The following is a 283,975-nucleotide window of genomic DNA, read 5'->3' as shown; positions in this document are numbered from 1 at the left end:
ATGTGCAAGCTCTGTAAACTTTGTCTGAACCCTAATCAAACAGAAAAACTCAACTAGCAACTCTCTGAAGATCTCAAACAAAGGTTATTGGTGCCCTCAAGGCAGGGAAAGGCTACAAAAGCATAGCCAAGCATTGGAGTTTTTGTAGTATTGATTGATCTTATTAGGAAATGGCACTTCAGGGGAACTGTGGAAGTCGAAATTAGATCTGCTGGTGATACCTGTAAATCAAAATCCCCGTATGACTGCAAGAACCTATAGGAAAGTTGAGAGGGTTGGGTCTGTTTCACACAAAAATACAAAAAGATACTCTTAACAGAAAAGAAATAACATTATACCTGAAAATATTTTAAATATTTATAGGACATATAGAGAAGCCAGGTGCATTTTGGAAACAACTTGGCCTTAATTAGTAAAAATACACTTAAAGAAAATATATTTCATTGAAAGAACACCTTGCCACCTGTGTAGCATTAAATGGGTTTATCATGTTTTTGGATTGTACTGCTGCCAGTGGTATTGACAATATTACCTGAATGCTGAAGCAGTGAAAAGCATGGCTTTAACAACATGATCACCATGAAGCTTTTGAAAAGGCCCCTGACAGTCTCTTGACCTACACATCATAGAAAATGTATGGATAGACCTTAACAAGCTGTTCATGCACAAACAATACCTAAACATTTTCACAGGCTACACACTAGTGCATCGCCAAAAAATAAAATGAATATAATTGAAAAGCTACTTTATTTCAGAAATCCAGTTCAAAATGTTAAACTCATATATTTAACAGCTGTATGATCTATTTTAAGCGTGTATTTCTTTTATTGTTGATGATTATGGCTTTCAGCCGAAATAAACCCAAAAATCAGTTTCTCAGAAAATTAGAATACTATCTAAGACCAATTGGTACTTATATGCAGTGTGGGCAGTGTGACGAGTCCTGCTGGAAAATGAAATCCGCATTTCCATAAAAGTTGTCAACAGAGGGAAGTGCTGTAAGATTTTCCAGGAAAACACTGCACTGACTTTAGACTTGATAAAACACAGTGGAACAACACCAGCAGATGACATGTCTCTCCAAACCATCACTGATCATCAGTAAATTTTGCATTTCATTTGTAAATCAAGGGAGCAGAGTCTGGAGGAAGAACAGAGAGACACACAGTCCAAACTGCTTGAGGTCTAGTGTGAAGTTTCCACAAAAAATCAGTGATGGTTGGGAGAGACATGCCATCTACTAGTGTTGGTGTTGTTTACATTTTAAACTGAATTACTGAAATAGTAACATTTCAATGATATTCAAATTTTTTGAGATGCACTAGTCAATTTACAGTCTTAACAATAGTTTGCTATTTTGAAACATGCCATTAACTAATGGCTATTTGAGAAGAGAAAAACGAGAGGAGAAAACTGAAGAGAACTTTGAGCTGGAGTTCGGGAAGCTACTGCTTGCATAGGAAGCAAGTCCCCCTCAGTTAAAGTCAGGAAGGAATGATAACAGAGTTAAAGGGAGGAGATGTGGTGGTGGACAAGAAAAGTCCAGTGGATTTATAGGATGTAAGACTGGAAAGGGGAGGTGCTTCAGGCACTTCCTAAAACTTATATAACAACAGTAATATTACATTACGATTTCCTGAAAATATTGTGTTTTGTGTTTGCCAAGCCACTTTACTATATGGTCACATCCGAAACCACACACTACCCTGCTGTACTCACTATTCCAATCACTATTTTTTAAATACTCTTTAGTAGAGTAATAGATGCAGTTAATGGAAATAAAAACATTTTTAGTATTACAGCCCTACCATTTAGAATGCAATCATATATGTGTAGAAGTCATGTAGAAAATATTGTATTCACATAGACCTTTTGTGGACAATATATATATATATATATATATATCATCTCAGAAATGTTTGCGATAAAGGATGTTATTGTCATTTTAAGACCATTTAAATGTCACTGATATTTATACGAAGCATTTATACCCCTTTAAATACAAAAACTCTTAAATAATCATAGTTTGTGAAATGTAGACTCTTTTCTTTCCCTACTGCAGTTCACACTGTGTGTATGGAGTTGCAGTTATTACAGGTTTATTTACGGCTAAAATGCTGTTCTCTGTTATATATGTGAACAAACATTCAAATACACACAATGGACGATATCATGGGTTATCGAATATTATTGAGGTAGAGTCCATTTATTGTTTGATAAAGTCGATAATTTAACTTTTGTGACAGGCCTATATTCCCGAGATACACAAACCCTGTCTTAAACCCTATCTGGACGTGATTAGTTTCTCAGGGGGTCCTGGGCTAATTTTATCTTTTATATTGGCTCCTCTGTGATTTTATTCACGTCTGGAATGACCATGTACGTGTTTTTCTCAGACGTCCCCTGAAAAAATTACAGGCTGAATTACCTACAGTTTTTACCGTTTTACTGTTTTACCTACTGTTTCAGCGTGTGGAAATGGAGGAGCTACTGAACATGATGTCATGTGACCGAGAAAGTCAGAAACTTACTGGTCCTCCTGTTGTTTTTGATGCAAGAGTTTATGAGTAGTAGAACTGAGTAGACGCCCCCCTGAGAAACTAATCCTGTCCAAATAGGGCTTTATTCACTTAATTCTCTTGGAGTAGGACAAAATAAACCACCTGTTTTTTTTTATGATATAACTTACATAATAATGTTCCTTTGATACAGTACCTATGTTCTGTACATGACGTAAACATTGTTTAGATCATTAAAAGATTCTTCACTGTCACACCTATTTTACAAACATATTTCTACATATTAGCGGTTGTTCTACAACATTTCTCAAAGAACTCTTCATCTTTATTATTTTTTTAGGATTGCACTCAAGATTTGAGCCATTCCAATAAATATCCATATATCAACGTATTCCTATCCCTTTTGTTGGACAGTGTTTTGAATTAAAAACCTTAAATGTGCTCTTTTTAGACCTATATTTCCTAATTTATGAGCACACTAATAAAAAAAATAAATAAATAAATAGCAGATTTCTCCAAACAGGCAGAAATAGTGGTTATATGGTTATCCATTGGTAATAAATACAAATCGCTCAACTTTAGTACAGCGAATTGTGCCCAAAAAGTTATCTAAAAAAACTTTTTAGTTAATTATTTTGAAACTATTTCCAAAACTGTTCAGTAGTACAATCATCATTGATGGCCCTCATTTATAAAAGGTTTATTTTGGTAAATCTGCATGGTAATCAAAATGAACTTTATCAGTGGTATATAACTTGCAGCACATTTAAAAAAAACATCTAAATGATGATTCAGTGCTGACAGGTCTGGTCTTAAATGAAATAAAGAGGGAAAATTATGTCTAAATTTGTTGTTTTTAATTAATCAAATATGTCCATTTTGTTAATGCACAAATTTCATTAAAAGTCTCATAATAGTTGGACCTGATGTCATAAAAAATCATTCAGCTCATGCTTTTTTCTCTGTTCACTTTTCATAATTGCTTCTAGCACAGAGAAGTACATGTGTTCTGCTTAGACATGAGGGGAGGGTTATCATCTCATCGGAACAGCGTGTTCCAGTTCAGACCTCAGAACACCGTGCTCCAGATAAAATGATGACAAAATGGTTCATATTGGCCATTTAGCAAAAAAGCTACACTTCACGAGGTCCTCAGCCACATTAGATGATCAGGCTATGGTTTTGATGTCCCAAAGCTGTACAAAACTTTGGATTAAGGTTCATTATTTTTTTGAACATCAAAGAGGGTAAATACACATACGTCCTCCTTTAATGCATCAGCCAGGCATAATGTAAGCTGTCCATTTCAAATCCCAGACAGTAATAACAGCTAGACCAGTCTTTGCTGTTTTTTTTTTTTTTTGGATAATCACACTGATGTCCCTGGCTAATAAGCCATATTATCTGCCTACTGAGGTGAACTCCATTCACCAAAAATGTTGAGATCTTGGCGGCATCACCTATAGGAGTTCATTTGTACAATTTAGTCAATATGATGTAAACAAGGGATTGGTATTTATGGGTCTTGTGATTCTCGTACAGTCAAGAAGAAAAATGTGAGTGTTGAGACACCATAGAGGGACAAGCTTTTCACATACATTTCTGACCACTTCAATTTCTGAATCAGTTTCTCTAATTTTGCTATTTATAGGTATATATTTGAGTAAAAGGAACATTGTTGTTTTATTCTATAAACTACAGACAACATTTCTCCCAAATTCCAAATAAAAGTATTGTAATTTAGAGCATTTATTTGCAGAAAATAAGAAATGGCTGAAATAACAAATAAAAAAAGATGCAAAGCTTTCCGACCTCATATAATGCAAAGAAAACGAGTTTTAAGAGTTCAGAAATCAATATTTGGTGGAATAACCCTGTTTTTTAATCACAGATTTCATGCATCTTGGCATATTCTCTTCCACCAGTCTTACACACTGCTTTTGGATAACTGTATGCCAGTCCTGGTGCAAAAATTCAAGCAGTTCAGCTTGGTTTGATGGCTTGTGATCATCCATCTTCCTCTTGATTATATTCCAGATGTTTTCAATTTGGTAAAATCAAAGAAACTCATAATTTTTAAGTGGTTTCTTATTTTTTTTTCCAGAGCTGTATAGTGCAAGAAGCACATGGTTGGAGTATGTAGAGTATGTTAGAGGAATTTGCACAAATATTGCTCTTATATTACTCAGCATTGGTGCCACTGCATATGATAGAGGAGATTTTTACCATAGACTATATCAATAGAATATGCTTATTTCAATATGTTATTATTTAAAATGTCTATTAATGATAAATACCATTTAAACAGACAGTCTGCATGATTTGAAAAAACAGTAAATAATGTGTCCACCAGTCAAAAAGGCAAAGACTGGTTCCGAACAATGCATTCCTATGAGGAGGTCGTGACGGGTACACAAACATACATTTATGTCTCAAATGAGCAAACCTTATCCTCACTAGTGTCCCACTAAAGTGATTACACACAGTATGAGCTGGTCAAGGCCATGGCAGAAAGCACCTATAATTGATCCCAGAGCACATCTCTGCTTGTTGTATGGAGGCCTTGCTTTCTCTCTACAGAGGGGGAGGTGTTGGAGGTGTACATTTTAGGGGAAGTTTTCAAAATTTGAATATGATTTAGGTGCTCAACTGGGCAGGTCAACGAATGGTTGCAATTTGGTGGAAACATTCCTGGTAATTCCTTGCAGTGTAAATGTGTGTGAGCGTTATTCTGCTGAAAAATGCCAGTTAGAATCCAATGCCTGCCATGAGGGGCAACACATGTGGTCACAAGATGTCCTTCACATATCATTGAGCTGTCTGTGTCCCTTGTATCATTACTAGGGAAGACCAACTGTCGTATGCGATGGTTCCCCCGATTATCACACCAGCAGTTGGAGCAGTGTGTGGCTCCACAGCAAAGACAGCATTGAAGCGTTCACCATAAGGCCTCCATATTAATAACCTGTATTGATCCTTAAAAACAATACAGTTCCAGTTCCTAGCAGTCCAAGTTTCCTGTTCATGACACCAACTTGTCAGAACGATGTGATATTTGTGATATATGTGATAAAAGCTTCTTTAAAACTGAAGGAATATGCAGCACAGATGTATAAAACTGAGTGTCACGGCTGGTAGCAGTGGACGCTGCACATAGCGTGCTCTTAGTGTGTAAACAGCATGGAGCAGCAGAGACAGTGTTTGTTCATAGCAGTATATAATCTGGATAATGTATCAGATGAAACTCTGCACCTTATTAGCAGTTTAGCTTAATTAAAAAGAAGTATATTTGATAGCTGGGTCAGATCAAGACCATATCACGTTCTCACCACAAGCGAACCCGCTCCTGGAAAAATCTGCGCGTTGGGGGGTTGTGGGGGGTGGCAGATTACGGCAGAAGTTGGGGTCAAACTTGGTGGCGTAATTAATTGCGTTAAAAAAACATATTGATTTAAAATGAATTGCTTGCACTAAGGCTTTAACAGTGACTGCTCTAATATGTTTAAATAAGCCTAAGACAAGACAAAACTGCATGCTGATTTTTACTATATAAATAATTTTATTTAATGTTAAAAAAAAATCTCCTTAATAACTCTTAAGCAGTTACTTAAGCAGAAAGAAAATATTAAAACATATTCAGTGGACATGTGCATCATCACAGACGGCTCCATGAATTTTTCAACATCAAGCTTGCTTTCTTTCTTTTTGTTCAATATAAAACACCACACAGTTCAAATCCTAGACAGCAGTAGCAGCTAAAGCAAGTAAAGCAGTAGATAATCACGGCAATGTGATAAAGAAGCAGAGCTTTCACTCCGCTCACACCACAGTGTTGTTGGGTTACTGCCATCCCAGAAAAACAGGCAATAAAAACGTCATTTCAGCTTTGAAGATGAAAAGCCATGTTTATCGCTGTCGATAAAGAGAAGTTTTGTGGCTCAGGATTAGAAGCAATCGTCCAGGCAGCCTAGCTCCGTCTGAGACACAGCTGCAGACATCACGCCAAGAAGCATCAAGCGAAAGCAGTAAACAAACTCGGCTGGACGGCAAATGCCAGGCCGGCAGTAAATAATACTCTTCTCTGCTATCTGCTAGTCCTCCGAAGGTTATTTCTACTCAGACCAGACAAAACAAAACGGGACGCAAAGCCAAACAAAACCCAGAGCTGATAAGGCAGCGGGCTTATTTTCATTTGAATGGCCCTGGGCGGGGCTGATTTGATTTGTGGTGTTGGCATGCATCCTGAGTAGCTGGCAAACGGCAGATTTGATTTCCGCCTGACCTTTGAGCTGTGGCGAAGGGGCGTCATGCCTGACAAGAGCGGTGGGACTGACTTCATCTCAGCCAGCTGAAATACACAGCACCCTCCTCCCTGATACATATTCATACACCTCATACACCGCATCCATCCAGCGCAGAATCACCCCACTCATCAACATCAGCAGGGCCTTTCCATCAAACCCAGACATCACTGCCACTGTGGGCATCCCTGTTCCATTATTTATGCACATCCCGGTACCTTAACTCAGAAATGTGAACACACACACACACACAGAGAGAAATGGAAGGGGTCGTCAATATTTGATGTGGCATGACATGACGGCGAGTCCATAATTCATTAAAAAGGCTACAAATTAAATTTGACAATCCAATAGAAGTGCTTAATTTATCATAATAGTTTTTTTTAAGTTGCAAAAAAATCAAATTCATCACGACTCATCATGATGCATAACACCAAGTAAAAAAAATAATAATAATTACTATCTATTCCCATCTTCCATCAAACTGTAATCTCTTTTTTTTATTGCATCATCACGCACCAGCACAGGCAGGGAGACGTAATATGAACCAATAAACATGTTCCACCCCCCTCCCTTCCCTCACACCACCTCTATCTGTCATCAAGAGAAAACACTGTAGATGACACCACATTTCACTGTACGAAAGGAAAATGCATTTTGACTTCAGAAAACACGAATCATGAAAAACTGACAAAGCTGTCATAAGAAAACCTCCAATCTGTGATGCTGAAGAAACTTCAAGGCCTTTGAGCTTTTTAGAAAAGGCCTAATGGAAACTGAAAAATACATGCCTGTGATTTTAGTCGATCATCTTAAACTGTGGTGGGATGGGATTAAATTTACATAGTAGTCTGGGGGTGTAATTCTTTTTTAGACAGGGGCTTCTCTGTCATTTTATTTCTGTCCAGATCAGACGTCTGTGTTTTCTTTTAACATTCTCTGAGAAAATTACAGACAAAATTGCTGTTCTGCTGTTATTTATCAAGTTAAGTTGTATCCAGATTTACATTTCTAGCTTTAATCAGGCAGATTTTCCCCTTTTATTTGAAAAAAAAGGTTTTTAATCATTGTTTTGGGCTGTATTTATTTTTTGAACACATGAATCAGTGATCCTTCAGGAGATATTTAACCATTTCTTGTTGTTTGGCAACAAACGTGTTTGGTTAAAATTTGGTCGTGGGCAGTATATTGGTTTTAATTTTCCCTCCAGTATGCATTTTTCATATACTGTAATACTGCTGGAAGTAATGCGTGGAACAACACGCAGCCTAACAAGCAATATCCTTGGTTACATCTCACTACATAATATTAGTCAGGTAGCATAAAAAACTAACACTGTCTGTTAGCTAACAGATGTTAGAGGCTAACTGTGGCCACATATACACTGAATTATCTGATAAGAGAAGAGAATTTGTTTGGAGGAGCTGTTGCACGATGAAATGCCATGCACCCCAAAATCGCTGTTCCTTGCCATATGAGTGTTTTTATCTAAATACAATAGAAAAAAAAACATTAAATGGATGAAGTTTTGGGATTACTTACTCAAAAAGTGATACATGAAATTACGGAATAAATTTATGGCTCAGACAAAAAGTTATTGTGTGAAAACACAAAAACAATCATCCCCCAGACTAGCCAAGAATCCAGGAAAAAATAAAATAAGCATGTATAATGATCGAGAAAAATATCTTAAATTATGATTGAACTGAATTAATTTATTGCAAATATATAGAAAATTACTTCTGACCCATGTTGCACATTAAAGGGGTAAACATGCATTTGTTGACAAATGAGAGATATTGAACCTAAATTTGAAATACAAACAATATTGACTGGCAAAGTAGAGGTGGAGAAAGAGGTCTTGTGCAGGTCCACCAAAGTTCTTTGATGCAGTATATGTTTTTAGGGCCTGTAGTGACAATTACAGAGATGTCATTCACCCTAAGACAAGTTATTGTGCCATCAATATCATTTTAAAACTGATTTTGAAGCTGTGATATTTGTACCTGACTGATATTTATGAAATTTAATGAAATTCACACAATGTACATAGTGGATTTTAAACACAAGGTTATAAAATGACTGAATGGCAGAATGATGATAGAATGCTTAGGTTAAGTTATCTAATACATAATTTAATACCTATTGTATATTAGTAGTTGTTTATATATTATTACTATCAGACCAGAGACTGTAAAAAAGATGGACGCCGTGTCGCCATTCCCATTCATTCAATGAAAATGAAGCCAAAATCTTCCGCCATGTTGGCGACCCTGAAACCCGAGTCTGCGCAGTAGAGACCAGAGGAGGGAGAAAGACTGTGTAGAGACAGCCTACTAATTTAAATAACTCCGCCCCTGAGGGCTGCCTCCACAGAGCTCACACAGTCTATGGTCCCACACCTACAGTCATTGGTCCCACCCCGGCTAGGTGTAACCCAGCCCTTTTACAATGACCACACCTTTTTGAATAGAGCTGAATAACGTTTAAAAAAAAACAAATTCTGTGGGGATATAAAAATTTGACAGTATAAGCAGAGGTTACACTAGCTGTTGCATTTAAATAATGGAGGTAGAATTACAGCATATTGGAAAAAAACGTGATTAAAAGTTGTTTGTTTTGCCATTGAAACCTATGGAGATGGCTGGGGTTACACAGCTTTCTGCAACCGAACAGGAGGGGGCGCCCGACCTGTGGTGGCTTCACTTTTGAGAGACGATGCTCTGTCCAGCTATACACAGTCTATGTATGAGACAAAAACCTGTTTTTGCCCTTTCCACTGTTTCAACCTAACAGTTAGTTTTATATCGTCGCTGTCCAATGAAAAACAAGTATCTCCAAAACAGCAGCTTTACAGGAGAGAGAAAAAAATATTTTAAACTTTCAATGGAAGCCAAAAAAAAGAAGATTATTTAAGTATTTTATATTGGTCCTTTCATCAAGAAATTGGGCACAGTGTAGAAGACAGTTTGTCTGTTCAAATTATGTAGTAAATCTAAAATTGACAAAAATTGAGATACTTGTTTTTCATTGGACTGCGACAATATGGTGGTACAATCATATTACATTATATTGTATTATATAAGGGACAGAAAGAAGCTTTGTGTAATTCATAATAAAATCTAATCAAATCAACAAATAAAGCAAAAAGACATAAAAACTAAAAATAAGAGAGAAGCCAATTCTACATCAGTATTTTAGGACTTGAATGTGTGAACCAGTCTGCTATTAATCCACTGGATTTATTTCATTGTATCTCATTAAGAAGCAGAGAGTATTGACTGGAGTTAAAGACACGAGGACTGTATCAAGCACTTTCTGTCAAGAAGAATAAATCTCCTTAATAACAGCTTTCATAGAACAGTCCCAGCAGCACGGCTGTCTGTAACAGAGGCGCTGGGAATTCACCTTGTTTTCTAAAGAGAGGGGGAACACAGAGCCCTCCTAATCACGATAAGAAACACAGCCTCACGGCTTTCTGCTGGATATGAAAGCACAGCCTCAAGGCCACTGGAGAGACGGAGACAAAGCCGCAGGAGCAGGAAGCGGCTGTTGGAAGTGACAGCTGACATGAGAGCCAAACAAAGGAGGGTATGGCTGTGCTCAATAATCAATAACGTGCTGTTGGATGGGGGGTGTGAATTGCGTAGACAGACCACATTTGATATCTCTCGTATACACACACACACACACACACAAACACACACATTTGTAGTAGAGATGGCACCAATTCAATACACGGTATCAGTACTGGGAGGAAACCAGCAGACAGTGCTGGATCAGATATCAGACTGGAGTGAAAGACTAAATCTGATCTGATTCTGTCATTAATCTAGGTTGAAAAAATAAGGAACACAAACTTCTGGAACAACAGAACATGAGGATCGCAGGATAATAACACTGCTGTCCAATAAAAAAACACATCTTCATTTTGCCTGCTTTTTTCTCCATCATTTGAACCCTGTAGGTTGTCTGTAAACTACAGTGTAAACTACATACAGTATCATTGCTTGTATTGTTGGCTCACTTTTTGATATATCATATTTTTCGCATTATAAGGTCCATTTAAATTCCTTTAATTTTCCCCCTAAAATCGACAGTGCGCCTTCGAATCCAGAGCACCTTTTGCATGAATTTTACACCCTTGTTTCTTACTATTGTTGCTAAAATGCGTCTTATAATCCGGTGTGCCTTATGTATGAAAATAGAGCAGCTAATGGCTATCTTGAGAAAATTTTGCTCTCCTCCTTTCCTCCCCCTCCATTCCTACAGCTCCTCTTATACCCGGGAAGAAGCTGGAGGAGTCGAGGAGAAGAACAGGAAGAATAGAAAGAAGGAGTTAGTCAATGGGAAAATGGAACAGCTGATCCCTTTCAATAGGATGTTGACTACTTATGAACTGAGCCTGAGTAAAAGGACTAAATTTTAAGGACTTCTGGAAGCAGCAGAGTGGTCTAAGTATGAGTCTTTCAAATAACCTTATATTAACAATTTCTCCTTTTTATAAAAGGATGAATATTTTTTTTTTAATGTTCTTTATGTACATTTATATTTTTTTCATTCATTAAAGCAAAAAAAAAATGATTTCAATTCAAATTAATATATGGTTATCCACTGGAAGGGCTAATTTAATGCCATTGACATGATGCTAATATAATGAAATAATAATGCAATTATACCATTTTGAATGCCAATGAACTTTAATTAAATAAAGTTTATGTTAAATAAAGTTTATGTTATGTTATGTGTATGATCCACTGCAGTCTGTTCTGTGTGTATGGAAGTGTCTTTATTGATGTGTTGGTCATTGCGTGATTTACCAGAACAAAATGTAACGTATACGATGTTCATAAAATAGACAATATTAAGGTCAGGAAAAAGGATCATGTCCATATAGCATATTGTACAATAAGTCAATATGGTAATTATGGTGAGAGCCCTAGACATTGTAATCTGGGTCAGTGTAAAAAATTACGTCAGGATGACGTTTACTGCCAATATCAGTTTGACGTCAATCGCTATCTTTAAGAAACTCCTGAAGACAGAGCTCTTCAAAGAGCACTTACTCTCTTAACACCTCTAACACACTAATTACTTCTAACCTCATTTCCTTCTTCCCCTCCTTCACTCCTCTATCCCATCATCTCCCTTTGACCTTCTTTAGGCCCTATCTAAAGATGTTTTTACCTTTAAATTCTATTACTTTTGTACTTCACTATTGTAAGACGCTTTGGACAAAAGTGTCTGCCAAATGTAATGTAATGTAATGTAATTATTATTATTATTATTATTATTATTATTAAGGTTGGGTATTTTGTCATTTACTGGATCATGTTACTGGCTGTGTGCAAGCACATGACAAAAGTCAAGAAATTGCAATAAATAAATTGATCAATAGGAGACTTGGGAGCTTGGGAATACTCACACCTGTATAAGCTGTGAGGCATTATCTTGTGAGTGAGGCTAATGTGCTCATGGCGAGATAGTGGCTTATAGTGGCTGCCAAATGGAGCCATAGTGTCACGTGTACCAGGACTACATTGTAAAATGCATTATTACCACCCACCGTGGACAGAGCAGTGGGTGGAAATGATTGTGATGGGCAACATCTGGCTCAAACTGTCCATGTGGACAGACATGCAACTCTTCCAAAATTAAGTGCAAGAGATCCCACGTGTCAGTGTAGCATTCTTTAGCTTCCATGGGACATGACGAAAGTCATGGGACAAAAAAATCAGTTCCTGTCCCATGACGAGTGACATTTTTGTCCAAGAGTGTTTGAGTTTACAACTTTTAGACACATAGAAACAAAGAAAAGGGAGCAGTGAGTGCAATAAAGAGAGAGAGAACGAGAGAGAGAGCATGGATGTTGTCCATGGAGATGTGTGTCTAAAGATGTGGCCTCGGTCTGCAGCTGGTTGATTACGTAAGTCTCTTTCTCTCTCTCACTTTGTTTCTTTTTCTTTCTCTCTCTTTCTTACCTTCTCGCATCTTTCGCTATATCTCTCTCTCCCTCCCTCCCTTTAGGCAACATGGCCCTGCTCTATTGTGCCAGGACTCTCTCTCTCCCAGCCAACCTTGCAGCCAGTCTCATGAATATTTCAAGGCTGTTGCATCAACGGCCAGACTACAGCAGATTGTGGCTGACTATAAATGTTTTATGGCACAGTGCACGTGGGGGGACGATGTATTTTTAGACCCCCTTTTTGATACCTCACTGTAGGGCCAAGAAAATATACTTAAACCCTCTTTCCTCTCCCCTCTATATTTCTCCTCCCCTCCCCAGTGTCTGTCTCTCTCGCTGTCGCTCTGTCTCCGCTGTGAACTCATTGTCCTGGGTGATGGTACTGAAGGTGATTCCTCTGTTTTCCCGCTCCCTCAGGAATGAGGCACGGAGTGATTTATGTAATGATCCATTTTTAGAGGGGAAAGGACAGAGCAGAGAGAGAGAGACAGAGAGGGAAAGAGAGAGAGAGAGAGAGAGGGGTAGAGGGAGGTGGGGAAAGTACCCATCAGGCCCATGTGTTCACTACAGAGCCGAGGGTACGACCTGAGAGCGAGTTAGAGAATGAGAAGTGTTAATAATATGCATATGCACATCTATACCACCATCTGTTTGATTTACGTGGTGCAGGACACAGTGGGACGCAGTGACGTCAGAGGATTATAATGACATTCTTTCTGAAGCAGCATTATCTACTTACATCACAACCTTTTACTTTAAAGGGCACAATTTCTTGGAAAATTCCTTTTTTTTTTACTTTTCTAAAATGAAACAGTCTGGTATTGTATAAATAATGTTTCATAACAAAACGTTATGATTGCTGTCTAATAAAAAAGGTTTTTACATACCTTCTATTGATGCTTACATATTTACAATTACACTTATCTTATATTGCTCATTTTCGCATTTCTCACCCAATGATGCTTACAATTACTAATTACATTCAGAACTCAACCAACCAACACACAATACATAGAAGCAGCAGCCAATCACTCACAGCACACTCTCAACCGGAAACAACCATCCACCTGGAGGACTGCATCAGGCACTGAGGAGTTGACAGAGAACAGAGTTCTAAACTGTATCTGGGCATACAGTCATACTGTCACACAGGAAGGATGAGAGGATGGATGTAAATGCAGATAATATCAATTTTATATAATGAAATGAGATGAACAAAAGCAGAAACAGAAAACAAACACCAGAAACGCAAGTATCACAATAAACAACACTGGCGATATAATTAACTAAAACAAAAATTGTTGTGTTTTTGAAGCTAGGTAGCACTTTGTTGCTAGAACAGAGTGAACAACCAACCTTGATATTGTTTGTGAGTGAATGTGTGTGAGAAGGAGGAGAAGAAGAAGGGGTGCTCGCTGTGTGAGTTTGTGCCTTCATCCCCCGTGCTAGTTTTAGCCTGTTAGCTTGTTAGCTTGCTAGCCTGTTGTTATTTTGGCGTGGCTGTGTCCGAAAGCAACCACTGTAAGTTTCAGCAAGTAAATAAGGTGTTACTGACATTACTGTCAAAGTTATGTTGGAGACAAGAATTGTCAGAATGGCACATAAAATCATATTAATAACAGTAAAAACAACATTTTAAGAAATATTTAGGATATGGGCCTTTTAAATGTTCTTTAGGCAAACGTTAATGTGTTTTTATTGTGCACACCTACTTAGTGGTAATTGTTTCTTGTTGCCTTGTATTTCCACTTACTGGAAATTGCATAAGCTCCACTTACCATATAGCCCCATTATATACAGTAGGTGTACAATTACACACTATAGCTCATCCCTTCATTCACAATTGATTAACCTCTCTCTACCCCATTCAACACCAGAAGGGACCACCAAAGGACCACCACTGACCTAAGGTGGATGTAAAAATGCAGATGCAAATAAGGTGTAAAGGTTTTAGTGTTATGGTGCTGGAAGCAGTGGAAGTACTGCTGGTGCTTTGACACAAACATTGAGCCAAGAGCCAAGCTCTATGTTCAGAGGCCACCAGTAGAAATCTAGAGATACATAGCTAGACATACAGTAGCTAACATAAACAGTAGTAAAGTGGTGGTGTCCCTTGAGGGGTCTTATAAGTGTCTTTTATTAAGGTAGACTGAGGAGTCAGACAGAGTTCATGAAATGCAAAATATAAAACAGGGGTTTATTTTTATCCCTAGAGCGAATCTTACTGGACACTATAATAGCATATGTTTGCTTACAGTGTGGTTTTTTACTGCAGTGCTCTGTTTTTATGAGGATTTGCTCCCGGCTTTTCGAGGGTTAGGCTCTGGCCCATATTAAATAAATACAATATAAAATGACTTTTATTAAAACATAATACCCTTACTGTGGCAGAATCTTTGAAAGCTATGCAATCATCCGTCTGGAAGAGAAAACATTTTTATTGGAGCTCTGAGCGTTATATTGTTTATCATGGACTCAGAATCATTGAAATAAGCCTTGTCCAATATGAACTAGCAATAATTAATAGCTCTCATTTGAGAGTCCAGCAAACAGTGACCAGTGGAAAATCCTAAATGATTCCTCTGAGTAATGTGACATGAGTATACACTGTAATTAAATCTCTGTGGAATGAGTTGCTCTGTTCTGTCTGTGTCTGGATTCGTCATATCTAATGCCATTGTTGATCTTACAGTGTGTATCAGAGGTCAGGGACAGTAACATTCAACACTCAGAGCTTTATAGACCTTTAGAGATGGCAACGGTTTCTGAGAACCTGTGCAACATTTGTCTGTAATGCTTAGATTCATTGCTTATTTAACTGAATCATCATCTAAAGCACTGTAGTAATACTCTTATTTGATTTATTTTAAATTGTAGATAAATCTAAGATTTTTTAAAAACCTGTAGTTAAAAGCAGAGACAGCCTATCTGTTTTCCTATTTTTTAGGCCTTCAGAGGGAGGACTGAAGGCAGGGCTCCCAAGTCTCACGCATTGGACGTGAGACACGTGCATTTCAAAAAGTTCACACGTTCACTATCCACACCTTGTGTCTCTCACGCACAGAAATTAGTCTGACAATGCCCACCAAGATGCACCACAATTTGTTTTTGTAACTGTGAATGAAGATCAGGCATCAAGAAGTTTCCAGCATCTTTCAATAAAACTTGCTATTAGAGGTGGGCAGATCAATTTAAAATATCGATAGTATTGATACTAATGTTGATATTGGGTATTGATCGATACTTGTGTGATGAGATCGATTCTTAAGTTTCAGTTTCTATTCGGTACAACTCCAGGCATTTACAAAGTGACCGACTGGCCTTACAACACTGCTCTTTTTTCACTTCACTCACGCTCAATTAGCCCCTCCCCTTTTCTCTGCAACCCCCCCCCCCCCCTTTTCTTTTCAAAAACTAAATGAATTATTTTACTGGAACTGAAAAATAGACACGCAACCTACAAAAAATATATAGTTATGCCTTAAACCTGAGATATGAATATGACTAAATATGTAATTTGTAATATGTTTTTTTTTGTTAACTGTCAAAGGAACATTAGGAAAAAAATCTTGAGTTGTTAAATGCAAATGCAGATTAACACCCCAAAAGGGAAATTTAAGTTTTTAGGTTTTCTATAAACATTTCTGACTTACCTAATAAAAGTATATTTATTTGCCTAAAAAGTTTGTCTGTGTTTTATTATCATCAAAAACATGATTAATTCAAGGAAAACTTACAAAATAATTAAATAATCATGAAGATTCAAGTTTTCATTCATGATGATGCATTCAATTAATAAATTATGATACATTGCTCTCTCCTATAGATGGTAGTAGTAAAAAGTATTGGTATTAGTATTGGTATCGGCCATACTGGCCCTGTATTTACTTGGCATTGGATAGATACCAAATTTTGCTGAATCGCACAGCCCTACTTGCCATACACCAGTCAATGAGTTGAGAAATGTAGCTACCCAACAGCCAATCAAAAAAAAAAGATTTGCTCGTTGTTGCATCCAGGTAAAATTTATTTAAGCCTGTCAATAACTTTCCATAGAAGACAATGCAGACTGACACATACTGGACAATGCGGGAGCACCATATTCAATGACTAACCTACAGTACAGTAAATCATCATCATCTTTTTTTAATACACTTAAAGTATATTGTAAATATACTACTTTGCGTATTGATACACATACAGTATTGTGTACACCGTAATGCTACTGGAAAGAAAATACACTAAAGTGTACTTTAAGCAGTATTTAATGCCTCTATGCATAGAAATACATTTTATGGAAATACAGAGAAAGTATATTTAATGTGTATTTTGATAAAGTATATTAAATTGAAAATGCACTTTTAGAATTATTTACCAATTTTAACATACTTTTAATGCTTTTAAGTATACTTCCTTTTTACAAGGGCGACATGACCAATCTACAGTATTTAGGTCTGTTTTGGCTGTTACGCTTACTCTTTTGGTGTACTGGCCATTTGGCATCATACTGTCAGCTCCCTTTAATGGGCTGACATGATCTTATTTTGCAATTTCACGTGGATGGACAGATTTTCATAAATGCTGCTGGAGCGGTGCAGAAGTATAAGACGGAGTCACAGCTTCATCATATTAATTACTATAAGAAATACTATTCATTCTTGTAGATTTGAAAATGAGACAAAGTAACATAATGATAAAGGAATGATATGTGAAAAGAGAAAGAGGGAGCAAGAGAGAAAAAGAGAGATTGTGTGTGTATATGAATTTATATAAGGTCATGCTCTTGTCACTGCACTTGTCAAGTACATTCAGAGCCAGTTTCCATATGCTGCACTCGTTCTGCTAGCCAAAACATGGCGAACAGGGTCAGAAGGACGGCTGTAAGTCAACAAGACCCATGAATATTAATAGAGTTCTCAGAAACTTCTGCAGTTTGGAGGAAAGTCACTGAGAACCCATTTCATGTGAACACTACAGCCAATCTCTATTGATTATGTGTAACTATCCTAGTGTAAAAATGACACATACACTTAATAATACACTCTACTTAAAAAACTCAAAACTGTTCTTGCTCTAGATTCTATGAGGAACCAATACATTGTGTTGAACCCTTACATATTACATTTCATTAGGCTTTGAGAATATTTTCTATACTGAAAAATGATTATCCATTAAGAGACAAATTGGATCCATTATAGTCTATATAGAATCTTTCAAAATGACCTTTTTTACATGCTTAATTGTATTGCATAAAAGGTAAAGTTAGCTCCAGGTTGTTTGAAGCAGTGAACTTCTCCGTTACGCCAGAGTCGTGACCTGTTACATTTTTAATATAACTAACCAGTGAGCTGTAAAGCTATCTACACTCACTCAGGTTTCAACACAAAGTGTCCTACAAGGGCCTGGAAGTCTTCGTCATGCTGCAAAATAACAAGAATTACACAAGAACTCATGAACAGTTTAGAAATGTCTCATAATAGAAATATGGCCGCATCACCGCAGTGACAATATTACACATCATAGCACGAACCTCGAGTGTATTATTGAGATTATACCACAATTCTATTATCGCTGTTTATTAAAAGATTTTGAGTTAAAGAGGATAAGAAAATGCTATCGGTTTGATTATAAAAACTTCATGTGTTAAAATACTTTCATAGCTGCTCTGCTTGTAGCTGCACTGTAAGCTCTGCGGTATCAGACATTTCAATCAAAATTGTGAAAATCTAAGCGTACTGTAATTAAACACAAGCGCTTTACAAGAGTCCACCTTATATTCAGCTTAAAATACTCTATTATAACTGGAAAATATATACACTTAAGTTTTTATTTTAATAATAACAACTCTTAACCTGATATTGGTGGCTGATAATGTGTGTAATAATGCGTATTTTCGAATCGCTGGTCTTTTTATTTGTGTGGACTGTGTCTTTGTCTGCGCCTCCTAGTGGTGTATAATCACATCGCATTTGGTTTGTAAGCGCTGCATCGTTGCTAGGTTACCTGTATGATGCTGAGTAATACATGGAGATCTTTGGTTACAGTGCATTTTCGGCTAAAATGTCACTCATAAAACACCTCTCAGCCAATCACATTGCAGGGTCGGAACTAACTGTTTGCTTATACAGCTTAATTACTCAGGTATGCATTACCGCACCAACATGATTCATACATTTTAACAAACAAGGAACGCTATTGTTTCTAAAAAATAGCATTTACATCTCAAATGATGACATTTTTGAGCAGCTTATTGTCTAAAAATATTATAAAGAAAAACAATAGCATGAGGCTGTCTCCTCACATAACTGTGCTATAACAAGTGAAAGGGGAACTGACAAAAACGGAGAAAAAAACAGACCAAAATAGGCTGGGGTCCAAAGGGGTAATAAAATTAAGTAATGCAAATAAATAAATATATAAATACAGTAACATTGTGAGAGATGGTTCAACATTACTGTGTATAGTGTATGTGTAGCATGAAATGTTACAGTCTTTTTACATTTCTCTATACATCACAGTATAGTAATGTATAAATGTACGTGAGGCAAAATGCCAGCACATTCATTTATACACAGAGAAGAGCAGAAGGTAAGAGAGAACACCATGGCAACACTCAGCCTCTCAGCTCTGTTTAAAATGGAGGAATCCTCTCTCCCTCTCCCTCTCTCTCTCTCTCTCTCTCTCTCTCTCATTCTCTCGCTCTCTCTCACTGTGTCATTGAACAAGGACCCTGTGGTGAGGCCTCTTTATTGCCTAAGATAATGGCCTCCATTATCAATGACAATTAATACGTTTTTCACTACTTACTCTGCCTTTTTTTTCTGGGTCAAATAAGAATGGAGTCCCTTATAGGGTTGTTGGGTGAGGAAGAGAGAGAGAAAGAGAAAGAGAGAGGGAGAGAGAGTGGTGAAGAGAGAGGAAAAAGAGGTATAGAGGGTGATAGATTGAGAGGGGTAAAAAGAGAGAGAAAAGGGGGCATCAGTATGGGGCATAGGGAGAAAAAAAGAGGGAGGTATAGAAACTGAGAGTGAGAGAGAAGTAAAGATTGAAAGAAAAAGACAGAGTAGGGGAGAGACCAAAGAGATTAAAATAGGGAAAGATACAGGGAGGAGTAAAGAGAGTAAAAAAACGGTATAGAAATAGAAAGGAAGTAAGAATGAAAGAAAGGAAGTAGAGTAGCACAGAAATGACACAGAAAAAGGGAGTGAGAGAAAGAAAATGATATAGAGAGGTATAGGGACCTAAAAATTAAAAGAAAGAGAGAAAAAACGAGGTATGGAGAAGGACATACTGAGAGTGAAAATGTACAATGAAATCTAAATAGAAGTGTACAAAAGGGTTCAAAGAGAAAAAACGAGTGCAAACAAGGAAAAGGGAAAAATAAGGAGTGGGGTATGGAGGGGGCATAAGGACAGTAAGAGATAGATGTAAAAAAAGGGAATGTATAGAGAGAAAAAAAAAGAGAGAGATGTATAGAGAGGGATATTGAAAGGGCATGGTGAAGGAGAGGTACTGAGAGGGACACGGGGAGGGACAAAGACAGAGATGTATGGATGGGCATAGGACATATAGAGAGAGAAAAGAAAGGGAGAAAAAGGAAAAAAAAGAAGGGAGACAGAGTCGTCCACACCTCCTCCCTCCTGGAGCTGCTTCTCCACTGTTACTAGGCAACCCCTACAGGCTGCTTGTGCTAAATAAAGATTAGTGTTGGGTGCTCAGGCTGCAGGATTGAATCTCAGACCCTCAGTGACACTTACACTGCCCATAACCCCAAAAAATCAGTCCAGCACACACTGCCCATAACCCCAAAAAATCAGTCCAGCTCACACTGCCCATAACCCCAAAAATCAGTCCAGCACACACTGCCCATAACCCCAAAAATCAGTCCAGCACACACTGCCCATAACCCCAAAAATCAGTCCAGCACACACTGCCCATAACCCTGAAAAATCAGTCCAGCTCACACTGCCCATAACCCCAAAAATCAGTCCAGCTCACACTGCCCATAACCCCAAAAATCAGTCCAGCACACACTGCCCATAACCCCAAAAATCAGTCCAGCTCACACTGCCCATAACCCTGAAAAATCAGTCCAGCTCACACTGCCCATAACCCCAAAAAATCAGTCCAGCTCACACTGCCCATAACCCCAAAAATCAGTCCAGCTCACACTGCCCATAACCCCAAAAATCAGTCCAGCTCACATTGCCCATAACCCCAAAAATCAGTCCAGTTCACACTGCCCATAACCCCAGAAATCAGTCCAGCACACACTGCCCATAACCCCGTAAATCAATCCAGCACACACTGCCCATAACCCCAAAAAATCAGTCCAGCACACACTGCCCATAACCCCAGAAATCAGTCCAGCACACACTGCCCATAACCCCGTAATATCAGTCCAGCTCACACTGCCCATAACCCCAAAAAATCAGTCCAGCACACACTGCCCATAACCCCGAAAATCAGTCCAGCTCACACTGCCCATAACCCTAAATATAAGTCCAGCACACACTGCCCATAACCCCAAAAATCAGTCCAGCACACACTGCCCGTAACCCCAAAACTCCATCCAGCACACACTGCCCATAACCCCAGAAATCAGTCCAGCACACACTGCCCGTAACCCCAAAAATCCATCCAGCACACACTGCCCATAACCCCAGAAATCAGTCCAGCACACACTGCCCATAACCCCAAAAATCAGTCCAGCACACACTGCCCATAACCCAAAAAATCAGTCCAGCACACACTGCCCATAACCAAGAAAATCAGTCTAGCACACACTGACCATAACCCAAAAAATCAGTCCAGCACACACTGCCCATAACCCTAAAAATCAGTCCAGCACACACTCGAGATTCAAAGATTCAAGATTCAAAGAGTTTGTCATATGTACAGTACAGAAACGGGTTTCAGTGTACAATGAAATTCTTTCTTTGCTCTTCGCCAAGAATGCCAAATAGAAGATAGAAAAAGTGCAAAAAAATACAATAAGGTTATAAATATTAAACTAATTGTCAAAGACATAAAAAAATAAAAGTTACTTAAGCAAAGAAATGTATAAAAAAGGTGCAAGTGCGAAATAATGCAGTTATGGACATTAAGTATATATATTAAAAAAAAGATTAACAGTAAAGTGACGGCTGTAAACATGTTGAAGTAAAGTGCAGGGTTATTCCTGAGTTGTGTTCAAGAGTCTGATCGCAGGGTTATACCTGAGGTGTGTTTAGAGTCTGAAGGCAGGGTCATTCCTTAGGTGTGTTCAAGAGTCTGATGGCCGTGGGGAAGAAACTGTTTTTTAACCTGGTGGTCTTGCATTTTACACTTCTGTACCTCCGGCCTGAGGGCAGAAGTGTGAACAGTCCATGCTGGGGATGGGTGGAGTCTTTGAGGATGGATGCAGCTCTCCTGTGGACTCTGTGGTGGTAGATGCTCTGCAGGGAGGGCAGTGGAGTCCTGATGATCTTCTCGGCAGTCTTCACCACTCTCTGCAGATGTTTGCGCTCTGCCACAGTCGTGCTGCCGTACCACACAGTGATGCAGCTGGTCAGGAGGCTCTCGATCACACAGCTGTAGAAGTTGTTGAGGATCTTGGGAGACATCCCAAACTTCCTCAGTCTCCTCAAAAAGTACAGTCGCTGTTGAGCCTTTTTGACCAGCTGCGTTGTGTTTATTGTCCATGTGAGGTCCTGACTGATGTGGACGCCCAGGTATTTGAAGCTGCTCACTCTCTCCACTTCAAGTTCCCGGATGAACAGTGGCTGATGAGGTCTCCTCCCCTTTCTCATGTCCACTATCAGCTCCTTTGTCTTGACCGTGTTGAGAGTGAGATTGTTGTCTTCGCACCATAACACCAGCCTGGTCACCTCACTCCTGTAGGCCGCTTCATCTCCGCCAGTGATGCGTCCTATCACCGCGGTATCATCAGCGAACTTCAGGATGATATTGTCCTTGTGTGAGGCGACACAGTCGTGGGTAAACAGTGTGTAAAGGATGGGGCTGAGGACACATCCCTGTGGGGTGCCGGTGTAGGTGGTGATGCTGGCTGAAGTCCTGTTGCCAATCCCTAAAGACTGGGGCCTGCCAGTCAGGAAATCCAGGAGCCAGTGGCAGAGGGAGGGGTGCAAGCTGAGTGTGGACAGCTTGTGGGTGAGTTTGTGGGGGATGACCGTGTTGAAGGCAGAGCTGTAGTCCACAAAGAGCATCCTAATGTAGGAGTCTTTGTTTTCCAGGTGTGAGAGGGAGTAGTGGAGGGCAGCAGAGATTGCGTCTGAGGTGGATCTGTTATGACGGTAGGCATACTGCAGTGAGTCCAGGGTGTCCGGTATGCTGTGCTGGATGTGGGCCAGCACCACTCTCTCGAAGCACTTCATAATGATCGGAGTGAGTGCTACTGGCCTGTAGTCATTCAAGCAGGTGGGGGGGCTCTTCTTGGGGAGGGGGACGATGGTTGTGGTCTTGTAGCAGGTGGGAACAATGCTCTGGCTGAGGGAATGATTGAAAATGGAGGCCAGAACACCAGCCAGTTCGTTCGCACATGTTTTGAGGGCCCGCCCAGGAATGTTGTCTGGTCCTGCTGCCTTGCGGGGGTTGATTTTACTCAAAGCTCTGCAAACTTGGCCTGGTGATATTGAGAGTGTGGAGGAGGGGGGTTGGGAGAGCTGGGTGTGTGTACCCCTCTCAGTGTTGTTGCTGGAGGTCTCAAAGCGGGTGTAGAATGTGTTGAGATCATCCGGTAGGCTGTCTGTGGAGCTGATGGTGCTGGTGGTGCTCCTGTAGTCTGTGATGTGCTGCAGGCCTTGCCACATCCTCCTTGAGTCAGCAGTGGAGTAGAAGCCATCCAGTTTCTCCCTGTACTGCCTCTTGGCCACTGTGATGGTCTTCCTCAGTTTGTACTTCGCAGCTTTGTACTCAGTCTCATTGCCTGATCTGAATGCAAGAGAACGAGCACGCAGCATGTGTCGTACCTGGTTGTTGACCCAAGGTTTCTGGTTGGGGAACCTCTTCACCTGTACGGTGGGCACGATGTTGTCCACACACGTGCTGATGTAACCGGACACGTGCTCAGCATACTCCTGTATGTTGATTGAAGAGTCCCCCATAGTGGCTGCAGCCTCAAACATATCCCAGTCTGTTGTAGCAAAACAGTCCTGCAGGATGCCCTCAGTCTCCGGAGTCCATATTTTCACTGTTCTGGTTGTGGGGGTTGTCTGTTTCAGTCTCTGCCTGTATGCTGGGTACAGGAATAGGGAGATGTGGTCTGATTGTCCAAAGTGGGGCGTGGTGTAATTACTGTACACGTGATCCAGCGTGTTTTTATCACGTGTAGGAATATCCACATGTTGGTAGTAATTGTGGAATACAGTCCGTAGGTTGCACTGATTAAAATCACCAGCTGTGATGATGACGGCATCAGGGTGAGCCGTCTCCAGTGCGCTGATGACATCACGGAGTGCACCGAGCACTGCTGTGGAGTTCGCTCGTGGATGAATGTAAACAGAGCATAAAAACACAGCTGAAAATTCCTGTGGAAGGTAGTGGGGATGACATTTAAGCAGGAGAAACTCCACGTCTGGTGAACAGTGCTGATGAACTGTCTGAACGTCTCTACACCACGCGTTGTTTACAAACACACACACCTCCTCCCGTAGCTTTACAAGAGGCAGCCGTCCGGTCTCCCCGGTGTACGGAGTGAGTCTCGAGCTGAATAGCGCTGTCCGGAACTTTATCCGAGAGCCAGGTTTCAGTGAAAATCAGAGCGCAACACTCTCTCATTTCCCGCTGCGATGTAATCCTTGCTCTCAGCTCGTCCAGTTTGTTTTCCAGAGAGCGCACATTAGCTAGCAAGAGGCTAGGCACCGGTGGTCTGCTAGCGCGAGCCTTTAGCCTAGCATGTAGCCCTCCCCTCTTGCCCCGCTTGCGTCGCCGCCTCCGAAGCGCTCTTCTGGGGTCAGCACACGCGCTCTCGGTCGGTATGTCTGGGTCTGCCTCGCGGTGGTGGCGGTGGTTTTGGGAGCGAACAATGGGCTGCAGCTCCGGCGGTATAAATCCGTTAAAACGCGGGTTATCTTGCAGTCCAATGTCCAGTAACGTTTGTCTGTCATAAGTTATCAGTGCATGGCATTTGTGCACTGCAGAGAGAAAGTAAAAAGTGCAAAAAAGAAGTAAAAACCGGCATTCTAGAGCGGAGCGAGCAAAACACGTCTGCCTCGGGGGGCGCCACTGCCCATAACCCCAAAAATCAGTCCAGCACACACTGCCCATAACCCTAAAAAAATCAGTCCAGCACACACTACCCATGACCCTAAAAATCTGTCCAACACACTCTGCCCATAACCCCAAAAATAAGTCGAGCACACACTGCCCAGAACCCTAAAAAAAATCAGTCCAGCACACACTGCCCATAACCCCAAAATATCAGTCCAGTTTACACTGCCCATAACCCTGCGCCTACAAAAAAAAAAAACTTTTTTTCTTAAAGCGATTTTATTGTGCGATCCAGACACATGGTGTGGACCTGGAGGCCAGACAGCTGGATGATCTGTAATGATGTGAATTCATGGGGAGCACTGTGGAATACCTTTGAGCAACTCCATCTGCTCCTTCATCGTCCACTCATTCAACCTTCTGCTGATCTACACTTACCTGAAGGAGTAAGAACATGACCCAGAAGCATACAGCGCAGAGGCTCCCCTGAGAACAGCCTATGACGCACAAACTGAGAGCAGTGGAGGGGAGAGTGAAAGCGGGAGAACGTAGAGTATGAATGTGTTAGGCAATTGTATTGTTTTTTACATTGATAGTATGGTGCATGTAGCTGCAGTATTGCGAGTATTTGGACTGTGACAATTTAAATTATTTTGCCTCTGAACACCACAACAAAGGATTAGACATTTTTTTTACATATTCCTTCCCCTTTCACAGTCTCAACAGTAAAGCTCTACATCAGGAGTCGGAAATAGGCAACATGAAACATCTGGCCTGTGAGGTTGTTTGAACTATAATGAACGATAATAAAAAAAAATAATAAGATGCTTCTCTGGTCGCGCTCGGCGTGGCTTTGGTTTTCACCCGTTTCAGTTTTTCCGCCTGTTCTTGGGCTCCCTATCTCCTTATAAGGGCATATTTTCCCGGCTGTGTCCCAATTCACTAGCTGGGGCAGTAATAGTGTATTGGACCACAACCCTCACAACACGGTTTCAATCCTGCGTTATTTATTTTTTATTTTCTTCTTGGGTTTACCTGCTTTGAGATCAACTGTTCTGCAATTGTGTTCAACAACCCTCTGGGCTGGAGAGCTACTAGACTGAAGCACTGTATCCCACTACACTTAATTTTCCAAAATCCAGTTTTTTTTTTTTGTGGCCCACCACCTAATGGCTTGGAAAATATCTGCCCTGTGGCCAAACTTTATTCCCATCATTAAGGAAAACACCAGCTAGCCAGTACCAATGGCAGTCATACACAGTCCAGTCAGAATAATAATAACAACTCCTTGTTTCTACTCTGCTCACCATATAGGATCACATTTTAGTACTATAGTCCTGTAGTCCTGTATCTGTTTCTCTGCATACTATATTATCCTCCTGTCACTCTGTTTTTCACTGATCAGGACTCCACATGACCCAAATAGTGTCGTGAACAATGTCAACAACCAATAGGAGAGCCACAGGAAGCCACAATTCAAGAGCAGGAACGTTTGCGAAACTGGACATGAATAAGACTCTGGCGATGACTCAGAAACCACGTTTTTTGTGGAGTGTACTAAAGGAAGAGAAACTGGTGGAGCTGTGATGCAGTCTTGCAAATAGTGACCCTGCAAGATCCTTAGTCTTTAAAAAAAAATGAGTCTGTGACTAAAAAGTCTGCAAGTAAAAAGTCTGTGACTAGTCTTTAGATGTGAGAGGATGTCAGAACTTTAGTCTATTAAACTCATCAGAATCATTCATTACACAACCTTTCTAACTCCTGCTTTTTTCTCTTTTTTTCCTTTCTGTTTTCTCTATCTATCTCTTTTACATGTATGGAGATGCCCTGTTCCTGATGTTCCCAGCCTGGCTCTCCACTGTCCGCAGTGTTGTACTCCAGCTCTGCAACCCTGCACTGATCAACGTTAACCAGAGGTGGAAAAAGTACTGAAAAAATGTAATTAAGTAAAAGTGCCTTTACTTTGCAAAAATTCTACTCAAGTAAAAATAAAAGTACCCATCTAAAAATCTACTCGAGTAAAATCTATCTATCTAAAAAAGTACAACAATTCATAAATTAAATCGTTTTAAATGAACTATTATTCCACATAATAATTTGAACCTTTCAGGCAGTATTTGTTCAGACCACCCCATAAAACATTTTGAAGAACAAGCAGCATAGGTTTCAATGATTCAATGAGCGCTATATAAATAAAATTGAATTGAACTGAATTGAAGTCGTCTGGTGTATGGTTAGCATTAGAATTATTACTGGGCTTTGAATTGTCCACCAACCAAAAATATCCAGCCATAAGCCTCCACCATGTTTGTTCCGAATCATAAAACCTTTCTCTCTTTCTTCTCTATATTTTGTTTCATCTTGCTTTCATCTGTCCCAAGAATCTTACCTGGACAGAATTGACAACATTTTTTTATCAATCTAAAAAAATCTATACTTCTCTGTTCTTGAGTGTTACCAATGGTTCATATCTTAACGTAAAGCTTCTATTTTACATTCATGAAGCCTCTATAGATCGTAAGATCTCTGATAGACTAGTCTAGTTACAGTGATGCCTTACAATGACGTATTTTTATAGAAAATGTTTGCAGGTTTTGTATCTGAGCACTTGTGAGTGAGAGTTTGTGCTCTTTAAAAGCTTCAAGGTAATTTCTTTTTTATTCTGGTCATATATCTATAATGCTTCTTTGAGTTTCTCAGACAGACAGACTTGTGGGGGCTTCTTGTGATCTTGTTCTCTCTCTCTCTCTGCGCTGTTTTCCCTTATTCTCACGAGCGTCATCGCTCTCTGAGCTTCCCTCCAAAGAGCTCCACTTAAGCAGTAATCACTAAAGCATGCAGCACAAACAGCGCACTTAAGAGACCTGTGGAGCTCAGTGCAGCTTCGTACACACGCTTCACAGACAAAACACGCTGGGTTCTGACTGTAGACAATTGTTTGGTTGTTTATGTTTTTTTTTTATCATTTAGCCTTCTTTAAACCCCAAATCAGCACTGCTAGAGAAGAACGAGAGCAGTGTAGTTAGAGAGCAGGTTTCAGTGGGTATGCCAGAATGCACAATTAGGCTAGTGATACTTCAGTGAAAATCCAATTTACACATTTTCTTTTACTCTAGTAAAAAAGCAGTCATGCTTGGGGTCTGAAGTTTATTTTGCACTGGGGCTATAAGAGCAATTAAGCTACACAGTATCTAGTCTAGTCTAGTTCTGGATTCATTAATTTTTTTAATATTTTCTCAGACTTGTCTTAGACTTTTTACTTGAACATGTAATGAACAGTATTCTACTCTGATTTGTCTTAGACCTGCTAGTATTTGTGTTCATACTTGTTTTGGACTTTTTTTTTTTGCCTAATTCTGGATTTGACAGTATTTTTACTCAAAGTTGTATAAAATGGACTGTTCATTGGACTAGAATTTGTCCAATAAAAGAAAAACAAGTATTTCCATTTTTGATGTTTTTTAGTTTACTACATTTTTTGAACACACAAAGTGTCTCTTATCCTGTGTCACAATTACTTGATAAAAAATATCCAAAATGACGTAAAATAAAGTCTTTTAGATTTGTCACCACTGAAATTTAAGAAAGTTTTATCTCTCTTGTGAAGTTTTGGAGATGTTTTTCATTGGAAAACAACAATTTTGTACTGAATTTGTGTCGTATTCGACTGTAGTATTTTTACTCTGATTTGTCATGGATACAGTAAAGCTTGTACTCAAACTTGTGCTGAACTAAACAGCAATAGTAATTGGACTTGTCCTGGGCTCAGCAGTATTTGCACTAGGATTTGTTCTCTAATTTCCTGTTCACAACAGAGTTTTTATCGGTCTTGGCTTATACACTTTTGTAATTGAACGCTGAATTGTACAGATATACGCGCTGAAACACAGAATCGTCTCGCTATATTTCCTTTCTTGCTCCTGCGTCAGACAGCCCTGAACAATCAGAGGAGACAATGTGCTTGCGTGGTTTATTGGTGTGCAATTTTTGCTTTTAGGTTTATGCCTGTGTGAAACCAAACCAAACACATCCACTTAGCATAAGAGGCTTTTAACGGGACAGTGTACATATTACTGAGTACTGGTAGTTACATACAGTATTTCTACCAGGACATTTAAATGGTCATCCCCCTATTGTGAGCATGTGTGCAATATCAAACACTTCCTGAGACTTTTATACTCTGCAAATTAAGTTCTAATTCAGAAATCCTCAGAACAAGCTGAGATGTTTACAATAAAGTAAAAAAAAAAATCCCTCTATACAATTTGTCATCTATTCTTTATTCCAGTGCCCCATTTTGGCTTTATCACCCCGGAAACATACAAGTATATACTAGTATTTCTTACCTTCATTCTTTTATTTACATTTAAATATCCACTATAAAAACTTGCGTCTTAAGAAGAACAGGTGCGAGTAATCACAGTTAATCACAGAAGTTGTTGTGATTAATTTGATCAAATTTATTTATCGATTGACACCACTAATTGTTACAGCTATAAACATGGACATACAAAAAAAAGAAAAGCTTTCAAGATGGCTGCATGCCCTGCTGCTGATTTAAGCCATGTGACATACTTTGGGATCAGCAGATGTGTTTATATTGGGTGCAGAATGAAGCCTTCTAAATTTGGAGGGAGGATTATATTTGAAGATGCCGGGCCGTGAGTGCGTCTAAGTGGGCCATAAGTATCTCTGACCACAAACAGACACACTCGGATGCGTGCGGGGTAAGTATAGTGCACAGAGCAGCATGTCTGAGAGTGAGAGTGAGTGTGAGGTTTGATGCTGATTTCTGTTGTTGAAGATTAAACAGGGAGAGAGAGAGAGAGAGAGAGAGAGAAAGAGAGAGAGAGAGAGAGAGGGATGGTGAGAGTGAGAGAGAAGGCATGTCAGAGAGGGAAAAGCCACCTAATCCTCACATGAAACACAATTTCATCCCCAGCAGACTCTCACACACACTCTCTCTCAGCTCTCAGTCATTGCATAACCCTTTCATTACATAATCCCAAATGTATATTCATGACCAAGAGGCTTAGCTCAGTTTAGCACACTCTAGTGCGTGAACCCAGCAGCAGCAGCATCCTATCCAGCGTGAGGAAGAGTGACGGGAAAAAAAGTTCCAGCCAATACGTTCGGTTCCAGCAGCAACCATTCCATATGTGGGCCGATGATGCTCTCCCAGCCTCCTACACAAATGGAGGGGGTTTGTTATGAATCAGAAATAGGAAGAGAGTGTCGATTGAAACAGGGAATGTATATAAAAAGAAACAGGGAGGAATGTGTGGAATTCCCTCTAGTAGAACAATGAATAAAACCTTTTCTTGTTTTTACAGTTCAGCCCATCTCTTTATTTTTAGGGGAAGTAACAGTTGAACTAAAAGAGAAAAAGGTAGCTCCTGAAGGAAATGCAGAATGGTTGTGCAACTGAAGTGGTTCCCACTACCAGGCAGCTTCTATATACCATAGTTGCTATTTTATGCTGCTGCTAACTGGTTGATATACCAGGTATGGTGTTGCTAAGAAGATTCTAGGTGGCTGCTATGGTATCCAAGGTGGTTGCAACGGTGTTTCCAAAGGCATTGTCACACCTGACAGTTCTGACCAGTGTTAACACCAAGGTCTGTGTCTTTGTTACATTGTATACATATTGTTTGGTTAGATTTGGTTTCATACTGCAGTTTAGTGAGCAGACTAAAGACCTTTGCTACATCCTGTCATCATCATTAGCTATGTGGGCGGAGTCTCTATACTTCATATTAATTGGTTTGTAGAATGATAGTTATGAGTTCGGCAAGTTTCTTTGCCATGTATTATGACGAATTCTATCTCTCTGTCAGAATCAGACTCCCCTTTTTTATACCTGCATCCCCCAGCAGAATGAGTGCAAAAGATTATCCTCAGATTACTTTATTTCGGTTTATAAATAAGGGTTAATCTACTGTTATAGTAAATAAATGAATTCTCAATCTAAGGGTTTGTGCTGCTGCATGACACGCCTGGATTTTGGCACAACATCAATTCTTTTTTCCTCTAGTTTGTTTACAGATTTACAAACTTCCTGTAATTTGGTCAGAAAGTCCAACCATCTAGAAAAGTGCTTTCACACTGCAGGTAAACCAGACCATGGTTCAGTAGATCCATTGTTTGTGGTTCGTGGCCCCTTATGCACTTTCTACTTTGGTTCAGGACCCCAACTGAAAAGTGTGAAAGTCTGGACTAAACAAGGTAGGTGTGAAAGCCCATTAGTGTTAATTTCTGGCAGTTTATATGTTGTTATTTAGTGGTTGTTTGGTAGATGCTATGGAATCCCAGAAGGTTGCTACAATGTCCCAAGTGGCTGATGTGGTACAACATTTGGTTGCTATAGTTTCTCAGGTGGCTGGTGTTGTGTAGTGGTTGCTAGGGAAGTGCTACAGTATGCCCGATAGTTGCTTTAGTGTCTCAGGTGGGTTAGTTGGGTCTTACTCGTTTTTTTTTTTTCATTGAAAGAATGCACAAACTGTTGCACTCTATTAATTTATATCAGATAAAATTCAGCAAAAAACAGTTGCTACAAAGTAGCCTTGCATCCATTTTTGAGTAATGCAGCAGAAGAACCATGCTCGAGATGTGTCAGAGTAAAGTGTGATGTGAAGAATAATCTTTTTAAGGGATCCTTATACATATCTATTATAAATTTGGTTCTTTATGCAATCAAAAGTGTTTTTTCAGTGGAATCGCTCAAGGAACCATTTGCATCAACTGTATTTTCAAGTCTATACCAAGAATAAGCCACGCAGAATTAGGCCAAAAGTAGTTTATAATCTGCAACCAAAGAGGAGGCAAAAGTGGCTTGGGCCTACTGCCATATTATACCCTGTAACAGTCGGGCCTAGATTCAAACTAGAGCCAGGCAGAGTCTAGGTGTTTGGTATTCAGCGCAGAAATGGCCCAATAATTTTGGATATCTGAATAGGCTTATCAACCACTGCAGACAGAAACGCTGCCAGAAATATTCTTTTACCAGTGCTATGGGGTAGCTTGATTTTTCAGCAAGGGTGTTGTATAATTTAGAGTTTCCCATTAATGTGCTAATCAATAGAGTTTAATTTATCTGCAACACTCCTGATGTGAATTCATAGGCAGTACTCACTCCACAATGCCAATGCTAGTTTGTGTTGAGCACAAGGTGCATCACTGAGCTCATAAGATGCTGATGTGTGGTTCACAAGCCAGCATACATACACATTTAATATATTATTTCACACAGTTATACTACGACCAAGGTTTGCATACAAGCAGCAAGCAATAGACACAGCTTTATACAACATATCTATGTCACATATTCTAAAACCACAAACTCAACCTTCCTGTTATCAACACTGCTATTAATGAATTAATGTAATTCCGTTCCACAGACCCAATACTGTATGAGCATCACTAATGATCAGCATGTGTGCTTTAAAACAATACATTCATTAAAAAAGAGTACAGCACAGAAAAAAGAATGCTCTTATTATTAGACATCTTGTCCTTTGTCAAGCATGTTAACTATTTTTAAGCTGCTAGTTCCCTCCCTCCTTATCTCCATCTTATCTCTGGCCTTTCTTGGCACTGTGTCAGCACCCTTCATGAGACCTATTAACATCACCTAAAGCCCAAGGCAAGTTCACCCTCACTCTTGTTACATTTTTAGTTAGTTTCTGGATGTTTATGAAGTAAAAAAACGCTCCATTGTGATAATAGTAGCATATTTTTTCAACACTATAAGTTGCACTATCAATTACCGTCTATTTTCTGGTCCGCTTTTTATACACCAAGAGGTATACTGGATTATAAGGTGCACTAGTAAGGAACTGGGGTGTCGCCATGTTTCCCTTCTAATTCAGCAGATCTCGTCGCTGGGTGGTGAGCCCTGTAAAGCTAAAAGATAAGTAAACAAAACTGTAATTCTTAAAAAAAAAAACATTTTCTTTTAAAGTCAAACCAGTGCTGAATATTAATCTACACAGTCTACTGTTTGTTTGGGTGAGTAAAGTGCTTTAGTTTATTTACAGATTTTCTGATTTCCAATAAGGCTAACTGCGGTTAGCGGCTAAGCGCCGCCCGACAGCACTACACTGAAGAACCCTGAGTGTTCCAGTAAGCCAGGGCAATATTAGCTAGCAGTTTGCCCCACATAGCTTCTTTTTACCACTGTTAATGCAAAGACTATAGTCTGATATACTTACATCTTGTATGGCAAAAGGGCTAGCGCTGCAGTTAGCGGCTAATGCTAATACTGCTCCACCCCCGGTGCTGGAGAGCTAAACTGAAACTCCTGTATAACACTGCACTTCAGCAGAGTAGCTTTACTGCTTCTGACAACCTGACTGATCAAATTTAAACATAAGACACACACATAAGGTGTGCTGACACGTTTTGAGAAAATTAAAGGATTTTAAGTGCGCCTTATAACGCAAAAAAAAAAAAAAAAACGGTAATGCTAAGCAGATGCTAAATCAAAGAAAATGTTCAAAAAATGTAATCCCTGCTGGACCTATTCACTATGTGTTGGCTTTATTTATTTCTTTTTTTGGTTTAAAATAACAGTTTTTTAAAAAAACAGGTTTAAAAAAAAAATATATATATATATATATAAATCATATATCTTTCTTAGAGGTGCTGTGGGGGTCCTAGCTATGGCTATTTCAGGGGTTGCACTGCCCATGACTACAGACCTGAAACACCCCATAATCCATTCCATTTTTAAGATGGTCTCTTCCAGCTCCTACTTGGGACATTCCAGGATTTTAGTACATTTCCTGTCCCACCACTTAAATTTCAAAAGTACATATCCAAAATATCTACATGACTATTTTTTGTGAAAAATGTACTTGTTATAAGACAAACTGTAAAATTTGGTGGAAAAATAAGCTCCTTAGAAATTATTTAAAAGACTGAATACCTTTGGACCTCCTCAAAAAATGGCTGTTTTCTCTTGTCCCACACTTTGGGTGACCAACTCCTTTGGCAAATTTAACAATTAAAATAAGCTCTAAATAAATTACTTCCTCTTGTATGTTGTTGATATGCATCTCCTTTACTTATGAAAACAACTTCCTTGGTCTACATTGTGTTGCATGTTACAATTTTTATGCTATTAAGTTGTGTCCCACAACATGTGCGCAACCCTGTTACTATAAGGAATTTTACCTGGCAGAGTAAGAGTTAAAAATATTTGTCTACTGGCACAAAGGAAGTTACATCACAAAGACATTTTCTGCCCACATGGCAAGACCAAGAGTAAGTGCTCTAACAATTTTCAAGTTTTTTGTTCCAAATATGTTTGTCCAAGTTGTGTGTGTCACTCAGTGAACGCAACCCTGTTACTCATATTGTAAGACTAATAACGAGTAGAGTCAAAATTTACTTTATATACTTATATAACCATGTTTGTCCTTGATCTTGTATACATAGCTAAATTTACAGTTAGCATCTGTTCCTGGGTTAAACCTCAACTTAGCCTAGATTTGCAACCCTGTTAATCGCAACCCTGTTACTGTAAGTTACCAAATATATTGCATAATCTAATTTTAAAAAACTGCTTTGATACCTGAGCTTGACAAATCAAACTTTTTGATAGTCTATTACCTGTATTTAATAAATAGATGACTAAAATGATCAAATTGAAGATCAAGATTTTCAGAAGTGACCACCCCTGAAATGTACCAAAATCCTGGAATGTTCCGCTTACAAATTAAACCAATAAAGCATGAAGAATTTGAATTTGAGAAAAAGGCTTTCGCTTTAGGTGAAGAGATGCTGTACACAGTTATTTAATGAGTGGTTTCATTAGCAGCATTAATATGAACTGCAGCAGGGGTGGACGTTAAAAGCTAATGTGCATTATAGCGCATCACTCAATCCTGCCCTTTACTGACTGGACAGCCCCCTGTGTGTGTGTGTGTGTGTGTGTATGGGAAGTGAGAGAGAAAGTGTGAGAGACAGAAATAACTCTACTTGAACGTCCTCAGTTGACTTTTTGAGGACACCCTCCTCCTCCTCCCTTCCTGCAGCATCAGTCTGTGGCCACTACAAAGCTGCTTTCTGGCTCTATCTCCTCCTCCCCGCCGCTGTTGACACATTGTTATGGGAAGGACTCTCTGCATTCAGCTGGAGATTCAGTGTGCTGCACCTTCTTAAGCAGACTGCGACAGTTCTGAGGCAGACTGCAGCCTTTTTCCACCCTGTTCACACTCAGCGTCTTCTTTAATACATCAGAGCCTCTTTAAAGTTGCGGTTATCTCCCAGTTAGCTCCACCGGCATCAACACAGCCTGTACTCTATAATCTCCAAAGAAATGCATTGCCAGTGGGGACGCTCTGGAACAGCTGGATATAAGCTAAAAGTCACCATGTCCAAAAACAAACATTATATAAACCGGTATAAATTTTACGTGAAATTTATTTGATCTGCCAACAACTTTCCAAAAAAAAAGACGATGCAGGAGCTCCATATTCAATGAGCCTGGTCCATATTATCTGAGCATGTTCTCTGTGCAGTGTCCTCGCCTCTGCAATGTCTGCATCTCCTGGCCTGTCCACTGCCTTGTCCCTGAATGTTTTCTGCAACTGAGATTCAGCACATTGCACAGGAGATGCAATAACTTGTTACCATGGTGATGGTGCCAAGGTGAGCAATAGCATCCACATATAAAAGACCCAGGATGCCCCATCAGTTCACCTCAAATGCACCGTTAATGCCTCACACTCTTCAGGCTTGCCAAGTTCAGCACAAAAATCCCACAGGTCCAAAACCTGCCCCAAGCATACCATAGAGAAGCTGAAACTGAAACAGGGTTTTAAATAAAAGAAATAAAATACAAAGGCTTTAATTTACTACACACCTAAATACATGTGCAAACACCAGATATTCTGCTACGTTCTTAAGCTTAAACCCTTTGTATTCAGGCTTGGAATCCATTCAGAAATATTAAAGAAATAAATAAATAATGATTAGATAATGGAAAACAAAAAATATTAGAAACTGGGTTACGCCACAAGAAGCCATACAAAAAGTGCTCACCCTGTTTTCCTATAAAAAGGCTCTTTGTGATACTGTGAGGACAAGCGGTCAGGAAGCTACCGGAGAGAGGTGTTGCTAAGACCAAAAAAAAAAAAGCTTGGGAATCTGGTAAGTCTCTCCTAAGTGTTTATTGTAAAGACAATCGAAACAAAAGCACCCAAAACCAAAAAAGAAATATACATTATATACATATATAAACTATACACTATTTACACTGGCAGGGGTTTAAGGTGTATGGAGTGAATTTTGCGCCAGAAGTTTTACACAAAAAAAAATCTAAAGGAAAAATTGTATGTTGCAAATTTAAAAGAGAAAAAATATATAGCAAATACATATTTTAATATACTTGGTTACTTTATTATTACACAATATTATACACATGCCTAATTTGTGCACTTTTGCCCAAACAGGCTCTTAGAATGAGTGAGACGGGGCATATTTTACCCCTGCAGATAAATCACATTTTCCTCTGTTATTCAGGTTTAATGTAGCTCCACACTTCCTTGGTAGAATCCAGAGAGCCCTGACATTTAACACACAACATTAATAACTTTAAAACTGCACAAGAAGTTTATTAAAATCCACTGTTTAAATCCCATAGCGTAGGTAAATCTCCGGTGCCGCCATTTTAAATTTAAGTCACAATAAATCAACTGCTGAACAGGAATTAATAGGTAGAATATAGATTGCAAAATTAATTTCTTGGAAATGCATGAATTCCAGCTGTTGCTGAAATATCTGGTTACTGTCAATATTAGAATGCACAGAACCAACAACAAATTACATAAACATTGTTTAAAATATTTTACTATTCATCCTTGACGGTTGAATTATTGTTAAAAATTACATTTAAGATGGTTTTAAGTTAGTTTACCTATGCTATGGGATGTAAACAGTGGCTTATAAATTAATTTTAAATGTCAGGGCTCTCTGGTTGGTGGCACGGTGGCGCAGTGGGTAGCACATTCGCCTCACAGCAAGACGGCCTGGGTTCGATTCCCGGTTTCGATTTCCTGTGTGGAGTTTGCACGTTCTCCCCGTGTCTGCGTGGGTTTCCTCCGGGTTCTCCAGTTTCCTCCCACAGTCCAAAGTTCAGGCTAATTGGAACTTGATTGAAATTGCCCCTTAGGTGTGAGTGTGTGAGTGAATGTGTCTGTATTTGTCTTCCCTGCGATGGATTGGCGGTCTGTCCAAGGTGTAGCTTGCCTTCCGCCCGATTTGTGTAGTGTACCTCTTGGTGAAAGATCATTAAAAACATGCCTCTAAGATGCACTCAACATTTTTCCCAGATTACAGATGCTGAGAGGGAAAACAACACTGGACTGAAAGCAGCAGGATTGTTCTTGGATCAAACTGTCCGCCATTTAGTCCTTTTGTCAGTCAGTCAGTCAGTCACTGTTGGCTTTGTTTTTTGTGTGTTGTACCAACAAACAGAGTTGGACTGTAACTGTAAATGATTTTAAGTTCTGATGGAATCATACAGTAGTCTAGTTCCAATATGAAGGCCTTGTAGTGAGCACTTTATTCCCACCTTTGCTGTGAATTGACACAGCCTCAACTGCAGATGTGAAAATGTGGGGAGCCATTGCACATGATCGTAGTGATACAAAGGACACTTCCAGCTCAGTGAATTGTGCAGGACATCCAGCAGCCACATGTTGCCTGACATGGGAGTGCATCCAACTGGCTTTTTTTTAGCAGGATAATGCTCACTTTTACACAGCAATTGTTTCCCAGGGAGGTCTTTACAAAATTGAAACAATTCCTTGGCCATTTCTTTAGCACCAATAGAGCATTTACGGGACCAGCTTTGTCAATTGATGAGTGTGCAACATCTACAGGACCAGCCCAAATTATACTTCTTTCAAAATGCTAAGCTCTAAATAGTGAAGTACACACACATTCAGGCTATGTGTCTGTTCACAGCAACATTAATTCATTGAGTCATCAATCAATTTCTACTTATTGGGATTGTTGGATCTGAGAAAGTGTGAGTGTGTACGCTAAAAGACAATGATTACATGTTTACCCCCCCCAAAAAAATAAAAATAAAAATAACCCACACAAAAACAACTAACACACAAATAAACAACAGCCAAAGCTTTAGTTTTGATTCTTTTTTATTAGGTACCTTTTAATAAAATGGGAAGATGTATTTACAGCATGTCAGACACTAATATGTCAAATTAAATGCATTCTTGACATCCCATCTGAGGGGAAATTTAAAAAAAAGCAGGCCATAGGCCCTCTTTAGCACTTGCTTGCTAAATGTACATTTAGCGGGTTGGCATAAGCTTTGGCTGAAAGCAGGGATTAGCTGAAGCCATCCCTAGCCACCTTCTTTCGTTATCTCCTGAAACAACTGCTTACACAAACAAAAGATACAGTAAAAGCAAGCCAAACTTAAAATAAGAACAACAACAACAAAACCTTTCTAAAAATAAAATTAGTTTTATTGTTCCAATTCCCCCATCTAGGGAAGAATAGGCTAGTCCATGTACTTTCTATAAAAAAGGGGATGATTGCAAAGGCAACTTTCTTAAAGCTTCGTTAGTATTCTCCCTCCGTTTTCTCCACTGTTGGTCAAATCTGGCTCTGGAGTGATCCGTCTTGCTAAAGCTTCACTAACGCTCCACTAACGCTCCACTAACATGTCAAGTGCTGCTCACATCCTCAGAGTTGTTGGTTTTTGATTGTGCTGATCCATTCTGCTCTGTGTCTGACTGCTCCTGCTCTGCAGTGTCCTCCTCCTGACCCGGTTCTTCTGTGTTCTCCGCGTTTCCCTCTTGGCTTTCTGACGCACCTCCCTCCTTCTTGCCTTGCTTGTCCTTGAAAACCTCCACACCGACCATGCGCAGATAGTGGAGGCGCTCGTTGCGAGGCACGAAGGCTCTGATCGAGGTCTTCCCCCTCCAACCGCAAAGCTCAATGGGGCACTGAGGAGCATCGGGGTCCCTACAGATCGGAGGAACAGTGTTACTGTCTTACTCATTAAAAATACATTTTGTTTACAGGAAAACCGAAGTAACTGTTAACCTTGATCTTGTGGTGCACATTTTATTGGATTCATTAAAACATGTTTTGAAACAGTGGGCTAATCATTATTTAATAAACACGAAAATGTGTGAAATAACACACATCAGGGTTAAAACACTTTTTAACCAATACATTTCCATGATTTTTTCATGACTTTACCATGCCTTCAAGGCAAATTTTCTTGACCATACGATACGATCAGTGCAAACATGGACAATACCACCAAAAATCAACCAAAACTGTAATTGAAATTGATTATAGTTGGCTCAAAATGAATGACAATTTTTTTTATAATAAAATGTATATGTCAGATACTGAGAGCTCCATTGTGTAGGGCTAAATTACTGAATTAATTCTGAGATAATGTATTTGTTAGCTCAAAATAAATTTCAGTTGATAAATGGAAACAAGGTTGTGGACCAAATTTCCATGACTTTTCCAAAACTTTAAGTATTTTCATTTTTCCAAAATGTATCCAGGCCTGGAAATTGCTATTCAGACTTTTCAGTTTTTTCAAGACTGTACAAACCCTGAACATGCACTTCTGGACAAGCTAAGAAATACAGAATTTGGTTACCTCCTATTAGAGGAGGTGCCAAACATGGAAGTCAACACAGCTTGATATACCAAGCTGCCAGACTGAGAAACAAGAGATAATCTATATATTATATAAGCAATATTTGATATGCAATATACTAATTAATTTTGAAAAAATGGAAAGTAGCTATAAGAAATGTTTTATAATTTGATATTTACCTAATTTAGGTTCTAATTTAGAACCTTTACATTTTCATGATGGCTTTTTTTAGGAGCTTTATACATTTTTATTGGAATAGCAAAATGAGATGGACAATAAATCCAAATCATAAAATACAGCAAGTCAACAAATTAAATTTCACTAGATTTGAGCTAAATGGTTTTCTCTATTATTAATTATATTTTTGGCCAAACTTTAACTAACACAGATACAGTGAGTCAACAAGGTCTTTATAATGAAGATAAGGATGAAAGATGAGTGATAGATGAGAAGGAGGAGGACAACAGTCTAGTGGAGCTAGTCAGATAATTCCTAAAGACCTGAAGAAGAGGAGAAAGACAGGCTGGGATTAATGAGTGTTGGGACATGCAGGGGGAAGGATGAAGGAAGCATAAAGGGACAGGAGCAAGGACAGCTGGGAGGCAGAAGCGAGAACGCAGTGAAACGGATAAATGGGAGGCAGCCAGCAGCATGAATTTAAAAAGGAACAGGACGACACTACAGAGACAGCATGATCACACAGTGACATCAGAGCTCGCCTTATACCGTGAGCGTAAGCCGAGAGGAGCGCTCACGTCAGTGTGTGCGTGAGCATCTGGGGAGGGGGGCCCACTTACACATATAAAATATTTATTTCATAGATCCACTAAGCCGTCTTTCCGTGTCTGGGTGTGTGATAATCTGACTTGTTTTTACTCATTATACGCAGAACACGCCACTCTGCCGTGCACTGGCCTCTCGCAGAGCGCGGTTTGGGACATTTTATGCTTTTCCGAGATCAGATTTCCTGGAACAGCCCATCAGACACTGGATAAGGAACCACAATCAATCACAGCTGTTAGCCACAACAAAACAACATGCTATCTTAAAGATCAGCATCTAATGAAATACAGACACCAGTTCTGTATTAGCCAGATAAACAGGGCTACAAACACTGGTTCTATAAATGAAATGGAGCTGGGCAATACATCAATATTATATTGTATAGTGATAAATTTTGAATACATTTTGAACCCCTTGAATTTTATCATATGGACAACATGTCTATTAATGAAATAACTGCCTAAAGAACACAGACCCACCCGTACACTTTCGTTAAAAAAAAAAATGTAAAAAAAAACCTGTAAAATTGAATCATGCACAGCAACTAAATGATATAAAATCACTATGCTATGCATAAAAGAGAATATGAATAGGATTAAAAAAATGTCACTCCTGGTGCATTCATGCAAGGCAAGATAAATACTGTGCATCATTATGTTTAAATCATCATTGTCTAATGAAAAACAAGTATTTGTTTTTGCTCATTTTTAAGTTTACTGCATACTTTTACACAAGCTGCCCCTTACACTCGGTCACTTATTGATGAATGAACCAATAGAAATTTTCAGAACGACCAGAAATAAACTCTTTTTACAGTGACTTCCATTGCCCCGGATAGCGCTACTGGAGCAGCATTAGCATTAGCCGCCATCCACAGCACTAGCTGTTTTGATGTTCAGGTGAGTAAATCAGACTGTAGTCTGTGCGTTTATAGTGTTAAAACAAGCTACATGGGACGCTGGCTAATATCGCCTTGGCTTACTGGAACACTTAGGGTTCCTCAGTGTAGCTCTGTCAGGTGGCATTAGCTGCCAACCTCTAGCAGTTATCCGCTAATGCTAATGCTGCAGCTTTAGTGGAAATCTGTAAATCTAAGCTTACTGTAAATAAATCTTTACAGTACGCATAAAATGCCCCTTATAATCTGGTGTACCTTGTGTATGAAAATAGATGTTTATTGATAATATATTGACTGGCATCTCGGCAAAAGGCAAATAATGGTACAATCTAAATGAACAGTGCAAGTATGAGGGTAGTAGCTTAGTCTAACAGCGTAGCAGATAAGTATAATATACACCAAATTGAAAACCTCTAGACTAAAAATAAGAGGAAGATGGATGATCACAAGCCATCAAACCAAGCTGAACTGCTTGGATTTTTGCACCAGGAGTTGCATAAAGGAGGTGGAGGAGAACATGCCAAGATGCATGAAAACTGTGGTTAAAAACCAGGGTTATTCCACCAAATATTATAAGAATAAGATTTCTAAACTCTTAAAACTTTATGAATATGAATTTGCTTTCTTTGCATTATTTGAGGTCTGAAAGCTCTGCATCTTTTTTGTTATTTCAGCCATTTCAAAAAAGTAAAAAAAAACAGGCTGCGCTCCCAAATGCTTCTCACGTGTTGAATCCGCAGAAAATAATCAAAAACTGAAGAGGATCGGACAGCACTCGTATAATATCCAATGTATTTATTAGACTTTAATAAATACATTGTATATTATACGAGTGCTGTCCGATCCTCTTCAATTTTTTATTTCAGCCATTTCTCATTTTCTGCAAATAAACACTCTAAAGGACAATATTTTTCTTTGGAATTTGGGAGAAATGTTATCTGTAGTTTATAGAATAAAACAGCAATGTTCATTTTACTCAAACATATACCTATAAATAGTAAAATCAGAGAAACTTATTCAGAAACTGAAGTGGTCTCCTAATTTTTCCAGAACTGTATATAATGCAGTTGCGCTCTTTTAAAGAGCAATGACGTTTCCTTATTTTAAATACTTTGAGACTTTAAATAAAAGTCATAAAACTTATTAAAACAAAATCAACCATTTAATTTGTGTGAAGAAAAATTAATATACTGAGGTCAGCAAAACTACTGAGGTTATGTTAATATAATAATTGTACAATAAGTCAATACTGTAATTATCATGACAGGCCTACATACCCTTATATGGAATATGCAGATAAGCATCAGTAAGTGAAATATCACACATGCGCACACCAGTCTGCCTCACGCTGACCAATTTTCTTAGCAGTCAGGGCCACTGATGTGAAACATGGCTCTCCACTGAGGCAGACAATGAGCTTTGTGGTGAGCGAGACAATGAGGAGCTATTTGTCTGTGAAGAGAGCGGCTTCATCAGTTCAGGCCCTCTAATTATCACACAGGAGTAGCAATAGTAGAGCACATCCTATCCCTTCACTGTCTGTCGCCCTACTGTTTGATGAATAGCGGAGAGCAGAACATCACACTGCTCTCAGTGTACAAACAAGGCCTTTATTAAGGTTAAAAGCCACAATGTGTCTTATTCACACCCATTACAAAGCTTCCATTAATATTAGTAGTGATAGGGTGAACCGGTTCATTTGTTATAGGCCCTATTCTCCATGTTCCTTGCATACCGTAATACCATCAGGAAATAGAAATGCACCCTAAATAAATAAATAATAAATAATCAGTGTGACACACTGAGATCTGTGAGACACTCAGCCACTGCAATGCTAAACAAATGTGGAGGTTTATCTAAGGAATCATGCTTGCTCTCCATTAATAAATGTTTAGTAAAGCCTTTCTTGGGTAAAATTGTACTAAAACATAGCAGTAATGAAACTTACCTTTTTTCTTTAGATCTGTATCAATTACTACAATTATTTTATGATACATACTTTAGTTGTTAAACTGATTAGCAGTACAATTTGCCTCTGTTACCATATGTTTTGCAATATAAGATGCACTTAAAATCCTTTAATTTCCCCAAGAATCGTCAGTGCGTCTTATAATTCAGTGTACCTTTTGTATGAATTTTACTAGTCAGGTTGCAGTGTTGCAGTGTTATACAGGAGTTTCAGTTTAGTTTTGCAGTATATTCGCTAGATGCTAGCTCTTTTGCCTCTATCTAATATTGTCCTGGTTTACTGGAACATTCAGTTTTCCTCAGTGTAGTGCTGTGAGCAGCATTAGCTGATTAGCTGCTAATGCTATTGCTCCAGCCTTAATGCTGGAGAAATCTGGAAATAGTCACCACAACCACCCAGCAGCAACACCTGCTGAATTAAAAGGAAAACATGGCAACACCTCTGTTCCTTACAATGTGCCTCATAATCCGGTGCACCTTATGTATGAAAATGAACTATAAAACAGACATTCATTGGTACTGCGCCTTATAATGCGAAAAAAAAAAACGTAATCTGCTAAGGCTTATTGTTTTCTAATAGGTGCCTATTAGAAAGGGTGGGTACACAGTTCATTAGTCAGCTTTCTAAGTCAATGAAGAGTCCATTTGCAAAAATAGACAATGTTTGAACAGCATTTTTGTTTTTGTAAATTAATCAATATTGTCATTTTGTGGGGCCAAGACTTCTACGGTTGTTGTCAAGATCGGTACATTTGATTCAGAGTCAAGACCAAGGCATTTATTTTCTTATCTTAGCAATGACTATTACTGCATTATTATTACTTCACTCTTCACTTCAATTTCCTCACTCCTGAAACTGAGACTTAGTCCAGTGTTAAGCTGTGATAAAGGTGTTGCCATGTGGGTCAGCCAGACCTCTTCCTGTACCAGTTTCCTGTATCAGAGTCTTTTGAGGGTGTAGGAAACAAATCTCACTCTCACTCTCTGCCTTCATCTCTAATGTCTCTAAAGAAAATGTTTATACTTTTTTTTTTTTCGGGTAGAGTTATCTGTGTTTGTTTCTTTCTTTAGTTATTATGATGAAAGTATGCTGTGGGTAATTGTGTAAATGCTGCAGCAAAAAAGGAGAAAGAACAAATCTGTTCCAGCACTGCTTTAATACAAACAAAAGCTTTGTAAATAGACATTTTTTTAAAAATCCATTTCCAAAGCTCAGTTTATATCCATAGCTATCTACCAGTTGCAAGTTTTTAACCAATGAATAGTTTGCTAAAAAATACTAATTATGCTAAATCAATTCACAATATTCTTTTTCAATATACCATATATACATTTTTTTACAATACTGATTTTCCATTTTTTTTTAGCTTTTAGTTTGTTTTCCCTAAAAACTTTGGCAGTTTACTACAAAATTTTGCACACTAGATTTTACACTATTTCCGATTATTGACTGGAACTGAAGCACACAAATGGCTTAAATTAAAAGGAAAAATGGTGTTTTAAAACTTTTGACCATTAGTGTAAACAAATACATAAATAAAAGAGCTATATACCATAAAACCCCAATAATGTATGTTCTATACTTAATATTCAACAACCATTAAAAGAGTATCACTTACTTTAGATCTGGTTGGTATCTTAAAACAATGCTGCCCATTTCTGCAAAAAAAAAAAAAAAAAAAAAAAAAAAAAAATCAGTGCACACATATACACACACACACACGCACGCACGCACGCACGCACGCACGCACGCACGCACGCACGCACGCACACTAATTCAACGCATCAGTGCATATGCTGATTCTTTTGAAGGGAAGTGCATGAAGATAAAGATAAAAAGATGGCAGAACAGGAACATCTGGTGTTTGCAGACAGCATGCAGTCCTTGGCCATGACTTCAGTGGCTAAAACTGATCTTTTAAGCCTCAGTGGAGCTGCACGGCCTTCACGTATCTGTGGCAGTCAGAAGCTTCAGGGCACGGCTGGGACACTCACCGAGTTTCTTGGCCTGGGCGTGAGCGTCTTCTCCCAGCCTGCTGAGAAAAGGATTCTCCTCGGTAAGGAGGACCTTCACATCCTCCACACTGATGTTGATCACGCGCGCTCTGATGTAGGGATTGAGCGTGTAAATACCCTACAGAGAGAGAGCCAGCGAGAGAAACAGCAAAACAAGAGAAAGAAAGAAATAAAGAAAGAGAGAAGGTCAACTGTATTTTTTTTAACATTGCTCTATTCACCATTGCTGAATGTTGATTTTAAGTGACTAGATTTTTTATATTGTTTTATATATTATCTTGATTTAGATAAATTGTACGCTCATTTTTTATTTTAATGCACTACAATCAGAGCTATACAATTTTAACTACAACAAGATATACCATTTCACAATAACATTGAAATGAAAAAGTTCTCCCACAGCAAACGTATTATAGAATTTGCCGGTCATACCAGTTATTTTTTTGGATCCTATAGCGTCAAATATACACATTAGCCTTGTTTCTATTCTACTTCATTATATAGAAATGAAGCAGAAAATGTCCGTCATGTTGTTGATCAGTTTCAACAAGAGTCTGTGCAGTTGAAACCAGAGACAGAACCACCAGGGGTAAGCCCTTGTTGGAGAAATTGACTTGGGCTGTAGTAAAGTATGATGGGTAGAGTCTTTTGTTGAATAGTCCACCTTCGTGTACCCCCAGCATTCTGAAATACAGCACTTTTAGCTGATTGTCCCAACAGGCTTACAATGCTAGAAATGGGGGCATAGTCCTAATTTTGTGACTTAATTTCAAGATGGTGGCGCCTGAAGAAATACTGATACCTGCTAATTAATAAAGTACCTGTGCACTTTTAAAGTGCCTAGTTTTAAATGTTCCATTGAAGTGTGAAACGTTTTTGAGCTTGTTTATGGAGTAAAAATAGCTTTTTTTTTTTTCTAAAGTTGGGGGCATTGGCTAAAAACGCTGTATTTCAGAGTGCTGGTGTAAATGGAGGTGGGCTATTTGAAAAATTTTGTACACGTTATCATGTTTTACTACGACCCAAGTCCATTTCAACATCAAATTTCTCCTTTAAGGACAGCGGAATTTTTGAGGCCATGTCAGAGGTGGGTGAAATAGCACCAAGATAATTTCAGGAATATTTTAATGCAACAAAAATAATGTTATTTTATTTACTGTAAATAAAATTTTAATATATTCCATATTCAATATATTAAAAAAAGTTAATCTATTCCACAAACAATAATTTACAGAGACCCTGATTTTGTACAAAATCATAGTGTAACAAAATACAAAAAAGTAACAAAAAGCAATAGAACATTGCATATTTGCATATTCACTGCAAACAATTAAAATGTAATACAATAAACAGCAAAACATTTTTTTGTTGCTATTATCACAATATAAATTTGTAAAAGATACAATATGGCATACCCCTAGGCCATGTCCACACATTGTTTGGGTACATTAGAAGGCCTGAGATTCATCTTCCATTATTGGTCCACTGCCTCATCACCAACAAAGACTGCAGCAAGGTCTGTTCCTTGTCTGCACTGAGTAATTATATAGAACATGATCTGTTATAGGTGATCAGGTCCTACCTCCTGGGCCAGTCTGAAGGCGCAGCCAAACTGTTCCCCGTCGTTATTTCTCGACCACACTTTCACTCCTGTGTTGATGACCTGGGGAGCACAGACATTAAGGATGAGTGAGGAGCAAGAACTGAGGAGCATGTGATCACAAAAGAACATTCAGAAGCAAATGACATTTAGTGAAGTGTCTCCATCCTCTTCGGAATGATTTGCCTTGGTCTTAAATGTCAGCCCGGCCCACTCTCAGCTGCGGACTCATTATTTTAAATCAGCAGATGGCCGGCTAAAGCATCGGCCTGACCTCCAGAATGGAAGCGGCGGAAGACGCAGCCGGCTCGGAGGAGCTACTGTTCGAGGCCCATCTGCTGGAGTGCCAGGCTGAATCACTTCTACAGGTGAAGAGTGTTTTAGCCCTCAGGCTGCCTTCAGTCAGGCACCTTTACAGTGCGCCCATGCGTATCTGCGCTCATTTTGGATCAGTATAATTATTGTATGAACCGTTTGAACCTTTTAAAAATTAAAGATTTGAAAAAGGTCTTAAACATGCGCTTATCTGGACAGTTGGACACAGTCAAAGTGCAGATGCTTTTTTATAGCTGTAGGGTAAAACAAGCAATGTATGCAAAAGCTATATTGCCCAAGGCCTTTAAAACTCAAAGTTCAGTACATTCTTTACTTCTTTGGTGTGTACAGTATTTAATTATGTAAAGTGTTTACAAATAAAGACGTATTAAAACACTGATTCCAAAGGCTTTTAGTCAACGGCCCATCCTGTCTGGCAAATCCTCCAAATGCTTTCGAAAGAGCAGAAGAATTTCAACTGCAAAGCATAGTGGTGGATGTGTGACCTTTTTAGGATGCTTTTCTGAATCGAAACCTGGCCTTCTTGCGACCACTAAGGAAACTGAAGGTGATTCCACAGTAGTGCTGGAGATTATAGTCTTTGGGCTCATAGTAACTCCCACAGTATTTTTATTTTTTTTCGTTCCTTGAAAGTTGAAAATAAAACTGACAACTGCATTTAATGGGAATATTTTATGTGGGACAAGGTTTATAATTGTATTTGATAGATATGTTAACCATTAATATAGGTTTAGGGTTTAAGGAATTAAAAATAATCACAATTTAAATCACAAATCGCACTATTCTGTGGAAAAATCACACTTAGATATTTTGCCCAAATTGTGCAGCCCTATGCCACAGCAATCTAAGGTCAGGAGCAGACCTGCAGGGGTATGCATTTTTTACACAATTACCCTAAAAGATGTACAACATAATTACAATTACAAATACAATGGGTCACAAACTAGTGCACAGGCACTGGATGGCATTTAAACTCAGATTTCATATTTTAAACCAAGTAAAATTTAAGCTGTTTTTATGAGCTGGATTGCTCACTGATAGATGTTGGCAGACAGAGAAACTGAGCCTTGCTGTTTGCTATAAAATGTTTATCATATCTGTAGTTTATTCTTAACATACATTTTAAAGCCCAGAGTAGAGAGTTGGCTGAACCTAGTCACAAGCATTTCAGCTAAGTTAAAGCCATGATGCTAACAGATACAGCAGCCTGAGCTGTGTTGGAGTGATTGAACTGCAAATGCTAACAGTCAGCCTTAGCAAGATGGAAGGTGTTAGCTATGATGCTGACTGGTTTTCCAATCTCAGTCTCTCAGGTGGGTAGGACGGCCCTCCCCCTCCCCCTTATTAGTCAAACTGATGCAAATATCTTTTCTTTTCCAAGCACCTTGAGCTGTTAAGTTCATTAAAAAAATAATGCAGCACAGCTTTATATGACTCAAAGTACATGCTAGCAATTACCTTCCCAGCACTGACAGCATGCATTGTGTAACTGCGGGAGAATTGTGGGAGGAAAAACCACTCCACTGTTTGCACTCACTTTCATCCTCTCACTGTTGTTAAGGAGGACATTGCGTAGCTCCTTGGACACCATATACAAATGCCTCTTCTTCCCTTCATGAGTCCTAGTCAGCACATTCAGCTTTGGGAAGTCTGAAGACAGGTTATAGAACGTCCTGGAACAAAGAAACAAACGCGCACATACACACAGTCAGTCAAACAGCAAACAGTCGTGAAGAAAGAAAAGCTCACACTCACACATGCACAAACACACACACAGCATTAAACATACTGTGCCATATGGTGCAGAGGCAGAAGTCGATCTGGTTGAGTTGTTCGAGTGTGAGTGGCTAAATCAAAGTGGCGTGTTGCCAAGAGTATAGCTATGTGCATCTGTCTTCATACACACTACATCAAACACTGAATAAAAAAAAATCCCTTTTGTGGCACAAGTGGAGGTTTTATCTTAAGGAATGAGAGAATTCTCTTCAAGAGGTTAGAGAGAGAAAATCTGGAAATCTGGAATCCAACCAACGCGTAAAACAAAACTGACACATTCAGCGTAAACTCTGCCACTGTAAATACACTCAGAGTGTGATCACAGCTTCAAATGGTAAAAGATAAAGACTGGGCCAAATCACATACACAAACACACTTTCACACTGTGACAGAATGCATGAATAAATGTAGACACCCCAGAGTAAATGTCACATTCTGTTTTTCTAAATGAAACAATCTCGAAATTAAAAAACTCGAAACACAAAAATAAATAAATAAAATGTAATTTTTACAAGCACTTTTCACTTTTTTAAAAACACTATTCTCTATTAATTTGCTGTATTGTTACATTCCACATTGTATAACCTTGTTAAACAAATAGAGCGTTGTAAATAGAGCAGGACAATATATTAATATTTTATTGTATCGTGATCAATTTTATCTCATCAACAATATGCCTACCAAGGACACCCCGGCTGCTGCGCTCCTCCAGCGTCGCCTAGTTTAGCTAAACATTCACACAAAGCAATCCAGCATTTTCTCATACAAAGATCCCTAATAGTGGAACAAGCTACATACTACTTCCAGATCAGGAGCGCCCCTCACTATCTTTAAGAAACTCCTGAAGACAGAGCTCTTCAAAGAGCACTTACTCTCCTAACACCTCTAACAAACTAACTAGTTCTAACCTCATTTCCTTCTTCCCCTTCTTCACTCCTCTATCCAATTATTTCCCCTTGGTCTCCTTCAGGCCCTATCTAAAATGTTCTTTTATTTCTAATGCACATCATTATTTGTTGCAAGTTGTGTGTTTGAATTAAAGCATCCGCTGTTATGTAATGTAACATAACGTAATGTAATGATCACTGTTTAAAGAACACTGATCAAACTGTACATTCCATTACAAAAAGTGAAAACATCCTGTTAAATTGTAATTTGCTGCAAAAAGTATATTATATATCTTAAGAATTTTAAGAATCCACCACTCCTGGTAGAGTTTGATAGTTAGTCAAAACACGATTAATAAATGTGCATCATAAGATTACATTCAAATACTGTGCTAAAAATGTTTTGTTGTATTGGCTAGCTCTATCAGTGCATGACACCAAGGGTGGAGGCTTTTACACTGTTCATATCGATACTGGAATTAGAACATATCAACCTAAATTAAGACATATACAGCTCTGGAAAAATTTAAGAGACCACTTAAAAATTATGAATTTCTTTCATTTTACCAAATAGACAACTTCTGGATTATAACCAAGAGGAAGATGGATGATCACAAGCCATCAAACCAAGCTGAACTGCTTGATTTTTTGCACCAGGAGTGGCATAAAGTTATCCAAAAACAGTGTGTAAGACTGGTGGAGGAGAACATGCCAAGATGCATGAAAACTAAGATAAAAACCAGGGATATTCCACCAAATATTGATTTGATTTGATTTTCTTTTTTGGAATTTGGGAGAAAGATTGTCCGTAGTTTATAGAATAAGACAACAATATTTATTTTACTCAAACATATACCTATAAATAGCAAAATCAGAGAAACTGATTAAGAAACTGAACTGGTCACTTAATATCAATTTTGATCATATCTTCCATCACTATTTGTAAATGTCAAATTCTATGCATGTTTTTGTATCGTCTTTTTGTTAAACTAAGCAGTTAATCAGTACTTGATGCATAAAAACAGATGCAATTTGAGGAGCCCAAACCTTTAACTATGACAGTATATCAAATACAAATATTATATACTAACCAAAATCCTAAGATATATAAAATATATATAAGAACACATGGTTTAGTGTCCCTTGTTCGAACATTATTCTCCTGACAGTCTCTTAACCTTGCTTCACTCTGAAAATGTACCACACACACACTTTAGCAAACCTTTGAGACAAGAGCACACAGTCTACAGACGTCAGAGCAAATGGTTGTCAGACCAGCGAGTGCATGTACACATGGCACAGGCTCGGTAAGTGTTGAAGCACTCACTGGATTGGTGGGAACACAGGGTCATCCTCAGTCAGAAACACAAAGGGATCCTCTTTGAAACCAAACAGCTTCATCTTCTTTGAAGGCGGGGGCCTGAAACAGAGCACATCGCGTCAGGGGAAACCACAAGGGCCAGCACAAGTAAGCAACAAACACAGTACGTTTAACCCAATGACTACCCTGTGATGTTGGTCGGCTTTATTTGTTTATTCGTTAACCACTCACTGTTTTGTTTGATGTAAAGTGACTGAAAAACTTTATACTTTTGTCAAATTCCTTCTTTTTCTTCCAATTTCAACTCCTTAAATCACAGTGGATTATATGAGGACTGTGTGAGTGCGGATATCTTTTTGCTGTGGTAGGGTTAGTGTGCAAAAGCCATTAAACATGCTAATGTTAACATTTTACCACATAATTAACTACAGTCTGTACTAGGGCTGGGCGACATGGAAAAAAATCTTATCACGATATAGCTTTTCATATCAGCCGATATCGATATATAATCACGGTATAAATCAAATTACTTTCTGCTAGACTTAAAGGTTTCTTTTTACTCATAAGTGCCAGAATAAGGGAGTTACGGCCAAAATCACTAGCAGGCTCAGAGCCTTGTGGACAGACACTAGGATGTCCACATCTTGTCAGGTGGGTACAAGGTGCTCAGACAGCTTTTAAATTAATTTTACAAAAAAAAGTCATTATACATCCACACAGGTCCGGAACCAACCCCCCCATAATATATCAACTTAAAACAAATTCAGACCCTTTACATTATTTGTCTGTTTAATTTAAATTGCAATAGCACCTGGATTTTTACAAAAATTATATTTAATGAAAGGATTATTCCCCTCCCTGAATGCAGGCAATTACATAAAGCAAAATACAAGAGTATATCACAGTGTTCATTTTGACAGGGGATTTTGATACAGTTTAGTCTTAGTCTTTTGACTAAAATGTATAATAGTTTTTGTCTATTGGATAATATTAGTTATAACATTCTGGGCTGAGCAGTTCAGCGCGCTGCGCCTGTTCACAGAGCTACTTAAACGGGAAATAAAAAATAAAAGTTTATCGAATGCTATCGACCGGCTTATTATAGTTATCGCAATATATATTTATCTCGATAACTATCGATATCTTTTTATTGCCCAGCACTAGTCTGTACAAACTGTACAAGGGTAGGGCTGGGTATTGTTTTAAAATTTGCGAATGGGCAATGAGACAGCGCAAACGAGCGAGTTAACTGTACTCGCAAAACAAATCTAAAACGCTCAGTAATATAAAAAAACTGGATAACTAAAGAAAGTGCATATGAGAAAAGGTGAAGGTGGCGGGTTGGGACACACACACACAGCCTTGTTCAAGAAAAGTGCAGCTTCTGCCACTCACCCACACACTCCGTCTTTCTTAGCTTCTGGCTCCGGGGGGTTTTCTGAAGCATCAGATATACAGGGGGGTTCCTCACTGGGGGTCTCCCCATCTCCCTCTTCAGCAGGAGGCTCCTCTGGTTGGGCTGTGGAGGGGGTGGCCCCCTTGTTCCTGAGCTGGATAAAGGAAGAAAGGCAAGAGTGAGAAAAGGTTGTGAGTTATTTTAGGAGGGTTTTTTTCTGCTGCAGGAACCTTAAAAAAAGGTGTGTAGAAGAGATCATTAACCAGAAGTAAAACGTAAACGTATAAAAAGTAAAACGTGAGACAGCACAAGAGGGAGACACAGACATACAGAGAGACAGAGAGAGGCAGAGGAAAAAAAAGAGCAAAAAAAAAAAAACAGTAAAAGGTCAGTGACAATGATTATACTATTTTATGTCCTATTTTAAAAAATCCTCCTCGACTTAAAAGAAATCAGGCTTTGTTTTCTGAATCTTGTGGAGAGCACACAGGAAAGCTTTTTTTTCCTGGTGACTTCTACTTGAAGGTCATGTTTGTGCAAGGATCACTGCACAGTAGAAGAGTGCACTACTTTTCTATATTCAGTTACATCTTCCTGAAGGGTTTGTGTTGTGCTCTGCCTTTCAATACCTCCAACCTTCCCATCAACTGGCATTACTTCACTTAGGAAAAATCTAAAATCTAAAAACCCATCTTACAAGCTTAGAGTTCACCTGCTTAATAGTAATCAATTATTTACACCGTTAGACATGCTAGGCAGCTGCTTAGAGGAGCCCTGGCTGCTAGTTGGAGAAGTCAGAGCACTTGAAATTAAATGTATAAATGTATACATGACCTAGACTTTGCTAATGACTTAGAATAAGTAATAGTCATAAAGTTATATAAGGTCAAAGACATGCCAAAACCTGTACATAGCTCTTCAAATGGGTGAAGCTGGTTGATCAGCATTATATATAGGTTTATGGTTGTAGACCAGGTAAACCATCAAATAAAACAATTAATCTGACCAAGCTAGAAAACCAGTATGAACAAGCTTAAATGAGAAATCTGGTGTGAAATGGGTGTAGTGAAACATAATAATGAGCATTAACTTTCGCCAAACAGCCCACCTTTGTTCACCCCCAGCATTCTGAAATACAGCACTTTTAGTCTGTTAGGGGTTCCTTAGGGGCTTGACTAATCGTGACTTAATTTCACTTAATTTTCTTTTTTAATAAACTTCTTGTGCATTTTTTAAAGTTCTCAGTGCCTCATTGTAAATGTGGGGGCTTTTAGATATCTACAAGTGAAGCGTGGAGCAACTTTGAGCTTGATAATGGTAAAAAAATAGCAATTTCTTTGAATGGGCAACTCTATGCCCGTATTGCTAGCATTGTAAGTTTGTTGGGAGCATTGGCTAAAAGCGCTGTATTTCAAAAAGCTGGGGCAAACAGAGGTGGGCTATTTAACAAAGGTTTGTACTCGTCCTGTTTCACTTTAACCCAAGTCCATTTCACACTGGATTTCTACTTTAAGCATGCTAGCAAGCGGCTGGCTAGCAAAACCAGTTATGGCCACATGGCTACACAGGTTGGGCAGCATGAACAAAATTAAAAGAAGTAACCACACAGCTGGACGAGAGATAGTTAATCAGACAGTTTACCAGTATAGGGTATGTTTACCTCCTTTACCAGCATTACAACCACACTCAGCACCAAAAACACCTTAGATAATCTGAAACCAGTCAGTTTCTGGGCTCATTAAAAGGCAGAAGTTCACTCTCTTCCCTCTCAAACTGAGCAGAATCTACAGTAAATCCCTGTTTCAGGAGCTGCAGCACAGAGCTCTCTGTAGCAGGCTTAAGCCCTGCATAGCCTCGGGGCTCAGAGAGAAATATCCAAATCATCAACACAGAAATTCAGCTTTCTTTCTCTCTCACTCTCTCACTCTCTCACTCTCTCACTCTCTCACTCTCTCACTCTCTCACTCTCTCACTCTCTCACTCTCAGTCAAATCAAATCCAAGCAGGAATTCTGCTCCACAGACGTAAGATCCTCTAAACAGTTGTTATAAACTAACCTGATTAATCAAGTGTACACAGAATCAAAAGCAGAAGTATAAGGAACAATCTGTTCCAAATCTGTAGAGAACTCAAATCTGCATACTTTCACAGAAAGGAAAACCTTCATTGCTTTAAATGGAAGTTCATGCTAAATTAATTCTGGATTAAATTTATGCTGGACCATTTAACAGGATTTTTTTATTTTTGGCAAAAACAGATGCAATATTCTTCAAAAACAGCAAAGAATATGCTCCTGTACACACCTGTTCACTTCAAGCATCTTGAATATCAAGATTATAGGCCAAGTCACATACAATGAATGTGTAAAAACAGCTAAGACCAATTTAAAACAGACACACATCCAATCATTTAAACTTGAAATGGAAAGATAAATCAGCTATGTATTGTATTTATCATGGCAAATCTTAGCCAAAATACACGTTTGGCAATAATTAGGCCTGTCACAATACGATTTTTTTGAGGACAATATATTGTCCCAGAAATTATTGCGATACACAATATTTTTTGTCATTTTAGGACTATTTAATGCCACCAACATAATGATATCAGAATAGCATAAAAAAACAATTATACACTTTTTGAAGAAAACAAAATTCAGATCATTTATTATAATACGTTTGGGAATTATATACTTGTTTCTTCACCTACTTTAGTCCACACTTTGTGTATGGAGTCACAGTTATGGAAGCATGACTGGCTAAAATACTGTTACCTGTTATATATGTGAACAAACATACAAACAAACACAATAGACGATATCACAATCATCAAACAATATTGAGGTCATGTTCATTTATTGTACGATAAATCGATATTGCAATAATTGTGACAGGCCTAGCCGATATTTCACGATCACACCATACTGAAGAAGTTATCACTGTGGCTACAGCCGCTGGCTTAATGACAGCCAGTCAACGCTACAGGCTCATCTTTGCCGCTTTGAAGTTTGTTTTGTTTATTTTGTGTTGTTTTGTGTAAGACTCCTAACTTCGCTCGTCAACAGTGCATCTTTCAGTACAATCAGTGAGTAGCAGAGCTAACAAACACCTCTGTTCACACAAACCAGCAAACGACCACATTTAAACCCCATCAAAGTACAGAAGCAATCAGAAAGGTAAAGCAATCATGTTCAAAATAATGTTTCCAGCGCTGGATAAGCAGCACTTTCTGGTTGTTTTCCACTTTAAGCTCTTACTATTGGCTGTTTTAAAAAGATTGATGAGCTCGTGTTAGGATCCCTCTGTTCTTGCAGTATTGGCATCTCAATTTGAATTAGAAATTATTATTTTTCTTTTAAACTAAAGTCTTAAAAATGAATCTATACATATCTAGATTTTGAAAAAAATTTTAATGTGTGAGCTGAGCACTTTTGTTTATTTACAGTCAGCTTAGATGCAGCAGTTTGTTGAGAGATGGCCGAAATTAGGTGAAAATTCCTGGAATATTTAAACGTAGCACCTTTCCCCGCCCTTGATCAGTATCATCAATCAGCCAATCAAAATGAAATACAATGTGAGTTCGGTAAAACACTTAAACCACTTCATGAGGTGGTCTAATATAATTTAAGCCACATTAATAACACATCTAACTCTCCAAGACAATTTCGACAACAAACTCCTCCATGTACAACAATTTCTGTGCATTATTAACAAGCAGATTTGCATATTCCATCCCACACAGTAATCATTACATTGTAAAAAAAGAAAATGTAAAGTTACATTTACATATGGGTCAAATGTTTGTATGTCAATATAAGCTGCTCTTCAAAACGCAACAGCGCAAAGCAGATAGCAGGCTAATCCTGTTGACATTTGTCAAAAAGTACTGGTTGCTGCAACACAACAGATCAGCCATCTTGGTTGTTTCCATACCAACACCAGAAATGACAGTAATTGGTCAGGTGACCAGCAAAAACTGGCTAAACAGATTGTGAATACTAACTTTTATACAAAATATTCAAATACATCATTGGTGAGTAAAGGTCTTAATGCTGAAGGCTGTTTACTATTTTATTTGCGATTTGCAATTTTTACAGAATCTACCGTTACCTTCGGTTGGCGGCGGTTCCACGGCATGGGCCCTTTCTTCATCAGCACCGCCACAAAAAAGCCACCAGTGTTCTGGTGATGTGGTAATATCCTCATACTGCAAACACACAAACATACACACAATTAACATGCACAGTGTGTACATAAATGGGTCTGATCAGACAGGCTGAAGAAAAGCAAAAAAAAAAAAAAACAGACCGACTACACTTCTCAGTAGAGCAGGAGCACCACCAAGTGGAGCACTCTGCCATTACCAGGCAAAGATTCTTTTAAGTTGGGATTCAGTGTCTAATGCATATTGAACACAGAGTCAGAGCTATTTATTTATTGTATCCTGTGTTGTACTCTTACTGGATTCTCACACCTCTGTGCACTTTTTTATTTAAAAAAAAAAAAATAAATAAATTAGGTTTTAACACAAGCCTGTATTTGGTAATCTGCGCCAGTAGTCTCAGACTGTCCATAGACTTAACTAACACTTTTTTTTTTTTTTTTTTAGATTAAATTTTCTTAAAAGATTCTTTGAAGACTGAATTAAAATCATGCAAAAAAGAATATTGTTGTGACTTCTGTTTTAAAAGTTTGCAGCTGTAAACAGAATAACTTGGAATCGAGAGGGTGCAGTCAGGACACATCCAACATCCAAACTCAATTTTGTATTTTCACTACTGTAAAAACTATATTATAAAGCTTGGTATCAAAGTTATTAGTCTAATATTAATCTTTCATATTCGAAGCAGCATTATGTAATAACTGGTATTTCTTGATCATAGAAAGTGGATTTTACACAAGAAGGGCATGCTCACATGTGATTTATGACAATTGTTTAATCTGAAGAAAAAAAACAAAACAAAAAAAAAAACGTGGGTTTATGTGACAGACTAACATTACAATACTGTTCACAAATATTACTCAAATAATGGTTAAACAGAGCAGTGCTCCAGCGAGCTTAAAAGCTCCAAGAATTGCTGTCCAAGAAGGGACAAGCTTGCAAATTAGTATGTCAGTGGTGCATCATAATGATTCATCATTTTAAAGAAATTATGCTACATAATGCTGCTTCAAACTGTTGCACTTTGACAACTTATCATCTGCAACTGCCAGCAAACAGTTTAAGACAAAATTCATCTTTCTTATTCTAACATGCTCCATTTCTCTACCTTCTACTGTCATCTGAGCTTCTCAAGTTTTAAACCTGCTTATGACTCAACTTTTGGCAACACAGAACATAGAAGACAATACTAAACACTACAGTCACCTTATCTTAGGGGGAAAAAAACACAATCAATTCTAAATACAAATAGCCAAATAGCACAGTAGGAGTAATGGAAGCTTAATGCCAAAACAGCTCATAGGATATTTTCCTGGCAGGAGCGGTTATATTAGGTACTGTCTTTGGGGAGGTAAGGGAGTGTTTAGATATGTGTTTTTAATCCAGTGAGCAATAAGAACTTTAACAGTTTTTCAGGGTGGGTTTAAATAAAAATGTCTTTTTTTGTTGATGGTATACATAGTTGGCATCTGTCCTGGTGGTACAGTGTGCAGTCCAGTAATAAATGCTTAACTAAAATTGGAGTTTGGCAGATTTTACAACGCTAAAGAGTCTTCTCCTCTCAACATAAAGGAGTGTGTCAACCTGGTATGTCCAATTCGACATCTAGTGTATATGACTTATTTCCATCTGTTTTCAAAGTTTCTGGTCATTCGGCTATGTATATTGGGGTTGCCAAGTATCACAGAGCACCAGGATCTAGACTGCAGGCTGACCACTAAAGGGCATCTAAAGCAAACTATCTTTAATAAGTATTACATTTAAAATTAGACTGAATCATAGACGTGGTGGATCCCCAATCTGAATCCTGTAGGACAGATTTGGTATCCTACTGGCCTCTTGGGTAATATGCAGAATTCTACACATCTGTATATCTAAGCTTACCATCTCTCCAGCTTCATGCTCTGCAGTTTCTCTGGGTCGGTCGGAGGGAACATGGTGGGTCTGATCTGAGTGTGTCGATTTGTGGGCACCTCGGACCAGTCAGAATACCACTGGCCCTCTTTGGTCATCAGCTGGATAAGCAATTACAGGACAGAGAAAATTAAACTCAACAGCCTAACTTCTCACAGACAGCTTGCAGGAGCTACAGATAATATTCCCTCAGCTGTAGGAGTGAAACGACTAATATTAAAAAATGAAAAGTGGCATATAAACAGATCATCACCTTCCAGGATGTAATTCCTGGCATGTACTTCAGGCCTGGCAGATCAGCAGAGGCATCGACCAGCTCTAATGCGCCTGAAAGAAGCAGGGGACCGTTTAAACACAGCTTTCAATCCCATCCATCAATAAATTGACCACATCTTTTTAAAAAAAGAATCAGAATCACTTCACAAAGTAAAAACAGAGTATGTGTTTTTTGTGTTATGCAATGCTACAGATACTGATACTTGTGTAGCACCGGATTATAAGGCGCACCATCAAAGAACGTCTATTTTGTGGTCCATTTTCATACATAAGGCGCACCAGATTATAAGGCGCCTAAGTAAATAAAACTTTATTTAATTTATTTAATAATATATAAAAAAAGCAGCACTGGATGTTAATCTACATATATTTCTCGGCTAAAAACTGTTTATTTGGGTGAGTAAGGAACTTCCATTTTCAACAGCGTAGTTAGAAGCAGCGCTAGCCGCAGTTAGCAGCGCTTAGTGCTAGTAAATGCCACCCAACAGTGCTACACTGAGGAACTCTGAGTGTTCAGCTAGCAGCCCTGGATGGAGTAAACACGGTAAACACACAGACTACAACCCGATATACTCAATTTTGAACAACAAAAGAGCTAGAGCTGCAGTTAGTGGCCAATGCTAATACTGCTCCAGCCTTGGTGCTGGAGAAATGTCACTGACTCTCCTGTATAATGCTGGAGGCACATAAGGCGCATCAGACTATAAGGCACACTGACAATTTTGGAGAAAATTTAAGGATTTTAAGATTTCGCACCTTATTGTATGAAAAATATGAAAAATTAAAATAACAGCTGACTGGAGAAGGACCAACTAGATACTAGACAAAGGTAGACTAGGTAGCTACTATGATCTAGCGCACTGAAGCAAACCATCCAATAAAAACAGAGCTAATTCTGGAGGTGACAATGTTTTTGATTTACACATCTAACTTAAAATAGTCAATAATTCATTTTACATCACTTTAAGAGCTTCAGGAAAGAGTTATATTTAAAATTGAAGGCTGATGGACAGTAGCGATACCTTCACTTTTCTCCAGCAGGGATGCAATGATTGCTTCATCCTCGATGGGGTTCAGGGAGCAGGTGGAGTAAACCATCCTGCCACCCACAGCCAGCTGCTCCACGCCACGCACTGCTATCCTCAGCTGCAGTCTGCCAAAGAGAACATATGCAAATTAATACATATACTCCATCCAGGCCTGCAGCATATATCACTTGTTAATCATTATAACAATATTGGCTTTTGCAATCCTGAGCTCACACAAGGCTGCAATTTGCAAATGTGTGCTTTAATAAATCATGAAATGTTGAGTTTATGCCACGAGAATCCTGGACTATATCCGGCAGTCTAGACCAGTTTAACTGACCCAACTAAAATAGATTTTGTGATTAAAATAAGATGGTTTAAGTAAGAAATTAAACATCAGTCTGCTTTACATAAGGTATAAGACGTGATGAGATCTTGCTATTTATAGGTATATGTTTGAGTAAAATGAACATGCTGTTTTATTCTATAAACTACGGACAGCATTTCTTCCAAATTCCAAATAAAAATATTGTCATTAAGAGCATTTATCTGCAGATAAAATGAGAAATGGCTGAAATAACAAAAAAACAAGTTCATATTCATAAAGATTTAAGAGTTCAGAAATCAATATTTGGTGGAATAACTTTGGTGGTTTTTAATCAAAGTTTTCATGCATCTTGGCATGTTCTCCTCCACCAGTCTTACACACTGCTTTTTTATAACTTTATGCCACTCCTGGTGCAAAACTTCAAGCAGTTCAGCTTGGTTTGATGGCTTGTGATCATCCATCTTCCTCTTAATTATATTCCAGAGGTTTTTAATTTGGTAAAATCAAAATAACTCATCATTTTTAAGTGGTCTCTTTTTTTTCAAGAACTGTACAAGAAATAAAAACCAAAGAAATTGACACCATCCTGAGACACTATAGATGCAATACACTGATATCTACCCCAATATTTTAGTTAACTAGTTTAAAAGTTTGATACGCTGCTGCATACTGAATTCAAAATGAGCAACTACATAGATTATTTAATATCTGACATTTAATAAATTATGCTCCACTATCCCTAATAACTTTTTAAAAAAAGTGAAACATACAGCTATACAGTGTTCAAGAACTCATATCCAGAAAAGGATGTTTAAAAAAAAGCACATTGCACCATATTTCATCATTCTGTGAGATCATTTTGCTCACCCATTAAACACGCCACTGCGATTCTGCACTATATTGTTTTTGTACTTGCTAATGCTTTTCCACAGTAATTTAATATCCCACAACCCCCATAAACCACAAACCAAATTGCCCCTTGGCAATCAATAAAACATATCTTCAGTACCTTGCGAAACATAAAATCACATTATCCGTCAACACGTTCAAAACACTGCCTTTTTATTTTTGTACATTTTATGAAGCTACAACTCCATCCCACCCACCACCACTAACTTTTAAAGTCTGGTAGACCTAGAGAACATGCAGAACCTAGAGATGTTCTCACCTGCAATATTGGCTAGAAAATATACTAAATATACACATTGCATATGCTTATACACAGAGTGGTCTCCAACTTCACTGTATTTCATTCATTTAAAGCAACACAAACATTTCTAGCACTTTGCACCAAATACCACAATTAGCGCTTTTCCAACTACTGGTTCGGCGCATTTCCACCAACAAAAGTAGGTTCAGGAACCAGAAAAGCTTGTTCGTAGTGGAAACCGAAGAATACTAGGTTTTTTAGTGCGAAGCATGTTTGCTTCTGTTCACTGTTGCTGTGCAGCGCCCTCTGTTGAAGCAGTATGATCTAACCTTTTTACGTTTACACTAAAACTGGTTCATTAAAAAAGTACAACAGTCCTTATAAACCTGAAAGGAACTGGTTCAAGAACCAGAGTTCTTTTGGAGGAAAAGTGCTAAATGTGGAAGAGAAATCTGTGCTTAGAGCTACTGCTAAAAGAACACTTTTTTTTGGACAAGCTGAGAGATATAGAATTAGAGGTGAGCAAAATAAGGATATTTTATCATTATCATTAGTGCTGGATGATATAAAAAATTCCATATCGTGATATATGATTTTTCCCATATCACGATAACGATATACATCATGATATACCACATTTAAGTATGTTTTCAGTTATTCTTCGAAAAATATGACAAAATAATAACATTGCTTACTTTTTTCCAACTTTATTTCAAAGTGACATTAAACCCAACTTTCACAAATGAGAATTACTACCTTTTAGGTCAGCAATATAAATGTATCAAATGAAAACAGATGAGGTAGATGCAGTAGCTAATTTTTTCAAAAGAACAATGCGTCTCCATTGTTCAGCTCTCATGAGTTTAATAACGTAAAGCAGCGTCATGTCGCAAAACCACATTATGAAGCTTTTTTTTTGCGAAGATTACTTTATTATCACTTATATAAACCAAGTTTATGCAAAGTGACCACGCCATTACATTTCATCGTAGCCTACATTATATATTTGCATGAATAATTGATGAAACTACTGTAGAAACGATAGGGACGATAGAAGGTAAGTAGCACGATAGACACTTTTCTATCGTCCCCATGATATTTATCGTCATATCGCACAGCACTAATTATCATATTGTGATAAATTGTCTTATTGTATTGGCAATATACTATATCTGCATGTCAAAACATTGCCATAGATATTGTGTTATGTGAAATTATCAGTTTTTTAAAACCGTGATACATACAGAACCCTCACTGAAACTAAAAAGAAACAATGTGGACTAATATGGTACAGTAATAATACAATATATTACACAAATATATGACATGGGTTCTGCAGTTTGCAGTTCTTACAAGTGTTGTCCTCTCTGGTTCCCCACAATCATAGTAGCGGGGTTAGCATTGTGTAAAAACCCAGAGTAGCAAAGATAGCAACACTTATCCCCCTATTACTAAGGTCAGTGGAGCATCATTAATTCTTTATTGAAGCAAGAGAGGATTTGCACTGAAACCATAGTGAAATATACTAATAGGCAACATGTTACTATGCAGTTGAATTTTACCAGTCAGGTTATAAGAAGCAGTAAAGCCACTCTGCTGAAGTGCAGCGTTTTAAAGGAGTTTCAGTTGGAGCAGCATTAGTATTAGCATTAGCCGCTAACTGCGATAAGTGCTAGCTTTTTCCCTGTTTAGAGGTGAGTATATTGGACTGTAACCAAAATAAAACAAGCTACATGGGACAAACTGCTAGCTAATATCGCCCCTGGCTTACCGGAACACTCAGGGTTTCTCAGTGTGTTTCTCAGTGCGCAGTCGGCAGCATTGTCCTCTAACCGTGGCTAGTGCTAGCGGTTAGCTGCTAATGCTAATAATTCTGCACCCAGCCAGCCATAGTGCTGGAGAAATCTGAAAATCTAAGCTTCCTGTAAATAAAAAGAAGCACTTTACTCCCCCAAATAAACAGTTTTCAGAGGAGCAATCTGTGTAGATTAAGAATTACAGTTTTGTTTACTTAGCTTAGCTTCACTTAAATTGATAAAAATTTCTGCAGGAAACCCTGATATAGCTCCAGGAATAGTTCAACATGTCTGAGCTCCCACACTTTATAAGACATTCTGTGGTAAAACAAAAACATTTGAGTCTTTCTTACCCATGAAGATGTAAGCTGTTGCTGGTTGTCCATTTCTTCCACACGTCTATGTTCTTCCTCATCGTCCCATCGCCACTGTCGACAGAAAGCAAGCTTTTATATTTAATTTCCACAAATTTTGCTCCAATTTACACTTCGCAACACTGTTTTTCTCTTTTATGAATTATAAAAAGATGAATCAGTATTTTGAAGACTAGTACTAAAGGCTTTTAGTTATGCAATGTTCTTTTCTCAATTATATTAAAACATAACACAGAAAATGTATTCTTTTGATAAAAACACTGCTTAAAGCAGTCAACTCCCCACGTTTTAAGCCCCACGGCTTAGATTTCTGAGCAGGTCGCTGCTGCATCAGCCGCTTTGATTTACAAAACCACAAGCGCGTTTCCTGTGACCACATGAGCTCATATGCACAGCAACTACCACTCCATCATTTACATCAGCGCTTGGCAGAGAAACCTGCACATTTTTCTTCCCCCAAGGCTGCTATTCTGGGGTGAACTCTTCAGACCCGAGGGCAACCTGATCCTATATGAGTTTTAGAATAACATGGCAAACCATAATCACAGCTTTAATCTTCAGCTCGCATCATTTCATTTACAAAAAACGCTTAGGCAGCAGAAGCACCCTGACTCTGCTCTGTGTGTAATGTCTTCGCTACTCTCAGTCAGCCAGAGCTGGTACCGAACATGCCCTGTTTTGCTTGGCACTCACCCTAAAGCCTCATGTTTCCCCAGACCATGTGCACAACTCTGCTATAGAAGATTAAAGACAGGGAATGGTATGGATTTCTAAAATGAAAGGGTAGTCACAGGTCACGTGTGCTAAGATTTTTCTCAAACGGGGGAAAAAAAAAATTATATACATTTATTTTTATTATTATTATTTTTTTTTACTTTTGTCAGAACAGGGGTGTCCAAACTACGGCCCGCGGGCCATTTGCGGCCCATTTCCTTTTTTGGAGCGGCCCGCGAGGTATTTTAGAAATATAATGAAAGTTGGCCCGCTGTTGAGCAGGTTTTATAATGTGAGATTTAAAGTTTTAACGCTAGGTGTCAGAAACGGGCCTAAAAGCGGAGAGGGTGCGCATTTCTAGAGCAGAAAAACGGCCCAAAGTGTCTAAAAGCGGAGAGAGTGCGCAGTTGTAGCGCAGAAAAACGGGCCAAAGAGTCTAAAAGTTGCCGTAATTAAGGAGTTTAATATTAAGAGACATCATTACATGAAACATCAATTTTAAAAATCTTAGTTTACACAACACTGTCAAAGATAGTAAGTCAAGTAAAATGATGTGTAAATGAAAGTAATCAGGAAAAAGTATTATTTAAAGTGGTATATTTCATTATTTGTTTTATTACAGAGTCTGTGGCCCGTGACTTCAAATATATTTCTCCTTCTGTCCCCCAACAAAAAAAGTTTGGACACCCCTGTGTCAGAACATCAAGTTGATGTGTATTAAAAAAAAAACGTCCTTGTTTGCTTATGACACATTTCCCATCATCAAGAAATGTTACAACTAAGTACTAGGGCTTCACTATATTGGAAAAATCGGACATTGCAATATTTTGTTCTGCAATATATATTGTGATATTAAGTACAAAAAATTTCACCAGATTTCTCTTAAGTTCAAAATGATATGACATATCACTTATGCCCTCTGTGAATAATAAATTTAAGTAGTATAAATGACATTTAGCAGATTTAATCTTTTTCTGGTAGATACACTGAAAAGTATAAAATTAAAAAAAATAATTTTTTAAAAGGTGTCATTCCATCGTTTTTTTCCTTCATTTTAAAATGTCTAGTTGTGATCTCTCTTATAAATGAATGCAACAAGATCTGTTTTTTGTGAATGCAGCTTTAGTCTGGTGGAGAAGTGGGCGGGGAGAAACGATAGGATTTCGTCTCTTGCTTATGAATATTCATACATGAAAACATATCGCCTCTGATTGGCTAACAGCACTGCGACGCAGAGAGCTAAAGACATTTTTACACTATTGAAATGTCATATGTTACTTTACAACATCTATAATACCCTGCTAATAGACTTATAGTCTCTGTAAAATACCAAATCCACCGGAGATCCTATGTAAACTATATTTACACACAGAGGAGGGTAGTCCAGTCTCAGAAAGTAAATACCCACCCTAGGGTTTTGTTGGCTGAGCCGCAGCAGAGCCGCCCAGGCAGTTGGAACAAAACTCTGGGGTTTATTTTTACTTTTAACTAGTGTAAACAGAACTGTTCTGAAAATACATCTCAATTGTACTTCGCTGGTGGTGTTCCATAGCCTAATTCTAACCATTTGTCCTGTTAGCTCTGAATTACTGGACAAAAGCATATAACACTGATGTGTTATTTGCACAAATAATACAGGAACGGACTGCCATGTTGTTTTTAGAGCTGTTAGCTCCTGTCTGATGAGACGGTGTCACTTCCTGGCTTTAGCTCTGCCTGTGGGCGAGGCCATCAAAAAACCTAAAAATGTATAGTGTCTCCCCTTCCTCACCTGCATGGCACGTCACACAGCACTCTGTCATAGAAGAGTACATCTTTTGTGCCGTTTTGCTCCACCATCAGGCGCGGGATGCAGGAGGCATCGTGGTTCACCACCATGATACATGGACTGTTCAGCCTTTTAGCCTGGTGCACCAGCAGGTAACAGCGCTTATTATCCACATCATTAGCAATTACAAAGCCCTCTGCAAACAGAGAGAACCAAATGTAGTGGATTAACATTTAATTATGGTAAACTATATCTGTAAATGATCTGGATTTAGGGATGTAGAACTACAGCGACTTAAAATATCTTTACCAGGGAAAGGCACATCCATATCAGAATGCAGCATCTCGATCAGCTGAGCAGTCTTTGATCCTGGAGCAGCACACATGTCCAGAATCTGTACAAACGTTCTTAAAGTTAAACAAAAAAAAATACAAGCATTATACAAGACTTACAATTCACTGTGTATATAATGGTGCAAACAGTACCTTATGGTGAGGCTCAATTTTCAACAGAAGAGGAGGAATCATACTGACAGCCTCCTGCCTGCTAATATTTCCCTGTAAAATAATGACAAGAATTAATTAATCATGAAATGAATAAGCCAAAACGTGCATATTAAATTTGCGGCCATAAAAATGACTTTCTGTAAAGCAACTTTATGGAGCACTTTTACACTAAAATAGCATCATCAGAATCATTGTCGGGATCACCAATGCTACTAAAAGAAATAACTTTTGGGGAACATAAATAAAAATATGTATGTATGTTAGCACCACACTTTATTGAACTTGTGCAATTAAATGCAATTCTTCAGTTACTCAGGAAAATATTTACATTTTTAGAATTTAACAATTTTAGTTCACGGCCAAAGACTTTTAATTAATGAGATACCGTATTTTTCGCACTATAAGGCGCACTATCAATGAACGTCTATTTCCATACATAAGTCTCGCTGCTGGGTGGTGATGGTGGTGATCTAACTAAGCTAAGCTAAGTATACAAACCTGTAATAAACGAGTACCGGATGTTAAGCTACACAGATTTCCCTCCTGAAAACACGTTTACTTACAGTAAGCTTAGATTCTGGAATTGCTCCAGTACTAGACTAGAGCATTAGCATTAGCGGCTAACCACTCCAGCAGTGCTAGCCGGGCTTAGGAGCAGTCTACAGGTTGATAATACTCCCCCCTGAACAGAGAAATAGTGAGCATGGTTAGCGGGTAATGTTAATGCTGCTCCAGCAGTGCTAGCCGGGATTAGCAGCAGGCTACAGGCTGATGATACTGCCCTCTGAACGGGGGAAATAGCGGTTAGCGGGTAAGACTACTCTAGCCCTGGTGCTGGAGAACTAAACTGAAATTCCTATAGAACACTGCAATTTGGCAGAGGAGATTTACTGCTCCTTACAACCTAACAGGTAAAATCCATACATAAGATGCACTGGATTATAATGCGCACTGACCATTTTTGGGAAAATTCAAAGTTTTTAAGTGCTTAAAGTGCAAACATTACAGTACATCATTGTAATTATAGATTGTACAGCTGAAGATTTGAGTCACATGCCATCTGACTCAATCAATTTGGACTCTACACTAGTGAATTTTCATGTAATAAAAAACAAAAAGAACTGAACAATCAAAATACTAAGAGATAACCAAAACTAGGCAAATAAATAATGTAAAGAAATACAGCCTTTCCTTTTTAATTGTGTGGAATAGCACAGGCATGAGATGGCACAGACATGAAATTTCTCTCTCATTGTCAGTGACAGATATAACTGAAGCATCTTAACCAAATGCCAAAGAAATGCGTGTGTAACTTTCAACTTACACACTCAGTCTCGCTGACTAGGAACTGGTGGAACTTTTCCAGAAGCGGTGACTTCCGCAGAATCTTTCTACTCATGTTGGTGTGCCAAGCCTGTTCATCAGGGTACCTGCAATACCACATACGCCAAAATGAGATTGACAAAATGCACAACAATATACACATAAAGATTGATCTTACAGCCCAAGAATTAATAGTCATAATATACCTACCAGGACAGAGCCTGTGGGGCTTCAATCTTCTGACCATCTATCTCTAGATCCTGAATGTCCTTAAAGTACTTCTCTTTGAGGGTATGGAGAATTTCTTTGGCATGGCTGTTGGAGAAATAAAATTCGATTTAAAGCATTCAAATCACAGTTGTGGGTTAAATATGTAGGATAAACGACAACATTAAAGTGAAATCATTCCTTCTGAGTTTAAAATAGATTCTCGCAGCCTACAGGACACTGAATCTAGTTATAGGTATAGATATTAATTTAAATATAACAAACTTTATTGGGGAAATGGAATGAAACAGAACTGCAAATATTAAGATTTACCTTTTGTATCCAGTGATTCGTATTGTAGCAGGTAGGGGCTCCCTCATAGCTTCCATAAATTCCTCAAATTCTCCCTCTGGCACAATCTTCAGCTCCTGGTAGTACTGCTCAAACAATTTATTCTCCTTGATGATGTCAGCATAGCCGGCACCCCAACCCTGTCAAAAGAGCATTCACAGAACTGTCAACAGAGCATAACACCTGTGGCTTCAGCACACTCAATAAATACCAATTTGGTAGTGTGTAAACATGATTTTTTTAAAGGTAATAACACTCATTCCTAATAAATCAGCATATTGTTTCTATTTAAATCCATGTTTAATCTTCATGTCTATGTTTTACTATTTTGTTGTTTATTTTCCTTCTGTTGTGCTGGTTAAGCTTCTCGACTGACTTTTCTGTTCTCAGCCCTGTAGGAGCTTTAGAATTTAATTTTACAACAAAGTAATTTAAGAGCACAAGGAAAGAGTCTGACAAACTTAAGTTTATATGCTGACCAACGATGCAGGTGGTGGTTTTCTAATTCTAAAAAATAAGACTACATCATTGAAAAGTTACTTTATTTCAGTTCAATATGTGAAACGTATTATATTGATGTGTTACACAAAGAGTGATCTAACTTATTTGTTATTTCTTTTACTGTTGATAATAGCTTACCGCCAATAAAAACTGAAATCAATGTTTAGAAAATGGTACTATATACTATAATGGATTATTTAAGATCAGTTGGTACTTTTGGCAGTGTGGGCAGTGTGGCAGTGGGCATGTCCTGTTGGAAAATGAAATCTGCATCTCCAAAAAAGCTATCAGCAGAGGGAAGCATGAAGTGCTGTAATATTTTCAGGAAAAACACTACACTGACTGCAGACTTGACATAACACAGTGGATCAACACCAGCAGATGACATGTCTCTCAAAATCATCACTGATCTTCAGTACATTTTGCATTTTATTTGGAAATCAAGGAACCAGAGTCCGGAGGAAGAGTGGACAGACGCACAGTCTAAGCTGCTTGAGGTCTAGTGTGAAGGTTCCACAATCAGTGATGGTTTGGAGAGTCATGTCATCTGCTGGTGTTGGTCCACTGTGTTATATCAAGTCCAAAATCAGTGCAGTGTTTTTCTGAAATAAAGTAACTTTCCAATGAAAATCAATTTTTTGAGATGCACTAGTATTTTATTTCAACACCGACACTGTTTTTCTATAGAAGTGGATCTTTAATGGCTTAGTAATTAGCACGTTTGTCTCCAAGCGCTTGGATCTTGGGTTCTGGGTGCAATTTCCATGTGCTCCTGGTGTCCATGTGGGTGTCCTCCGGGGACTACTGTTTGGTCCCACAGTCCAAAAACATAGAGATCAGGTCAACTGGATTCCCTTAATTGCCCTGATGTGTATATATACACACGTGTGAGAGTGTTTGTATTACTATCTGCATAGGTATGGCTTGTCAAGGTGCAGGCCTCCAGACGGACAGTTGTTTCTGGTAGAGGGTATGCTGTGTGTGATTGGCTGTGCTTCTCTCCGAAGTGTGTGAGTGCTGAGTGTAAATGGTTGTGTGTAAAACGGGATTGTAAAGCGTCCATGAGTGTCTAGAAAGGTGTAAGGTTATATAAGTGTAACTTTATTCTTTCTTATCGCCAAGAATACCGTTATCGCAAAAACACCCTGAAATAGTGACATTATTATAGGTTCATATCGCCCACCCCTAGCTAGTCAGTATAGATCCTAACAACACAGTGTTTAAAATACTGTAAATCTCTGTTAGCACACTCAGTACTGTCCACCCCAACAGTGAACATACTGCACATAAAAACATTAATTTCCCCCCGAAACCGGGCTTTTAATCTGCAGTGTGTTTAAACTAACTAAGATAATTAACAGACTCACAGAATCTCTGTCCCTCTTCCCCTCCGCTCCTCCGTCCCGGCCTCCTCCATTCCTCCCTCTGTTTCTGTTCCTTTTACCCATGTCGGAGACACACACGACCCTGGATATGAACCTCTGGAACGCCTGGAGCCGCAGATTGAACTCTTCTAACAGATCCTGAGCTAGACTGGAGCTGCAGCTTATGCTAAAGCTAATGCTAAAGCTAAACTCATGTGGGGCTCAGTGAAACTCAAAACGCCACACAGCAGCGAAAGGACCTGCGGTGACCGCGAGCGCGCCTGACTATATATATATATCAGAATATATGAACAGACAACAGGATAAAAAAAAAAGTTTTTAAAATTTAACTACAACAACAACAACAACAACAACAACAATAATAATAATAATAATAATAATAATAATTAAGTATAATAATAAATTTCTCTTATTCTCTTATATTTTTTGTTTACTATTAGCTTTATTTTACACTCAAATTAAATCCAATGTAACAAAAATACGATTTGCAGATTTACATTTAAATACTTAACTGATCATTTCAACATCTAAATTACAAGCAATATAAACAGCTTATATGGTTAACATTTGCCCTTTGCTTTTCTTATGTTACAGTTATTTTAGATATGAAATAACAGAGAAACTAATAGACATAATACCGAACAAAAATAGATTTAATAAGTATTTTTAACCAATTCAGACCCTGCGTCAATTACAATGGACATCATGTACTTTTTTCAAATGTTTCGTTGCACAGAGCATTAATTAAGACCTGTTTTTCATCAAAGTAGATTATATAAAGCAAAGTAATACAAGCTCATTTTTACTAATTCTGGGATTTTAAACAGTTTTTTTTTTAATGTTTAGGAATAAACTTGAGTTAGTTGGATATATTTTCATATATATATATAGTATTAGGATAGTAGTGTCTTATTTTGTGTGCATTACAGACAGCATTCTTATATTTTTCCATCACTTGAACTTAATTCAGGTCTGAAAGGGTTAATTAAAAAAGTAAAATAAAAACATGCTATTTTACTATTGGCTTATGCATAATAATATGCCGGATCTGTTCGTCCTATTGGTCCATTTCTCCACGTGAATCCCGCCCTCTCCTCTTGTCATTGGTTGACACATAGGAAGACACAGAGACAGTGAGATGGTGTGTGGAGACCAATTTGTGTGGAGACCAACTGTAACTAAGGGGGCAGAAATTATACTCTCTTCTGCTTTTAAATCTCTCAACACCTTTTAAAACTGTCTTTATTCTCTCTCTCTCTAAATATATACATATAAATATCTTTTTTAATCAATCATGGACACAGTTCTGCGGAGCCTGCTTTCTTCTGAAGAGGAAGAGCTGTACATTCTGGACTGTTTATCTTACTTCATGATATTTATGGCAGTGCTGACGTTCCTGACTTTGCTGTTTGAGAATGTGCCTTATGGCAGATATTCAGATAGGAAATATGGATTTCCAGTAAGTGTGAGAGTTGCTTGGTTTATTCAGGAGCTCCCTGCTTTAGTCGTGCCTTTGGCTTTAGTTTTTTGGACTGCTTCCTCCAAGACAGGGCACCTGCCCAACCAGCTGCTTATTGCCATGTATTTTTGCCATTATGTACAGAGGTAAGCTGCTGTTTAATGCTGTTTTCTTTTAGCTTATATCTCTTTTTAAAGTTCGGTTTGTTTGTAATTTTATATATACAAAATGATATGTCAAGAAAATGCACCAGGGAATGTACAGCACTGGAAAAAAAAAGAGACCACTTAAGTTTCTGAATCAGTTTTCCTTGATTTTGCTATTTATAGGTATATGTTTAAGTAAAATGAACATTTTTGTTTTATTCTATAAACTACAGAAAAAACTTCTCCTAAATTCCCCCCAAAAATATTGTAATTAAGAGCATTTATTTGCTGAAAACGAGAAATGGCTGAAATAACAGTTTTCATGAATTTTGGTATGTTCTCCTCCACCATTCTTACACACTGCTTTTGGATAGCTTTATGCATCTCCTGGTGCAAACATTTCAACAAGTTAGCTTGGTTTGATGGCTTGTGATCATCCTTCTTTTTCTTTATTTTATTCCAGAGATTTTGTATTTGGTAAAATCAAAGAAACTCATCATTTTTAAATGATCTCTTATTTTTTCCAGAGCTATACATATATTTGCAATCATTTGCCAGTAAAACACCATATAACATGAAAAGTAATAGTAAAAAGAACAGTGCCAGCTGTCTAAATGTGTAAATTGCTGGTTCACAAAACACATGTTTGATTATTGACTTTTTTGTGAATTCCAGATGCTGAATTGATTCATTTAGTCCCGCCAATTTTACTCTTACTACACTTTTACTGTCCAGATCATCTAATAAATCATTTTCCCAGATTATTTTTTAAATGTGCGCTTAAAGAAAACACCTGGTGCTGATGTATTTTGTCTGGTATTTGTATAAATTCTAAATTAAAAATCATTATAATCTGATAATATATAAATATAAATCTGATTGGATGGGGAGTATCTATAGTACTTCAGTCTGTCACTAAATATAGAGTAAGCTATGACTTGTTTATGGTTTATGTTTAAGTTACAGTACACAGAGTTGTATTTAATACATGTGTTTTTTTTTTGTTTTTTTTACAGGTCCCTTATATACCCATGTTTAATCCGAGGAGGGAAGCCCACACCGTTTGCATCCTTTGCGCTGGCGTTTGTGTTCTGTATCTATAATGGCTACCTACAGGTCAGATACCTGAGCCATTATGCTGAGTTCCCCTCTGATTGGGTTACACATCCCTGCTTCATAACAGGTGGGTGATGTATTAGCTGTTTTTTGCACTGCAGACCTGCTGTCTGCCTTTAAATTCAGTCTACTGAAAAAGACAATGCAGTAGTGTGTGACAGCATTAGTGTCAATGCAGCCCACACCCAATCGTGGTAAAGAACTCTTCCACGTTTCTATGGGACCTGTACATACAGTATCTTGATAGGTCATTTTCCATAGCAGGGCCAAGATAAAACTTTAAACTGTATAAACACTGTTTATCAATCTCAAAATGTTAAATAATAATCATAAGTTAGATTTAAAATTGAAAAGGTATTAATATTGACTTGATAAAATAATTTCAGCATTACTACAGATATATCAAATGTAGGCATGCCCTGAATATTTGGCTGCATTTCTCTGTGTAATTTTTACATACATGTGACTTGTAGATACATACATATATATTGTGCTTTTTTGGTTTGTTTGGTTATTAAAAACGTTTAAAAAAATAGTAAAATTTTTTAAATTTTAATTGCTTTTCTTCAAAAAAGAAAAATTAATAGTTTAGGCTATTTCATTTATTTCATTAGTGATTGAAATGTGCCAAAATGAGTGAAAACCTGTGGAAAACTAAATGTTACTATATTTTGACTTCAGATGATGTTTTTTTTTTATTATTTGTTCCTATGTAGGGTCCTGTCTATGGCTGTTCGGATGGATAATTAATCTTCACTCTGATCATATTCTGAGGAACCTGCGTGCTCCTGGAGAAACAGGGTATAAGATACCACGAGGTAAAACACTGTTTTTAAACTTCTCAATATTCAACCTTAAAATGAGTCAGTGTAATTCTGTCACTTGTACACAAAAATACATGTCATAGTCTTTTTGTAAATCTAGGAAAATGTCTGTATGATTTCTATGAAAATGACAGATGACAGATGTTTTACTTTACAGTAGAATATCAAGTAAGTTATTGTTTGTTTGGATTCTGCTGGTTTTATTTGTACTGATGACCACTGGCTAACATAGGTTGATGGTAGCCAGCTTAGTTGATGGATTCAGAAGGGAAAATAAAAATAGGCCCGCTTTTGACTCATCGCCCCGGACCTGTCAGAACAAACCTTGTCATTAGATACTAATCATCCATGACAACAATCTTTCTGTTTTAACCCTCCTCCTCCTCTATTTTGAGCAGTGGGTAAACACAACAACTAGAAAGAATGTTCTTTAAATTATTGCTGTGTTAATGTACTGTGTAACCCTTCTACCCTAGCATATACAGTATATACTGTGTGAGTCATTACAGATTTCAGCATGAGAGCTTATCCTCAGGGGCCAGTTGTTCAAAGGTAATCTGATCGGATTTTGGTTATCGGATTGGATCAAATCTGGAAAACGGGTTGTTCAAAAGGGAAAGAAGCATTCTGAAATCGGATCAGATCACGTAATCCAATCCTAGTTTGTAAATGGATCAAACCTTCAGTTTCTGTTGTTCAAAACTTTTCAGTAGGATTTGGATAACTTTGATCCAAAAAAACAGGATTACCCTGATCCCAACAAGGAGTAGGATTTCAAGGGGGATTTCAGGAAGTAAATGTGGTAAAACTTTAAAATCAAAGTTTTAAAATAAATAAAAAAAAACATTTGTACAATTTAGTGTATATACATTTACTTTTATTTTGCACTTGACCTGTTTAACCGTTACAGTGATAAAGTAGACTTTGGCTACCAATTAAGCCTTTTACAATAGTAACGTAAAAATAAAAACAATCTTGACCCCATTAAATAAACCCCCCAAAAGATTTCAATAACAAACAAAAATAATATATTCATTTTTTCATCTATGTCACTGTCATTCATCACTATATATTAATGTCAAAGAAACATTTATCAGATATGAAGCTGTCAAAAATAATTTCGAACAATTGAAAAGAACTCCAGAGTTTGTTCTGGTTCTTCAACAGGCTCAGGTGCATCATGAACATCACAGAGAGGGACATTGGTGGCAACATTGGGAAGAACAATACATGCAAGTGTTATGTTGCATGCTCCCTGTGGTTCAACTCACAAATAGTTAAGTCATGCAAAGCGTCTCTGCAGAACGCTCAATTGCTCGTATTGTTTTGCAATAAGCAGTATCTTGTTACTGCAAGAAAAGGAGTCATCAACCCCTGTTGGTTCTTCTATCTGTTTTTTTACATAGCTGGGAATCCGGATTAGGTAATCCTGAAAACTGTGTTTCTGGATCAGGTTGATCCAATCCAATATTGCTTTGAAAAACTGGCTTAAAAGTAAGACAGATCACCTGATCCTGGATAGCAAAAAATGTGATTACCAAATCTGGATAATTTTGATCCGGATTACATTTTTTGAACAACTGGCCACAGGCTGTTGATAGAACTGACCAGTCACAGCAAGTTTATTTAATTAGGTGTATCTTATAAAATATACAAAGTAGTGGTAGAAATATATAATATAAAGGTGTACTGATTACAATAATTGAAAAGGAATCTTTAGCTTGCAGAGTCAGCATTTTCCAGCAGCATGCCAGAAACTGAGCTATGTAGCTTTGGTGAAGTGGGCAGGAAAACAGAAACTGTGTTGTAGGATAATTTAATGCAGCATGAACGTACGTGAGCCAAACGTACCCAAAAGCAGGTTCTTCAATAAAGAATAAAATTTTATAGAGAAAATCATTGTAATATTACAGATATACCAGTGGATGAAACAAACAGAAATGAGTAAGGAAAATAAAAAAAAAGCATTACAGGAAAAATGTTTAATCTCAAAGGCTACAGCAGTTAGTTAATGTATCTGCATTTGTATTAACAATTACACTTATAAGTAAATTACATGTAAATCAACTTCATCAGAATACTTGTTCTAATTGGCTTTGTTAAAACTATCAGTGACATGACTGTCCCTAGGATTTTTTATTTAAAACTTGTCAAACATCACCCTTCTGATTAAAAAAGACAAATCATTAAATATGTTCCCTCAACATTGCATATCAACAAAGTCTAATCAACATTATGTTGTCTATACTTGTGACCTTCTCAGACGTCACATTAACTCACTTCAGCATGCATTTTGCAATCATTTAAACGCATCCCGTCCAGGGGGGGGGGAAAACACTGCCCGTCCATATTAAAAACTGTTTGGGTGATTCACAGACTCTTTGCAGAGAACAGGCCAATCAGAACCCTCTCTGTTTTGGATGCGCTTCATGAATATGCACAGGAGGGGAGCAGCTTTCTCTCCTTCTCCCTCTTTTTCCTCTCACGTAAAAAAAAGAAAAAGTCTGTGTTGCCTGCGTGTGTGTTTGTGTTCACTGTTGCGCCACTTGTTCTAGATTCTGGGAGATTTTATCTGACTTTCAGGCATCAGGCGGCCATTATTGATATGTGGAAGACTTTTGAGGCTCTAGCCAGAACAACCAATCCGTCTTCTCCCATCCAGGCTCCCTCTTCCTCCACAGTTGTCAACATGTTGGCCTCGAGTCCCATTACAACATAGAACAACCTCGCCTATTGTCAACAACAATATAACATGATATATATTTTAAGGATGCATAGTTTGAATGTGAATTAAAACTATTATTTTAATGACAGGTCTGAGTTTAAGTGATGTTTGTTCATGTCTTTTTATAGGTGGGATGTTTGAGTATGTTTCTGGCGCTAACTTTTTTGGTGAGATTATTGAATGGGGTGGATTTGCTCTTGCTGGATTCTCAGTCCACAGCGCAGCATTCGCTTTCTTCACCTGCGTTGTTCTCTCCAGCAGAGCAGTCGCTCACCACAAGTAAGACCTTGAAAAACAACCAATCAGTCTTAAACATTCAGTTTAAAACTGGTGTATATGGAATATCTTATCATCTGAGCTTTTATGCAGTTGTAAATGTATTCATTTATGTGTATGTGTTTTATTCTACAGGTGGTATCTGAGCAAATTTGAGGATTACCCAAAATCAAGGAAAGCTTTGGTTCCATGTTTGTTCTGATGAGGATTACCCTACTGAAGTATAATCATGGACAGTGTTAACATATTTATTTACTCACTGTGCTGCGAACATAGCCAGATGGACTGGACTGTGTTCTGAAAGCTAAGGAAACATGCAGGATTCATTTTGTCGTTGAGCTGTGTCCTGAACACCAGATTGAATTTGCTTCTTTACTGATCATTGATAAAAACAAAGAACAAATTGCAGGAATGGATGATGACAATAAAACTCTCAGTCTCTTATTCCTTTGTCATATTAGTCTAGTGCTGTGTATAAAAAGTGTGCCTTATTCACTGTCCCCTACAAAAATCCAGATCACTAGATCCCACACTTTATGCAGACTATTTAAAAATCTTGCTTCTATGCATCCCATGTCTAGAAGAAACACATCTATAAGTAGTTGTGTGTCCGTAAATGTTGTCAGCCCCATGGACAGTAAGAAGTTTCACAATAAAAGAGATTTCATTGGTTATTTCAATAAACGTAATACTGTACATTGGGTCAAAAAAGTTTCTTTTTAATTTCCTGTAATAAAGGTGTGATTGAATGTGCTAAATGTGTGAAAAAGACTTCTTACTGGTCATGCTTAGCTTACTCTTTTTACGTTATATTGTGGAAAAATACCTTACCACAAGTGCGCTCAGTCAGCCAATACAAAGAAGCAAACTTGGTACCTGAGGTTTCCAGTTTCTTCTCCATCATGTGGAAGCAATGAGTTGGCCTGCCTGAGGTCAGTCACTCTGAAGAGAAAGTGTTTATCAGCTGTAATCTGCAGAGGCGAGCCTGGACAGAACTCATCTGTGGAAGAGCGAACTCTCAAAGAAGTTAACACAGTGTCAGCTTTCTGATAAAAATCAGTCTGGCCCCCTTGACACAGGACTGTATACAGTGTGGCTTGAGTTTGCCACCCCAGATCTAACACAACTGCAGAAGATAATTACAATTTTTTGTGTCATTGTAGGAATGTAACCAAACGTAAAAATGTTATTCTTATTATTACACTATATATTCAAATACTTGTGGGCATATCTTCTTATGAATTCATTCAGCCTTAAATTTAAACAATGCTCAAGTCCAAACACATAGATTGTCTAGTACCTGTAGACCCTATAAAGATGTTTTGTCAATAAAATAGGACTTTCCTGGGCAGATAAATATTGGAACTGTGTTCTCTGGAATGATGGTGCTCCATACAATACTTTTGGAATGAGTTGGAGTTGACCTCACTAATATCTAGTCGAAAGCCTTTCCTAGATAGGAAATACATATCCGGTTCTGATACAGACAACACAAAACAGATACAGAAATAGATGCAGATATAGGGATTGAAGTGATGGGTAAGTTTTTCATTTTGGCTGGGGTGTCCTTTTAGGTACTTTTTTATGAATGTGTTTTTACACTACCAACTCTAAGGTCTAAGGCAAAACCCTACAGCGGAGAGCAAGGACAGCTAAGAAGATCATCGGAGTCTCTCTCCCCTTTATCACCGCAAAGCCACCAGCATTGTGAGCAACCCCACCCATCCCTTACCTGGACTTTTAACTCTAATGCTGTGCGGCAGAAGATGCCGGAGCATCCGAGCCTCCACTACCAGACTCTGCAACAGCTTCTTCCACTACGCAGTCAGATTCCTCAACACACAGACACGGAGTAGAACCCTCCCTGAACATATCCACATGCTTATTTTACTTTCCGTGGTTCTGTATCTCTCAGCTGGTCCAGAAATGCATTTGCTGTGTCCTTATTAAGGGGTAGCTCAAAGCATGAATACCCAACCCTGACTGTAGGGGGAGTCCAGGAGCCAAAAATACTAAATATATTGTATCATGTACTGGTAATGCAAGGCTGCATTTAAGTAGTAAACAAAATACAAAGAGTGATTGATTTCTGGGTACATTTGTACCTATAGTTCAGGTATGAAAGATAGTTCAGTGTCTACTCTGCTACTCAGAGGAGATAATCTGATCTCATGTCTATTCCTGGAAGACCTGAAAGGGTAAAATAAGAGCAGAATCTCATCCCAGATCTGCTCTCCTGCTCTGAGAAGCTTTATGTATATGAACCCTGATCTGTCTCAGTTGCTCTGTGTCTGTGAGGGATTTCCCCCATAGCTGACACACACTGCATGTGAGCAGAGAGTGAAAGAGCTATTACGTAATAATGGGGGAGGAGTGTGGAAGTGCCTCTGTGCCCCTGATAAACAGAAAAAATAATTATCTGCACATAACTAATGAAAACATGAATCAAATTATTCTTTAATAAATTATTTGAAAGCTCCACTCACAGGTTTACCAGTACTTTTGAAGTTACTCTTAATGCTGTTATTCTTGCACAATTTAATGTTGATGTAATTCCTCCTTTTGAAGTTAATGTTATAGACTACACCATCTTAGGTTACTTTCACCCTTTGTAAAATATAAGTGTATTAAGTATATATTTTAAAAGTATACTTAACATGTGTACTTAAATACATACTAAATGTACTATTTTGGAGCAACCAATGGCAACGTACGTATATTTCAGTTGTAATTAATCTATATTTAAACACAACATAAAAAAAATAATTTGTCATTAAGTATGTTAAAGGTATTCTGTTTAAAATGTAAAAAGTAACTACTGGTACATTCTGAAAACTGTATAGCATGGACAGAATACAGATGTTTAATTTGTGCATTCTGAATGTGCAATTTCAATACTTGTATTCTGTATGAGTATATTCCAACCCTGCAGAAAGACTGACTCTTTTCTGCCTCACAAGAGACTAGGTACAAGCGCAGCAACCACAGATTTAAACAACTAAACCCAAATTTCTAATTGCCCACAGAATGAAAATATAGATAATTCTGGGTGTCAAAATGGGTTTTGTAAATTAAATATGTATATATTTATATTTAAGGAATTATGTAGTAAATGAAGTTAAACAAAGCAAAATATGCTGTGATGCATTTAGGTGGGTTTTTATCTGGGGTGCTGTTATTGCAGTGTCTTGGACTTCGTTTCCTGGGGCAGTCCTGATGAGAGCCAGTTTCATCATAAAATTTGTGATGGTCTTTGTAACTGAACTTAAGGGTCATTCTTGAATGTCTTAAAGTTCTTGCCATAATATGGATTATAACATGCTTTAAATAGAGCTATTCACTTTATACCAGCTCTTCCTCTTCACAACACAATTCAAACGCGTTAAAAGGGCAAAAAATTCAAGTAATTAACTCTTGACAAGTTCAGCACAGCTGTTAACCATTCCAGGTGTCTCTACCTCATAAAGCTTACTGAGAAAATCCAGTCAAGAAGTGCAAAGCTGTCATCTAAACAAGAGGTTTTAACATATAAAACATATTCTGGTTTAACACTGTTTACTAAATTTGAATGACTTTAGTATTAATCTACAACCCAGAAAATAATTTTAAAATAATGACTTGTACTGTATATATATATATATATATATATATATATATATATATATATATATATATATATATATATATATATATATATATGTAATATATATATATATATTAGAAAAATGTAATGACACTTATCTTTCTTTATTCATAAAGAGAGAGCGAGAGAGAGAGAGAGAGAGAGAGAGAGAGAGAGAGAGAGAGAGAGAGAGAGAGAGAGAGAGATTGGCTAGAAGCATTTGCGATGAATAGGGAAACCCCACAAAGTGAGGAATACACACTGTATTGTGGTGTAGTGTACTGTCCTGCATGTATTTAGCTTTTCAAGGGGGCCGAATGTCTTCTGGATGATTAAAACTTGAAAACTCGTTGTGGGGACGTTTATCTGGTGCTCATGAGTAAAACAGGTGAAAAACACGAATATAGGAAAACAATACACAGGAGCGAGTATGAGGTAACAGTTAGGGTTGGGGTGTGCCGAGGTTAATAATGTGAGACACGGCTGAAGTGGAGCACTGTGACATGTGGAACCCCTTCAACGGCAGGAATACACACTATTTTGTGTGTGTGTGTGTGTGTGTGTGTGTTTAAAATCCTGCGCATGCGCGGTGACTCTCGGTGTTCGCCATATTGGAGTCTCCGTACCCCAGGCTAGCAGTTTTAGCAGAGCTCAGGGCCCGGTTGGTCCTGTTCTCGGTCCGTGTCGGCTCTCGGTCTCTCCGGGGTGTGTGTGTCTGTTGGTGCGGCGGGCCGGTGGATGCGCGCGGGCGGCTGGCCGGTTGTCCGGGGTCGGTGTCGGGGCTGAGCGGCGGCTCGCCGGCGGGCTGAGTGAGTGAGTGAGTGAGTGTGGGGGTCGGTCGGGAGGAGGGAAGGAGAAGGTGAAGTTTGGATGGATCCGAGGGTCGCCTGGATTCAGCCGGAGCAGAAGGGACCTGCCAACGCGCTGTGGATGCGTGTGTGGGAAACCTCTCAGGGAATCCGGCCCGGCTCCGGCAACAACCACCACCAACACCACCATCACCATCATCACCACCACCACCATCATCTTCATCACCACCACTACGGCCGCCTGCACGGGAAAAACGCAGCACCGGCCAGAGACGCGTGTAACGTGAACGCTATCGACCCTTTGGCCCTTTCTTCTTCTTCTTCTTCTTTTTCTTCTTCTGCTGCTGTTACTACTGTTAATACCGCTGTTAACTCCTCCAGCACTGCTGCTCATCCCCACCACCATCAGCACCACCACCATAGCAATGCTAACGGCGCCGCGATTACCGGTGCGGCGATATTATCGAACGATATCAGCAACGATATCAAGTCACTAACTAAAACCGGGGAGAATGGGGACGGCAAGACTTCCTCAGCACCTTCTCCCTCTGCACAAACCAGTACGGATAGCCCTTCTTTATCCAGCTCCTCTACACTAAGGACTAACGAAGTGTCCTCCACCGCCAACACTGGAAACATGAACCAGAACTCCGGGAGCTCCAGCGCCAGCTTTTTGCTCAACTTTCATGAGAACATGTTAAACAGTTTTAATGTCAACACCAACCAGCACCATCACTACCAACAACATCCTCCTCATCAACATCCTCATCATAACCCTCCTCCTCTTCTTCCTCCTCATTCGCGGCATTCCCAGCAGGAACAGCGGCAGTACGCTGCCACCGCCCAGCAGGACTCCATCAAGCGCCACCAGTACCACCACCCCACAGGCCTCAGCAATCACCTCCACCATCACCCCGGGCGGAGGAAAAGTGACAACAAGGCCAGCACTTATGGCTTCAACTGCTTACTGTCCGACTGTACTAATGGAAACCATGTGAACTCTGGCACACCGTGGAAGACCAGGTCGTACAGCCCAGGAGTCAACGGGTAGCTATACTAGTTCATTTTAATACCATTGGATAGTTCTCCACTGCATGTCCTTTTGAGAATGTGCCAGGGTGGGTTTTCAGGGTTGTGTAAGGATGAGTTAAATTGGGGTGTACCGATTCACAAAATTTTAAGTCGATACGACAAAAGTTTAAGTCAATATGATGATGCGGTCTCAGTATGAAGCATATAGGGGCTCCAAGTGGTCCAGCGGGCTTAGTGCTGCCTCTATGATCAGGAGAAAATGGGGGAAATTTTTAAAAATAAAATATATATATGATGCATACAACCAAAGTAAGACCGAAAACCATTACAGGTTTCTTTGACCATTCATAATATTTTAAATATTACAATATTTGGTTCTAGTAGTATATTTGTTTTTTCTATTTCTTTTAAGATAATCTAGGTGGTAGGGGTGGGCGATATGGCTCTAAAATAATATCACAATATTTCAGGGTAGTTTTGCGGTAACGATATACTTGGCGATATAGGAAAACTAAAATAATTAATTCATTTCAGGACTATAGTATAATAGTATAACAGTATAATCATAATGTAGCAAAATAAATAATACAGCATAAAATAATATAATGCAGCAAAAAATATTGCAGAATATTTAGTGCATGCATATAAACAGCAAACTAAAACAATTATACAATTGTACAAATACACCTAAAGCTTGACTACTTTTAAGACAAAACAGCCCTATTATCACGATATGGATTTTTAATATCATGAAATTTCTGTGTCACGATATATTGTATATGATATAATATTGCCCACCCTTACTAGGTGGAGTGTGTTTCGGCCCATGATTCTCATATCGGTATATCAGTGTGTTTTCTACACTTTAGGGGTGGTTGTACAGATGGCCAACGGTTAGTATTTGTTTTACACACAATTTGGAAAAATGGCTGTTTTTTTTATGTCTTGGCTTAACTGATTCTGCTAGACATCATGCTTTCCCCCCTCAGGGTAGACAGTGAGTTACCACAACATTAAAATAAGAGAGGTAAGTGTGTGTGTGTGATCTGTTAAGCTGAACCATAAGGCCCTCTTTCCATATACAGGTTAAGCCTAGCCTTAGACTAAAAAGGATTTTCAGTCAAGAACAGCTGGCTGATTTAATTCGCTCAAGGCTGCATCAACTCTCCTTAGAAGTTTTAAAAAATATTTGTTGTTGAAAATCCTGGAGAGTGGAGTCCATAAACAGACTAGAGAACAGCTTTTATGAGTGCATGAAATCATCATAATATGTTTCATGGCACTGAAATAATCTGCTGTCACCAGATTTGGTTTATGGTTAGGCGCAGATGTGGAAATGTGAAGCAGGTTGAGGATATTTTGCAGCTTGATCCACACATTTAGCTTTGAGCAGATTAAGATTAGGGTTTAAGTGGTTAAAATATACTTTTAAAAGTAAAGAGCCTTTAAATGGTTCTTTGGGGATCCTATAAAAGAACCACTTTTGATCAATCACAACTCGGGGGGTGGGGGGGGGGGGCACTTCAGTTATTGAATCAGTTTCTATGGGGTTTTTTTTGTTTTTTTTTTTAAATATGGACAACATTTCTCCTTAATTTCAAATAAAAATATTGTAATTTAGAGCATTTATTAGCAGAAAATAAGAAATGTCTAAAATAACAAAAAATATACAGAGATTTCAGACCTCAAATAATGCAAAGAAAACAAGTTCATATTCATAAAGTTCTAAGAGTTCAGAAATCAAGATTTGGTGGAATAACCCTGTTTTTTAATCACAGTTTTCCTCCTACACCAGTCTCACACACTGCTTTTGGATAACCTTTGGTAAGGAACCATTGCATTAAAGTTAAAGGGTGGGGACTTGAGCTGCAAAATACAGTATATTGTGTCATCATATGCAACAATCATATCGTAGGATGTGCCATGTAGTTTTGTCATGTAGAGCAAATTAATCCATACTTCACATCACTCTAACTATTGATCAATTAAAAATATTTTTATTATATATTTATATATTTCTTTTTCTTCCATGACATATCTATCAGAAGCGGATAATATCCAGCCATTTTCACTTACTTTTCAGTCTTTGATGCATAGATGGCATAACTAATATCATGGAAAGTGTCTGGTGAAAGTATTCGCAATATATTCATCACAGAATACCAAAATATCGCAAAGTCATTTCTTTCCAATATTATGCATCACTAGCTCTTGAATATTGAACATGCAATCTTAGCAAATGTTCATTGATTCAATTCAATTATTGCATACGTTTTTCAGGTTGCTAAAATGTTCACGCTGACTCAGATCATGCTTAGGTTCCTACTTCTAACAAGACTGTCTAAAACTGTCATTAATCTAACATTCTGTTGGTCAGCTACTATGAAGGAGGTTGTATATTTGGCATTTAATTAATTCATACCCAGCTGGACTGTACAGGTGGCTGTTAGACAGAGATAGTCCTGCCTCGTGTTCAGTTAAGCTTGAATCAGTGGGTGGCAGTAGCTCAGTAAATGAGGGTTCCCACCTGGAAGCAGAGTCGGGTGATATCCAGGGATTCTTGGGCCTGACTTAATTAAATGTAGGCCTCCGTTTGAAATCGCTTACTACGTACTGCTGGAGTGCTGCTGACTGTGCCCACAGGCTGCGAGTAGTATGCAGCATATGTCCAGCATGATTTTCTCTACTATACAAAATATACATGTTTGAGAGACTGCTTTGGGCAAAAATTCAGCATGCTGACAGAGCTATCTTTGTAATTCAGTCTAGTGCAAATGTTTGGGAGCCCCATCATTTTTAAATTGGTATGTAAATGATGATAAAATGGAAGATTAAAGCTTCAGTAGCTTTCCCTGCTGATCTTATGTGCCCTGTTTAATTAAGATAACACTGACAAAAAACTGACATTGCTCTGTTTTATTGTTCTGAGATATATTGCAATATTCTTTACCAGATTTCTCTAGATGTCCATGATTTACCATGTCCTTTATATTAATAATGCCCTCCCAATGTCAAAGATTGGAGCATCTAAATATAATCTGCCTTTGGTAAAAAAAAAAAAAAGAAAAATAGAAAATTAAACATGGAAAAATGGTCTGGGGAAAAAAATTAGTTATGGATTTCTGTATTCCATCTAGGTTTTTTTTTTATGGATTTTTATTTGAAATGTATTTTAAACCTAAATCATAGTGCCCTACATTGGATATTTTATAATGTGATTAATGAGATTGTGCACATTGCGATTATGATGATGCTAAAACAATATATTGTGCATCATCACTCATGTAGACTGTGTAGCTCACTAGGGTAAGTTTAAGCATCAACTATTGAGAAAGTTTCAATAAAAAACTGTCCTTACTGAGTCACACTACATAGTATTAAGCACATATTTTATATTTCTTGGGTTCTTAAAATAGAATGGATCAGAAACATACTTCATAGAAATGCAATAAATAGGAGCATGATTGTGTGTCCTGAAATTTGATAGTAGCTTTAAAGTGGCATTTGCATAGTACCATGGTTTTATTGAGTACATAATCTGGTAACTGGGGAAATCTGATAATATTAAATGATCTAGTAGCTGGTTAAAATTGATTTTAATCTCTTTAAATCTTGAGGATTTTTATTCATAACACATCAAATAATTCATAAAAGGCTTTCATGTTTGATAAGGAACGTTACTGAAAAGCATAAATGTAATAGAAACTATAGTGTAATGGTCAAGTAAATCTGCAACTGTCAAAAAATAATGTATAGCAATTATAAAATTGGCTCTTTCCTGAACTTCAAATCCTGAATACAAATCAAACAGTGCATGGCCTCTAAACCTTTAGTTTTGTTATGTATGTCAAGTTTTCTGTCTATTTTCTAACATGCAGAATTTGGGTTGATTCCTGTAATAATTCCTGATCTGGAATTATTAAGTGGAGTAGAGAGAAAACAGGCAGCTTCTCCAAGTTTCCTGTAGAAGATTTCAAAATCCTCACAATTATTTTACTGCAGAAAAATAAGGATTTTGTATCTCCTACACCTGTAGCCTGTGTATGGGTCAAGGCATGTTAATAGATTAATCTGAAAAAACACTATTTTTACCAGTTAAACTGCTAGTATGCTTTCTCTACATGTAAAAATAAAGAAAAGTACATATTTACCGTACTAAGTTAATCCTACTCAGGCGGCTGTGCCAATTGCAGAAGCCCATTATAGGATTCATTTCATGAGTTAATTTCTGAGTCCCGATTATAGAGTAAGCTTTTGTGTGCAATTTGTCATCCTCTCTGTGTAGACCTTTTGAAGGCATCTTTTCAAGGCACATCAAACATTTGTGCAACATTTTCCTCTCCTTTGGTCTGCTGTTTCTAGGAACAGAACTGTTCCCTTCAGCACTACACTTGGGATTTTTTTTTAGACTGAGAAGCAGTGTTTAACTTGATTTATTTAGTAGCTAAACATTCAAATTAAAATGTCTCGAAGCTGCTCTGAAGCTGACAGGCCTGGTCACTGGTTTGATCATAACTGTGTGAGTGAATTGTGAACCATTTCCCATTATATTACCCATCTTATAATACAAACGATATTAATTGAAATAATTAAAACTTTAAACTGGCCACATTCGTTATGATTAGATATCCAGCTACAGGCATGAGGATGATGGTTCAGTTCAGTTTGCCAGCTTTTAGAATCTGCTTTTCCAGAAGCACTTCAGAAGTGGATGGTTTTGCACACAGGACGGTCAGTATTGTCCTGTTCATATAATTTGAATAAAGGCACAATATAATTATAATAAAGCCATTCCCTTCACAATGTGAAGCATTAGAACATTGAGAAGTAAATGTTAGGTTTACACAAAGTAATACAAACCAGTTATTAGTAACCCTTATTAATATAACTAAAACAAACTGATTTAATCTTATTTTAAATTGGTAAAGTATTACACAGTTACTATTTACAATTTAGTAATTGTTCAAAAGGTGGGGAAAAGGATTCAGGTTTCTTCATGTTGGCTATTTAGGCCAGCTGTTTTTGTTTATTTATTTATTTTATTTTTATTTTTATTTATGTCATGCAAGCTATCCAGATTTAACTTTTTTTATTAACTCTGTATATCTCTACAAATTTCCACATTCCTTTAAGCTTGGCTGCTTAAAAGTCCTGCCTGTCTGCTTCAAGTTACATAGTACAGTTGGCCTGGAATAACAATGGTAGAGCTAGTACTACTGCCATTTTGTTGTCTATTTTAGCCAAAAAAAAAAAGGTTTGTTCTGGAAATAATGAGAAATTACCTGTCCCTGGCGAAAGAGAAACCGAAGGCGTTTATTGAGCATTTAAAACTGAACATTTCAGTGTGTTTTTATACGTGGTATTATAAGTCTATATATAAAAGTGTTATTTTGCCTCAGGAATTTAACGTTTTTGGGTTGCTGTTTTTACCTCACTGCAACAGTCACAGGAGTGACCTTGCCAAGTTTTGCTTTTACCACTGAAACTGTTCTGTTAAAACAGAATGAATACAATCAAATTCAATAGCGTTGTTGTACTTTTAATGTCTGCTTTGGCACAGGGTGTATATATTATGAGGTAGTTGAAGAGATTCTAGCCAGTTAGCTCATGTTAGCTTTTAGCCCAGCACAGTTATGCTCTGACTTTCCAGAGTTTAGCTTCCTGATTGGCTAGAGCCTAGCACAGGAAGAAAGGAGAGAAGGAAGAGAGAGAGAGAGAGAAGAAAGGAGAGACAAGAAAGAGAAGAAAGAGGGAGGAGAAAGCCGCGAGAGAGAGAGAAGAGGGAGGGGAGGAGAAGAAAGTGGAGAGAGATGGAGAGAGGAGCAAGAGAGAGAAAAAATAGAGGTAGGAGAGAGAAGATAAAATAGACAAGAAAAAGGGAAGAAAGGAAATAGAGAGAAGGAAGAGAGAGGAGAGAGAGAGAAGAAAGAAGAGACAAGAAAGAGAAGGAAGAGTGAGGAGAAGGCAAAGAGGGAAGAAAGAGGAAAGGGGGGAAGAAAGAGGAGATAGATGGTGAAAGAGGAGAGAGGAGCGAGAGAGAAAAAAATAGAGGTAGGAGAGAGAAGGAAGGAGAGACAAAAAAGAGGGAGGAGAGAAAAGGAAGAGAGAGAATAAAGGAGAGACAAGAAATAGAAGGAAAAGGGTGGAGAAAGCAGAGAGCAAGCGAGAAGAAAGGGGAGAGTGGGGAGAGAAGAAAGAGGAGAGAGGAGCAAGAGAGAGAAAAAATAGAGTAGGGAGAGAGAATAAAGGAGAGACAAGGAAGAGAAAAGAGAGAGAAAGAAGAAAGGAGAGGGAGAGGAAAGAGAGGGAGAATATAGAGGAGAGCAAGGTGAGTGAGAGAAAAGAGAGAAAATCGACACAGGTTCTTGATCAGGGTACAGATATCTCTGGATTCAGATTATTACCCATTCCTCACAGCTTCACAGCGCTTGGTGAAAAAGCCAGTAGTTTCCTTTTAACCCCAGAAACAGTTCAACAAGAGCCATCTGTCTTCTCTGGCCATTTCAGCAGATGTGCTCTGTCAAACAATTCAAGCCCGAGTGAAGGCCTGTGTATGGAAGTGTTTGCTGATTTGTGTATTAGCCTTTTCTTCTGTTTTCTCCTTTTTTTTTCTTTGTTGTTGCAAACAGATTGCCTACCAGCTAGAGCTGTAGTTTGGGGCTGTCTAGTTTAGTGCCTTGATTAATAACTGCTTTCTTGTAGCTCGTTAGTGACTTGTTTGTCTTGCACTTTTTCAACTTCTGATTAAGCCCTCTGTGGAGCTGTAATGTCAGTAGGGGGTTGTGCAGTTTTCCAGAGTGTAATGTCGTGGAACTCGTTCAAGGTTCATGCCCATAAATCTAATGTTTCTGCGTTTGTAGATTGGTTTTCTGATAGGACTGTGCCATCTGATAGACCAGAGCAGAAGGAGAGGTCATCAAGGAGATCTTAATCAGAATGAACTCACCTTTTGGGCTCTGTCACAAGACCTGTGGGGTGCAAAACATAGAGCTAGCAATAATATTAGGGCTGTGTATTGTTTTTATCACGATAAAGGGCTTACGGTTCAATATATCGCAGTGTATTGTAGTGCTGGGTGATATGGGGAAAAAATCATACATCACGATACGGAATTTTTAAAATCACGATAGCGATATATATCATGATATACCACATTTAAGTATGTTTTCAATTGTTCTTAGAAAAATATGACAAAATAAAATCATTGCTTACTTTTTTCCAAGGTTATTTCAAAATGACATTAAACCCAACTTTCACAAATGAAAACAGATGAGGTAGATGCAGTAGCTAATTTTTTTAAAAGAACAATGCGTCTCCATTGTTCAGCTCTCATGAGTTTAATAACGTAAAGCATGTCGCAAACCGGCGTGTCCGCGTGTATCCGTCAAATAACATAAATCAGCGCCATGTTGCAAAACCACACTATGAAGCTTTTTTTTTGTTGCAAAGATTACTTTATTATCACTTATATAAACCGAGTTTATGCAAAGTGACCACGCCATTACATTTTATAATAGCCTACTTTATATATTAGCATGAATAATTGATGAAATTACTGTAGAAACGATAGAAAAGTGTCTATCGTGCTACTTACCTTATATCGTCCCCACAATATTTATCGTCGTAACGCAAAGCACTAGTATATTGTGATAATTGAACTGTTCCTGGATCTTCCAGTGTTCAGTAGGCCTGCAGCTTGTGATTATTATGGAAGTCGACTAATCTAATGATCTTTTTTTTTTATTCTTCATCTTTTAAAAACATCAGAAAAACAGCTAAACATGAGATTTAAAAGGCAAGTAAATGTCCATATGTTGTTTAAACACGGAGAGTACTGACATTAAGTAAGTAAATATGTAGTCTCTTGTGTTTGGGCACTAGGGGTGTCACAATTCTATAAATCCTCGATTCGATTTTATTTCCAATTTTAGGGTCACGGTTCGATTCTCGATTTTCTTTTTTTTTTTCTTTCTTTTTTTACAGCAGAGACGCCTATGCCAGTTTTAGATTAGTCTATGGTCAGTCATTAGTTTGATTCATCAAATTTACAATATCTTATTTCAAAAGGTGGGCTTGATATAAGTGATGCAAAGTGATACAAGTGATCTGTAATACACCACACTAGGCACTAATTGTCAAATTTAATTAAGATATATATGTAATGCCATCTAGTGGCTTGTTTTGGTAGCAGCTGTGTGCACTATTAAAACAGCAATGTGCAACATAACAAAAAACAATAATAAAAAAATACAGAAACAGTCATGTACAAAAAATAGAACATTTAGAGCCTTAACAAACTGAACTCTATCCTACTATAACAGTTAAACATGAAAAATAAGACTTTAAGACTTTTTCGGTCACTGAGAATGACGAGATATATTATTAACTTTATCTGAGAGAAAGATGCTCCTTAAGGTACCAAAACTATTAACATATTTGAGACTAGACAAAGCAACTGTTATTTTTATATTTTCAAGTTTTTCTTTAAGAAGATGGGAATGTTCACATTCTCTGGAGAAAGGGCTGCTCTTTGAGCCGTCACAATGTCCGGGCGTCGGCTACAGTGTCTTGCGGCATTAGCTTAAAGGGAGGGATCGTCGATCCTCTTTTTGACTTTGAGGCTCGAGACCATGACATAATTTCGATCGATTTCGATGAAATATCAAAATCGTGACACCTCTATTTGGGCACTTTTGGAGACACAAACTGGGTTGAGTGTAACCTGTGTGAGTGAGCCGTTTACCCATCTCCCATTGTGTTTCCGCCCCAGCACTTTGTGAAATGTGGTACTGTTACAAATGAACTAACTATTAAAACCTTCTGTATAGATACATTGTTTAGTGCAAAATTTTGATTTAAAGGTTTGACAAAAGGCTTAACTGTATATTGCTGTCTTGTGCCATTGTTCCCAAGGCTTCACGAGGAGATTATAGACTTCTACAACTTCATGTCCCCTCGGCCTGAAGAGGCCACCATGAGACAAGAGGTGGTGGACCGAATAGAATCTGTCATCAAGGAGCAGTGGCCAAGTGCTGACGTAAGTGAACGGACCATTATTGTACACAAACATGCTCACCATGGGACTACACGGAGCCAGTTGTTTAGGGCCAGATGGGCAAGCTTGTGTATCACAGATGTTTAGGCTTAAGCATACTGAGATTTTGCTGTACAGCTAAAGAGTGTGTAAATTGAGATCAGTGAGGTAATTAAAGGATTCGATCCATCAGAACCTGCCTCGATGCTAGATCATGTGATCCACAGTGTTACTAAAAGGGTTATAAAAAGCCTATAGGCCATGTGTCACATTATCAGGCTGAAGTGACTAGAATCTGATTTTATGCCTTAAAGTGGCACAGAATTGGATTTAAGTCACCTTCATATGTGGTGCTAGATTGGATACGTATCAGATTTTGTAGGCAGTCAATGGGAATGTTTTTTTGCACCAGTGTTTTACCAAATCCTGAGTAACTGCCAGAAGCAGGTGTCATGCACAATTAAGAGCACAACAGATCATGTACACTATTCCTGTTGTTTCTGTTTCTAATAAATAACTATTCATATTAAGTTTCCCTTCAGACCAAACATTAAAGCTGCATTAAAGAGTCAAATTCTGACGGGTAGTTAGAATTTGGCCGAACAGCAGAGATCACATGTATAAATGAATTAATGTGTGCATACCTGTTGTTTCAGGAATACACTGTGTTCCAAATTATTATGCAAATAATGTTTTCTCAGATTTACCAAAATTACCTATATGAATTGCAGTTATTGTAATTTTCCAGTCATCAACTATTATAGTACAATTGAAAGATTTTTGAACAAACTGCCAATGATAACAGTATAATTAAAAAATAAATAAAACACTCAAATTGCACTCAAAATGCATGTTCCAAATTATTATGCACAGCATAAGTTTTCAACCTTTTCATTTTTATAAAGAACAAAAAAATGGTCATTTGTGAAATTATAAGCATTAGCAGGTTATTACAAACTGAAATCAAACAGTTTTCCATTCAAAACTTTATTCTAGGTGATGTTACATTTGCACATAGGACCCCTTGTTCGAAAGGATCTTCTGAATTTTCTCGTTCATTGAATTTGTCAGGTTTTGCATGGTATCTGCTTCAATTGTCTTGCATGAGGACAGAATACCCTCCCAGAGCTGTTGCTTACAAGTGAACTGCCTCCCTCCATCATAGACACTCCTTTTGATGATGCTTCAGAGGTTCTCAATGGGGTTGTGGTCAGGGGAGCATGGGGGCCACACCATAAGTTTGTCCCTTTTTATGCCTATAGCAGCCAGAGATGCAGATGTGTTCTTTGCAGCATGAGACGGTGCATTTTCATGCATGAAAATGATCTTGCTGTGGAATGCACGGTTCTTCTTCTTGAACCATGGCAGGAAGTGCTGTTTGAGAAACTCCACATACATTATGGAGGTCATCTTTACCCCTTCAGGGATCCTAAAGGGGCCGACAATCTCTCTCCTCATGATTCCAGCCCAAAACATTACTCCACCTCCTCCGTAGCCTTGTTTGCATGGGGTGTCCATCAACCAGCCATCCACCACTCCATCCATCAGGACCATCGATCGTTGCACGGCACTCATTGGTGAACAAAACAGTTTTGAAGTCAGTCTTCATGTATTGTTTGGCCCACTGGAGCCATTTCTGCTTGTGTGCAGTGAATAGAGGAGGTCGACAGTATGGCTTAGGCACAGCTGCAAACCTCTGAAGGACCCTGCAACTTGTTGTTCGGGGGACGTTGGAGGCACCAGCAGCTTCAAAAACTTGTCTGCTGCTATGACAAGGCATTTTTGCAGCTGCTATTTTAACCTGACGTAATTCCCTGTTGGAAAGAGTCCTCAATTTTTCCTTATCAGCATGCACACGTGTGTCCTCTGAATCAGCTACATACTTTTGGATTGTGCGATGATCATGATAAAGTGTCTTGGCAATGTTGATTGTAGTTATGCCTTGACCTAAACACTCCACAATTTGTTGCTTCCCAGCAGCCGACACTTTCCTATTTTGGCTTAAAATGTAGGCTGCTTAATAATGTGGGACAGCCTTCTTAAGTAGTCTTGCCTTTAATTGGACACGCCTGCCAAACTTATTAGCACAGGTATCTGCAATTGCTTTCAGTGATATAAAGAGCCCTGACACACATCACCATCAATGAGTTTAACTGACAAACAAAAAAAATATTACCTTATCACTCCTAAACACTTTTTGCATAATAATTTGGAACACAGTGTAGATCTGTTCACATTACAGATATATGCAAGTAGGTCTGCAAATAATGACAGTTTTAGAAGTCTACTCTTCTTTTTTTTTAAGATTACTCACTATTATTTTTGTCATGCTCTCCATTTGTGCTCCCTATTGGTCAATGCATGTTTTACTGCACCTTGACTTCTAAACATTTAGTGTCCTAGATATTTTGAAAGTTTGATGTACCCATATTCTCTTGAGACCCAGACTTTTGCTTGATTAGCATTTTAATCTGGGAACTAACAAATTTACAACAAAAAAAAAAAATTAAGGTAGTAAGGTAATCAGTTTTTTTTAATAACAGTACAGCATATTTGTAACCTCCTGAGACCCTGACTTAATTTTTTTTTTTTAATTTAAGAACTATCTTTGACCCAATTAGTCTAAAAAACAACTTTTATCTTTTGACAGTGAGCAAATAAACATCAGGAGAATAGTTTCAAACATAAAATTGGATGAGAGTTTTGTACCTGGTCCATGTTTTCGTCTGAACTGGCTGTAGAAACTTTTGACTGGGATTCCCAACCTCTTGATTTCAATCAGTTGAGTGTTGAATGTTGTCATGTGACCACTAGATGATACAGCAGTGTGTACATATGAGGCCAAAGGGTTAAAGATTTGCAAAATTATTGAGTTTTAATGGTGCAGAGAAGCAAAAATGTGATGTCCTCATATGAGGTCGCAGGGTCTCAAGAGGATATTAACTTTAAAATGACACAGAATTGTGTAGGAGACATTCACACATGCTGGATGTTGTTTTCATGAGATTCTATGATACAAAAAAAGGTCTGTTGTATTGAAAATCAAAAATAAAAAAATTAATGTAATTATTATATTTACAAGGAATGTAAAATAAGTGCATAGTAACAATTGACCATAAAAAATAGGTACTTATATTATTTATTCGTTTTTTTTTATTTGAATTTACTTCTTTTAATATTATTGTTTTTCTTTATATTGTTTTTGTATTGCTGTTTTGTACACTGTCTCTCTCTAGCACTTTGTGTTGTGCGCATAATTTCACTTTTAACAACACATCGGCAGTAAAATTACATGTTGACAAATGTATATATTCAACATATTTGATTATGTTTGCTAATCGTTGCAGATGTAAGTCACTTTCATTGATGAATGAAATAAGATCTGCCAGCAAATCTGATCTGAGCACAAAAATCTGAAATAATTTCTGTAATTGGTAGTAATTGTGGATCATTTGTGGATCATTTTAGTAATTGTGGAGTCCATTTTACATAAATTTGTATCATACTTTATAATAAAAAAAAAAACATCTGCTTATTTCACAAAAGTAAAAACATCAACTCTGTGTGTTGTTTTTTTTTTTTTTTTTTTTTTTTTCCTCTTTTCACGATGACAATCATTTGTCTTTTCTAAAGGATACTAAATGACCAGAATTTTACATCTTTTTATCTTTGTCTCTGCCAGGTTCAGATATTTGGCAGCTTTAGCACTGGACTCTACCTCCCCACCAGGTGAGTAGGCGAGTAATAACTGTTAACTAAAATCTTCTGAATTGCTAAATATATATTTTTTTACTTTTACACCTGTTTTACACAGGGTTGTTCTGCTGTGTGCTTTCCAGTCTGTAATATACAACTTTATATTATTTGGCCGATAATGTATCTGTGATTTATAGTCTGAACTGGCTTAACAAATTCAAGGACATGAATTTAAAATGAATTGGTCTTGTTCTGCAGACCATTAGAATGGTTCTGGAGAGACATTTTCATTATTAATTAATTTACAGGTAATTTAATTCCGTTTGCATTATGCACTCCAGAAATTACACTACAATTACAATTTGCTCATATAACCTGGCTTTTATTTTTTTATTGATTGTGGTCTTATGGTCTTATTTGTTGTTTCTAATAGAACCACACTGTCTCTGTCCTCAATATTGTCCCCTCATAATATCTATGAAATGGCTAATAAGGATAATGTGTTGTATATTTTTGAAGTGACATTGACCTGGTGGTGTTCGGGAAGTGGGAGAGACCCCCTTTACAGCAGCTGGAGCAGGCCCTCCGAAAAAACAACGTGGCAGAGCCGTACTCCATCAAAGTACTCGACAAAGCTACGGTGAGAGATTGATGATAATGATGATGATGCCAAAGCAGCACATCCACAACCATCCTTCAGTCTGATCCTTTAGTTAATTGTGAAGTGCAGGGATGCGTAATAACAAACTACTGTAATAGGACCATATTTTTATATTTAAAAAATACAAAGATTTGACTAATCATTCAAACTTACATTGATTTATTTATTGTGTTCGATAAAAGCAGGACATTTATTTAGCCAGGATATGAAGCTGATGTTTGATGTTTGATGTTTGATGTGATAAACTGCAAATATCTGCATTTTTCAAGTAATTGTGCATTCTAAATCATGTTCTAAGCTTGTATACAGATTTTTAATTGAATGTATTGTTTCAACATAGCAAGTTCATTTTTTATGGGAATAAATAAGGTGAAAATTTTGATCTAGCAAATTCATAGCAAGCACCTTAAATTCCAACACCATAGCAGCCGCAACATAGCAGCCGCACTGCAACACCATAGCAGCCACTCTGCAACACCATAGCAGCCGCATCATAGCAGCTGCACCATAGCAGCCGCACTGCAACACCATAGCAGCCGCACTGCAACACCAAAGCAGCCACTCTGCAACAGCATAGCAGCAGCAACATAGCAGCCACCCTGCAACACTATAGCAGCTGTAGTAATGGGAGCCACCTAAGCCATGCAACCATGTACTGTTGTTAACTCTACTAAAATAAATGTTACAGTTTCCTGTAATGCTGATACATTTGAACTTAGACCCAATGTCTACATTTCAGTTTGTCATTTCTTTAGAAGACATGTATGTAAGCAAAATTTGGATTGTCATCCAATATTCCATTGTTCATTTCTTGCTGGATGTATGAGCTATTGTTTGCCTTTAGTTTTCTGCAGTCAGTGGCTTTTTTTTTTTTTTTTTTGGACCTGTTTCTCACTGACTGGATATATGTATTTTTTTTTCTCAAGGTACCAATTATCAAACTGACAGACCAGGAAACCGAGGTGAAAGTGGACATCAGCTTCAACGTGGAGACTGGGGTCAAAGCCGCCCGCTTCATTAAAGATTATGTGAAGGTAATAACTGTTGAAACGGCCAGTTTGGTGGACTTCCCTACTGGCTTAGTTTAATTTATCACGGGCCACATTGACAGATTAAGATCGGTTATAATGAATAAAGGCTTCCTAATGGGAATAGGCATTAATGGAAAGCCATTTTGGGACCCGTTTTAATCACGTTAATGGTAAGCTGGACTGCATAGTGTAGTACAGATGCGCACAGTAGGCTGTTTGAACACCTACAGTAGTTGGTGACCTAGTTTTCTCAGGTGCTACATGGACTAGTTTTGGGCATGTTGCATCCTGGTGTGTTTGATTTACAGGCACAAGAATGTAGCCTGAACTTTTGAGTGGTGGGAGGATTGTAACGGACACTTATTTTTCTTTGCATTCCTGTCGTGGAATCGTGCTGTCACGGTTGACAGTCAACTTCAGAGAGCGTAACTTGCTCCTGAAGAAATGTCAGCAGTGAAGGATTTACTCAGGGTACGTGATGTTCCCAGCAGAGCGGCCTGTGTGAGGGATGCAGCGGGAAGACTGATGACTAATAAACCGCAAACGTGTGGATACGAATGAGAATAAGATTTTTTAGAGTCAGTAAGAGTGAATTTTTAATGTGATTCAGTGGAGGATCTGGCAGAATATTGCAATGTTGTAGCTGTTATTTAAGAACATTTAAAAAGACAAATGAAATTCAGTACATACAGCTCTGGAAATAATAAGAGACCACTAAATAATTGAGTTATGATTTTACCAAATTAAAAACTTAATCTAAATTTAATCAGGAGGAAGATGGTTGATCACAAGCGATCAAACCAAGCTGGACTGCTTAAATTTTTGCCCCAGGAGCGTCACAGAATTATCCAAAAGCAGTGTGTAAGACTGGTGGAGGAGAAAATGCCAAGATGCATGAAAACTGTGATTAAAAACCAGTCTTATTCCACCAAATATTGATTTTTGAACTCCTAAAACTTTATGAATATGAACTTGTTTGGAGACATGATCTTTCTGAAGGATTTACTCAGGGTTCCCAGCAGAGCGGCCTGTGTATGAGGGATGCAGTGGGAAGGCTGATGACTATTATACCGTAAACGTGTGGATACGAATGAGAATAAGAATTTATGGAAGAGTCAGTAATAGTGCATTTTTAATTGAATTCAATGGAGGATGAAGGATCTGGCAAAATATCGCAATGCTGTAGCTGTTATTTAAAAACATTTTCAGAATTTTTTTATTAGTAAAGACACATGAAATTCAATATATACAGATCTGGAAAAAAATAAGAGACCACTTTAAAATGATGAGTTTCTTTGATTTTACCAAATTAAAAACGTCTGGAATTGAATCATGAAACAAATGGATGATCACAAGCCATTAAACCAAGCTGAACTGCTTGAATTTTTGCACCAGGAGTGGCATAAAGTTATCCAAAAGCAGTGTGCAAGACTGGTGGAGGAGAACATGCCAAGATGCATGAGAACTGTGATTAAAAACCAGGAATATTCCACCAAATATTGATTTCTGAACTCTTAAAACTTTATGGATATGAACTTGTTTGAAAATATGATTTTTGTGAAGGATTTACTCAGGGTATGTGATGTTCCCAGCAAAGCAGCCTGTGTGTGAGGGATGCTGCAGGGAGACTGATGACTATTAAACTGCAAACATGTGGATATGATGAGACGTGGATATATATGAGAATAATATTTATTTTGGAAGAGTCTGTAATAGTGCATTTTTAATGGAATTCAGTGGAGGATCTGACAGAATATTGCAGTGCTGTAGCTGTTATTTAAGAACATTTTAAGAAGATTTTTTTTTTTGTAATAAAGTGCTGGAACTTTTTCCGGTACAAGCTCAGTCCTTGGAATGTTTTGAAAATATGCGTGCGTTGGTCTGTGGGAGGCACCGATAACCAAGGTGAGCTGGATAAACACTTCAGAAATGAGTAGCGTTTTCAGATATTTTAGATTAAAAAGATAAAATGTCTGTATGTAAAATTGCGGTTACTCCGTTTTAAAAATCGCATAGTTAATCGTGAAAATCGCCCAGCACTGAATAAAGCCCCTAAACCTTACCACATCAGGGGCACCTTAGCAAGGTAAATGCAACGACGTACCGTTTTCTGCTCTGTTCTGGACCAATTAAACTGACCTACAAGTGTAAAGGCATCCTAATTCTGTCTCTATAATGCATGCAGTTGTCCAGTGAGGAATCTGCAAGAAGAGGCAGAACACTGTTATCACTCTTACTGCGATAGTTTTCAGCTCCACTGCACTTTGATTCTGGAGTCTGAGCCAGAATGCTACTGCTGCATCGCTCTGATGCTGAACAGATGGAGCTGTCCCATGTGAAATTAGGCCTTCTTTACCTCTGCTTTCAGATCTCTATCCTTTGTGTTTATTTCTCCTACAGCTGACCTGTCCCTTCTGCTGCGTGAGTGGGTTGTTTAAAGCCTCTCCCCTTTTTTTTTCCTCCTCTCTCTCTTTCTCTCTCTCTCTCTCTCTCTCTCTGTTCTCTTGTAGAAGTACACCGTGCTGCCTTACTTGATCTTCGTTCTGAAGCAGTTCCTCCTGCAGAGAGACCTGAATGAAGTCTTTACAGGAGGCATCAGCTCCTACAGCCTCATCCTGATGGTTATCAGCTTTCTGCAGGTGAGGCTCATGCCAAGATCACCACTAAGGGTCTTGCATAGCCCTGTCAAATAATTCAGGGATTTTATGATTGCAAGAAAAGCCTATTAACCCTTCAAGCCTGAATTATCTCCAGTGATTGAAGAAATGTAGCTAAGAATGCTATTTTGCACAAAAAAGAGGACTCTAATATTTTACTGAAACATCTATACAGCAAATAACTCCAATTAACTAAAATATTTAATATAGATTTTTTAATTTCTATTGCATTGATAACCTGTGTGTAATATTTTGTATTTCATATTGGCCTTTATATTTCATAAACCAGTTAAAAAACATTAAAAAAAACATGATTAAAATAGTGCTCTTAATCACATTAAATTAGTAAAAATTATACTACTGTTTTTCCAGTGCAGTGGGTGGGGCCAAGTTACTATTTCATGGGTGTGTAAACTTGTTCATTGGCTGGTTCATGGTCTGTTCTGATGGACATGACGCTATTTGAGAGCTGTTGTCTAACAAAACATTTAAAAATAAAGAAAATACATGATGTTCATTGTAATGGATGCAGAGTCTAAAAGGGCTTTTATTTTAATTATGTTTAATTTTTACTAATGATAATTATACATTTTTGTATATTCCAATTCCAGTGTCTGAATATTCTTAATAATTAAAAGCGCATTGCTCTGTAAAAGGGTAATTGCGTTTGTGTGCTGTTATTATATTATCATATTATATTATATCTGTGGCATAAAATGGTCTTAAATCACTATAATACTCATCATGACAGGCCTAGTCACATTTGGATGTTTAGGTTTACATTTGAGTATGAATGTTAAAATGCCCTGAACTATAACACAGTGTGTCTGTCTGATTGTTGTACAGACAGTTTTTAGGGTTTTATTCTTTTTTTTTGTCATGTAGCTCCAGTGCAGACCTTCAGTATACCTTTTTTCCATTTTAATATTTCATATTTGACTTTTCTTTACACTAACCCTCATTCTCACTGTAATCTCCCAGCTACACCCACGATTTGATCCCCGGATTCCAAACACAAACCTGGGTGTTCTGCTCATTGAGTTCTTCGAGCTGTACGGCAGACATTTTAACTACCTGAAAACAGGTATCAGGATAAAGAACGGCGGTGCGTACATGGCTAAAGAAGACATTATGAAGGCCATGAGCAACGGCTACAGACCCTCCATGCTCTGCATAGAGGACCCTCTGCTTCCAGGTATGTATATAATTTCGGAAGTATTGCATAATTTTGGATTGAACCCTGTTGTCTTTCTTCTGTGTGATGTGTTGTATACAGCTCTGGGAAAAAATAAAAGACCACTTCAGTTTCTGAATCAGTTTCTCTGATTTTGCTATTTATAGGTATATATTTCAGTAAAATGAACATTGTTGTTTTATTCTATAAGCTACAGACACATTTCTCCCAAATTCTAAATACAAATATTGTCATTTAGAGCATTTATTTGCAGAACATGAGAAATGGCTGAAATAACAAAAGATACAGAGCTTTTAGACTTCAAATAATACAAAGAAAACAAGTTCTTATTCATAAAGTTTTACAAGTTTAAAATCAGTATCAATACTTGACTTGTGATCATCCATCTTCCTCTTGAATATAATCCAGAGGTTTTCAATTTGGCAAAATCAAAGAAACTCATTATTTTTAAGTGATTTATTTTTTTTTTCCAGAGCTGTATTTTTTAATTAGTTATTATTGCCTCTTATAGAGCTGTGTGGACAGTAGTGGTGGGCGATGTGCCTATTTCAGGGTATTTTTTTTGCAATAATGACATTCTTAAAGATATGACAGTATAAAATAGCAAAATAATGCAATGAAGCACAAAATCTACCACAAAACTACAGTTAAGAACAGTTATTACATGCATATAAAATACTTTAAACAAGAACAATTATACATAAATACCCTTAATCTTCACAGTAAATTGCAAAGCAAACACAAAATATACTGCTTTCAGTACCAAATGCTGCTATTGTCATGATATGGATTTTTTTTTTTTTTTGTATTTTCTCAAAAATAATAATGATTATTATTGTGTATGATGTGATATGGCACACCCCAAATGTATTTTTAGAGATAGAGAAACACGTCTGGATACGTGTGAACTTGGCTTGAATTTGGATAGATTTCTGTAAATACATTTTTATTTTTTTTATTTTTTTTTCCCCAATGTAAATATATTTGTAGAATTACAGTGTTTTCTGATTGGTGTCACAGGTAACGACGTGGGCAGGAGTTCATATGGAGCCATGCATGTGAAGCATGTTTTTGACTATGCCTACATCGTCCTCGGCAATGCGGTGTCTCCTCTCGCCAACTCCTATCCCAACAAAGACAGTGACAGGTGGGCTTTTACACACGCAGCGTTTTATTTAACACTTTCTGTTTTCTCCTTTTAAAAGACAGATGTTTGTTTTAAGTGAAACAGTAAAGATGTAGTATTTAGTACTTTTCAAAATTCAAGCACTGCTAGCCTCAGTAACAGGATTTATCTCTTTCTTTAATATGATGACTAGTAGATTGTATTTGCAAAAGTATGCATACAACTCTCCTGATTAACAAATTCAGCTACTTGTCATGCATCCCTGGTTAAAATGTCTGTTACTGTGAATAACTAAATGAGTAGAAGAGGACCTGATTACCAAACATACATAAAGAATACATTTCTTATACTTCTTTATTTGAGTTTGATTACTTGTTTTATTCATCTTTTTTGTATTAAAAAGAACAGTTATTATAACAGCCCTCTTTGGCAAGAATCAAAGCTTATACATTGTAGCATTTTATGTCTTTGTTTGTTTTTTTTTTGTCCTTTTCTCCTTTTTAAAGGCTTTTACTTTTGTAAGATTTTTGAGTCTTATGCCAAACTCAAGACTACATGACTTTTGTTTCACTTACGATGTTCACTATGTCAAATTAAGCAGTCATCTTCGTTTTGTGTCTTACTCAAGGAACTGTCAACACTACACATTAGTCACTGATCAATTATCACCCACGTCCTTGCGTGAGTTCGTAGATCATTGTGGAGGAGGTGCAAAGAATCGGCCACAGGGACTCGCTGTTTTGAATCCTGTTCATGTAGCTCGCCATCAGCCGGCGGATCCCTGAGAGTACAATTGGCCTTGCTCTCTCTGGGTGTGTAGATGACGTCTCTCCGCAGACCGCTCCAGAGGGTGATGCCCACAGGACGTCTGTAAGCTGATGTATCAGAACAAAGACTTTGCGCTTTCCTTCGAGCACGCTGACTACTCGGCAATGCTGCATCATTAGCAGTTTGAAAAGAGGCGGTGGCTGACTTCACATGTATCGGAGGAGGCATGTGCTAGTCTTCACCCTCCTGGTTTCGGGGTATTACTAGTGATGAAGGGAGTCCTAATGAGTGGGTTAGGTAATTGGGCCTGTAAATTGAAGAAAAAAATAGACTCCAACCAGTGCTGGGCGATTATGGCCTGAAAAAAAAGAAAAAAAAATTTTTTTTTTTTTTCAACAAAAAAAAAACGGATTTTCTCTTATAATTGATTTTTTTTTCCCCCTACTAAAAATTAAACTACAGATGATAGGTTGACCTATAAAAAAAAGAAAATTGAGTAAATCAGTGATTCAAAACATTGTTTTCAAGCCTATGCGTTCGTATAAACTTTGAAGGAAAGATTATTATTGTTGTCCACAATTAATCTAATGTGTTAATCTAGCTAATTATATGCTTTATCCCACCGAGTGTTTTTGTCAGAACAGTGCTGGAACTTTTTTGGGTAAGAGCTCAGTCCCCTGTTTATAAAATATGCACGCATTAGTCTGTAACGGTAACCAAGGTAAGATGAATAAACACTTTAGAAATTAGTAGCGTTTTTTGGATATTTTAGATTTAAAATACAAAATGTCTATATGTAAAATTGTGATTACTTCATTTTGAAAATCGCATTAAAACTGTAATTCGAATTAATCAAATTAATTGTGAAAATCACCCAGCACTCGATCTGACTTGTCGGTGCTGACAATATTGGGCTAAATTTGTGTAGTCTGATTTGTGCTTTACGTGCACTGTTCTTTAAACGTATATTTTCAGATTTAAATGTCATTAATGGCAGGAGATTGTGAGGGCCATGGCAAAATTTTTAGCCTGTGCCTCTTGGTTATAGGTAGTTTATTGTGGATTCTGGTGTGTGTATTCTGCTAAAGAAATCATCCTGTTTTTATCTTTATTTATATATGTTTTACAGGCAATATGATATTTGTTCCCAGACTTTTTAAAAATCCATTCTTTCCTCTGACATTGAAATCTTTCCTGTGTCCCTGGCTGCATCAAAAACCCAAAACATGTTTGATCTACCACCATTTTAAAAGGATAAGTGTTCCTTTTAAAATATGAATTACCTTTCTCTTACCTCAGCCTACCTCCTGGTTGGCGAACAGACTGCAGCCTGCCAATTCTGTGATACTCTTCAAACTATTAAACACATCTTAGTAGACTGCCCTGCACTTTTAACCACCAGAAATAACTTTTATAGAGTTACAAATATGAAAGAACTGTTGAAAAAAATTCTCAAGTCATGAACATTGTTGATGCCATAAAATAGCCAACCTGTTGCTGATATGGCACAAAACCCAACAAACAAACCAAAAAAAATCTTACCTCAGCCAGAAGTTCACTTTTAGCTGTTTCAGTCCACATGGGTTATTTCCGCAGTGCCACACATCTCACACTTCCCCTTTCCCCTTTTCTTGCCACTCTTCCATGAAGGTCCTATAGAGTGCACCATCACTCCAGAGCCTCTTTCTGTCAAGCTGGGGAGCATACAGTTCACATTTCAAGCACTTCTTTAAGCAGTTCTCTCTTACAAAGTTCTTTTTCATAGTCATTTCCTGATAATTGCTTTGCTATCTTTTTATAGTCTTCTCCTGCTTTGTGGTCATCAGTGATTTTGATCTGGTCAAACTGCTAAACAGCTGCTTAGAGGAGAACATGGCTGCTGGTTGTTGAACAAGGTTTGAGAAGTCTTTGAAAAAATTGGCATCACCTGGTCTTTCCTAACAGTGGTGGTGATCATTGTGAACCATAGTCCTAACAAACTAATTAAAGGAGAACTCCAGTGTAAAATTGACTTTTGGTGTTGTAAAATATGATAAAAAGTACATACCTCTGTTGAATAGCACACCTCCGCTTTCCTACAGCTTTCTGAGATCCAGCAATTTTGTACTTTTTGCCCAGCACTCTGTACGGGGCATATTTTCATATTTTTGGGGCAATAAATCACTTTTTACACCAGCCTTTTTATCCAGGCTCAAAGTAGCTAAACATCATCTTGCTAGAATCTGGAGAACCCTGACATTTAAAACGAGGCATTAATAACTTAAAAAGTGCACAAGAACAATTATAAACATATCCTGTTTATATCCTGAGCTTTTAGCTCCATGCGCCGCCGTTATTGTATTGATAATGACAGACATATATACATAGACTCCACATAGCATAGCAGCCAGTGCCAGGAGGCAGTCTAAGCAGAGTCTATGTATGTATAGGTCTTTTTATCATGTTTTACTACACCCAAAGTCAATTTTTACACCGGAGTTCTCCTTTAAGGTCTGAGATATTGGTGAGAGGTATTTGAGAGCTTAGTTCATTTGAAGTGTCCTCACATATGTATGGTGCTCCTTTTCACTGTTTCCACAAATTGTACAAACCATAATAATACACTGATCTTAAAATGTTGAACACAGTATTTTGTCCTTAACTGTGTGCTTTTTTTTTGGTGATCAGTTCATCCTCTGCTTAATTATTCACAGTAGCAAACTTTGACCGGGATACCCAAATATTTGCATGCCACTGAATAATGCACCTCGTTACTGACCCATAACTAGTACTACTTAAAAAATAAATAAATAAATAAATAAATTTGTACATGCACTGCCTGGCCAAACAAAAAAAGGTCACACACTTTAATATTTAATTGGACCGCCTTTAGCTTTGATTGAGTCACGCATTCGCTGTGGCATTGTTTCAATAAGCTTCTGCAATGTCACATCATTTATTTCAATCCAGTGTTTCATTAATTTTTCACCAAGATCTTACAGCAGCATTGATGATGGTAGAGTCTGACCAACCGCTGCACAAAGTCTTCTCCAGCACATCCCAAAGATTCTCACTGAGGTTAAGCTCTGGACTCTGTGGTGAACAATCCATGTGTGAAAATGATGATCTCATTCTCCCTGAATCACTCTTTCACAATTCCAGCCCCATGAATCCTGACGTTGTCATCTTGGAATATGTTCGTGTCATCAAGGAAGAAAAAATCTGTTAATAGAATAAGCTGGTCTATATTCAGTATATTCAGGTAGTCTGCTGATCTCATTCTTTCAGCACATACTGTTGCTAAATCTAGACCTGACCAACTGCAGCAGCAACCTCACATCATTTACTTTTTTGTCCAGGCAGTGTATTTAATAGTATAATAGTGTAATGTGTGTTGGCATTGTGAATTTAACATTACCGTTACATTAATTTGTACATTTTTATTTTATTTTTTTTATCAGTGGTGTATTTATTCTTTTGTTACAGTGGTGATAAAGATCTGTGCTGCAATGAACTAGCTGATTTTATTTATTTATTTATTTTTGCACAACTTACGTTTCTATGTTAGTAACAAATGAAGAACTTACGTTTACTCTGGTTTTTAATTTGCTGAATTGCAGCACTTTGGGACGCATCATTAAGGTCACGCAGGAGGTGATCGACTACAGGGAGTGGATCGTTCAGAAGTGGGGCAGCAAGCAGGTTTCCCGTCCCGAGAGAAACGGTGGTAAGCTGGCTGTTTCACTTCTCAGCTCTGGTATAAAGGAGGGTTTGAGCTGTAGTCTGTTAATCAGCTGGCAACTGTAGCATATTGCCCATCCCTGATATTATCATGATGCACAATATTTTGTGTGAAATTTTGACACGTGTATATAAAAGCGCCATTAACAGCAGATTCTTAAAAATTTCTTCTTAAATACTTACCCATAAATAAAACAGTGGTTGGTATTCAAATTATACTAGATTTTATAATAAGATTTACTTACAACAGTTTATTCTGTGTTAGAAGTGAGCGATATGTCATGATATATCAGTGTAGTCTTGTGATAACTAACTATATTCTTGGCGATATGAATAAACTCTTAAATATATTAATTTCAATAATATACTATTGTTTAAGTTCATGTAAGTATTTCTACAGTTTCCTACTTTCATTATAAAGCAAATATTATGTAATCCAATTTCCATTTTCCATGCAGTAGTAGCTTACCACAAGTCTGTTTTTTGTATAAAATAATAATAATGTAATACAATAAATTATGTATAAACATAAAAATGTAATGTTGCAAAAATACTACAGTGCAGGGTATTTAGTCTATGCTTATAAACTGCAAATGTAAACAATTACACTTAAAAAAAACCCTCATTGCTATTACCATGGTATTACTGTTTGTGTTCGGTGTGGTGCAGTGGATAACACACTTGCCTGCCAGTAAGCTACCATGTGGAAGACTGGGGTTCAATTCCAGCTCTGGGTTACTGTGCTACATCAATAAGAGTCCTTGGGCAAGACTCCCAACACTACATTTGCTCATATTCAAAATAACATGCATCCAATAGCTGGCTAGCTTAATTCATTCATTCACAGTCTGCTAGCCAAAATTGTGAGGCCTGAGCTAAAGATACGATCACTGCACGTCATTAAAAGTTCAGGTAAGCCAGGATTATACTCCTCAAAGATTCATCAGCACTGATCAAATCTACCACCTCGATTATCTGTAGGCACCTAAATGCCATTCTGGGTCATTCTAGCCCAGTGTAACCCCTGGCTGTCTCCTTCTCCACAAGTCTCTTCGGTAAAGTCCAGCAGTTTCTTTCAGGCCCCTAGCAGTTAAACTGCTGACCAGCGCTGGAAATTTAATTGGAACTCTGCAGAATGTCTCGCGTCTGTGATGGGGAAAGTGTCTGTCACTCACTCAGCAGCCCGTCCGCCGTCCTCTCCCTTTACTCCTCGTTAATGAGATTAAATATGATGGATGGCTTTTATTAGGGCACAACATTAGTTCTGCCGTGGCATCCGTAACCTTTTGAACAGTCACCGTGGGAAACGGTCATTTTAGAGCTGATTTACAGCTCTGTCTATCAGTCTAGACACGTCTTTGGACTTTTTTGGGACTCTTTTTCCCCCTCTCATTTTATTTCATACATTTATGTACAACTAAATGGGTTTTATTTAATTGAAAACTGAATAAATGATATTGATAATTATAATTTCCTTAACCTTACTGACATTTCAATTACAGTTTCTAGCTTTTAGAGTTACTTTAAAGTTTCTAGATTTTAGACACATAATGTAGTCAAATTGAAAAGAATCCAGTAAAAATTAAAACATTAAAACGTATTCTTTTCGGGCGCATTCACACCAGAAAGTCTGAACCAGAGTCCGCACCAAGGGTTGTGTCTTTGGTTTCATACTGCAGTTCAGTAGGTAGACTAAAGAGCTTTACTGCATCCTGGCTTTATCAGATACGAGGGCTGCATCTCTCTATACTTCCTAATAATTGGTTTTGTAGAATGTTCGTTATATCCACACAACACTGTTCAAAAAACAGATCTGGAACACATTGAATCATTTTATCCCAGATGTAAGTTTTTGAAAAATTATCCTGCTATATAGGCATAGATACGCTTAAAAATTTCTGTTTTTTTTTTCAGACTATAAGGCCCACATAAAATCCTTTTAAAATAAGTTATCTTCAGAGTTTTAAGATTTTCAGAGTTAAGTTCTCCAGCACTGAGACTGGAGCAGTATTAGCACTAGCCACTAACAGTGCTAAGCTCCAGCTCTTTCACCATTTAAAGGTGAGTATTTTGGGCCTGTAGCCTTCTGCTGACCATGGCTAGCACATCTGGAGCAGCATTAACATTAGCTGCTAATCATGCTAAGTGCCAGCTCTTTTGCTGTTTTGTTTACTTAACATAGCTCTACTTAACTTAGTTACCCCCCACCACCACCCAGCAGTGAGACCTGCTGAATTAGAAGGAAAACATGGCAACAACCCTGTTCCTTACTAGTGTCGCATAATGTGCCTTATAACCCTGTCTCTACTGATTTTAGAATGTTTACATGTCCCTAAAGGCCTTAATTACCGGGATCAGGTGTGTGAGATTAAAGGTGGAATGTAAACGTTGCAGGGAGGTGGAATATCTATGTGTATCGTCATTGTGTGTTTGTGTATGTTTGTGCAGGTCCAGTTCATAAAGACTCTGTGGACCAGGCTGAACACGGCACTCTGCTGGGTGTAGGTGTGGGTGCAGAAGAGCCTCCCCAGAGGGACTCTGTCTCTCCAAACAGCGCAGACTCCCCTATGTCTCTGTCCAGCCCCCAGCAGCAGTCCTCTGCCTCCTCACTGTCCGGCAGTGATATCGTAAGTCCTTACCTGAGGGAAATTTCAAAAGAGCATGATATCTATAAGACAAAAAATAGTCAGAAAGGAGGTTTATGGGAGGTTACTTTTGACCTAAAATGATTTTTGCAGGCAAGAACATTATTCGGTAACATTTATAATGTGACATAAGACATGTCTGTTTAGAGTTTTGCTGCTCAGCAGCTTTAATCAAGCAGTAAGATTAACTGGGGAAAATTGTTTTGTGAAACGGTCCATGCTTGTATTTTGACATAAATGCACGCTTGTTCGATTTCTCTGCAGGACTCTGACTGCACACCCTCTGCGGCTCCAGCTGTGACACCCTATCCTCTGCAGACGCTGGCCCTGGGCACGCTGCCTACTGACCTGCAGATGGGCACGATCAAAGCTAACCTCAGCATGCCACTCACAATGCCACCGACCAACCAAGTAAGCACAGACAAACGGCTTTCTGCCTAAAGCCACAGTCAGACTTGTAATTTTGCCTCTTCTAGTTAAAGGAGAACTCTGGTGTGAAACTGACTTTTGGTGTAGTAAAACATGATAAAGAGTACTAACCTTTAATGAATAGCCCACCTATGTTCTCCCACAGCTTTCTGAGATCCAGTAATTTTGTGCTTTTTGCCCTGCACTCTTTACAATGGGCACTTCGGGGCATATTTTGCCCCGATAAATCGCTTTTTACACTGTTATCCAGGTTAAAAGTAGCTCCACACCTCATTGGTAGAATCGGGAGAGGCCTGACATTTTAAACGAGGCATTAATAACTTTTTAAAAGTGCACAAGAAACGTATTAAAAGCCACTGTTTACAACCCGTAACATAGCCCGGAGCTGAAGCTAGCTAACAGTAGTTTTTAATATGTTTCTTGTGAACTTTTAAAGTTCTTAATGCCTTATTTTAAATGTAAGGGCTGTCCGGATTCTACCAATGAGGTGAGAAGCTACTTTGAGCCTGGATAACAGTGTAAAAAGCATTTTATCTGCAGGGGCAGGTGGATGCCCCAAAGCGCCCATTGTAAAGAATGCTGGGCAAAAAGCACAAAATTACTGGGAGTTACTGGAAAGCTGCAGGAGAGTAGAGGTGGGCTATTCAACAAAGTTTAGTACTCTTTATCATGTTTTCTACACCAAAAGTATGTTTTACAACCGAAATTCTCTTTTAACAGAGGGTACCAGGTTAGACCTTGCCTGCCATTCTGTCTAACAATCTTGTACTGCAAAGACCCCCAAAAATAATAGTAAGACCTGTGTTTCAGAGTTTCAGTCTAAGTTTAAGTTATGTTGGTTTCACTCTTAGTTTGAACATAAATAAATATTTATTTTATCTGCTGTTGCCATGTTCCTTCTCCTTAGCAAGACATTTATGAATAATGTCAAGTTGGACTAATGTAAAAAATTGTGTGAATTCCAAACTGGCTGTTCAAACAGAGTCAGATTGCCAAAAAATGAATATCTATTGAGATTTCAAGACCACTTTTAATAGTGTCTTTATTTGGAATAGAATAAATATTAGATTCAGTGTGCCGTTCACATTGCTTATCCACAACTGATTTTTATTTTACCTTCTTTATGAGCATAGCCTTAGACAGGATCGTTTCCTATTGACTTGAGTGACTTGCACAAGAAAATGACAGCCGTTTGGAAGATAAATAATAAATAGTTTAATTTATAATGTATAATAAATAGTATTTTTCTAATTGCTTGTGTGTCATTGAAGGAGGCACTGTAAATCTCTTCAGCAAGAGAGTGAGGGTATACTATTTAGAGATTTATTGTCCTTAAATAGCTCTCATACTTCCTTCTGTAATTATAATAACAGACCATTAAACACAACAAGTAGACTCCTGTGGTGAAAAATCATTCAAAACAATCTAAAGCTATTTTCTGATCTTCTTTTTTGTGAGTCTGTTCATCTCACATAATTATAGGATGATTCTGTATGCTTGGACTGGTTCATTAGTGCACTAACTGCTCAGTTCTGTCTGTGTGTCTGACTTAGCCCAGTAATGAGAGATGGGCACTAAAAGCTTTTAACTCTTGAAATTTCCTTCTAAGGTAAGAGTATCGATGGCAGGGAATCTTCCTATCCACGTCTTACCAGGCAGACAGGTATGTAAATGTGTGGCACTGCACTGCATGTTTTTACCTATAGTGTCAATGAGTACAATCTTGATGCATTTGTCTGAAGCACTTTGCTTAACTATCTGTATAACATCCTGTTCAAACTGTGGAACAGAAATATTCCACTTTCCTGTTAAGCTTCCAGTACTGATATGTAAACAAACAAAAAACAAATCCCAACATTTTTTTAGTTTTTATTGGATTTCATGTTGAATGGTCCAAAAGAAACGTTCCAAAAATGTCCCAAGCCCAGTCCGCCCGGATTGGTAAGCAGACCATTAAAAACTAAACTAAAACTATTAAAACATGTTTAAATTAGCGAAATCTGTTCAAAATGATGTTAATTGCCACTGCAACACTGAAAAAGCTTCGACCTATTATTTAAGAACAATGTTGATTAAGAACAGCTACACCCAGCAACACATGCAACTTTTATTTTAAAAAAAGAAACAGAAAAAGAAAAAGTTTGATTTGTTACTTAGATATATTGAAATTATTACGTCATAGCTTTATATAAATAAAAATATCATTTAAAAACTGATGTCTACGTCACAAGCTATTTTTTCTGAGCCTGACCCGGCCTGAGGAAAGTAATGGAATTAGGGATGGATTATATAGGAAGAAATTGATATCACAATATGTTTCTTAGTGTCATTCAATGCAACATAATTCCAGTATTGTAAAAAATATATATATTATCACAATATTTAAAGATATTTATTTAAAGACGTATTTTATTTTGATATACAGAAAAATGTATCAGCAGTGGCAAATTTTGCTTTGTAATTTTGCTTACTTTTTAATGAATGTAATCTGACCTCAATCCAACTTCTAAATGCACTTACCTTTTAAATTACATTTTTTCCTCCATGTTGTATTTCACAAATATTTGCATTTGTTGAAAACTTTCGCGAAAATGATACCTATATTGCCATTTTAACAAGTTTTTGCTGGAAAAGGACAAATACAAGCCCTGGATAAGTCGCGAAAAAAAAAACACGAGTTGCCTCCTGCTAAATCTGCAAAAAGGACGGGCAGCTTTTCAGTCCAATCAAGTTTGATAGCAAGCAAAAACTACAGATAGGTGATGCATTTAGAATCCTAAAACTAATTTCTTTTCCTTCTGCAATTACCAAACACAATTATGGTGGTGTTTACATAAACATAATACCATCTCTTGCAGTGTGACAAAAAGCAAATCAATAATTTTGAGTATATGTATGTATAAATGCTCTTAACTCACCCCCAAATTTGACATACTACAGTAACTGCTCAATATGCGATGAATATTGGAACTGACACCAATAAATCCATAATTCCTGCTATTTATTTACTTAGAAGTATTTTGTTTCTCAGTAGCATAGTCGCTGTAAAGTGTGGAGAATAGTTTTGCAATGTATTGCTTATCACTGAATCGCAGTTTAGAGAGACCACTTATTAATTTACCACAGCTGAAAGGTGCTGGAAAAACTTGAGTCTTTGAAAGTGCTTGACTTTTACCTTGTGAAATGGGTATGAACCCTGTGTACAAATACACAATACATAATAGTTTTTAGTACAATTTTCACAGTAAAATCACCAATCTCTCTCTTTCAGGCAGGTCCTAAGTTCCCCCTAAAGGGCTTCCACAACCCTGCAGTGGTGCACAGCCCAAGCCTGGCCAACCGCAACCACTTGCAGTACAACCGTAACCCAGGTCGCCGCCGGAAGAGGGACAGTTTACCGGCCAGCGTCAGCAGATAAACCCCACAGCGCCCCTTACCTCCCTGCCTCCTGCCCCACCCTCACTCTCCTCTCATCTCGTCATTCCTCCTCCTAGTCATTCATCCTCTCTACTTTATATGCGATTTAAGATGATGTGGACTTGACACTCCGCTAAACCCCTTGCTGGTGGGGTTCGGACAGAGAGACCAGCGGTTCCTGCCCCAGCTCTGTGCAGTAGCTGTGGTCATGGTGGTGCTACTTTCACTCTACCACTTAATCTCTGCATGATTCTTTCCTCTCTTTTTTTTTTTCTTTTTGTTTCTCTACCTGGACGATGCCCACAAGGATGCTTCCAAAACAGGACCGGTTCTGTCATTAATCACGTGATTATGTCGGTTTAAAGGAAAACTTCTTTATTTTGTCTTATACTCGTTATTGCTGTTGCATTTGTAAGTATTAAGTTTGGCATTTTGTCTTTGTTTTTTTTGGCCTTAACATGAACACCATCCTACAGATGGTGGCTGTAGATTCAGTGGATTATGTCTGTTGTGGTGTTTGTGCAGTATCTCCGGGGTTAGGAATTGTTCTACAGAGGTGAGAGAAAGGGAAGTAAGTGTGTGTTGAGTGTGTGTGGAACAGAGTGGGTCATTTGTGCAATAACTAAGTACTTTTTTTTCTTTCCCTAAAGTTTATGTATTTATGTATGACATTTTTTATATATTTTTAAATGCTTTTATTTTGTAGAGTTTTAATTTTAAGTCTTCGTTGTTTTCCCTGTTTACAAAGGAGGATCCACACATTTAGCTTTACTTGCTACACTCAGATGATTTGAGGTGTGTGTGCATGTGGGTTCGTGTGCGTTCGTTCATTCCGTGGAATGATCACTCTACCTGCAGGTGGCGCCATTTCCCCAAGATTGGCAACTCTTGGAGCCCTCTGTCAGCTGTCTTTGTGTTTTTAAAGTTTAGTTTATTTGGGTTTTCTGAATGTGTGCGTGTGTTTGTAAGGGTGTGTATATATGTGTGTGTGTGTGTGTGTGTGTCTTACTGACCTGGCTGGGCATTTTGTGGCTTAAAGGAGGGGTTTGGATGTACAACAAAAATGTCAAAAGGGCATGTTTGGTGTTCAAATGGTGCAGGCTTTATTACGTTAGCCTTGTAGCTCCAGTTTAAATCTAACAAACACGTGTGTGTGTGTGTGCGTGTACTCTCAGTTTCCGCAAAACATGTTAGAATAAATTACCGTAAGAACTAGGCCTGTCACAATAATCTTTTTTTTTTTTGTGGACGATATATTGTCACAGAAATTATTGCAATACACAATATTTTTTTGTAAATTTAAGACAATTAAATGCCACTGACATAATGATAACAGAATAGCATTAAAAAGTAATTATACATTTTTTAAATACAGCAAAAATGAAAATAATCATTTATTATAATTAGTTTGGGATTTATATACTTATTTCTTCACCTACTTTAGTCCACTCTGTCTGTATGGAGTCACAGTTATTGAAGCATGACTGTTCACTGTCATATGTGTAAACAAACGATATCACAATTATCAAATGTTATTGAGGTCATGTTTATTTATTGTACAATAAAATGATATTGCAATTATTGTGACGGGCCTAGTAAGAACGTATAGAGCTTAACTAGGTCTAGGTCTTCATGGACTAGCAGACAAAGACATTGACACTATAGCCTGAGGATCATGCCAATCTTAGGTCGTGCTGCTTTCCATCAGCAGCTGGAGTCCGAGAGAGCGCTGTTGGCCATGTTCTTTCAGAGGTCAGTAGATGGCACTCCAGATAGTGTAAAACCTAGTGTGAAAAATAAATAAATAAAAAAAATAAAAAATATTTTAAAAATATATATAAATCTAAAAAAAAAAAAAAAACAAATAGAACTGAAATTGGGTGTAGCCAAATATTAAAACATTTTTATTCCTTCACAGATTCCAACTTCTGTGGATATGTTTCAAGCTAGATTCGAGAACATTTGAATATATATTTCCAAGAATATTATATTTTCTTTGAAATGATTTCAGTGAATATTGGCTATTGTTAACTTTGCTGCTCCAATATTAAATTAAATTAGCTGAATTTGGACTTCATTGATGTCTTGGCTGATGGACACATAGTTTGTGGAACTTTTGATGTGTCAACAAACCACTCCTTTAAATTGGAGCATTGCTATGTGTGCTAAGTTCTAGAGCAGTCGAGCCTCTACACTAGGCCCGGTCTGTGTGTGTGAGTGTGTAAGTGTGTACGAGTCAGTGTGTGTGTGTGAGTGAGCGATTCCCTTTCACATTGCTGTAGTAAGTAAAGAGGGGAGGAGGGAGCCTGAATATGCAGCTAATGCTGAGTGGCCTCTTAGGCAGTGCAACTTTATGCAAAGTGTTCGCATCATTGGGCAGGTTTTGCAGGCACAGATTAATCCTAGGTTTGGACTGAATTGCAGTGCTGATAGTATTTCCATTACAGCCCCATTCAGTCTGAGTTTAGGCCTAATCTGTGTCTTATTTTATTTAAACCTGATCCCTAGAAATGTGCTTGGGCACCAAATCAAAAGGAGAAGATATGGAGAAAGGGAAACTTACTATGATTCCTTTCTGGAATCTTTAATGTGCTTTTCCAGGTACTTACTGTATTGTATTGCCTTGCCATTTTATTTGTAATATATGAAAAAAAAAAATATATATATATATAGTTTTTATTTTTGTTTTATTCTTGTACTGTACTGTATGGTTTCTGTCTGTATATGGCACACTAAACTGTATTGCTGTTACTCGGAGCGTTACAGGCATACAGGTTATTGTTACTATGCAAAGTGGAGTTTCTCTTGAGCCTCTCTTCGTTCGTCTGTCGTGACTGACTCTGGCGGCTTGAAGCCAGCAAGAAGAAAGAACTGGAGCAGAAGCACTCGCAGACCTGCAGACCAAGCAGGATGCTCTGATTGATTTAGCTGGCTGATCAAGGTACACGTGAACAGTTCCTGTATGCAACTTAAGTCTGTTTTCAAAAAAAAGAAAAAAAAAATGATAAAAAAAGAGAAAAATATCTTTAAAAAAATTATTATCCAGCTTCCACTGCTGCTCTGAACTGTTTTACATAGCAGCAGTGGGATTGTGCTCTCTCTCATGTGCGCACACTCTTACTTTCACTTTCTTGCCTTTTTCCTCTCACACTTCTCCTGCTTCAATTTATTCTTTTTCTGTTTGCTTTCATCCTTTTTTTTTTTGCCCCTGTTATGCACTTTTGTTTTTCTGTCTCATTTTTAGCCTTTCTTATTCTCACTCTTTTGCCTCACTTGTTCACTTTTCTCTTGTTTTTATTTTCCTGTCCTTTTTATCTCTCCCTTGCTTTTGTTTTTTCCACTCCATCACTTTCTCTTCCAGTTTCTTTTGTTCTCTCTTTCTTATTCACTTTGTTATTGTCATGCTTTTACATCCTTCTCTTTTGTCCTGTTGTTTTGCTCTTCCTTTACTTTCTTTCTTTCATCTGTCTTTCACCCTTTTAACTTATACTTTTTCTTTCTCTTGCAGTTTCTCAGTCCTGTTCTTGCGCTCTCATTTTATCCTGCACTTGCTTTATTTATTTATTTTTTTGCTTTCTCGCTCTTTCTCGCTTTTTTTTTTTTTTTTTTTTTGCCCTCTCACGCTTTTTTTTTTCCTCAAACATTTTTTTTTTTCACTTTTGTTCAGTCTCATTTTCTGCCTTTCTTATTCTCACTCTTCTGCCTCACTTGTTCACATTTCTCTTAATTTCATTCTTGTCTCTCACCCTTTTTCTCATTCCTGCTCTTTCTCTTGCAGCTCTCTTTTCTCCCTCTCTTGCTATATATATTTTATATTTCTTTTATTTTTCTTTGTGCTTTTGCAGGCTTTTTCTTTTTCTTTCTCACGGTTTCCGTTTCTCATTCTTTCTCTCTCTCTCTCTATCTCTCGCTGTAACCATGTTTGTGGCAACTGCCAAAAAAAAGCAGAATCTGGATGCCTCCTCTGTATGGAATGACTTTTGCTGTCACAAAAACGTGTCTGTGAAGTGCTTTTACGAGGTCATACCCGTCACACAGAGACTTTACACCACACACACCGAGTCTAACAGCAGGAGTGTCCTTTTAACCCGACTTTCCCGCCTATCAATGCAATATGGCAAATAGAAGCATACCTGCAGAATCTGCTTTTAGGTAGATCCAGCATCTTTGCCAGTGTTCCAACACTGAGCTGCTTCTTTATTACGCTTGTTCTATCTACCAGCTCTTTATCAGACACACAGACTGGCTGGTGTGTGTTGGTGTTGGATCGTGGGTTTCGCCTCGGCGGCCGCGTACTGTTATCTCCAGTGTGACTCTCCCTGTTTGATGTCGGTGACCGATTTTAAATGTACCTTTTTCTTTTTTTTCTTTTTTTTGCTGACGTCTGTAATTTTGCAGTGGCCAAAAGCACTCCAGAACTCGTCAGTCTCGATACAGAAAGCCCTCGAAGCATCCGAGGTCATGTGGAGGACTTAGGTTTTCCCTTTTTCTTGTTTTTCTTTAATATTTTTATGTACTTTCTTTTCTATTTTATTTTTTAAATAAAAGTCTCAAAACCGTCCACATGTCTGATGTTACTTTTCTTACAAATACCTATGGCTGGATATAGTTTTACATTTTTCAATACTGATACAGAGCGGTACAGTACCTTGAATTCGGTACCGATACAAAAACGGTACTTTTTTTTTTTTTTTTAATTGAAACCAAAAAATACAAAAAGCCATAATTATTCTCACACAATGGATTTTTTTAACAGCTGACATGAGTAATCTCATTCTCACACTGTCACCATGAGAGACTACTATACTTTTAGACATTTTTGGAACTTGTGTGGCACTTTATTAGGAACAAAAACAACATTACTGTTATGCTTTAGCTGATTAAACTACAATTTTTTTTCTTAAGCATATTACTGGATGCATTTCAGTTTTGAGTTATTTTTGGGGATTTCAGCATTAGATTGGCAAAATGTAATTATATTAGTGGTGTCAATCACTTAATGAAATAAAAGCATGATTAATTTTTTTATGCTGGAATTTTCTAGTATTATTGTGAGGGGACCGTAATAATAGTGTAGTGTGAGATTACAGCCATACTCTTAATCTCAATTCTTTCATATTTGAATTGTATTAAGGAACTGCATTTAGTTTCCTAAAATAGTCTTTTCATGCAAAAAGTCACATTATTTAATCTCTGCTATACTGTAAGATTCTGTAACTGTTTTTGATGGCTGCAGTGCTCTGTGCTTCACCACTGGAGGGCACTACCAGTCTGCAGCTCAAAGCACATGAACAGTAAACATACACTTACAGCACAATATAGTCACCTCTACTGCACTTTCTCAATCTTTTTTTTGTGTTTTTGTTATTTTTTCCCCATTTTCTCCCACTTTAGCTTTGGAAATACACCGAAAGTATATTTAATGTTATTTTCATAAAGTATATTAAATAAAAAAATGCACCTTTAGTATTCTTTACCTAATTTAAACATACTTTTAATGCTCTTCATTATACTTCCTTTTCACAAGGGATGTAAAGTAATGTTCCTTTTTTATTCCAGATGTTTTATAGGAATGCAGTCTATACTGACTTGTATTTAACGAGGCACAGTGCCTGGCGGAGTATGTATGCACATATGTACTTTATGCAGTAATAATATGGACTGATTAAAGCTTTATCTCTGTCGTCAGGCAGCGTCAGGGGAAATAGTGCTTTAATGTAATGAGTTGTTGATATGGAGACTGAAGTGAACTGAAGATAACACAGAGTGATGGACAGAGAGAGAGAGAGTGAGTAAGTGAGTAATAGTGTGAAGGTGAGCGAAATCTCCTGCCCTTCGTGAGCGCTGTGTGCAGGAGTCTGAGAGAGGAAATAGTGTCAGCAGCAGGATTAGGAGGGATGAGCTGGAGGAGAGAAGATAGAGAATTCAGGCTTCCCTTAAATCTCTCTGAGCACCAATACAGCTAATGAGCTCCAGCAGGCCTGAGGGTGGAGAGCACCATTCACCTTCTCTCACAATTAAAGGGGTTTGAAGTGGGATTATATATCGGAGGGATTATCCCGCTGTGGATGTAGATGAGGAGAACACACAGGGTCACTCATTTGGCAACAATTTAACCGTACAGAAGTAAGTAAGTACAAATTTAAGAAGGGGGGGGGGGGGGGGGCATATTAATATTCCAGTTTTTTATTTGTAAACAAAACGCACCATTTAAAGTAATGTGCAAGCTACTGCTTCATTTACATTTCATTTCAAAATTTGATTTGGTGTTAAATTTACATGCAGCTTTGGTGCAGTAGAGGTCTGGAACAATATCTTCAAAGAATCTGTCCCAATCAGAGGCTGTAAAAAAAGATGGACGCCGTGTCGCCGTTCCCATTCATTCAGTGAAAATGAAGCCAAAATCTTCCGCCATGTTGGCGATCCTGAAACCCGAGTCTGCGCAGTAGAGACCAGAGGAGGGAGAAAGACTGTGGAGAGACAGCCTACTAATTTGAGTAACCCCGCACCTGAGGGCTGCCTCAAGGTCACAGGCTCCAGAGAGGAGCAGAGCGGAGCTGACAGTCTGTTATTGGTCCCGCCCATAACCAGCCCTTTTACAATAACCACACCTTTTTGAATAGAGCTGAATAACGTTTTTAAAAAACGAATTCTGTGGGGATATAAAACTTTGACAGTATAAGCAGAGGTTACACTAGCTGTTGCATTTAAATAATTGAGGTAGAATTACAGTATATTAGAAAAAAACGTGATTAAATGTTGTTTGTTTTGCCATTGAAAGCTATGGGGATGGGTGGGGTTACACAGCTTTCTGAAACCGAACAGCAGGGGGCGCCCGACCTGTGGTGGCTTCACTTTTGAGAGACGATGCTCTGTCCAGCTATTCACAGTCTATGGTCCCAATCAATTATTTCACTTTAAACTAGCTCACAGGATATACATTACCCCCTGTCAAGCCTTCCTGATGAAACGTTTTAATGACAAAACCTGTAGCAGTTGGGCCTAGCTGGAGATATATGTATATTATCTAGTCATGTTCGGTTGTAAAGACTTGTATATGTGTTTATGTGTAAATATGCCTCTGAGTGTACAACAAAGAAATTTATGATGGCAGACACAACAGCAAAAATAAAATTAGTCTTGAAAGGATGGTTTGAACCCAATCTTTCTTTATCACACCCGTGGTGTGAATATTATTTGGATTACACATTTTGGAGGGGGCAACAGCTAGATTCTACAGCGATTCATTTTTGGACTGATGTCATAAATGATGTTAAAACTTTACAATGTATATATTTGTTTATAATATTTATATTTTCTTTATTTTCTGAATTACCCCCCATGCATTTTGTTCTAATTTCAATGTTTCATTAGAATGCAGAGATTTCTAATTGTAAAAATCAATAAAAAAAGATTACATGCAGCTTTTATATTAAACACAGTGCAAACATAAGTATAAATTATGAAAAAACCCTTACAGGTTTCTGGCAGAACCAAATGTGTGTCTACTGATATTCACTCTAGAACAGGCTCCTTCCTACCTGCACTCACTCCTGAAGGCTTACGTTACCTCCCGGCCGCTGCGCTGCTCCAATGAACATCGCCTCGCTGTACCAAACAAACATTCACACAAAGCAATCCAGACTGTTCTCATACAGAGTTCCCCAATGGTGGAACAAACTACTACCTTCCACTACCAGATCAGGAGAATCTCTCACTATCTTTAATAAACTCCTGAATACAGAGCTCTTCAAAGAGCACTTACTCTCCTAACACCTCTAACACACTAACTACTTCTAACCTCACTTCCTTCTTCCCCTCCTTCACTCCTCTATCCCATTATTTCCATTTGACCTCCTTTAGGCCCTATATAAAGTTGTTTTACCTTCTATTATTTCTGTACTTCACTATTGTAAGTCGCTTTGGACAAAAGCATCTGCCAAATGTAATGTAATGTAATCTAGCAATTTCTATATGTAAAAATGTACAATCTCAATTTGATCATTTTACCATTTTAAAAGTTGCATTAAAACAGAAATTAAATTAATCAGATGCATTAGGTTAACCTCTCAGCCCTACCTGGAACCTTTAAAAACCTTGTGTAATTTTCCTATAACATCCGATGATGGTGAGGTCTGGGTATTGTATTGTATTGTATTGTATTGTATTGTATTGTATTGTAGTGTATTGTAGTGTATTGTAGTGTAGTGTAGTGTAGTGTGTACAGCAGCTTCAGCTGTTCAGGCCCACGGCATTGAATTGCCTTCTAACAGTGGTAAAAGGATGGACAAAACATATTTTTTTCTTAAAGACAAAAAGCCTTAAGTGGTTTTTATTTCATGGCAAAAGTTTCACTGTTAAGTGGACTAGTTCTTGACACGTCCTTTGACATTCTCTATTCTAATGCAAGTTCATTATGGTACATCTCACCAAGAATATCTCCTGAGAAATGAAGAACTGAGAAGCAGAGACAAGACATTTGTAGAGTTCATAATGCCGTCTATTTTCTACAGCGTAGTTCTGCCTGTCTGTCTGTGTTTTAGACAGAGCGGATGGCAGCGCAGGATGAGAGGAACCTGTTGCCGGGAACCAGACGGCTTATTTAGCTTTATTAATACTTCCTCTCAGAGCTGCGCTATTATGTCTGTGTAATTAATTACCTTATGCATCAGTCTGTGTGCACACATACACACAGGTACACACACACAAACACAGGTACACACAGTGTAGGTGAAATCCTTTTTATTTGCATTCTCTCTATAACTCCACACCCACTGACACACACTGCAGTATAACTCATTTAATTACACAGATAAGGCCTGTAGACCTGTGTGGCAAGGAGCGCATGTATATTGAATCTAACATCAACAGTTGGCGAGGTATTATTCACAGGAAGGGGAATGCAATATTATGCCTGCTAAACCCCATAGCGCTATAATATATCACTGTAATACATGTGGTTTCAGGGAGAAATCATAAACGTACAACACTCTACTAAGAAATTCACTCCAGAGAGCCGTGATTTTACAATTTCTGCACTGTTGATATAATAATGATGAATAACGCTTCTGCCAAAGAACAATAACTGTACTCTTATTTTGCCTTCATGGTGCATATTAGACAGTTGTGTGCATGATTCATTGTGTAAAATTGTGTTCAATGATCCATTTCTACATTTTACAGCTAATAGTTTTATACAGTGCTGTGAAAAAGTTTGAGCACCCCTCATAAATTTCATAATTTTCCTTTCTTTATAAATCATTGTTTGTTCGGATTAGCAATTTCAGATAAATATATCATATATCAGATGAACACGGTGATATTTGAGAAGTGAAATAAAGTTTCTACGATTTACAAAAAGTGGGCAACAATTCTTTAAACTAAATGAGGTAGGTGCATAAATTTAGGCAGCCCAACAGAAAAAGTACATCAATATTTAGTAGATCCTCCCTTTGCAGAAATAACAGCCTCTAAACGCTTCCTATAGCTTCCAATGAGAGTCTGGCTTCTGGTTGAAGGTATTTTGGACCATTCTTCTTTACAAAACTCCAGTTCAGTCAGGTTTGATGGTTGCTGATCAGGAGCAGCCCTCTTTTAATCACACCACAGATTTTCAATAATATTCAGGTCTGGGGACCGAGATGATCATTCCAGAACGTTGTACTTGTTTCTTTTCCTCTGCATAAATGCTTTAGTAGATTTTGAGCAGTGTTCAGTGTTTAGGGTCGTTGTCTTGTTAAAGTATCCAGCCCCGGCGCTTTAACATCAACTTTCTCACTGATTCTTGAACATTGTTCTTAAGAATCTGCTGATATTGACTGGAATCATGTGACTCTCAACAAGATTAACAAGATTCCCAGTACCTGCACTGACCACACAGCCCCACAGCATGATGGAACCTCCACCAAATTTTACTGTGGCTACCTTTAAGTGTTTGTCTTGGAATGCTGGGAATGTGTTCTTGCCATGTTTCTTGCCATGCATACAGCCCTCCAAATAACTCACTTTTAGTTTCATCAGTCCACAGCACCTTATTTCAAAATGAAGCTGGCTTGTTTGAATGTGCTTTAGCTTTAGCATACCTCAAACGACTCTGTTTGTGGCGTGTGCTCAGAAAAGGCTTCTTATGCATTACTCTCCCATACAGCCTCCCCTTGTGCAAAGTGCGCTGAATAGTCACGGTGCACAGTGACACCATCTGCAGCAAGGTCTTTGGAGCTATGGAGGTCTGTGGGTTGACTATGACTGTTGTCACCATCCTTCTCCTCTGCTTATCTGAGATTTTTCTTGGCCTGCCTCTTTGGGTCTTAACTAGAACTGTGCCTGTGGTCCTTCATTTCCTCACTATGTTCCTCACAGTGTAAACTGACAGCTGAAATCTCTGAGATTTGAGCTTTTTGTATCCTTCCCCTAAAACCATGAGGTTGAACAATCTTTGCTATACCTGTGTATGTAGGTCAACAGTCAATAAGCTTACCAAACAAATTTTGAATTCAAATCAATAAAACGACAAGGGTGCCCACATTTATGCACCTGCTTGATTTCGTTTAATAAATTATTGCACGCTTTCTGTAAATCCTATAAACTTCATTTCACTTCTCAAATATCACTGTGTACCTCTGCTATAAGATATATTTAAGTGAAATTGCTGATCAGAACAACCAATGATCTATAAAGAAAAATCATGAAAATGATCAGGGGTGCCCAAACTTTTTCACAGCACTGTGTGATATATAATATATAATGTCAGTGCTAAAACTGTTTCTGGTTAGAGATGTTGATTGAAGACTAGCTAATTCTGCTAAAATCTCCTCTCTAGTTACCATGGAGGCCGGTCTCACAGCATGCATGTACTAACAACTCACATGCATGCTCAAACCTCATTTCCAGACAATGCAAAGCTTGTGTTTGCCTTGACTTTGAACTGGAGTGCCGCTTTCTGTTAAATAGTCAGTCCATTATTTTTTAAAAGCCATTGTTTTTCCTTTTCAATCAGACTTTCAATTAGTACAAAAGGCAGTGCTGTGACCCAGGTTACAGTGACTTTCAAAATTACTACAGAACATTTCCACTAGCTGAGCTTTTAGAATAAGAATGAGGGAAATGTTTCAGAGCAGTTTACTGTGAATGTGTTGGGAATGTCCCAGAACAATATAAATGATGGAGAACTTTCACAAATCAATATTTGGTTGAATAACCCTGGTTTTTAATCACAGTTGTTATGCATCTTGGCATGTTTTCCTCCACCAGTCTTACACACTGATTTTGGATAACTTTATACCACTCCTGGTGTGCAAAATTCAAGCAGTTCAGCTTGGTTTGATGGCTTGTGATCATCCATCTTTCTTTTGATTATATTCCAGAGGTTTTCAATTTGGTCAAATCAAAGAAACCAGTTGCAGGAGGTACAGAATCATGGTTACCAGGACCAGCCGGTTCTGAAACTGCTTCTTCTCTTAGAACATCAGACTGTTGAATAGCCAAAAGCAGTTTATCAGTTCAATTCAGTCCATCGCAACACATCTTACCTGTTTCATCAAACAAGATATCTCATCTCACCACACCTTCCCACCACACAGCTCACTCCCTGTACCATGTTTTTACTTCACTTACATTTACAGTACACTTCACTTGCACACATCAATACATTTTTTCCCCACTCACTTCTGAACAGGGTGACATACCTCTGGATTCACATCTAAACCAAATGTCTATATGCTAATGTATATATTATAGTTTATATATTATACAGTAACTTGTCCACTTAAACTGTGCAATTATTTAGAGCTCTGTAAAAAAAAAAATAAGATACCACTTCAGTTTATGAATCAGTTTCTCTAATTTTGCTATTTGTAGGTTTATGTTTGAGTAAAATGAACATTATTGCTTTATTTTATAAACTACAGATAACATTTCTCCCAAATTCCAAATAAAAATCTTGTCATTTAGAGCATTTATTTGCAGAAAATGAGAAATGGCTGAAATAACAAAAAAGATGCAGAGCTTTCAGACCTCAAATAATGCAAATAAAACAAGTTTATATTTATAAAGTTTTAAGAGTTCAGAAATCAATATTTGGTGGAATAACCCTGGTTTTTAATCACAGTTTTCATGCATCTTGGCATGTTCTCCTCCACCAGTCTTACACACTGCTTTTGGATAACTTTATGCCACTCCTGGTGCAAAAAAAAAAAAAACATTCAGCTTGATTATAATGATTGATTATAATCCAGAGATTTTTAATTTGGTAAAAAAATATATATTTTTTTTAAGTGGAATCTATTTTTTTCCCAATGCTGTATGTTTGTACCATTGCTAAAGTGTACATACTCTCATTTTATTTGGTAAATTCTGAACTTACATATACAACAGTAATAATATGATGTGATGACAACCTATTTGGAATTGATTTGATTTTGTTACAATAGGAAGAATTGGAAAAGGGCTGTAAACAACCTAAAATAGTATGGTATCAACATTAATATGAGTTGGGGATTGCGGAAGAGAACATTACAGATTCTAGAACAGTGTGAACACTCTACATTGTTCTAGTGATTCTAATAATGGTACACTTGTACTGCACATTAACGAAGAGTAGGGTTTATTGGTGTTGCAGAAAGCTGGGTCAGAGTGTTCTGCTCTTAAGGAACGATGGAGTTTGTGTGATACGGGTGAGGCTGCATTAAGGAGGGATTCAAAAAGATACAAACATCTGCTGCTGAATGCCTGTTTCTAATTTCTTCCCTTACCAAATTTCCTCCTCGCACTTCTCCAAACTTCTTACTGTGTACGTGTTATCAAAGGCATTTGAATTAGTTCACACCACAAACACACTCACACACAAACACACACTCACACACACCAAGGAGTTTCTTCTTTCAGCTTGCCCTCATTCTGTCATGTTACCCTTTTTAAAGCAGGTGTTTTGCATCCTGTATCCCCATTTGGACGGCATGTGAAGAAAGAGAATAAACAATCGAGAGTACCAGTTTCCCACTCTGCACATCAGCATGTTTAAAAAGACAAAACGATAGATGTACAAGTGCTCATCTTTTCCCCTGCATCATCAGGAGATCATCACTTTTACCTAGAGTGCATGACAGAAAACTGAGGACACGTCGCGTTTCAAACTGTTTTTAGCCTCATAAACTAATAATCAAATTTGCATTTTTTATGCCGACTTAGAAAAATGTATAAAAATAATGTAAATACTAATAAAATGTGTTCAGTGTGTGTCTCCACAGATGTAGCTGATCAAAACATCAAAAGACATGTTTGTTGTCCCTTTGCTATGAGACTAATGCTGCTAACAAACACTTTGGGCCCAATCTTATACCCTATGATGCTCATTGCTGTCTTACACCCCACCGACACACTATTTTCACACCTTTCACCTGTGTCATTTAAATATCAATAGTGCTTGTTAATATACCTACGCTGACGGGCGTGGTAGTGTCGAAATTAGGTGTGTTCAGGTACATTTTAGGCTTATTGCTATCTTGTCAATAGAAAACACAGAGGCACAACTGACTGAAATTAACCTATAGGCAGATGTAAACCATCAGGCGTTCATTGCTATCTTGGCAGTGAATTGACACAAGCACTTTCCCAACATGCATACACCCTGGTTGTCATGCACACATAAACACACAGCAATGCACAAACCCATTGCACATGCCAGTTTGCAGCAATGCAAACTTTTAAATCAACAATAAACATGAGCATGAACAAGCATGAATGAGCAGGTCAGTTTACTCTTACTCTGCTGAGAAGAGTTGGGTACATCAAGGTAGCTGCACCCTAGAAATAGCAATGCGCTAATGTCTTTTAATTGCATGTTACACCCAAGACACACCCTTGATTAATTAAGAGAGTTAGTACACACCTTTTGCTTAAGGTGTGTACTAAGATCCAAGGATCGCTGGTTTGAATTGAGGGCCTTGATCCTTGGCTTCAGCAATCAGAGTTTGAGAGAGCACACTTGGCCATGCTTTCTCTAAATGGTTGAAAATTGTGCTCTCTACCCTCATCACTCCTAATGTAATGTTGGTCAGCAAAGGCACCTGTTGGCTGATGTATCAGAGCTGAGGTTTGTGGGAAAAAATGCTTTAGTGTTTTTGTATAGCCCTGGTTTATTTCACTGAGTTAGTGATCTCTGAAGAAAGACAGGATTTGGCTCTTGCTCATAAATGTTCATATATGCAAAAATATAGCTTCTGATTGGCTAACAGCACTGCAGCAGAGAATGCCTACCTGCTGCCTTCCCCCCACAGTCAATTTTACAGCTCTAAAACTCAAAGGACAACATGTTTTCAGAGATACAGCCTTAGTTATAAACATATAGTACTAGAGTGCTAGATTAAGTTCACTCTTAAACTTCGCCTAACAGACTCTCAGCGTCGCTCAGCCACAGCCAAAAGAAATCAGTTATCAATGCCATGGGGAGAGCAGATCTCCCCCCCACACCAAACACGAATGGTGCCCGCTTCAATAGTGTATATTTAAGGTCTCCATAAAATGCGGAATCAACCGGAGATCCGATTTAAACCAAAAGTACTTACGCAAGACAGCTAACTAGCTGTTGTAAACAGAGCTGTGAGCTCTTTAGCTGACAATGCCGGCTCTGCTGTTGACCAGCTTTAGCTCTGTCTGTGGACAGTCCCTTTAAAAAATAAAATAAAAGAACACTGATAAAATAAAGAAATTTATATTTGAAAATGATTGGCTTGTGTGCTTGGTCAGGATCTGAACCATATGAAGAACTGCTACAATAGTAACCCCATCAGGTTTTTTGTGAATATGGACCTCAAAGCTAAATAAAATGTATATTTTATGAGTTGTTTATGCATTGAAAACTGCAATCTGGGTTTAGCCTTTTTCTATTTTTATTTTTCAGTTTTAGTGCTACCCTAATGCCAGGATTCTCGTTTAGTGGTGTCAGCTCTCAAAAGTTTTAGATGTTTAAGCACTGTTGATTCAAAAGAGTTTGACGATCAAACAACAGTCTGGAAAACCAAATTAATATTTAGGCAAATCCTGGTCTTCCATTGGTAGAAATATGGTGATAAAAAATACCCAATGTATAGCCAACAGCCGATTAGTGTGAACAAATGAATTAAATATATTTTTTCTTCTTTAACTAAAAGTTACTGCAATAAATATTCAAGGTGTCCTCAACCCATTTAAGACACACTTTCCTCTTCTTTGGTTACTCTGGAATAATTTTTTCTGACCATCCACTATCTTCCTTCTCTCAACTCATCCCTTTCATTCCTTTATCCTCTCTCTTCGTGCTGTGTCGTCCTTCTCACCTTTCACTCTACTTTGTCGGCCCTTTCTTTCAGAGAGGTGGCGGTCCTTGTCTCTGTGTGCTTTCTTTAAAAAATCTGCCCGAGCCTGAACGACCACGTCTCCCTCAGTCCCCTGTGACGGCTCTGGACGGATTAGTTCCGGAAGCGGCGGCCTGAGACCAGCCTGTCTGAGCCCGGATGCCTCACACGGGCTGCTCCATTGGCTCTGCAAATTAAAGGCTAGAGAGGATTGTGAGATTTGCATGTCACCTTCAAGAGCAATTTCATCTCTAGTGCAGGCCACTCAGACACTACAGGACAGAGTCTCATCTCAACTTGATTAAATATCATTAAACCATGATTGTGGAATTGGGCTCTTGACCTTCAAGTGTGGAACAGAAACAAATGCATTGTATATCTAGTTCAGAGTGATTTCACTGTGATCAAGGGCTAGTATGCAGATCCATCGGGCTAATGCTCAGTGTATTAACTGACATTAAGTTGATGTTAATGTCTCAAGATTACTGATGTCACCGTCCCCTGCTCATCACATGCTCCTTATTCCCACTTGGTAAATTCATTATTGACCCATCCATGCTCCGCCCACAGATGCATTCTTTCACAGCAAGATAATTTGTAGACCTCTTTAAGCAGACATTAAACATAAATTACCGGGTTCTTTTATGTAGCTTTTTGACTGATTATCACCTAAGGTCACCTGTCAAATACAAGTACAAATGAAAATGCTTTAAAGGGAAAAAACACCCAGTATCACAACATGGATTTTTTTTAAGCTATCTACTTTCCTAAATAAACACCAATGTACTTAGTGTTTGTAATGTACAGTATTTTTTAGTTATTTTTTAGTTATTATAAGTGTGTGAGACAAAATAATAAACATGCTGCAAATACTGAATAAGTGTTAACTGTCATTAGATATTTTTTAAAGTTATGTTAAAACAATTGAAAGCAGCACTGAGTTGTGAGACTGGAGCTGAGCTGTGCTAAGCTGTGAAATGGTAAATGTGGGTCGTGTCTGACCTGTGTGTGTAAAACTGATGTAAAAATACAAAAGCTTCTTCATAAAGTAGTAAAGGAAAATAAAAAAGAAAATTTGTGCTAAGAAAACCCTTACCCATAATTGAAGTTACATAAAAAATGAATACGGGTCATTTTTGACCCATTTGTGCATTAGAGAAGGGCTTTTATTTAAAAAGAAGGTAAGGTAAAAAAAAATACAAGTTAAATGAGGAATACCTTAAATTCTGAATGACTGAATACATTTATTTCTAAGATATATCATAGAATGCATGAATGATCTTAATTTATACAATTTATTAATTTATAATTTATATACATGTTTTCTGCTCACTCTGTGCACTAAATACACCAGAAAATAAACAATAAATATCAGTACATGTATACATATAAACATAGTCTAAGGATTTTTACCTGAGTAAAATGTTAAAAAACATACATGTATATCCTTTGTTTTTTAAAACAAAGGGTCAGAAGGTCAAATAAACACTTCAGTTCTGACATTTGTTGTTTTAGGCTTTTAAGGGTTTTTAAACATGTTTAAAATTAACATAATTAGCCTTTATTCTCAAATCTAAATTATTGATATTATATTATAGATTTTAACAGGCTAATAGTCCTTATTTGTTTTTAGACAGTCATGCAATGCCAAAAGCTAAATTTTTAGTTTCAATTAAAAAAAATATAGTAGTTGACTATACAGGTACTGCACATAGCTGAAATTCGGTATATTTAGCTGACATACCCTGAATCTTATTCACTGCTGACTTTACATAAAAAAAAAAAAACACAACAAAAGGAGAACATAGTGCTGCTGATATTTACTTGAAAGCAGTACATTCCCACCAGACTCTTATCCTTCTGGTAAAAACTTGAAACTAGTCTGACTGCAGCTTTTCCTCTGCCAGGGGTCAAAGAAGGGGAGCTCAAACTGACTGAGCTCTAGACTAGCAAACACTAGCTAAATTATACAAATATTAACTAGCCTAATTCTTCACTCTCGAAAACAAACTGGACCAGCTAGTTTAGCTGACTACCACCAAACTACAGCTAACCAACAAGCTATTTTATTTTTTTCCGGTGAGATTCAAGAAAGCCAAAACCAGAGAAACTCTGGTGGAGTGAGGCTAAAAGCTAACCGGCTACAATCTCCAAAATTGCTAACTAGCAAGCTAAAAACACATAGTTTGAGTGGACACAACTAAATGAAAGCTTCCCTATCAGGTAAGACACTTGAATTTCTAGAGTCTGTTTTTTTTACGTGTAATAAATATGGTTGCTGTAATATTTGGCTTGTGTAGTCTCACCAGGAAACTCACAGTTAAGTTAAATTCTTAGCTAAACTTGCTACTAGATTAACTATCCAGCTAGGTTAGCTAGCTAGCCTGACAGAGTTATAGTTAAATGGGCATATTAGCTTAAATAGCTAAGTTAATTATATGAGATATCAACACCTTCCTTCATGCTTCAGTTTTTCAGGAAACACAAAAAACAGTAGTTTGGCTCTTTAAAAATTAGCAGTGGTTTAAGAGAAGAGTTTATCATCTAACCAGAAACCTACCTTAATTCAGAATGTTTAAAACACTGATTGAAAATAAAGAGAAAAGGTAACATTTTAACAGCAACAAATTGTAGAGCATTTTTAGCTAACTTTATGCTGATTAAAATGCAGACAAAAAATGCAGTCTAAAAAACGTAATTCAAATAAACAACTATGCAATATTAATGGACTTTATTAATGAGAAGTGGACTTTATATTATATTAAATATCTCATTATTTACCATCTGAGAACAAGCCCTAAATCCTAGAAATTATTTCAGTGAAGGTAGACATAACTTAACTAAAATATAGACATTGCACCAGACAAAGTCACATACATCCTATTTATCTATACATCAGATAATATTTTAAAATTATGGGACGAATGTGGGCGGTTGTAAGGTCAATCACCATCAACAGAGGGTAAGTAACTGTATTCTCTTCTCAGGATGTCTTTACTCAATTATAATATATATGTGTATGAAAAAAAAATAGCTGTAATATTAATTATTAAAATGTTACATATAGCACCTTTAACAAACCATGTACTTAATTTACCTACCCCATTCCTGACAGTTCATTACTAATATGAGGGATTCTGTAGGTGAGCCAAGGTGGCACACAGCAGACTCTCTAAGGGAAGAAAGTAAACTCACGAAGAGCAAAGCACTCAATTTCTGGACGATTACGTTTTGTCCATAGGGCAGCTCTTTAAGATACTTAATAGTGAGTTTTCTAGTCTAGGATTCATTGATTAAAGCATTACGACATGGCCACGGGGATTTGAGCTAAAGCACATCATTCCCATTACCGAGGCCAAGTAGCAATAATACCTAAAACACTTGAATTAGATTAGGTTCACACCACAAAAAAGGAAGGTCATGCTGATACAGTGGCTAGCTGGAGCCATTAATTTGTGTGTATGTGTGTACATGCAGGTCGGTGAGTGTGGAGCTCCACACATCCACATGGTTAATGAGATCAAGGGGCCATTTCACTGGGCAGACTCGGTGGGGGTCACGGTCCGGGAGAGAGTTGCAGTCTGAGCCATTAGAGCAGGCCGCTGTAATGGATACAGATTAATCAAGTCCCTCAGTGCTCTTGTTTAAATGCTGAGCTGTACCGTATGCTCATTTATTACATGTACTGAAAACACAGATGCACATCATAGCTTACAAGGTGGTTACATGTGCTCGCTGAAGTGTGAAAACCAATTTTTGTTTAGAATTGGTGATTGTTGTGGTTTTCTCTAAGGATTAGATGTCAAACTTGAATTTGGGCCATAAATGTTAAAACCTGGTCAAAAATGAGAAAAAAAAAACTGGCTCAGGGTAGTAGGGTAACATTTTGCTAATGCAAGTGCTCTTCTAAGTTAAAGGTGCAATTCCATTGTTTTTTCATTTATTTTGAAATGTCTAGTTGTGATATCTAATATGAATGAAAGCCCTGTGAGCCACCGGAGATCCTATAGTTACTTACACACAGAGGTGGGTAGTCCAGGTCCAGAAAGTTAAAATGCATGCCAGGCTTGGAATAAAACCCAGAGGTTGATTTTAACTTTCTTAGCTAGCTAAGTAGCTAGTGTAAACAGAACTGTTCTAAACATACACCTAGCTAGCTCAATTGTACTTCGCTGGTGGTGTTCCATAGACAATTTTTTTTAAAGATTTGTTCCTTAGCTCTAAATTATTGGGCAAAACATGTGATGTGATGTGTTGTTTGCACAAAGAACACAGGAACGAACTGCCGTGCTGTTCCTAGCACTGATAGTTAGCTCCTATCTGACAAGATGGGTGGTCTCAAGCCAAGGTAGGCAAGGCCATGAATACTAATTCATGGATTGACGTAGATACAGGTTCTTCTCCTGATCGACTCGTTTTTCTGAATATTTTATTTTACTAGCTACTTCAGACAATGGAGGCTGAGGAAGGGTTTGTGCAGCATGCATATACAACTCATAGAGACATATTGTATTTCACAAAGAAACACAAGAAAAAGTGAATTTTAGAAGAAGGACACATTAAGGGCAAACATTAAGGGCAAAAAGATTTAAAATACACAGCGGTTAACAGTAAGGGTGAACACAACAACATTTTTCTATATAGATCCAGCTTTCATTCTTTTCTCTAGAGAGATTTATTGTGTATTCGTTGTATACATGTTTTTGTTCTCTGGATTTCCTGTGGCATTTGGCCAGGTCTGTTTTATCATAATGAAAGGATGTCTGTTTGAGCTTCCATCAGTATATCCAGTCACTGCCTGGGTTAGATTTACTTTAGCCAGTCTCTCCATCGCTATCACATGTGTAACCTCCTGCATTAAATATGGATGTGATTTTCACAAATTTTTGCAATAATAATGCATGCTGTGATGTGTACACATAACACTGTGGATTGGGGAATGAGGAAAGTGCCTGCAAAATGGAGTGTCCCATCTATAATTCACATCGCCTTTCCATAAGCATCCAGTAAAGGACCACGTGTGAAAGTGATTTAAATCAGATCAAATTTCATCAAAATCGGGTCTGATTAATTTTAAGGCAGAAAATCAGATTTGATTTCTAATGTCAGTGTAGACTAAGAAGGTTGAAAGTGGGGTGGCTTGTATGTGTGTTTTTTGTTAGAGCTAGTTCTTTCAATACTGTTGTAATCAATGATGGGAACATAATTAGCTATAGAAATGTATATAATCAGTGAGAATTGGCTGATCGATTAGGACATTTCCATTTTTTTTAGTTCTGACATTTGCTTCTAAGAATCTTCTCCGCTAATAAGATCCCCTCATAATAACATAAACACCTTCCTTTACTGGAGCTGTGGTGGATCTCTACACCCATTGGATTACATGTTGTTGTGTGAAGGATCCAGTCACTATTTATTATAAACTGACTGCAGAAAAGTGATAAAAATGACTACAAAACAAACCAATTATTCAATATTACACACGTTGTAGTCCATAGACAGCAATTTTAGACACAACTATCTTCCAGTGTGTCCCACTGTGTGGCATAAGCATTTACTGCTTGTGAGGAGGTCACTTCGGCATAGTAGTTGGGTATTTGCACTTGAGAGTGGGTACTTTTTATTAGTTCATTTCAATGGAAGTGTTTTCATGTTCCCCTCAAAAGCACTAGATTGAAAATTGCTGACTGAATTCTGATTAGAATTTTTGTCAGACTATGCTTTCCTTTTTTAATACCATATTTTACTCACACATTTTATCATACACCAAAAACAACCTTGTAGACAGTAGGGGTGTAACGGTACAGAAAATTCACGGTTTGGTTCACACCTCGGTTCGGTACATTTTTAGCACACTTGGTAGAAAAAATAAAGAGGCTAGGCATTCTGTATAGAAACTTAATTAAATCCTGTTTTTTTTTAGGATGGAGTGTTGTAACAGGGCTTGAGCACTTTTATTAAATGCTTGAAACCAGGGTTTTCTCCTACTGTCGTCATGAGAGGCTCTCCATCTTTTGAATCTCGTTGGAAAAAAATAAGCAAACAATAAGCTTGATTGTGGCACTTTATTAAGAACAAAAACAACAACATTACTTTAACTGATTAAGCTACAAATATTTTGTTTCTAAGCATATTACTGGATGCACTTCAGTGTTTTTGAGTTTTTTAAAGAAATATCTGCATTATATTGTTAAAATTAAATTTTATTAGTGGTGTCAATCACTTAAAAATTCATTAAAATCATGATTCATTTATTTTAATGCTGGACTTTCTTACTTTAGTATAGTTTGGTTTAGGTCTGGCAGACTAGATCCTTTTGTGCTGTATTATAATATCTGAGAGAGAGAGAGAGAGAGAGAGAGACACGGCGCGTGCGCGAGAGAGACACACGGTGCGCAAGAGAGAGACAGCGAGAGAGTGAGAGAGAGAGACACGGCGCGTGCGTGAGAGAGAGACACACACACGGTGCGCGAGAGAGAGAGAGTGAGAGAGAAAGACACGGCGCCCGCGCACGAGAGAGAGAGATACAGCGAGAGAGTGAAAGAGAGAGAAACGGCGCGCGCGCACGAGAAAGAGAGAAAGAGAGAGACTGCGAGAGAGAGACTCGGCGCGAGCGACCATTAATTTCTTATGGCAGCGACGGTGTGTAGACAGTTTGAATGATCTTAACACATTCCGGTTGTTAATGCTAATAACAACAGTGTTACACAAGTCTCCTATAGACTGCCTGTGTACCCTGTATTCTGCGTGCGTTTTTCGCGTACCGAACCGTGACCCCCCTACCGTGACAATTCATAAAGAATACACGTAACTTACTCCCCTAGTAGACATTACCAAGTGCAGACTGTAAAGGTTCACAAAGTTTATAATTAGGGTTCAAGCACCGAAGGTGCGTAGAACCCTATTGTTTTTGCTAAGATTTTTCTTCTTCTTCTTCTTCTTCTTATTATTATTATTATTATTATTAGGGTTCAAGCACCGAAGGTGCGTAGAACCCTATTGTTTTTGCTAAGATTTTTAGGGGTTCGAGCACGTAGTGCTAGAAACCCTATTGTAATTGTTCTGATTATTATTATTATTATTATTATTATTATTATTATTAGGGGTTCGAGCACGTAGTGCTAGAAACCCTATTGTAATTGTTCTGATTATTATTATTATTATAGTTCTTATTCTTTTTCTGCCATAGAAGTGATTGGGCAGAAGAAACCGTAAGGCCTACAGGGCTGAGACTTGGTCATATGGTAGTACTTCTCACCGCTACTCAGATTCAAAAGATGAGCCCGATCGGCCTCAAGGGGGCGCTATGGCGAAGGTCAACGCGTTTGGCCTCGTAACTCCTACGCCCTGATAGCTAGAGCAAAAATTCTTGCATTATATGATTCCTTGGTTAATGGCAAATCAAAAAGGTCAATAGAACCACTAAGCTCCGCCCACTTAGATTTTTTGCTATTTAGCATAAAATGCAAAACCTACTTTTGCGAACTAGTCTGTGGATTTTTGACCAATCCTGACAAGTTTGGTGTCAAACAACTCAGCAGAGTCCCAACTTCAATAATTATCGAAAAAATCTTGAAATTTCTAAACAATATGGCCGCCATATGCAAATTAATCTTACCGTGGCACACCAAAATTCACTCTAACAGCTGTAACTTTTGAATGCTTAAACTGACACTAATGCCGCTTTAGACCTTTGTTACTAACATGATTCTGAGGTAGCCTGTCTATCTGTGTAGACGTACGCCCCCAGGGGGCGGAGCCAAAGCTAAAAATCTGTTTCTCAGGAACCGTACAAGCTATCAAGCTCTCGTTTGGCATGTATCCTCTGTGGCCTATGTCCTAATGGTCTACCGAAGGATATTTTGATGTGTGAATTTTTGTGGTCGCTATTAGCCAATCAGATTACAGCAAGCTTTTGACAGGCTAAACAATCACCAATCAGGACGATACTTATATTGTACATGTATATGAGGGCCTTTTATCATCCATTAAAATATGGCGTTGATTGGCCTCTAGGGGGCGCTATAGCAGAAAATCAGTTATATCTAAAGGTACAAGTGACCTAGGCTTGTTATTCTTTTTGAGTTGTATGCTTTGCTGTAACCTTTACAACTTTGTAATTACATGTCTTTACCAAAAATGTATTGTTTTGCATCAGTGGCCAGTAGAGTAAAAATTGCACTTTTCGAACTAGTCCCTGGATATTCAACCAATTAAATCAACTTTGGTCTTTTCACAATCTTGAGACCGTGTAGGTAAATAATTATCAAAAAAATGTTGGAATTTTAACTTTTTATGGCCCCAACACCTTGATCAAACATGTACGTGAAAGCCTTTTCAGAGTTATTTGGCCAAAACTCTGTCAAAGTTTAAAACATGCCAAAACTGTTGAAGCTACTAATTAACAATGACATTTGAAGTACATGTGCCAATTATGAGCCAAATAAGTCTTCAGTAGGCTCTACAGTGAAAAAATAACTATTTTCAATTTATTCTATTTATCGCTTTTTTCCAACCTAAATGGACAGAAGACAGGAACCTTTCACCCTATCAACACACAAATTTATACACATATATAGACTGATAATCTGATCTTGATTGCAAATTTTAAGCCAAATCGGACATGTTTTGCCTCTACAACGGCTGGAAAACTACAGCGATTTTGTAGGCCTCAAGCCTGTATTATCGCTTTTTTCAAATCTAAATGGACAGAAGACAGGAACCTTTGACCCTATTGACACAGAAATTGACATACATATATAGATTGATATTGTGATCTTGATTGCAAATTTTGAGCCAAATCAGATATTTTTTTGCCTCTAATATGGCCAAAGAGCAACAGCCATTTTGTAGGCCATAAGCCTGTATTATCACTTTTTTCAAACCTAAATGGTCAGAAGTCAGGAACCTTTGACCCTATCAACACACAAATTTACATTCATGTATATACAGACCACTTGATCATGAGTACCAATTTGGAGCCCAATCGGACGTTTCTTCTCTTTTTGATAAATAGAAACACACTGATAGGGAATGTTCTGTCTTTCTGATAGAGTGATAGATTTCCAGCAGGTTATATGTGGTCTCTTGCTGCGCTCTGGTGGTCATTTGGTGAAACAGCTACAGGTGAATTATTCTAAATTAAAGCTCTGCTGAACTTATTCAATCTTGCTTGTCTTGCTTAATTGAACATATTTATCCTTCTTGTTCATGCTGGTCAGCCGCCTGGGTCATTCTTGTTTATGCTCCACCCACTTAATTTTTTTTAAAATTTGCATAATATGCAAAACCTACTTTTGAGATCTTGTCCTTGGATCCTTGACCAATCATGACATGTTTGGTGTCAAACAGTTCAGCAGAGCTTACTCCTCAATAATTATTAAAAAAATCTTTACATTTATAAACAATATGGCCGCCATATGCAAATGAGTTCTACCATGGTGCAGTAAAATGTCTTTAACACTTATAACTTTTGAATGCTTAACCTGACACTAATACCACTTCAGTCCTTTGATCATTACATGATTCTCAGATACCCTGTCAGTTTAAGTAGACATACACCCCCCCAGGGGGCGGGGCCAATGCTCGATAGCTGTTTCTCTAGAACCATACAAGCTATCAAGGTCATCCTAGCCAATTATCATCTATGGCCCATGCACTAATGGTACACCAAATGAAAATTTGATATGGACACTTTTGTGGTCACTATTAGCCAATCACATTCCAGCAAACTTTTAACAGGCGGAATGTTAATCAGGTCAAAACTTATATACTATATACGGGTTATTTATATGCCCTTTTTATGCCTTGTGTTTTTTCAATTTAAGAACTGAATTTGTTTCACCAAATGCCCACTAGAGTGCAGTAAGACACCACATAAAACCTGATGAACACTACAGCTCAATTTACCAATGCTTTTCAACTAGTTTACTCACACCACTCATCTAGCATTGTCATTATGGTCTTTATGGTCACGCTGGTTACCGAGCTTGGTTATCCAGTTTGGTGATGACGGTCAACCAGCAACAGGTTTTAAACCTAATTGGCCTCCAGGGGCCTCTTTGCCTGTGACGCTCGAACCCCGTAAATCGCCGCTTGCGGCTATATTTATTATTATTCTTATTCTTTTTCTGCCATAGAAGTGATCGGGCAGAAGAAACCGTAAGGCCTACAGGGCTGAGACTTGGTCATATGGTAGTACTTCTCACCGCTACTCAGATTCAAAAGATGAGCCCGATCGGCCTCAAGGGGGCGCTATGGCGAAGGTCAACGCGTTAGGCCTCGTAACTGCCACGCCCTGATAGCTAGAGCAAAAATTCTTGCATTATATGATTCCTTGGTTAATGGCAAATCAAAAAGGTCAATAGAACCACTAAGCTCCGCCCACTTAGATTTTTTGCTATTTAGCATAATATGCAAAACCTACTTTTGAGAACTTGTCCTAGGGTCATTGACCAATCCTGTCATATTTGGTGTCAAACAACTCAGCAGAGTCCCAACCTCAATAATTATCAAAAAAATTGTGAAATTTGTAAACAATATGGCCGCCATATGCAAATTAATCTTACCGTGGCACACCCAAATTTACTCTAACAGCTGTAACTTTTGAATGCTTAAACCTACACTAATGCAACTTTAGACCGTTGATGCCAACATGATTCTGAGGTAGCCCGTCAATCTGTGTAGACATACGCCCCCAGGGGGCGGAGCCAAAGCTAAAAATCTGTTTCTCAGGAACCGTACAAGCTATGAAGCTCTCCTTTGGCATGTATCATCTATGGCCTATGTCCTAATGTTTTACAGAAGGAAAATTTGATATGCAAATTTTTGCGATCGTTATTAGCCAATCAGTTTCCAGCAAGCTTTTGACATGCTAAACAATGACCAATCAGGACGATACTTATACCCTACATGTATCTCAGGGCCTTCTATCATCCATTAAAATATGGCGTTGATTGGCCTCAAGGGGGCGCTATAGCAGAAAATCAGTTATATCTAAAGGTACAAGTGGCCTAGGCTTGTTATTCTTTTTTAGTTGTATACTTTGCTGTAGCCTTTACAACTTTGTAATTACATGTATTTACCAAAAATGGAAAGATTTTCATCAGTGGCCAAAAGAGTAAAAATTGCTCTTTTCGAACTTGTCTTTAAGTCCTTAATCAATCAAAATAACTTTGGTCTTGATGCAATCTTGAGACCCTGTAGGTAAATAATTATCAAAAAAATCTTGACATTTTAACTATTTGAGGCCCATAAACCTTGATCAAACATGTACGTGAAAGCCTTTTCAGAGTTATTTGGCCAAAACTCTGTCAAAGTTTAAAACATGCCAAAACTGTTGAAGCTACTAATTAACAATGACATTTGAAGCACATTTGCCAAGTATGAGCCAAATAAGTCTTCAGTAGGCTCTACAGTGAAAAAATAACTATTTTCAATTTATTCTATTTATCGCTATTTTCCAACCTAAATGGACAGAAGACAGGAACCTTTCACCCTATCAACACACAAATTTATACACATATATAGACTGATAATCTGATCTTGATTGCAAATTTTCAGCCAAATCGGACATGTTTTCCCTCTACAACGGCTGGAAAACTACAGCGATTTTGTAGGCCTCAAGCCTGTATTATCGCTTTTTTCAAACCTAAATGGACATAAGTCAGGAACCTTTCACCCTATCGACACAGAAATTGACATACATATATAGACTGATATTGTGATCTTGATTGCAAAGTTTGAGCCAAAACAGATATTTTTTGCCTCTAATATGGCCAAAGAGCAACAGCCATTTTGTAGGCCATAAGCCTGTATTATCGCTTTTTTCAAACCTAAATGGACAGAAGTCAGGAACCTTTGACCCTATCAACACACAAATTTACACACATATATATGCAGACCACTTAATCATGAGTACCAATTTGGAGCCCAATCGGACTTTTCTTCTCTTTTTAATAAATAGAAACACACTGATAGGGAATGTTCTGTCTTACTTATAGAGTGATAGATTTCCAGCAGGTTATATGTGGTCTCTTGCTGCGCTCTGGTGGTCATTTGGTGAAACAGCTACATTTGAATTATTCTAAATTAAAGCTCTGCTGAACTTATTTAATCATTTTTGTCTTGCTTAATTGAACATATTTATCCTTCTTGGTCATGCTAGTCAGCCACCTGGGTCATTCTTATTTATGCTCCACCCACTTAATTTTTTTTAAATTTGCATAATATGCAAAACCTACTTTTGAGATCTTGTCTTTGCCTCCTTGACCAATCATGACATGTTTGGTGTCAAACAGTTCAGCAGAGCTTACTCCTCAATAATTATAAAAAAAAATCTTTACATTTATAAACAATATGGCCGCCATATGCAAATTAGTTTTACCATGGTGCAGTAAAATGTCTTTAACACTTATAACTTTTGAATGCTTAACCTGACACTAATACCACTTCAGTCCTTTGATCATTACATGATTCTCAGATACCCTGTGAGTTTAAGTAGACATACACCTCCCCAGGGGGCGGGGCCAATGCTCGATAGCTGTTTCTCTACAACCATACAAGCTATCAAGGTCATCCTTGCCAATTATTATCTTATGGCCCATGCACTAATGGTACACCAAATGAAAATTTGATATGGACACTTTTGTGGTCACTATTAGCCAATCACATTCCAGCAAGCTTTTGACAGGCAGAATGTTTATCAGGTCAAAACTTATACACTATATATGGGTTATTTCTATGCCCTTTTTATGCCTTGTGTTTTTTGAATTTAAGAACTGAAGTTGTTTCACCAAATGCCCACTAGAGTGCAGCAAGACACCACATAAAACCTGATGAACACTACAGCTCAATTTATCAATGCTTTTCAACTAGTTTACTCACACCACTCATCTAGCATTGTCATTTTGGTCTTTATGGTCACGCTGGTTACCCAGCTTGGTTATCCAGTTTGGTGATGACGGTCAACCAGCAACAGGTTTTAAGCCTAACTGGCCTCCAGGGGCCTCTTTGCCTGTGACGCTCGAACCCCGTAAATCGCCGCTTGCGGCTATATTTCTTCTTCTTATTATTATTATTATTAGGGGTTCGAGCACGTAGTGCTAGAAACCCTATTGTAATTGTTCCGATTATTATTCTTATTCTTTTTCTGCCATAGAAGTGATCGGGCAGAAGAAACCGTAAGGCCTACAGGGCTGAGACTTGGTCATATGGTAGTACTTCTCACCGCTACTCAGATTCAAAAGATGAGCCCGATCGGCCTCAAGGGGGCGCTATGGCGAAGGTCAATGCGTTAGGCCTCGTAACTCCCACGCCCTGATAGCTAGAGCAAAAATTCTTGCATTATATGATTCCTTGGTTAATGGCAAATCAAAAAGGTCAACAGAACCACTAAGCTCCGCCCGCTTAGATTTTTTGCTATTTAGCATAATATGCAAAACCTACTTTTGAGAACTTGTCCTAGGGTCATTGACCAATCCTGTCATATTTGGTGTCAAACAACTCAGCAGAGTCCCAACCTCAATAATTATCGAAAAAATAGTGAAATTTGTAAACAATATGGCCGCCATATGCACATTAATCTTACCGTGGCACACCCAAATTTACTCTAACAGCTGTAACTTTTGAATGCTTAAACCGACACTAATGCCACTTTACAACTTTGATGCCAATATGATTCTGAGGTAGCCATTCAATCTGTGTAGACATACGCCCCCAGGGGGCGGAGCCAAAGCTAAAAATCTGTTTCTCAGGAACCGTACAAGCTATGAAGCTCTCCTTTGGCATGTATCATCTATGGCCTATGTCCTAATGTTTTACAGAAGGAAAATTTGATATGCAAATTTTTGCGATCGTTACTAGCCAATCAGATTCCAGCAAGCTTTTGACATGCTAAACAATGACCAATCAGGACGATACTTATACCCTACATGTATCTCAGGGCCTTCTATCATCCATTAAAATATGGCGTTGATTGGCCTCAAGGGGGCGCTATAGCAGAAAATCAGTTATATCTAAAGGTATAAGTGGCCTAGGCTTGTTATTCTTTTTTAGTTGTATACTTTGCTGTAGTCTTTACAACTTTGTAATTACATGTGTTTACCAAAAATGCAAAGATTTTCATCAGTGGCCAAAAGAGTACAAATTGCTCTTTTCGAACTTGTCTTTAAGTCCTTAATCAATCAAAACAAATTTGGTCTTGATGCAATCTTGAGACCCTGAAGGTAAATAATTATCAAAAAAATCTTGACATTTTAACTATTTGAGGCCCATAAACCTTGATCAAACATGTACGTGAAAGCCTTTTCAGAGTTATTTGGCCAAAACTCTGTCAAAGTTTAAAACATGCCAAAACTGTTGAAGCTACTAATTAACAATGACATTTGAAGCACAAGTGCCAAGTATGAGCCAAATAAGTCTTCAGTAGGCTCTACAGTGAAAAAATAACTATTTTCAATTTATTCTATTTATCGCTATTTTCCAACCTAAATGGACAGAAGACAGGAACCTTTCACCCTATCAACACACAAATTTATACACATATATAGACTGATAATCTGATCTTCATTGCAAATTTTCAGCCAAATCGGACATGTTTTGCCTCTACAACGGCTGGAAAACTACAGCGATTTTGTAGGCCTCAAGCCTGTATTATCGCTTTTTTCAAATCTAAATGGACAGAAGTCAGGAACCTTTGACAAACATAAACAAATATAACATAAATTGACACAGAAATTGACATACATATATAGACTGATATTGTGATCCTGATTGCAAATTTTGAGCCAAATCGGACATGTTTTGCCTCTACAACGGCTGGAAAACTACAGCGATTTTGTAGGCCTCAAGCCTGTATTATCGCTTTTTTCAAATCTAAATTGACAGAAGTCAGGAACCTTTGACCCTATTGACACAGAAATTGACATACATATATAGACTGATATTGTGATCTTGATTGCAAATTTTGAGCCAAATCAGATATTTTTTGCCTCTAATATGGCCAAAGAGCAACAGCCATTTTGTAGGCCATAAGCCTGTATTATCACTTTTTTCAAACCTAAATGGTCAGAAGTCAGGAACCTTTGACCCTATCAACACACAAATTTACATACATGTATATACAGACCACTTGATCATGAGTACCAATTTGGAGCCCAATCGGACTTTTCTTCTCTTTTTAATAAATAGAAACACACTGATAGGGAATATTCTGTCTTTCTGATAGAGTGATAGATTTCCAGCAGGTTATATGTGGTCTCTTGCTGCGCTCTGGTGGTCATTTGGTGAAACAGTTACAGTTGAATTATTCTAAATTAAAGCTCTGCTGAACTTATTCAATCTTGCTTGTCTAGCTTAATTGAAGATCTTTATCCTTCTTGGTCATGCTAGTCAGCAGCCTGGGTCATTCTTGTTTATCCTCCACACACTTAATTTTTTTTTAAATTTGCATAATATGCAAAACCTACTTTTGAGATCTTGTCCTTGGATCCTTGACCAATCATGACATGTTTGGTGTCAAACAGTTCAGCAGAGCTTACTCCTCAATAATTATTAAAAAAATCTTTACATTTATAAACAATATGGCCGCCATATGCAAATGAGTTCTACCATGGTGCAGTAAAATGTCTTTAACACATAACTTTTGAATGCTTAACCTGACACTAATACCACTTCAGTCCTTTGATCATTACATGATTCTCAGATACCCTGTCAGTTTAAGTAGACATACACCCCCAGGGGGCGGGGCCAATGCTCGATAGCTGTTTCTCTAGAACCATAAAAGCTATCAAGGTCATCCTAGCCAATTATCATCTATGGCCCATGCACTAATGGTACACCAAATGAAAATTTGATATGGACACTTTTGTGGTCACTATTAGCCAATCACATTCCAGCAAGCTTTTAACAGGCGGAATGTTAATCAGATCAAAACTTATATACTATATACGGGTTATTTCTATGCCCTTTTTATGCCTTGTGTTTTTTCAATTTAAGAACTGAATTTGTTTCACCAAATGCCCACTAGAGTGCAGTAAGACACCACATAAAACCTGATGAACACTACAGCTCAATTTATCAATGCTTTTCAACTAGTTTACTCACACCACTCATCTAGCATTGCCATTATGGTCTTTATGGTCACGCTGGTCACCCAGCTTGGTTATGCTGGCCATCCAGCTTGGTCATGCTGGCCATTCACATTGGTCATTATGGTCCTGCTGGTCATTCAGCTTTGTCCTCATAGTAATGGTGGTCTTCCAGCTTGGTCATACTGGCCAACCACCTTTGCCATGCTGGTCATCCAGTTTGGTCATTATGGTCCTCCAGCTTGGTCAATATGGTCAACAAGTTTGTCATCCAGATTAGTCATGCTGGTAATCTAGCTTGGTCTTCACGGTCATGCTGGTCATCCTCATCCAGTTTGGCGATGCCGGTCAACCGGCAACATGTTTTAAGCCTAACTGGCCTCCAGGGGTCTCTTTGCCTGTAACGCTCGAACCCCGTAAATCGCCGCTTGCGGCTATATTTATTATTATTATTCTTTTTCTCCTGTAAAAACAGTTGTGCAGCCTAAACCGTAAGTCATAGAGAAATGAAACTTGGTAGGTAGATGTAGGATCAGTGCATCTCGGTGGACAACAAAAATGGCACCGATTGGTCAAGTGGTGGCGCTATAAACAAGGAAATTCATTTTTCACAATTTTCTCAATAACTCAAAAACCATAAGACCTACATTCAAAATTCTTTTTTTGCTGGATTCCTTATGTCAATACCTACAACTTGGACCAATTTGGACCATGCACTTCCGTCTATATAGATTTTTTGCTAATTTGCATAATATGCAAAACCTACTTTTGCGAACTAGTCCTAGGAATTTTGACCAATCCTGGCATGTTTGGTATCAAAACACTCGTGAGAGCATGTGCTTCAATATTCAATAAGAAAAAGTTGAAATATGTAAACAATATGGCCGCCATATGCAAATTAGTCCTTCCGGATATATGCCCCATTCATTTCAAGAGGTAAATTTGGAGCACTGTTTCTCAGCAACCATGCAACCTAGCAAGCTGAAACTTTGCATCTGTCATACAACCTCTAAAGGATGTTCAAAGGGCAACTTAATCAATCAACATGGCTGAACACCATCAGCCAATCAGCATTCAGTAGACATTTTGGCAGGCTGAATGTTGCCCAATCTGCATGACATTTGGCAGTTATGTTCAGGTGGAGACACTGTAGTGACCTGCAAAGTGCTGAAACAATCCGGCCACTGGGGGGGCGCTGTTCCAAAAAAAATAGTATATGTCAATCATACTGTACTATTCTGACATCTAATTGTTTTTGCCATATTTAGTACAGTGGCTCTGACAAATTTGTCAGCACATCTATGTTTAAAAAGTGCTTTGTTTATTCATAATTGCTAATTGTTTAAAAATAGCTATATTGAAACTAGTCCCTGGATATTTGGCCTATAACCTCCATTTCAGTCTTGTTGCACACTGTAGAGTCTCTAGGTAAAGATTCATTAAAACATTTGTAAAATTTCACATACAATAGTGTCCAGGCATCAAGCAATCTGTGTGTCCTTGGAATTTCTAAATTAAATTGCTGTAACTCTGCAGTATTTGCTGTAATCTCACAATGATAAAGACCTCTGTACAATATCACTCTGATGAAGCGCCATTTAATTCAGAACTAGATTTAGAATAACTTTGTAATTACATGTCATATCAGAACATGCACTCCTTTGTGCCTCTGCTCAACAATAATAACAGGTGAAAGACTTTTGATAATTTCTAAATGTGACAGGGCGTCTCCAATCATATTAGACCTTCTTACACATCACCATTCAATGCTCTAGTAGGCACCATTGTGCCAGTTGGTGCTTGAACCCGATGATTGCCGCTTGCGGCTATATTTTGATTTGATTTTATAATAGAGGTGTAAAAAAGCTAGACTTTTTTCATGATATTTTGTTTTACAATATTGTGTAAATTTTTTAAACCCAGTATGGATTTTTAAAATATTTAATTTACATGTAAAGATTGGTGTCAGGCGGTGGTTCATTTTGTGTTGTGTTCGAACCCTAACCATTAGTTTTCCCAGTACACATAACACTGTGGCTTGAGGAATGTTAAGTGCCTTCAAAAATGGAATGTTCCATCTATAATTCACATCGCCTTGCCATAAGCATCCAGTTTAGAACCACATTTGAAAGTGATTTAATCTGATTTTTATAGACTTAATTGCAACAAAATCAGGTCTGTTTTATTTTAAAGCAGAAAATCAGATTAGATTTTTTTTCTAATCCACACCTGGCATTTGGCATGGTGCCAACAGGCTCATGTTTATCTGCTCCAGAGAGTCCTATTCCTCTGCCAACGCTTCTCTGTGGAGACTAGAAAAGCTGTTTGTGTGTGCATTTGCACATTTGTGTCACATCGGATGTACCTTAATGTAACTGAATTCAGTTATGAATTTATTAGGGCTGTCCATTTTAAGGAAACTACCTGTGAAGTTTTGAGGAAACTTACAAGTTTTTTGTTAAACATTTTTGAAACATATTTTATAATTTTACAAAAAAAACACTGTATCAAACACAGTCAATTAATTTAGTTTTATTAAAGATTTTTGGCACATACAGTATACAAACATTCCCATACCCTTTTAACCCCCTCCCTCACTGCAACACCCCTCCCTCCCCACAACACCCCACCCTTCAGACGTGCGTAAGTAAAGGATCAACAGGGAATACATGGATAAAATTTATATTTTCCAACTGCTCCTGATGCAGCATTGCCGAGTAGCATAACAGCGCACTCGGAGGAAAGCGCAGCCACTCGGTTAAAATATATCAGCCCACAGAGGCCTTGTGCTGATCTACATCACAATTTTGAGTGATGTGGGGAGAGAGCGCCATCTACCCACCCAGAAAGAGCATGGTCAATTGTGCTCTTTCAGGGCTCTGGCAGCTGATGACAAGCTGCATGTCCGGGATTCGAACCAGCGATCTCCCAATCATAGTGCCAGTGCTTAAGACCGCTGGACTACCTGACGCCAAGCTTGAGAATGTTTAACTTACTTAATTGTTTTGCAGTTTACTTTTTAGTTTGTAAATGAGAAGTTATTCTACATACAGAAAAAAGGTAAATGTTTTTCATTTTAACAGATCATTAGTGCATTTGAAACAAGTCTTACTTCATACAACTTAATCTAACAGTACTTTTCTTTCTTTTGATGGATCAAAACAGTAAAAAAAATATATTTTCTGGCATCAAAATGGTAACTGGTTTGTTACTAACAGAAAGCTTTTTACCTTTTTTACCCTTGCTTCTACAGTGTTATCTATTTTGTAATATTGAAATTTTAACCTCTTTCTCTCTCTCTCTCTCTCTCTCTCTCTCTCTCTCTCTCTCTCTCTCTTTCAGAGTAATCACTGTATTTCTCTCTGGCTAGTTTGAAAAGCCCTAACTGCTGGAGCTGCAGGATTGCTTCTTTTCCTCTTTTGCCTTTTCCCTGCTGTTTCCTCTTCTCTGTCCCTGCCCACTCCGAGACTTTCTTGCTTTTCCTTTCTCAAACAGACACTCACACACATACACACACACATCATGGAGTCACTCTAACACTTTCTCTCTCTTGCTGACACTCTCTCTCTCTATCTCTCTCTTTCTGAAACAAACACTCTCTTGCTCTCTCTCTCTCTAGATTTTTTCTCTCTGCCAGTCTTACACGCTTGCACACTATCTCTCTCTCATTCCCTCCCTCTCTCTCTTCCTCCCTCCCTCTCTCTCTTTACCTCCCTCCCTCTTCCTCTCTCTCTCTCTCTCTCTTGCGCGCTCTCTCTCTGCTCCGTGGCTGCTGTGCTCAGTTCATCATGTTGGCTGGAGGATGCTGCGCGCGGCCGTTCTCTCTCTCCTGCCCCTGAGCGCTCACCCGGAGGAGGACGAGCAGGAGCAGGAGGAAGAGGGGAAAGACGGAGAAGAGGAGGAAGAAGAGGAAGAGGAGGCGGTGGAGGAGGAAGAGGAAGGCTCCGGGGCCAGCGGGGTCCAGGCTGTTGACCCCATGCTCCGGTCTCACAGCGCGTATCTGCTGGAGGGTCCGGAGGAGGCTGGGCTGAAGTCCCCCGACTGGCTGTACGAGTCGTACTACCGCATGAGCCAGCAGCACCCGCTCATCGTCTTCCTGCTGCTCATCGTCATGGGAGCCTGTCTCGCCCTCATCTCCGTCTTCTTCGCCTCGGGACTGGTAAGGGGGCACGCACTTCACCTCTTCTGGCCCTGTCTGTTTCTTTCTCTCTCTCTTTCTGTGTCTCTCTTTCACACACTCTCATTTAACATAGTTTTTGTTTTTGTGGACTGTTCTTTTTTGGCTTTTCAGTAATGACTTTCTCTCATCCCTTTCTCACCTCCAACTTAACTGAGCGTACCTCTTTTCTCTCTCTAACTTGTGCTCCCTCACTTTTCCTTTTCCGTGCGTGTTGTGTCCACACAGCTCATCATCTCTGCTGTTCTTTGTGGGCTGTTCTCTTTTGGCTTTTCAGTAATGCCTTCCTCATCCTTTTCTCATCTCCTACTTACTTAAGGCTATCTCTTTTCTCCCTCTTACTTGTGATCCCTCACTTTTTCTTTTCTGTACATGTTGTGTCCACACAGCACCTTATCTCTCAGTGCTGTTCTTTGTGGGCTGTTCTCTTTTGGCTTTTCAGTAATGCCTTTCTCTTATCCCTTTCTCACCTCCAACTTAACTGATCATACCTCTTTTCTCTCTCTCACTTGTGCTCCCTCACTTTCCCTTTTCAGTGTGTGTTAGGTCCATGCAGAGCTTCATTCCTCAGTGCTGTTCTTTGTGGGCTGTTCTCTTTTGGCTTTTCAGTAATGCCTTTCTGTCATCCCTTTCTCACCTCCCCAACTTACCTGAGCGTACCTCTTTTCTTTCTCTTATCTGTGCTCCCTTACTTTCCCTTTTCAGTGCATGTTGGGTCCATGCAGCGCATCATTTCTCAGTGCTGTTCTTTGTGGGCTGTTCTCTTTTGGCTTTTTGTTAATGCCTTTCTCAAATTTTATTCTCACCTCCAACTTACTTAAGGCTACCTCTTTTCTCTCCTTTACTTGTGCTCCCTCATTTTCCCTTTTTAGGGCATGTTGTGTCCACGCAGCACTTTATTTCTCAGTGCTGTTCTTTGTGGGCTGTTCTCTTTTGGCTTTTTAGTAGTGCCTTTCTCTCATCCTTTTCTCACCTTCAACTTACCTAAGGGTACCTCTTTTTTCTCTCTGTCACTTGTGCTCCCCCACTTTCCCTTTTCAGTGCATGTTGTGTCCACACAACACCTCATCCCTCAGTGCTGTTCTTTGTGGGCTGTTCTCTTTTTGATTTTCAGCTTTTCTCTCATTCTCACAACTTTTCTCACCTCCTCAACTTACCTGGGTGTGCTCTCTCTCTTATTGCTTCTTTACTCATACTTTTCAGCATCTGAATGTCTGAGTGTTGCATTGTGTTCACACAGTGCTTCATATGTGCCCTTCCACATGAATTTTCCCTTTCCTGTCTTATGGTCAAACAGTTCAAGCACATCTCAGTGCTCTTCTTTGTGTTCCTGAGCTGTTCTTTTTGCTTATCAGCTTTTTACTCACTATCATTTCTTTTTGCCCTCTCTCTTTTATTCTCCTTTTCTGACCACCCTCCAAATGTACCTTTCGAGGTACCTTTAAACTCTGTCTCTCTAATTGCTCCCACACTTTCTCTTTTCGATCTGTGTTGTGTTGAGACAGTTAAAAAAATCTCTCAGTTCTCTTCTGTATGTGCTGTTTTATTTTTTGCCCTTTTACATTGCTTATGCTTTCCTACTTTCTTTTTACTGTACGTTCTCTGCACACCCCACTCACTGATCATATCTGTGGGTATTCTTTTGCCATCTCTCTTTGACTGCTTTCTCACTTTCTCATTTTGATGTTGTCTTGTGTTTAAATTATACTTCATATATGTGCACTCTTTTTGTGGATGTTCTCTTTTTGCTTTTTTTAGTTTTTCTTCAAATTTTTTTTTTGCAGGAAACTTTTTTTTTCCTGCATTTGTTACATTTGTTGTCCACTCTTTTTAGTATGTGTTATGTTAAAATGGTGCTTCGTCTCTGTTGGCTGTTTTTGTGAGCTGTTCTCTTATTACTGTTCATCTTTTCTCTCGCTTTTCCCTGCATTCTCTAAGTGCTCCCTCAATTTCTCTTTTCAGTGTTGTGTTGTGGTGCTCAAACAGTGCGGAGCTCTTCTGTTTTTGCTTTTTGGCTTTTCTCTTGTTCTGATTCCTTTGTTATCCTTCCCTACCTAATTTACCTGGGAGTAACCTTTTTGCCTTCTTTCACTGATGGCTCACTCAGTTGTTTTCTTTAACTTTTTTCACATTCTCTCTTATTTCCTTTCATTAATGTACATTATTTTTGTCCTCCTACTCGTATGTAACTGTGCTGTCACAGCCACAGTGCTGAGACCATCATCTCACTTTCTCTTTGCTTCACTTCTCTCTTTGAGCTGTTTGAACCCCCACTGTCTGTAACTGTATTTGTGTTGTGGTAATACATGACTCTTCTCACTTTGCATGAGCTCTTCTTCTTTTCTTTTTTACTCCTTATCATTACTATATTACTGCTACAGCATTTTGAATTCAGTGTGGTTAAAGTGTTATAGCTGTACGTGTTTCACAAAAGGTGATAACTATAGTAATAATGCAGGAGTACTTCTTTGATTGATTACTGAGGCTCAAAGTAATATTCAACAAAAGGGGGATGTAAAGGATTCAGTAGAGTGATCTCATGTACAGTTATACAGTTCAGTTCCACAGTATTCTCAAAGCACTATGCTTAACAATGCTGGACTCGATTGCTTAGCACATGTCTTACTCTGTTGGCTCAAATTACGTGCTTTTTATCTAAGATGTAACACCCCAAGGTGCTGTATCCAGGATTTGTATGTTAGGGAAGTAGTTTAAGCCAGTTCACATTTACACACTGAATTGCTGCTGCAAGAAAAATACACATTGACGAACACAATATAAATGCTCCAAGAAGGAGTAAACCTTTGTGGATGAGCACAATCCTGCTGGCTGTTGTCAGATCACAAACAGAAAGCTGATTTAGATGCTAAAGATGGTACGGTTCCAGTCTCGTGCAGTCCAGGCTTCTAGTTCCATTGCAACAATAGATTACCTTACTGGTGAGCAATTTGTTAAAGCCCCCCCCCCCCTGCCTTTCTCAGTCCAGTGATATTCCCCCTCTCAATTCTGTCAAGACCCAGTATCTAATCAGACCACACATCTAATCATTTACATATCTGCTGGAGACATAACTGCAGCAATCTGGAGTGTATTATTTTTTTGTCAATAAGTGTTTTAAGAAGATAGATCTTGGCCCTGAAAAACTGATCCCAGCACATCATCAAAAACAGAGTGCAGAGCATTATAGATATCTTCTCTACACTATTTAGGTTTTGCTCAGGACCAGAATGACCAGTTTGAACAATGTGTTAACCGAGTATCTCCATTGATCCCCCAGCAACTGCTCTATGAATATGGGCCAATTCTCATGGCAATGTGTGAGGTTGTAAAATATTTACAGTGAGCTTCCATTTGAATTCTCTCCAATTATCAGAATAAATAGTTAAAATTACATTCAGAACAAATATATTTAGATGTTTTTTATTTAAATCTTTGTCTGTAATTTAGCACAATTTAATTTTAGTATACAGAGAAAATATATGGCTCTATTCATTTAATATGTTTTAATATGATTAAGATTACCTTGCCGATTGTGTTTAATCCTAATTAGATTTTATAAAGTATTGCTCTTTTGAGGATGGGACTTGTGTTTTGTCATTCATATGGACAAAAATCTGTTTCAAATAAGTTGTGTGTGTAGGTAAGGCCCCAGCTTAACCCCAGCTTAATCCTGAATCTAAAAACATTTGGGTGAAATTACGTCTTCCCTCTTATTTGTGCTGATCTTTTATTCTCTCCCCCCCTCCCCTCTTTCTCTCTCTGTATTTGTGTTGAAATACTCATTCATTTTTTATTTGCGAGCTCTTCTCTTCTTCCTTTCAGCTTTTCTCTCATTCTCTCTCATTTTCTCTTATGGTAATGAGTGTGCCAGGATGGGCTCTTGGTGTGATTAGATTCTGGGAGAGCTGAAGGGAGTTCTAGCTTGTGTGTGTGTGTGTGTGAGAGAGAGAGAGAGAGAGAGAGAAAGATTATATTTGGAATATATATAGCTAATTTACTATTTTTACTTCTGTTTCAAGCTCATTTTAAACTTATATCTTTATTATTGTCGTAATAATTTGTCTATTGTCAATACTTTTGATTGAATATGATCATGACATTAAAGCTTATTGGACTAAATGAGAGAGAGAGAGAAAGAGAATAAGAGAGTTAGCTTCCCACTGTCCGTTCTGTGCAATTAATACATTTCAATAGAGATTGTACAAGGCTTTTACTTGTGATTGTTTTTATGCATGTGTGCGGCTTATGGAAATCAGCTTATCTATTGTTTCTTCTAAAATCAATTGTGCATTGGTATGGGATGATTTTCAGCCACAATATGCGATTGTTGATAAGATTTTATATTTTTTAATTAGCTGAACCTGAGAAATTATCAGATTTTATTTGGGAGCTAAGAATTATCGCAGTTCTGTCCGAGGTTACTTCGTCACATTCCTTGTTCCTTGTTTAGCCACTAGGTGAAACTACAGAGCCTGCGCACAGCAGCAGAAGCCTATTAAAGCCAGCACTGCCCTCAACTCTGTGTGCTATCTCTCCTCCATCAGTCTATTGTGCCTTGTGAGGAAAGGAATGTAAAGACATTTAACACAACTAACTGGATACCCCTTTCAAGGGTAAATCTGAACACAGCAGAGTTAACTAACAGCATAAAAAACAGCAAACAGTGCAGACCACATTAAACAACAATTGGAAAAAAATATAACAAACAGCTCCCCTTCTCCCCAACAGAGAGGGAACAAAAACAACGGTTCATTTTAAAGTGTATTTTAAAATCTTCAGCATTATTTATCATGTTTAGTATGAGTTTACAACCTAGTTTGTTCAAACTATTTTGTTGTCCATCTGAAAGATAGGAGCTGTACAGGTCTAGCTAGGATGGTTATGCTAGATGAATTAACATAGCCTTAGGCCCCATCCACATGAATCCGGATAGTTTTTACATTTTTGTCACCGATTTGGCCTTCCATTTGTCCACATGAAAACAGCGTTTTCGGCCACAAAATCTGAGCTTTTCGAAAATGCCTTCCAAGGTGGAGATTTTTGAAAATTCTGCTACCAGCGGAGTCATGTGGACGGGAAAAAAACAAAGCTTTTCAAAAAGTGAAACATGAACAGCAACTGGATTGGTTCTGTTCTCTCTGTAATTTGCGGATTAATAACATGTTTACAGCTTAATTTAAATTTTTAACGTAGTTGTTGCTGAGGAGTGCTGAGAACACTTTTAAAATGTCTAGAGAATCTCATGTTCATTTTAGTGTTTTTGAGTGGTACCGTGTGGACGGGGATATTTTTGAAAGCGCTGCTCGTGTAGACAAAGATATTTTTAAAAACAGAGATGAAAACCTCAGTTTTTTTTTTTTAAATCCAGATTTGTGTGGACGGGGCCTTAGTGTCTGTTTGCTTATCAATGTGATTGCCTTACATGTAAGTTTTCACTCATATATGATGAGTATCACTACTGAGGTAAATCTGTGTCTGAAATGGCACTGCTGAAATAATAAAAAATGATTTACTTAAATAGTTAAGTGTCTAATAAATGTTTTAAATGGTAGTTTTGCAATATTTTTTTGTCCTTAAGAATCGAAACAAAAATAAAATTAGGCTGTTTAAACTATTCAATTGTGAATAAGTGGCAAAATGTTTTTCTACAATTACATGAAACAACAAACACCAGATTGGAGGATCAATTCTGGATCACAAAAGCTGTTCTACTCATCCCAAACATACTGGATGAAACTCAATCACTCCAGAGAATATAGTTCCACGGCTTATCTCCTATAACTGATGCTTGGCACTGGGCATAGTGATGCGTAGTGATGCATGGCTCATGTACAGCTGCTTCTCGTTGTATCTGCTGTATTTTTCTATAGAGATTATTTGAAACATTAGTGCTTGTGTAACCTAAGTCTGCCATAGGTGCCCCTTAAAAGTAGCCATATTCATTAATTACAAGGGGCGTCTGCATACTTCTGGACATACAGGCTCATGCATCAGTCTGCAAGTACTGTTGGATTCTGCCTCAAGTTCTATGGTGTTATTATAAGAGGGTGTTGGGCACTTTATCAGGGAAGCAGTAGCTGCCACACAATAGAGCTGCTAATGAGGTAGATAATGGCAAGAAACACAAACGCCACTTTTCCATCTCAACTTTTATTATATTTCATGCTTTTAACCGCCCTCCGCTCATGCCGGAAGTCCTTTTCTTTCTGAAAGCTCTTATCTCATTTTCACAGAGCAAACACTGTGTGATTGTTGAGCGTCCGCGGCGCACCAAAGCATTAGCGATACACAGATTCCGTGAGTGCTCGAATTCTGCAGCGGGGAAAAAAAGCTCCATAATTGGAAAAGCTAATGAATTTGATAAGATCGACCCATCATTAGCCACATGTGAAATGCGGTTTGAGAGCATGAGGGACGGAAAAGTCTTTTAGAACTTGTTTTTGAAAAGGCTTTCACTCTCTTTGGCATGTGTGAAATGATGCTTCATGCCAAGATTGGTATTGTGAAGTTCATCTTATAACTACAGATGTATGCAAATAAGAGGGAAAGCAACATCAAGGGCCCAATTAATAAAACACAGAGCCAGATTTACTGTGATGTTAAGAGCAAACAGCTTCACAGTAACATTTTTGCTCATTCATAAATGAGTATTACCGTCAGTTTTATCCAGGAGCTGCGTGCTCCTTTTTTTCTGAGATCCTTCCTCAGAAAGAAGGTGATGCAATTTTTAGCAATTTGACACTTTGGGGGAATATTTTAAAACTGTATAATTGTTTCTCATATCCATAATCTCTTACTTAAAATTATGGTTAATATTTGGGCTATGAATTGGTGTGAACTTGGTGATACAATAAATAGCGTGACATGGGGTTTTATTTGATATATTGCTACTGTATACAAGACGATATATTGCAATATCTTCCTGGAAATTTTGGAAAACATAGTCATAGTATAATAACACACTTAAAAGGATACAAGAATTATATTTAATGCAGAATTTGAGGTATTATTTAATAAAAAAAACAATCTATTATTTATTGGAACACCTTCAACTTAGGTGTGACATAATTTCTACCTCCAGTATCCGACTTCTGATGTAAATGGAACCCAGCATTATTATTTCAGTTCTGGAGACATAGCAATCTCTTATCTATGATGGCTTCAGTAGTTTTGGTCCATTGTAGTGCCTGGGGCAGTGGTGGCTCCATGTTTAGAGCACTGAGTTATTAAGGACATGTTTGTGACACGATGCCACCTAAACTAGGCCCTCAACCCTCACTTCTCCCTTCGCACCTGAGCGTCAGCTGCCCATCATTCCGGGTATGTGTGCTCACTATATTTCACTACATGGATCAGTTAAAGGTAGAGACAGAAAGATTAATCAGCTGTGTACCAGTATCGGGTGATTTTTAGCCAAAGTATTTGATACTTCTCTCAACAGTGCACATTTGGGGCTTGTCTTGTTAGTGAGTAGCTATTAGCACAGCAACAAAACAGAGCAAACAAGCACACAAACAGTAAACAGCAAACAGTGGAGAGTACCTTTAACCACTACTAAAAGAACAGCAGCAACAGTCAGAATGGTAAAGGAATCACATTCAAAATAAAAGATTTTACTGCTGGATAAACAGCTCTTTTTCAGTTGTGTTTACACTCTGAGCTTCACAGTGCAGTACTGAAGCTACAGGGATTCACAAACTCCCTCAGCTGGAGTTCCACTGCGTTTTTAATGTGGTTCATTCTAACAGGAAAGTATATTTCATGCTGTGAGACATTAATGTGTTTACGTTAATGTGGCATCTAGCCCTGTGGTATTGGCTGTATCGGGCCAACTCTAGTTAAAGGTGGTGTAAAGGAGGCCACATTCTATTTTCCATAGCCAAAAAAAACAAGTATGGTGAATATAAATTTCTGTTACTGTCTTACCATTGAAAAGTAGTACTGTTACAAGTTGAGTTCCCATATAACAGCCCCAGTATCATGTAGCACCTGTCTGGAAGTAGATATCTCTACTTAACTGTTTACTAATTGGCCATCCATTCTTATATTATTTAAATACTCATGGTATTTTATCAAAGCAGGATAAAATTGCTATTTTTTTCACAGTTATTCCATAAACGAGGTGGAATAATTAAATATTTCGGTGACTGGTTCAGCTCTGCTCTTTGAGACACAGATGGACTTTTAGCGTGGAGGTACGTGATTTGTTTCTGTGTAAAGCAGGTTAAGTTCCATGTTTATCAGCAATGGTGAGGCAGAAATGGACACAGTTTTTTACTCAGCCAGATGAGGCTTTTATGAGAGAGATTTGATTTCTAATGATCCACCTCCTCACTTCCATCCTTTTCAAATTACACTGAGAGCCAAACCTTGGAGCAGGGCTGGTGTTTTGGCCCAGAGCCATAAACCCAAACCTTTACAGGATTTCACACACACATGCACGCACACATACACACACACACACACACGTTTCACTTTTGACTCACAATCCATTTTCTTTTCCAAGCTCAGCTCGTTCATTGAGACAGTGCAGAGGGAGGCGCTCGGCTTATTCAGGGCTTATTGGGCTGGAACACTGAGTGAAGCCAATCCAGAACTGGAGAAAGAAAATATTCTAATGCTGGAAAAGAGAAAAGAAGAAAGAAAGGGCGAAGGGCTCAGTCTCATTTCATTTTGAATCACTTTCTTTGAAATAAAATGCTGACTGGTTTAAACTCACTAAGCAATTTATTAGTAATACTGGAACTTAGCTTTGAACAATGTAAAAAGAGCACTTTTGAAGCTCTGCAGTTGACTGACATGGCATTAAACCAATCACCATAACTTCCTATATGTTTTTTTTGCCACTGGCACCACATTGAGCTTCATAGGCTCAAGCTGACTGACGCTTTTTGTTAAAGACTTTATTTGTAAACAGATATGATTTTGAGCATTGTGAGAATCGGTCTCCTATTTAACCACTTATAACAGCTTTTACTGGAATAAAAGTGTCCCAAAAGGAGCTTTTATCTCAACCTGTGTGCTATTTTTCATTAACAAGTGGGCACCCTTTATTTTTGAGCCCTCCCATGACTTATGCTATGTCCTATAGAAGCTAAAGAATGTGGCACTGTCCTGCAGGATATGCTTATGGGCCCTCCTGCACTGATTGTGAATGTCATTTCTGACAGTTCTAGCCAGATACTGCCGATCATTATCATTACCATGTACTGTGCTGTCTACTGTGGGTGGTAATGCCTTCTATAACATATTTACAATACCTTACAATGTTCCATTCATCTGGCAGCCTCTCTCAGCCCTCACTCGAACTTTAATAATTCACATTGCCTTGCCATGAGCACATTAGTGTTCAGCCCCACTCACAAGGTAACCAAAAATGACCAAAAAAGATTCTGACTGTGATTTTTTGCACAACTGTGCTTTTATATAGGTGTGTGACTTACTGTACTGTTAGAAGTGCATATTATATAAACATTAAGGCTTTGATTAGTACTGGGTTTAAACAAAATTTTTGTTTTTTGTCAAACAAAATTACACAATATATGAAGAAATCAGACTTCATTAGCAGGAAACCTGCTATAGAATGCAAACAATAGATCTAAAATACTCAATGCTTAAGTATTCTAAAGATATTTCTCAAAGGCTCTATCACACATGTTAGACAAGTATAACATCAATTTACACTATGTTATTCTTGAAGCTATTAGAGGCCTAACAGTATTAAAATCAGCCACAATTCCCTTCTTTCTCCAGTTAACAAATAAATTCAATTCAGTGTGCATTAATATTATCCTTCAAGCTACAGTATTAATATATTTAAATATGACTATAGTTGCTGTTCTTGAAGCTCTTTACAGTGTTTGTTTGTTTTTTTTTGGAGTTTTATCAGTTGTGCTACATAAATAATTCCATGCCCAGGACTGTTTCTGGACTCGTTTGCAGGATAAGAAAAAACTTTTTTTCTGAGCTGTGGATTGATTGAGCAATTCCATTCGTCTCGTTTCTGAGTGAACAAGAAACTTATTTGGTTAAAAACAGTCATACAGTGAGGAACAGCAACATGAGCTCCTCAGATAAAGTACTGTTTAAAGTACTATTTCTCTTCAGGTAGGACAGAGCTTAGATACTGTCACTCCAGTATGTTTAGCTTAGTATGCTAACTGGCTAGTGCTAGCTAGCTAGCTGTATCAGTGTGCTTCTTGGGCGGCGCTGTTCTACAGAGCGCTCTGCAGCACCTCTAGCGGTATGGCATTCTGTGAAAAATGCATACTGAATGAACCGGTTTACCGCCCAGCACTATATACAGATGTGGATTTTCCCAAGCCACCCCCTGAAAGAAACATTTATGACCAAATTACATACATGTCTGAGTTGGATTAACATGCTAATACTGTATTGCGTAAAATAATCATAGCTTTATTTTTATAACAATACAATACAATGTGCATAATGTCCATGTCATGCTTTTAGCAGCCCAGGGTTAAAGAGTTAATTACGCTGGAGAGCAGCAGGAAATGATATTACAGTGAAATGCAGCCTGCTGGGTCTCTGGGTGATGGATCATGTGTTTCTGGGAATTGTAGCTGTATCCCCGTCACCATCTGAAAAGGAAGTATGTTCACTTTCCAAATGTCTCCTCAGTGAAAACTCATGCATCTGCTTTTGCAGGCACATATGTGCCTATAGCAGTTGGAGTCTGTGTTAACACTGTAGAACACTGCTGAAGACTCAGCACATGAGAGGTGCATGTGGCTTCCTGTGGTGAAGGTGTTAATAGGCTCTGGTTACTCCCACTGCACACCCACACACAGAAACACAGATTCAGATTAAAAATACACCAGCAGAAACAAAAACAACAAGTCTTTCCCTATTAGTCAGGTTTTCTCTCCTGCTCGCTTTTCTCCTGTCTTTTGTGAAAAACAAAACTTGTATCTGAGTGTGTGTGTGTGTGTGTGTGTGTTAGTGTCAGTGTGTGTGTGTTACAGGCTCAATCTGAGTGTTTGGGAAGTGTGCTTCAAACTGCTGACACCAAGTGACATTTTTCACATTCTTGTCTCATCAGCAGGTCTGTGGCAGTGGCTTCCCAAACCACTCACACACACAACAATACACGTACACACACATACTCATACATACACACACGTATACTATATGTTCATGTGTTTGTGAACACTCCTTTTAATGAATGCATCTGTGCAGCTATTTTAAGTTGCACCCATACTAACAGACACACACAGCTTGTCTAGCCCTGAAGTATTTTATATAAAATAAGGGGGTTTTCACACCTGTACTTCTTTTCTCTGATATGAATCAGTTCCATTATATATATCACTTTCCATTATATATTTACTAGAGACAGATTATATATGTCCAGTATCATTTATTTTACTTCAGTCCTGGATATATGGAGATATATGAAGTGCATTATTAGTATCATGACATTCTCGTTTATTGACTTCTGGTTTTGTATCTTATAACATTTTTCTTTTAGTATTTTTTAACCTCTCAGTTAGGGGTGTGCCATATCATATCATATTAAATGTTTATTTTGTTGCGGTAGTGTATTCTAGAAATATATCTTTTTAATTCAGTGTTTTGTACTATCGCCAAGAGTATCGTTATCGCGAAAATACCATGAAAAATCGTGATATAATTTTAGGGCCAGATTGCCCAATCCTTAATGAGGAGTACTCTTACTTAGTTTGGAATCGAGGTCGGCTCATGTTCTCACCACAAACAAATTGCTCCAGACATTGGACATATTAGCACCATGCCTAATAAAATGTGTTGGGTAGCAGGGTATATAGCCCCCAAGCATTAAAATCATCTTCTTTGAAACGATAATAGCTAATAATAATGATAATAATGAGTTGGGGATGAGGTGGCATGGTGATCATCCAGCATCCTGACCTCACAAATGCTCTTGTCCCTAAAAGTAATTATATTCTCACATCAATGCTCCAAAATCTAGTAGAAAGGCTTACCCTGGACAGTAGAGACAGTTACTTTAATAAAATCACAGTAAACTCTTTTGTACGCATACACACAGCCAAGTACAGTACGCATACAACCACCGGAATAATGTACTATGTGAACTAGGTGAACATTCCTGACAGTCATGGTTTATAGTCCTTGTTTTATAATAATAATTATTATTACCAATGGATTTATTCTGTATACTTATTTTTTTATAAATATAATAATTATTGTTATTATGTTTAATAGCTTTACTTAGGTATCTAAAAATAGCATGTTTTACTCAGCAGGAGGTTCTGGCAACCGCATCTGGGCAATCATTATATCCAGCATGCAGGCCACTAATAAATAGTGAATGGGGCTCAGGTGTGAGCTACACGTATGCACTCTCAAACACACACATACAGACACAGTTATGTACAAAGGTAAGGGTGCACCACCAGTCAAGTTTGAGGCCGCATTACTAAAAAATATAAAAAATATGAAATTGAAAACCTCTGGAATATAATTAAGAGAAAGATAGATGATCACAAGCCATCAAACCAAGCTGAACTGCTTAAATTTTTGCACCAGGAGTGGCATAAATTTACCTAAAAGCAGTGTGTAAGACTGGTGGAGGAGAACATGTCAAGATCTATGAAAACTGTGATTAAAAACCAGTATATAATATGCAGCTAAAACAGGGAGCCTAGTGTAGGCCAAATTTTTAACATTTACATTTTAATATAGCCTAACTATAGCACTATAGACTATAGGTATTGCACTATAGACTCCTGTGGCGCAGCCTAAGCTTTTGTCCTTAATGGAATTTTTCCCCCTACATTACTTTTATACTTAGTTTTGAAAGCAGTACTTTTACGCTTTACTTGAGTAAAAAGCTTGAGTTGATACTTCAGCTATACTTCTACCTGAGTAATGAATGTGAACACTTTTCACACCTTTGTTAGACAGGACTGTGTGGACGCACAGATATCGAGAGGGCTACACTTTTTTTCTGCTGCACTGCAAGTTCCAGAGAACACAGTAGCCTCTATAATTCCTAACTGGAAGACACCTGGAACAACCAGAACTCTTCCTATAAAGCTGGCTGTACACCAAACTAAGTATTTGGGGGAGGAAAAAAGTGGGGTGAAAAAGATGATAAAGAATCCACTGGTCACTCACTTTCCAAATCATGTCCACAACTTGGCCTTTGTGTTCCACTCCCTTTGAGTAAATGAGATTACCAGTGTGTTCTTTTTTTTTCTTAATGATGTTAAACACAGTATGTCTCCGACATCCCAAGTTGTAAAAATTAATTTCAGGAAGGTACCCCCGCACCTGGACATATATATATGTCACATACATACATATGTCACATTAACTCACCTCAACATGCTTTTTGCAATCATTTAGTCCCCCGTGAAAATGCTGAAATCATTACAAACTTTTTTTTTTTTTTGATCAGACATGGATATACTTTAGAGTAGTCAGATGAGAAATGATTTTTATATTTTCTTTTTTTGGAAGGATCTGCCTCCACTTTCCCTGCCTCCATCATAATGCTTCTTCTCACTAAACATATGTTCGGGAGGAGAAAAAAACACTGCCTGCTCACACTAAAAACTGATTGGCTGACTCATAGACTCTTTGTAGAGGACAAGCCAATCAGAACACTCTCTCTTCTGCATGCGCTTCATGAATATGCTCACAAGTGGAGCGCCATTCTCTCCCTCTGTCTCTCTTTCCCACACGCGATTGGGGAAAAAAGTCTTGTTTGCAAGCCTGCCCCCTTGTTTCCTGCCCCAGGTGTTCCTCATCCTTCTCGTGTATGTAATCCCCTTTGTGTTAGTGTTTATCGAGGAGTCTTTTGTGTGTGTGCCCTACATGCCATGTACTGTTTGTGTGCTTTGTGTGGTCCTAGTCAGGTTTGTGTGTTTTTTGTGCTCTTAGGCTGGTCTCAGTTCTTGTTGCCTGCGTGCAACCACTCAGTTTTAGATTCTGGGAGATTTTGACTTGTAGATTCTGACTTGCAGGTATCAGGGAGCCGTTATTGAAATGCGGTAAACTTCCGCATCTGAGGTCTCATCTATGAATGCACAGAAAATGCCATTCGAATTTGTGTTTATTGTAGAGAGTAAATCAATAATTGGAAACTTGCAAAGAACCGTACATAAGCCACCCAAACACACACTGCTGCACAGCCCTCACACAGCCACTCCAATTTACATGCGTAAAATATAAAGCCACACACGCAGACACTTACACCCACAGAGAGTAACACACACACTCACACACACACACACACATACAGCGTGCCCAGTCACACGGAAGTGTAGACGAGGCAGATGAACAGGAAGAGCCTCCAGAGTAACAAAGCTGCCTGCTGATGAGGAGACTGTTTGCTTTTGCAGCCACTGCAAGATGGGTTTAAATGGATTTAAATGGGTTCAAAAGCTCAGTCGGCGTGCTGCGTACGTTCTGACCTCTGCTAGTTGGGAGCAGAGAGGTGGCTCTTTCAGTTCAGGCCCACCGTGATAACACTATTGTCCAGCAGCTCTGCAGGGACAGAGGTTATAGGAGAGAGTCTGCTGTTGTGGGGGCTAATCTGGCAGTCATTGACTGAGAGAACTAATTGGGCTCTGGTTTAGCATATTCATAAATACTCAGGAAGAGTGTGTTTAATCCTGTGACTCTCTGTCTGTCTCTGTGTGTGTACAGAAAGATTGAAGGGAATGAAGGGATGGGTACAATGGATTACAAATTGGGCTGCCAAGCGTTAATGCAGCCTCCAAGTTTGACCCCTACTTCCACTGTAATCTGGCCCATGCAATTTTTTTTCTGGAGTGGATCACTTGTGGTAAGAACGTGTTCTGGTCTGGATCCGACCTAGCTATAAAAAGAAATGTATTGTCAGCAAATTAGGTTCTAATTTGGAAATCCTTACAGCCAAGCTGAGATGTTTACAATAAAGTAAAAAAAAAGGTTTCCTCTATCCAATTTATCATGAATTCTTTATTCCAGCTTCCCACATAGGCTTATTCTCAACTTAAAAATACAAGTATATACCAGTACTTTTGCTAGTATTTTCCACGCCCTTGGACTGGAATGGAACGGGGGAGGGGGGAAATCACAGGATTTTGGCAGGAGTTCTTCGGGGCAGCTTCGCTAGAAAGCGTGACGCTGAAGCCCTCCCACAAGAAGAGATACGAGAAGAGAAAAGGGAGAAGGAAAGAAGGCGGAAGATGGGGAGGAGGTGGGTGCAAAGTCAGGGGTGCAGATGGAAATTTTGAACTGGGGGGGACCAAGCTGTAAAATCATATATATATATATAGCACATTTGGGGAAGTTAACAGACAATCGGCCTATGATACTTACATTGTTTGGTTTTTGAAAAAAAAGCTGTTATGGTTTTTTGTTTCTTCATTGACAATGTTAACATTTTACATCTTATAATTTCAGTTAACAGCGACTGCTTACTAAAATAACATCATAATAACATCATACATAAAATCAATGGAGAGAGCCGCTGCATGCCTCGGTGCATGCCGGGTTGCGTTGCGTTTAACGCAGCTCCGCCCTCCGGCTCAACTTTATTCAAATAAATCCGGCCGCCGCACTGTGTCCAGTCCAGCCAATCAGGGAAAAGCAGGCTGCGTCCAGCCAATGAGGGAAGAGCAGGCTGCGTCTTCACACACACACAAGCCTCTTACACACACACACACACAGAACAGGCGCCTTTCAACCACAGAAGAGAAGCTGAAAACGGCAGAATATGGATTTATAGAGCTTAGGTTACAGTGAGGTTGGTAAAAAAATAAAAATATTAAACTTATCACTGTCTACTTCTGCTGCTTCATTTTAATTCAAAAACGAGCAAGGAGATCCAGCGCAGCGGATTGCGTTGAAAAAAAGTGCCAGTGGACACGTACCGTAACTGCCTGTGTCTGTAGTCTACAGGCAGTTACCAGCTCCTTAGAACCCCGGACTTGAGAAGGTGCGTTAAATTTACATTGGAACTGGAACACGGAGCTCCGAACAATGTAACCTCTGAACTGAACGCTTCCTAGTTTAAAAACGAGGGCATTGTGGAACACAGAATTCCACAAACGTACAGTTAATTAAATTAAAACCCCAACGTTTATGCTTGTAGATGCTAGATTTCGGATGAGGTCACTATAAATCTCAGGGGGGACATGTCCCCCCCGTCTCCAGTGCCATCTGCGCCCATGTGCAAAGTAAGGGGTTTATATAGGCCAGAGAGTGGAAGGAAAAATTGGTGTTATATCCATAACACCACTTAATTAAAACTACTAATATAAATATAACTGCATTTTATATTTCTTAAATAAATTATATTATTAATTAAATAAATTATTTTATTTACATTTAAATATCCTCGCGTCTTAAGAAGAACAAATGCAATTAATCTCAGTTAATCACAAAATATTGTCATGATTAATCGGATTAAATTTTGTAATCAGTTGACACTGTCACACCTTTAGCCTTTTTGTATGTTTTGGGTGTACAATTTTTGGGCTTTCTGTTCCTTTTCTGCCTTTTTTTAGCTTGTTTTGTTTTCCTCTCCTATGTGCTTTGCAAGCAAATGGCCCTGTCTCTGGCCTACCCCCACCCTTGTTATTAGTGTTGTCACCTTCTGTAATGCTTGTAACCCCTCCCCCTTGTTCCCCTCCCCAGGTGTTCCTCACTCTCCTCGTCCTCCTCCTAGGCTTGTGTGTGTTTTTTGTGCTCTTATTCTGTCTCAGTTCTTTTGTTTCTTGTTTTTTTAGTATTGTAATTGAATCTAGATTTGTTATTTTGAGGCTTGTCAGTTTAACTAGCTTTGTCTTGTTTATTTGTGTTCTTAACCTTGTTTGTTTTTGGCTTTGCTTTTGTTTATCTTGTTTGTGTAATAAATTTGATGCTTGCATTTGCATCCGTCCTCTCACCCTTCCTTTCGCGACAGACACCACTAATTACAACACTAAAAATGTGTGGCCATGCTTTATGGTTTTCAATGGTCATACTATATATGTCATACTGCGTTTTGCAGTACATTGCAACATTAGCAAGAAATAGTATGTGAACCCTTTGGAATCTACATACATTTGTCCTAGAATGTGATCTAAAAAAGTATTACCAAATATAATGTTCCTAAGTTTTCAGACGTGTTAGTAATGGAGAAAACGAGGCAGCATAAGATAAGTTTCTCAAAGGTTTAATAAGAATGAATGTGTTTGTGTGTGTGTGTGTGTGTGTGTGTGCCAGTGTTTTCCTGAGACTGTACCGATCCCGCGGGTGTCTCCCTTTACGTCTGGTGACTCATTCAGAGCTGATGTTATTATTTTAGACTCACTCTACCGCTCCAACTCTTACCCGCTAATCAGATTACCTGTAAACACTAGACCACTTTTCTAAGCACATCAAACAAACACACACACACACAAACACACTTGAGCATATGCATGCATGGGTCTTGAGGAAAAAGCTAGAAAAAAAGAGTATAAACTGAAAAATACTGTTAGAAGCTCCTTCGAGAAAAGATGCCTCAGTGTATCGAGCCTCGCCTGCTCTGCACTCGCTGCTCCGTCTGGCTGTCTGCATCATAGAGGTGTGACCCTGAGGATAAACTTCATGCATCTCAGTGTGACACCCCCGACACACATTTCACATACGCACAGCCAGAGGAGGAGTGTGAGAGCAGAGAGAAAATGCATAAAGGTCATGTAGGCTCTTGAATATTTTATATATATGTTTTCTACCTCCTGGCAGATGTGTGTGTTGGGAGTGTTGCGTGTAGGCCGAGGTGTCCTGCAGGTGTCCTGCAGGTTCGTTAGGCATATCATTCCAGAGTTAACTTCAGATACCCTGTGAATATATTCAGAGCTGAATGTACATTCTGATTCATCATGTGTTAACGAATACAGGAAGTGAGAGCAGGTCATAAACTGACATGGGGTGGGCGATATGGCTCTAAAATAATATCACAATATCATTTAGAATTTTATTATTGCATGCAATATGATATGGCTAACTGAGATATTAAAAAAAATATTTTATCAGATTTGTAACAAAAGTCAATGATCCAGAATGTGATACTAGTAATGCACTCCAAACATCTCCATATATCCAGGATTAAAGTAAAATAAATGATGCTGGACATATATAATCTCTCTCTAGTAGATATATAATGGGAAATGAGAACAGTGTGAATATTTCTTTTGCTAAAAACGGCAAAAAAGTAGTACCCTGATGTGATAATTAGGGGTAGGTGATATGGCACGATATTTAAGGGTATAATATCGTTCACGATATTCAACATTTTTGGCTATATTATCACCAACGATACGATATGACACACCCCTAGTATATAGTATAACATGGTTATTTTATGTAGTTCAGAAGTTTATGTAGAACAAGCTTTTAGTTATCTCCTCACGCTCCCATATTAGCTTCATTGGAGAATTCTGTGTACTGTGTTCAGAGGTGTATAAAACCAAGCAGCTGGACATGCAGACTGCTTCTTAAAACACCAGTGAAAGAATGGGCAGTGTTGTGCCATTTCACATTTAAAACAAGCTAGTTCAAAGTTCAGTTCATACTCATTTAAATGAACTTGTTCATGTTCAGAGCGCATTAAAAAATCATAGTTCCAAAAATAAACTAATTTACATTCATTTTTTTTACATTTATCTTCTCCCAAATACGTATATAATAAACCACACTGGTATTTATACAAAAACTACTAATTTTCTCAACACTGAACAATATCAAATGTTTCAATTTTTTAGGGTTCCTTTATAAATCATTATTTAGATCAGCAATTTCAGTTAAATATTTCATATAGCAGAAGAAGACAGTGATAATCGAGAAGTGAAGTTAACTTTATAGGATTCACAGAAAGTGTGCAATAATTCTTTAAACAAAATGAGGCAGGTGCATCAATTTGGGCAGCCCAACAGAAAAATTACTTCAATATTTAGTAGATCCTCCTTTTGCAGAAATAACAGCCTCTAAACGCTTCCTAGAGCTTCCAATGAGAGTCTGGCTTCTGGTTGAAGGTTCTTCTTTACAAAACATCTCCAGTTCAGTCAGGTTTGATGGTTTCTGAGCATCAACAGCCCGCTTTAAATCACACCACAGATTTTCAGTAATATTCAGGTCTGGGAACTGAGATTATCATTCCAGAATGTTGTACTTGTTCCTCTGCATGAATGCTTTAAGAGATTTTGAGCAATGTTTAAGGTCGTTGTCTTGTTGAAGCATAAATTATGCTTATGTGCAGACCAAAAAATATTTTTTACGAGAGCATATGGCTAAACTGAATACAAGTCCTTCAAAGTCCAGCATATCAACAACAAAAACCTGTAGTTAGATCACACCAGTCATGTTTTGCAAACATACTTACTGGAAAAAAAACTTCGTACAGTGCAGTGTCTGTTATTGCTGTCCGCAGCATAACACCACAAGATTAATAATAGTTTAATTAACTAGTATGATAAACTAGCTAGTCAACGACTCTTAGTACTTAATACTAAGCTAATAATATAATTCATCTGGTCTTTTTTAGCCAAGGCTGTCAATCACCGAATTCCTCAATGGAAGCAGAATAATGTTTAGAAAAATATAATACCTGGGTGAAAATAAAGCACAGGAAGCACACTCCACCTTTTGACATGAGATTGAAAATGGGCTGTTTTATCTTTAAAACATAAAGGGATGAGTGGAGTTTGATACTGTCATATTGCAATCAGCCTGTAGAAGTGCTAGACCTGTGAGAGAAGTTGTTGTATTGTCCATGTTTATATACAGCTGTTTATTTAAATTGAACAAATGATACACAAAACAACAGCGAAACAAACATGTCTTCATAATCATCTACTTCTTCTCCTCCCCCCTATAGGACATAGAGGAGCACGTGGCCTTCCTCATCACGGTGCCCACCACACTGGTCATCTTCCTCACCATCTTCATCCTCGTCTGTATCGAGTCCGTCTTCAAGAAGCTCCTCCGCCTCTTTTCTTTGCTCATCTGGGGCTGCCTGGTTGCCATGGGTTACCTCTTCATGTTCTTCGGAGGGATCATCTGTCCGTGGGACCAGGTGAGACCAGAGAATCAGCACAGGATTCCTTTCTCACCTCAAATCATCCCTCTCCTAATGTCTGCAGCACTGCAGAACTGTGAACAGTACTTCCTTAATCAGTTAATTGATTCGTTTCACACTTGATTTGATTGAGTGATTTGACTCGTGTAATGATTCATTTATTCAGAGCATCCACAGCTTTCTTCCTGATTTATTTTACAGCGACATGAATTGAATTATTAACTTCATTACAGGATGTAATGTGTGTGTGTGTGTGTGTGATTCTGAACCTCACTTCATATATGAGCTGGACGCTGGCTGAGCATCAGCATGAGTATATATATAACAGTGTTTATGAAAATGAATATCTCTCTCGTTCCTTGTTTCTTCCTCCCATTTTTCTCACATACTCTGTTTATCTTTCCGTCAATTGCTGTCAATTTCTCCTCCTCTAATTTCCTCTTCTTTCTGTCTTTCTTTCTTTTTTTCCTCACTCTCTCTGTTCGTCTCTTTTTTCATTTTTTTCTTCAATGTTTTTCTCCCCTTCTCACTTTTTCTTTCTGTTGCTCTCTCACACCTTCTCTCTCTCTCACTTTTCTCCTTTTTTCTATTTCGCTCTCTTCATTTTTACATCTTCCCTTCATTTCCCTCTGTCTTTCTCACTTTTTTCTCACTCTAACTCCCTGCGTTTCCTTAACTTCACCTCTTTTTCTCTCATTTTCTCTCTTGCTTTATACTCCATATCTTTCTTTCTCTCTCTCCCCTACCTTTCTTCTCTATCTTTTTTTCACTCTCTCTCTGTTTCTGTACCTTTATACTTTATATAATGTGTTCAATCTCATCTTATCTCTTTCTCTCACTCTATTACTTATTCACTACATATTTACTCCCATTCTTTTCTTTTTCTGTTTATTTCTCAGTTCTCCGTCCCTGTCTCTTTCTTTCTGTCCCTTTTTCATTCTCTCTCTGTCACTCTCTAACACTGTCATTCTATTCATATCTTTCTCTCCCTTGCACTCTCTCTCTCACTTCACTTTCATCCCACTCTCTCTCCTGGCCTTTCTTTCTTTCTTTCTTTCTTTCTTTCTTTCTTTCTTTTGTTTCTTATCTTGAATACCAATTTCTTTCTTTTCTCTCTTTCTCAATCTCTCTTTTTGTCATCACTCTTTTTCTCTCTCTCCATCGCAGTGTATATATTTCTCTTCCTGTCTGTCTGCTTGTGTCCTTTTCTCTCTTCTCTCTCTCTCTCTTCTCTCTCTCTCTTTTTATCTCTTTTCTCTATCTCCTTTGTGTCAACCTTTTTTTGCTTCTTTATTTTCTCTGTGTTGCTCCCTTTATCTTTCTATACCCCTTTTTTTACTGTTTACCTCTTTCTTATTTGCTCTCTATTTCACCCACTGTCTCCCAGCTTAAAATGTTTGGTTGATAAAACATTTTCTGAATGTTTCAGTTCTCGTTCTTAGAATGTTTCTAGTTGAATCTGTCAAGTTTTCTGAATCTTCTTAGACTGTTTTTACGTAAAATTTTTTAAACATTCTAGTAACTTTGATGCAACAACACATGTCAATGTTTCCATTTTTAGTTATAGGAATGCTTTTCTCGTTACTTTTAACATTTCCATAATGTTAGTATTCACCTAGCTGGGATTGTTATGGGAGAAACATTTAAAAAACCTTGTGATGCAAACCATTATTATGTCAAAGGTTTTGGAACACTATTTCTGTAATATTATAAGCTAATCTTCCTGGAACATTTTCAAAAAGTTGCTAAACGTTATTATAATGTTTTCTGTTAGCTGGGAACTTAGCCACTCTACATCCAACCATCTAACCTTTTTTGCTTGCTCTCTTTTTTTTCTCTGCCCCTCACTATATTCTATATTTTCTTTTAACTCTATGTTTTTTCTAGCTCTCTCTTTCTTTTATTATCTCACTCCCACTCTCTGTCTCATAACTTTTCTCTCTTGTTTTTTTTTTTAATCTTTTTTTTTCAATTAGCTCACCAACCAGTCAGCACTTAGTAGCAGTAATGTAAGTCCCTTGACTGCTTAAAACTGAATATAGGTAAGTTTTCTTAGCTTTAGTTTTTTTTTTAGCAAAATACATCTTCTAATACTTCTAATTTCCGAATTTAAAGAAACATTCTGCCTAAGTGGATAGTTACTATTTTAAATAGCGTTTTAAAAATTTAGCTCCTTTTACCCCTATTCATTTTAGACTTCCTTTAAGGGATTGTGTTCGTTTTCTCATATAATGGCAGAGATAGGAAGTGGGTAGGGTCTCTAAAAACAGCTCTGGTTAAGGGCTTTGCACAGCTGGCAGCTTGCCAACCAGGGTATGAAACCAAACTCTGTCCTCAATAATCCAGTTTTCTAACCACTGATCCACCACTGCCCTGATGTTCTAGTTTTAATAGTCATTGCTTACCACTTAGAAATAGTTAGTTTTGACTTTTAAACAAGCGCTCCAGTGATGAACATGACCTCAATATTGTTTGATAATTGTGATATCGTCTATTGTGTTTGTTTGTATGTTTGTTCACATATATAACAGTTAACAGTATTTTAGCCAGTCATGCGTCAATAACTGTGACTCCATACACAAAATGTGGACTAAAGTAGGTGAAGAAACAAGTATATAATTCCCAAAATTATTATAATAAATGATTAATTAGAATTTTGTTGTCTTTAAAAAGTGTATCATTGTTTTTTTATGCTATTCTGTTATAATTATGTTGGTGGCATTAAATAGTCCTAAAATGACAAAAAATATTGTGTATCGCAATCATTTCTGGGACAATATATCGTCCTCAAAAAAATCTTATCGTGACAGGCCTGGTTATAATGTAGTGATTTTAGTGAGTTTTACAACAACAACAACCATTATTAGCAATCTTATTTGACTGTGAAATTGTTATTTGACATAGAAATGTTTTTTGAACATGAAGTTCCAACTTTCATGGCCCAGGCTGTCTGTCTCATAACTTTTCTCTCTCATTTTTCCTAATTATCCCCCTCTCCCTCTCTTTACTGTTCTCTTTTTTTTCTAGCTTTAACTGTCATCCCTGTGCTCTTTTCTCTTTCGTTCACTCTCTACCTGCACTCTATTTCTATCTCTTTCTGTCTCCCTCCCTCCCTCTACATGTCATACTAATTCTCTATCTCTCGCTCGCTCCCTCTCTCTCTCTCAAATGTATTCCTCTTCATTTCGCAGCAGCTTTAATCAAACTAATTTCGCTGCTGCCATGGCCGTATAGCATCTAATGCACCTGCTTTCAGTTCAGCACTTCATTATGGTACAGAAGCCATATCAACAGAAGCTGAAAAGCAGCAGCCTCCCCCTTGCACTGCCTGTCCTCTTCACTGTACTCTCTGTGCTCCGCTACTATGAAGTCAGTCCTGAGATAAGCGGTTTGTTCATTGAGGGCTGAGTGAGACTCAGTGAGTCATCTGAACCGTAGGCTGTACATCACTTAATGCGAGGCGACCTGGAAATGAGCAGAGGTAAAATAAATGCAGCACTGAGTGACTCTGAGTCAGAAGATTGGTAACACCTCAGCAGCAACAGCTGTGATATCTAATGACCTGCATCTGTTTTAGAGTAGTTTCCGTAAATAGGTCCAGCCCAGCTCCTGTGGGAAGTTCTTAAACAGGCAGTGTGTGTAAGGAAGGACACTCTGGAGGAGATAAACATGAACCTGTTGGCACCATGCCTAATGCCAGGCTTAGGCTAAAGAGGAAGCCCCTTAGTTAGTCCCTTGACTGCTTAAAACATGTTTACTGAAGAAAATAGTTTTTAAAATATGTAGGTATATGAAATATATAAGTATATATAAAAGTTGGTGGAGGAGAACATTCCAAGATGCATGAAAACTGTGATTAAAAACCAGGGTTATTCCACCAAATATTGATTTCTGAACTCTTTGAGCACCATGAGCTTGTTTTCTTTGCATTATTTGAGGTCTGAAAGCATTCTTTGCTTTTTTTTTTAGCAAAACACATAATTCTAAAATAAAGGAATATACTGGCCAAGTGGATAGTTTCACTAAATGTTTTAGCTCCATTTACCCCCATTAACTTTAGGCCTCCTCTTGCAGTTTGCAGTCATTTTCTGATATAACGGCAGAGATAGGAAGTGAGCAGGCTCTCTAAAAACAGCTCTGGTTAAGGGCTTTGATCAGCTGGCAGCTTGCAAAACTGGGTATCAAACCAATAGCTCTGTCCTCAATAACCCAGTTTTCTAAACACCAAGCCACCACTGCCCTGATGGCTCAAAATAAGAATTCTAGTTTTAGTAGTCATTGCTTACCACTTAGAAATAGTGAGTTTTGACTTTTAAACCAGAGCTCCAGATTTTCATTGTAGGGAGAGCCCAGTCCGTTTTAGTGACAACCACAACAACCATTATTAGCAAAACTATATGACTGTTAGCAAAATCGTTATAAATATAGAAATGTTTTTCGAACATAAAGTTCCAACTTTTATGGCACAGGCTTAAGATCTAGCTTTAACAGTCATGGATAATCACTGGATACCAAGATATACTTTAGATTCTGGTGACAATCTTTGAGGAAATAGGGGAAAAGTATACATTTTAAACATTCCTGTAAAGTTGACACATTATGCCAAACTTACTTTTTGCTTTTTGCTCCATCCGTTGTTTTTTTTGTTCTGAATCAGTTGAAGTTGAGTTTGGAGTCACGAATCATATGCTTTTATTTGATGCCATTTCGATGGCTCTATTATTGTGATGTCACAATAAGGAAATGTGCATAGAACCACCCTGGCACCACCTTCTAAACGTCAACCCCCTTCAGAGACCCACCCACCAGATCAGTTAAAGAAATGCCTTTCTGTCTGTTTCGGTCTGTTTTGACAATACACAGCAGGTTTAGCCAGCAGACTTTTTCTGATAGAGGGATCTATGGCAAGTCAACCTATAAGCGTATATAAAAGTATATGTATATACTTTCAAATAATTAGTTTAGTGCCTCAATCGCAGTTAAATGTGAAATAGTTTGTTTATGTTTTGCGATTCAGCACAAGCTAAGACTAATGTGTGGTAAACGCTCAGTGTATACATGGCGTGGGCAGCAACAGCTTGTTTGTGTAAAAGTGACAGAGCCCTAAAATGGCTCATTTTGAAAGAGACTGAAACTGGCAGGAATAGAGGTTGTGAGAACTTGTTTTGTACTTTCCATTGACCTATTTTAACTTGTGCAAAAGATTTATTGTACATGCTTTTTAAGGAAGCTATTGCAGGTGAGTGGAGAAATAATGGTTAAATGATGATACCAGGGAATCTGTGCACTCTCTCCGCACACTGTATTTAAAGATGCTGCTCTATTACTGCTTCAGAGGTTTCGCCTAAGTGGCCTAAAGAGGCTTAATGTCCTCTCACAAAACTTTAGCCGGGTAAAGTGTGCAGACAGTGGCAGAGCCCAGGAGAGCTTTTAATTAATGTGGAATTTTCTTGCCCGTGATTATGCGTTGGTTGTTGAGGGAGCTGGTGACAAATTCTTATCATTTCCTAGATATACTTAATTCAACCACCACATCCTTCACGCTGTATCTAATTTTGTCTTTCCTTCTCTCTTCATTTGCTTCTCTCTCTCTCTCTGTCTCTCTTTCTCTCGGGATATTAATACCTGTTGGTGCTGCATTATTAAGAAACCTTCTCTGCCCTGGTGACGTCTCCTCTCGCTCTTCTATCTTCTTCTCTATCTCTCCCTGGGTCACAACTGGAGCGGTGTATGAAAGCAGACACCAGAACTAACTCTTTTATCACCTCACTCCATTAAGCTCATATTGCAATCGCTCTGTTCATAGCCGCTCTGATCAGGTGGCACTTTGAAGCATTGCTGTGTTCTCACAGCTCTCCGCGTTCTCTATGGCTTATTACAGCTGACAGCTGGAAGCTGGAGTCCTTTGTTCAGGGGGGATATTATGGGCAGTTGGGGGGCTTTAGCGTTTAGGATGGAAGCGCAAGAGCATCATGGGGGAAATTGCCTCAGCCCACAACACGGGTCCTCTGGCGCTTTGCGGGTCAATGCGGAAGCAAAAACACAACAGCAGCACAATTGTGTTTGAAGCCGAACCCACCGGAGCAGCTTCTATTGCCTTTGTGTTTGTCCTCGGGGGGAAAAGAGCTAAGTCAGGGGTGATTTGGTCTCACAAACACACTGACCGCCGGCTGCTTTAGACTAAGAGTCGGTGTCAGCGGGAGTTCAGGGAACAGTTAAACGCTCATTCTGTCTTGTTTCTTCAGTCTTTGTGAAGATCTGCACCCTGATACGTTCTCACAAAGACCTGTAGGCCATGCTGACTCAGAGATGACCAACAGGGGCTTGGAATTGGACAAAAAAAAGAAAATAAATTGTATTCAGTAATGCTTCCATGGAAAAGGTGGAAATCACTTGCTGTTTGTCTTTTTTTATACTGACTTTAACAATGCAGAGCTAATTACTAAGTAAAGTAACTTACTTTTAATACTATTAAAAATAATAACGCCTCCTTTTTACCTTGTTCTTTTACCACAGAGCAGGTATTATTTGGGTCACGGATCATTTTTAGCATTACTTAATGTCTTACTGACATGATGGTAGTGTTTTAAGGGTGTAACGGTAGAGAAACGGTATGCCGTAGCTCCACGCGCACCTCTCTGGAAATGTAACTTCACGTCGAGTGACGCAGAAAGCTGCAGCTGTAATTGGTCCACCGGGCCTTGCGTTCCCACCCACACATTCCCGCCATCGCAGTTTAAACTGCAGAGCAACGCCGAGCCGCTGATACGCACACACACTTTCACTGAATATGGGTAGGCTATGGCGTAGGTTTGACAAATAACTATAAATTAGGCTGTAGTAGTGTGTGTTGTGCTGGTATGAGTGGATCAGACACAGCAGTGCTGCTGGAATTTTGTGGGCAATGTCCTGTGAGCAGCGTCCTGTGGGCTCCTAACCATTCAAGAACAGGAAAAAACTATGCAGAGAAACAGAAGGACAACTGTCTGTATTTTTAGATCTACAGTGATTCTATATACAATTGGAGAGTTAGGCGTAGAAACAAGGAGGTGTAAATAAGAGACTTAAAAATGATGAGTTTCTTTGATTTTACCAAATTAAAAAACCTCTGGAATATAATCAAGAGGAAGATGGATGATCACAAGCCATCAAACCAAGCTGAACTGCTTGAATTTTGCACACCAGGAGTGGTATAAAGTTATCCAAAATCAGTGTGTAAGACTGGTGGAGAAGAACATTCAGAGATGCATGAAAACTGGTCTGAAAGCTCTGCATCTTTTTTGTTATTTCATCCATTTCTTATTTTCTGCAAATAAAAGCTCTAAATGACAAGATTTTGTTTGGAATTTGAGAGAAATGTTGTCCGTAGTTTTTAGAATAAAACAACAATGTTCATTTTACTGAAACATAAACCTAGAAAAAGCAAAATCAAAGAAACTTTTCTGAGATTTTTTTCCAGAGTTGTATCAGTGGATTCTCCACTGGTGATGTCAGTCAGTGTGTGTAAACAGAGTGATTGTTTTCACTGACAGCTTCTTCTTCAACAGAGGTGACTTCATAACGTGCCAACCGCCAGCACACTCCCACAGAGTTTCCTCGCTGCTCTTAATGAATTCATTTTTTCTTCAACGATGACATCCTCTCAGCAGCCGATCAGCGCGCCGAGCATCATCTCCAACAGTGAACATGAGGGAAGAAAGCAAGGACACCTGTCGGCTTGAGACGTTATTGATGGAGATGAAAAGAGCTCACTGTAGGACATATGCTTCCATACTGTAGGCATCAATCGCTTGGGGCTGCAAATTTCCATTAGTGCCACTTTAGCAGTCGAAGGCCTTTTTATGTTGTTCAGAAGTAAACGCATAATCAAACCCTTTAATCAGGAGAAAGTGTGGAAAAAGTGGATCTAACACACCTTCCTCCAATCAGCCTGCAGCCAGAGCTGGAGAACTACACCCAGAGCGCAAGCAGCCTCAGAGGTCCTTTACTTCCCTCAATTAAAGTCATTCAGCTCTAATCAATGGGCACCCTAGAGGCTGTGTTGGGCTATTATAACCAGGGTGCAAAAGAGAGCGATGAAAGTGAGAGAAACGAAGAGATCAGACGCCTGTTTTTCTTCTTTTTTCTTCTTTTGAAGGTTAATAACAAAATATGGGGGCCAGCCATGCTGCATCAAAGTATGAATGCACATCTCCAGTAGGTACACTGAAGGTGCATTCATATGAGGGCATTTACCAAAGAAAAAAAACAATGTGAGCCACAGGTCCCCCAGCTTTTTGACGTTTCAGAGAAATGTGCCACATATCATTTTTCTCAAAGGAAAAAAACTGTTTTGAGAACTCGTGCCTCATTCAAGAGCTCATCAGAGGATTTTATATACCAGATGGTTCACTCGTAAATACAACTTCTCTCCATTTCCAACAGGTGCTTGTCAATAAAATGTGCCCACTAGGCATAAAGATCTGTAGGGATTCCCCAATCATCAGCTTTGAGTGGTTCATAAGGCTTAGGCAGCTTAGCGTTGGAGTGTACCAACCATATGGGAACATTAAAAAAAAACATATGGCAAAGTTAAAAGGCTGTGGAATACATCACATTCATCAATTTGTGTGTATTCGTCTTGAGTCATGAGTTACATATGTAATTATCACTTCCTTGGTTCGTCTGTGTGCAAGTTACACATGGTAAAAATGGTCATTTCCAGTTTCAGACACCTCTAGAATCCAGCATCAGCCTCAGCCTGCCCACTCTTTGCTAGATCCTAGCAAATCCCACCCTGCAAAAAGGAATTTTAGCAAGCACCAGGCAAAGCACTCTTGCTTTCATCTGTGACACATTCATTCTGTTTTTACTCTGTTGTTCCAAAAAAAATAGTGCACAAGCAAGACCGATATTCTAATGTCCTTAAATTTAAGGCATCAAGGAGATGCTACTAATACTTGGGCAAATCCTGTCACAAGTTGCAAGAACAGTGGGGTGCCTGTAAATATTTCTACAGATCTAGCTATATTTCTCCAGCTATTTTCCAGCATCTCTCTTAGGATGTGTTGTCATCCACCAGGGTTCCCGCAGGTCCTTAAAAAGTCTTAAAATGTATTAAATTAAAATCCTGGTAATTAAGGTCATAAATTGTCTTAAATTTACTGGAAATTTGCTGTAGGTGTTACATTTTCAGACGTTGCGTTTAATGCCGGTGGGAAAACACAGTGGCCCATTGGGAACATCTAATCCGGGGAGAGACCTAAGGTTAGCGAAGTGCTAGCTAACATTAGCGGCGAGCTAGCTAACATATTAACATTATTGGCATGTTAGCTATGTTACTGAGGAGAGAACTAAGGTTAGCGGAGAGCTACCAAACATACTGATCTTACTAGCAACTTAGCTAAGTTACCGGGAAGAGAACTAAGGTTAGCGGAGTGCTAGCTAACATTAGCGGTAAGCTAGCTAACATATTAACATTATTGGGAAGTTAGCTAAAATGTTTCTCTGAATTTGCTATTTATAGGTTTATGTTTGAATAAAATGAACACTGTTGTTTTATTCTATAAACTACGAACAACATTTCTTACATTTTTCTAAATAAAAATATTATCATTTAGAGCATTTATTTGTAAAATATGAAAAATAGCTGAAATAACAAAAAATGCAGAGCTTTTAGACATTAAATAATTCAAAGAAAACAAGTTCATATTCATAAAGTTTTAAGAGTTCAGAAATCAATGTTTGGTGGAATAAACCTGGTTTTTAATCACAGTTTTCATGCGTCTTGGCATGTTCTCCTCCACCAGTCTTACACTCTGCTTTTGAATAACTTTATGCCACTCCTGGTGCAAAGATTTAAGCAGTTCAGCTTGGTTTGATGGCTTGTGGTCATCCATCTTCCTCTTGATTATATTCTAGAGGTTTTCAATTTGGTAAAATCAAAGAAACTCATCATTTTTAAATGGTCTCTTATTTTTTTCCAGAGCTGTATATCCAACTCTATTTTGTATCTAAGAATAATTTCTGAATTTATTAAAAATATGCTTATTTGGAAAAGTAAAAAAAATGTTAAGATAATGTGATTCTATCGCAACAAAACTGAAACTTAATAAATAACTGTTGCATTGCACTACTTTACACTAACAACTACACTATCACATAATGCTCCTGATTGCTTAATTCTAGTACTCAGGTAAAGTACAAAAACTACACAAACTCGAACTAGCGCTCAGTTACATTTGTTTTTGCTGCATTTCTACTAATGATCAATTCATAATTATCAATTTTGAGACAGTAATCAACGTAAATGCGTGTGACATTTTGGAAATGCTGATCAGAAATGATGACTTTTGCTTTCATGATTATATAGCTTTAAATGGTTCATATGCAAGAAAGTACTTTTATCAGTGTATGTATAGATAGTGAAAAGGCTAAAATTGACTTCTTACTCACATTTCAACTTCCACCCAAAGGCACAGCAGTTACATTTCTTCTCACACTTATTACTTTATTCTTATTGCCCAGTCCTAGATTATCTCTTATGCAGAGCTTCCGCTTTACCCCAGCTTTTATTTAAAGCCAGTAATATATCTGAAACTGACAGCTACTACTGTATTCATATTTCCTTCTATATCTTCAATCCTCTTTCAATTCGTCAGAGTTTAGAATACGTATTGATCCAGTTGTTTTTTGCTTTAATTAGGCTGCTGAGCTTCAAACAACAAACTTCCAACCCCAGACTGAGAAATGAAAAATGAGCGACTGCCATCATCATTAATCTCTTCAGGTTTTTTGGTTGTTTTTTCTCAAACTATTTTCGTCAGTCTTTCATCAGAGTGACAGCTTTGTTCCTAATCACATCCAGAGGGAGCTGCTAGTGATGTGGGTCTTCAGAATGTTAAAAAAGGGCTTCCTTAAATGATACATACAGTATAATATGTCTACCTGACCTAGTGCACATCTACACATGTCTACACTACAACGTACATGAATTTAAATGTTGTAGTTTTAGTAACTCATATCTGTAGTACTGTTTACTTAAATCATAAATAAATCTTGAAATAAGGCACACCTAAAATCTTTTAATTTTCCCAAAAATCGTCAGTGCATATTTTAATCCAGTGTGCCTTTTTGAATTTTACCAGTCAGGTTGTAAAGAGCAGTAAAGCCACTCCTCTGAAGTACAGCTTTATACAGGAGTTTCAGTTTACTTCTCCAGCACTGGGGCATTAGCATTAGCCACTAACCTCGCTTGCTCTTTTGCTGTTCAGAGGTGAGTATTATCGGCCTGTAGCCTGCGTTTAACCCCGGCTAGCACTGCTGGAGCAGCATTAGCATTACACGCTAACCGTTCTAGCTTTTTCGCCGTTCAGAGGTGAGTACATTGGACTATAATCTGCACGTTTACCATGGTAAAACAAGCTACGCTTACCGGAGCACTCAGGGTTAAAGCTGTTGGGAGGGTTTAGCCTTAGTGCTGGAGAAATTTGGGACTCTAAGCTTACTGTAAATAAACAGAAGCGCTTAACTCACCCAAATAAACAGTTTTCAGGAGAGAAATCTGTGTAGATTAACATCCAGTGCTCTTTTAACTTTAAAAGAAAGTCTTTTTTTATTAAGTTTTGTTAACTTATACTGTAAGATATTAAGAAAAATAAGAAAATGTTCCCGTATACTTATAATGAGCCACCTCTGTGCTATCAAACATTATAATAACATCATAAAAACACAGAAGTAATCGCATTAAAGTAACACAACAGTAATAACATGGTAAGAAACAATATTAATACCACAGTAGTATAGAGTGTAATATCATGGTAATAAAATGATAATGAAAACATTGTAATAAATGCAGCAGTATCACTGATAGTGATAATATTGCAATATCTAAGTAGTAATAGCCTTGTAATGACAGTAATAAAAATGTTCTGTCCATTTTATTTTTTATTTATCTAGCCTGTGTTCAATTTTTTTAATGTTTAACTTTTTTTTCTTTTCCTTTTTTTTCACTTTTTTTTTTGCAGTTAGTGGTATTTCTTTCAGGAAATGCATATCTAGGTCACACATGTAGCCCATTCATGTACATTCATATTAGACATTTATGAATCATATACAAAACTATTGGATCTTTTATCTCAAGCTGCAAAAACTGTTTGCAAATGAGCCTCCCTGTAAATTCCCAGGCATTCGGTCTGATGAAAATAATTGTAATGGATTTTGTGGCCGAGGGGCTTTCAAAAAGCTTTAGTTGTTGAACCATGGCTGTGTGTGTGTGGGCTAGTGAGAGGAAATTAAAACCTAAAATCATGCAGCTATGTTAATGAACATTCATACATAAACATTCACTAATTTACCAAGACTAATGCTTCGCGTTAATAGCCTGCGTGGCCAAATAATCTCTAATCTTTCTCTCTAATAATTGTTTTTATTTTTATGCCAAGCTGCTATAAAAAAATCTTTTGCATAGATTATTTTCAGTCCTTCTTGTTTGTCTGCCATGCTAAAGCTGTGTCTTACTAGTTGATTGATTGATTGAAAAATTCATTGATTATTGATAAAAAAAACTGGTTTGGATTTTTTTAGGATTGTTGGTCCACACAAACTACAGAGTTTGTGTTTTTGCATGTGTGACTTTTTTATGCTGTGCTGGGAAACCCAACTGTGGTGATGAGAAAGTGCACTGTGTATTAAACTGTAAAAAATATGTATGTATCTGTATGCAAATGTCTGGGAAAAAGTAGTAAACAAGGACATTTAATCTTTGTTCAAGAGAAATTAACCCCTTAACAGGCCAGGGTTTTTGTCAATTGTCTGCCTGACATTACACCACAATCAATAGGATTTCTATTCAAGCATTACATAAAATGCTTTCATGCATGTTAAGGAACATTACATAAAAGCATAATTGTAATTGTAATAGAACATAAAACAAAAAATTAAATAAATCTGCTAATGGCAATATATAATGAATAAAATCATAAAATTGGCTCTTTCCTGAACTTCATTTTAAAATCAGTGTTTTCATGAATACAATTCAAAGACTTCATTTCCCACAAACTTTACGTTTCATTATATTTGTTTAGTTTGACGTCTTTTTTCAAACATGCAGAATTTGGGTTGATTCCTGTTACTGATCTGGAATTATTAAGTGGAGTATAGTGTGAACAGGCAGCTTCTCCAAGTGTCCTGTAGGAGATTTTTAAACCCTCAACTTTTTTTTGAATGTAAATAAGTTATTTTACTGCAGAAAAAAAGGATTTTGCGTCACCTACACCTGTAGCCTGTATAGAGGACAAGGCGTTTTAAGGTATTTTTAAGCCAGAATTGTCTGCCATGTTGTTACATTTACAATTAAGTCTGCAAATTACAGACTAGAGCTGGAGCCAGACTTGCCTATACATTTGCAAGACAAGCCCCTTCTCCCAGAACAAGCATCTCAGACCGCCTTCATTGAGTTTACAGCACAGCAATAAGAACCAGAAACAGGACCAGATTTTTCCACAAGAGACACAGTTTGTTCAGTTTGTAACGTTTCAACTACAAATCTACTACTGGCTTCTTCCATCTTCTTCCATGTTGCCAATCATTTCATTTCTAAGCGTAACCCTGCCTTTTTACTATATTGTTACGCAGCCTGGTTCTCCTTCCACACTACCGGACTCTATTTCCCAGAATTCCCCTGATTATGACATCAATAATAACCCTTCACCTTCACCCAATCACGTTACGCTCCGACGCTCTGATTCACCTGTGTACTAAATTACTTCCGGTTCATTCTTATCTAGATCCTGTATTTAAGGCATCCGTTTGTAAACAAACACCGCGAGGTATTGCCGACTTATGTTGCGTACTAAGCGTTTTCCTGATTACTGTTTTTGCCTTCTCGTTACGACCCTGTTTTCGGATTATCGGTTTATGTCTTTTGTTTTGCCCTTATTGGATTTGTTGTATGGTTGGACTGTTTCTCGGTTTCGAACTCGGACTGTATTTTTGACTACGTCTCTGGTTATCGGTGAGATCATTGTTTACTTGGTTATTCTGTTAGCAGAACCTGTTAGCCTTCCTGCTAATAAACCTGTCTTTATTTTTAACTCGGCTCGCGTCACTCCTCTCTATCTGGCGTCACATATATATGCTAAACATATTGAAGCTAAACATTATATAACACTAGCCAGCAAAGCTAGATCTGTGGTTGTCTTTCTTTTGAGAGATATTGCAATCCATGTTTTCTACAGTCATTGTGATTCCCATGTTAGTTGTTCTGGAAAGAAGTCATCCGCCAAATTACATAAATGTAAATTGTAGCATTAACTTCACCAGTACATCAACACTAGCTTGTTTTGTACTTTTGTAACTTTTTTCTCTATTTTTCCATTACGAGTGTAAAAAGGGATTTTGATTGCCTTGTCTTCTCCCAGGACCAGAAATAGGAAAATTTTCAGATTTATACGAAAGTCGGATAGTTAATTTTACAATGAAATATCTTTGATTAAGTATCTCATTTTCCTGGGGCTGTATTAGAAAAGAGCTAAAATTATCATCATAGTTTTAATATTTGATGACTGGTAAATTTCAGACTGTATTAACCTCCGTGTTTGATGATCTTTCATATTTTTGGTGGTTCATTTATATAGGAAGTCATTTATAGGGAAGTGCTACTGTAGTGCACAGTAATAAACTCCAGAGGACTAGAGGAGGCATTGTGTTTAAATGTTTTATACTTCAGAGCGAATCATATTGGCAGGAGTGTGTGAAGAGTAATGATGTGTGAATATGAGACAGCTTACAGTAGAACTGATCCATACCTATGAACTGACACTCCATAGCTGAGTCTACTGTCTCTACTGCAGTGCAGTACTTTATACAGCCACTGCAGGAGCTCACGCCATTTTATTACATCGTTTCAGAGTATAATGAACTTCATTTTCTTCTCTGTATTTTTTATATCCGACACACTGAGAACCAGATGTACCGGGCCTGCAGCAGTTTCAAGAGCAAATCGGACATAATTCTGCCCACATCTTGCGTACAAAACTGGCCTAGTGGCCTAAATGTGCAGTTGAAGTGCCATGTAATGGAGAGCGAGGCACAGCGTAATGCAGGGTAAAATGTAACATGAATATTTCATATAAAAATCTAATGCTTTCGTCATCTGGTTCTCTTATTTCTACAGAGACAGCTTCCCTTTAAGCAGATATTTCTCAAAACCTAGTAAAAATGACTACTGATAATATAATAATACATTATACTCTTACACTTATGCGTAAGTTTTATAAAACAATAAACGGACCTATGGACAGTTTCTCACAAAAGTGAGTACACATCTCACATTTTTGTATTTATTTTTTATAATATCTGTTCATGGTACAACACTGAAGATATGAAACTTCAATGTAATGTATCAAAAAAGTAAGTACACCTGTAGTTAAAAGTGTCCAAATTGTGCCCTGGACTAACCAAGTACGTCTCTAGACCTAAATCCAATTAAGCATCCACCAGCTATGTGATGTTATGGAAGAGTGGAAGAGGAAGCTCTAGTGAACTTGACGTCCAAAAGAGTTCAGGTAGTGCTGTAAAATAATGTGGCCCACGCAAAAATATTGACACTTTTTCGCAGTATAGAAAGCACTTAAAATCCGTTAATTTTCACAAAAATTGTTTTTTTTTTTCACAAAAAAGTGTGCCTTATAATCCGGTGCGCCTTATGTATTTAGACTCAAGGCTGGAGCAGCGTTAGCATTACCCGCTAACCGTGCTAAGCGCTAGTTATTTTGCAATTCAGAGGTGAGTATTACCAGCCTGTAGCTTGCGGCAAAACCCGGCTAGCACTGCTGGAGCAGCATTAGCATTACCTGCTAACCCTGCTAAGCGCTAGCTCTTTTGCCATTTAGAGGTAAGTTCCTCAGTGTACTGCTGTCAGGTGGCATTAGCCCTGTAAATAAATGGAAGCGCTTCGCTCACCTAAATAAACAGTTTCAGGAGAGAAATGTGTGTAGATTTATGTCCAGCACTCGTTTGAATTTAAAAGAAAATGTTTCTTTAAGAATTACAGTTTTGTTTACTTGGCTTAGCTTTACTTAACTTAGTTTCCCCACCACTACCCAGCATCAAGATCTGCTGAATTAGAAGGAAAACATTGCGACACCCTCGTTCCTTACTAGTGTCTCATGATGCACCTAATAATCAGGTGCTCCTTGTGTATGAAAACAGACCAGAAAATAGACGTTCATTAATAGTATGCAGTAGAATCCGGTGCACCTTACAGTGCAAAAAATGCAGCAATTGCTGTTTGTTTAGTTATTAGTTAAAGTTATATATCTTCCGTTTTGTCCTATAAAAAATATAATAAAATATTTACAAAAATGTGAGGGGTGTACTCACTTTTGTGAGATACTGTGTTTATATGTAGGCAGGAAACAATGGTACATTATATCAGAGGCAGAAAATAAAAACTGGCAAGACTTGACCAGAGAATATAAAGTTTGAGAACAGCTGTAGGCGAGAGAGAAGTTTAGTTTTAAATGTGGAGATAGAGCTGGCCTGCTGGAAGAGAGTTTCTAAAGTTCCTAGAGCTGGAGTGCAGTTCTAGAGACGGCATGATTGCTATACCCTTGGTAGTTGGATGGTGGCATAGTAAGCAGTCCAGCAAAGGTATGAACCTGGGACCTCAGAGTGCGAGTGGGTTTGTAAGGATTAAGAAGGTTAGACTGGTAGGATGGAGCAAGGTTATGTAGAGCTTTGCAAGCAAAGGGAATAATTTAGAATTGAATGCATTATTCTACAGGAAGAATGTGTGTAATGTGATGATGTGAGCAGGTGCAGGGGACAAGGCGAGCTGCAGAAAGGACACTAAACCTTTTCATCACACACACACAAGATTAACACACTGCTTTCTATTAAGGAGCGAAGGTTCCCCACACTCCAAAGACTCTCAATCTTTCTTTTGGTAGCTTTGTTAGAACGCCATTCTGAAGCAGATAAACGGCTCACCGTGAAAGCTGGCCAAGTTAAAGTGCTGCCTCCACACCGTGGGGTTAGTGCAGTAATGCAGGACCGTGTTAGGGCATTTTCACACCTGTAGTTTGTTTCTCTGGTCCGGATCAGTTGATGAGTTTGTTTACTTGGAGCGTTTTCTCCCTCAGTTTGGTCTGGTTTCACACAGGCATAAACCTAAACGCACCAAAATGTGCACCAATAAACCATGCGAACATGCTTTGTCCTCTGATTGGTCAGAGCAAGAAAGCAGATATAGCGAGGAGATTCTGTGTTCCAGCACATATCTGTGTAGTTTAAAGCTGCTTTAACACAAAACGCTAAAAAGTTGCGCTTCCAAACACAGTGTTTTCAATAGGATGTGCAGCGCAGATGTACACGTAGTAAAGTAAGTCGTACAGTTGTGAGCAGTGAACGCAGCACACACTGCGCGTGTAAACAGCATGAAACAGAGACAGCGTTTGTTTATAGATGTGGTGATTAGCGATATCTGGCTATTATATCAGACTAAACTGTGCCTTTTCAGCAGTTTAGTTTAAATAAAAGCAGTATATTTGATATCTGTGTCGGATCAAGACTGGATCACATTCTCAGCCCAAACGAACCGCTCCAGAGTTCGTTTGGGACCGGACCGAGACCACCTACTCTAGCAGGTCTCAGCCCATTTTTTTTTTATCTGCAATCAAGTGAACCTGCTCAATCGAACCACACTAAAGGGTACAAACCAACCAGAGTCCGTTTTAACCGGACCAAAAAGTGCTGGTGTGAAAACGCCCTTAAACCACAGATACACTACACCATTAAGAAAGTAACAGTATAAACAGGGACAGTATGTTAGCCTATTCCACTTGCAAAATATTTGAGATCACACACTACACAGCTTGAAATCATGGACTGACCGAGGTTGTGGCCATACTGAACTGAACACTTGAACTATTCTGTTACTAGGAGACAGAGAGAGCAACCTAGCATGGGGCCACAACAGAGAACTGCTGCTTTTTTCACCAGCTGTTGTGTTGAGACAGTGAAAACATATCAGGGAAAAATGCATTTGGGACATGCATGGTGCTATACACAATAACTGTGTGGTAGTTTTAAATAAACATTAACAGTACATTTATTTTGTTTTATTTTAAAATCTTTGTAACTCATGAAATCACCATTTGTCTGTATTATTTTGCAGTATGTCTTTTTCTCTCAGTTTTTAATTGGCTGTTGGTACAGTCTGTTCAGAGTGAGTCACTGATCAGTGTTCAGTATGCAGTATGTCACATTCACAGTCAGGTCAGAAGATACAAACACAGTACATAAAGTCCAGTTGGTCTGAAACACATTTGGGAGGCAAGTTTGAGGCTGTGCCTCAAATTCTTTCATCTCAACTGGCAGTAGACTTGTCTAGACTGTGAATCACAGCTAAAATCATATTAAAAATCCTTGAGTGTTACAGCAGCATTAACAATGACTGTTGTCCATTTTCACCCATTAAATCTGGTATTTTTCGCACTATAATGCACACCGGATTATAAGGCGCACTGTCAATGAACGTCTATATTATGCGACACTAGTAAGGAACTGGGGTGTTGCCATGCTTTTCTTCTAATTCAGCAGGTCTCGCCACTGGATGGTGGGGGGTAACTAAGTTAAGTAAAGCTAAGCTAAATAAACAAAACTGTTATTCTAAAAAACTTTTAAAGTCAAACGAGTGCTGGATGTTAATCTATTTGGGTAAGTAAAGCGCTTCCGTTTATTTACAGTAAGCTTAGATTTCCAGATTTCCAATAAGGCATTAGCATTACCGACTAACCACTAGCGCTTGTAGCATTACTGCTCTTTACAACTTGACTGGTAAAATTCATACATTAGACGCACTGACTCTGAGCCTGAGTTAACCCTGCTTTCCAGTTGTTCCGAATCTGTGCTAGTTTTCTCTAGTCTGCAGATTCTAGAACTAACAATTGTATTGAAAGTCATGTAGTGTATGATGGGCTGAGACTTGTTTTTTACCCTCAAAATCGAATCTGATTTTAGTCACATAAAATCAAAAATGTTCAGTTTATGTCGACCCGATTTTGGAAATAATCTGGTAGTGTAAACTCTTCATTAACTATTTAAGTCTGAATGACTCTATCAGCAGCCAATGAAAATGGACCTTTACTGAAGTAACCATTTACTTATAACAAAAATCACACAGTGGGTCACATAAAAATTAATTACAGACTTTTTTCAAATTTTTCGTTTCATCATATTACACTGTAGCACTATTGTAGCAGCTGAAGTCTATACTGCTGCACCATTTGTAGCTTACAGCAAGCTTACAGCAAGTGTTTTGCTGACCTCCAGCTCTTTATGTAATGTGTAGAGACCATGCTGACCAAATCTTCCAACCCACCACTTTACCCAACAATGTTTTTTTATAGATTTTTTTTGTTTGCTTCTGCACAAATAGCAGAACAAACAACGAATGCAGCAAGCTTGTGCACCTTCATGTTTGCATCTGAATCTTACCCTAGTAGGAATGCATGCTTGAAGTGAACAAGGGTGTCGCTCTGTTTCCCTTCTAATGGGAAATCTGGAGGGGCACCTAAGTAAAAAAGTACAAAACTGTAATTCTTAAAATAAATCTTTTTCTGTCAAAGGCTAATTACTACACAGTTAATCTACACAGATTTCTAAGCTTAGAATGCTTAGAATGCCAGTATTTTGTCTGAGGCTGAGCGCTAGCTGTGGTTAGCAAGTGCTTGGCAAGCTGAGGTTAGCAGCGCTAGCCAGCCGTAGGTAGCGCTAATAAATGCAGACTAATAGTGGTTGCATGAGGAATCAGCTATCAGCTAGCGGTTCGTCCCATGCAGCTTGTTTTAACACGGTAAACACGCAGACTACAGTCTAATATACTCACCTCTGAACAGTGAAAGAGCTAGTGATGTGCTTAGCGGCTAATCAGGGTTTATACAATCATGAAAAACCTGGAAAAGTCATAGAGTTTGAAAATAGCAATTTACAGACCTGGATTTGCTTTGAAAAAAAAATAAAAATACCCAAAAAGTTTTGAAAAAGTAATGGAAATTTGAAAAATTTGTTTCCATTAATTGACTGTTTAGGTAGTAAAAAAATATATTGTTTTGGTAAATTTGTCACATAGAATATATGTAAGTAAATATATGATGCTATATAGATATGCAGATATCTAGATTGTGTGTGTGGAAGTGAGGAAATAGTCCAGTAGGTGACAGAATAACTATGAGTAAGTGCAGGTAAGGAATGAGTTGAGTGGGAAGTGCAGGGGGCAGAATGCTGTATAATATGGAAAGTCTGATAGATGCAGTGTAAAGTAAAGTGCAGGCTGCAGAGTTTGTATGGGTGTCAGTGAGGTGGGTTGGGCCGAATACTGTTCTACTAGCTGTTCCACAACCTGGTCGCCTGGGGAAAGAAGCTGTCTCGGAACCGGCTGGTTCTGGTCTTCAAGCTTCTGAGCCTCCTTTCACTCGGCAGCTGTGAGAAAAGGGAGTGGTTTGGATGGGATGGGTACTTCATGATCCTTCTGGATTTCCTCGGGCATAGGTTGGTGTATAAATCCAAAAGGTTTGGGAGCTGAACCCCAGTGATGTACTGCGCTGTGCGCACAACCCTCTGCAGGGATTTCCTCTTCAGAGCAGTACAGTTTCCGTACCAGGTGGTGATGCTGCCAGTCAGAATGCTTTCCACACTGCAGGTGTAGAAAGTCCTGAGGATGCTGGGGTTAAGGCCAAACCTCCTCAGCCATCTGGGGAAGTACAGGCGTTGTTGTGCCTTCTTCACCAACCACGTCTGGTGACGTTCTGTCCACGTCAGATCCTCGCTGATGTGAACACCTAGAAACTTGAAGCTGCTGACCCTCTCCACTGCAGTCCCGTTGATGGAGATCGACGAGTGTGCTCTTTCCTGCTTCCTGAAGTCCACGATCAGCTCCTTGGTCTTGCTGACGTTTAGAGGGAGGTTTTTCTCCTGGCACCAGTTTTCCAGGATGTTAACCTCCTCTCTAGAGTTTCAGCTTTAACTATAACTGTAAATTCACACCGTGAGAGAGAAATGCTGATTTAATGCTGTCTGGCTTCATTCAGACACATACTGTATAAGGCAGAATATGCAGAAATGTTATTCAGCCCGTAAAATGTGACATTTCAAAGTGTTTTCAATTCATTTTAGGTAAGATATAGGCCTATTAAAAACAGTTTTTAATTGGATTTTTAGTTCTTTGTTTCATGCCATGTCTGTACTGATGTTGTAAAGATTGTATGGTCATTAAAAGGATTGCATGCAAATGGAAATGCAAGGCATGGAAAAGTCATGAAAAAGTAATGAAAATTTATTGGTTGAAAAGTGTATGAACCCTGGCTAATGCTAATGCCGCTGCTAATGCCTTAGCGCAGGAGAAAATTATCTGAACTCCCTAATAAAGCTGCACTTCAGTACAATCATTTTTTATTTCATTTGGGCTACTTCAGTATGTGGTTTTAAAATCCTATAAATATTTGATTCACGTCAATGCGACTCTGTCTGAACAGCCAAATCAGAATTCATGCATCTCTTGCATCAAGGAGAATGTGAAAAAGAGGAGAAGGACAAAATGAATATGAGTAGGAAGACTAAGAATAAGGAAGACAGCAGAGAGTGAGGGTTTCTCTGGTGGGATTTTAAGATAACAGAACACTCACAAATATTTTGAGTGATGTCTCTGTTCCAATAATATAACTGCTCTGTGTTTCTAATGAAACAGCTAAATGCTGCCACAAGATGCAGCTGCAGCATCAAAGGGAAAAAAGTTTAAAACCTACATTTTAAGAAACCAATGATGCAAACTGAAGCCATGTCTGTGGCTGAATAATAACATGCCATTTTCACAGCAAGCTCATTCTCTGTGATAAGCCCAGCTGTCAGACACTCCAGGTGCTAGCAGTTAGCTCTCGTAATTCTAGCAAAAGATGAAACCGAAACTTCAGGTGAAACTTTGCTAATTTATGCATGCTTGTCCGTTACACGGTGCAAACTGTTCAGACAGATGTAAGATATGGATCGTATTAAAAATATTGTCTAATATCAACATTGTGTTGAGCTGATTTAATTTACTTATTAATTTACTATTACCTGATGTGTGAATGAAGCCAACAGAACTTAGTTCCCACGCTGATTGGTAGATTGGCTATAACTAAGATTAACAATATTTTAGCTTAGCTATGGACTATATAGGAAAACTTTCTGTAACCAGAGCCAGCTGTTTTTAGTTTCCTTAGAAACAAGGGTTGACTTTTAACACTGAACAGCAGCAGACAGGCAGATCAGGTAACAGAAACAGTATTAAGGTCAGTAAATGCAGACAATAGACTATTCATGTCACTATATAATAAACCACACAAACAATACGTGCAGAACAATAAACAATACAAGCACAGCCCTCAGCAGAAAGGGTCGTTTTGTAGACGTATTGTTCAGTAGAATAAACGCAGTAAACTTAGCCTTTGGCAGAACATTACGCTGCGCAGACTGCCCCGAACAATAGAAAGTGTGTGAAGTGAAATGTCTCTTATATAAAGTAAGCAGGCGCTGCACATCCCTTCAAGTTCTTCCCAGGCTTTTCAGGTTTGTGGCGTATCAGGAGCTCAAGGTCCGGCCTGGTTTAAAATGCATGGTGGAGACCGGACATCTGCTAACAGAACTGATAGAGGGAGAAACAGCCGAATTGGCCTGTCAGTCTCAATCCTGCTCCACCAAGCAGACAGGCCTGGTCTATACATTTCCACAAGCCTAAATTGGCTATGCATTTCAAAAGACGATTATGCGTTTAACCCAGCCAACCTTGAAGCAAAGATCTGATCTCAGGGCTTCTTAATGTCACCAGAACGCAAACAGTGATTAAGTCCTTTTAGCAGAGATAGATGAGACAAAACACATGACTGTGATTCCTGCTCATGGATCAGTTTAACCTCTCCCAAAGGCCTACAATAAAGCTGTTATTAACAATTAATAATCAAGTAATCTTAATGATTAATTAAATAATATACACAATGCTCTAAAAATTAAAAGGAAGACATCAGATGTAAAAAGGAGGGGGGGGGGGGGTCATGGAGAATATCTTACCTGATACAGAGGGCTGAATTAAATCACCCACAAAATCAAAGTGAATAAATGATACAGCAGGCTAGTCCATTTAACGAGAATTCAATTGCAGCGACTCTAAATGCTAGTCAGTAATCAATAGCTAATTTTAATAAATCATATTTCACATGATAATTGTTTCAAGATATTAAAATGGATTATTGAGGACAGAACAAAAGTTCCCCTCTGTTGTCTCTGCCCGTGTCTGAGTAGCGGGCAGAATCAATAATGGAAAAGGAACATCTCACCTTTAAGAAGTGTGTGTTGTTGCGTGTGTGTATGTATGTGTGTGTGTGTGTTGTACAGTAAGGTTTGAGAACATGGCCAAAAATGGAATCCATTAGGCTTTGCCTTCATCTACCACCCCATCTGCCATTAGCTGTGTTCTTGTGCTCAGAAAAAAACTGCACCCTGTGATCGACCAAAACAGATGAAAAGTGAGCAGCAAAAAAACAGCCAAATGGATTTATTAAAAAATATATATATTTATTTTGTAATGGCCTTACTCTTGACGTGAGTGTGCGTACAATTGGGAGTAAAAAGTGACTGCATTTAGACAGGCAGTCAGATCTGATTTTCTGATGGGGTGATAATGATGCTCTTGTTGTTTTACTGTGTCTGTTAAATATACAATGCTGTTGCCAATTTACCTTTATTGCTTTTATCACTTATATTAGCCTTTTGTATAAAGACTATCTGATCTTAATAAACCTCTATAGGAAATATTTCATCACAAACGAACTGCATTTCTCTTTTTCATTATTAATAGCAATATTGATTAATTATATTAATAATATGACACTGCGATGGATTGGCGGCCTGTCCAGGGTGTATCCTGCCTTCCGCCCGATGCCTGCTGGGATAGGCTCCAGCCCCCCCCCCCCCCCCCCCCGCGACCCTTCACGGATAAAGCGGTTGACAATGAGATGAGATGAGATGAGAATAATATGACATTACAAAAGTGTGTTACAGCTCAGTTCTGTTACAGTGTTGGAGTTTTGGATTAGTAATGTTATGGATTAGTACTGTAACAGTGTGAATTGTGTTACTGCTTGATGTTGAAACAGTGTGGAGTGTGTTACAGGTCGGAGCTGTTTCAGTGTGGAGTGTGTTAGTTCTTTCAGTGTGCGTCCACCTGTACTTAAGCCCTGACGCATCCCATTCATTTCAATGGAGAGAGCTGCTGCATGCCGTGGTGCATGCTGGGTTGCGTTTTGTTAAGCGCAGCCCCGCCCTCCGGCAAGACAGTTGAGCAGATCTCAACTTTATTCGAATGAATCCAGCCGCCGCACTGCTTCCAGCCAATCAGCGAACAGCAGGCAGCCACGCCACACACTTACAAGCCTCACACACACAGAACAGGCGCCTTTTAAACACTGAAGAGAAGCTGAAAATGGCGGAATATGGATTTATAGAGCTATAGATTACAGTGAGGTTTACTAAAAATGTAAACTCTTAAACTTATGATTGACTACATCTGTTGCTAAATTTGAATTTAAAAACGCCACGGACACGCCCACAAGCCGCGAGCCGAGAGATCTGGCACGGCGACATGTGTTGAAGAAAAGTTCTAGTGGACGCGGAGTAACAGTAAGAAGTGTGTTACATTTCAGGGGTGTAACAGTGTTAAGTGTGTTACAGGTCAGTGTTGTAACAGTGTGGAACATGTTATGAATTAGTGTGTTACAGGTCAGTGCTGTATCAGTGTGGAGTGTGTTACAGGTCAGTGCTGTATCAGTGTGGAGTGGTATAATTCTTTGGTGGAGTAACAGTAAGAAGTGTGTTACACATCAGGAGTGGAACAGTTTAGAACATGTTTTGCCTTAATAATGTAATCGTGTGGTGTGTTGATGCTTTTCGGTGTAACAGCGTGAAGTGTTTTACCCCTCAGGGGTATAACACTGTGTTATGGTTTGTGTTATGTGTAGCATGTAGATTGTCGTAGGTCAGTGGTGTTCCTAAGATATTAAAACTGTATCAGTGATGTAATGTTGTAGAGTGTGTTGCAGGTCAGTTGTGTATCAGTGAAATGTGTTTTAACAGTGTTAAGCATGTTACATATCAGATGTATAACACTGTCATTAACATACAGACTAAGAAATTTAAAATAATTAATTACAGAAAAAAAAGTATATCACTCTTTCTCTCTTTTTCTCATTGCAGGTCTCATTCTTTCTCTTCATAGTCTTTGTGGTTTACACCATGCTGCCGTTCTCCATGCGGGACGCTGTCATCGCCAGTATCCTCACCTCTTCCTCACACACGCTGGTGCTCAGCATCTGCCTCTCCAACACCACAGAGCACACGGAGCCTCTCGTCTGGCAGGTAAATATGCTGTACGACACGAGACATTCCATCACAAGTTCAGGGAAATCTAATTTGGTGTTGTTCTTATATTGTAACTTAGTCTTTAGAATTTTGAATGCTAGCATGTATTATTATAGTATTGTAAAGGTACATTTTGTAGGAACTGAGAGCGAGCATGTAAAAATGGCAACAGCTGTCCAATTTCAAAACACCACTGAGAGTAGTCTGCTCCGCCCACCCCTTCCCAGTCACGAAACTACATCGGGTTGCCATATTCAGCAGGCTGAATCTGCACAATCTACACAAAGTTTAGAGTAGTAGGAGAGGCAGAGAACTTAGAGTACGAGCGAGAGAAGAAATACAGCAATTCTAAACTCTTCTATCACCCGTATTTAACGTAATATTGGCTGTATTTTACACGAGGGAGCGCCGCGGCCGGCTGTGCCCCGCGCGAGTGAGCGCCGCGGTCGGCGGGGCTATGCCCCGCATGAGAAACAGCTCTAGTCCCTAGTAAGCACATGTAGTGGTGGTGATAAAGTACCTGACTAAATTAGCTAGCCAGTTAGCTTACCTGTTCAGGAGAAAAGTAGCAGCTCTGGGTTGGTCTTGTAGTCTATTTGAGCTCTAAGTCTCCAACTTTTAAACTCACTGCCAATATTCACTCTTGTTATATTCCTTCTTTGGTCACTGAGCTTTTTTGAGACATGCTGAGGCTTTTTAAGCTGTGTAGCTGCTGAGGTTTAACTGAAGCAGTTCTGCTAGCTAAGCTTCTTTGCTAAGCACAGATCGCTGTAGTGTAGTGTTACGTGCTGGCAACCTCGGTGGGCGGAGTTAGTGTTGGGGAACGAGCAGCAGGTGGAGTCAGAGGACAAAACTGACACAAACTCCGGGACGGCCTGCACATTTAAAATAGGAACGTACTGCTGAAGCCCTTCTGATAAGAGCTGCCAGTGCTTTCACTAAACATGTTTCCTTAATATCTGATGATACATCCTGATCATTTTATCATTTACTTCTGTTTTATTTATTAAATTAGTTACATAGTGGTCCTTTAAAGCAAGTAACATTACGGTACATTCTGAATGATACAGGATGACACAACTCAATAAACAAATGTAAAATAAATAAATAAAAATCTATAGCAGCTATATCTACTACATCCACATTAAGCAAACCAGGCACTGCTGAATGTTTGTATGAAGGCTATCCTTTGTATTAGTTAATGGTTTTTGTGGAAAGAATTCTTTGAGTTAACCATTTTTTTTATTTTATTTTAGCTTTTTGGATTGCTAAAAATATACCTGCTTTTAGCATTTTAATGCGAAGTAACAAAGTTAACATGCTCACTTCTGAAAAAATTAAAGCCTCAGTTTCTGATTCATTAATTAGTCATTTAATTTTACATGTATAATTCTAATTAATTCATTGTATTAAATTACCTCCTAAACAGAGGACGAGTGGTCCAGCAGTCCACTGTGAGTGGTTCGAATCCCAGTCATGCAGCTTGCCAAAATGTGAAATAAAATTACAATTCCAATAACATATAAAATCAGCCCATAAAATTGTTGTATTTAGGTTCTTTACTTGTTGATATGAAAAATTTATTTTTTATAGCGTCATTCTTATTTATAATGTAATTACATTAAAAATCTTATTTTGCTTATTTTTCTTGTACCAAAGCTGAGGTTTATAAGTTTTTCATTTAGCAGTTTAGCCTGTTTTGCTATCATATCATTTTAACAGGCATTGTCTGATACCAGGCCCTGTAGTTTAAACTCAACTTAAAGTTCTGTCCAAAGAATTTTACATAGGTATCTGTGATATTTGTGGATTATCTCTGAATTACACTAGTATATTTGTCAGGTTGTACTTTAGTGGTCCACTTTATGTATGTATGTGTGTGTGTTGTGAATGCAACTGTCCCTTTGCTGTTATTTTAATAGCTAGGACAACAAAACAGGCAGCTGGTATCTTCATATGGCGCTTGTACCCTAGAAAGTTGTAAATAGGACGCAGCTTGTCCTACAAAACTTGTTCGGAGCTGTGAAGGCCTGCCTCTCTGTTTGCTGCAGTGCCATGTCCTAGCTGCTGTGGTATTTTGTACGGTGGGCGTGTTTCACAGTCTGCTGAGGGTCTGCCAGAGGGACCTGCAGGCCAGACGGCTTCCCCTGTTTAATGACACACTTCATCCAGCCAAGAGCTGAGCTTTGGCAAAGCTAAACCTTAAAGGATCCCACACTCAATCCTTGCCACTGGTCCACGCCAGTCTGGCAGTAATCTCCGAGGACAGACTGCTCTGTTCTTCTGCAGAGTGACCCAATAAACCTAGCTGCACTAATAGCTTTTAGACATCCTGATAATGCTTCCTGTAAACTTTAAATATACAAATGTACGGATGTTACTCCAACCGTTCATGCATACCTTGGTTTAGTGTCGGCAGCAGATTACTAGAATAGACCATTCTCACACTTTCGTGTTTGTTAATGTGAAAGTGTAAATAGTAGCATTAAATGGCTTCCAGTCGTGTTATAAACACTGACTGAGGTTACTGCCAGTTCCTAAGTACACCAATAATTCAACCAGACACATTTACCACACTTTCCACTCCATCAAATTTAAAACTCTTCAACTCCAGCGGAAAAGCTCTGCATATCATGTGAGCAGGGTTTTTAACAAGGCAACCAATAAAACGAGAGTTAGACTCAACCACAGTAAACGAGGGGTTGAACGGGGGACAGAATTACTTATATGTGAGATTGAAAATTCTAACCCCAGACATCTAAACTATAGTGGAAATTGACACTCTCTAGAGCAATATTTATTGAGCTACAAATACAAACGTATTGTGTAGTCAATCTCTGTTACATGTAAAATGCAACATATAAGACCTGAAAAGGCATGAAGTGTTAGTCCTGTCACTGTCTGTCTGCCTGCCACAGACTCTAATTCTCCAGAAAAACACTAAATTTCCCTTGATGTACCTGCGCTCAACCCTCCGGACATGCCGGATCACGTGATGCCTCAACAGTCCGGTTTGCCGTGCTATTGATTGCTCAAACCTGGACTTATCTGTATATATAGCTCATGTTCGCACTCACTCCTTTGCACGTCATTGAACCTATTTTACATAGCTCTTCTACCTCGTGTTTCTTTTGTGTTTTGACCTTTTGTTTCCAAGCCTTATTGCTCTTTGACCGCTCTTTTGCTTAGCCCTTTGTTTGTTAGCTTTTTTGGTATTTAATTATATATGTATTTTGACCATCCTTTTGCCTTGCCCTTTTTACTTAGTTTTGATGTCCTCAGTGCCTGCGCACTCTGGTTCTGACTTTGCAGAATTTTTCCTCTGGGATCAATAAAGTAACATTCAATCTGTCTGTCTGTCTGTCTGTCTGTCTGTCTATCTATCTGTCATGTAATTTCTTTAAGGCATGCTCTTAAGATGGCAGCAGTGTATGGATGAGCATTGTCTTTTTGGAATAGTGCACTAGATTGTACTTTCAGAAAAGGTAGAACCACTGGTTGCAGGGCCTTATTAACATATTACTGGGCTGTCACATGTTTGTACTCAAGACCAGAGGTGATCTGGCATCACACAGGAAGATGTGCACCCCGCACCATGTGACCTGGCCTTCTGCATGCTGATCAACGTTCCACTACACACAGATGTGTTGGTCATCTGTTTCTTTATTCTGTCTATTCAGAGATGTGTTGCAGTGTTGGAATGGTCTTCTCCTTCTCTATGATGAGCTCCACCATGGGAAGGTTTTGAACGTTTGCTTGACCAGTGTTAGCAAACTAGACTTTCATCCATGTTAAGCATCTTCCAGCTCCATCTATTGGCTGTGCTAATCCCCAACAAATTTTCTATATGTATGAAACAGTAATTGCTATGTTAAAGAGTGCAGGCAAAGGTTCCGTAATTCTACATTGCAGAGTCGAAAATGATCACATGGTGACTGTGACAAAGGTCTACTCTATCTGTATTGGCTGCTTTTAAAAATGTATCAGCATTTGACAGATGTTTAGATTTATCAAATGATTATTTAATTTGATTTAAATGACCACCAGATGAGCAGAATGCTTCAGTTTTGCTCCACCTACTTCCATTTCTCTGTAGTTCCGATTGCAAGATATAAGGTTTATATTTATGTATTTTTTTTAAAACTCAACTACATCTAGTCAGTGTGGCACTTATCTAACCAGCCAATCGTGTGCCAGCAGTGGAGAAGATAAAATCATGCACATACAGTTCAGCAGCTACAGATAATATTCATATTAACTAACAGAATGGGAGGAAATGGTATCACAGTGATTCTGAGCATGGCATTATTATTGGTGCCAGTCCAATAGAACACCTTTGGGAAGTGGTAGTTCTGGCGATTGGCAGCATGAATGTGCTGTCCTGAAAAAGTCTGCAGAAATTGTGTACAGCCGTGCCAACATGAAGCAGAATCTGAAAAGAAAGATATCTACATTTTGTGGATTCTGTGCAGTGAAGATTTGAGAATGTTTTAAAAGCAAAATGAGGACCTTTTAATACCTATTAGTATAGTCTTACTAATACTGTAAATTGATAGATGAGTATATATTGGAATGACAAGACTTGCTGTTCATTGATTGTAATGATCACAGACTCTGTGTCTTGAATATTCAGGTTTTCAGCAGAGAGACAGAAAGGAAGTAGATGAGTAAATCTCAGCTATGAACTGGGATTGTTGTGGTCATATTTCATAGATCTGCACAAGCTGCACAAACTAATGTGATACATCAGGAGTATTGTGTTTTGTTTTGAGCACAATAACACAAAATGTGGGCTAAAGTATAAAAAGGATAAACTGTCTATTTTAAAAGACTAAACCTTGGCTAACATTGAATTATATCAATATTATATGAAGCAATTGAGATAAGAATATCAACATTGTCAAGCAAAAATGACTACAACTATATAAGTTATATGGGTACCACTTTAAAATAAGACCACCCTTATAAGGGGTTTATAAATGGTTTACAATTAGTTTATTAATGGTTACTAATTAGGTTGTAAATGCCTTAAAAATTTTAAATCATTAATAATCAGTTATAACACATACGTAGTAAGGGTAACAATGACCTGTTGTTTGCCAAATAGTGAACCCACAGCCATCTATATTGTTGCCCTTTCTATGTTTGTGTTGTTACTGATTATTAAGGCATTAAGGCATTTACAACCTAATTAGTAACCATTAATAAACTAATTGTAAACCATTTATAAACCCTTTATAAAAGTAGTCTTATTTTAAAGTGGTACCGTTATATGAAATTCCAGAAACTGATGTGTGGTGTCTTTCTCTCTCATCATGGCCCACTTTCTGAGCTAGAACAGTAGCTTACAGCTGTAATTATGGCTCAGAGTTCATAAGCATGTTTAGTTTCTAACTATTATGCTATGTTGTTGCAGTATGTCATGTTTGGCTACTGTAACTAATAACCATTTTGAACTGGTGTTTCCACAATGTTAGCATATGTGTTTTCATCCACTGAATGCTTGTATGTGCTGTAAGCGTCCGATAAGCCTAATAAAATAGCATCTTCCAAATTAAACCACGGTGAAGATTTTCTCTCGCATGCCACAAGTATCTAAGTATCTAAGTTTCTGATATATTTCACTTTTTGGCATTCATTTATTTAGTAGTTTCTTTACATTGTATCAAAATGTTAATCTGGAATATAATCTGGAATATAATTTTGTTACACTAACTTTCATTAAAAATTAAGAAGTGTGTTTCCTTTCTTCAGTAAAATTATCGTTTTGGAGATATGAGGTTTTGGCATGACAGCGATGATAAGCACATTTCTCCCACACGTGTCTCATTACATCACCATTCAGCAAGTTACATACCGTACCTGATTACTGATTACTGTGTTGGCATATTTGACTCTTATATTAGCTAGATGGTCAATTTGACTTTCCTGGCTTTCATAACCCATCTGCTTTTCTGATGTTTTATGCTGTCAACTTTGGAAAAAAAAGAGTATTGTGTAATTGGCTTTTTTGTTGCATTTAAGTAGTTTTTATCCTTCTTTTGTATATTTTTTGTATCTTTTCCTCAAGTGTTTTCTGCTGCTTGCCAGGCTGTCACTCTAAATAGAAATCTGTTCATAATGAGAGAAGTTTTTTGTTTGTTTTTTTCCACAAGCACAATGCAGAAACTGTCTAGTATATGCTTTAACATAACACATTCTTTTGATAATTTTTTATTTAGCATTTAATTGAACATGCAAGTCATTAAAAACAAGGTCTTATATACAATGACAGCCTGGCAAGTAGCAGACGCCACTAAAAGCTTATGGAACTATAATAAGAGGGGCAGGCAATGTTAAAAACAAAAATAACAAACACTTTAAAAAAAAACAACCATTAATGGATACCAGGTACATAATTAAAAAAAAATATATTGATTCATGCACAATAATAGAAATTTAGAGAAAGCATTCCAGATTTCAAGATGTTTTTGAAGTTTTTGCAGTTTTGTAACTATTAGCATTATTTATGTTTCTGAGTGGTACAATTTTTTTTTTTTTTCTATTTTCTCACCAATTTTGCTCAGCCAATTACCCAACCCACCTATTAGGACTCTCCCTATCACTAGTGATGCCCGAACACCAGGAGGGTGAAGACTAGCTCACACCTCCTCTGATGCATGTAAAATCATCCACTGCCTCTTTTCGAGCTGCTGCTGATGTAGCATCGCTGAGTAGCATCACAGCGCATTCAGAGGAAAGCTCAGCGACTCGATTACGATACATCAGCTCACAGATGCCCTGAGCTGATCGACATCACCCTTTAGTGATGTGGGGAGAGAGCGCCATCTACCCAGGGAGGGAGGGAGCAGGGCCAGTGGTGCTATTATTTAAATATGTTCATAGACAGTAATGTAGGCTTAGGGAAACTGTAGGCATGGAACCGCATGCAACACCTGTAGAAGTTGTGAGGTGTTATTTTGTGAATGAGGTTGAATGATGTTCAACGAGGCCTGATAGTGGGTGCCAGGTGGATGGGACATTCCATTTCCATTTCCATTACAAGTTGTGACCAACAGTGTTACGAGAGAAAATATACCACAGAAGGTATTATCATCCACAGTGGACAGTGCAGTGGGTGGTAATGATCATAATTTAGTGTTTTCTTGCATGTGGCATGGGACACAATAGTCATTTTTGTCCTATGCCATCTGATATGTCTGTGTAATATCTGTCAAGCAAAATCCAAATCCAAAATCTTCCAAACGGTAACTTTATTAGAGAAGAGCAAGAACAACTTCTAATATTTTAATAGAAGTAAAAGTAAAAGTAATATTTTAGGTCCATGTGGAGCATTTCTATTGGACCATTAATCTTAAACTTTTACACAGAGTAAAGAATGACTACCAAATTCACAATTTGTTAAAAAGTAAAGCATGGAAAAAAAAGGGGACATCATGGGGGCTATAGCATCACAGCAGTGAATAGTTAAAGAGTATGTATACTGGATTTCATATTCTCCCTTGACATTAAAGTTCTATGCCTATATATTTTCAAAACTTTCACTTTACTCTCAGCACAAATAGTCCAGATCTGAACATTAAAGGGAACATATTATGCAAAACTCACTTTTTGCATGCTTTTGCATTTCCCGACTGCCCCTATAAACACTCCAAGCTCGAAAAAAAAAAAGTTTGAAGTCAGGAATCATATCCGTCACTGGGCTGTTTGGATGGCTCTCTTATTGTGATGTCTCAATAGAGAAACCTGCATAGAACCACCCTGGTAAGACCACTCACCGATCATAATTTTGTTTGTTCTCTGATAAAGACCCTCATACAGTACACTGCAGACTTTGTCTGAGGGAGGGATCTGTACCTACTGTCTGAGGCAAGTCACCAGATGAGGGACATGTAAGTACTTTTAAATGATGAGTTTTGTGCTTCTCTTGCAGTTAAGCATGAACTAGCTTGTTTATGTTTTGCCGTTTAGCACAAGCTAACAGTAATGTGACCAGTGTATAGATGATGTGGTCAGCAACAGCTAATTTGAATAAAAGTGGCAGAGCCCTTAAATGGCTCATCCTGAAAAGGACTGAAACTGGTGAGATATCTTCATGTGAGAGTGATTTGTGCGAAGAACTTTATGAAAGTGTCTTGTCTAGCCAAGTAGTTTATTCCCTTCTTTTAGAAATTGATTGTTTCAGCCCAGACTGCTTACTAAATAAGACCCAATTTACAACAGCCAGTCTTTAAGGCATACTAACAAAAAAAAGATACATAAAACCACACAAATGATCTAAGTTAAATGCAAAAAAAAAGCAGTTATCACATGCTGTCAATGTAAAAGCCCTCTTTCTGAACCCATTAAATTGTCCCATTTAGAGAGGAAATCTAATAAATTGTTTTTAATTTATTGATTTAACCTGAAGTTAGTACAATAGGTAGTGACAGTGGTTGCCATGGCAGTGCTATGGTAACATTAAGGGCTCGGATGCTGTCGAAAAGCCATGCAATTTCTTTAACAGAGCCCTCAAAGAGAGACCTGCTGGTTCCCCATTAGGCTCAAGCAGCGTGTTGTTTTCTACATTTAGAGAGTTGTTCATGTTTTCCTTTATTATGAAGGCTTTATCTCCAGAACTGACACTGGAATGTCTGAGTAAATTCTTCTAGATAATCATAGCACTCCTACTATTGTCTGTTTAGTGTGAGAAGTGGCATATATATTGTATATTCTCAGTGTCAGACATTAAACTGGTCCTTAAGGCCCCTATTTTTCAGACTTCAGGCTTTTTGTCCCACTCAAAAAATGAGCCATTCTCTGATTAGCAGGACTCTTGAACGGCATCTGAAGATCATATTGTTCTCCTAACTCCAGGACTGCATTTGAATAGCTGTTCTATATGCATTCTTTGATTTTGCCTGATCTGTAGCATTGAAAAAATGGTAAAGCTGACTAGCTTTTGGATCCAGGTCAGGCAAAAATCAAGGAACAGATAAAGAAAGGGACGTTTTAGTGGAAGTTTCAGTCTGCTGTCCAACAAGATTCATTGTTAAGATGATAACCTTAGTCATAGTAATTGCTGTTTTAGCAAACCTGGTGTAAGTTTGATGATTAAAATAATGAATTATGGAAAGCATGGTGAAATTATAGGTTGTGCAGGAGCTGGTGACAATGGATTTAATCATCACTGTGTTTGCTTCTGTCGGTGTGTTCTCCTTGTGTCTGTTTGAGTTTCCTTCATGTACTTTGAGGTTCTGTCCACCTCCAAAAATATGTATTGTAGGTGACCTGATACAATGATGTACACTGATACAACTGCACCTAGTTGTGAGTGTATAAATTGTGTATAAAAAGGATGTGTGTGGCGTCCGTTATGCCAGGTTCACACTAAACAATTTTAGCCCAGTTTTTCAGTCGCCAACAGTTTTTTGATTGCTGACAAATCGAGGATCGGATGCTCGATCATTCTTGTAGTGCGAACTAATGAAGGACGCTCACCAAGCCGTGGGCAACTGATCTCCGACCAGGCAGAGATGCCCTGCAAATATTTGGCGTGCTAGATATCTGACCCAGTCGAAGACAGTAAATCACTAAAGGGAGCATTCATAGAGTCATCTATGAATGGGAGTAAATGGAGCTAAAAGCTAAAAATTTGAATTAAAAGTAGTGACTAACTACTATTCTAAGTATTCCTTTAATTTTAGAAAGTAGAATAATGAATTTGTCTTAAAAAAGGAAAGAAAGCGTGCCTGATTGGTTGGTGAGCTAGACTTAAAGCACTGAGTTTAAACGACCTTAAAAAATGATGTCTTTGGTGCGAAAACATTTTATATAGTTCTGTGTTGAGGACATAAGTACATATTTCAGTATAAAAATGATCAGACATTTATAAACTCTGATTTTACACAATTGCTCCATATGAACCCATTTATTTTAGACTCACTGCAAGTGGGTATTCTCCTTTTTCGAGATTCTCTGGTATGGCATCTCTAGTTCTCATGTGCATTTAGTTTTGGCATGTTATTCATAACGAAATGTATTTTTGGAGAGAAGCCTACTGTGAAAAGTTGTGTAATTTGTCACACTATGTTGCCAATCAGTCACGTAGTGTGAAAGTCCCAACAACTCAACAAATCGCGATTTCAGCACAACCAGTCGTGTAGAGTGAACAGCACAACAACTGATGACTAAGACAGTTATGTAGCGTGAACCTGGCATTAGTGGACTGGCATCAAATCCAGGGGGTGTTCCTGCCACATCCCTATTCAGGAAAATGCAGATAAGATGATTAGTAGATACATGGACAACATCAATAAACTCCATTCAAACAAAATAAAAACTATATTTCATTTGGGGGAAAAAAGCTGTTTTACTTTAATGCAATTAATAGAAGTTTGCTTCAGGTGGTAATTTGTTGAAATTGTATTTGAGTTTGGGTTTTTTTAGGGTAAAGCAAACAAGAGTTGGCTTTCAGCTGCTTGGCCTTTGGAGGTGTTGGAAGTTCAGTTAGAAGGAAAGTTAAGCTCTTTTTGCCAATCCTGCCACTCTTCCAACATTTACTTGACCACCAGCTTTGTAATTCTGTTTAAATCTGTGTAGTAGATAATTTGTAATAAAGTGAAGCATTGATGCAGTTTACCATCTATGAAAGTCATATAGTACAGCAAATCCCCTACTCCTGAACTGGAAGCTCCCACTTCTACTACAAAGAGGCACTACAAAGTCCTAAAGGTAAGGGTAGATAAGGGTTTCAGTGAATTTTCACTTGACCTTTACCATGATCGTAAAGATACCTGCCATGTTTCCCACTCCTGACTGGTCAGCTCATCTTTAATCTGTTTATTCAATTTATAATGAAAGACAGTTAGCATTCCACTTGTTTATAATACTCATAATGTGAAACTCATCTCCCTGCTTGCAATTTGCTTGCCTTTCTTTCTCTGATTGGATGTGTAAAATTCCAGCTGTTGTAATGTGGCACTCTAGCCTCTGAAATCTTCCAGTAGAACTTATACATCACATAGTCTACGTCAGAGCTATCAGTATGGGAGAAGTGAGCTTGCATTTTCAGTACTAATGAACAAGGGTCCAAGAACCCTCTACACAGAAGTGGCAAAAATACCTTACCGGGAAGGCTAGATTATGTGCTGAACTATGAAGGGGGGGTCTTGTTATGGGTTGAGCAAAGGTGGTCTCGAAAGTATTAACATTCATTACTTAGGTAGAAGTATAAATACTAGAGTCTAAAAATATCTAGAATATCTAGTAGAAGTGAGTAGTGCACCTCCTCCCACCCCACCCTTTTTTTCTAAAAGCTATAATGACAATAATATTACAATAAAATGTTAATGTTGAAACATTTGGGATGCACTAGGCTTCCTGCTTTAGCTGCGTATATACTCATTGAAAATGAATGTATTTTAGTACAATACAAATATATTAAAGAAGCTTAGTTGGACGTTTGTCTCGAGTTCTCTCCAGTGTCTAGCTTGCATTATCTTTATACTAGGCTACATACGTCTGCTATGTTCTTGCTGGGGTGTGGGCCAGACGTGTGCAGGTGTGATGGATCACCGTATAAACCAATAAGATTTATACTTCTCATCCAACCACAATCAAATTCACCCTATCCGAACAAGGATATTTATCTGGATAGGTTTTTTTCATTTTTTTCCTTGATGACAAACTGGAATGAAAAGTAAGAATGCTATTTTTTTAAATGTAAGGAGTAGAAAGTACAGATAATTGTGTGAAAATGTATGGAGTAGTAGTAAAAAGTCGTTTTGAAAATGAATTACTCCAGTAAAGTATATTAATAACCGAGTTCGAGTTTAGCATGAACTTTAGTTGTAGTTGTAGGTCAGCATTGAGATGGTAGGAGTGTGTGTGTGTGTGTGTGTTTTCTAATTAAATCCAGAATGCCTTGCTGGGCCTGATCTGTCTTTAGCCTTTTTTATTGGTACTACTCAGTAATTACAGCTTGTAGAATGACTTATTAGTCCATGAGTTCGTGCCTAATATACACTCCTTTACGGTTTATTAGGACAAGCCTCCAGTGGCCACAGCCTGATTTAGAATGTATGAAACACCTACATTTAAACACATATAAACACACAAAGTACATGCAAAATAATACTGAAGCAAAATCAATTTTTAGTAACAGTTTATATAATGAGACATTCTAAATTTATTCATTTATCGTGACCTTTTTAAAGTGCTGTTTAACATTTCAGAATCCAGTCTGACTGACCTCCCTGATCATTCTGCTCCCACTGCCTTTAACACGTAGCAGCCAAGTCAAGAAAGGGGCAGGGTTACCAAAAGTGTAGGCGTCTCTAGCTCTGACTCTGCTCTCAGGGCAGTGCAGAATCTGGTTGCAAATTTAAGAACATAGCAGACAATTTTGGCTTCATTGCTATAGAATGTAATGGTTAAATATCTTTTCAAAATCAATTAAAAAAGACTATGCATTTGGGGGCTGTTTGTTTCTTTTCTCTAATTGTACCAAAATCATACTAAACTGTGACTTTAAAACCACCTTGTGTACCTAATCATGACGTATACTATTTGATCCATTTGATCTGTTCTGTTCTGCCTCTGTTCCAGGGTCAGCCAGTCGTTTTAAGATCATTTCATGTCGCTGATATAATGATGATACATACATTTACACATTACTATGTGCACTTGTCATGATCGGGCAGAATTCAGACATGAGCAGATGCAGCAAACAGTGTTCATTGAAAAAAGGGGCAAAACAGAGAGTGGTCAGAACAAACAGGGTCAATTCTGTCAGACAGGAGCAGCAAGGGTTAACCATACCAGAGTAGAAGGAAAGTCCAAAGCTCATACACAGCAAGGTGATAAAAAAGGTAGGAGGTGAGGCAAAAATCAGGGTAAATGAAAAAAACAAAACAAGGTCGGTACACAAGAGCAAAACACAAGAATCACTAAAGCATCGTAAAGTGGGGGTAAGCCAAACAATACTCAGCAATGACTGAGTGGATGGAGGTGTATTTCAGCTGTGTGAAGCAGGTGATTTCAATAATCAGGTGATTAGCTTCCGGGTAGTGTCGTGTGCAGTATCGTGTGATTGTGTCTGGGAGTGATATCAGTGTGTAGTGCATTCTGGGTAGTGTAGTCTGGAGACTGGAGATCGCAGGTAGAGATTGCTGAGTGTGGGAGAGACAGGTTCGCTTTCAGCGGCAGGCGTGACCGTACTAATGTACTAGAATGAATGAACTTTTTTATATTAAAGCTGATGTTCATAAGTTTTGGGATTTAGGGCCCTCTCTGGTGAGAATCATTTTAAACTGGGCGGGAGTGATGCGGTCTCCTTTCAGAGCGGATGAATCCAATTTCAGGTTATGTTCAGTCAGTCAGAGAGAGACACTTTGTTTTTACTATGAGTGAATGAGCTACTGAGGTCTGAGTTTCCTCTTCTGAAGTCTCCATTGCTCCACCAGCCGCTCGCGTTCAGGAAACTGAGCCGGATCCTCTTTTAGAGGCTGTACATGTGATGTAAGTACATATAAAGACATGTGACGTGGCCAGAAAAAACTCCTGTGAAATGCGATCTGATGCTCCAGATTTTAGAATTAATATATTAGGCTTAGCAGGGATGGTCGTTCCAGCACATTGGTACCATTAAACACAATATTTTATCCCTTTTTTCCACTTTAAGAATATTCTGGCTTTGTAATTGGAATATAAAAAAATTCAAATATCCTAAACATAACATTGTTTTTAAAACAAGTTGACCTACAGACTAATTTATGTTAATGAGTCCTTCTCACTAAGTAAAAATGTTTTACATTATGTTCATATATTGCACTATATTGTGACAGTCCTAGTAAACTATACTATTGCTGTGTTTCACTTGTCTGTAAGTGTGATTGGAGTTACATTTTGTGTAAATAAATCAAGTACAAGTACAAGAAACTCCCATTTATCCAGGGCTGGTGGGTCGGACCTGGAAATAGCAGGAGGGTAAAGAAGACAGAGAGAAGAAAATCAGGATGACAGGGAGCAAAGTGCAAAGCAGAAAAGCAAACAGCATCTCGGCAGAATCCTTGTTAAATCTGCGAAGTCTGAATCACGTCTCATCCAGCCGTCTCTGAAAGACAAACACGGTTTTCTCACATGGATTCTGGAGAAAAGAGAAGGGGGAGCTCCTTGTTGACTGTGTGTTCCTAACTGATGAGGAGCACAGTGTAATTGCCTCCGCTGTACCAGTTTAATCTGCTAATAATGACAGTCTGGCTAATAGTGGTGAGAGGTTTAGAGGCTAATTAAGCTGACTGACATTTTTAGCACATCTACACTGGGTCTGGGTGAATCTTTACTCCTTACGCTCACTGAAGCAGAGAAGGTTCCTGTCAGCTTAGGACACTTACTGTATAATCTGTTTATCGCTATCATGGGTTATTATGGTTCCGCAGTGCAAATCAGTATAGTTACATGATTATTCGTCTCTGATGTGTCTCAAAAAAACCTTGCGCTCACACCAAAGGATACCAAAGTGTGTATATACGTGTGTGTGTGTGTGTGTCACATTAATTCACATCAACGTGCTTTTTGCATCCTTCAACAAGTTGTGTTGTAACACCAGAGCAACCACATCAGACACCATAACAGCCACCTGGGATACAATAGTAACTGCCTAGCAACCACAAAGGAATGTCATGGGAACTGCTTAAAATACGACAGGAGTTCCAATACTTCCAATACTGTAGTACTGGTCTAGCATCAACCTAGTTGCAATACCGCAGCAACCACTTAATGACCACTAATTAGCAGCACAGTCTACTTTTAGAGTTTTTTTTTTTTTTTAAATACAATGGACTCTAAGTACTACATCTCTCAAATTTTGGCATGCTAACTAAGACAGTTTTCTCTCCTTTGACAGATCCTGGCTAACATCATCATCTTCATCTGCGGAAACATGGCAGGCGCCTATCACAAGCACCTGATGGATCTCGCGCTTAGACAGACCTACCAGGACACATGCAACTGCATCAAATCACCCATCAAACTGGAGTTTGAGAAACATCAGCAGGTATGATCACTTTCTGGTGGTGAACTGCAGTATATACAGTAAATGCAGGTATGGATGCAGAGTAGCCAAGAAGATCATGATTACTAAAAAAAAAAGTATCATTATTTACAGGTCAGATACTCAATTAAATGGCATGGTAAGTTATCATGAGCCAGATGGACATACATACACATTTATATGTGTTTTTAAAGGTGTGCTTTTCAACTGGGGGTGGGACAAAAAGTCTAAAGCAATGGTAGAACCAATCACAATCTCTACCTCAGCTAGGGAAAGGTAGAATGTTTGTTAAATACATTTTTTTAAATTAACACACAGTTAGTTTTATCAAGACTGATAAAACCTAAAACACTCTATATACTTGGCAAATAAATCACCACCTGGATTTAACTAAGCAAATAGGCCTTATTGGATAATTGCTGCAATGGTGATTATCTTTCAGCTGGCAACAAGTTTTGTAACCCCAATTGGTGCAATAAGTTGCTTCTCAATTTGTAAAAAAACATGTCGGAAGACACATCCATTTGTCATGTAACAGATGTCAGTCTGTTTGAGAAAACATCTTGGGAGATTGCTGAAACTACTAAAACTGGGTTAAGAACTGTTATTAACACTTTATTAAAAACTGGAGGGCTAGTGGGGACCCATCGTCTTCGAGGAACAAACATGGCTGAAAAAGGTCCTGAATGATTGTGATTGGTGATCACTTAAACGTTTGATGTAATCAAATCGAAGAACAACAACTGTAGAACTCAGGGCTATGTTTAGTAGTGAAAGTAAGAGCAAACCACTAATTAGTGATGCTAACCAAAAAAAAATGCAATTTGCTAGAGAGCATAAAGATTGGGTTTTGGAGCAATGGAAGAAGGTCATGTGGTCTAATGAGTCCAGATTTACCCTGTTCCAGAGTGATTGGGTATCAGGGTAAGAAGAGAGGTAAGTGAAGTGATGCACCCATCATGCCTAGTGCCTACTGTACAAGCCTGTGGGGGCGGAGCTATGATGTGGGGTTGATGCTGCAGTTGGTCAGATCTAGGTTCAGCAACAGTGTGTGCTGAAAGAATGAGGTCAGCTGACTACCCGAATATACTGAATATAGACCAGGTTATTCCATCAATGGATTTTTTTCTTCCCTGATGATACGAGCATATTCCAAGATGACAGTGTCAGGATTCATGGGGCTGGAATTATGAAAGTGTACAGGATTCAGGGAGCATGAGATCATCATTTACACACATGGATTGTTCACCACAGAGTCCAGACCTTAACCCCATTGAGAATCTTTGGGATGTGCTGGAGAAGGCTTTGTGCAGCGGTTGGTCAGACTCTACCATCATCAATGCTGCAAGATCTTGGTGAAAAATTAATGCAACACTGGATTGAAATAAATCTTGTGCCATTGCAGAAGCTTATCCAAACAATGGCACAGTGAATATATCAATAGGCTGCTCTTCAGAGGTGTTTGCTAGCAAAGTTAGTCTCTGCTCACAGTACATTGAACACTGTAAGGAAACACTGATACAATCCATACAGCTCTGGCCATGGCTGTATGTGATTTGAAAGTTAACCATCAGTCGATGGTCTTATTGCTTTTCATCAGTCAGAAAGAAGTAAAAAAAAAAAGAATAAGTGTGGAAAAGGCTTTCTAAAATGACTTTAAACATAAAGACACAGCATGTATAAAAACAAACCAGAGAGCCTTATACTGTGATTGCTTTTCATGGTTTGAGTATTTATTCAGTCCAAAAAAGATTTCTATTTTCTTGCTGACTGCTCAGGCCCTGGAAAACAAAAAGGCTAGACTTCTGCACCTCTTTATATTGTGTTTTCCAATACAATCACCAACTTACTTAAAGTACTTACTGAATATTATTAAATATATATATGAAAATTGTAATAAAACATTTAATAAAATCTATAGGCTATATGGCAAAAGTCATAAGACAAGAACTAATATAGTATACAGTATAAGAACAGTATATTTTAACATGATGACACTTAACCATAAGTGTACAATTTTATTTAATTTCATTTAACATTTTAATTTTAATTTCCCTGAGGGAACCCTCCACGGGAACCCTCCCAAAGGGATCAATGAAGATCTATCTATCTATCTATCTATCTATCTGTCTGTCTGTCTGTCTGTCTGTCCGTTCATCCATCCATCCATCCAATAATTACCATTACTTAAAGCAGAACATCTCAGTCGTAAGTACTTTTATTTTATTTACCTGTATTGTAAAGAATTCCCTGCAACAAAGAGTTAGAGTGTGATTTATCAAATAGTGATCATATTATAAATACAGCTCTGGAAAATTAAGAGACCACTCAATTACCAAATTAAAAACGTCTGGAATATAATCAAGAGGACGATGGATGATCACAAGCCATCAAACCAAGCTGAAAAAGTTACCCAAAAGCAGTATGTAAAACTGGTGGAGGAGAAGATGCCGAAATGCATGAAAACTGTGATTAAAAAACAAGGTTTATTTCACCAAATATTGATTTCTGAACTCTTAAATCTTTATGAATATGAACTTGTTTTCTTTGCATTATTTGAGGCCTTCTGCAAATAAATGCTCTAAAATGACCATATTTTGATTTTTATTTTTATTTTACTCAAACATACACCTATAAATAGCAAAATCCAAGAAACTGATTCAGAAACTGAAGAGGTCTCTTATTTTTTTCCAGCGCTGTAATATTGCCTAGTTTGTTGTCAGTTGATTAAATCATTTTTATTGCTCTTCGGATTTTACAAAAACTGATTACTACATTGATTACTGTAATGATTTAGCTTTGCTAGATTATTACATTACTAATATACTGTATCTGATGGTGACAACTCTAAAAATATCAGAGCTCTGCTGGCTGGTAGAATAAGTATTGCTTTGGGATGGAGAGAGTGAGTAAGTGAGTGAAGGAAGGAGAGTAATGGGGGTCGGGGGGGTTGAGTGTGAGTCATCCGTGCAATTGAACACAAAGGATCATTATGTCACTATAACTGGCTTCTAATATTCCAAGGCTGAGTGAAGCAGAGAGTTGTTTTGGCCAAAAATAGCTGAGTAACCCCCACCCTGTCCTTCCTTTTTGGAGCAGGGTGGGGTGTACGTTTGTGCAGCACTTCCTCTTGCCTGGATTCTTCATGTTTGTGGGTTTTTTACTGTGTGTGGAGGGATTATTAAGAGCCTGTTGGAGAGATGGTGGTGAAGTGTGTGAGAGGTAGGGAGTTTTGGGTAGGGAGGCAGTGTTGGAGCTGCTGCTCTATCTGCATATATACACCTGTAATTTCATTATTCTCCATGTCATCGGAGCTGCTGCTTTTTTCGCTACTGCATGGTGCAATTAAGGGCTACAAGTCTCCCCGTCCCTCTTCTCTGTTGGTGTTAATGCACACACACACACACACATACACACACAAAAGCTACTCTTGTGCTTTTTCACCCCATGCTTTTATGTTCTACTGTAATTACCACTGAGATGGATGGCAGCTTTCCCTTAGTACATCACTAGTCATCCTGGCCTGTCGTGTAGCAGAATGTGTTGGTATTTTTGCGGAGCGGCGTCAGCAGAGCCAGACGGCTCTCTGCTTTTACTGCCACTCCACCGAGGCCGCTCTATACACGGACTGTGTTGCTCCTGCTACATTAGCTCAGGCCCTATCAATGGGCTAATTGCTGCAGTAGAAAGCTGCCGAATCCCCCACTGTGGCACCACTTGTGGACGTGGGCTGACATATAACCCTGAATACATTTATTTATTTATTATTTATTACTTTATTTATTTATTAATCAGAAAAAAGTTGGGACAGTATAGAAAATATAAACAAAAGATAAAAGCAAATGTTGCTAAAAATCTCGATGTAGTTTTTTGCATTAATGCTGCATCACAGAAGTGTATGTTCATTTACATTTAAGGTATTTAGGAGACCCTTTATCCAGAGCGACGTACAACAGTGCTTCGTTGATACTTCAAAGTATCCATTGCTAGTTTGTAGAGACTAGGATTAAGAGATACATGAGGCTTAAAAATGTTTAGAACCCTTGGAGAATTTTTTTTAAGTTTAGTTTAAGAACTCCTTGAAATGATGAGCCTTCAGTTGGCATTTGAAGACCGCAAGTGACTATGCTATTCTGACATCCAATGGAAGTTCGTTCCACCACCTTGGTCCTCCAGCACAGAGAAGAGTCTGGATGTTTGTTTTCTGTTGGTTTTGAGCTGTACTGGAAGCTCTAAGAGCTCTTGGTACAGATCTGCCTTTGACCATTTCCATCAAGTAGGAAGAAGCTGGTCTGTTTTTGACACAATGCAACATTATGACTAAAAACATGCGTTTTGGTTTAGGATTTGCCCCTCTTTGCTGCTTTTTTTTTTTTGTGTAGTTCCACTGTTTCACTGCTCAATGCTAGGGGCTTTACACTTAGACCATAGATGACTCTCATCATTAGAAATGGTGACCATAACAGACAACCCAAGTTGCACAAATTATTTTCAGGGAGCCTTTATTGATATGCAGGTGACGCCCATGACTTCCAGGAGACTTCAGACGTCTGCCTTAGGATTGTCTCATCTGTGACAGGACCAACAAATTAGTTTCCAATAACTAAAATAAAAATATTGTAATTTAGAGCTTTTATTTGCAGAATATGAGAAATGGCTGAAATAACAAAAAAAAGATGCAGAGCTTTCAGACCTCAAATAATGCAAAGAAATCAAGTTCATGGTTATAAAGTTTTAAGAGTTCAGAAATCAATATTTGGTGGAATAACCCTGGTTTTTAATCACAGTTTTCATGCTTATTGGGATGTTCTCCTCCACCAGTCTTACACACTGCTTTTGGATAATTTTATGCCACTCCTGGTGCAAAAACTCAAGCAGTTCAGTTTGGTTTGATGGCTTGTGATCATCCATCTTCCTCTTGATTATATTCCAGAGGTTTTCAATTTGGAAAAATCAAAGAAACTCATAATTTTTAAGTGGTCTCTTTTTTTTTCAGAACTGTACTTTTAGAGGAAATTTCCAAATTTGTCTTAGGTATGGTTGGTTGACGAATAAGCCAACATGAATCCTTGTACTTTTTTTGGTAAATCGATTTTGTTTTTGTTTATTTTCGTTTCCTTTTTCTTTTGGTATTTTGACCGATTTTTGTTGCACCTGTCACTTTATAAAAACACTTGCACTGGATGTGCTACTGCAGTTTGCCATCATTTTTCCTACAACTCACTACCCTTTTTTAGGCACAAATACCCTCACCTGTGGGCAAGGTGTGACAAGGGTGGATCTTAAAGCTGAATTCAGTTATTAAAATGTCTCCTAGTTCACCAGCTGTAAATAGCTGTCATCAGTAACAGTGAGAGAGGAGGACTCTATGCTGCAAATGTCTGTAAAGGGGTCCTTTTTTTGTTGATAATAGCATGTCAATTTGAAAGCGCTTCTGTCTGCCGTTTTTTTTTTTTTTTTCATTTCAGGTAAATGGACCTGAGTCAGACGATAATTGACCTTCCTTTTGTCCCCCCCCAGTCACAGTTTGCTCTGTACCAAACACTCTTCATCTGCATTCCCACTGCACACTGGTCTTTTGTAGTTATAGACTGGAGCCAAACTGGAACTGTACACAGGAAAACACAACATTGCTGTGCCTGAGAGCCAAAATCATGTGTCTGATAGATAGCTGTGAGTTCTGTCGTTGATTAAAGGGATGTCACTATTGTATTAATAAGGCTGTACCTATGATATTGGTTAATCAATAATAATTTTGGTGTGTGTTTGAGTAATATAGTCTAATTACAAATACAAATAGCTTCAAATAAACAGTAACATTCATATTTTGCAGACATTAAAAGGGTTATACCCTTTATATATATGAAATAGTCTAAATCAGATCATTAATAAAAATAGTATCCTATTTCACAGTTTTGAAGACAGACACTGTTCAAACAAATATGATTTGGGCTTATATACAGCTTTTTCCCGATAAAATTAATAGGGAGCAAACATTTTTGTACCCTTCTCGTGTCACGATGATACAAATACACCAGTAACACCCAACCAACCACAGGGGGTACCACATCAGCAACTTGAAAATCACCTTAGATAACCAACTGTGATACCACAGAAACAACCTAGAAACCACATAGATTTCCAGATTTCTACTAAGGCTAGCCAGACAGCGCTACACTGAGAATCTCTGTGTGAGTGTTCCGGTAAGCCAGGGCGATATTAGCTAGTGGATCGCCCCACATAGCTTGTTTTAACCCGGTAAATGGGAAGGCTACAGTCCAATATACTCACCTTTGAATGACAAAAGAGCTAACTAGTGCTTAGCGTGGTTAGCGGGTAATGCTAATGCTCCTCCAGCAGTGCTAGCCGGGGTTAGGAGCAGGCTACAGGCTGATAATACTCACCTCTGAATGACAAAAGAGCGTAGTTAGCGGCTATGCTAATTTTGCTCCAGTCTCGAGTCTTGGTGCTGGAGAACTAAACTGAAACTCCTGTATAACACTGTACTTCAGCGGAGTGGCTTTACTGCTCTTTACAACCTAACTGGTAAAATTCATACATAAGGCGCCCTGGACTAAAAGGCACACTGACAAATTTTGAGAAACTTAAAGGTTTTAAATGCGCCTTTTGCATAGTGTACAATATCACAACTTAGAAGACATGAACCAAGGTCCTTTCATTTATTTGGAAAACAAGAATTTTGTCTTTTAAATGTTGTAATTTTTCTATATTATGATCAGGAGCATAATTCAGCAAGGTCAAACTGGTCCACGTTATTTTCAGGTTTACTTTACAATAAGGAAAAATAATGTGCTTTCAGATGTCTCAGTATTTTATCTTCTCTTTATGCTACAGGAGCGTCTCTTGCTGTCCCTGCTGCCCGCCCATATTGCACGTGTGATGAAGGCAGAGATCATCCAGAGGCTGAAGGGACCAAACTGCGGCCAGGCCGAGAACACCAACAATTTCCACAACCTCTATGTGCAGAGACACACCAACGTCAGGTAGGACAATGCCTAATTCACAGCACACATATCCATCAGGTTTACTCTACGCGTATTTACTACTTAACAAATGAGTTCTTACTGCATGGACCTGCACTGGAATTTCTTACTACATTCAAGCCTCTCTTCTGAAAAGGATTCTGTGAACTTTCCTGGGTTTTCTGGTACTACTTTTTGTGCTTAAATCAGTGTCTATAATTTGTTTGCCACATTCTTCTCACACATCTTCTATCTCACTCCCAATTGCACCACTCACTGATATCACACAGTCTTTTTACCCCAATGTGGAACAGGCTCTGTTCAGGTTCATGTGTCTAATTTTGAGCCGTTAAGTTCAAACCCAAAATGTTTGTTCCCAGCTGGAACCAAAGAATGGAAGGTTCTTTATTGTGAAGAAGTGTGTAGCTTCCTCTATTGGGGGTGTTTTCTGTGACATATCACATATTTGCGACACTTGGTTTCTTTAAAACTGGGGCAAACTTAGGCACCAAGCACCAAGGTTCTTATAAGCCTGAATGGAACCAGTTCAACCAAATTACTTTAGTTTAAAAGATTTTGGACTCGGTATCCTAAATCAGACTTCATTACGGTTTGCGTACCTAATTTGGAACTGTTTGGCTCATTTCCATCAACAAAAATAGATTCTGGAACCCAAAAGGTTTGTTCCCAACTGAAGCCAAACAATTATGAATGTTGTGATTTGCCTTCTATATCTTTCTGTAACTTTCACACACAAGAATGGCTAATTGCAAGGCACCTATTGTTTACACATTACACATTATGTGTACACATTATACAGCACTGTAAATGAGAGACCACTTAAAAAGGGTGAGTTTCTTTGATTTCATTTAAATTTTACCAAAAAAACTCTGGAATATAATCAAAAGAGGAAGATGGATGATCACAAGCCATCAAACCAAGCTGAACTGCTTGAATCTTTGCACCAGGAGTGGCACAAAGTTATCCAAAAGCAGTGTGTAAGACTGGTGGAGGAGAACATGTTAAGATGCATGAAAACTGTGATTTATAAATATGAACTTGGAATCTAAGTTTATAGAATAAAACAGCAATGTTCATTTTACTCAAATATATACCTCTAAATAGTAAAATCTGAGAAACTGATTTAAAAACTGAAGTGGGCTCTTATTGTTTTCCAGAGCTATATCTCCTTGCTTACAGTATCTCAATATATTACAATGTTTTAAATTGTAACCCCTGTATCATGATATGTATTATATAGCCAAGTTCTTGCCAACACACAGCCCTAGTTATTTTTGACAAGTCCGAGTCGAGTCGGGATCATCGGGGACGAGTTCTCGCTCTACCATTTCTAAATTCTATTCATGCAAAGCTGCTTTCAGAAACCCAGCCCAGATCTGTTATACTGCATGATGAACAGCACCAGCCATACGTTCCTCAAGGGGCTCCAGAGGAGTTGTGGTGTGAATAATGCGTTATGAGATCTCATGAGATCAAAAGAGGACCCAAAAGAGAGCTAAAAAGACCCCTTTAAAAGCACAAAAGAGGTCATTTGCAGCTGCATTTGCAGCTAGGTCTCTTTCAGGTTCACATAAGTGAGACTTAAAATGAACATATGTTAAAAAAACACCCACATATTACAAACCCTAGCCACATACTAGCAGAGATCTAAGAAAGCTCAGCTAGAGAGAATGCTGTGTATTTCTTTTTACTGCAAAGGACATAAGTAGCTGTTGTATTCAACCATTTTACCTTAAAAAAAAAGAAAGACTCTTCAGTTTCATATAAAATCGGTTTCCTTCCATCGTATGGGAGGACATGGAGTCCTCTCCTTTTTTGAAGTAATATTTTTCTGTGCTTCAAAGGTTTACACCCCCCTGTAATATGTTTTTCATCATGGTGAGAGCATGCTGAAAGGACGGCTCTCCTCATTATGACGGGTGCTCGTGTTTGTTTTGCAGGAAGAGGGAGATGGCTAGATAGTTCCTCTGACCTCCCGCAGCACAACAGCTTTCTGAAGAGCCCTATTTGGGTCTGAGTACAGATGCGCGCATTTACTCACGATTTCACCAGGATCATAAGCCTCAGACTTCACAGCCGTGCTATTACAGTGTGTGTGGAGCGGCGGAGCACTAAGAAGTGCATGCCCCTCAGTGTGAGGTTTCGTTATGTATGGTCTGGAGCGCTGCTAGACGGAGAAAGAGAGAAATGACGAAATTCTTAGCAATAATATCACTCAGTGTGGCTCTTTTATTTTGTATGCATTGCACTAATGAGCACAATTGTCTCTACAATTTTAAATCGTTATTTTAAAGTGGAAAAATTACATTGTACACACCTCTCCACTTATGTAAGAAAAAAAAAAAAGAGTTGCACTGACTTAACGAGAAAAAGAACAATAATAGCCCACTAGTTTGCACTAATTTTTTACATGCTTACCTTAATATACACTAAGCTGTAAAGTAATATCAGGTAGATTTGCTTATGAGGTTTCTGATAATGTAAGCCTGTTTAAGACCTGGCATTAACCTCAACATAATATGTTAACGATTGTGTCAAATTCAGATTTCACTTAAAAGTCTAAAATTCCAGGTGTAAACACGCCGAAGACATATTGGGATCAGATTATGATCAGATAACGTAAACCCACATTAGTGAGTGGACAGGGACGGATTACCTCAACAATACATTTAATAAGTGTAAATTAAGGGTCCGATATCCGATATGACACGTGCATATCTGCCGATATTGATGAAATTCACATTTATAACTTAAAAAGAGACTATACACCCCAGTATAGCTTTATAGGCTTTGTCTTGAACATTTCCCAAGGCCCATCGCAATGCTCATTGCTATCTTACACCCCACCAACAGTCTATTTTCATGCCTTATGCCTGCATTGTTTAACCCTTAAAACCCTACAGATTAATTTTCCATCCAAAATCGCAGCTTAATTAATCAGGATACCCTTCACACATAAACATAATCCATATATGGTTAGAAAGGGCAGAACCTACTCTTTCTAAATATAGTGAAGACATCCCAGTGTGGTAAAGCATCTACAAGAAACCCTTTGAAAAATCACCTAAAAAGTGAGATCTCCTTCCCCAAGCAATATTATTTACCTTTAGTGCTTCCAACATATTTATATGATGTTTCAAACCAAATATTATCAGTAAATGACTCAAAAGTCTTCACAGAAAAAGTGTGAAACTACCTGCACTCAAACTAAAGCTAGGTATGTGTGCAGTACTTTATATAGTTTTTATTTTACTTGCACATTTTTACTAAGTAGTTATTTTGCACTAAACATTTTTATTTATTTAGACTAAATTTTTTTTTTTTTTCATTTAGTTTTCTTTGTGTGTACTGATCAAAATACTGAAAGGCACAGTCGGCTCTGAGTGTCCGGTTTTTAGTATCTACATGTATCCTAGAGGTGTGATTATCAAGAAAAATAAATCTGCCTGATGCTCTCCATGTATTTTGTCAACATAATAATAAGCCATGTAATGAACTATCATCAATATTCTTATGCTTTCTACTTACAAACACTGTAGTCTAAACATTTTTAAAAGATATCTTAGGTGTGAATATATTTAAAGGGTTAAAAAAAACAAGAACTTGGTAAAAGTTTGACCAAAACATGACCAGTTCCAGGAAAATATAACAATTCTGCTTCCTTTTACATTTTAAATGATTACATTTTTGAGCAGCCGTATGGCTTCTGAAGTAAAAGAGATCAGGGCAGGTGTCTGTCTGATATAATTACTGTGTTATAAGAGGAACTGACAAAAACAGCCTAGGGTTCTAAGGGTTAAATAGGGACAGAGCTTACAAATATATCTACGCCAGTGGGCGTAGTGGTCTGGAAGTGAGGTGTGTTCAGGTAACAGTCAACTGTTCCATTTATTCCCATCTTAGAAAAGCAGGTGCGCTGTGTGCAATTATCATTTGTTAAACACACACAAGGACACAATGCAATGAGCAAACCTTTGACATCAACAATAAACAAAATACAGAATCAAATAACATTGCTGTTTCTGTAAATTACCTGTTTGCGCATCTTCACAGCATGAATGCACAGGTCAATGTCTTCTGATGAGAAGCACAGAAGCATTGCACCATTAAAATAGCAATCCACCAAAGTCAGAGCACAACTGGCTCTTACAGAGAATAGTAAGTGATGAGCTATTTGGTTTATTTTTACGTTATGCCAAGAAAATCACCCACCCTTAATTAATTAAGAGAACTAGAACATGCCTTTTGAGCATTTCACGCCACAAAAGGCGTTATTTTTTTGTCTCCTCACGATACCAAAGACAAACTGACATGCTATAAATCAAACTGCGCAGTGCATAGTTAACAGCTTGCAAACAGATCAACTTTAAGACTAATATAAATAAATCAAAATAAGCTTAAATCATTGAATTTTGAAGAAGTGCGGCCACTGTTGGCCAATTATAGTAGTCCAGCATACAAAAAATGTGTCCGTTTGACATATTGGCCAAATCAGCTGATGCCAGTGTCTAAGCGCTGCCAATCTGTTTAGGAGATTGCTAGTTTAAATCCCAGTCATGCAGCTTGCCATCAGCTGCCAGAGCCCTGAGAGAGCACAATTGACCTTGCTCTTTCTGGGTGGGTAGATGGCGCTCTTTCCCTTCGTCACTGCTAGGGTGATGTTGATCAGCACTAGGCGTCTGTGAACTGATGTATCAGAACCGAGTTGCTGCACTTTCCTCCGAGTGCACTGTGATGCTACTTGCCAATGCTGCATCATCAGCAGTTTAAAAAGAGGTGATGGCTGACTTCACATGTGTCGGAGGAGGCATGTGATAATTGTCACCCTCATTCTGTGGTGGCATCACAAGTGATGGAAGATATACAGCTGAGTAGCAGATGAATGGGTGGGACACTCTGCCTAGCTAAATTGGAGAGAAAAATGGGCGAAAATCAGAAAGAAAATGATTTCCGTCCAATACTGATATAATTCCAATATCATTGTGCGCCCCTAGTTGAAAATGAAATGCATTTTCTGTAATCAGATAATCAGTTATAATACAAGTAGTTATCATTGTGGATATTACAGATATTACAGAAACGTGAAATCTCTCTATAGTTCCACCATCTATTGTTACTCTAAACGAGAGATCTTAAACCTTATCTGCAAAGACCGGTTTGGCTGCTGGTTTTCATTCCAGCCAAGCAGAAGCACATCAGAGATCAGTAGTTAGAAGATTAAACAGGTGGAATCGGATGTGCTGAGGTGTTGTTAGGATTAAAACTTGCAGCCACCCCAGCGGATCAGATTTGAGACCCCCACTCTAAACTGATTACAGTCTCCCAGAGCATGGCCATTTTGTATAGAAGCGGGAAGTCAAAAGAGAAATTGTTAAGTGCTAGTTTTAAGAGGCTTTTCTTGTCATTCTCTCTGTACACAAGAACACAGTGGAGTGAAATTATGCTCCTCCAGCATGATGGAGCAACATAGAACAAACAGTACGATATAAACAGTATAAAAGATAATTGTGCAACAAATCAAGAGTGTGCAGATCTGTTCTCAAAGCTAAACATGGCTACTTGGGAAAAATCTAAAGTGAAAAACAGTATTGTATTATCTATGAGAATGGACCGTACTGTGTGCACCATTATCCTTTTTTCTCTTTACAGCATCCTGTATGCAGACATCGTTGGCTTCACTCAGCTGGCCAGTGACTGCTCTCCAGGGGAGCTGGTTCATATGCTCAATGAGCTTTTTGGCAAATTTGACCAGATTGCCAAGGTACTGCACATGCCACATCTTCTCACTTTCTAGACCTTTCCTTCCAGCAGACCTTAGGTCCAACCACTAATCACTAATTCATCTACTTACTGCCTCCTGTAGAGCTTAATTAGTTGATTGGAGTGTGTTAAATTGGAGACCCCTGATCTAGACACTAGCATTTCTTAAATGCCTAAATCTTTCAGCAGCAATTACCACTTGCAGACATTTCTATTTGCCATATAACTGTAAATACACTGCCTGGACAAAAAACAAGTCGCCGTCTGGATTTAACTAAGTAAATGATCTGGGGTTTCTGCAGTTGGTCAGGTCTAGGTTCAGCAACAGTATGTGCTGAAAGAATGAGGTCAGCTGACTACCTGAATATACTGAATATAGACCAGGTTATTCCAATATGGCACGGCCATATTCCAAGATGACAGTTTCAGGATTCATGGTGCTAGAATTGTGAAAGAGTGATTCAGGGAGCATGAGAAAGTAAATCTTGTGACACTGCAGAAGATTATAGAAACAATGTCACAGTGAATGTGTGCCGCAATTAAAGCTAAAGGCGGTCCAACGAAATATTTGAGTGTAGAGTTTTTGGCTAGGCAGTGTATATAACACACAGTCCAGTATTGTCCAAAGGCTTTTGAGAAAAGAAAATAATAGGCTGGAGTGTACAGAAATGTCAGAAACCAAATCTCTACCAACATATGAATAACACATTAACATGTGGATGCTTGCAGATACCACACAATAAGCGTAATTTGTTTTGCTGCTTATGTTTCAGGACAATGAGTGCATGAGGATAAAGATTTTAGGGGACTGTTATTACTGCGTGTCTGGACTGCCAGAGTTTCTACCCGACCATGCCAAGAACTGCATAAAGATGGGACTGGACATGTGTGAGGCCATCAAGTAAAACACCACCTCTCTTTCTCCTTCTCCCTGCTTCTCTCTTTCCCTCTTTCTCTCTTTCTGCCTCTCTTTCTCTGTCTCTCTGCAATACTTGAATTATTTGTGGTATATGGTACATTCCAGCCAAAACCTCAAACATCTACTTTCAATTTAATCAAATTAAATTAAGTAACTGTATACATGTAACACAAAGTATATATATCATTGTGACATATAGCTCTGAAAAAAAATAAGAGACCACTTTCTTTAATTTTACCAAATTAAAAAACCTCTGCATTATAATCAAGAGAAAGATGGATGATCACAAGTCACCAAACCGAGCTGAACTGCTTGAATTTTGCACCAGGAGTAAAGGCATAAAGTTTTCCAAAAGCAGTGCGTAAGACTGGTGGAGGAGAACATGCCAAGATGTGATTAAAACTGTGATTAAAAACCAGGGTTATTCCACCAAATATTGACTCTTAAAACTTTATGAATATGAACTTGTTTTCTTTGCATTATTTGAGGTCTGAAAGCTCTACATCTTTTTTATTATTTCAGCCATTTCTCATTTTCTGCAAATAAATGCTCTAAATGACAATATTTTTATTTAGAATTTGGGAGAAAAGCTGTCCGTAGTTTATAGAATAAAACAACAACATTCATTTTACTCAAACATATACCTTTAAATAGCAAAATCAGAGAAACTGATTCAGAAACTGACGTGGCCTCTTAATTTTTTTCTGAGCTGTATATAATTCATGTACACATTTTTAACCACATGAATCAGCTCTTATTTAAGTTCAGAACTGTCACAAAACAACCTTTCTAAGACCTAAGATAAGGTCAGTTTTACAGAAGTAAAAACATTTAAAATTTCAATGGAAGTAGTTAGTATTTCTTTTGGTCCATTTATCATGAAATTATTTGCAAAATGTATTTGAAAAATATTGCCCAAAAGAAATACAATTTAGATATCTGCATCTCTAGCTGTAGGGTTATAGCCTTCTATCCCTTAGCGTAAGGCTAGTTTTTAACATATTGCTAAAGTCTAAACATGATGAAGATTACAGGTTATTTTATAATATCACCTTTCCATTGTTATTGTATTTTGATTTGTGAATTATACGTACTGTATATTAGAATTACAATCTATTTGCCCTATAGATAAATATATGAAGATGAGATTTAATATATTGTCTGAACCACATGTCTACTGTCAGTATAGTAAGAATAAAATAGTGCTCTATAGATGGTGCTGACTTCAGTTCAAATCCATTTTCTGGTCCGATGCGCACTTATGAGCTCTTATTTACTGTGAACCTCAACCTGAACAGAGCTGTTATCACTGAACAAGGATTAACAGTAGAGGACTGTTCTCAGCCTAAAATACACAAACACATACACACTTCCTTCTATTCTTTGCAGTGATGGTTCTTTTGGGAGTATTTTTGAGATGTTGTGAGCTGAGTTCAGGATAATGAGGTAAAATATAATAGAAAGCCTTTCCTGGACAGTTGAGACAGTTACTTAGCAGGACAAACTCTTTTTTAATACCCTCATATTTGGAGCAGTGTATGAGCAGATCTTCTTCTAACTTCTAACATTCACAGTTATCTGTGCATTGCACCTGGAGAAAAAAAAACTGTGAATTTGTTTTGGCGGTAGCAAATTACATGATTCAGATGTCTCATCCCGTTTCACAAGATTAAAATGTTAAATTAACACAATGGCTGATGTTCAGTTTGCTTTTCAAAAACATTTATAATATAATATTTTATTCATATGCAAAAGACACATTTGAGTCATGCAGATTCAGTGCAGATAAAAAAAACATACATACATACATAGAGAACTTAAACTGAAACTGAAAACAATCCCCACTACAGCAACTCTATTTCAGGCCGTTTTGGAGCATTTCTATTGGTCCATTCATTAAGAAGTTTAGACACAGTATAAGAGACAGTTTGTGTGTTGAAATTATGCAAATATCAAGAAAAATGAAGATACTTGTTTTTTTATTGGACATCAACAATATAGTTAGAATACAGTAACTGTGGTTTATTGAAGGTCTGATAGCAATTTGAACCTGATTGTGAGGGATAACTATAAAAGCTCATTTTTGCTCAGCATTAAATACAGACATGAACACAGACAGAGTCTTTCATTTATATTTGTGCATGATCTTTGAAAGCTTACAGATATTGATGGAATGAAGCAGTACTGGTGGAATTCATGTAGCCAAAAGGTAATGTGAAACACTAAAGCCCTATCCGGATGGCATTAGTTTCTCAGGGGGTCCTGGGGTAATTTTCTCTTTTATGGGGTTATATTGTCCTCTGTGATTTTATTCCCATCCAGACCAATCATGTATGTGTTTTTCTCAGAAGTCCTTTGAATTATCTACTGTTTTTTGCTGAACTCTGTGGTTGTCTGTTAATTTTAGTCCCGTCCGGACACACATCTCTGAGTTTCGTCACCTTACCGTAACCATATCACCGCTTCCACTTAATTACACTTTGGGCCTGAGTTTCCACAGAGATCCACGTAAACACAACAGTGAATGGAAATGGAGGAGCTACTGAACGTGATTTCATGTGACCGAGAAAGCCAAAAAACTCACTGGTCCTCCGTTTCTTTCAATTGCAGTCCGGATGCAGGAGTTTTATCACTGAGTAGAAGTGTGAAATATTTTTTACAGACGTCCCCCTGAGAAACTAATCCCATCCCCATAGGGCTTAACACTACCCATATAGACACAGCGAAGAAGAAATTCAGACCATTAAAGGGGTTAATACTGTTTTCACTGCCATTTAGACCACCATTCAGCATTCTACATCTGTTGTTGCTGTCGCCATGTTTGTTGTTGTCAGAAGCTTTTGATTCTGATCTGCCCTTAACTGGATGTATTCCTTAACATACATGTCCAAATAAAGAATGCAGAAAAGTATGTGGGCAGTGGTGGTTACAGTAACAGAAACAGTCCTAAAACTGTACATTTTATGAACATAAAATTAGGAAAAATGATTTTTGAATCTAAAAGCCACTGTTCTCCGCCTGAGCGTATTGTAATGCTGAAATACGATGTGGCGTTTCAGGAAGGTGAGAGATGCCACTGGGGTCGACATCAACATGCGCGTTGGAGTGCATTCGGGGAACGTTCTGTGTGGTGTAATTGGCCTGCAGAAATGGCAGTACGATGTCTGGTCACATGACGTCACTCTGGCCAATCACATGGAGGCTGGGGGTGTACCTGGGTAAGCTTTTTTGTGATTTTTCTCTATTTCTCTGGCTCTCTCCTCATTGTTCCTGTGTTTTTGCATTTGTGATGAGCACTATTAAATCGATCAAGAGCCCTTCAAGGTAATATAAACATCCTGTGGAGAGCACTCTAAAGGGGCTTGTGGGTGATGATGAGTTTTTGTTCGTCAAAAAGACAATAAAAGCAGTTCAGTCTCTTTTATTATCTGCCTGCCTCGTTCATATTATACACTTACAGTTCTCTCTCTCTCTCTCTCGTCTGATGTAAAAATTCTCGCCCGTGTGTTTTTACTGAAGTGTTTTCTCCCGCTCGGCTGTTTGTCCTGTGTGCTGCTCCGCAGGCGGGTTCATATCTCCTCTGTAACACTGGAACATTTGAAGGGGGCGTATAAAGTGGAGGCGGGAATGGGACAGAGCCGGGACTCATACCTAAAAGAGCACGGCATCGTCACTTACCTGGTCATCAACCCGAAGGTAAAGCGTCATTGCAAACCTGTTATGTAAATAAAAACATGCTGTAGGCAACAAATTGACTTTTTAAGCTTATGTGTCATGTTTGAAACTGCGGAAATGATCGAGCTTTTGTTTGTAACCTTCAGTAGTCTGGATATTATTGTCTGTGATAAATACAGATTTTATTTACATGGTGTTATTTTAATGTTAAAACATACATCAGTCAGCTATAACATTAGTGCCACTCACCTAATTTTAAGTGGGTTACACTTACCACACTATGGTAAGTTATAATTGCAGTAGAAAAGTATGTTACATACAATATGTTTTACCTAAGAAAAGAAAGTAGAATGTCTTAATAAAACTCTTAAGAAAATAATTACTGTATTTTACTATAAGGCGCACTGTTTTATAAGGTGCACTATCAATGAACGTCTATTTCAAGGCGAACTGGATGATAAGACATATTTTAAGCAAAAATAATAAGGAACAATGGTGTCACCATGTGCTACTGAGGAACTTGTTCTGGTAAGCCAGGGCGCTATCAGCTAGCATGAGTTAACTCTTGTTTTTGTATCCTTGATTCAAAACAGTTGGTTAGTAAAACTCACTCATATGAACTGCTTAATCTGAGGTTGACTGCTGATGTTGACACTGGTGTTTGACGGGTTCCATTTAGTGCAGCTGTCATTTGACAGTCTTTCTCTCAAACTGCGCACTCTAAGTTATTTATCTTCTTGCACAGTTGTGCATCGGGGCCTCCCACTCCTTTTTCTGTTCTTGTTAGAGCCAGTTTGTGTCACTCTTCGAAGGGAGTAGTTAACAGGATGATAAGATATTTTCAGTTTCTTGCCATTGAGTAGAATTTCCTTCCTTAACACAACAATGGACTGACTGGTCTCTAAAGAAAGTTGTTTCTTTCTGGCCATTTTGAGCTTGTAAGCAACCCAACAACTTCTCTTCTCTTCTGTTCTCATCTCTTCTCTTCTCTTCTCTTGAGCTACCAGTGATAAATAATCATATAAAACAATGCCATGCTTTTTGTTATTATGAGTGATAACTGTCACTTCACAGGTTTAAACACGCACAGGCTCTTGACCATCTTAAATGTCTTCATCTCAGACAGTTGTTATGTATTTTATGATGCAGGTAAAATGGTTTGACACTAATGGTTTCATGGAAGAACAATGGCGTCACTTCCTTTGATTCAATTACAGCACCTTCAGTAATGAGATTTCACAGCCGTGGTGTGTCTGGCAGTGCCTCTAGAGTTCCTTCCTTCACCATCAGTTAAAGCATAAGCCGTCCTCCATAAACGTCTCGTTTGAAACGCGTCTATTTACTGTGGCAACTTGGCATGTCACAGAGCGCAGGCAGACACTGCAACTCAGATGAGCCCAGAATGCTTATGTTTTTAGACGTGTGTGGGTTTCTCTCTGCCCACATGTATCACTCAGCTTGGCAGCGTATTTTGCTACGTAACACCCTGTGCTTCTTTCAAAATCTGGTCATTTATTTTGGCTTCATCAATGGATGTGCGCTCTTGCCGGCGGGCTCAACAGCAGCTGCTCCTCTCCTGAGGGATTCCTGCAGGTTTCTGTTCTCCACCTCTAAAGCCTCTCAGCAGCCTGACCTGCAGCAACCCACAGCTCCTCCTACACCACCTCTTGGCTCACTGCTGCACTAAATTTAAGATTGATTACGCTGCTATTCTTGTGTCATCCTGAAAGCACTCCAATGGTCTCTACATTAATTGCGGCTTATTTTGCTTCATAGTTTGAGTGAGCAATTATACATAAATGTAGTTCAGGGTAATGTGGTGATTATGTGATTGACAGACAGGCTCAGCGCATTTTTGGCTATGGTTTTTGTGTACCAAAGGAAGGACAGACAAATGCAGATAAACATGATACAACAGCAGGCAGGGAGGGTCAGTAACCAAAAGGCAGGCAATCCAGGGTCATAAACAAAATAAGCACAGTATCAGAGGGTAGGTTAAGGCGAGGTCGAAATATAATAAAAACAGTTTGGTAACAGGAAATTAATACAATGAGCAAGGCAAAAGGGATAGTCGAAGAAACAAAGATAGGTAACGAGAGAACAAAGCGAACACATAGTAGAAAAGCTATTAAACTAGATTTAGTACTCAGCGACAAACGGAAGAAAGTGGGTGGCATACAGTATATAAACAATACAACAGTTGAAAATAATTAGTTGCTCGGAGAGCGGGAACGGCGTAGTCTCATGCGTCAAATCAAGTCAATATTTGCTTTTATTGTCAATTCTGCATGTGTACAGGTCATACAGAGAATTTAAATTGTTATCCTTCTACTCAAAAGTTACACCAAGTACAGAAAATAAGATTATAAATATAAAAGAATAAGAAACACTAAATGTAAAATACAGCAAGCACACAGATAGACATACATAAGACAATAGACACAAGGCAATAGTGCAATAGTGATGGAGGATTAAAGAGCAAATGACAGTACAAGTATAAACAGATCCTGTAAAACAGTAGTGCAGATATACAGGCATAGAAAAAAGCTTTAGACTGGTAAAGTGAATGAGTGCGTAAAGTTCTTGAAATATCACAGTTTTATGGGGAATTAAAGTGGGTATGACAGTGTAAGTATAAGCAGTAGTGCAGGTATGGGGTGTATGAGTATGTGTACGTGTCAGTTCTTAAAAAGTTTCAGTACTGTGTTAAAGTGGTGGTGGGGTCAGGATGCTGAGTGAGTGTGTGCTGGGGGCAGGATTGGGATGGGGAAGAGAGTTCAGCATCCTCACAGCCTGATGGATGAAGCTGTTCCTAAATTATCAGACTCTTAGTAACTAATTAACAACACATTAAAGATTTAGCATTCAGTAGATTATCAATAGGCTTTACTGAAGATGGGATTAGAGTGATATCAAGGGGCTATCAATGGACTAGTGTTAGGATTTGAACTGAGGTTAAGGTTAGTTTCAAGCAGAACTACTTAGTTTAAGTATCATTTGTGAAGGTACCCCCATATTTCAAGGCTTGACTAAGGTTTGCCAACGTAGCACTAAACCCATTTTGTCATATTAGCTATTACTGGTTCTTAATGCAGTGTTCTCTGAGGGATCTTAGATTACATAGATTATTTTTACATTACTTACTAATTTACATTGCAGTCCCTCCCTAAATAGTCCCAGTCTAACCTTTAAGCAGTACTGAGTATTTACACTGTTGTAGGCTCGTAATAGGCTTGTAAATAAGCTTGTAAAACAACTTCTGAGCATCTTACACTCCAACCAAGTTATATAGTCACTATTTACTGTACTACCTAAAGCCTGTTTGGCAGTCAGTGTACACCATGTCCAAATACTACAGAAATTTTACATTTTACGATATTGTGCTTCAGGTGTTCCTGTTCAACGTTGTAACCTTGGTTTTTCTGAAACCGTGATCACAGCTGCTCAGCTCTGTGCTTGTGTTTGTCTGCAACTCCCAGAGTGAGAGACGTAGCCCGCAGCTCCACTGCCGCCCCCGTCCTGCTCTGGACGGGGTGAAGATGAGGGCGTCAGTCCGCATGACTCAGTACCTGGAGTCTTGGGGAGCAGCTAAGCCCTTTGCCAACCTGCACCACAGAGACAGCATGACCAACGAGAACGGCAAGATCAACACTCGCGTGAGTCTCCTACAGAACACACACACTCTCAGTGTCACTGAAATTGATTAATTGATTGTTATAAACACTGTATTTAAGTCAGCACTAATTTTTTAATACACTGGACAGCAAAAAACACATGAAATCTGATTTTTGCAATACAAACCACAAGTTATGTGAGCAACCCATGCAGATCAGTCTGCGATGTCCAGACATGCAATATACTTTACAGACTTTCTCTGTAAACTATATACTTTCTCATCTTAACAGAGCTAATTAAGAAACAAATACACTTTCCTGCAGTCTGAACATAGCCTACGACCCTTGAATTAACCAGCCATGGGTTTTATAATGAAAGTGTTGTAAAGTGTTCTAAAGCTGAGAAACCCAGCAGTTCTGAGGCATCAAGACTGAAAATGCACATTCCTGACCTAATGATTAAATACAGCTCTGTACAAAAGTCTTGTAAAGAGAAAAATATGTTATTGTCTGTAAAACAGTAATAACATTAAAGTAAATACAGATAAACATAAATGCACTGGGCAAATGTCAGATTGTGTTATTTGTGTTGGAACCCAGTTAGCTTTTTAAAAAACAGGTTTGGTTAGGTATTTCTGGTAATTTCTCCAGTCACTGTATTAATGTATTCAGTTTTACCAGCAGCTTAATGCATTAACTGTAGTAATCTGATTAGATAAACTAAGTTATGGATGGGAAATGGTAATACTGGAAATTTCAACCCCTAAGATATGTGCATAGGTTTGTATTGGGTGAGTTTATTACTTGAATAAAAAAAAAGTCAATACAATTGATGTTTTTCACTATGTTTACCTTGGACAATACATTTAGCAATACACTTATCCTTTTCACTTTGTCTGTTTAATTTATTAGAAATTGTGTTCACCTTTACAAAAAGTCAATTTAATGCACGTCCAGTATAACAAAGTTCAGTGTGATTTTAAGCTTTTCCTTTAAAATAAATTGAACAGTTTTCTGTTTTCATTTTCAGGATGTACCACTGGGGCACTTCCATTTTCAAGGGCCATCAGAAAGGTCAGTTCCTTTTTTTTTTAAAAAAAGGAAGAAACTAAAAGTCAACTCAAGAAAAACTACATTATTCTTGTGGACTAAATTAAAATAAAAAGTTGCCTTTAGGTATCTATAAGGTGTAGCATCTATTTGTGATTTTTCACTGCATTTTACCATAAATAAAACTGTCACGAAAAAAATCTCCACGAATTGCAAAACAAATCTAATTTTGCAAACAAAGAAGAGAACATAAGTTACCTTTTTTCAATTGTAATATTTTTTTTAGAATTAATCTTTTGCAAAAACATTTTTTCTTTGCGTTTCGCACTTTGCGTTCCTTTTTTCTCTTTGCAATACTTTCCCTCCTTTGCGTTCCTCTGTTTTGTTTGCGAGTCTATTTTGACCCCTTTTTGACGTGGGGGCGTGGGGAGAGGAGAGGGGCGTGGCTATGGAGGAACGTGTCATCAGCTGGAGCCTCTGCTCAGCCTAGACGCTAACCAGGCTGAACAACAGCTATTTAACAGTTATAATTCATAAGTTAATTCTAATCATTTATTTTACATATACCTAACTACTGAATTATATAATATTGTTGTTTTCAGTTAAATTAAGCAAAACGCTGAATTTTAGCTTCTTTTTTATCCAGCGTTCTTGCTGCAGTTACACGCGGCCGCCTGTAGTTGGTGGATTTTAACAGTGAAAAACGCCATTAAAACACAACGCTGCAAAAACGATCTAAATAAAAAGGAAAACACAGAACGTTTAATTTGGACTTCAAAATAATATAGATAAAATAAGATAATAAAACCGAACATAGCATAAAAAATAATGTATTAATCTCCCTGTGGAAATTAGTCTGTTCCAGGAACTTTTATACAGATACACACAAACACATGACAGAAAAATAAAAAAGAGGAGACTGTGAGATAAGGTTAGACACACATGTGCAGTGTGCCCATATGAAGTTATCCTAAAAGCAAAAATATGTTAATTATTAAAATAATAATAGAAAACAGGAAAACATTTAAATGTCAGATGTAAGATACAGTACCTCACACTAAAGAGCAAATATTACTTTTGATATTTTGTATAATCACACTGGAAATTGAACATTAATATTCTTTTTTGTTATGTTCTGTTTTATTATTTTATTTTATCTATACTACATTGAAGTTTAAATAAACTTGGAGGTCTTTCTGTGTTTTACCTTTTTATTCTGAGTGTTTACAGAGTATATGGTTCCATCAAGAAAATAGTAAGTTTCCCGGCCGTGGTACAAATTAAACGTTCTGTGTTTTTCCTTTTTATTTAGATCGTTGTGTTTTAATGGCGTTTTTCACTGTTAAAATCCACCATCTACAGGCGGCCGCGTGTAACTGCAGCAAGAACACTGGATAAAAAAGAAGCTAAAATTCAGCGTTTTGCTTAATTTAACTGAAAACAACAATATTATATAATTCAGTAGTTAGGTATATGTAAAATAAATGATTAGAATTAACTGTTGTTCAGCCTGGTTAGCGTCTAGGCTGAGCAGAGGCTCCAGCTGATGATGCGTTCCTTCATAGCCACGCCCCTCTCCTCTCCCCACGCCCCCACGTCAAAAAGGGGTCAAAATAGACTCGCAAACAAAACGGAGGAACGCAAAGGAGGGAAAGTATTGCAAAGAGAAAAAAGGAACGCAAAGTGCGAAACGCAAAGAAAAAGTGTTTTTGCAAAAGATTAATTCTAAAAAAAATATTACAATTGAAAAAAGGTAACTTATGTTCTCTTCTTTGTTTGCAAAATTAGATTTTTTTTGCAATTCGTGGAGATTTTTTTTGTGACAGTTTTATTTTCTCGTCAGCATTAAAGACCCCAATTTGACTCCATACTGGCGCACCTTCACAGCGTGAACGCACAGGTCAGTTTCTTCTGCTGAGATGCACATAGCGCTGCACTGTTAAAATATGAATGCGCCAAAGTCAGAGCTCACCTGCCTCTTAAAGGTGATTGGTATATTTCACAGTATGCTAAAAAACACACTCTTAAATAATTAAGAGAATTAGAACATGCCTTTTGCATATTTCGAGCCGCCCAAAGCTTTTTTTGCGTCCTCCCGATACCAAAAACACACCGACACGCCTTAAATCCAGCTGCGCCATACACAATTGACTGGTGCGCTATAGATCAGTAAAATAGTGCTCCCTGTCTTAATCTAACACAGTAAGTTTGTTTAACACTAATCGTGTTGCTTTAACACTGGCAAATTCACTGCGTACAATCAGACGCCAAGTTGCTCAGACACCATTTTCCATTTCATTCAGAACAAAATCTCAGAAGAAGAGGTTTGAAGAGGAGCTGAATGAAAGGATGATTCGCACAATTGATGGCATCAACTCACAAAAGTGAGTATTCCTAGCCTTCTCTTCTCACACTGATTGACTGAGGTTCTCTCTTAAGCATAATACAAGAGTTATAAGCCATGTTACAGTGACTGCTAATGAGCACATTCATAGGCTGGGAATTTGTTATATACTTATACCTTCTATATAATTGCCAATTTATCTTGTTGGACTGGGCGTGAATTCTGTTCCTTTTCATGTCCTTTCTTTTGCCAGACAGTGGCTGAAGTCTGAGGACATTCAGAGGATATCTCTCTTCTTTCACAACAAGACTCTGGAGAAAGAGGTGTGTTCTTAGAGTCATTCTGGTGTATTTTTAGGCTCATTTTTTTTGCTTCAGACCTGAAAACACCTAAGAGATCTGAGAGAATGTCAAACTGATTACTGAAAAAAAAAGGAACCCAGGAAAAAGAAGAACATCTTATCAAATGAAACAAAGAAGCTGCTGCTGCTTGCCTGACCACACCAGAGTCCAGACCTTATCATATCTGAGTGTATTTGGGATGATTTAGCCTGTTTCCAGATTCACCTCCCTCTATTCATTTACATAAAAATATAAATGCTTTTATTAGTCTGCTAGCCCTGTATAGAGTAATAGTACCTCATAAAGAGAGACATCAAAACACCATGGAGAAAGAAGACAACATAGAGGTTCAATCCCAGATTATATAATAATTCGTATGAAGAGTACTATGCAATTCATATTTTTGAATTGCTCCATTTTCAATGAATGGAATAGACTGGAATGGATGGGAACCCAGAAGGCAAAAAAAATCAAAATTAGCTACATTTTTTAAAAATATCTAAAAAAAAAATGATCCAACCTCCAAAACTGAAATTGGTGCGGAATGTGGGAAAAATCACTTACATTTTCATAGAAAAAAAAAATATATAAAAAAAAAATGGGAGCTGTACTGAAGGTCGAATTTGGGATGCACTAAATAGTTGAATATCTCATATTAGATTCAGTTATTATGCAGTGTTCTGCTTCTGGAAAATGAACTATGGCCTTTTTGGCTACAAATGAAACAAATACTTGGTGCTTTGTGACTTTTGAACCATAATATACACTCCACTGCCAAAAATATCTGCTGTCCTACATTGCGTTTGGTGATGTAAGCCTTGGATGGAGCTGCTCGGCCTTGGAAACCCATTCCATGAAGCTCTCTACGCTCTTTCTGTTCTTGAGTTAATCTACATGAAGTTTAGAGGTCTGTAGTGATTGACTCTGCATACAGTTGGTGACCTATGTTAACTATGCACTGTAAAAAAAAAAAAATTGTTGTTTTTACAAAAAAATCTGGCAGCTGTGGTTGCCAGAATAATTCTGTAGAAAAAACAGCATACATGTAAATACCTTTACAGATCAACCTGTATATTTTACAGTTTAAAACTGTTGTTTTACAAAAAAAGTACATTTTAAAACAGTACATTTAACAACCCTTTTTTGCTGAATTATCATGACAATGCTGCCAAAAGACAACATTTTTTAAGTATAATTTACAAGCATTTATCGCATATTTTACAGTTAATCACTTTAGATTTTACTGAAAAATACAAAACAAACAACTTTATTTAACTGTAAAAGTTTCATCTCAACACTGTAATTTTTATGCTAATGTTACTTACAAGGATTATAATGTAATTGTGTCTATTGATGGCTAAATTTTAAGTCTTTAAGTTTTTAACATCCTTTTAATATTAAGCCTATTGCAAACATCTTTGACTCACACCATATCTTAGTCTCAAATATAAATTACTTAGACAATATTCTAAGTATATTCTGCTTTATACAGCCGTTTGTTTTACCAGGACTGTGAAAAATATCACCCACTGTAAACGGATTAAACATTTAAAAACTACAGACATGGCTAGACATACCCTAAGAATAAAGTAAAATAAAAGAAATCCACCAATAACTTGCCGTTCCAAAATTTTATTGACCACAAAGCAGTTCCTTAATATTCAATTTGTCAGCATATGTGTTAGTGATACCTTTGTTAAAAGATGGAGAAAGAAAACATGAAAGACAACGAAATAAAATGTGCTGCATGAGACTAAGCAAAGACTTATTCTAAAACTGTCACAAGAAACCATTTTAAATCAATAAAGGATTACATCATTAGAACACGTCACTGTCCAAAGAAAAACAAGTATCTCTAAATTTTTAGGTAAATACATGAACACACAAACTGTCAATTAAACTGTGTTAAATTTATTAAAGAATGAACCAATAGATATTCTCTAAAATTACCTGAATTTAAATCTTTTTCATATTGACTTCCATTGAAAGATAACACCTGCTTTTAAATCCAATTCTATGTATCTAAAGAAGAACAGTAACATTTGTTGTAAGGATCTTTAAAATCCCTTTGGCATGCACAGGTTATGCAGCAGTATGGGTACAGCGGCTTACGCAGGTGATTTCTTTATGTACTATAATTTTGGGTTTACCCTTTTTATAGGCAGTAATAAAATAAACATTAGGGTAATTTTTATGCTCATTCTTCTGCCGGATGCACATGCAATGTGAAATCAGGAACACATGATTTAACATTACAACTAAAACTAACTGACTAAACTAACTTCCTGTACTGAAAACAAGCTGCTATCAGGCATGTCTCTTTACAAATTGGTGTGAAACATATGGGAGTTTATGATGCCTATGTAAGTCAAGATGACCTAAAGATCACATTCTTTAGTGTGCTCACAAAACTGCAGTGTTAAATCAAAACTAACTGGAATAAACATATACAAAATATAACACACAAACCATGGCTTTCAAATGTGAAAACACTCCTAGTCAACAGGAGGCCAAACATCACGCCATTCATGATCTGAAAGTTCCTGAATCAAGGTAAGCACTCTAGGGTTCACAGGAAGACGGGATATGCTGGTCTTCTCCACTTTAGTGCCTTTCTCTGGGTTGATTGAGAAGAAACACCTTAAAAATCAGATAACTAAATGAATACTAGTTTCAGTAACAACAAAAAAATAACAACTTTTAACATTTAACCATTAACCTTTAATCAAAAAAGAGACACACCTCTGCAGAAACTCCAGGGTTGATGCCAGCTCTGATGGATAAGCAATGTTGAAGCAATAATAGCTCCCAAACATCATGCACAGGGCAGAAATGAAAGAAGCGATGTTATCTTGTACAATGCTTCGATCCACACTCAGCATGAACCTGCCCGCAGAATAGCAAGTTCGCCCTAAAAACAAACATACAAACATAAAAATTAACTTAACACAGTACTTTACATTTTTTAAAGTCTGTTACCAGTGTTTTCCATTTTAAGGGTGTTAAAATACTTAATGTTAAACAGAATACAATAATAAGATAAAAGTAAGGCCAAAAAAGTGAACTTACCACACACAATGATGGTGGGAGTCAGCTGAACTTGGTCCAACTGTACTTCTCCTGCCAGGCATGTGTCATCCACATAAGAGAACATCGAATCTTCCTTCTCATCGAAGTAGGACAGCAGAAGCAGCACAATCTCTTTGACATCTTCAGAGCAACCACTTAGCTCTCCCCTCATCACTTTACACTTTGTTACAGCCTGGAGGAACTTCTTTTTTCTGTTCACACACACAGTATTTAAGTAGTTCAGGAGCCGTTTCCCCTTCAGATCCACATTTCGTGTGAATGTTTCTTTTAGGCCAATTCCAGTGAGCTCCTTAAAGTGGAAAGCCATGCCAAGTTCGTCAAACCAAAATGGCCATTCTTCCAGAAGGAATTTAATATTTTTCCCCTGGTTGACTTGTTTGCGCTGTGTGTAGAAAGTTGCTCTCATTAAAAGCTTGACATCCTGTGAATTTGCATTGGTTTGCTGAGACATCCTCTTTAGTTTTTCATTCTTTTCTTGTTGGCTCTCTGGGGTCTCTCCAAGGGGCAGAAATTTTACGTCCCAGTTAATGCACCCATATGTATCCTGGATTGCTGCTTTCTTTTCTGGAGGGACTTCGTCTGTATCGGACTCATCAGTGCAATGCTTTCGTTTTCTTATTTTTGGGATTGAGGACCGCTTTACATTGTCTACCCTGTATTGCAATTGCTTGACTAGTGAGTGGTACCCTGGCCCAACCACATCTCCCTCAATCACGTCTTGCAGAGATTTGGGATATTTTGCCAACATCTTTTTGGCAACTTCAGTAGAGCACACCACAATTCAGACCATTTCTCGTCTCATTCGTGGACTTGGTCTTTTTCCTCTCTCTAAAGACTGCGTCAGTTCTTCTGGGAACTTTTCCCAAGGTATTACAAAGCTATCCACCCAATCTACATCAGGGCTTTGGCAGCTGCTGGAAGAGGCTGAGGATGAACTTCTGGGTGAGGGTGATGGAAAGAATGCAGAAGGTCCTGGTGAGGCACCAACAGATGGGCTACTTGATTCAGGAGTCTGGCCTGCAAAAAAAAAAAAAAAAATGATATTAAACAGAGACCAGTGTGGCCAATCATGCAATTCTGCACTGCAATACTTGACTTACATTTCAGCTTCCAAGCAGCCAGGGCTTTGCGGGCTTGAATTGGCCTTAACGCTGACAGCAAATCGGCTTCCTCAATAAACTGAAAATCATCGAATGTTTCCACCCCAATGGATTGTAAGGTCTCTTCTAGAATATCTTTTGTCACCTCTGAAAGGTCAGGCAAGACCTCAGTTATGGCAGTTCGTAAAAATGTTTGCTCCAAGTCAGTCATATCTGAAACCATATAAGAATAACAACAGTGAAAAAAATGTAGAGTAAAACTTTACCGTACATAGAGATTAGAATAACCTCTACTTTGAGCATACAATAATCAAACAATTTATTACAAAGAGCTGTACTCCTACACTACACAGCCAAATGATTTGCTCACATATCCAAATCACTAAACCCTGTTTCTAACTACGTCTATGTCTACAAGTGTATAAAAACAAGCACCTAGACATGCAGACTGCTCTGAGGAGCTGAGAAAATGTTGCTCTGAGGAGCTCAGTGAACCCCAGTGTGGCCCAGTGATAGGATGTCAATACAGTATTACCAATAAATTGCTCAGTGAGTGCATAATGTGGATGAGGATTTAAACTGTTTCTGTACAAATAAAACCATTATGAACACATACATATCAATAACAAATGTGTTGTATTTTAAATATTTTCTATGCATCATGTGTGACTTTTTAATTTGGTTTATCCTCCATAGTGGCTAAGAACATGCTTACTTTGACAACACACTGTGTTTCAATGGAATGACTTTGTGCCCGTTAACAACGTATGAGGGCAATGGATAGAAATCTACCAAGTCATTAACATTAAGACATTGCAGCCCTGCACTCTGTTTTGTAATTGAATACAGATGGTATTCAGAAATAAAGTCAGCTTTATGTATATCCATTACAAAATACACAGCTGTATCATTCTGAATTAACACAATGAGAAGTTCTCCAAGCTCCATGTGCTCATCATTTTTTGACACAAGGAAGTGTCCTTTTTATATGATGTACCTTTATACTGCACTTCTGTGGAAACACTAGTATTGTGTTCTGAAAAGCCAAATTCTCTAACTGCATGTTTAATTGCATCACTGTACAGGTTGGGGAAGAAAGCACAACTGTCCTTGACTTTCAGAAGCTGACTACATCCTGGACCAGCTAAAAGATATGCCTGAAACATTTGATGTCTTTCAGATAATGTTAGGCAGATGTTTTTAAAGTTTTTCAAATGTCTAGTGCACCTCTTGAAGTAACTGTGTTTACTTTCGAAGCGCATTGTCCACAGCCTGATCAAGGGGCCAAATTTTAAAATCAGTGCCGGATAGTGACGCAAAAAATGGTGTTTCGGTCTTAGTGGACTCTTAGAGAAGAAAAATAGTCTTGATTCCAAATATTCTTGGATTACAATGTCAAGGTAGACCACCTGAGACAAAGAAATCTTCTGTGCACAAATCATATCAACAACATCTTTAAGCTGGAGAATTAACTTCCACACATCATCGTCCGGATTTTGCACTTTGTCACCAATTAATAAAGGCAGCAACCTTAAGAAATTCCAGTTCTGTATAGCTTGTCCTGAAAGCTTGGAGACCCCAGGGTTGACAGAGCATGGCTTTGTAAGAGCATCAGATCCTTTGTACTTGAACTGCTTGATGCGCCGGTTTAACAATGAATATGTAAACCATTTCTTTTTTTTAATGAAATGCTTCAAGTACAGAGCTACATCATAGGATAACACACGTTCAAAGAGGTCATGGCCTAAACAAGGTGGAAGACCAGGCTGGCAAACATGAAACGATTTCAGAGTATTGAAAACAGAGCTTACCTTTATGCCTTTGATGCCTTGACTGGCTCCACCTTCAGTTTGTAGATCACCAACAGCGGAATCATAACTTTCTGGGGTGCGCTGTGGACCACACACATTTGGATCATCACTCTGAAACTCACTTCGTGTGATTTCACAGTATCTGCAAAAGTACTGAGAACAACTAAAGTTTTCAGTAAACCCACCAATGCTGTGTGAACCCAGATTATCACCAGCAATACAATAAAGAGCCCCTTTGACTGTTTCATCACCTACAGTAATTCCATTGTCTTCCAAACACTTTAAATCCTCCAACATCTCTGAGAAAACCTTGGCACCTCCAAATTGTTTTAAGTCATTCTCTCCACACAGTAAGACAAGGAACATGTGATTAGTATTGGACCGCACATGAGCAGGTAAATTTGCCAAAGACAGATAGACTGCAACAACTTTGTGTTTTTTCTTAGCAGAGCCAAGGGGGTTGACAATTTCAAAAGCATCTTGGTACAAAATTAGCTTTAAGCATCCTGGATTTTCAATGAAGTACTTGTTGGACTTAAAGTTTTGTCCATCATTTATGTCAACAAACACATCTGTGTCTCTTTCGCAAGACTGCTGAGACAATGAATTTGCCCATAATTCAGATTCTAATAAACTGCTTAAGGTTTGTAACACAGGTACATAGTAAGCAAACCTTTGAGTCATATTTTCATCATTTCCTAATAACACTTTTTTAGGCTCAACATATTTAAACATCTTTTTAAATGTCTGAGCTCTTGAATATGTTGTTCTTAGTGGCCCCTGATGACAGGCAGAGAACAAATCGGACTCCTTTACACAATCACAAATTCTGGCAATTGAATCATCTGAAAGGGACATATCATTTTTTAAAAGTGAATGTAATTTATTCAAAGTGTAATCCTGTCCCAACTCATGTACATTTTGCATTTCTTCAACAATAATCTGTATTGTTGAAGCTGGAAGAAGAAACTGCCCTTGCAATTTAAGGTAGAACAAACATGCATTCCTAAGATAGGTTTCTTTGAAATTCTGAGGGAATTCAATGCTTTCATTTGTTGCTGGATCTGTGCATGTGAGGATGCTTCTATGAGCAATGTCCGCAGAGGACTGAGATACTGATTCCCTGTACAGGTCACTTATGCTATCATTTGAACATTTTTGATGTTTCCTGGACATGTGAGCAGTAAAGGATGATTTCACAGTGAAAGATTTTTTACAACCAGTTACTGGACATTGCACAGGTCGCCCTTCCACTATATGTTCTTTTAAGTGGGACACAAGTTCTTTCACTGTGTGAAACTGGTGCTCGCACAAAGAAATTGCACATTTAAAGTCTGTAACAATAGCTCTACAAGTACCAGAGGGTGCAGGCTCAAGGTGAACCCGATAGAAATGAGCCTTAAAAGCTGCATAAGTGCAAAATGTCCTTTTGCAGTCAGTACCAGCACATTTGAAAAAACAGTGGGGTTCGTTTCTATTGACTTTACAATGCAGCACATAACCCTTCAAAGTCCCAAGAGATCTGCTACAAAAACTGCAGGTTATCATTTTTTTAATCTGCTGATTTTAGCTAGCTAACATTTAGCATCCTCAACAGCACAAAAATGTAAGTTACTGAAAAGCATTTAGCTTGATACTCACCAGACTAATTAACCCCAGGCAGTCAGCTGTAAAACACACCCTCAACCACAAACACAAGCTTGTATTTTCCTGAAACAAACAGTTATCTAGCTAGTGAATGTAAAGTTTGAACTGAATTATTAAGTTCTAACTTCGAACACTGCTAACTACTTCTACCACTGCTAACAACATATCGAGACACTACTTACAGGCAGATTGAGCGTGCGCACTCACCCCCTACTCTAAAATGGCTGCTCCCGCCTTAATAACAAACCATACTGCTCCTTGATTGGACCATACAGAGCTTATTTATTGTTAAAAAAATAATAAAAATACTACGATTTTTATCCTGACAGTTTCACTTAAAACATCTCTAGACATATTATAAAACTAATTTATATTTGATTATTATGTTTAGTAATAATTAAATTACTAAATAAAATTATTATTATTATTATTATTATTATTATTATTATTATTATTATTATTATTATTATTATTATTATTATTGTTTATTACTGTTACTGTATATCTGGTTCTTAATAATAAAATATATATATATAAACAACTGGTAATATATATATATATATATATATATATATATATATATATATATATATATATTACCAGTTGTTTAGCAATTAAATGATGAAAAACTTAAGAACTTAGGGTATGAAATCTCCTGTACATTTAGTATTACACAGATTTTCCTTAGCTATTTATATAGTTAAAATTCCCTTTGTTATTTCTATAATATCGTTTTTTTATTAATTGTCTGTCTTAATATATTCCATATTCACTGCCATCACTTGCACTATGTATAAATAATTTTATTGGATATTATAGTAGCGTAGTACATCTACAGTGTTGGTACTAGCCTGATGTGTTGTTAAATATAGGCACAAAACACATTCTCCTATGTTTTTACTATGCAAATTAACATTTACTGTATTTGTACATGTTTTTACCTGTAAAATATAACATGAATTTGTGAAATATAAAACAGATTTGTTCTGTATATAAAAATTTTAAACATTTTAACACTATGATGTTGTATTTTTAACTGTATTGTATTGTTTTTTGTATTACTGGTTCTCTATGTTTGAATTACAGTAAACTGTACATTCAACAAAAAAATATTCTTCTTTCAACATTATTTTACCCTGGAATTTACAGTTTTGTTTGGTTTAGAGTTTTACAAGAGTAAACTGTAAATTACACATAACCATATTGTATTTCTATTTACATTTTTTTTATGTTGTGATTTTACAGCACTTTACTGTTAATTTTACAGACATTTTTTACAGTGTGCACCTCAGAGTCCACAGACCCCACTCTGTTATTTTACGCTGGCAAAGCGAGCTGCTTTTGTTCCCAGCAACTTCCACTTTATTATAATAGCACTGACAGTTGACTGTGGAATATTTAGTAGTGAGGAAATTTTACCACTGGTTACACAGCTGATATCCTATCACATTGCCACACTAAGCTCCTGGGAGCGATTCTTTCACTAATGATTGTAAAGGCTGTCTGCATGCCTGCAGTAGGTGCTTGGTTTTAAACATGTGGTCTTTGAAGTGATTGCAACCTGAATTCAATGATTTGGGTTGGTGAGCGAATACTTTTGGCAATATAGTGTATATTTAGGTTAAGATGAAAAAGTGTAAATTACATACAGCTCTGGTAAAAACTAAAAGATCACTTTAAAATGAAGAGTTTCTTTATTTTTACATTTTACCAAATTGAAAACCTCTGGAATATAATCAAGAGGAAGATGGATGATATCATATACCTATAAATAGCTAAACTGATTCAGAAACTTAAGTTGTCTCTTAATTTTTTCCAGAACTGAATTTTGGTAAACAAATCCTTTAATAAGTCTTACATATATGTGGTTTCAGTGCCTGATTATCACTGCAAATACTTACTTCTGTCATTGATATGTGTCCCTGTGTGTTTTTTGTCTTTTTCTATACATACAGTATCGAGCAACGACTTTACCTGCCTTCAAGTACTACGTCACCTGTGCATGCCTCATCTTCTTCTGTATTTTCGTAGTGCAAGTTCTAGTCCTGCCAAAGTAAGTACTTTCTACATTTTCTCCAACCAACCAGCATTCTCCAACAGCTGTACTGTATTCTGTGTACGAGCAGCTATTAGGCTCCATGTCAGTTATATCACACGGTTATTTGTTACAAGATCTTAGTGACAGTAAGAATGAGAGAAAGAGATCAATGTGTGCCAGTGGCAGACGGCTCTGCGTAGATGGATATAGATTTTAGGAATCAGAGACCAAGCTGCTTTAGAAATTATGCCTCTTTAAGTAGGGAGTCAGACAGAAAAATCCATCTGAGTCGTTGCTCTAATTTACTGTGAGCGTCAGCCACAAGCACTTTCAGAGGCCCAAAAGCACACATCGATTTTTCTCCAGAATGTGTCCTCACTCCTTGGCTCCATCTTTATATCAAGTTAATAACACCATTAAATTAGCTGCCATCAAGGACCCTCACTAACTTTAAGACCTGGATTAACTTTTACCACCTAGTGGTTTCTATAATAAGCAATAACATAACAGAGGGGGTGTGCAGTGTAGTGACTGCATGTACTGCTGTAATAAATCTGAAGAGGGAGGAGGAGTGGTTCAAATCAGTAGTGTTAACAGTTAAAGATGGAAATTTTTTAAATTTACAGTTAGTGGCCGGCCATTATGAACATTATTAATTATAATATAAATAATAAATAATATACAGCTCTGAAAAAAAAATAAGAGAACATTTAAAAATGATGAGTTTGTTTGTTTCATTTTACCAAATTGAAAACCTCTGGAATATAATCGAGGAAGATGGATGATCACAAGCCATCAAACCAAGCTGAACTGCTTAAATTTTTGCACCAGGAGTGTAAAGCATAAAGTTATTAAAAATCAGCGTGTAAGACTGGTGGAGGAGAACATGCCAAGATACATAAAAACTATGATTAAAATCAGGCTTATTCAACCAAATATTGATTTCTGAACTCTTAAACTTTATGAATATGAACTTATTTCAGTTGCATTATTTGTGATCTAAAAACTCTGCATATTTATTGTTATTTCAGCCATTTCTCATTTTCTGCAAATAAATGCTCTAAACGACAATAAATTATTTGGAATTTGGTAGAAATGTTGTCCATAGTTTATAGGATAAAACAACAATGTTAATTTTACTGAAACATAAACCTATAAATAGCTACATCTGATCTCTTATTTTTTTCAGAGCTATACCGGTATTTTGTAAATATTAAACCATCTGTAGAAGTGCAATATTTTAATAAAGATTGTAAATTAATTCTTAAATTGATATCTTCTGCACCTTTAGTGAACCATGCTGGGCATTGGCCATCATAATTAGACTCTGAATCACTTTATTATGCTTAATGATTGCACACATAATGATTGAACATAATAAACAGACTAGACAAGTACACAGACCGTGGATGACTATCCAAACGAATAAAATACTATGGGTAAATAAAATTGTTTAATATAAAGTATATATATATAAAATAGGCAAGATAGATAAAAATGTGAGACTTAAACCAGTATAAACCAACCAGCAGCAAACTAACTAACTAGATAAGTTCCCCTTGATGGCCTTTACTATAACAAGAATCCACAAGCTGTATGACAAGAGAAGAAGATGAATACAAGATGCTACACATTTAGCCTGTATTGTTTAAGCAATAATAGACAAGAGGGAGTGCTATAACGTGTAATATTGGCACTGCTGTGCTGCTGTCGTAGGCACAAGGCAGCAGGTCGAGTTCCGTAGATCAGCACAGCAGTGCCGATATAAAACATCATAGTGCGAACCTCGAGTGTATTATTGTGATCATACCACAGTTCCATTATTGCTGTTTATTGAAAGATTTTAATATGAAAATATGATCTGTTTGGTTATAAACACTCCGTAAGTTAAAATAGTTCCATTGCCGCTCTGTTTGTGGCTGTGCTGTTTGGCTTGTAAGTGCTGCATCTTTGCTAGGTTACCTGTATGTGGTGGAGAAATACATGGAGAGCTTCAGTTACAGTACATTACCAGCTGATAATGGCACTCGTAGAACACCTCTCGGCCAATCACATTGCTTGGTCGGAACTAACTGTGGTATAATTGATGTTATTAGAAAACTGATATAAAGGTCAAACTCAAGTTACATGACTTGGACTCAAGTCTGACTCAAGTCGCAAATCTAATAACAAATCTTATAATAGCTCCACAGTGACACATTTCAAATTGACATGTGAAAGAGCAATAATTGAAGATTTGCTTTTATTAGACTTCAGGACTTTAAGGTGAAGCATGCTGACAACAGAAAGATTATTATTTTCAGTTTGTTGACCTTCAATGGATTTTTCTTTTTTTGTGAGGAAGATGTGATGTTGTACAGAGCTGTGCCAGACTACCCCAAATGTACAGTTTATTTTAAAATATTGGAATTCTTGCATTTTTCTGGTATAATCCTCAATATTTTGGTATTATCAATATATATATATATATATATATATATATATATATATATATATATATTTTTTTTTTTTTTTACTTTATTTAGATCAATAAAAATTACTTGTGGGGTACAACCCACATATATAATGTAATATGATATGTAGTTTATTTTTGTTTTACTAGATGCAAACTTTAAAAAGGTTTATGATTTATGTTGGTTCAATATACTACTAATCAGCTACTTCATAGGTTTTAAATATTAACCCTCCTGTTCTGTTACGGATCAAATTGACCCATTTTAAAGTTTGAAGATCTAGGAAAAATAGTAAAAAGTATTTTTTTCAGTATGAAACTTCTTCTGCTTGCCTTAATTAGTGTAATCAACATATAATATGAAAATGGTTCATCTCACATATTTGCAACCACCCCTTGCAAAAACAAAAACTAGAACAAATTGCAATGTTAAGTTTCAATATTAGGTAGAACTTATGTTTTTTTATATTGGTCTTTCAAAAGTAACAAAGTAGTGAAACATTAAAAAAAAAGTATGAACATGTATTTGTTTATGAACCATTACCTGTTAGAGGTAAGGAACTCTAACCGTACACCAACAGAATTGTTCATTCATAATAAAACCACTGTTTGGAACACATTCATAACCACAAGTGGAGCCATGTATGAAATAAAACACATTCAGGAGCAATTGCAGAAACCTTTTAACAGAGAAATAATAGAATATGACCTGATGAATCATCTCCTACACCTTTTGTCAGGACTTGGTTTTCTTTGTAAAAGTCTTCAGCGGTTCTTTGAGATAATGAGTCAGGTGTTCTGCAGCTCACTGTAATAGCAGGTCTGTTTGTGTTAATGGTTCAATTTTCAGTAGAAATTGTGCAAAACTGTTTTTAGAGGCAAAATGCGGACTAATTCCTTATGATTAATGTTTTGCAATAAATTGCCTAGTGGTTCCATTTGCTTTAAATAGAAGTGGAAATAAAGTATATGTGTGTTTTTGTGTGCGTGAGGTGAAACAGATTGTTTTGACGTGTTTGTTGTCTATATCCTAATGAGTAAAAGCAAGTGCACGTTGAAGAACACTTACTGTTTATTAAGGGAATCTTCTGTTTCCTGCAGAACCGCTCTCCTCGGGGTGTCGTTTGGACTGGCCTTCCTGTTGCTGTCTCTTATTCTTATAATTTGTTTTGCTCGTCATATACTGGTAAGTATATAAGCACTCAAATTAGTGCAGATAACCTCAGGCTTTTCAAAATATTTACTTGCAAGTGCTTCACAACTCATTTTCCACATAGGAAAGAGAAAAAGAGAGAGAGAGGGGGAGAGAGAGAATTTCAAGAATGAGGCTATAAAGATGATTTTCTTTTACCATTACAATTTACCTGTGGTACAAGTCTAAAACATTTCTGCAAATGCAAATTTTCCCTCTTAAAGGATATAGGTTTTAAATTAAGGAATGCTTAAACATAAAAATAATAACTATTTATAAAGGGGAAAAAAACATGAGTTATAAGTAGTTTCTAATTATTCTAGAAATAAATTGTAACTCTGTAACTCTGACTCATATTTTACAGAAACAAATAACTGTAATCTCTGTAATTACCCTGCTAAAAGGAAAAAAAAAAAACTTAAGACCAGCTGGTTATCAGAAAAAAATATACCCTATGCTGGTCAAGAGCTAGTTAATGAGTTAGCTCACCATCATAGGGTATGTCTTTCCTGTAAGACCAGCTGGTCTTGAGTTTTTTTATTTTTAGCAGGGTAATTACAGAGATTACAGTTATTTTTTTTTCCTGTAAAATGAGTCGTTATAGAGTTACACTTTTAGAGATTTATAGAATAATAACTACTAATAACTAATGTTTATACTAAGTTATTCTTTTCATTTTTAAGCATTTCTTAATTTAAATCCATATCCTTTAAAAGGGAAAATCTGCATTTGCAAAAATGTTTTACACTTGTATTCACCACAGGTAACCAAAAAATCTTTATAGTCTGATTCTTAAAATCACCTAGACTTCACAATTATTTTTCACACATTGAAAAAGCATCCACAGTGCAGGCTAGAAAAAGTAAGTGAAGTCTTGAACTTGATAACCTGTAGATATCCCTTTAGCATCAGTCACCTTCACATTTTCATTTTCTGAAGCTGTGTATCATAAGATGTGTATAAAAATGTTGGTATAGAATTTTGGACAATTTCTGTCTTCAAAGAACAGGACCAGGGTTGGGAAATACTGGTTTATTTTTATGATTTATGATTTTAATAGTATTCACTATTCACAGTATACACAATTCCAGGTACTGTAATTCCAGAGCGTTCACTTACTTTTTTCGGCAGCTTGCTAATTCTGTCAGTTTATTTAATTAGTAATTTAGTATTTAATGTATTATTAATGTAATTATAATGAGCAGTCAGAGAGCTTTATAATTGCCACCTTACTCAACCAGTCAGATCCCCCATTAAGAACCCCTCCAGCCCTTTTCAGAGAAAATGATTTGGTGAGGAAAAAACAACACTGTGTTAAGATCAGTGACTTGTTTGTCCTTGAAGGTTGTCCTTGGCTTCCCTGGTGTTCTGTAGAAATAAAACACCATACTTCCAAACACCTTGTACAGGGAGCACACCACCCTCTCGTGTTTTTTCTAAAGAATATGTGGAGAGGAAATGTCCCGAATTGCTTGGAAAAGGTCATCTCCTTCTCTTTTTTAGTCCCTCAATCTCTCTGTTGTGCCATCATCACAGCCTGTACTGGAAGTTCAGCCAAGTCTACAAATGCACTGCAGTCTGAAAGTAATTGGACAGGGGCAGAGTTCATGTTCTTTTGTCTCTGCATACTGAGCATGAAATGAAGCAGTGGGATCAAAGTGCAAAATGTCAGCGTTAATTTGACAGAATTTGCATTTATTTAAAATGAACCATATACTGTAAGAAGTGCAGCCACCTTTATGCATGGTCCCTCACGTCAGGCGACCAGAGTAATTGGACAGTTGGCTGTTGAGTTGTTGCCTGGCCAGCTGTGGGTTGTCGCATCATTAGTTTACTACAGAGATAACAAAATGCCAGATGTGGCATTTTTGTAGCTGGGGTTTGGCACTGGTGTCACGCAATGTGAGGAACAAATTAAGTTTCGGGGGCAATAAAAGCAGACCATCCAGAAGCAATAAAATCTGGGGGATTCTGTATGTAAAAAAGGCTGTCACTTTTATATTGTCTCACCAACATATATGCAAATTCTTTCAAATTAAAGCTAATATTATGCACCCGTTCCTGGAGTCCATTGTGCTTTAAAAAACAAAGTCAGAGCCAAAAGGATAAAAAAATGGCATCGTCTAACTTAGGGGTGTCCAATCTTATTCACAAAGGACTGCTGTGGCTGCAGGTTTTCATTCCTGTTTACAATGAAAACCTGCAGCCACACCAGCCCACCAGTGATAAGATTGGACACATCTGGTCTAGTTACTTATATATAGTCTGCACTTTTTGTACTCTAACAAAGTGTATATACAGTATATAAAGATATAAAGTATATAAAGATATTATACTTTAGTTAAAAGAGCACTGAAATAGGTTTAGCTATCATCCCAATTGGTTATTATATTGTTTGTAATTGTTGTTTGAAAGCATTTCCTGCTGCCAAAATAACATACACTCTTGTGCAATACTGCATTTACATATTTATGCAGTAAAACCCACAAGTATTAGTTCACAATACTGTATACATATATACACACAGACATTGAGGACCACTAGTGAAACTTAGCAACACCATGGGAACTACCTTGGACAACAAAGCCACCACTTAGCAACACCATATCAACCCCCTAGCAACAACATCCAGTATCAGTCAAACGTTTGGGCAGAGGTGGGCTCTTAGTCTTGCTTAATTGTCCTGATGAGTGCCAGATTCATCATATTTTTTAATAGTCTTTGCGACTGTGTTTAAGAATAATTGCATAAGTAAAGTTCATTAAATTATTCGAATTGACTGACTTTCACTGCACAGCACAGCTGTTAACTGCAAGCCATTCTAGGTGACTCTACCCCATAAAGCTGACTGACAAAATGACAAGATGTACAAAGTTGTCAGCTAAGCAACAGGTGCCCACTTTGATAAATTTAAAATATAAAACATATTCTCTTTTGTTTAACACTTTTTTGATTACTTCATAATTCCATATGTTTTTCTTCATAGTTTGCATGAATGCAATAATCTAAAATGCAGAAATTTGTATATAATAAAAAACACTAAATTTAAGGTATGTCCAAACCGTTATAAAACATTATGCATGCTTTAGTTTTTTTTATCTATTTATAAACTGTATTAGATTTTAAGTTATTTCCACTTACAAAATTAACAAAGCAGCTGAATAGAGGTGTCCAAACTTTTCAGTCACTGTTTACCTGCACTTTGTGCTTCAGTATATCAAACTTTATCATTAGTTTGCCCTTCAGTCTCTAATCTGTGTGGTATATAATGAATCCAGTCATCAGTACATAATGAACATAGCTGCTGTGCCTCTAAACCAGACTTTGCCGAAGTCGACCTTGAGCTGAAAGCTAACCTCCCCACCCTGCTAAAAACAGGAAGCCTACAGTAGCAGCTGGAGTGATTTACTAGGTTGTTCACTAGGTCATTTGTGGCCTATTATTCTCCAGCAGGGTGTGAGTTCCTTTTCCCTGTGCTGAGTTATGTTGCACACCAGTAGGAAGAAACGGTTCTAAAAGCTCTGTGTGTTGCCCCGGTAGAAAATTGAAGTCTTCCATCCTGCAATAGGCAGCATTTTTACCCCTGCTTCTTTCTCGGATGCGAGCGGATGTATTTTCCAAAAACTCAAGCACCACTGCTGTGAAGTGAACCTGAGTCAAATGCGTCTCTGGGAGGTGTTTTGTTTGGTGCTGAAAAGCACTCATTGACATCACTGGCACTTCAGGTGAGCAGAGGTGCTTTCTTATTGGTTGCTCTTTCACGTCTCCGTGAAGCAGAAGCTCAGAAGAGCGCTGTAAGTCAGTCTTTGAGGATCGAGTGCTTCAGACATGAACAGATGGTCGCAGCACAGTTCAGCAATGCCCTGTCAAACATTACGTAACACCATGCAAGGACACAAATGTACAAAAAAAGGGAACCAACCAGAAGCTTTGAAGGTCATGTCCCAGAGTAGAGACACTATAAATGAGAGTATACACTGGAAAAATAAAATTGCTACAAACGATTATTTAAGTGACGCCATAGAAGAGCTATTTTTGGTTCCAAAAGGATCAGTTTTTGTAAGGCTGCTTTCACACTTAATTTGTTTAGTCTAGACCTTAATACAAAAAATACAATAAAAAAGAAGGTGTAAATTGAGCATAATTCCGACCAAATTACCTTTCTAGTTGGTTTTGACTTTTACAGGAAAAATTACAGAAAGTTGAAGTAGGCTGTCGTCTTCCATTAAACAACAGAACAAGAAAAAGAAGAAAAAGGTGCCGAAATCCGAGGCTGCATCCAGCAGAATGGGTACAACAGATTATGCTGGTGATTCCTGTATCTCCTATAACTGCACATTAACTCATTTATAATCAGAAGTAAAAGGAATCCGGCATAAAGTTATCCAAAAGCAGTGTGTAAGACTGGTGGAGGAGAGCATGTTAAGATGCAAGAACACTGTGATTAAAAAACAGGATTATTCCACCAAATATTGATTTCTGAAATCTTAAAACTTTATGAACAGAAACTTGTTTTCTTTGCATTATTTGAGGTCTGAAAGCTCTGTCTGTTATTTCAGCCATTTCATATTTTCTGCAAATAAATGCTTTAAATGACAATATTTTTATTTAGAATTTGGGAGAAATGTTGTCTGTAGGTTATAGAAGTTCACTTTTCTCACTTTACTTAAACATATCCCTGAAGAATCTTCAAGTAAGTAAAGAACCTTGCATTTGAAGCAAACATTTGAACACAAAACTTTTTTTTTTTTTTTGCAGGTTTACATTAATTTTGCCTTTTTTTTACCATATTAATAATAGAATAGTAAAAAGATTAATAATATTGAAACCTATTTAACATCCCAGCATTCATACCAACAAAGCCTTATATTTCAGCTATTGGATTTAAATAGTACTTGATTTAACAGGAAACAAGTGAATGGAGTAAGTTAGGGTAAGGTGTGTTGTTTGATATGATATGGTATGTCTATGATGTCTGTACCCTATTCTGATCTTAAGTTCTTAAGCTCAGCACCTGGCACAGCGGGTTCAAATAAATTTGTCATTGCTCCCCATTCATTCGTGTATTCAGCCAAACATTATAGAGAGCTTTTTTTTTGCCATTTTTTAGTTGCCAAAGATGATTTGGTGCATCCTAAACCTTTTCGTATTATATTACACATTCTATCTTTTTTATCCTATTTTCTCCCAATTATTCCATCCACTCGTCCTATTGGTAGTAATGCCCCCAACACTAGGAGTGATAGGGGAGAGAAAGCCATCTACCCAGCCCAAGAGAGCATGACCCATTGTGCTCTCTCGGACTCCGGCTGCTGATGGCAAGCATCGTGAACAGTTATTCGAACTGGCAAATCTCAGACCATAGTAGCAGCACTTTAGTTTGCTTGACCACTTGAAACCTCTTTACGTTGACATCTTTAAACCTTTTAAATATAAAAAAAAAAAGTTATTTATGGAATAAAGAGATTTCACCAGTTCTGGATCTCATACCACTGCACGCCATGTGTCTCAGGCCGATTGGATTGTACAGGATTGGATTAGCACGCTTATTACCCTCAGACGTTGGTACTTGTACGTTTGACGCAGTTCTTATTCATCTGAAGCGTGACCCTACCCCGGGTGCTCAACAGAGGAACTGATATGCTAATGATATTAGTGGGAGTCAAAGCTCATTTTCACCAGTCTCTCTCTCTCTCTCTCTCTCTCTCTCTTGTTGCCGTAGCGATGGGGCACGGTGGCCTCCTGCTCTCTGCCCTGGCTCCCCAACTCCTCCACACTCGACGCCAATAAGCCTTGGATTCGGCTTGTGCTCACCATGGCAACCACCGCGCTCATCCTGGTCATGGCCGTGTTCAACATGGTGAGTATCGTGACTGCCAAAGGGCTTCACATCCACCACGGAGCCGCACATTTACACTCAACAGAGCTACACACTCGCACTCCACGGCCCCGCACACACACTCCACAGCACTGGAGACAGAAGTGGTGTTATGAGTCAGCTGTTCAGGAAACCCTGGAGGAATGCTAACGCGGGTCCCGAGTGCGGTTGATCGGGGCCTGCAGTTCAGCACTGAGGATGCTGTAGGGAATGTGATAATCTTAAATTATTGACAAAACTATTACGAAACTTATTGTTTCTCCTGAAATCAAAATTATTTAAAAAAGCTTAATAATGGTTTAATTAGAGGAACTGTCTCTACTGTTCAAGCAAATTTTCTACTAGATTTTGGAGTATAGCTATAAAGATGGGATTACATTCACACTAATGAAAAAACATTTGGGAGGTCAGTATGTTGGATGATCACCCTGCCACCACGTCCCCATCTCCCCAACTCATCCCCATCTCCCAAACCCATTCCATCTCCTCAACTCATCCCCGTCTCCACAACTCATCAACATCTCCCAAACCCATTCCACCTCCTCAACTCATCCCCATCTCCCAAACCCATTCCACCTCCCCAACTCATCCCCATCTCCCCAACTCATCCCCATCTCCCAAACCCATTCCATCTCCCCAACTCATCCCCATCTCCCAAACCCATTCCATCTCCTCAACTCTTCCCAATCTTCCCAACTCATCCCCATCTCCCCAACTCATCCCTATCTCCCCAACTCATCCCCATCTCCCAAACCCATTCCACCTCCCCAACTCATCCCCATCTCCCCAACTCATCCCCATCTCCCAAACCCATTCCATTTCCCCAACTCATCCCCATCTGCCAAACCCATTCCATCTCCTCAACTCTTCCCAATCTTCCCAACTCATCCCCATCTCCCCAACTCATCCCTATCTCCCCAACTCATCCCCATCTCCCCAACTCATCCCCATCTCCCAAACCCATTCCACCTCCCCAACTCATCCCCATCTCCCAAACCCATTCCACCTCCCCAACTCATCCCCATCTCCCCAACTCATCCCCATGTCCCAAACCCATTCCATCTCCCCAACTCATCCCCATCTCCCAAACCCATTCCATCTCCTCAACTCTTCCCAATCTTCCCAACTCTTCCCCATCGCCCCAACTCGTCCCTATCTCCCCAACTCATCCCCATCTCCCCAACCCATTCCATCTCCTCAACTCTTCCCAATCTTCCCAACTTTTCCCAATCTTCCCAACTCATCCCCATCTACCAAACTCATCCCCATCTCATAGAATAGTCTCCCTGCAGACTTTTTCAGATAAACTGTAAAAGCTAAAGGGTAGACAAGCTAAACACTGAAATGTCTGTGGTATTTTCTGTTATGGTTTATGTTTTTTTTACCATTAGTAACCTAATGGCTGCTTTGACTGGAAAAAAAAAAAAAAATAAGAGACCACTTCAGTTTCTGAATCAGTTTCTCTGATTTTGCTAATTATAGGTAGATGTTTGAGTAAAATTAACATTGTTGTTTTATTCTATAAACTACAGACATTTCTCCCAAAATCTAAATAAAAATATGTAATTTATCTGCAGAAAATAAGAAATGGCTGAAACAATAAAAAGATGCAGAACTTTTAGACCTCAAATAATACAAAGAAAACAAGTTCATATTCATAAAGTTTTAAGAGTTCAGAAACTCCTGCCACTCCTGGTGCAAAAATTTGAGCAGTTTAGCCATCTTCCTCTTGATTTTATTCCAGAGTTTTTCAATTTGGTGAAATAAAAAAAACTCATCATTTTTAAGTGGTCTCTTATTTTTTCCGGAGCTGTATAATCTTACCATATATGTTAGCAATATGTGACTGAAGGAACAAAGTAAATGACAAAGTAAAAAAATATATACAAAATAATAATAAATAACAATAAAGACAACACATTCAATGTGCCTTTTTATTTTTAGATTCAGAATAGCCTGAGGATTTTATTCTGACCAAAAATGAGTGTATACTTAAGGCTAGTCATTGGTTTTACAATAAAAAAATCAATAGAGTTGAATCACCACATTCAGATCAATGAGCCATAATGCAGTGAGGCATCGTTACACCCCTGTTTATTGAATTATATGAGTGTGAAACAGTCAGCTTAGCAGGTCAGCATGATCTAACCTAATGGAGCTGAAGATGTCACGTTGGTACTTAAATAGCACTCCCTACGTCCGGTTCTGTGCCGTCAGTTTAATACCCTACGATCTCAGTGACCTTTTTGCTCCACCTAACTGGAGGCCATTTCTTATACGTACAGCAGATGGGTCTGCCATCCCCTATGTGTTTCTAATAGCCTGGAAGCCTGTAGTTAGAGTGGGCGGTCAGCCTTGGCAAAGGAGACAGCACTGATTTTAATGGGCTAATACGTTTTTCCCTATTAGTTCTGAATTTTTTAGCATATGCAGAGTTTTCCAGTTACAGCCTGAGCGGAGTCTATAGACTTTGGCTGTCAGCCTGTGACAGAAGGAGAGTCTCTGAGCAGTCTCATGGGAACGGCTCAGACATAGATTCAGCCTCCCATAAAGTTCCAGTTATGAATTGTAAAAAAGTAGAAAATGAATTATGCATTTGTCTCATACTCTGAAAATGCTGAATCTTACCCAACTCTAACCTGCTTTTATTTACACTATATATATTTACTTTTATAATTTATTTCTTTCTATAAATGTATATACAGCTAAGCTTAGTTAAAAATGATGAGTTTCTTTGATTTTACCAGATTGAAAACTTCTGGAATATAATCAAGAGGAAGATGGATGATCACAAGCCATCAAACCAAGCTGAACTGCTTGAATTTTTGTACCAGAAGTGGCATAAAGTTATCCAAAAGCAGTGTGTAAGACTGGTGGAGGAGAACATGCCAAGATAAGAAAAAACATGATTATTCCACCAAACATTGATTTTCTGAATATGAACTTATTTCAGCCATTTCTCATTTTCTGCAAATAAATTCCAAATACAATATTTGTATTTGGAATTTAGGAGATATGTTGTCTGTAGTTTATAGAATAAAACAGCAATGTTCATTTTACTCAAACATATACCTATAAATAGCAAAATCAGAGAAACTGATTCAGAAACTGAAGTGGTCCATTATTGTTTTCCAGAGCTGTGTATCATCACATGTCACTTTGTATGTTTAAGACAGTAGCTTTACAATAGGTGGAAAGAAAACTTCTTTACTTTTAACAGAAGTCAATGTAAAAAGGTTTGGCCAAGTCATTTTGGAGCACTTCTACTGTTCCATTCATTCTACAATTGTAAAACTGTGTAGAGAACCACCAGATTCACAATATGTAAAAAAAAAAAGCATTTTGGGCCAAAGATATGATATGCCCTTCTGCTCCACTGTTTTAAATTTCAAATGAAGCCAATCAGCCCTGATTAAAGTACACATTGCAGACTGTTATTTAAGGGGATTTGCATACGTTTCAGATTCACCATGCTGAAAATATAACGCGCTCCGCCTCATTTCACTGCACTGCACAGCAATGACAGGATCTGGTCTCAGGTGTGTGTGTGAGAGGGTGGTTAAGTGATTGAGTTGCATCCTCATCAGCCCTTCGGATCAGACCTGAGAGTGAGGCTAAAGGTTTAGCATGTGCACGCAAATCGATTTCACACATTAAGCTTCCCTGGGTCAAAAAATTGAACCCTAATCAAATCTTGCTGGTTTTGTGTGCATGGCTCAAGACGTTTTAGTCAGATGGGGATATAGGCTATAATAGCATAGGAATCAAATTGTTGATGTCATGCAAAATCTTATTAATTTTTTTTTTTTTTTTTTTTTTCACATTTTGCAGAATTTGAATCTTTTTTTTTATTGTGTTAGAATTTCATGATAAATGTACCAATAGAAATGCTTCAAAAAATATTTTCCCATTAAAAATAAATAAGGTCTATAACAAAACATGTATTTGGCTTTACATTAAGAATCATTTGCAGCATTTCTATTTTTAAAGTACAGTGTTTATGCCCAAAGGTGTTGCGAGATCTGCTCATCCGTCAGTTGTTCTGAAATCAGTTTCTACTCTTTTGGGAATATTTTACACTAGGTGTTGGTACACAGAAATGAGAATATTGCATTCAGCCACAGGAGCATTAGTGCGGTCATGGGGTGGTATTGACATTAGATGATTAGTTCTGGGTCACAAACTCCCCTCCAGTTAATTTCACATTGTACACTGGATGAAGCTCCATTTCGCTGTCCAACACTTTATTTTACTCTTAGGGCTCAAAAAAAATTGATATCAATATACATCACAGTAGAAATGTATGGTGCTATGATTTTAAACAAATTTCTGATAATTTTAATCTACCGAATTGGTGCAATTTCTGTCCCCAGTAAATTACATGTATAAAAAAGCACACAACATAACTTTAAAATACATTTTATTATTAAGCATAGTGTCTTGTACATTGACCTATGCAAAAGTAAAATATGTAATTAAAAACATCAATAAAAACTAATTAAACCACTGAAAAAATAGCATTTGTTATTCTTTTTGCATTGTTGTGTGATTCCAAATAGCATTTATGTTAACATGCACATTTTAGTTGTGTCCCTGGGTTTCACTCATTCCTGTAAAACATTGCCCCATGTGTCACATCTACAACAGGAAGTGACATCAGCTGGTTCTTCTGAAGATGATGGGAAGACCAAACGTACATTCTTATTTTAACTCTGACTGAGGAGGTGAATCTTAACACTCATTTCTGTTACCTTAATTCATTCTTAGATCTTATTTGTTTATTTTTATAAAAAAAAATGGGAAAATCGTTAGAATGTGCTCAATGTCCGTTTAGCTATTTTTCATCTTTTTGCTATTTCTATACTAAAAAACTCCTTCCTGTTACTTTCATTCCTGTTACTCAAAACATAAAAAGTAATAGGAATGAGTGCCAGTAACAGGAGTGAGTTCCAAAAACAGGAGTGAATTTTAGTAACAGGAGTGATTTTTTTTTCATAAATATCAATTATAATATGTAGTAAACCATTTCTTTAAAATAAAGACTTACTTGAGAGAAAATCAAAGGAATTAGTGGACTTGCTTTTAAACATGCTTTTTAAATGTCACATGAGTTTTGTAACCATCTTCGACTTAAAAACCTTATAAAAAATTAAGTAAAGCTGCCTGAGTTTTTAATAGTTAAATGCATGTGTTATTAGATTCTGAATTGAAAAAAGATTTTTAAAAATGGATGGAATGGCCGAAATACAAATAACATTCAAACGTCAAGTAGACGTTTACTGTGTATTTTACTCTTTCATAGTACTAATCTAGTATTATTTATATCTATTTATATATTATTCAGCACCTGGTTTTGTGAATCACTGTTTAATAATGATAAATCAGGTGAACTGGTGATGGAATTGAACAAATTCTTTTCCTGACTGGAGGTGTCTCGAAGAAATCTGAATCTGAAGCTTTGTTCAGTAAAATAGTTCACAAGACAAGCAAAGACTAGACTTTCTCCAAAGTGACACATTCTTTTTACTTCTTGCTATATTTTACCTGTTCTGATGTGCGTAACATGAACACTCTTATTGTATTTTAAATTATACATTCAGGTGCCTAAAACATCTGCACAGTACATGTACATTCTTCACTGTACTCTCACTGCACTGTTTATGTTATCTGTGTTACATTATACATTATATTATAGTATTATATATATATATATATATATATATATATATATATATATATATATATATATATATATATATATATATATATTGTATTACTATAGAGAATTGTAGTATCATTCAGCTGTGTTCAATTTGTAAAATACATTTAGCTCATTTCATCCATATACACTCTACTTATTACTGGGCAGTAAGCATGGTGACCTTATGCATGTGTGTGGCTGCTGTAAAAAGCATCTCATTCTATGATCAGCACTTTTCTGAGGAGACTCTATGTGTAAGCTATGTATGCATTTCAACATCTTTGATCTATCTTTGATGGATGCAGCTAGCTGATTTCTGTTCACAAATTACGGCTGTGTTATTTCCTGTAATAAAGCCCTAAAATGTGTCTTGTTCTTCTTACTGTGCAGTTCTTTCTAGAGGATGAGAAGCTGATTACAGAGGCTGCACCAAACATTTCCAATGAAAGCGTGTACAGTGTTTATGGCCAAACCATCCAAGCTTCAGACAACAAGTTCTACCTGCCTGTAAGTTCTCTTTATCATTATAATTACTTTTTATATGCTTTTAAAACTCACATTCAAGGCAACAGAATGTCATACAGCGTAAACAACTAAAACTCCTAATAGCTAAGTACAGCTATTAAATCAGTTTTATTAGACCTGAGCTCAATATTTGAACATCATAATATTCATAGAATCGTCTCCTGTTCTGATTCTCTTTGCTTGGTTGCTATTCAGTCAGTTTTATAGGCCTTATTAACAATCTAAGTGTATTTCTGTGTCTGGATGATGGATACAGCCTAGGATCCTTTAGTGCTGTACATCAAACTGACTTGAACTTATATTACACTGTAATAAATAATTTTTGCACTAATGTGGAGCTTCCAGAGTCATCCTCTTTACAAATTACAGCAAAGTGACTGACATTTCACAGTTAAAGGCTGGACAATATGCCAGTGCTTCTCGGCTCCAGTCCTCAGCAGCCCATAACACCTACACAGTTTTTGTTGTTGCCCAGCAAAAGTGCGCCAATTGAACACAAGCCAGGCAGAACAAAACGGAGCGAAACATGTTGTGTTATGGGGGATTCGAGGACACCAGCAGATGAGCTCAGGTCTGGCACCTTCACATATTCACTGCCAGACAGATTGGGCTTCAGATGGTGACATAAGGCCATCACATGCATCACGTGCCTTTGAACTCTTCCAAGAGTCAAACACAATTTGAGAAGCAGCCTGCTGTTTCGTGAAGCCAAAAATATGGTTCTTCATTCCTGGTCCTGGAGGGTTGGGGTCTAGGACAGTATTTAATTTCCCAGGACACATAGGGGCAGTTTGCCAGACAGATATTAAGGCTATTCTTGGACTAGACCACATTTTGAATGGAGATTTTCCTTTAAAATAAATAAAATATATAGCCTTAAACTGCATTTTAACTTTGCATTGGCTGACTGTGGCCTTATGGCCCAAGAACACGCAGTATCACTGACACAAAGCACCACTGTGGCATAGTAAGGATAATAAATGTAAAACCAGTGGCATACTTCATATAAGTGCTACATCTGTAACATCTGAGTCAGCAATAAACTTCAGCAAAGCAAGAAAAACATAATTTACAGTTTTCTGGTGAAGTGCACAACAGTTCCAAATTAGCTACTTTTTTATCAGCCTTCAGAGAAACGGAATCCACAGAATCCAGGACTACTGCCAATGAGTTTTGGCTCCTCGGGGTACATCAGATTCCCTGTGCTGCTTAAACTGCCACAGACTTCTTCAGAAATCACCATGCGTGAAGCAAGTAGTCTCACACAGGCAACTGGAGCTAAAACAAGCACAGTGCATTAAGCTAAAGTAAGACTGGAGAATGGAGCAGAGTACCACAAACTCAACAAAGCAAAAAACAAAAAAAATAAGACTACCTTTATAAAGGGTTATAAATGGTTTACAATTAGTTTATCAATGGTTACTAATTAGGTTGTAAATGCCTGAAAAATCATTAATAATCAGTTATAACACATACGTAGAAAGGGCGACTATGACCTTATGTTGGTCAAATTGTGAACCCACAGCCATCTATATTGTAGCCCTTTCTACATATGTGTTATAACTGATTATTAATGATTTGTAAGGCATTTACAACCTAATTAGTAACCATTAATAAACTCATTGTAAACCATTTATAAACCCTTTATAAAGGTAGTCTTATTTTAAAGTGGTACCAAAAAAAGCATAAACTGGAAACACATAGTCAACAAGTTGCTTTGTTATAACATTCTTCTATACCATGCCCTCAGAAAGCAGCTCTTCTGTCTGATTTGCACTTGTCTGTGCAACTCATGATAAACTCTTACCTTTAACACAATGTAGAAGTTGTTCTGGTGCTTTCAAGAAAAGTTAAGGTTTGTTTGTTCTCAAGCGGTGAGTGTAGGTACTCAAATAAGGCGGTAGGGGTGGGCAATATTATATCGTATACAATATATCGTGACACAGAAATATCATGATATTAAAAATCCATATTGTGATAATAGGGCTGTTCTGTCTTAAAAGTAGTCTATTATTTACTGTGAAGCTTTAGGTGTATTTATTGTATAATTGTTTTAGTTTGCAGTTTATATGCATGCACTAAATATTCTGCAATATTATTTGCTGCATTATATTATTTTATGCTATATTATTTATTTTGCCACATGATGATTATACTGTTATACTATTATACTATATTCCTGAAATGAATGAATTATTTTAGTTTTCCTATATCGCCAAGTATATCGTTATCGCAAAAATACCCTGAAATATCGTGATATTATTTTAGAGCCATATCGCCCACCCCTATGAGGCGGTATACTTCTAATGGTCTTAATACAGTAGCTTACATTTGAAGAGTAAATGTACTACACTACCTACATGAGGGCTTTAATGAATTAGATCCTTTTTCATTTATATTAATTTTGTTTCAATGTCTTGAGGTCATTTTAGAATTCTCAACAGCTCAACAGTTCATCATTCTGTACATATTTTAAGTCAAACACCGTACTAATTACTTGTAATTATGTAATTACATGGCATTTATTATATATATATATATATATATATATATATATATATATATATATATATATATATATATATATATATTGTAATAATTTGTAATTATACTAAACACCATACTGGTTTAATATTATTGAAAGCAATGGTTCGACTTTTGAACTGTAGTTTATATCCTGTCCACCTCTATTAGCGTCACAGGTGATATAAAGCGATATATTAAGTCACACATGCTTTAATATGTTCTGCTGAACACGTATTGATTGAGCCTGATGTTCTGTTCATTGTGAAAAATGGGCTGATGCTGTTGATGTATTTATGAACACTGGAAGCAGAAGCTTTGTGCTGAATAATGATGACGTATTTACTGTGCTCTCCAGTGTGCCCTCGGACGGCTCAGAAAAGAAAAGGCAGGCACAATTATTCAAAAAGATTAATGACTCTGCTTTTGTAAATGAGCTCAGTTCTTTAACCTCTCTGTCTGACGGCGGTGGAGTTCTACTGGTGGTCATTAAAATCACCACTGAATGAGTAAGTGCTGTGAATTCAGGCCCTGGTTTCTTTTGTGACTCTCATAAAAAACATTGAAAAGGCTTAATTAAATGAAGGCATTTTTATCATTTTGATGATGAGTAATGATTTTACTGCACAAATAACAAAGGAGTTTTTCATAATTTCACGTTACTGTTTTTATTACTGCAGGACATTTTAATCTTGCACTTATTCAAATGTGTTGTAATTGCAGTTATTATGTGTGGAGTCATTTCGACGTGTTCTCTTACTGTACATAGCAGCGTTTTGTAATTTTCAGGACTAAATCATGTTTTAGTAATGAAAAGGTTGTGTTTTTCCTGTAATGCACTCAAATTACAAAGACTATTGTATTTATATAATAGTTTTAAAATGACAACCTGTGTTTTTAACACTGTAACTGGTGGACATTGTTGGCGTCCTGCAAAACTTGTATCTTCAAAATGAAAAATTGAGAGGAAAAATATCTTGACTTATTTGAACTTTTAATGGAAGTGAATGTAAAAATAATTCATATTAGATTGAAGCCATTTTACAGTGTCTCTTTTGGTCCATTGATCATAATACAAATAGCATTTGTTCAACAGATTAGCATGATTCATCAGTGTTTTTTGATGCATCCCAGTCATTTAAGGTATTTTTGGTATCTGACAGGGGCTTCTTTAATTTTTAATATGAGACGTTAAGGCTAACAGGGCTAACAAACTGGATGTGGACTGTCACGCGCACCCAAATCTTATTTAAATAGCATCAGAAATGTTTTTAAAACATAATTTAGCACAACAACATACCATCATTTTTGCACTGTAAGGCGCACTTAAAATCCTTTAATTTTCCCTAAAATCGGGTGCACGTCATGTATGAATTTTACTAGTCAGGTTGTAAGGAACAGTAAAGCCACTCCACTGAAGTAGAGTGTTATACAGGAGTTTCAGTTCTTCAGCACCAGGACTGCTAAGTGCCTACTTTTTCGCCTTTCAGAAGTGAGTATTATCAGCCTGTAGCCTGCTGCTAACCCCGGCTAGCACTGCTGTAGCAACATTAGCATTACCTGCTAGCAATTAGCTGCTAATACTAATTCTGCTGGAAATCTGGAAATCTCGGTTTACTGTAAATAAATGGAAGAGCTTTACTCACCCAAATATACAGTTTTCAGGAGTGAAATGTATGTAGATTGACATCTAGCGCTCGTTTGATTTTAAAGAAAATGGCTTTTTTACTTAGCTTAGCTTTACAGGTCTGACCACTCAGCGAATTCTGCTGAATTAGAAGGAAAACATGGCGACACCCCTGTTCCTTACTAGTGTCGCATAATACGCCTTATAATCCAGTACTCCTTGTGTATGAAAAAAGACCAGAAAATAGAAGTTTATGGATGTTCATACCATTGTCCTACTTTGCAGTTTAAACTGGTTTCAAAACAAAAAAAAGTTTGTATATAAAAACTCTACAGGGGAAGGGAAAAACTTCTGTTAGAAGAAATTAATAATAAATATTTAATTCCATTTCATTTTAGAGCACTTCTAACAACTGCCAAAAAATAAAAAAACAGATTCAGATTCAGATTAATCAGATTCATAGGTCTGCACAAAAAAAAATGCTGATCTTTTCTCATTATCTTCTCTTCCAGTACTTCATCTACAGCTGTATCCTGGGGCTGGTGTCCTGCTCCGTGTTCCTGAGGATCAATTATGAGCTGAAGATGCTGATCATGCTGGCTGCAGTGGTTGGATACAACATCATCATCCTCCAGACCCACGCCTCTTTACTGGACGAGTACAGCACAGCGCTGTATAAAACACAGCCACTGGACAGGTACTACACCTGCACACACACACGTACAGTTAGTGCAGGGTGTTGTAGAGCTGTGCTGGAACACACAGGTGAGATGGGAAATAGCGAGGGCAGTTTAGTGGGGTGAAAACAGAAGCGGCTGCTGCTCAGTTAGTGTGAGGTTATGATTGACGGGCGCTGAGCTGAGATAGCAGGCTTACTGCAGATTGCTCTGGATTGATTTTTTTCCAGATGATTGACAGCAGGAGCAGAGAGGGAATGTACAGGTCATTTATAGCGTTCCCATTAAACCCAGCCATGTGCTGCGCAATCTCTGACTGATACTGTCTGGTCATCCTCACATATTCCTAACCTTACCAAATACAGTTCTTTCATTTTTCCTTTTACTTTCTTTGTTTTATTTTATTTTATTTGGTGGGGGGGGGGGTTCTTTGCATTTTGTATTTATTTGTTTCTTTTCCTTTTTTTCTACTTTTTTGTTTTTATTTGTTTGTTTATAGATGTTTATATTTATCTCCATCTATCCTCTAAAATGTATTCTTTCCTGATTCTTTGTGTACTTTTTTTTCTTCTTTCCATGTTTTTTTGTAGTTCTACATTCTTCTTTCTTTTTCCCCCTTTCTTTCTTTTATTTTTTTCTTTCTTTTTTCAGATTTTTGTTATTTTTCTCTTTACATGTTTCTTTTTTCTTCCTTTCTTTCCTTTCTATCCATCCATTCACTTTGTTCTAGTTCGTTTTCTCTTGCTTTTTCTTTTGTTTTCTCTCTTTTGTTGTTTATTTATTAATTTATGACACCTATCATCCTTGTTTCTAAACTTTCTTTTTCAAACTTAAATTGTTTTGTTAAAATAAATGTTTATTTATTCTCTTGTTTTCTTTTTTCCTCCCTTGTTTCTTTTATTTCTTCCTTTTCCTTTATTTTTTGTTCATTATTTTTTACCACCCTGCAATATTCTTTGTTTTTACCTTCCTCTAATTTCTTCTTTCTTTTTCCCTCTTTTCATAACATATTGCTTTCTTGTTCCTTTTCATCCTTCCATTGTTTATCTTTCGTTTCTGTTTCTTCACGTTTTGTTTTTCTTTTTTACATTTTTCCTATTTTCTTCTTGTTTTTTTATTAATTTCTAGTTATTTCTCTCTCTCTCTCTCTCTCTCTCTCTCTCTCTCTCTCTCTCTCTCTCTCTCTCTCTCTCTCTCTCTCTCTCTCTCCCTCTGTGCAGATGACTCAGAGATTAGATTTGACCTGGAGGTGTGAGGCAGTTATAATATGTAGATTTGAGATTCTGACATTTTGCTTCTGGCTGAGCAACTTACAAACCTGAGTCAGACACCCACCCAAGGTGCTGCTGAAAAGACCTTTCTTCTGAGTGAACCGGCTTCCCGAGATGTGCTCTCTTTTCTCTCTCACTTCCTTCTTGTTTCCTTATGTTCCAGGCCGGGAGTGCTTAAAGATTTGAAGACAATGGGTTCTGTGTCTCTCTTCATCTTCTTCGTTACACTGCTTGTGCTGGCGAGGCAGGTGGGTCTCTGGTTTACTGGAACATTCGAGAGCTCTTCAGAAAATAGAGCCGTTTATGTGAATGTCGCTTATTTTATTTTTTCTGCTGAATGATTTTGCGTATTGTATGCCAGATTTGGCTAATCTGCATAAGAAAGGTACACTGGGTCATGTTCTCTGTGTAGCAACTGCACTCTGTCAGACCCAGCTGCTACATTCACACCGCACAGCTACCGTCAGCTATATATGGAAGATAAACTCTCTCAGAGATCTTCTCTCAGGGTTGGGCTCACAGTGGAAACCTCAAATTATCCTGTAAGCTATCAGGACTGCAACCCCATGGATATGTTCTTTTTAACTGGTTATTAAGCAGCTTGTCACCTGGAAGTAATGTAGATGTATCTCAAGACATTTATGGAAAGTCATTTGGTAACCCATTCATTTGTGAGACATTTTTAATTGGTCTCATTTGACAAATAATGAACAGAAATAAAGAAGAGCTAAAGTGCACAGATAGGTAAAGAGTCACCGATAACTAAGCTGACAAATTAAACAATAAAGATGCATCAAAAGATGAGCATAATATGCGTAACTTGTAGTGGTTTTACTTCATTTCGAACTCGAGTTCTTACTGTGCTAAACTGCTTTCTTCAGGCAGCACTACTGAATAATAAAAAAAAAAACTCCTCCCCTTTTTTCCCACACAAGGGACTCTGCGCTGCCTTGCTCGTAACGCCATTCTTGCTTATTCAGCCGCACCGCTGTGCAGGAATTTTTACCTTCCATCACTTTATTTTGCAAATTTTCTTTCTTAAACGGAATTTTAGCAGTTGTGGTTTGGGTCAGCTTTGCCACTCTCACCACACGCTACCTTGTCGTTCTAAGAGGTTTTAGCAATGCGAACCATGGAAAGAACGGTTAAGGTTTGCAAATGCAGCAAACACCTATCCAGAGTAGATCAGCACGAGGAGTGCGTTGAGTGTCTGGGTCGGGAGCACGCCGAAATCGCGCTAGCCGACCCCTTTTTCTGCATGCACTGTTCCAGATTGCCTCTACCAACGCTTCGCCACAGAGTCGAGCTGTTTAGACAGGAGGAAAAGTCCCAGCACACCTCACGCAGTATAGCTCCTCCGGAGCCTACTGTTTCGTGGTCGGACACAGATTTTCCTCCATTACAGCCATCTGGGGTTTGCGTGTCTCCCGTTTCGGACGACGTTCCGCATCACCCCGACTTAGTGGAGTTTCACGTTCGTCAGTGGGAGAGCGGCGAGGAAGAAGATGAAATGGAGGAGGCCGAAGCAGGCACGCAGAGTGGAGATGAGCGAGAGAGAGAAGAGGGCACATCCAAGGCTGCAGCTCATAAAGATCCATACAATAAAGAGTTGTTGGATGTTTTAGCTAGGGCTGTCGAAAAGAAGTTGATAAAGGATTATCTGCTTCCACGTCGAAGGTATATGTTGCTGCGATCTCTGCGTGTCACCCTAATATTGAGGGTTATTGCGCAGGGAGTCACCCCTTGGCTACTCGGTTCTTACGAGGCGCTCGTCGTTTACGCCCTCCTAACCGATGTTTCGTCCCGAAATGGGATCTAGGCTTAGTATTGGATGCTTTAACTGAGCCTCCTTTTGAGCCTTTAGACCTGATTGAGGTGAAATATCTATCACTAAAGACTGCATTGTTGTTAGCCCTTGTTTCTGCCAAAAGGGTGGGTGATTTAACAGCGTTGTCGGTGCATAAATCATGCTTGGAATTTTCAGCTGATATGCGTCGGATCACTTTACGTCCTAATCCGGTATATCTCCCCAAGATTATTACATCAAGTTTTAAATCCCAAGTGATTGATTTAGTTGGGTTTACATCGCCCCCTTTTCGATCAAAAGAGGAAGAATGCTTGCATAAACTATGCCCTGTACGGTGTATCCAGGCTTATCTGAACAGGACCCGCACTTGGCGAAGCGCGAGTTGCGATCAACTGTTTGTCTGTTTCGGGGATAAAGTCTGAGGCAAACCAGTGTCCAAGGAGAGGTTGTCCCATTGGATAGTGGAAGCTATTTCTATAGCTTATACTAATGCGGGCCAGACTCCTCCTGATGGATTAAGGGCGCATTCGACTAGGGGAATTTCTACCTCATGGGCTCTGTTGCGCGGAGTTTCCGCACAAGAAATTTGTGATGCAGCGTCTTGGGCTTCCCCTCACGCTTTCACTTTCTCACGCACAGTACTCAATGCGTCCAGTCAGGCGTGATTGATACGTTACATGTGATTTATTTATATTTATGATTATATCTGTGATCAGGAAGGCTGCACATCGGTGCTGTCCTTGTGATTAGCGAGGTTGGTTATATATTTTTTAGCACAGTAAGAACTCGAGTTCGAAATGAAGTAAAACTGATGGGTTGTCCTACAACCCTGGTTTTATGAATTGAAGAACGAGAGTTCTTACTAATCGGGCCTCCGCTGATCCCAAATCAGAGGCTGAAGTGTTCATTTCAATGGCGTTACGAGCAAGGCAGCGCAGAGTCCCTTGTGTGGGAAAAAAGGGGAGGAGTTTTTCCCACGGTTATGGACCAATCGCTGCCTGCTTAAAGCCAAGACGTTACTTGGGTGGTGGAAAGGTTTTTATTATTCAGTAGTGCTGCCTGAAGAAAGCAGTTTAGCACAGTAAGAACTCTCGTTCTTCAATTCGTAAAACCAGGGTTGTAGGACAACCCATCCGTTTTAATAAGTTGTAAACACTGACATGCTAGTCATAGAAGTATCTTAAAAAAACTGTTCATGTGGAAGTGTTACTTCAGAGGACAGCTTGATAACTCTCACATCTGTATGTGTAAGTTGTGGGGTGTTATCTTGTGAATCAGACTGAATTCTGGCCAGTGTGCTCATGGCAAGGCAACATGAATTGCTGGAGATTGAGTGAGGCCTGATAGAGGCCCTATCCGGACAGGATTAGTTTCTCAGGGAGACGTCTGTGAAAAATATTTCACACTTCTACTGAGTTATAAAAATCTTGAATGCAGACTGCAATTGAAAAAGTGAGTTTTTTTGGCTTTCTCGGTCACATGACATGTCGTTCAGTAGCTCCTCCATTTCCACTCGCTGTTGTGTTTACGTGGATTTCCATGGAAATGGTGCCCGAAGTGTAATTACGGTGCGTAGCGGTGGAAAAATGGCTTTTTTATTAAAGGCGAGGTGACGAAACTCAAGATTCAGCCTGTAATTTTCTTATCGGACATCTGAGAAAAACACATACATGGTCATTCACAGAGGACCCCCATTAAAGAGAAAATTACTCCAGAACCCCCTGAAAAATCTAATCCCGTCCAGATAGGGCTGTAGTCTTGAGACAGTTGGCATTGTAAGGGTTAACTGCTAAGAGTGCACAATAGTGCCTGATTTACCAAAAGTGATTGCTGGGACAGAATCAGTGCAGGCTCTGGCTGGGAATATAAAGTGTGTTGTTTATCTCTCTGGGGAAAGTGTGCGCTTATATAAATGTGGCACACAGAAAAAAAATGTAAATAGTTGATGCTAATGGCCTGATAGGCTAAGAATAGTCTCCACTGTACTGTATGTGTAACAGAGCTGATATGTGTGTCTCTGTAAGTTTTTCTGTTTCTCTGCTTTGTGAAAAGTCAGACAAGGTGATCAGATGTCTGCATCTCTTTACCTCTGTGTCCTCTTGTAACAGAATGAATATTACTGTAGGTTAGACTTTCTCTGGAGGAACAAGTTCAAACGGGAGTGTGAGGAGATCGAGACGATGGAGAACCTTAACCGTGTGCTCCTGGAGAACGTTCTTCCAGCTCATGTGGCAGAACATTTCTTAGCCCGTAACTGGAAAAATGAGGTAATTGTATTTAAAATAGACATGCTTGTGCAACGACAAACCACAATACACAGAAAATGCAACACTATTGTTCTCCAGTTTATTTTTATCTTCATCTTTTGGAGCCACTACTTATCAAACAGTTTTCAAGATATTAACACTGTTTCAGCTCTGAAACATCTACCTTAATCTGGATCTGACTAGTTTTATTGGATACAGATTTAGGATAGTGACAGTTAAAATATAAAAATGTGTAGATAAACTTTTAAAAATTAAATTAAATAAAAAATAATAATTAACTGCTCTACTGCTTACATTATTTTGTTACAACCAACAAGTTTGGCACAACCATAGAACCATAACATAGTTTTAAGCTTGATGTGATTTGAATCAATTTAACAGCTGATTTTCATAAAGTGATCATAACTTTAATCCCCATAGGAACAAACAGTAGAATTCTAGAAAGATCTTATGTATTAAAAAAGGAATTTCATGTTGTTTGGCATCAGCAGCCAGAGTCAGAGAGAGCACAATTGTCAGTGTGATCTCTGGGTAGGTCTGGGTAGTGTGATGCCAGTCAGCACAGGCGTCTGTTAGCTAATGTATCAGAGCTGGGGAGCTACACTTTCCTCTGTTTTCATCAGTGGCAGTTTAAAAATAGGCAGTGGCTGACTTCACATGTATTGGATGAGGCATGTGCTACCTTCTGCCCTACTATAGACTGGATGGGGTCACTGGCCTTCCAAATTTGGGAATGGGATAAAAACGGGATAGACAATTAGAAAAAAGTGATTTAAATACATATAAATTATTGTTCTAATGTACACAAAGATGTTCATTGAAAGTGTAGAATATACAGCAAAATGATTACATTTATTATGATATATATAGTAAGTAATACAATGTAGGTCTGTAGGCCATAGATAACAAAACAGGCTTAAAATCAGTGCCTTGACCCCACCTTCACCACACTGCTAATGATGCCTGCTATCATTTTTCACAGGATCTCTACCACCAGTCATACGATCTGGTGTGCGTCATGTTTGCCTCCATCCCAGACTTCAAGGAATTCTACACCGAGTCCGACGTGAACAAGGAGGGGCTGGAGTGTCTCAGACTCCTCAATGAAATTATAGCGGATTTTGATGAGGTACAGAATGCTGTAATAATATATTCGCTGTGCTGACTCTCCATTTCGTTGCTGTCAATTTCACTTTCAGCTACGATTTTGAAAAGCGGCATGGGAACTGAATTCTCTGGAATAGAACTGCCACCACTGACCACCGCAGCCACATGCTTGTATTAAAATGAATGAAACCTGAATATAGAGGTGATGCAGGGAGCCTAGGGAATGCTAGATGGAGTGCATGGAATAAATATGATTAAGCTATAGGACCTGGTCTTGCATTCATTGGTGAAATGAATGAAAACATAAATAGCTCTAATGTATTTTCTGGAATAAATCATTTGGCTTAAATCAGTACCATGAATCTTCATTTGTTATAGTATATTTGTATTATGTTCTACATTTTGGCATAATGGCTGAATACTTCATGATGAAGTGACCAATAGAAAAGGTCCAAAATTAGTCACTTTTTTCCATTTTAATTTAATTAGCTTGTTTTTTTTTATATTGACCATTTTATGACAGCAGCAAAATAGTTAGAGACAGCTTTTATTAATAGAAAAAACAGATGTTCAGTCCACAGGCACACCTAATCCATTGTATACCTGTTCTATAATTCATTAACTCATTTATCTTCTCATCTTCTTACTAACAGTTACTCTCCAAGCCCAAGTTCAGTGGAGTGGAGAAGATTAAAACTATTGGCAGCACCTACATGGCTGCTACTGGACTTAACATCGCTCCTGGACCAGAGTACGCTCAGGTAAGTTTAGGAGAACATTTCTCTGTAAGCTGTGACTGAGACAGGCTTCTTAAATTTCTTGGCTGCTCAAATGCTCGGGTGCTGTCCTTGGTCCTGAAATATTTATTTATTCTTATTTGAGAATTATTTAACCCTCATAACATAATTTGTCACAAGGATTGGATCCAAATGTAAAGTTTCCAATAGCTCAATATCTCTAGCTGGTCATAGTAAACAGTTTTTTTTGGTATTTTCTATTACTGTATAAAAGAGTTTATTATTGGAGGCACTGTAGTAATTACCGAGGGAAGTGTCTACACATACAGACACACGTATAATAATGTTGTTTAAAGTGCTTAATATGGACTTGTTTAATGTTAACATTAACATTTGCTTTAAGTGGGAACTCTAAGTAGTCTTTGTTAGAATATAAAATTGCTATATTATTTTGTCTTTAATATATTATGTTATTTAGATAAAATACAGCTCTGGAAAAAATTAAGAGACCACTTCAGTTTCTGAATCAGTTTTTCTGATTTTGCTATTTATAGGTTGATATTTGAGAAAAATGAACATTGTTGTTTTGCATTTATTTGCAGAAAATGAGAAATGTCCGAAATAACAAAAAGATGCAGAGCTTTCAGACCTCAAATATCGCAAAGAAAACAAGTTCATATTCATAAAGTTCAGAAATCAATATTTGGTGGAATAACCCTGGTTTTTAATCACAGTTTTCGTGCAGCTTGGCATGTTCTCCTCCACCAGTCTTACACACTGCTTTTGGATAACATTATGCCACTCCTGGTGCAAAAATTCAAGTAGTTCAGTTTGGTTTGATGGCTTTTGATCATCCATCTTCCTCTTGATTATATTCCAGAGGATTTCAGTATTTTAGTGTAACATCATATCTGTAATATGCATACACAGTTATGTACCGGTAAGCAGACATTCATCTGTCTAGTGCTGGCAAGTGAGAGGATAGTTTTTCACCATTATATATCACACATTCTAATATCTGACACCATATTTTACACTGGTAGTAACAGATTAGGGACTATGTATGCTAAATTGTTTGTTTTAAACAGGCTTGAACAATCTACCTAGAACAATCTTCTCTGTCTCTTTGTTTTAAGGATCATGACAGGCAGTACATGCACATCGGCACAATGTTAGAGTTTGCCTTTGCTCTGGTGGGGAAACTGGATCTTATTAACAAACATTCCTTCAATGACTTCAAGTTGCGAGTGGGTGAGTAAGAAATGTAGGCCTATGTGACACAGTCATTCTTTGTTATGCTAAATTATTCCTCTGCACTGCTGATCACTACATTCTCTCTGGCTAAATACACTGTAATTGGATTAATGAAGAATGGTCTCTTAAGTAATCAGATTAATCACTAGCTCCTAATCTTCTCATCAAGTTTCTAGCTTCAGCAAAAGTGTCCCAAGCATTTCAACTGCAACTTCGTACTGGCAGTTTTAATGTCAAATCCTTTCTTTAACAAAACTGCATGTGTCCTGCTTTTCAGGAATAAACCATGGACCAGTCATCGCAGGGGTAATAGGAGCCCAGAAACCACAGTATGATATCTGGGGAAACACTGTGAATGTAGCCAGCAGAATGGAAAGCACAGGGGTCCTTGGGAAAATTCAGGTACTCTTGGAAAATCTCTTCTTTACATGTTTTTTATCTTTTTTTTTTTACTTTTCAGTTGATTTTATAAAAGCTTTGTACCATATGATAAAAAGAAAGTGTCCATTTAACCCTTTATGGCATGTTGTTGCAACACACAATCCTTTTGGTTATTACATAATGTATTAAAACATATTTATCTAATTTTTTTTTTCTAAAACAGTTTTTATTTGTTGCCTCATTGCAACAGTATGCATGTAGACCTGTTTTGTTTAATCAATCAAGATAAAACAGTGTATATCATCTTTAGTCCAGGATACTTCCTTCCCTTCATGTTTAAAATGCTTCCCTACAATACATCTAAAACTTAAAAATCTGATGTATTAAGAGAGGCTCCCAAGCTCCTAAAAAGGCATGATTTTTTTTCTCCGCAAACATATAATACATGCCATACAGGATTACTTATTCTGATTGTATATGTAGTTCCATTTACAACATTTTACAACAAATGTGGTCATTTTAATCAGAAACAGTCATTCAGATTTACATGATAACATTTCAGGCTCTTTTAGCAATAAACAGGTTGTTTTTTCTTTTGCTGTGCTGTCAGACTAAATTTTGTGGCAATTTTACCATTTATTCATGGTTGACTAGTTAATAAGTACAAAATGAACATATTCTTCCAAAAGCAATAAATTAGAAATCAATTTTAGAGTGAAAATGAAAAGAACACTATTAAAATGTGACATCTTAGATAACTTTCACCAAGGTCCATAAAAAAGCTTGAAAGTCAAATCAAAACCCTTGGTCAAATTCAGAAGTCTCTTGAGTGGAAGTGCACTATCCTACAGTGCAGAATCACCTACACAAATAGATGCAGACATGGAAGAGCCAGAAGAAAACCATAGAAGTCATCTTAAGCTATTTTCTTAAGGAGCATCTGATGTAGTTAGATGAAATAAAACTTATAAATAAACTGTTTGACTGTGGTCTGTGTTGTCTTTGGGTACACTTAGACAGCAGGTACATGTTTTTAAGCTGTTCACACTAACATTTTAATGTGACCTACAGTTGATGCTCTTAAACTATTGTGCATGCAAAAAAGCAGTGTTTCTTGTAAAGTTTTGGTTTCATCTTCACTAGCCATGTATAACCAAAGCCAAATAACGATATGTGCTCTCTTATTGTGCTTGATTTGTGAAAGTTTTGCTTAAACAGAGGCATGATCCCCCCAACCTGTTTCACCACTAAAAACCTCACTTTTTACCTGCTGTATAAATGCAGCTTTTATGTCTTATGGAAATCAATTATCCCAGTTCAACTTGACTCATTCTGTACTCTGCTTTGTTAAAAATGCATCCCAACTGTAACTATAAATAATATAAATGGCGTGTTTTTAAATGTTATCATTGTGTATGTATATACATCAAACATTTTCACTCTTATTTTGCATTTATTTATTCTAGGTGACCGAAGAAACAAGTCGGATCTTACAGACTTTAGGATACATGTGCTCTTGTCGAGGAATCATCAATGTGAAGGGCAAAGGGGACCTTAAGACTTTCTTTGTACACACCGAAATGACCAGAACCTTATCACAAGGGAATGTAATGCCTTGAACTTCTCTTCTACACAGATCAAGAACAACTGCATACAGAAGTCACCTCCCATTCTCTCACAGACTGACACATATTCAGTATTGCTCTGGCCTAGAAATGTTTCTATAGCAGTTCATCTGCTGGACTACAAAAAAATACCAGTAAAACAGATCTTCAACCATCTTCAAGGAGTTTAATCCCCGGACAAGTCACTGTGTGAGAAACCCAGATCAGAACAGCTGAGGGTTTGTAAAATATTTATGGGAAAGAACACAATGGAACACTTTGCAGAAGGGTTGTGTTTATAAGTCTATATATAAATATTTTTCTTGACAATAATAAATAATAAATCTAAAGAAATAAAAAAAAAAGTTTTTGATTTGTCATCAATAACTCTTTGTAAAATTGACAAAAGAAGCTTTTCCAACTTGCTTCTATTGGAACAACCCTAGTCCTTATAAATGTTGCCCTTCAGTAAAGTGTTACCAAATAAAACAAAATACAATGTGTGTGTTCATGTTTTGGTGGTGCCACCATTTTCTTATCCATTAAAGAATTTCTATATAAACACCTGTGTTTCATTTATGTGTGAACTTTGTACGTCTACAAAGATGTCAATATCAAGTTGAATATACAATACAATATCGTGCGTAAACAATGTTTGTATGGATATCCTTCGCAGTACTCATCCCAATAACAGCCTCTTCTTTGTATTGATTGATGTACTGAAGTTCTGCTGTGGTTGTTTTTATTTAGATTTCTCGCTGTAAGTTTATTATGCAGAGACATCAGTTTTGCTTATTTAATATATTGCACATCTTACAGGCAAACGTCTCAAACTGGAACAACAGGCCCATACCCCTCCTCCAGTGTTTTTGTAATCCCGTTTTTCCTGTAAAACTCTGAGCGTATGTGAGCAACTCGGACGAACTGGCGGCCCGGTTTGTACAGAGGTGGCAGGAGTCTTCTCCCGTAGTCAGATGAAGAGCGCACAGGAATGGGTCTTGATGATTCCTGAGAAAGGGTGAAAGGGTGGGGTAGAGTCAGTGTGGGTTAATAAACAAAACTGCACTACTGTAAGCAGTTATTTCCTTTCAAATAGGCTTTGTTTATCTGATAGGACAAAGTTGTTTTTCTGTCACACACACATGCATACACACACCCAAAGGCATAAGATTTTTTTCTGTGATGTATACAGCTCTGGAATAAAATAAGAGACCACTTCAGTTTCATATTATTAAAGATTTAGGAGTTCAGAAATCAATATTTGGTGAAATAACCCTGGTTTTTATTCACAGTTTTCATGCATCTTGGCATTATTCTCCTCCACTAGTCTTACACACTGCTTTTGGATAACTCTATGCCAATCCTGGTGCAAAAAATTAAGCAGCTTGATTTGATGGCTTTTGATCATCCATCTTCCTCTTGATTATATTCCAGAGGTTCAAATAAAAAGTAATATAAGCCATCAAATTTCACTGTTCGCATCCCAGTCCAGTCAAACAACAGTGTACTTGTGATACCAATAAGAAACGCATAAATATTATATGGATATAATAATTTAGGAAATGCTGAAGCAAACTGAATTACAACTGAATGGGGACATAATAAAATAACTAATAAAATAAAACAAGAGAAATGTGGGATATAGACCCTTTGGATTTGTTCAAGCTTTCCTCTGTGAATTTTAGGAGAATTTTTGTTACCTCACTGAAAATGTCTAGCCCATGACCCTTGGCATGTTGGCGATCATCTCGGTGCAACTTGTTATCATAATCTTCAGCCCGTCGATGTGTGCAGCCATACAAGTACACTTCTGGAGCCTTACAGAGGAAAAAGGTATAGGTAAGAAAACGGTGTGTGGTCAGACTGGAAGATACAAAGTAAATCCAACCAATTGTTAAATCAATGCTGTTAGTGTTAAATGAATGCTTTAAGTGTTAAACATAGTCAATTTTGTTGTGAGATATCTATAGGCATGGACACATATAATATCACAATATGTCAGGGTATTTTTTGCGATAATGATATTACTGGTGATGAATAAATACAGAATTTCATTTCAATTTCAATATACCCTGTAAACATCTAGAGAGTGAAACAATCTTCATGATTTCGGCATGCCACCTCACTAGATTTGAAATGAAACAAGAGATGCAATTAAAGTCTAGACTTTTAGGTTTAAAAGAAAGTAATTAAAATAATATGCTATGAAGCTCTCGGACTTACAACCATTTTTCCACAAACCCTTCTTATTTCAGGGGCTTAAAAGTAATTGAACAAATTAACTTTACCAGAGATAAAATGTTCATTTGTAATATTTTGTTGAGAATCCTTTGCAGGCAATAACTGCCTGGAGTCTGGAACCCAAGAACATCATTAAACACCAGGTTTCCTTCTTTATGATGCTTCACTGCAGCAGTCTTCAGTTCTTCTTGCTGGTTTGTGGGTCTTTCTACCTTTAGTTTTGTCTTAAGTGAGTAAAACGCTGCTTGGTTGGGTTTAGATCTGGTGATTGGCTCATCCAGTGCAGAACATTACACTTCTGTGCCTTAAAAAACTCCTGGGTTGCTTTGGCAGTATGTTTCGAATCATTGTACATCTGTACTGTTTAGCCCTGTCCAACAAACCTTGCTGCGTTTGATTGAATCTGAGCAGAAAGTAAATCCCTGTACACTTCAACATCCATCCTTCTGCTTCTGTCACATCATTAATATGCAATGGTGACCAAGTGAAATTGGAAGCCATGCACGCCCATACCACCACCATTTTCTACTGAGAATGCGGTGAGCTTTGTGTTGAGCCGTTCCAAACCCTTTCCATACTTTCTTATTCCCACTGTTGAGGAATAGGTTGATCTTAGTTTGATCTTAGTAGGTTTATCTTAGTTTAGTCTGTCCAAAGATTCTTTAGATTTTTTAGCTTTTTTAGATGTTTTTTTGGTCAAATCTATTTTAGGCTTTCTGTTAATGATTTTGACCTTGTGGTGAACCCTCTGTATTCACTCTAATGAAGTCTTCTCTTTATGGTAGACTGAGATATTAAAAACACCTACTTCTTGGAGAGTGTTCTTCACTTGGATGGATGTTTTGAAGGGTTTTTCTTCACCATGGAAAGGATTCTGTGATAAACCCCCGCTGTGGTCTTCTGTGGAGATCCATGGCTTTTTGAATTCCTGAGTTCACCACTGCTCTCTTTTTTTACCAGAATGTACCAAATTGTTTCAGGCTAATAATGGTATGTTTCTCTTCCACTGAGAGCTTCTTTAACCACTATCTTATTGGTTTACAGCAACAGCTTCCAAATGCAAACGCCACACCTGGAATCAACTCCAGACCTTTTAGCTGTTTTTTAAGGATTAATAAGGAAATAGCTCATGTAGCCTATAAAATAGCTATTGAAATCCTTTGTTCAATTACTTTTGAGCCCCTGAAATGAAGAGGCTTTGAAGAAAAATGGTTTTAATTCCAAAACAATTTAAAGAATATTTTTGTTCAACCCCTTTAATTAAACCTAAACGTATACACTTCAGTTACATTGTTTTATTTGTTTAATTTTAAATCCAGTGTGGTGGCATGCAGAGCCCAAATCATGGAAATTGTGTCACTGTCTAAATACTTATGGAATTATGAACTTTAGCTACTGCTGAAACTAAATAAATGTTAATGATGGGACAGGAGTGTATACTGCAAACATAAATAATTAAATACAAAAGAAAACCTTAAAGCCTTACAGTAAATTACAAACCAAATACAAAATAGACTGCTTCCAAGACAAGAAAACTGCTACTATCTTTATGTTATTTTATGTTTATGTTATTTTATGTTATTTTATCTTTATGTTATTTTATATATTGTCTGTGATACAATATGGCCCATGCCTACACTGTATAGACTTTAATTTCATAAAAAATATATTTATTTACCCAGAAAAAAGAGATACTAATGATACTATTGCTAGTAAACAACAAACCAAGCTATTTTTTCACATTTGACTTATTGATTTAAAAGTCTTTATTTGTGTAATAAACCAGCTTTTCTGTGAATGGTTCCAGAGCTAACATAGCGTCAGATTCCTTTCACTATAAAGAAAAACACTTTACCTAGGGCTAGCTCAGCTTAGTTAGTTAACTAGCTAACATTAGTTAGTTAGCCAACAGCTAAATATTCCACAATAAATGAAAACTGTTTTAACACTCTGCACTTTTCTGTTCCTACTGTCAAAACACAGCAGAGTATCACACTTCTAGTTAACGTAGCATTTCTGGAGAAAGAAAATTACGTTAGCTAGCTGGCGTTTCTAAAGGTTTTTTTTCTGCACTCTTAAAGCTACACAGCACCCCGCATTATTAAAGTTGTGTGAGAGGCGCGGGGAGTTTACCTGAGGACTGCAGTAGAAGTATCTCCTCTCTCTGGGTTCGTTTCTCCTGGGTGGTATAAAGCTGAACACAGACAGTGTGGAGAGCGGTCTGCGCTGCGCTTCAGAAAACACGTCCATTTTTACAGTTTAATTTTTAACATTGATCCGCTCAAAAATCGCGCTAATGTAGACCTGCCGGCCGCGGTTGCTGGGATACGGGCTCGGAGACACGCATGCGCAGTTCAGACAGGAGTTATTTAGCCAAATTCTTCTTAAAACAGTTTATTGTTAAATTAAATCATAAATATGAAGATTGTGTAAATAATGACTGACATTAATATAGATCAACAATGTATGTGTCTGTATGTATATTTATATTACCAGTCAAATGTTTGAACACACCTCCTTATTCAATGTTTTTTTTTTTTTTTCTTCTTCTTTGTAAATTAATACTGAAGTTATCCGGACTATGAAGGAACACAATTAAATGTTAAACAAACCAAAATACTCTAATGTGAAGCATTTAGGTGGCTTTTATTTAGAGTGGAACTTACCAACTTTGAGTGGTCCTGATGAGAGCCAGTTTCATCATAACATGTTTAGTGTTTTTTTATACTGCATTTGAGGATACGTTTAAAGTTTTTAATATTTTTTTAGATTGACTGACCTTTATTTACTTCATTGAGTAGGTCTTGCTAGAACATTACACAAACAAGGCTACACAACTGATGCTCTCAAACACATTAAGAGGCAAGTTCAACACAGCTGTTAACTGAAAGTCATTCCAGGTGACTCTACCTCATAAAGCTGACTGAAAAAGTGTCCTGTTATCTAAGCAAGAGGTGCTACTTTGAAGAATCTATAATATAAAACAGTTTCTTGTATGTTATATCGCTTTTTACTTTACTAAATAATCCCATATGTTTTTTTCTTAATAGTTTGTATGACTTTAGTATTATTCTACAATGAATATGAGTTACATATGAGTGTATAGCACTGGGTTTAATTTATGATTTAAGCTACTATAGCTTTTTATGCAAGGTTCCACATAAAAACACTTAATTTATCAGTAGCCAAAAAATACTAGTTCTCCAACTTCTGCTTTCTGTGGTTCTGTGGATTGACCTTCCTGAGTTGTTTAATAGTTTTTGTTTCTGGCTCCTGTTCAGTCCCACTCTGCCTACATTGTTCCTCGTGTTATTGTAAGAGTCCAACAACACAAAGCAAAATGAGGCTGTTTCTACAGGGGCGGAGTAAAAGCACCATGTCCATCACAGAGAGAGTCAGGATCTTTATAAATAACTTTCACACAATGAGTGACTGTAGTAAGCACCACTTAGTGGAGGCTCTTTGAGAGACAAACACAGTAGCTCACACTTTTGTTGTTGTTGACATTTCGGGGAAGTGCTCTTGACAGGTGCTTCTGGAATACCTACTTCAACACGTTACTTTTTTTACATTTTTGAAACCGTTATCCAATTGCATAAGTGCTCTACATCATCATTTACCAGCACAGTGTGTGTGTGTGTGAGGTGAGTAGGCAGGTTAGAAGAGGCTTGGTGGGTTGTGGGATGTGCGTCCATGAGTTTGCACTGGAGCCAATCTGGTTTAATCTGGTTTGCAGGCAGCAGAGACTTCTCAACCTCCAGAATAAATAGGAAAATGATTCAGTGTTTCAGAAGCAAACACTTTCTCTGGTCAAATGACACATTTAGATGCTTTTCTAAGTATAAATAAGTACATCCTCCACCAAGACCACACTTCTGGCAATGTACAACCATTGTTTGTTTGCTAAATTTAACATATTGGAGACAAATAGAACATAATGATATCATTAACAGGGAAGTAAACACTTTTGCATACACAGCTGGAGTGCTCCTGTAACAGCTCACACACTCCAGGTGAAGGCAGACAGTGTTCTTGCTTCTTTTAGCAACCTATATCTCCCCTGGAGCTTAATGTACAGCTGCTCTGACCATTTTTCCTGATACTGATCTGTGAGATACTCAAGGAAAGTCATAAAGCCTGATGGTGATGGAAATCAGTTGGTGAAGGTGATGAAAGCACACACACACACACACACACACACAGGCCTCAAGCCAAATTCTCTTGACTAAGCATCAGCCCACATGATGAGCAGAATTTCAGTATTTTTCTACACAACAGCTCCATCATTGCTACCAGTGTTTCACGCAGCAGTATCTAAGGCAACTCTGAATTTAATAACACATGTATGTAACTATTCAAAACATGTACTAGTTAATCTCAGGCAGCTTTACTTAATTTTTTACAAGGTTTCTAAACCAAAGATGGTTACATTTTTCTTAGTCCTGTTACCAAAACTCAAGTGACATTTAAAAAGCATGTTTAAAAGCAAGTCCACTAAAAAAAAAAAGCAAGTCTGTCAAGAAAGTCTTTATTTTAAAGAAATAGCTGCATTTTCAAATTATTGATATGACAAAAACAATCACTATATATGCAAGCACAATGTATTTTTCTAAAATATGCAAAGCTATTTTTATTTATATATTATTTTATAGATTTTTTTTATCTTTATCTTCGAGTAGACCCAAACATGAAATGGATATTATATTATTACACAATTTATTAAACATAAATGGATAAAAGTGGTTTAATTAATTAATATTCACATGAATAAAGCAATAAACCAGGGCACAATACTAATTACTGTTACTGGAACTCACGCTTATTACTGGAACTCACTCCTGTTAAAGGCACTCACTCACTGTTATTTTTTAATTGTTTTGAGTAAAAGGACTGAAAGTAACAGGAAGGACTTTTTATCATAGAATTAGCAAAAACGTGAAAAATAGCTAAATGGTGCCTATGCTAATAGCACAAGGACACAGAGCAAATTCTAGTGATTTTATCAAAATTTATATTTAAAAAAAATAATCCAATAAGATCTAAGAATTAATTTAGGTAACAGGAATGACTGTTGAAATTGACCTCCTCAATCATAGTTACAATAAGATTAAATATACACAAAAACAACTAATGAGGGAACTCAATTTTGGTTTTCCTGTGGTCTTCAGAAGAACCAGCTGATGTAACCTTCTGTTGTAGGTACAGAAATCCTGTTACGTTAACAGGAATGAGTGAAAACCCAGGGACACAACTAAAACGTGTATTGTAACTTAAATATTATGGATTAATTATGAGCAGAATATTTTTAAAGCATTGGGAGATAGACAGTTTTGGGCACGTTACTTTAAAAAAGTAATTAGTTATAGTTACTAGTTACTTCTCCAAAAAAGGAGTTACTAACTGAGTTACTCCACTGTAAAAGTAACTAATTACCAGTAAAAGTAACTACTGCGTTACTTTGTGTTACTCGCAATTGCACCAAGCATGCAGATACAGGTACTGTAGTGCAGTTTTATTTCAGTGTGGGTTAATCTGGAGACAAGGACTCCTGCTCTCTGCTGCTGCTCTCACTCTCCTGTTCTCAACTGGGAGAAAGTCTTTCCCACTCCTCCATACAGCAGTCTTTCAGCTGTTTCAACTTCAGTGATTGTAGGAATGGTTTAATATTTTCCTCAAGCATCTTTTAATACAAAAAATTATGGAGAACTTGCCAGGTCCTTAGCAGCCCTAAACCCTGACATTTTCACCATATGGGTTCTTGTTTTGCACTAAACATGTCTTTTGTTACTGCGGCCAAGTAATTCACCTTTGGATTCATCTGTTCAAATCACATTGTTTCAGAAGACGAAGAAAAAAAAGCAAATGTTCTTAAATATCAGTCAGACATGTCATCTTAACCCAACTGACTATTTGCTCATATACTTCTGAGTTTGTGAAAATACAAGTATATGTACAAAAAGGTAAGTGTTTATTTTATGAATGAATCACTTTTATTAGCTTGCATGAGTTTTTTTGTATCACTGTTTAAGACAACTGATGAAGATTATAAGGTACTTGTCAATTTGGAGCTGAATTTAACTTGATGCAGTGGAGAGGGATTGAACGACACTGTTCTATACGATAATAAAGCAGAGTGCGCCCTCTTCTGGACATAAAACACATTTTGACTCTTAAAAAAAAGTTCACACTGGCTTTTATTTATTTATAATTTGCTCTAGTGACTGGATTACCTGTCAGGTTTCTAGAGTGTTTAGTGAACTGGGAAAATTAATCTCTAACCACCTTCATACAGCCTGTAACTGTTTTAGTTGAGTTTTTTCTTTTACTTTTTTATTTATTTTATTCATTTTTACTTTTTATTTATCTAATTTTATGTTTTACCCTTTAGTTCCCTTATTTTACTCATTTTATTAATGTTATCCTTTTATTTATTTTATGGCTGTTTTTACTTTTGGCCTTTTACCTTTTTATTTCATTTATTTTGTCCTTTTTTATATACTTTTTAACTTATTATTATTTATTTTAATTCCATTATTTACTTTTTGTAGCGTTATTTCAGTCCCCTATTTCTTTAATTGTGTTTATATTCTAATTATTTATCTCTCTGTTTTATTGCTTTACATTTTAGCATGTCTGTAAATCCTTTTATTCTGAAATATTTTATTTCTTCTTAATGAAATCTTACATTGTTCACTTGTTTTTATAATTTTAACTTATTTTTCAGTCCCTTTAATTTGGTTAATGCTCAGCTGCATTGAAAATGAGGGTTACCCTCATTGTATTACCAAGTGGACTGATTGATTGATTAACACAATTCATTTAAGACATTTGTTTATGTGTTTGTTATATATTCCAATGTCTATTATAATATATTATATTATATTATATTATATTATATTATGCCACACAGTGTTATCAGATGTGTTGGGTGAATTAAATACCTTACATTACCTTGTTTAATCAATCCTTCATTAAAGTAAGTCAAGTAAGTTGCTGGTGGAACTATAAAAATCCATGCAGTAATTTGAGGCAACCCAGTTTTGTTAAGGCACATGGCACATTTTGCGGGTGCTGCAGAACCAGCAAGTTAAAAGCAATGGGTTTCTTATAGTCTCCTCCTGTTTTGTGGGCACTAATTACTTTCATTTTTTTATATATATTTAGACAGAGCCCATGTTTTATTAAGTTTAGTACAAGCGTTAAAATATTAGATCATTTATCATGCTTTGAAAATTGATTTAGCTGGCAGTTCCTAATTACAGTTAGTGACATGCCTCAGGCCTGAGTAAGTAAGAGTATTATAATTTTTTAATCAATAGAGACAGATTTTGGGGCAAATACTGTGAATTATCTAGTTGTTACTTTACCAATCTGCTTCTCCATCACCGTGGCCTGTGTTAAAGCCTCCATCTCTA

The 283,975-nt window shown here is 37.8% G+C and overlaps 6 protein-coding genes and 1 long non-coding RNA gene across 7 annotated transcripts; 3 read left to right on the top strand and 4 right to left on the bottom strand.

Moving 5' to 3' along the window:
• Positions 1-38,143: 38,143 nt before the first annotated feature.
• Positions 38,144-70,661, bottom strand: nsun2 (NOP2/Sun RNA methyltransferase 2). The gene is made up of 19 exons (XM_007231711.4): positions 70,400-70,661; positions 68,514-68,671; positions 68,184-68,288; positions 67,975-68,080; positions 66,630-66,701; positions 66,454-66,538; positions 66,148-66,340; positions 63,642-63,716; positions 60,009-60,139; positions 58,964-59,037; positions 58,681-58,811; positions 56,745-56,841; positions 52,635-52,789; positions 51,246-51,338; positions 48,793-48,928; positions 46,902-46,982; positions 45,299-45,437; positions 44,923-44,962; positions 38,144-38,996 (listed from the first exon to the last, which is right to left on the bottom strand). Exons 1-19 carry the CDS (start codon positions 70,478-70,480, stop codon positions 38,696-38,698), a joined length of 2,253 nt encoding a protein of 750 aa, XP_007231773.3. The 5' UTR covers positions 70,481-70,661; the 3' UTR covers positions 38,144-38,695.
• An 879-nt stretch (positions 70,662-71,540) lies between these two features.
• srd5a1 (steroid-5-alpha-reductase, alpha polypeptide 1 (3-oxo-5 alpha-steroid delta 4-dehydrogenase alpha 1)) lies at positions 71,541-78,179 on the top strand. Its single transcript, XM_007231713.4, has 5 exons — positions 71,541-72,022; positions 73,039-73,205; positions 73,855-73,956; positions 76,816-76,966; positions 77,099-78,179. Exons 1-5 carry the CDS (start codon positions 71,712-71,714, stop codon positions 77,163-77,165), a joined length of 798 nt encoding a protein of 265 aa, XP_007231775.3. The 5' UTR covers positions 71,541-71,711; the 3' UTR covers positions 77,166-78,179.
• Positions 78,180-81,177: 2,998 nt separating this feature from the next.
• tent4a (terminal nucleotidyltransferase 4A) lies at positions 81,178-117,366 on the top strand. Its single transcript, XM_022683126.2, has 13 exons — positions 81,178-82,441; positions 91,340-91,463; positions 95,143-95,189; positions 95,676-95,796; positions 96,744-96,851; positions 99,359-99,487; positions 100,487-100,700; positions 101,721-101,847; positions 106,194-106,300; positions 108,763-108,941; positions 109,224-109,370; positions 110,998-111,051; positions 112,660-117,366. The coding sequence occupies exons 1-13, from the start codon at positions 81,456-81,458 to the stop codon at positions 112,804-112,806; spliced, it is 2,490 nt and encodes an 829-aa protein (XP_022538847.2). The 5' UTR covers positions 81,178-81,455; the 3' UTR covers positions 112,807-117,366.
• A 12,658-nt stretch (positions 117,367-130,024) lies between these two features.
• Positions 130,025-274,883, top strand: adcy2b (adenylate cyclase 2b (brain)). The gene is made up of 26 exons (XM_007231726.4): positions 130,025-130,357; positions 147,565-148,381; positions 168,258-168,455; positions 193,725-193,886; positions 208,777-208,926; positions 215,779-215,927; positions 221,577-221,688; positions 222,461-222,588; positions 225,666-225,824; positions 226,170-226,302; positions 229,761-229,937; positions 230,926-230,969; positions 233,249-233,329; positions 233,543-233,612; positions 243,234-243,331; positions 246,870-246,954; positions 252,683-252,820; positions 258,930-259,046; positions 263,727-263,911; positions 265,326-265,410; positions 269,078-269,236; positions 270,219-270,365; positions 270,997-271,104; positions 272,217-272,331; positions 272,612-272,736; positions 274,182-274,883. Exons 2-26 carry the CDS (start codon positions 148,025-148,027, stop codon positions 274,332-274,334), a joined length of 3,435 nt encoding a protein of 1,144 aa, XP_007231788.4. The 5' UTR covers positions 130,025-130,357; positions 147,565-148,024; the 3' UTR covers positions 274,335-274,883.
• On the bottom strand, positions 236,148-237,457 carry LOC125799229 (uncharacterized). The gene is made up of 3 exons (XM_049475295.1): positions 236,700-237,457; positions 236,373-236,435; positions 236,148-236,270 (listed from the first exon to the last, which is right to left on the bottom strand). The coding sequence occupies exons 1-3, from the start codon at positions 237,169-237,171 to the stop codon at positions 236,200-236,202; spliced, it is 606 nt and encodes a 201-aa protein (XP_049331252.1). The 5' UTR covers positions 237,172-237,457; the 3' UTR covers positions 236,148-236,199.
• Positions 237,513-240,213, bottom strand: LOC125799230 (uncharacterized). Its single transcript, XR_007438057.1, has 3 exons — positions 239,632-240,213; positions 237,821-238,033; positions 237,513-237,737 (listed from the first exon to the last, which is right to left on the bottom strand). It is a non-coding gene; the product is annotated as an uncharacterized LOC125799230 (long non-coding RNA).
• Positions 274,487-278,893, bottom strand: c3h5orf49 (chromosome 3 C5orf49 homolog). The gene is made up of 3 exons (XM_007231715.4): positions 278,694-278,893; positions 276,020-276,136; positions 274,487-275,327 (listed from the first exon to the last, which is right to left on the bottom strand). Exons 1-3 carry the CDS (start codon positions 278,808-278,810, stop codon positions 275,148-275,150), a joined length of 414 nt encoding a protein of 137 aa, XP_007231777.2. The 5' UTR covers positions 278,811-278,893; the 3' UTR covers positions 274,487-275,147.
• Between the last annotated feature and the right edge of the window lie 5,082 nt (positions 278,894-283,975).

This window comes from Astyanax mexicanus, chromosome 3 (genome assembly GCF_023375975.1).
Source record: "Astyanax mexicanus isolate ESR-SI-001 chromosome 3, AstMex3_surface, whole genome shotgun sequence".
NCBI lineage: Eukaryota > Metazoa > Chordata > Actinopteri > Characiformes > Acestrorhamphidae > Astyanax > Astyanax mexicanus.
The sequence above is the reverse complement of the archived record's forward strand: the minus strand, read 5'-3'. Positions and strand labels throughout refer to the sequence as shown.

Coding starts and splice junctions, on each gene's coding strand:
- adcy2b (XM_007231726.4), top strand. CDS start 148,025: ATGCTGCGCGCGGCCGTTCTCTCTCTCCTGCCCCTGAGCGCTCACCCG. Junction 215,928..221,576: donor CAGAGACACACCAACGTCAG/GTAGGACAATGC, acceptor TTCTCTTTACAG/CATCCTGTATGCAGACATCG. Junction 233,613..243,233: donor ACAAGACTCTGGAGAAAGAG/GTGTGTTCTTAG, acceptor CTATACATACAG/TATCGAGCAACGACTTTACC.
- LOC125799229 (XM_049475295.1), bottom strand. CDS start 237,171: ATGTCTCAGCAAACCAATGCAAATTCACAGGATGTCAAGCTTTTAATG. Junction 236,436..236,699: donor TCCCACCATCATTGTGTGTG/GTAAGTTCACTT, acceptor GATGTTTGGGAG/CTATTATTGCTTCAACATTG. Junction 236,271..236,372: donor ACCCTGGAGTTTCTGCAGAG/GTGTGTCTCTTT, acceptor CTGATTTTTAAG/GTGTTTCTTCTCAATCAACC.
- tent4a (XM_022683126.2), top strand. CDS start 81,456: ATGGATCCGAGGGTCGCCTGGATTCAGCCGGAGCAGAAGGGACCTGCC. Junction 96,852..99,358: donor TCATTAAAGATTATGTGAAG/GTAATAACTGTT, acceptor GTTCTCTTGTAG/AAGTACACCGTGCTGCCTTA. Junction 108,942..109,223: donor CACTGTCCGGCAGTGATATC/GTAAGTCCTTAC, acceptor ATTTCTCTGCAG/GACTCTGACTGCACACCCTC.
- srd5a1 (XM_007231713.4), top strand. CDS start 71,712: ATGGACACAGTTCTGCGGAGCCTGCTTTCTTCTGAAGAGGAAGAGCTG. Junction 73,206..73,854: donor ACATCCCTGCTTCATAACAG/GTGGGTGATGTA, acceptor GTTCCTATGTAG/GGTCCTGTCTATGGCTGTTC. Junction 76,967..77,098: donor AGAGCAGTCGCTCACCACAA/GTAAGACCTTGA, acceptor TTTATTCTACAG/GTGGTATCTGAGCAAATTTG.
- nsun2 (XM_007231711.4), bottom strand. CDS start 70,480: ATGGGTAAAAGGAACAGAAACAGAGGGAGGAATGGAGGAGGCCGGGAC. Junction 45,438..46,901: donor CCTTCAGACTGGCCCAGGAG/GTAGGACCTGAT, acceptor CTCTCTCTGTAG/GGTATTTACACGCTCAATCC. Junction 44,963..45,298: donor CGCCCAGGCCAAGAAACTCG/GTGAGTGTCCCA, acceptor TTTTTTTTGCAG/AAATGGGCAGCATTGTTTTA.
- c3h5orf49 (XM_007231715.4), bottom strand. CDS start 278,810: ATGGACGTGTTTTCTGAAGCGCAGCGCAGACCGCTCTCCACACTGTCT. Junction 276,137..278,693: donor ACTTCTACTGCAGTCCTCAG/GTAAACTCCCCG, acceptor TTCCTCTGTAAG/GCTCCAGAAGTGTACTTGTA. Junction 275,328..276,019: donor GGCTAGACATTTTCAGTGAG/GTAACAAAAATT, acceptor ACCCTTTCTCAG/GAATCATCAAGACCCATTCC.